A 288,358-nucleotide genomic window follows, 5' to 3' on the forward strand; every position below is an offset into this window, starting at 1 on the left:
TAGGGGAGCCTCTTTTTTTTCTTGCCCTTTCTCTAGGCCTTTGCTTTCTGCCCTGAATTGCCATAAAACCTGGCTTTCAGGTTTCACTTACCAATGCTTGTAATTCTTGGTGTTCCTGTCCACTTTCTCCCTAATTCCTAAGGGCAAGGAAGTATTGCATCAGTTCTGCAGCATTTCCTGCCAGCATGGGCCCTTCCCCAAGACCAAAGCATAATAACTAGACTGAGGATGTATGAATAAACCAGGGAATACGTGCCAGACCTCTAACATCAGCAACAGCACTGCACGCTGTCACCACCTGAGCCCATGCCGCTGTGCTGGAGGAGAATGAAAAGCACGTCTCAGAAGGCTGGAGCTGCCCAGCCCCCCTTCCCACAATGCAGTCTGCCTTTCATACCACAAGCCCCCAGAAGTAGCCTTCCCCCAAGACCAGCCCCTTTCACAGAGGAAGGAGAGTTCTGGCTCAAGACGGAAGAGAAACAGGCGTGGTAAATGGGTTCCAGGAGCCCCAGACTCCAAAGCTGCCATCTTTGTCTCAGCAAAGCTCGTAATTGGATTTGGGCCTTTAGGCCAGTCACTTAGTTACTCTGTCCTCATTTATCAAATGTAAGGAATTCCTGCTCTGGGCTCTGCTTACTGTCAAGGCCTCTGAAAAAGGAAGGGAAAGATGCATGCATGAGCCTTGACTACAGTCACGTAGCTAACACAGTGAGAGCAGATGTGACCACGTGATAAGAAGAGCAAGGGCTACGTAGGAAAGTTCACATTCTCATGGGAAGTGAAAGTGAACCGCGTCACTTTCTATCATGTGACAGCCGTGGGGCCCTGAGAAAATGACTGAGGCTCTGTTTCCTCTGTGCGCGATAGAGGCAATAATCCTCCTGCTTACTGATCACTTCCAGCATGTCTGACCCATTCCAAGCCCTACACCATTATTCTTAGCTTACAGGTAGACACTTTGTCAGTGTCAGAATTGGGACTGGCTACAGAATTTGCAAACCCAGTGCTCTCCTTCCAAAAAACACTAGAATTCCACCAAGGGTCATCGGTTCGATTCCCAGTCACAGCACATGCCTGGGTTGCAGGCCAGGTCCCCAGTGCAGGGAGCATGAGAAGCAACCACATATTGATGCTTCTGACCCTCTCTTTTTCCTTCCCTTCCCCTCTCTCTAAAAATAAATAAATAAAAATCTTTAAAAAAAAATACAAAAAGACTAGAACTCCGAGGTGGTAGCAGCAGAGCATTAAACACACACTGGGCCCCCCTGAACTTGGCCCCTGTGTGACTACACAGGTTGCATACCCCTGAGGCCAGTCCTGGGCAGTCTGACGCCAGAGCCTTCTATCTTAAGATCTGTGCTAGGATGTCTGTCTCCTAAGATTGCTGTAAGGTTGGAAGTGAGACTGCTGCATTCTTAGCAGAGGGAACAGCTGGAATGGTCTGGAAGTGGAGGCATGGGACAGGAATGTGCATAAAGAATGATTGACCCTTGTGGCTGCAGCCTTGGTTACTTGGAGGAAGACGTGCACTGCTAGATAGTACTGGTTCCAAACTGTGGCATTGGGCAGGCCAACCAGAGGCCCTTGTACTTTCTGCTGCTGCCTGTAGGGAGAGCGGGAGGGTTTAGAAGCACGAGGTGATGAGGAAACAGGCCAGGGAACTGCCTCTCGGGGGCAGTGTGGAGCAGGGCAGAGGAGGGCAAGCCCACCAGCTAGAAGAAGGGGCTCTACAGGGGCTCTACGATGAGGAGCTCCTGGAGCAGAGGCAGGGGAAAGGGAGAGAAGTGGACAACGGCGAAGTCGGTCCAAATGAGGTGGAGTGACAACCTGGATGTAGGGGAGGCGGGGTAAAGGAAAGGCTTCTGGTGCCCTGTGGCCTGGCCTTTTGTTTGAGGGACATCTGGCCCGTCTTGTGGTGTTATCACAAAGTATGCATTTGGGCACGCAACAAACAGGATACATTTCTTCAGGAAGTAGAAACTCTTTGAGAAAAAAAAATGATTTCATCTCCGGAAAAAAAAAAAAAAACAGCTGTTACTGGCTATAAACTCAGTCACTTCTCAATTTGGGTCTTCCCCCGCCCCAAATGTTCACTTCCAATTTTTAGGGGTATTATTAGTTCTTTGATTATATTCCTTGCCTTGCTATCATAGAATACTTGGAAAATTTCAGAGAAAACCAACCATGTACTTAAAGTGAAACAAAAGAAGAAAAAGAAAAAAATCTCCTATCTCCCCCAGATTCTTCTCACCAACTCGTTCAGGGCCCCGGGGAGTGGGGCACCTCAACCCTGGTTGCCTGGACTGGAATCTGCTGACACCACGGTGGTGAGGTTGGGTTGAGCCTCACTGCCGTTTCCGGAGGCCTAGGAAGAAGGACTTGTGGGCTCTTCCTTCCACAGATCTGCTGATACACAGAGTCTGTCTGATGGGAAAGCTGAGTTGAGCAAAGCCTGAGGACAGACGGCAGCGGGCAGAGCCACACCTGCACCTGTTTGGGAAGAAGAGCTCTCCGAAATAAGAGCGTCCCCACTTTTCCTAACTCAGGGCTGGCACCCTTCTGCCCCAGTATAGCCCTCGGGCGAGCACGCAACCAGCATCGCTGCTGTAGGGCTCCTGTGGTCTGCACTGGAGATACAGAGAGAAGTCAGGCCCAGGCCCACACTGAGGAAACCCAGTCCGGGAGAGCAGACAGGGAACAAACATATGGGAACCACGGGGACAAATGTCCTGGACAGAAAGGCTTTCTGTGGCATGGGGCTGTCAGGCCCGGATTCTGCCTCAGGAGGTCAACAAAAGCGTCACACAATAGGCTGCTATTTAAGTAAAATCTGTAAAATAGCTGAGAGACAAGGAACTTTCTGGAGTGATGGGAATATCCTGTATCTCAGTTGGGATGGTGGTCAAACTGGCGTACATGGTTGTCAACAGTCATGGAATGTAAGTTAAAATGGATGCATTTTGTTTTATGTAAGTTAAACATCAGTCAAGGTGATTCTAAAAATGTGTCCCAGGGTAGGCGCCATGTTTTCAGGTTAGCAGACTGCCTGGGCACTAACTGGACTTTCAGTAATTCTCTGCTGAACAAAACCGAAACCGTGAGCGTGCAGAGGGGTGAGAACGATGATGCTTCATGTGTCCCCAGGAGCCTCGCTTTGCCCCTGGCTCTTCATCCTGCCTTTGTGTGACCATAAGAAGCCTCAAGGGCCCAAGCGAGCCTGAAGGAGTTTAGAGAGTTCAGGGGAGTCTTTTTGCTCACTGTCTTGACATGTGCTCTCCTGGTCTGAACTTGGGCTTGATCGGCAGGGCAGTTCCCAGCTTTGCGGGCCTGCTTATCCCGTAGGTGGCTTCCACCTACGTTGGCCTCGCAGTCTTCGATCTCTGCTAGGCCGAGCTGTCAGCCACCTCCCCTGACACTGAACAGCTCCCCCTACTCCGCTCCCCTACCCTTTCCCCCTCCCTCTCTCTCCTGGGCCCATCTGGGCAGGCTGGCAGGAGCCCCTAGGGGGATAAATGAGAGTGAGAGACCTGAGACTTGTGAAGCCCAGTGTGTGTGTGTGTTTGGGTAGATCTGGATGGACAGACAGCTGCAGTAGTGATCAATGTGTGAAAGGTCTAAGTTTCCTCCTTCAAGGTCGATAAAATACAAGATGCCCAGTTAAATAGAAATTTCAGATAAATAGTGAATAATTATAAAATATAAGCATGTCTCAAGTGTTGCACGGGGTAACTTATACTGCAAGCTATTTGTTCTTTACCTGAAATCCCAGTGTAACTGGGCACTGTGCGTTTTGACTGGGGTGTGATGGGGTACCCTGGGAGAGGGGAGAGGACACAGCATTCCTGTGAGCTGGTGCGTGGTACTTTCAGGGACAAGCATGGCCAGGCCTACTCCAGGCTTCACCAGAGGCACCAGAATCGATGCCAGGAATGGCAGAAACGATGGCCATTGTAGGGCAGGTATGTGAGGTTCCTCTGCTCTGCTTCCAGGGAGGTGTGCTTAGCTAGTACTTGGCTAATCACAGAGGAAACCAGCAGTCACCAGACAGAAAAAGGTAACAGGGGCTGTGAACATATGCAGCAGGCCCTCTCCCACTCCCACATCCTCTGGGTGACACCTTCTCACCTCCTATGCTACGAGGCCACACAAGGTAGCCAGCTGAGAGCAACCAGAGATCAAGGGTGTGGCCAAGAGGCTGAGAGGGGGGCAAGATGCCACTCCTGCCCTGCCCCCCTCAGCCTCACCTGTTCATCCAGGCTTTCCCCATCTGTGACCCTCATTACCTACTGGGATCCCTCCCTTGTCAGAACCCCCACTGCAGGGCTCCAGTGGTACTTAATTCTCGAGGCAGGCGGAGGAGAAGGCAGTGGAAAGTTACTTTCAAATAAACGGATGGCAGGCTGATGAAACCCCAGGAAACCGCAGCTCCTCCCCTGCTGAGGCCCCAGACCAGAAGCCAATCTGCTAGGCTTGGGACTCATTTCTGGCCTCCCTTCCTACCCAGAGACCAGGGGCAGGTCCTTTATACCATGTGTCTCATTTCTTTACTTACAGATGGGACAGCTGCCCTATCACATGCGGACAGGGCAGTCAGGAGGCAAGAATGAGTGAGCGGATGCAAAACAATGGCAACATTTTCAAATCTGTACAAATGCATGCTTTTATCATGCTTCCACCTGCTACAGGTGCTTCTACGTAAAGAAATCCAATATATGAATATTCGGGCTGATACACACATTGTGCTATGATTCCAAAAGCCGTTTCCCTATGTCACTGAAAATACGATTCCATTCACCAGGATGTAATGCGCTCACATTTTACGGAAAATCTCCCGAGGAAGAGCTGCTCTGATTAAGGATGGCCCTTAACCGGACCTGCAGTGGGCTGGTTGACTAAATTCTGTGTGCTTCAGTTGCATTTTAGAAAGGAGGCCTGCTGTGGCCCTGTCTATAATCAGTTTGATTCACAATTATTAGAGCATAGTCTTGACGGTAACTGTCCTCCTCTGCCCCTTTAAGAGGGCAAGTTCCTTCAATTGCAGGCAAGCAGGAAGTGCCACTGTTTGCCTATATGTTTCACTTCCTTTCAAAGGTGTATTCTTACTAAAGAAACCCCCAAGTCCTATTTCTATTTCTTTTAAAGGCGTACTCAACTGTGATTGTGTTGGTGTAATGAAATTACTTGGGCAGGAAAATATACAAATGATACATACACATTTTCGTTTTTAATAGGCTTTACGTTTTAAAGCAGTTTGAGGCTCACAACAAGATCGAGGGGAAGGTACAGAGATCTCCCACATACCCCCTTCCTCTACACATGCACAGCCTCCCCCATAGGCGGCAACACATAATATTTGCTAAATATACAAAAGATGAAAGCAAAACAAAATGATATTTAAAATATAAAGGTATGCATGCTTCTGGTGAAATGTAAGTGGTAGAAGGTCCTCCATGAACAGTGCTTAAAATTCCCTTCTGCCAGTTGTCTCTACACACCTCACCCTTTTACTACACCGAGGGCATCGTAGGATATTCATGAGGTTCTCTTTTTTTCCACTTGAGAGTACACACTTGGGACATTCTTCCACGGCATCACTAATAAATCTGCCTTGATCTTTTTCTAACAGCTGTATGATTTTCCATTGTTTGGGTATCCTATCATGTTCTTCACTAATCTCCTCATTTAATATCCAGTTGGGTTGATTCGCACTTTTCCTCTTACCTACAGTGCTAGGGGGACACAGCTATATATGGACGTGAATGTAGATGCAGACACATATCTTTGTGTAAGTGCTGAAGGACTCAGAACAGACCTCCCCAAGATCTGCCACTTTGGCACGTGAATTATTTTGAGCTGAACACAACAGAGCCCTTGAGGGCTCATGAGAAACGTTTACTTCTCCCTTAAAGAGGATAAATTAGGGGCCTTGCCCATAACAGGAGTTGTCACAGAAAAATAACTTTTTATGACCTAACTACAGGACAGGACAAACTTCGAGTTACTGCACATCTGCTCTTCTTATCATTCCACAATGACCTTTGAAGTCCCAGGTGCCTTAGTCAAACGCCACATATACCTGATTTGCCCTGTCTCTGAACTTCTCATGTGCGGAGGGTCTCGGACTCTCATGTACGTAGGGTTCCCACATACGAGTATGTAATTAAATTTGGTTATTTTCTCTCATTAATCTGTTTCATGTAGATTTAATTATGGGGCCAGTGGAAAAGAACCTAGGAGGGTAGAGGAAAGTTTCTTCCTTCCCCACAGTGTCCAATATTGCCATAGAGAACAATTCTAGCAGGACAACCACTGGATCAAACTGGAAATGCTGTTTTAATTGTGAGAGCCACTGGTACGGCTGAAAAGCCTATACCAATGCACACTTCCCATAAGGGCATGTGAGAGCTGCTTTCATTCTTCTCTCCGTGCATTCTGGCCGACCTCAGACACTATTCAACCTTCCCATTCTGTCAGTCCCAAAGGGGCACAGAGGACCTGCTTGTGCGGTCTGCACTTGAAAGCCTACCATCCAGGGATGTCTTCCTGCAGGAGTCCAGAATCAGGGAGGAGGAGCTTAGAGGCCAGACTTTGCAACCAGATAGAGCTGCGTGCAACCGCCGCTCAGCCACTTGCCAATTGTGATCTCTGGAGCCTCTGTTTTCCCCTCTGTAAAATGAGCATCCTGAGGCAGAGTTCACGGGGTTATTGAGAAGACCCAATGAAGCAGTACAAAGTGGCTAGTGCTACACATGTTCATATGTTTCCCAACAAAGAAAAAAATATACATATATACTAATTTTGACTGACCTAGGCAAAGGTGGCTTAACAGTATGTGAGATTTCACCTTTTCCTTACTTGCTGCCCCTACTCAAGAGACCAAAGTGCACACAGAATGATGGAAACTGAAACTTAAACTGTCACATTAAATGGTTCGTCTTACTAGCTGAGCAAACCCCGGTTTCCTCCTCTGTGGGGTGGGGTATTTAGTATGCCTACCCAAGCAGGTCATCAGGGGAATTAAAACGCACACAGAGCAGTGCTTGGCTCTCGCACACTCCATGGAGATCCTTGCTGTTGTTTTTAGCCATGGATCCCCCCAACTGCTCAGCCCACAACAACCTCAGCAGGACAGGTGGAGAGTGGAGTCCTCTCAACTAACAGATGATTCTCAGATACCTACTACGTGCCAGGCTACTTGAAACTGCTTTGAGACCATGGACCCTGCAATGTCGACAGGGTACCAACAGAAGGATGTCCTCCCACTTTCTGATCTGCCCATTGGGACGGAATCACATCCTGCATGGCTCAGCAAGCAGACGGAGCGGACAGCCCCCGTTACCCCTATTCTCTAGCATTTACTACAGAAAGACCCTCACGGGTCTATTTTGTGAAAATACATTTGTCATGTTCTCTTTATTCCTCTGGAAGCAGGGTGCATTCTGAATATTACAGTGTTGCTTGTAAGTGGGAATGATGCTGTCATTGCTTTTCCGTGTCCTTCAGTGCCACACAGAATATCACTTCGGTCTGTACTTGGTAGGGACAGTAGTTCACCTCCATTGAGGGCACATTGAATCCCACTGCTGCTGGGGTATTAAGAACTCAAATTATAATTTTGGATTTGTTTATTTCTCCTTTTCAATCTGTCGGATTTTATTTCATGCATTTGAAGGCCAGTTGTTGGCAGCATAAAAAATTAAGGGTTTTTATAATTTTTGTGAATTGATTCTTTTATTATTATATAATATCCTTCTTTATCCCTGGTATCCCTGGTATTATTTCTGCCTCTGAAGTACACTTATTTTTTTATTTTCAGAGAAAGGGGAAGGGAGGGAGAAAGAGAGGGAGAGAAGCATCAATGTGTGGTTGCCCCTTGCGCAACCCTCCTACTGGGGACCTGGCCCGCACCACAACCCAGGCATGTGTCCTGACTGGGAATTGAACCAGCGATGCTTTGATTTGCAGGCTGGCACTCAATCCACTGAGCCCCACCAGCTGGGGCTGAAGTGGACATTTTCTGATATATGTAGAGCTGGTCCAGCTTTGTTTTGGTATTTACATGATATAATTGTCTCCCTCCCACATTTTATTATGAACCATTATGTGTTTGTATTTAATGTAAATTTCTTATAGGCAGTGCATGTCAGTTTTAATTTTTTTATTGTTATTATATTTTATTATTATTATATTTTATTGTTTATGCTATTACAGTTGTCCCACTTTTTCCCCTTTGCCCCCTTCCACCCAGCCCCCCACCCCTGCATATCAGTTTTTTAAATCCAAGATGACAATTTCAGCTTTTAATTAAACTAATTATATCACTTGCATTTATTAAGATTTTATTGAAATGATTGAAGTGAAAGTTGCCACTATGCAAATTGTATTTTGTTGATTTTATCTATTCTTTATATTTTTCTCTCTGTTGGAATGTGAGTGAGACCTGGGGCTTCCTTCTAAGAAATCTCCAGCACAAAACTTCACAAACCACTTTTGACAAGTTCAACAGTCACAGCACCTTCTCCATACACTGCACAAATCTGTTTTTGTGGTTCAGTTGCATTTTTACCTTTCTTGAAATACAGCATAATAGGCCGAAAATGCTGCTTATTTTCTTCAATCTTCACTATTAAAATGGAGATACAAAGACTTGCCAATTGTGATAAAGCCATTTAAATACACGCTGATATGACAGCTGTCACAATACAATCTAACAAAATTGTTTCAAATGAAGTTAAAGACAACTAAGCATTACTAGAGCAAATGTACTTTTTGGTCAACCCAATAGAACTTGGAAAATGTAAGGGGATGTGACGTTCTTGATTATATTTTATGTTGTAAAACTCTGTCTTATTAGAAATTCTTATTGGTTTTGCTTTCTCTTCTTCTTCCTCTCTCTCTCCCTCCCTTTCTCTCTCTGTCTCTCCGCCTGTCTCTTTCTCTCCATTGCTAGCTTTGAAGAAGCAAGATACCACAAGTCATACAGCTACAAGGAAATTCTTCCAACAACCTCAGTGACTGTATTATGGAAGTGGGTCCTTCCCCAGTCAGACCATCAGAAGAGAATCAGGTGACCCAGCTGTGCTGTGCCCAAACTCCTATATTATGGCAACTGAGAGATAATAATTGTGTATGGTTTTAAGCTGTACAGTTATAGTAATTTGTTGTGCTGCTTAAAAAGCTAATACATCTGTTTAGGGACTTTCAAAAAATTCCACCACTATTAGGTGCTATGAATGTTTGTATCCCCCCCCAATTCATATGTTGAAGTCCTACCCCCGATGTGATGGTATTAGGAGGTGGGGCCTTTGAGAAGTGGATAGTTCCTGAGGACAGAGCCTTCATGAGTGAGATTAGTGCCCCTATATAAGAGACCCCATAGAGCTCCCCTGCCCTTCCACCCGGAAGACGGCCCTCTCCAGACCCTGCTGGCACCCTGCTCTCAGACATCCAGCCTCCAGAACTGTGAGAAATAAATTTCAGTTATTTGTAAGCCCCCCAGTCTGTGGCATCACTGAGCTAAGAGCTCTTTGTGAAGACAGCTGAACTATCCATAGCATGTAAGGAATACCGATACAATGAAGAGCACATCTCAAAAATAACAGCTTCAGCCCTTGCTGGTGTGGCTCAGTGGATTGAGTGCTGGCCTGCGACTCAAAGGGTTACGGGTTCGATTCCTAGTAAGAGCACATGCCTGGGTTGTGGGTGGGGTCCCCAGTTGGGGGTGCACAAGAGGCAACCACACATTGATGTTTCTCGCCCTCTTTTTCTCCCTCCCTTCCCCTCTCTCTAAAAATAAAAATTAAAAAAAAATAACAGTTTCACAGTGGAGAAACCTGGCAGATAATACTTTAATAAAGTGATCAAACAATCTCCCCACTGATGGGACAAACCAACATCACGGACCTCCCGATGGGAGGCAGCCAGAAGTTCGTAGCATCCCTCGTGCGGTGTTCCTGCCAAAAGGACAAAGCCCAAATCTAATCATGAGGAAACAGTCAAACCTGAATCAAGGGAAATTCCACAGAACAGCGGGCCTGCTGCGTTAAAAAAAATACATCGGCGTCACTAAAGACCAAGACAGGCTGAGGAAGTTCTAAATTAAAAGACACTGATGGGACCTGACAAATAAATGTGATGCATGAACCTGGATTAGAACCTAGGTCAGTAAAACAGTGTCATAAGGACATTATTGGGCTAATAGGCAGCATTTCAATAAGGTCTGTAGATAAGATAACAGTTGTATTGCAATATGACATTTCCTGGTACTGATAATTATACCGTAGCTGTGCTGGAGAATGTCTTTGTTCTTTGTAAATGCTCACCAAGCATTTGGGGGTAAAAAGATGTCATATCCACAACTAGCTCTCAAAGGGTTTAGAAGATACATAAATTAAAGAAGATGTGATACATATATACAATGGAATAGTACTCAGCTATAAGAAAAGATGAAATACTGCCATTTGTAACAATGTGGATGGATTTTTGAGAATGTCATGCTAAGTGAAATAAGTCAGACCGAGAAAGTGAAGAACCATATGATTTCACTCATAGGTGGCATATAAAACTGAAAGCAACAAATGAACACACAAGAAAAACAAAAACTCATAGGCAGAAACAACAGTATGGTGGTTACCAGAGGGAAGTGGGGTAGGAAAGGGTAAAGAGGGTCAAATTTATGGTGACGCAAGAAGTGACTTTGGGTGGCGGGCACAAGACGCATCATGTATCGCAGAAATGTGCACTTGAAACCTATATAATCTTGCTAACCAGTGTCACCCAATACATTTAAATTTTAAAAGATTAAGGGTATTTGGAGTTCACATTTTTTAAAGATTTTATTTATTTATCTTTAGAGGGGAAAGGAAAGAGAGAGGGAGAGAAACATCCATGTATGGTTGTCTCTTGTACATCCCCTGCTGGGAACTGGCCTATAACCCAGGCGTGTGCCCTGACTGGGAATTGAACCACGATCCTTTAGTTCACAGGCCAGCACTCAATCCACTGAGCTACATCATCAGCCAGGGCTAAATAAAAATTTTAAAAAAGGAAAACAGGCCCTGCTTGCTGTGGCTCATTGGATTGATCACAGGCCTGTGAACAAAAGGGTCGCCAGTTTGATTCCCAGTCAGGCCACACACCTGGCTTGTGGGCCAGGTCCCCAGTAGGGGGCGTGTGAGAAGCAACCACACATTGATGTTTCTCTCTCTCTCCCTCCCTTCCCCTCTCTCTAGAAATAAATAAATAAAATAATTTTTAAAACAGAAGATAGATAATGGTAAAGCACATGTGGCAAAATAGTCACAATCAATGAATCTTGGTCAAGGGCGTATAGGAATTCTTCATGTATTTTTGTAGCTTTTCTGTAAGCCACCTTATTATGCACCTTATTATTGATCTCACCCCCCTCCCTTCTCCTCATAACCAGACCCCGAGGTGTCAGGAAATGGGACCACGACTTGCTTTACTTTCTTTCTTTTTTTTTTTTTGCAATTTTTAATGAGGCAACATTTGCATAATATCAAATTAACCATCGGAAAGTCAACAATTCTGTTTAATGCTGTACAGCCACCACCTCTACCTGGATCCCAAACATTTTCACCCCCCTATTAAGTAGTTCCTCCCCTTTCCTCTCTCCCATCAGCCCCTGCAAACCTCTTATCTACCTCTGTATGGATTTGCCCACTCTGCACTTTTCCTAGAAATGGAATCATACAATCGATGGCCCTTTGGGTCTGGCTTCTTTTCCTGAGCATGTTTTGAAGGCTCTCTCACGTCCCAGCATGCAGCAGGACTTCCTTCCTTTTTGTGGCTCAGTGCTTTCCCATCACATGGATGGGCCGCACTTCGTTTGTCCATTCGTCCATTAATAGACATTTGGGTTGTTTCTGCATTTTGGCGACTGGAATAGTGCTATTACAGAGAAGAGTGCAAGTGTCTGCTTGGATACCTGCTTTGGATTCTTCGGGGTATATATTAGCAGCAATGAAGTTCCTGGGGCATATGGTAATTTAATGTTTAACTTTTTGAAGAATATGATCAACTTTTAAATCCTCAGTTGACTCTTCACTGAAGTGACATTTGGCCATTGTACTGTCTACAGATCGCAGTGGTGAATCATCTGTACCAGACAACAGGGTCCCGGCTGTCAATTGCACAGTACAAAACTGGAACCCTAGTGTCCTCTTCCTGGTGCTTTCATTTACCCTGTGTTTGGCCTCAGTGTTAGAAGATGATGTCCCCCTCTTCTTGCTTTGGGGGAAATGCTGTCTATGGAATTCTTCCCCTGGGAAGGCTTCTGCAAGCATGGGCATCAGAGAGAACCAGGGGCATCGGCAGAGGCGCTGGCAAGGGCTTGTTCCTTCACTGGCCTGGGGTACCTGCCAGTCACTTCTGATGCACAAGTAAGCTGAGAGCTGCAGGCCCCCTTCTGATGGGAAAAAGTAATTTGGCAGAAAAGTAGGAAAGAGAACTAGTGGGTGCATCTGGCACAGGCCCTAGGAAAAGGTGGTGACTGCCCCAGGTCACCAGCTCCGAGGCCAACTAGGCTCAGATTGAAGTTTAGCAGAAAGTGAAGAAGCGGAAGCATCCTGTGCACACTCTCACGCCTTGCCACACGTGGGCAGCATGGGTGGGGACGAGCAGAGAGCTAGGCAGATGAAGGGGCACCTGAGTAGATGGGCTCATTCCTGGGTCCTCGGAAAAGCCAGGGGCAGAACACAGGACATGCAAACAAGACAGGAGGACTGGCTTCATAACTTGGGGACACAGTGTACAATAAAAACACAGGGCCCTTTGTTCAAAATCAAGAATCCCAAGATGGCGATGGCATAGCATTAAGCTAAGGTCAGGGCCTGTGTGAGGGCGGGGACTTGTGCAGCCGTGGAGGTCGCATGCCCAGGAAACCACACTTGGAGAGGAGGGAACGTCAGGGTCAGCCACGAAGGTGGGCTTTGGCCTATGTGATGTATGCCCTCAAATTTGAGATGTCTGTCGATTGCTTACCTGCACCTCATTTTCCTCACCATCAGTTATGAACCACCTTCTGCTGATGCTCTGGGAGAACTATGTTCTGTGTTTTAAAAAAAGCCTTGACATCCACAGAAGCAGCACATTAAAATATATGAACACATATTACTTGCTTGTGATCATTCTACTTCATGATGGAATAAAAATGTATCCTTTTGCACACAGAAGGCTACTGGGAATAGTGATACCTCCCCTTTCAGTATCTTTTTGACCTAGTAATATTTTAGAAACCATTGTAATATGAATGACTGCTGGGAAAAATATTAAAGTGGTGAATAACTGTGTGAAACTAGGAATGTTCCAGATAAAGAATTCCCTTTATGGTGAGTGCGTTGGGCTATGTGGGAGGAGGCAAAAAGAGTAGATTGCATTCCTGTAGTGAAATCGTTTGAAAATTGGAGCAGGCATATTTTTAATTTGATGATCTGTGACTACCATAGCTACATTTCAAAGTTTTAACGTTGGAAAAATTGGGTGATTTCTAGAACAAAGTCTAAAGGTCTTAGCCGAGGATTCTAGGAAAGTGTAGCGCTAAAATGAGGCAGCCTCTGAGCCAGCCAGCCCAAGTTCAAACCCTGCCTCTGGCTTTCACGGTGTGGTTTTGCCTCATTTGTTTCATGGTCTCGGGATCCCCACATCTGCCACGGAGAAAAGAAACAGTGCCTCTCTCATAGGCTTATGTCAGGATTTAAGGCACCTCCCTGGTATACAGTAAGCATTCAAAAAATGTTTACCAGTATCAATGCCATTATTATAATCAAAATTGGTGGGTAGTGTTATTCTTATTTTTCCTACAATGCCGCCCCTGCCAACCTCTCAACATTAGTTTGTCCTTTTCATTCTATGCAAGCCCCAGGCAAACTAAGCTACTGCATGTACGTGAAGTTTCTCTGCTTTCTCTCTGTTGCCTTTGCTGTGAATAGGCTGAGTAACCACTTGGAGGGGATGTTGGAACAGCGAATGCAAGCCACAGAAGGGAACTGGGTTGAATGAGAGTCCCTTGCAAGTTCCTTTTGGCTTTGTGAGTCCCTCAGATCTGCAAAGCGGACAGGACATTTCGGAGCGCAGCACTGGACCTTCTCTAGGGTGTTTGGGGGTTTGCTTTCCCGTCATCCCCCGCTCATTTTCAGCACACTGGCTGAGGGAATCTTCTCTTCACCCCCCTCAGCCCAGTGTGGAACCGTCACAGGTGGGGAAGACATTTCAGCTGAATGTAAGGCAGAGATGGGCTGCAATACAAGGGCATTCACACAATTGGTAGATACACGTGGGGCCTTGACCTCTGACAAGATGCTTAAATTCCCTGAGCTGTTTCTTCAGCAGTCAAGTGAAGATTTAGTCCCCACGGAATGGGGGGAGAAGTGAATTAGATGTTGTATACAGATTGTCCAAACGAACAGCCTTTTCCTCCCTACCCTTTCCTCTCCCTGTTGTTAAGGGGGGGGGGTGAGAAAGGGTGGGGGCTCAGCCCGTGTCTTTAAGGGGATTTAGATAAACACGTGGAGATTGTGGGGCCGCAGGGGAACGTGGGTTGCAGGCAGGTGGGGGCAGATGGTAAGAGGCCTTGAGCTGCAGACAAAGGGACCTGGGCTTGAGAAAGCAAAGAGGTAGGAGCCTCGCTATTGTCTGTCCCTCTGTTCCTCCTCATCTTCCTTTTCTTCTGGGCAGCGCTCTGCACAAAATGTCATAGCTTAAAAATAATAGGGCTAATATTTCTGAACTCAGACTTCGGGGATTGTTGCCCCAGGATTGGAAATGGCTACGAATCAGCCCCAGGAGCACATTAGAAGTAAAATAAACTACTCTGTGCCCTGACACTGCTTCCTGGTTCCACCGGGCACAGGTTTACAGGCGGGCCACCCTCCGATGCAGCTCACTAGGCACATTTTTCACAGGGTGCTGGCGCCCACAAGAGGAAGGCAGGGCAGCTGTTGGGTGGGCTCTTTACTCACGTCTCATCAGAGAGCCCTGGCATCCCGCATCTCTTTTGAGTCTCTAAGCCTATCTTTTCCACTGGGATCTGAAAACCCCACCTCATGGTGCTTGCGTCCAGCACGAGCTAAACACTTATAAACGGTAGCTTCCATGGAACAGAAATTGTCCCTGTCATCGTATACATGAGTACTGAAAGGATTTAATGATCTGGAGAGGAAAACAAGGTGGCGAGGGCTACAGGTTCGGAGTTGGGCGAAGCTGATCTCAAGCAACTTCCTGGTTTAAACAAATCAGTTAAATATAATACTTTAACTGTTTAGTGAGCAACTTCTGTACTATCTACCAGGCCTCGTGGGGAACAAAAAGCCTCCTGCCTCACGCTTTCTGGTGATCCTCAGACACAGCCCCTCTCAGGGGCATGCAGGCGAGGACTTTTATGTAGCCCCTTAGCGTAAATGACAGAGAGTAGCTACACGTCACGTTATCACAACAGCGGTTCTCTAAGCATCAGTTTCCCCATCTGTAAACCTCTCCTCTGAAGTGGCAAACACAAAAAGGGCCAAAACAAATGCAAAGCACATCAATCAATGGGAAGTTTTGTTTTGTTCTGTAGTTTTAGAGACGGGGGAGGGGAGGGAGAAAGAGAGGGAAAGAAACGGATCTGTTGTTGCCTTTCACCCATGCTCGGATTCGGGACTAAACCTGCATCCCGGGCCTGTGCCCTGCCCAGGACCAGGAATCAGATTGGTGACCCTTCCCTTTGCCAGGAGATGCCCAGCCAACGCGGAGCCACACTAGCCAGGGCAGGAGTCATTTTTTTATTTGCTAAAAAGCTAGCAAAATAGCTCATGTTCAATAGTAGTTTATGAGAAATAGCTAATGCAAAAACATCCATTTTTCCTCAGTGCCCAACACTAAACTATTTTGGTTTTTCTCAACCTTTTAGCCTGATAATAATACCAATGGTTTACTGTCGCGCACAAGTTCTAAGCATTTAGGTCTCCAAAAAAAAAAAAAATCCTGTGAGGCACTAACATTACCCCACTTTACCAATGAGAAGTATCAGGGGCAGAAACGTTGATGAACAGGGCCAGGGTCACTCAACTCTTAAGAATCTCCTTTCCGTTTGTATTTCCTTTCATCGGCCTCATTGTCTCCTTTTCCTTCTCACTAGGTTCCTGATAAGTTGGTGAGACGATTTCAAGCTGGCACACCTCCCTCCCTCGGCCTTCCTCTGTCTGCCCACCTGCCGGGTCCCTATCCGTATCCCAACACAGTGGAAGGCTGCCTGTTAGCAAGCTAGAAAAAGTCTCCAGGCGTTTACACATTTCCACGCCTCCAGCTCCTTTGCAGACAGTGCTTTGGCAAGGCCTAAGCCTTTCAAAGGCAAAAGCTTTGAGGAAAAGAAGAAACAAGCTGGTAGAGGTTCCTTTGGCATGGGAGGCATGGAGAGGAAAGAAGCGGTTCTTGACAGCCGCGGAGTGGAGGGGAATGGGATCGCGGAAGCTACAGAAATGGTGTCGGTATGCCGCAGCCGGCAGCTGACCTGGGCCAGAAATGCACCCTGCGTGATCTTTTCTGAGTTTTCACAGCGAGGTGGACTCTCTTCAGGCCAGCCAATTAGGGGGAGAGTCAGGGGTTTTATATCCAGAGAAGTGACATCCTGTGTCCGCACGGGAAGGTCCAGAGCAGAATGGCAGTCACCCACCAGAGCGTGAACTGGGGAACCAGACAATCGAGTCTGCTCCTCCCTTGTGCCCCAAGCAGAAGTCAAGTGCAGAAAGAAATGGGGAAGTCCGCGCTGCCCAGGCACAGGATCGTAAGGGTCTATAAACAGTCGACTCTAATCCCCTTCAGACAAAGCATCCGCTAGAAACGTGCTTAGCAGGGGGTTTGTGGAAACATTCCTTCGGGGTGCGGAAAAAGGGAAAGAAGTATTGTTCGTACTGTTTTGCATCTCAAAACGATCTCAAGGAGGCCCTTTTCAACCTGCAGGCCTTTTTCCTTCCCTTTGCTATTTGCAGGGGCAGGGCGTGGCATTTGTAACTAGTTTCAGCTGCAAGGGGGTCACTGATACAGAGTCAGGTGCCATTTTGAAAATTGCTTCTCGCTACCTAAATTTCCATATTTCTGGATGTGACTCACAAGCGTACCTCGCAAACGTCTTGTGCTGAAAAAGTCTCCCTTCAAAATAGAGTTCGATTTTTAAATTTCATCTTCACATTTTAGAAATAAAGGGATTGCTTGCACTTGACATTCAACGCAGGCCTCCTTACCAATCTCTTTTATAATTTAGGAAAATAAGGAACAGGAAAGTAAAAGAACTTCCTCACTGTCAAGCTGTAAGTCAATAGTAGAGCTTGAACTTGACTTATTTTCCTAAGAGAGAGGCGTTGAACTTTATAGACTCCAGGTAAATTAACCCCAAGCAAGCAAATATTCCAGTTATTTAATCTGGGTGTTCACGAAATTACAGCGATGAAAAAAAATGCATGTCACAATGCATTTTTTAAAAAAGCACTGTAGGGTGATTTATCTCCCACACAGTCAGGAAGAAGACCAAGGACCAGACAAAGAGGGCCGGGTGGAGCGAAGGCCCTCCACTGGCCTGAAAGCTGAGTCACACGAATCGCACCCCTGCAGTGGCCGGGGCCGAGGCCGGGGCCCTCCTACGAGGTAACACCGCACCCTAGCTTGGAGATGGCTACATCAGACAAAGCCAGATTTGCAGTAAAGGAATGCCGGTCCCTCTACGTACCACTTAGGCCCTTAGTTAATCTGCTCCGTTCCCCACAAGCAGATTTGCGAGGCTGTTGCAAAAATCCATTATGATAAAACAGACATAATAGGGGAAAGGACATTATGAAGGACGTGCTGGAGACTGGGATTTGCTTGTCCTATTCTTTTTTTTTTTTTTTTGCAGTTGGGGTGCATTGGTGGACACGAGCGGGTAACTCAAACGCCAGGTAGCCACCCCTCCCCCCCCCCGCACCCTGGACGCCGTCTGCGACCCGGCGCGAAGGAGTTAAGCGGTCGGGCGGTGACATCACCTCATTTACATAGCAGCGGGCTTATAGCGGTGCTCGCCGCCCCCGTCCGGCATTCGGCGGTGATCTCCGAGCAGATTGGACTCTTCTCCCGTTCGAGCGCCTCCCTCGGGTGAGCCCTGGGACCCTTGGACTAGGCAGCTTCCTTCCCACCCAGCGGCCGCATCCCTATTGCGGCAGCGCTACAGCAGACCGCACGTGGCCCTCCCGGCAAGGGCTGCTTTGGGGAGCTGGGGAATGGCGAATCCTTGCAGATACCGGTTAAAAGGGGTCGGGACCGGGGTAGTTAAATTTAAAGAAAAAAGCCACAGAAACAAAAGAAAAAAGCAAAACCAACCTGGTGTTTGGCTGAACAGCGTTCAGGGAACGGTTTTTCCATCCCGCACCCTGGAGGGCATTCTCCATTACCTCCTGGGCGGCAATAAATCAGGGACAGAAAGATTCTTTGTTCCAACTCACAACCATCTTAGCCCGGAGGCACAAGAATTACGTTTCTTCTCCAGCCTCGGGTGGCGTCCTGGCCAGTGATGTGGAAGGGGTAAAAGGCGCTCGTGGGAGCCTGGGCGCAGGGGTTCCCGTATTGACCGTGGGTGCGGATGCGGATGAGTTAGGGGGCAGCGTTGTGCGGCTGGCTGCATTGTTGCGCGCCGGGGAGGAAGCGGGTAGGGCGGTGGTCCGAGGCGCCGCCTTTGTCACAAAGGAAAGTGGCACAGGCCGCACCTTTGCAGGGAGAGATCACCAGTAGGAAATGGAAACACTCTTCTGTGCAACCTTACCTTTATTTTAACAAGTGTTACTCGATTTTCTCCCCCATAAACTCACTGCTCTCCCCTCCTAGGCAGATTTTCGGTTAAAGCGTTGCAGTTAACCGCAGCGCTCAATCTGCCTCCTAATACGAGAGCCATCTTCTCAGAGTGGTCCCCACATTTCGAAATAATACTGCAACGGGATGGGGGGACTTTTTTGTAGAAAGACGGGGTTTTTAGTCGTGAATGACTGCGGAAAGAGGCGGAGGTGGGGTTTCAGGCTGGGGATGCGAGGGCCAAAGCGCACTAAGCCAGGAGAAACGAGACTGGGTGGCTCAGCCCTCACACTCCCTCCTCGGCTTTGTATCTGCAGCTTCCTCAGCAACCATGTCTGATAAACCCGATATGGCCGAGATTGAGAAATTCGATAAGTCGAAATTGAAGAAGACAGAAACGCAAGAGAAAAATCCACTGCCTTCCAAAGAAAGTAAGCTCAACCCCCCCCCCTTCACCCCCAGGCTGGGCGGGAGTGGGGGGGGGGGCGGGGAGGACGGAGGATGGGAGGGGCCGGGAGAAGAGTTGGGGGGAGGGCGGGGGAAGAGCCCACGGTTCCTGAAGAATGGCCAGGAAAGTTTAATTAAAAATGCTTCTGCAGCCGACAAACACGGCTTTAATAATTGGTGCAATGATTAATATACTGTGTAAATATGCATACGCTTTTGTCTGGTATTCCTAGTTAATATTATAAAACTTCATGATGAAATGCCTATTGATACTCATAGGATTTTTACAGTTAGGAAAGATGTTTTAAATGAAAGTACTACGGTCTTACACTAGGCTACACGGAATCCGCATAACCGATCCCCTCCATCTTTTTTTTTCTGACCACAGCGATTGAACAGGAGAAGCAAGCAGGCGAATCGTAATGAGGCCCGCACCGCCAATATGCACTGTACATTCCACAAGCATTGCCTTCTTATTTTACTTCTTTTAGCTGTTTAACTTTGTAAGCTGCAAAGAGGTTGGATCAGTTTAAATGACTGTGCTGCCCCTTTTCACATCAGAACTACTGACAATGAAGGCCGCACCTGCCTCTCCCATCTGCCTCTCTAGCTGGCAGGGAAGGAAAAGAACTTGCATGTTGGTGAAGGAAGAAGCTGGGTGGGACGACAGTGAAATTAGAGTAAAATCAAGCTGGTCCAAGGTGTCCTGCAGGCTGTAAAATGCAGTTTAATCAGAGTGCCATTTTTTTTTTGTTAAAATGATTTTAATTATTGGAATGCACAATTTTTTTAATATGCAAATAAAAAGTTTTAAAACCTGGCTGGTGTGACTGTTTGGTGTATGGAAAGAGCGGCTTATTCTCAGATGAAACCTTGGGAAAGGGGCCCCGAACTGTGGTCTCACTGGGGAGTGGTAAAGGATAAACACCTGGTAAAAATGGGTTTCATCCAGGTATGTGAAATAACCTTGTCTGTGCTAGATAATTGGGAGTTCATTTCCTTAGGCTGATGGGATTCTAGCCTGAGTTGTATGAAGACATTGATAAAACATACGTTTGCAGTTTGACTCGCCCAATGCTGAATTGTGTGTGATCAAGAAAAGTGTTTTTGGTGTCAATTGAACTTGGCTATTTAGCCAGCTGCCAACATTGTAGTATGGGAAGGTACATTTTTAACAGCATCTTTATGAAAGGATTCAGCACATTTTCCTCTTAATGGCTGGTTCTAATTAGAATTCACTGGAAATTGGTTTTCATAAAACAAGTGCATCTGCAATTACTAAAATTTAAAAATTAAACCCTGTGAATAATAAAGCCTTCGGACACTAGCCGGACTGGGTTTCACTGGCTCTTCGGGGCTTGCCTTCAGTCATTCTCAATCGCTTGGAAGTACCTATTTTAACTGGTGACTTGTAAAAGCCAAGCTATTCCAGCGGCATTTATTTAACGGGCAGGAAGACGACTCTAGGGGATCAGTTAAAGGGGGGGGGGGGCATTGAAAAGCTTACCTAATATCTTTTAAGGTTCACAGGACAACTGTCCAAGTTAAATTCCCCCCGCCCCCCAAAAAAACCAGACCTATGAAAACATCCTCTGAAGGGAGAGATGGGGAGCACAAATTGTTGATCATTATTAAAATGGCCGATTTCATTTCCTTTGCTCAACACTTATTTTGAGAAATGCACAGGAAACCATTTACCTGTGGTTTAGCTAGTCAACGGCACCAGCAGCTAGAAGCCTTCATCTGCGTTGCAAGGGAAGGGAGTGTACCTGAGCTGCAAAACCTGCAGCGCCCTGGCCTGCCCCGCTCTCGGGAGCAGGAGAAGGATGTGAGCACAAGGACTGGGAGTAGGCCCTCCAGCTCTGCATTTTTTTTTCCTGCTGCAAGAAAAAGGGTGTGGGCGGGATGAAAATGCCCAAGGCATACACAGACCAGGCTCTATAGGCTTTTCCTGTGTGCATTTTTCAAATAATGCAAAGATAGAATAGGATTTCAAATGGACACAATGCCAGCATTCCTCAGTTGAAACAATAAAAATGAGCTTTAAGGGGAAAGGGATGATTCATGAAATCAATTTATGGAAGAGAAGACCTTTCTCTCCTGGGAGGTTAAAAAACTAAAACATAGCAAAAAAAGTGAAATGAAAATCTGGTAATAATTGAATTCTGGCGGCTTGGTGCGTGTGGGATGGGCGAATTCAGAGGCTTCCGCACATACCACACTAAGCTGCACATGGGAATGGGGGTGGGAAAGGCTACTTTTTTTTTTTTAATCAGGAAGAGAGTTCTTTTTTCTTCCCAGAGGAGAATCTTCCCAGAAGCACTGGGAATATTTATGAGTCAGTCTGGGAATTTACGCTGCTATTCAGGAGACAGAGCTTGGAGAGGACGATCTTTTTCGCAGACACGAAGGGGACCTGAGGTTCACCATTAGAATGAGGGATTGGGCCACTGCACCCCGGCTTCTTTGACTTTCTCCCGCCCCCCAGGAGGAAACAGACCAGGGGAGCTTAAGAGCCAAAGGCCATACGATCCTGTCTGGGACTTGTGCAAATTTTGAATTGATCAGACCGAATAAAGCGAAATAGAGGAAGTAAAAAGAGGCACACCAGAGGCTCTTGGGGCAGACGCATTCATTTCTAAATCTCACAGGTTCCTCACCCACCACAGCCACGTTTTCAGCCTTCTGAAGGGTGGAGTTTTAAATCTATTCTTCCCGAAGAACAACACAGCTCTTGGGCTATGTGTGCAAGGATTGAGTGTGTGTGTGGGGGGGGGGGGCATGTTGAGTGTGTAGGGGAGAGAGGGCATGCAAAGTCCCAGTAGACTCGGAGCCTCTCCCCTGACCAGGGCCTCTTCAATCCCTGGTCATCAGGCATACCCCCCACACTCTGGGACTTAGATATTGTCTCCTTTAAATGCACCAGGAAGATTTTTACCTAAACACGTATCTAACTCCACAAGACACAAAAATAAAATAATTTTCTATTTTTTTCAATGATGGGGCCAATTTTCTGCTTACTAGAAGTAACAGTGAATTTTGGAACCAATACTATGGCCACAAAAAAAAAATAACAAAAACCCCTGTTCAGCATTTCTTAGTTTAAGAACCAAAAAAAAAAAAAAAAAAACAAAAAAAACCCCAAAAAACCTCTCCAGCCTTTCTTAATTTAAGAATGTAAATTGAAAACAGCATTCCACAATGTCAAAAGCACTTAAAGCTTGATTTATCCTAGTAACACCTTCACCCACCTAGCAAGAAAATATAAAACTTACACCGTCCCTCACTCCCCGTTTCTCACTTTTAAGAGTGACTTGCACTGCAATCTAAGAGAACTAAATACACCAATTTGAAGTTCAACTAGATTGTATTTGCATGTAACGAGAAGAGGCTAAATTACAAATTTAAGACACAGACATGCCATGAAGTAAGCAAAGGATAGAATATACTTCTAAGACCTGTATTTATAACCTGGCTTATTTTTTGCCTTTTATCTCTCTAGTCACATTGTGCTGCTACAGCCATCCCTGCTCTTGGCTTCTGAGACTTCTGTGGGCAGGGTCCGTGCACTCTACGTTCATGTTCACGTATTCTCTTAAGCTCAATAGTGTCTCATGTCCAATAGTAATGGACACGCACGCATTAGGGCGTCAATACGCACTTTCCTCCTCTTACTTGGTGGAGACTTCACTTGACACGCTTGTCTTGGGGCACCATTGAATTCATGAATGACATGTGAGATAGCACAATTCTAAATATACATATTTTTACAAACATTTAAAGAGTTTTGAACGCTCATTTGCCACTGTCTGTGGCTGTGCTTATTTTGAATCAGTGCTTATAGCCAACTGCATATTAATGAGTTAGGGCACCGAGTCACTAGTTTACTCCAAGTATTTATGGACTGCCCAACACCTGCCTGGTATTTTATTTGCCACCGAGATACAGCCATAAATAAGATGTAGTCCCTGTCCTCATGTGTCTTCCCTCGGTTAAAGATACCTTTTTCATCTGAATCTGAGTGGAAAATGCTAAAAAATTATTCTTTTCCATATCTAGGGTGAATGCTGAAGTTAAGGGCTTTGAAGTTTTAAGTGAGTGTTAAGATGTATTCTTTGCATCAGTGTGGACTTTCCCCCAAAGGTATCTGTAATGATCACATTAAAATTCCTCCAAAAGTTCAATGGAGAGTGAAATTTGATGGAAACCAAATGATTCTTTGCACCACAATGAAATATTTTAAAAGCACAGAAAGATTGGGCCTAATAACTCTTGTCTGTTAGCTTTCGATAACCCGTTATGAGGCATGTTCAAGATTTAGGAATGGACTGAATGGACCTTGTTTTAAAAATCGATCTTTTTCTAGAGTTTGATGATGTAGAAGCTGACTTTCCAGAGAAACATTTCTTATTGCTGATTTTTAACCTTTCCCCTGTCGGCCTTCTTTCTCCAATTCAACTGTAAGATTGTTGGGGACAGAAGTGGTCACTCGAATTTTGAAATTCTCTCAAAGAACGGAGCAACATGACAATCGCGTGATTGGTAGGATTCCACAGCCTTGAGCTTCAGCGGAGAGGGACAAGTTACATTCACAATCTATTCAAAGCTGTCGGAGCTATTCCTGTCACATTTATTGTCAAACCACAGGAAATTATGTTTTTCCTCATTACCACACTGAGCTCTGTAAGTGGCTGATACCCTTTGGCTGCACAGATACTTCGTGAGAGTGTTTTCCCAACCTAGAAACAAAACTATTTCATAAGATGAAATGTATATATTATACTCTCAATATATCGAGTGCCATCCAGTTATTTCAACCGGAAGTAGTAGCTTTGCGAGGAGGGTGTAAAGAATGATTTCTTATTTACTCAACAAACCTTTATTGAGCACCTCCTGTGTGCCCAGCTCTTTCCTATTTGCTGGGAGTAAGGAAGATGAATCAGCCTGGGCCCGATGGGAGAGGCAGACCTGTGTGAGTGACTAGTCGTAGACAGCATGAGTCAATGAGCCATCGAGCGGTTCCTTTACCCAGCAACTATTCACTGAGCTCTACCTTGGGTTGGAGGAGAAAGTGAACACAAATTATGAAGGGCCCCTATGCCTGGCTGAGGAATTTGAGAATTACCTTTAGGCCATTAGGAGATATCAGAAGTAAAATCGTTTAGCCCGCATGAGACAGCTTGTAGACTCTTGCTGCTCAGAATGTAGCTATACTGGGGGAAGGGCAAAGAAGAAGCTGTTCATACTTGTCATTGAAAAAGCAGATTATCAGTGTTATATGAATCTAGTAGAGATGGTAATAAATCATACTTTTATTTGTATTGCCTAGTGTGCATTTCAGTACAACAGGCTGCAGCACCTCTGTATTGTAAACACTTTGCATGTCCGTTTGCTACCAGTTTTTATGATGGTGTAGACAGGGGGGTAAAATATTTGAAATAGTTAAAATTACAAGTTTTGGTGGCATCTCTGAGGTTTAGCGTGCCTTATACTAGGGTTTGCCATTAAACGCTAATTGTCTATCGTGTATAGTTTCCTGAGGCTGCTGTAAAGACAAAAAATCATTCTCTCACATTTCCGCAGGCCAGGAGTCCAACATCAAGGTGTCGGTGGTTACCAGATGAAAAGGGGGTAGAAGAAGGTAGAGGAGGGTAAAGGGGGACAGATGGAGATGGAAAGAGACTTGACTCAGGGTGGTGAACACACAATGTAATATACAGATGACGTGTTGCAGAACTGGGCGCCTGAAGCCTATATAATCTTATTAACCAGTGTCACCCCGATAAATTCAACGAAACATTTTTTAAAATCAATACAAATAAAAAGGCACTCCCTTCCCCCACACCCCCCAGAGAAAGGTATTGGCAGGCCACGTTCCCTCCGAAGACGCTGGAGAGGACCCTTCCTGCCTCCCCCACTGCTGGTGGCTTCAGGAGTTGCTTGGCTTGTGGCTGCGTAATTCCAGTGTCCACCTTTGTCTTCATGTGCCCTTCCCTGTCTCTGCGTCCTCTACTCTTCTTTCTCTTCGAAGGACACCAGTTGTTGGCTTTAGGGCCCACCCGGGTACTCCAGGATGATCTCATCTCATGGTCTTTAACTACATCATGAAAACTTTTTCGGATAAGTTAACACTCACACATTCCAGGGATTTGGCATGGACAGAGGTTTGGGGGCGGCCATCATTCGACCTACTAGGAATGGTGACCGATAGGTCTAGTAGAGGCACTGCACCGTGATGGTTGAAGTGGTGACCTGGAAATTGGTACTGTAAGCGGGGATATTTTACTGGGTTTGGGGAGAAGAGGGGATTACAGGTTTTTTTTAAACTAATCAGAAAGTTACTCCATGATATAAAGATTAATATGGAACCGTGAGTAAGTGGAGACAAAGGGGCATGGAATGAAAGGAACATTAAAGGTTTGGGATCGGTCATGTGTTTACTGTGATTACAGAGAAGAAGAGCATGGGCAGTCATAGAAGAAAAGAATTGCGCTGGTATAGCAATTTGAAATGTCCTCAAGGCAAGTGAAAACTACCATCTGGGAATATAAGTATATATACTATTATAAGTAGTTGGAGAGAGGCCTGTCCTGAAAATTAAAAAGTGAATAAAGTAGAAAAGAAGATGAAATGGATTATTTGAAGAAAGGATTACAGTATACAACCTTGAACTTGGCATTTCAAACATTATTGTTAACTTGAGCTGGGAAGATGAGAGCACCATGAGTTCATGTAGCCAAACATATGTTCGTGAAGCTACATGTAAAAGCCTGCGGTGTGCCTCAGTTCCAACGACTTTCTCTGTAAAAGCCCCACGTTATAACAGAGATGCATGAATACGCTTGTGTACCAAGAACAAACATAGTGGCAACTAAGGTCTTGAGCGTTCATCCAATCAGGGCTGCTTTTCTGAAATAGGTCATGAAGTTTCCCAGCAGGAGAGATAAATACCCCAAACTAAAGCTATTTAGGTGTTCCCCCCGAGTTTCACAGAATTAATGGTTCAGATAAGAAAGAGGTGAGGTTAATTGAATCTAACTCAGACATTAAGAATCGGACAGCAAACTCACAGTTATGAACAACCACACCTACAGCAAAAGCAAACCAAGAGGACAGCTAGATCAGGAACGGAACCATAGAAATGAAGAACACATGGAGGGTTAGCAACAGGGGAGTGGGAGGAGGAGAAGGGGGGAGAAGGCACAGAGAATAAGTAACATAGACGGTAGGTAGAAAATAGACAGGGGGGAGGGCAGGAATAGTAGGGGAAATATAGAATCTAAAGAACTTGAGACACATGGTCATAAACTAAAGGGGAGAATGGTGGGGGAGGGGGTGGGCAGGGTGGAGGGGAATGAAGGGGGAATAGAACAACTGTAATGGTATAATCAATAATATATATATATATATATATATATATATATATATATATATATATATATAATTTAAAAAAAAAATAAAAAAAATCATCAGCCCTGAGGAAGGCTGCTCCACACTTTTGACCATATTTCTTTGAAACAGCTACAATTTCTTTTCTCTCTCCTCCTCTCCTGAAAGCCGACACCTATGTACGTTGACGTCAGTGTATGTTCAGAACTTCAGCGGCATTTGGCTTGGCAGAGGTCAGTTGTGATGGGCCCCTGACGCCGCTCTTTGTACACAAGTGATTCTGATTAGGACCTTATTAGGGTGCAGGGCAGTTAGGGCGTTTGGTCTTGGGACCAGGTGAACAGAATTGTGAGGGGCCCAGGCTTAGCCAGGGAAGGCAGGCTAAGCAAGGGAGGAGGCTCCAAACCAGTCAGCTGACTGCCATTCTGACCTTTCCTTCTCTACCTCGGAAGCCCTGTGCTGGTGCCAGAGCCTGGAGGGTGGTTTTCAAATGGCCTGTGTCCCCCTACAGTTACAGGAAATCAATTTAGTGGATTCTTGCCAGAATTGAAAACAAAAATTAACACGCAAAAAAACGAACAAGCCAAAACAAATCCCTGAAGGGAAACAGAACAGGAATGACCAGACTCACCTGCATGGTAAGGGTTAGTATTGTTTAATCAAACCTCTGTTTCAGTTATTTGTGTGGGAGCATGTATGGGTTGACTGGCCTGTGGTGTACTGTTTTTCTCAGCGTGACTCAGAGTCACATTATCAAGACATCCATTCCCCACCTCTGGCCTGCCCGTGACCTCATTTCTTTTCTTTTCTCAGTCTGGTTTCCACGCTGAAGCCCTACACATTGACCCTAACTCTCCTCCCCCTCATGCCCCGCTGACGTCATCTTGCACACCCCAGGCCTGAGTCCACTCTGAGAGCCTGTTTGCCATTTCTTCATCCAGGCTTCCAGGTGCTAACAGACGGAATGACATACTTCCATGCTGTCCCCACCAAACTCGTCACCAGTTCCTGGTCAGCAACCTAATAGCTGTGCAACCTTGCATACACTTCATAACTCCTCGGAGTTTGACTTTTCGCATCTGCAAAGTGAGGGGAGGGAGTGGTCCTAACACATGATCTTGCAAGGGCTGAAGGGGTATGTACACCTGGAACATTCTACGCGCTCAGTAGATGGTTGCTTTTATAATGACATTCTCTTACATAACCATAGTACAATGATCACAGTCAGGAAACTTCACATGGATACAATACTAGTATTATCTACTATAAATTCCGCATTTAAATGTAACCAGTTCCATTAGTGTCTGTGACAGCAGCTTTCTTCCTCCTCCCAGGGATCCACTCTGGGATCACACACTGCATTTACTTGCCCTGTCTCTTTAATTTGAAACAGTCCCTCCACTGTTCTTTGACTTGCAAGACATTCATACTTTTGAAGGGTACTTTGTAGAATTTCTCTGAGTTTGGGTGTGCCGGATGGTGTTTCGTGATTAGAATCAGATAATTACTTGTAGGGACACCCCATAAGGGATGTGCATCCTTCTCGGGGTCTCCCATAGAAGAGGCCCCGCATATCAGTTTGTGCTGTTCGTTGATGATGACTTTGATCTCTTGTTTCTATGGTTGCCATCAGGTGTGTGTGCGATAAAACGATTGCTTTCCGCTTTGTGATGAATGAATAACCTGTGGGGAGATAGTTTGAGATTCAAGTCTGGTGTTTCTCACCATAATTTCACCAAATAGTTTTGGCATTTATGGGTGATTCTTGCCCACATTGATTATTTCTGTCGTGTCAGCAAAAAGGTGAATTTCTGCCCTGGCTCCTGATGGCTCACTGGGTTGGGCATCATCCCATAAACCAGAAGGTCACCAGTTCGATTCCCAGTCAGGGCATATGCCTGGGTTGTGGACCAGGTCCCTGGCTGAGGGCGTGTGAGAGACAACCGATCAATTGATGTTTCTCTCCCGCCTTTTCCTCCCTGTCTAAAAATAAATAAATAACATCTTTAAATTTCAAAAGCAAACTTCTAACGCTATCATTTCTTCTAATGTAACTTGTTTTTGTGTTCCACCTTCTACGTATAAACCAGTGAGTACAGTTTCAGAATTTACATGCTGACAATATTAGAAATAAAGGCACCTTATATGTGTAGGTCCACGGGCTTGTTCTGCTAGACTAGAGTCACCCTTACGGAGAGGCCAAGCTATAAAATCTTCTCGGAGGCCGTTTCGAGATGTGGCCGATAAGAGCCGTGTGCTGTCATTTCCTCTTTGAGAAGCAGCTTGGAGCTTGTTTGCAGCACCGAACATTGGCACCCGTCATGGCTGTGATTTTCAAGAGTAATACTGACGTACATGTGTAGATCACATTCAGTTCAAGCTAGAACTTTAACACCGATTGCGATCCAGTATTATTCAGGATCTGGCAGGGAAATGGCTCGTTCTTATTTCTGCATGGCTACCACAGGGGGTGGAAGGGCTGAGGGAGAGCAGGGGCAGAGCCTTGCCAGGACCCTGATGGACAAAGGATGTTTGCATTGTAAAGGGCACCTAGACAGAACTGGAATAACAGGGCAAGCCCTTTAGCACCAGTGCCTCTGGAACTGTAAAACGGGAAGACAGCTCCTGCCCTTTTCGCTGACAACCACAAAGTGGCTTTAGAATTGCGAGTTTGACTGCAGTCAGGTGCCTGCGTTTCAGCAAGACTTGAACAAACATCACCTGCTGTACTGGGCAAACACAGCTTCCCAGCACCGGCACGAGAGGAATAAAAGGTAGAGCTTTCAAGGATGTCTGGCTCTCTCGCATTTTCTATGTGGAAAAAATGTCTTTATCCAAATACTGCTGTTTGCTTATAATCACTGTACCCTATTCTATCTGAGACTTGAGGCAAGGGCTAAGGCAGCCGAATACCTGAGCCATGACTCACCCCCAGAGTCATTTTCAACATACCCTGGCTTCCTATTTGTGTGGAAACCAGGGAAAAGTCTGATTTCAATGGGGGGGGGGGGGCGGTGGTGGTGGTATAGCCTCAAAGGAGGCAGAATCTCTAGTATGTAGCAGTTGACCTTTTAAAAGTTTTAATTTAATTTTATTTATCGATTTTTTTTTTTACAGAGAGAGATAGATTTGTTGTTTCACTTATTTATGCATTATTCATTGATTCTTGTATGTGCCCTGACCGAATTGAACCTGGCTGGGTAGTTCAGTTGGTTAGAGAGTTGGCCCGACATGCCAAGATTAGAGGTAAAAGTATTTTTAATTATTCAATTTGTTGAACACACAATACATTGAAATGGATCAAATATTAAAAGAAATATGAGAAGTATATTCTCATTCAGCTGGTTCTCCTTGCTCCCTTTGGATGCCACTTTTTATTAATTCATGTTTGTCTCCACTATATATGCACAAGCACATATATTTATCTTTCCTCTTGTTACACGACTGGTATATAAGTCATCTTTCTAATATAGTGTTTCTCAACTTTGTTTTGAGTTATCTTTTTTAAAGATTTTATTCATTTATCTTTAGAAGGGAAGGGAAGGAGAGAGGGAGAGAAATATCAATGTGTGGTTGCCTCTCATGTGTTCCTCCCTGGGAACCAGCCTGCAACCCAGGCATGTGCCCTGACTGGGGATCGAACTGTGATCCTTTGGTTTGCAGGCCCGCGCTCAATCCACTGAGCTACACCAGCCAGGGTTGAGTTATCTTTTTCAATTGCATTTATTGGGGTGACATTGGTTCATAAAACTATACAGGTTTCAAGGGTACAACTGAATAAAACAGCATCTGCCACTGTGTTGTGCGCTCACCACCCAAAGTCAGGTCTCTTTCTGTCCCCATTTACCCCCGCCCCCCCGCCCCGCCTTTGCCCTGTTCCACTTCCCCCCACCCCACTTTCTCTCCTGTGTTTACCATACGGGTGTCTGTTTGTTTTTCCCTTAATCTCTTCACCTTTTTCTCCCAGGCCCCTAACCACTCTCTCCTCTGACAGCTGTCAGCGTGTTTGGTGCGTCCATACCTCTCTTTCTATTTTGTCAGTTTATTCGGTTCATTAGGTTCTACATATAAGTGAGATCATATGGTATTTGTCTTTTTCTGACTGACTTATTTCATTGTGGGGGCAGCTGATTGATGGTTCTCTCTCACATTGATGTTTTTCTCTCTCCCTCTCAGCTAAAAAAAAATCAATAAACATCCCCAGGTAAGAATAAAAAAAAATAAAATGAAATAGAACTTTGCCACCTACGCCAGGAACCCTACTGGGCCCCATTTTAATCTCAACACCCCAAAATTAGCCCTGGCTGGTGAGGCTCAGTGGGTTGGGTGTTGTTCTACAACCTCAGGGGTCACCCACTGGATTCCCAGTCAGGGCATGTGCCTGGGTTGCAGGCCAGGTCCCCAGTTCAGGGCATGTGAAAGGCAACCAACTGATGTTTTTTTATGCATCAGTGTTTCTCTCCCTCTCCTGCTCCCTCCCTTCTCCTCTGTCTAAGAATAAATAAATAAAATGTCTTTTTAAAAAATTGAGAACTCAAATGCATAAAGCATAATGACCATCGATTAGTAGACTGGTAACTAGTTAAAAGCCCGTCTCTAGGTAGTTGACCTGTCGAGCTACTATGGGGTGGAGGGGGAGTAACTCCCTCCTGCCGAGTGGACAATAATGTCTCTTGGCAGGTGATAACCAATTATACCAGCAGGTAGGCACTTTATATGGCCTCTTTTTTCTTTTCCTTTTCATCCTCCTCACTTCTTTTTGCCTTGACTCTTTTTCATTTTTTTCCTATGACAAGTTCATTGTTAATCAGACAGCAAAATGTCTGCCTTGACTTAGATGGCTAGGTGAAATTTTCCTAAAAGCACGTAGTGTCTGGCAATAATCGACTTTCGTTAAAATGTTCCTAATGGATTACTGAATTTCAAGAGAAGTTTGCTCTGAATGAAAAATTGCCCGGTCACCATGCTTTGGGCATTGCAAGATAACACCTTGAGGGGAAGAGGCATAGCTTCCTTGCAGATAATTGCAAATGATGCTTTCTTCCATGTCAGGGAGATTAATGCTCCCCCCAACCCCATACAGATACTTGAAGGTGGGTGAGATTTGGTCAGTCACTTCCAAAGACTAGAGTATAGACGGGGAATGGGGAAACAGTAACGTTAAAGAGGAGTTAGCTGACGGATGGTGCCTTAACTAAGAGATGAAGGGTAACGTCACCAGGGATGTTATGCAGCTATTGGGTAACCTCCAATATGTTGTGATGAGGGTACTTTTCCTGTTATTAACAAAATAAATAAGTATAAATAACCTAGGTGTAATGAGAAAAATGACAGGCAAACCCAAATGGAGGGGCATTCTATAAAATTCCTGGCCGGCACTACTGAAAGTTGTCAAGGTCGCAAAAAATTATGGGAAGAAGAAGCCGGCAGAGCCCAGAGCAGAGTAGGCACACGTGATCACCACCTGCAGTGTGGTCTCCTAGATTGAATTTTGGGACAGAAAGGGGGCATTTCATGGGAAAAATGGGTGGAATTAGATTAGTCTTGAGTATAGTTAATTGTGAAATATCATTGTTACTTTCTTTTTCTTTTTTTCAAAGATTTTCTTTTTAGAGAGAGGGGAAGGGAAGGAGAAAGAGAGAGAGAGAAACATCAATGTGTGGTTGCCTCTCATGAGCCCTGTACTGGGGACCTGGCCTGCAACCCAGACATGTGTCCTGACTGGGAATCGAACCTTCAAGCTTTTGGATTGCAGACCCATGATGAATCCAGTGAGCTACACCAGCCAGGGTAACTTTCTTAGTTGTGACAATTGCACCATGTTGATGTAAGATATTAACAATAGAGGAAAAATGGGTGAGGGATAGATGGGAATTTTGTCCTATTTTTTGCAAATTTCTACGAATATAAAATATTCCAATACAAATCTTATTTAAAGAAAGTAAACCAAAAGAGCACAAGATAACATCTTTTCATTGGATAGCAAGTATTCAACATAGATTTGTTGTAATAATTCAATATTCCTCATTTCCGATGATTGAACATAGCGTTAACATAATGAAGACTTGTCTTCTATTTATACTAGTACATGGCAGACTGTTCAGTGTATAAAGCAGTGAAAATCAAGACTATCAATTCAACATGGAGTTGTTAATTCTGTTGATTCCATAGCCATGGTCTCAGGCTTAGCTTTGTCTAGAGAGATCTTGTGCAAATGTAGGCTGGTTGAGCCCTGGCTGGCGTAGCTCAGTGGATTAAGCATGGGCCTGCGAACCAAACAACCATGGTTTGATTCCCAGTCAGGGCACATGCCTGGGTTGCAGACCAGTTCCCAGGGGGGAACACAGGAGAGGCAACCATACATTGATGTTTCTCTCCCTCTCTCCTTCCCTTCCCCTCTAAAGATAAATAAATAAAATCTTTAAAAAATGTTTTTAAAATGTAGGCTGGTTGACTCAAGGAGGATTAATACTCACTGTGGTTCCCCCTGCCCTGCCCCCGACAAAATAACTGAAAGTACCTTTTCTCAAAGGTGAGCCAGCCAGCAGTGCTCTCTTTCCATATGAAGAACTGCTTGCTGATAATTAAAACTTTCATTTGACTATTCAAATTAAAGAACAGTTATAAATTAAGGTAACAATATTAAAACCTCTGGGGGTAAGTCTAAAGATCCTCTCTGTAATTAGAGAGCTCCAAACCTTAAGGAACACAAATTCTTTTCAGCATCAAGGTCTCATTTTGTATGGAAGCTAGTATGTCATAAATCACAGCTCTTCCAGGGCTGAGGACACATTTTGGTTCTTGCCTAGAGTGACTGTCTGAAATATCTTGCTCTTCGTGAACTACACTACAAGTTAAAAGACTGATTTCTTATCCTGATTGGACATGTGAGAATGTGGGTGGTCTTGGTCGTGACCTTTCTAGATGAGAGTTGCCACAGCGCTATAGTTAGATTTGGGGTTATTAACCTTACTTGATTGTTCTAGTTCAAAAAGCTTGCTGGTTTTATTGTAATAAACCTCCTAACGCAAGCTCTCCTTAAACACCGAAGGCATGAATTAACTAGGTGGTGGGTTCGTTTTTTAATTGTTTGGATAATCTTCTTTGCACTCATCTATGTTTTCTGAGTGTGTGCATGTGTGTAGTCATGTAAATAGACAAGCTGTATTTGATAACACAGTAAGGACATACACTTAGAGCTTTTCATTAAGAATTACTGAATTCAACTAAAGCATTGTGCTCAGGTGGACCTTAATTCTTCACTTCAGTGAGAATTTTGCCAGGACAATCTAAAAGTTGAACTTGGCTTCCAGTCAACTCCCTGACTGCCATTTTTCCATTTGCCCGTCTTAATATTTGTACTTTCTCTTTACAGATCTTACTCCTCAGTTTTTATCTCTTTTTTTTCCCATTGGATTAAAACAAACAATGAGCTTTAAAAAGAACATTCCTCATGGTAGATATCTCCAGAGAGCTTATATTTACTTCAAACTGAGTTCTTGCCAGACCACCCAAGTGGATACCCCTGATCTTTCATTACCCATCAACTTGTTGCACTGTACTGGATATACTGGCATAGAGATGGTGTCACCAAGCCAATCCCTGACAGCCCAAATGGACAACACAAAACCATGAGAACAGTTTTCTATGTAGTTCTAGAAAAATAATTTATACTTTGCCTTCCTCCCTTCTTCCCTTCCTCCCTTCCTCCCTTTCTCCTTTTGTCATGTGGAAAAAGCAACATTACAGGTATAGGAATTTGGGGCTTAAGAATTTGGACTCTGGAAAATGAGATTGCCCCTTGTCATGTTTCCCATTGGCTAAAAAGATGCATTTCCTAAGAATCTGCAAACGTTATAATCCAGTCTTTTATGTCTTTTAAAGTTATATTTGTTTTATAACTTAAGGCCAGCATAACGCTATAGTCAGCTGTATCTTAATCTAACGCTGCATAATTTGTGTCTGAAGTGATGAACGAGGATATGGAAAAACTAGACACTGGAGTTTACTCATGATTATCTTTTTTTTTAAGTTTTTTTTTGGTTTTTTTTTAAAGACTTTATTTATTTACGTATCTTTAGAGGGGAAGGAGAGAGGGAGAGAAATATCAATGTGTGGTTGCCTTTTGTGCATCCCCTGCTGGGAGTTGGCCTGCAGGGAACCCGCCTGCAACCCAGGCATGTGCCCTAACTGGGAATCGAACCTTGATCCTCTGGTTCGCAGGCCTGTGCTCAATCCACTGAGCTACACCAGCCAGGGCTTACTCATGATTATCTTAAGTTGACAAAGATCTGGATATGGCTGGGTCACTTCTGGTTTGATTATCTTGGCGGATTGCCACCAATCAGGTCTATGGATTCTGCCAGCACATGGCCCACGTTTCAAACATACTGATGTGTGTATGTCAAATAGTGTAAAGGATTGTATGGTCATGTTAACCTATGAGCTGAGGTCTTCAGTTGTAAAAACTGTAAGGCGGCTCCCAGCTCACTGAGTTTATCGTGTTAAATGAAATGCACATACAAAATCATCCCCTTCTTTGAAGATCCGGCATGACCTCTATAAAGACATCTTTGCTAATTTAATATATATCGATGTACTTATGACTCTTCTTATCCATACATTTTTCATTTCAAAAAAGAGAAAAATCTTTGACAGTGATAATTTGTTAACTCTGATAATGTCTCTCTACCAACGGGAGTCAGTGAACTCTGGCCGGAGGGGCCAAATATAACCAGCTACCTGTTTTTCTCAGCCTGAGAACTAAGAATGCTATTTGTATTTGTAAATGAAAAACAAATCAAAGGAAGAATACTATTTCTTGGCATGTAAGCAGTATATGAAATTCAAATTTCAGTGTTCATAAATCCAGTTTGGCACACTCATTCATTGTGGCTTGTCTATGGCTCCTTTCACGTTCAATGGCAGGGTTAGGGTAGCAATGACAGAGACTATAAAAAAAAAAAACAGAAAATACTTACCATGCAGCCCATTTCAGAAAAAGGTTGCTTTTTTAGACAAAGTTTGCTTTGTATAGACAAAGCTATTTTCAGAAAGAGAACTGAGGCACAGCATGAAATGTGTAGACAGACACATAAAAATGACCACAATAAACTGGCATGGAATGTAAACCAAGCTTCTCATGGGATATAATTTCTAGTGCAGCATCTTGTACAAGCAGGGAAAAGAAAAACAGCAGGTTAAAGTAAAAATTAAAAATCTGAACCCTGAAGTGTGTGTAGTAGGAGAGTTAAAGGATAGATCAAAAGATTGAAGGCATTTTTAATCTGTTGCCCAAATGTGCCCTTTTTGGACCCTTCCTATGGGCAGACTTCCCCTCCTATAGGCAGAACTGTGCAGTCCTAGGCAATCACTACCCCTTGCTGATTGACTCATGAATGGGGGACACCCAGCTTTGATTCTGGCCTGAGTAGGTGGGGGTGACAATGACCCTTGAATGTCCAGGGTCTCCAAGGAAGCATACTTTGGGGGTTCCATGAAAAGGCTGAGTATGTACCCTTCCATTACTGCCTCCTAGACATGCTATGGTCAGATTCTCTGAAAACCCGCTTCTCTCTTCTATTTTGAACATATTTTAGTGCATTTGGGAGCAGATAACTAAGACTAGCGTTTCAACACTGGTTATAATTTCTACAGCAGGGAGGACAACTGTCAGTGGTGGAGGAGGGACATGCATCAGAATAATGGTTATCCTTTGTAACTTCTGGTGTGTGTGTGTGCGTGTGTGTGTATGTGTATCTCGTGTATTCAGGGATAATCTCTGGGCACAGTAGCTCAGGTATATAATTTATAAGTATATAATACATTTGAAATATATTTCTGTGCTCAAGTATTGTCTCGATAGTTTTATTTGTATTATCAAACAGCTTGCACATTTGGTGGCTTAATGTTCTATTGAAGCATAACAAATTATCACAAATTGGGTGGCTTAAAGCAACACATTTATTAGCTTACAGTTGTCATACTTCAGGAATCTGGGATCCTTGGCTCAGGGCCTCCCAAGGCTGCAATCACGGTGTTCAGACTGGGGCTGCATCCTCATCTGAAAGCCCGGTCCCCATCCAAGCTCCAGTGGTTGTTCGCAGAAATCTTTTCCTTGAGGCTGTGCTGCACGTGGACACTTGCTTCTGCGGGAGTCTCTATGACTCAGGGAAGGCCTAAGCCCCCTTTCAGAGGATGCCCAGCTGATTAAGGCAGGCTCACCCAGGATAATCACCCTTTCAATTACTTAAAGTCAACTGATTTGGGACCTTAATTACTTTTGCAAAATCCCCCCTACCTTGCATGATGAAGTAACGTAATCTGGGGAGTGACATCATCACTTTTGTCATGGAATGTAACCTAATCGAGGCATAACACCAGGGGGCTGCAATCATAGGTATCATCTTAGACTTTTGGCAGCATGCCGTGGCTCCTAGGGGCAGAGGGAACCAACATAGAATCTTAGCTCTCCCACTGGCCAGCTGTGCCAGTGCACGAATAACTTCACTTCTCCCTGCCTCAGTGCTTTCACTGTAAACTGGAGAGCATTCTAGCATCATTTTACATTTCCAGCACCTACTACTTTGGGGTGGAGCCAGAATTAAATAAGATTATACTTATGAAGGGTCTAGCAGAGTGACTGGTTAACAGCAAGTTGTGAAGTGTCAGATAGTTTCCTTAGATATCCTTTTTCAGCCATATAGACATTTTACTTACCTAATAAAATAATATTGGACATTGACAGAATGTGCCTCATTGGATCTCTAAGAAAATAAGACAAGAGGATGGGATATAGGAATGTCAATCATTCCTGGTTTGCAATAGAAAGGGCTTTGTCTGGTGGCATTAAGAACAACCCTGGCTGGTGTAGCTCAGTGGATTGAGCGCAGGGCTGTGAACCAAATAACCATGGTTCGATTCCCAGTCAGGGCACATACCTGAGTTGCAGGCTGGTTCCCAGGAGGGGACACATGAGAGGCAACCATATGTTGATATTTCTCTCCCTCTCTCCCTCCCTTGCCCTCTAAAGATAAATAAATAAAGTCTTTAAAAAAAAGAACAATCTAGTTCAGTAAATGGTGCTGTAACACAAAGTACAGATACTGTATGTGAAAGGCCTACGCCTAATAAATACTAGTTGAATTTAAATCTGGACAGAAGTACATGCTTAATAATTGTTAGTGGATTAATGGATGTGATTATCTTCTTCTGAAAGTCAAATCACTTGCTTAACCAACTGCTTTCTTTTCCTTTCCTGTCACCCACAGAACTATTTGAACATGACAAACATTTAATTTGCCAGATGGCTCCTCCTTCTTCCCAGATCTAAGGTAAGGTCTGTTAATACTAAACCAATAGAGAAAGTCGAAGTGTAAGAACATTTGTCAAAGATCTTGATAAAGTATGTGTGGAAATTAAGAAATACAAATATCAAGCCCGGGGCCTATAGTTTCTGTGTTGAGAAATCATTCTTATCTACCTCCTAGTCTCAAGTTCAAAGCCTGTACTATAAGGGCTTCCTCTGTGAAGGGGAGGAGAACAAGAACAGAAACAAAATCCCCCAAACAAAAAAGCTCCCCCAAATACAGCACTCTAAATTTGCTCATGGCCTTGGAAATAAAAAGAAACCGTTTCCCTCAATAACAGACTTCCCGATGTGCAGAAAGTACACAACCCCAGTGACCTCATGCTCACAACAATGGGCAGACAGAAATTAACACAGTGCAGGCTTTTGTCTTCTCATTATATTGTCATCTTGTTCCCCAGAATGGCTTCGGGCCTGAGGACAGGGAGAAGGCTGCTTGCTGGGGAGCCCTCTCCAGAGTGACTGGCACAGCTGTGGGTGGCTCTGGGGAGACTTGGAGAGGAAAATTCCTGGGAGCAGGGGCTGGTAGCAGGAGTATCTTGGCCAGCCTGGAATTCCTGATGAGGCTGGGGCTTTGGGCTCTCATAGTTCCTTTGCGAGTGAATCAGAGCACTAATGATTCTGAAGTTTAATGCAAAAGGAGAGGGGGAAGGAGAGAGGGAGAGAATGAATAGATATAAGCTAGAGCGACAACATCAAACTCTCCTAAGTGGCAGATTCAGATACAGCTAAATTTCTCATAAACAAGAATTTTTTTTAGAGGGCAGTAGGAAAAAAAAACAAGTACAGCAGTAGTAAATAATTTTTGACATTACTTCAGAATCTCTGTGTATTATTGCTCTGTTTTTTTCATCATTCAATAATTGGAGGAAAATAGAGTAGTGGAGACAGCCGTCCAAAAGTTTCCAGACATCGGGTGCCAGATGTGGTGGAAATGTATAGACACCAATGGTCTAGGCTTTACCTGGGCTCATTACCTGTCCTTTGAATTGGTTTGTTTATTTATATGTATTAATGTGGAGGAGGTGGGACGGGTGAGCCATGAGCAGACTGTTCATTCAGCACACACTTGGGAAGCACTTTACTGCCAGTGAGAGACTGTGAAAGACACAAATGAATCACTAAGGAACCGTGGCCTTAAGAGGGTTGCGGTCCTCTCCCAGGGACTGCGACTTATAATAAACATTGTTTGGAGCTGTACTGACACCCATACACCTCAGTCATCCTCCGGAAAAGCTAGTCAAAAACATTCAGTGGGTTGCCAAGTTCTAAACAAGGGCAAGAGTGAGACTGAATCGACGGGTCATTCAACAAGTGAAGTTAAGGCCTGGCTGGTGTAGCTCAGTGGATTGAGCGTGAGCCTGCGAACCACACGATCGTGGTTCAATTCCCAGTCAGGCCACATGCCTGGGTTGCAGGCCAGTTCCCAGCAGGGGACTCACAAGAAGCAACCATACATTGATATTTCTCTCCTTCTCTCCTTTCCTTCCTCTCTAAAGACAAATAAATGAAATGTTAAAAAAAAAAACAAGTGAAGTTAAGTCCATGTGCAGTATAGAAACAGCAAAGCCAAAGGCTGCTAGGAGAAAGTCAGCCCTCTGACCTATATCACTCTTTTTTCTTGTCTTCTGGAGGAAAAACCAACCAGTCCAACTGCTGTCAGGAAGTTGCAACCAGCACTAGCTGACTATAGTGCAGTGTTCGCCCAGAGCCGTGCGTTTGGTTCCACATACACACTTCCTCCAGGGCTCTCTGCTTGATCCTGGCTCCACAGCTGTACCCCCCCCCACTGCCCACCAGGCCCATTGAACTCATCTCGCTTTCTTTTTCTTTTGCCACTTTTCAGCAGGATAAAATACCTTTATTATTATGTGACGCTCAGCATTAAGATTTCTCTTTTCAAAAACTAGGTAGTCTATGCATTTATCAAAAGGGGAGAGGTGGTGGATGTGCCTAGGGTTCATATTGCCCATGGGTATTGCAAGGCATACTAACAAAATCTGAGAGCAAATGTGTTGTTACTAGCTTCTCAAACTCAACGACTACTATGTTATGAGCATCTTTTATTTCCCTTCTCAATATCTGTGGCATTTTTCTTAAAGTAACAACCAACCTAATATCTACATTAGGTTGGTTGTTACTTATATATAATTATATATATATATATATATATATACACATACAAATACATATATACAGTAGTTATATAAAATAGGGGACATTATTTAAAAAATGATTCACTGTTTCTGTGAAANCTGGTGTGGTTCACTAGGTTATAGCATCATCGCTTAAACAGAAAGGTCCTGGGTTTGGTTCCTGGTCAGAGCACACAGTGTATTTAGGTTGAGGGTTTGGTTCTAGTCATCACACATACATGTTTCATATATATATATATATAATTCGTATCACTTGCAGCATTATTGCTAAGAAGAATAATCCATGTGGGTGCTGACACCATTTTAGTCTTATTTCTGAACTGTCGGAGCCATTTAAGCAGCTGGCCCATGGGTGGACCGACTCCTTAGAGCGCCTTTGAATGCCTTACAGGGAGGTACATCTCAACAAAAGCTGTACCAGCTTTTTGGCTACCAGTGTGCCTAGGATGAAAAATCAAAGCTGCACATTAATTACGTGCTCATTCCCATGAAAGGTATAAGAAACCGTGGCTGTGTCTACATTGTTTGAAGACGTGTCCTGTGGCAGGGTCTCTATTGACAAAGGCTGCCAGGAAGTGACTCTCAGGCTCCAGCAGCAGCGGCAGCAGCATTTTCAAATTGTTCTTTTCTGCTCAGTAAAGGTTAAAAAGGAAGTGAGCCTGTCATACCCTTCCGCCCCGTTTTCCCAGACAGAGCAGAAACGCCTGCCCATGCCTTCTTCTAAGGGGTTGCTAAGAAAGGGTTGAAAATAGCAGACCAGTGTTGCTGTTTTGCTGCCTGCTCTTTGGCTAGGAAATGAAAACAAAAAGACAATGTAGAATTCGGTGTTTGCAACTGCGGTGCCATTGTTTCTGGGCGGACAGCACTTCTGTGCTGACTCGCTTGACAAGCCCCCAGTATTCTAGGGCAGGCGCCCATCCCTTGAGCCAGCTCAGCCATTTCTCAAAAATGAAAGAACTAGGGCTGGGCGGTAGTTTCCTCTTCCCGACCTTTATAGCAGCAAGCTGGGTAGGAACACATGCAAATAAAAAGCAAGAACCCCAGAGAGCAACCAAATCATTTCAAGACATACTGATAATGAACTTCAAGTCTTCAGCTCAAGTGTCACTGACTTAAACCCATTTGTTCCAGTTTTTTACTAGAATATGAGGTTAAATACACAAACTTCCATTATTAGAATTCTCTCTGTACTAACACTGGCATGTGATTTTTTAAAAAAACACAACATAGAATGATTGTTAAAAATCTAGCATTTATATCTCAGTAAGGCTGGGGGTGGGGGGATCTAGCATTGAATGAGAAAATATAAATGCTTTTGGATTTCCTTTCCCTGATTTTGAAGGTGTATTTTTCCCCCTTTTCTTTATTGAGCAATGTTAAAGATTTTAACACTTATGTCAGGTGTGAGCTCTGAGGGAGAAGGAAGCAGCCCTTCCCTTCCCTTTGTGTCCCAGACAAGCAGAAATGGTAGTGTCAGCATTTGTGGAATCCGAGAACCTCCAGCCTTCTTGCCCTTTTCTAATTCTTCCGTTTAGGATAATACACTGAAATCACAAGCTCCTCCGTCAGTAGTGTTGCCTCTGCTGGGGTCACATTAGAAAGAAGTTTCGTCCATCATATATCTCTCCAATCTTCCTTTCCCCCCATTTTCCATGCATCAGGAGATTCATTGAGAAAATCTGCCTTCAGCTATTGTGGGGGCTTGGCAGGCTTACCTCTCTCTTAGTTCTTGTTCATCATTTGCATTTCTATGGCCTATTATAGCTAAACGTTTCAAAGGACCTCACAACATGTGAGGATTAATTTAATGAAACTATATTTCTCTGTCCCTGGGATGAATGTGACTATATTTTGCTCATTTCAGAACTGGAAGATTAAAGCTCAGAAGTTGCAAAGGTATTTCTCTTTCTGAATTTCATATATATATATATGTGGTATGTGAATAAATCATTCAGTACAGTAAAAAGAAAAAAATCAGATTTTTTTCCCCTTGGTTGGAAACAAAACCCCTTTTCAGAGATTTTGAGGGTTCTTTTCCCAACCCTTAGCTTTATTCACAAGTTCTGCTAACTAAACTGCTGTTATAAAAGCAATGGAACCATCTACCTTTGTGAGCAGGGGAGACCATAAAGAAATTAGCTAAAGAATTAAAATCCTTCTTTTCAAGGACTTTCATGATCTTTCTTCTCTATGAAAATCACTTGATCTCCCTTTGTCCGAATTTTCCATTTACATAGCTCTATCAGTGATTCTGAACCTTTAGAAAGAGCGACCCATTTTCACACCCTAAATTCTTTGTGGCCTTTTACAAGCTACCATAGTTATTTTTTTTAATTTTGAAATTTATTAGAAAGAGAAGTATCTTCTAGCTAAGGAATTGCACTCATTTGATTGGGGAAATACTGGTTTGATACGAAATCTATCATCCCTGCTATAACTCTGTGAGCCTGTTACTGGACTATAGGAGTCCTTGGCCTGCATGCAGGAGAGCCCAGTGAGACACGCACAGGAGCTCACAGCAAAGAAACTAAGGGCTTATTTTCAGGAAGTGGCTCACACTCAGAGTCACAGGTGAGCTAATGCCCCAAGACCTGGCTCCTCAGAGGGCTTGCAGGGGATGGGTTGGGTTATATAGGAGAAACATCCTTGATTATGGTGTAGGGAGTCAGGGTCTCTACTGATTGGTCAGTGCTAGGGGTAGTTGATCAGTGTACAGACTCTGATGTCAACCCAGGCGTCGTTTTGTCTGGTTTCGCTGCTTTTTCTGGGCCTGGAGCTGAAACACAACTGAGGCCTAGATGTTATCTTCAGTGTGACCAAAACCCTGTCTCAGTGGTCAACAGGCCCAGGGCTTTGTTCCCAAGATTATTTGATGCTGATCAGAACCTCACTGTCCTGAGGCCTTAACGATGGACAGAGTGGATATGCAAGGGAGAAGGAGGCAGGTAGGTCCAGTTTGAATCAAAAGGCAAGGAAGGAGAAAAGGTCATACCAAAGAAATGAAGTTTCTACATGATTCCAAGCCCGAAGGAGTCTGAGATCCACAGTGAAAAATCTCTGGTTATTTTCACAGAGCCATTTTGGTGCTTCCCTGCCTTGTCTTCTAGATGCTTCTTCACATTCAGTTTTCGAGGATGGGAATTAGGCTGTCTTTTTATCTGTCACAGGCTGGCCACATAGGACTGTTTCAGAGACCAGTTGTTAATGCATGGCCTGGTCCCTTGATCTGCCTTTTGCCTATGAAGAGGCACTATATGACCTTTCAAAGAAATCTTTGGTTGCTGCAACTCGTTTTATATTTTACTATAAAGTGAAGGGTCTCTGACCTCCAACTGCTAAGAATCTGACCAAATATCCATGCATTAACCATTTCCATCTTTGCAAACTTTGTCCTTTGAAACTAATGTTGCTTTCTCTTCTCACGTATTGCAGGGCCTTTCAAAACTTTTCTGATGAGAATAAAGGTCCCAAATACCTAGTCCCTCTGGAAAGGAACCTCAGGGCCACATGGATGGATGGATAAAGGTTCCAGGCCTGATCTGTTGGCTGCTGGAATAGTCCAGTGAGAAAAAAACGGCCCCATTAACCACGCTTTCTACCTATGTGTTAGTTTTGGTTTGTTTCTAATGTCTTTTCATCATAGTCTTTACAACAATCTTATTAACAAGTTATCCTAAAAATTGTTGAAAAAACTCCACTAATAGTTGCACAGAGCTATTACCTTTGAATTCCTTTGTAATTATTGCTTTGCTCTTAACATATGACTCATATGAACTTGTTTTGAAACCCCTGACACTGGGACACGTCTTCACCCAGTAAAGTCACTGTCGCCTTCCTTATGGGCTGATTTTAAGGGCCATCTCTATCTAATTGGCAATGACCTTAGAACCTTAACTCCACCACGAAATTTCCAAGTTTACTCACTCCCAAACCTTATTGCATTTTCAATTCTCTAGGTTGCCGGATGTTGAACATAAATCATCTTAACGGTGGTTGCATACAATTGGTTTGGAATCACATTAGTCTCTCTGCCTAAGAACTACTAATAAGTCGTCACTGGGTCTAGAAACTGGTATATGTTGACTTCTGTGAAAATAAGTGGAATGCTTTTTGATTTTAAAGAATGTGTAGGGACATGTCATTGGCTCTAGGTTTTTTAAATTGTTTGGTTCTCTGATGTTGTTGGGGATTCAAGTAGAGGTACACAATGGTAACTGCAGCCAAAATGTGTGGGTCTGCTTTTGGCTTCTAATTAGCTCTGTGACTTCCGGCAGGTCACTCTCTCTGGCTTTGATTTTTTCATTGGTAAAATGATATAATTGGATTAGGTTCTTTCCAGGCCTCTTTCTGGTCCTTTCCATCTCTAAAGGTCTATGGTGGATAGGTGAGCCATGTCATCATGAATTCTAGCATAGCACCCTAATGCCTGGAGTGTTCCTGGCACACACACACACACACACACACACACACACACACACACACACATGTTCATATAGGGCTCCCTGGTTTTTCCAAAGGGGCAATTGGAAAAGGAGACCTGAAACCCATGTAGTTTCAGTTCTGACTTAGTGAGTTTTGAATTTAAATGCTTTCGCATATGAATCAGTGAGTGGGCAGAAGAATCCTACAAAGAGAGTCCTGAGGTTGGATGAGCAATACACAACCCCTTTCTATTGATAACTTGCTTTTGGAACAAGAGATATCACTTCTTGAAGCCAAAAAAGGAAAAAAGTAAGAATGAACAAAAGGAAAAAGGGAACCCACCACATCACGTGAGAGGTGCTGTTGAAGAGAGAGAGAGATAGAACATGGCGGCATGTGGCTAACCTGCCTCCTTCTAATGCTGCCGCACCTGTGTGTATCAGGATAGTTTCTGGGATGGAGGTTTTTACTGAGTCTTTGAAGGCAGAAGACTTTACCCCCAGTCTCAAGACTTTTATACTGAATCAAAACAAAAGGCAGTGCTAAGAGAGAAAACTGTTCAGACTTATGCTACGTGCTGTAGCATCTTCCACATAGCTCCATGGAATGAATGGCACTCGAGTTGTGATGTGCGATAATGCTGGGACCAAGAATGGCGGATGATGGTGCTGTTATGGGAGAAACTCCCAGAAACTCGGTCCTTTTCGCCAATGCAATAAAGAATTAGAGATCAGCAAGTCTACTAGGGTGCAAGCAGGGTTTATTGGTGATTGGTTCTCATGGAAAAGAAGGGCCTAGTTAAGGTGGGGGAGAAAGGCAAGAGCAAAGGTGGCAAGGGCAGGGGGATGGCAAGAGCAAGAGTGCCAAACCCCAGAATTCTTTGTCCTGAGGACTTATATAGTTGGCAGGAGGAGGGGGAAGAAGTTACATATTGATTGACAGGTAAAGGTGGTGCTAGCTTTCCAGGAGGCGGGGCATGAACATCCAAAAGTTTTAATGGGCTTTTTCCTTTAGGCACTGTGTTCCCTTTTCAGCCTTTGGGATGAAAGCACATTTTCAAAGGCTTTCTTCTGCATGTAATGGAAAAGATTCACAGAATTTCAAGGACTACTAAGTCAGTGGGTGGGACATGTATCCATCCTCCTCGCCGCCTAGGTTTGCTATCTATCCTACCTTGCACTGCATCACTATTGCTTCAGGCAGAGATCCTGGTTATTAAGGGGTCTGAACATACTGCCTGCAAATAATATGTTACTGCTTTTAAATTCACTTGAGTCCTGACTGACAATGCGTTCCAGACAGATGTTTATCTGTATGATTTTTCATAGAATTTTGTTACACTAGCCGTTAAATGAAACACAAAACCCAATCAGAGTGACGGAGGTCTGAAATGTTACTTGGCAGTGTCAAGAGGAAAAGGAGAGAGAGATGCTAAGCACTGAAGTAGGAAGAATTAGTGAGGAAAAACATATGACCCTACTACATTGGAATTTTTCCTTATTTGGCCATTGCTGCATTTCCATAGTGATAACCATTCATCTCAAGCTATTCCTCTGGTATTCACGTCTTATAAAAATGAAGAGTTTATAACAGAAAACATCTTATGGACCTCGAGCACTTGTAACTGGCTTTCTTTGTAAGTTGTTATTACTTATTTGCCCCTGAGTGCCTTTCTAAGGTTTCCTTGGAGGGGAGGAGGGAAAATTAGGTTTTTTGTTTAAATACTGAACCTCCTAGAGAACATCTGTTTCTCAGAGTGATAAATAAGGAAAGGAGGTGTGCATACAGCACATTTACAAAATATCATCGGTTCTGCGAAGGTACCTAAAGAAAACACGACATAGGATTTGTGGGGAAGGTTTCAAGGGGAGTCAGACCTTATGGAGAAAATAACATAATGCGGCCGTGCATGGAGATGATTGAAGAGATGTACCTAGAGAATCATGAAACACATCAGAATTGAAAGTAATGCTGATTTTCCCCTTGGGCTTAGAAACATTGGCGAACCATTTGAAAATAAATACTTAACGGCTCTCCCAAGGAGTGTTAATAGATGGGAAAGACAGATTCCTCCTTGATAGCCCTCTGTATTCCTGGGTCTGTTCCAAGCGTTGGAGATACACAGTGTCTAAAATGTACTGAGTTGCTGCCCCTAAGGAGCTTGTATTCTAGTGAGGGGTCACTGACAAAGAAACATGTAGTAGCAAGGCATATTAATGAACGCTCTGGACAGAAGTAAACTAGGGTAAGGGAGATGGAGAGAGCATGGGAAGGTGGGGATCTATGCTATTTTACATAGATTATGATTATAAAGTTCATGAAGTCTAGTCACCATTCTTCCTCTGCACAGATGAAGAAACTGAAGTACTGAAAGATGACCCAAAGTCCCCATCTGGGTCATAGCCCATTGGGAATAAAGCCCAAGACCGTAGTCTTTCTTCTTACCTCCATCCTAGGCTTGTCCATAGTTAGAAATGAACAGCTGCCATCACATGTTTTTATTGAAGATTTTATTTATTAATATTTAGAGAGAAGATAAGGGAGAGAGAAAAAGAGGGAGAGAAACATTGATGTGAGAGAAACATCAGTCAGTTGCCTCTCATTGGCGCCCCACCCCCTGGTTCCAGACCAAGGTGGAACCCACTACTCAGGTAAGTGCCCTGACTGGGAATCAAACCAATGAGTTTTAGCTTTGCAGGACAATGCCCAACCCACTGAGCCACACTAGTCAGGGCAGCTGCTATCAGATGTTGGAGTCTATCATTTCTCCCTTTGTAATCTATTTATATTGATTCTCTTATGAGTACAGAATGAATTGTTTAACGCTACACCCATACCAACTTATGCCAGTGGTAGCAGGACCTAAGATCAACTGTGTGGTCAATAAGCACTCATGGCACCACTCAGCACTCTTCCCCATGACGACACGTTCAAGAGTGGAGCACTGCTTCTCAAAGTTTAACGTGGGCAGGAGCTAGCTGGGAATTGAGCAAACATGCAGAATCTGATGCACTAGATCTGGGGCAGGCTCTGAGACTCTGCATTTTCAGCCAGCTGCCAGGGGATGCTGATGCTACTGGTCTGCAGACCATACTTTGATTGTCCAGGGTCTGGTTTGCTCAGCACAACTGAGAAAGAAACCTCAGAGTTAAAGCTTGTATTTTTCTTCCCTCATCTCCCCATTGCCCTACTCCCCACCCTTGAAGAATCCAGCTTAAAAAAGAAAATGTTACGAAACACCAGTGCCAAGCCTGAAATATAATGTTAGGCATGTAATTATCTGGGCCAAAAACAGATGTCTCAGCCTCTGGGGCTTAGCTCAGCCTGTCGCTGGGGCCACATGATCAAGTTGCTAGATTGAAGAGGCCACACAGCATATGCAAGAGAAAAAGGGGGCCCATGTGGCTGAAACTTGGGGATGTGAGACATGAACAAGGGTCTCTGTTGCATAACTAATGCTGGAAGCTTCCCCTTCCCACCTGATTGCAAGCTGAGATCCCTGCATGTAATCTTGGCTGCACGGGTGACTCAATCTGTGTCTGAATGAAAGCTTTCCTCCTTGGCTGTGAAATAAAAATAGCAAAGAGTGGCACCATCATGGGACTTTTCCTCTATGCTGGCCCTTTGCTTTGAGGAAGAGACGTAAGCGAGGACCTAGTTTGGGTCAGGTTGCAGAACCAGTCTATTGAGGCAGGCTTCGGGCATGACGTGCATTTTATTGCTCTTTACATTGGAATGTATTTGCTCGTTTGCTGCAATGTCTCTGTCAGCAGCCTTGACTGTCCCTGCATGGGCGAGCGCATGTCCCGAGGACTCGGCAGCCAGCTCAGGAGGGAAATGCCAGGCCCCCTTCCTTGTGATTTGGTTGAGCTTGGGAGACCTGAGCTTCTTAAGTCTTTCTGTAAACTCAGTTCTTTCTCAGGGGAAAATGGTGACAATGATAGTAAGAAACAATTTAATTGATATCTCTAAGTGGATAGAGGCTGAACCAGTTCAGGTAGGCCCAGGCTATCACAGCTATGTGGGGCTTCATTTCATTTTAAGACTTTGGACCATTTGGTCTGTATTCAGTTAAGACCTAGTGGGGGATGTGAGGATAGGGTGGTGAGTAGGTGGTTGATATCTGGCTTGAATATCTAGGCCCTTGCCAAAATCTTTTAGACTGACTCCTTCTATAATCAAGATTGTTACCACTAAGGAAAATGGTCATTTCCCTTGGAACAGCTGACTCTCCCTTAATGTTCTCAGTAAGACAAATAGAACTCTCTGGAGCACCAACCAATGGCCTAGAAGGTTGAACTTCACTCTGGGAGTTTTTGCTGGTCTCTTTGTTCAAAGTTGAACTGGAGAGGTGTCAAGGAGAAGTGGACCTCTCTTATTGGTTACTAGACTGCTTTCCCATGACCCAGGTAAGCTGTGCAGAGAAACAAAGACTAGTTCCCCAGCCAGTAACAGTCTCCCAAGCCTTGGGGAAGGGGATAGCTCAGGCAAACACCTTCTCCTTCACCAAATCCCAACCCATCACAGTGTCCCAAAGAGAAGGCTCTGGGACAACCCAGCTATGGCAGGCCTGGGTTTTCTGCATGAAACTATGATCTTGCCTTGGCGACGGCCAACTGTTTCTAAAGGGAGATTTTGGGAGAACAGAAAAAAAAAGACCTTTTAAATCAAATGGCTCTTCTCACTGTCACTTTGAAGGGCTAAGTCATTTGTACTTTTAATTGGCCACACTTTTAGACGTGATGTATTTAAGGGGACACCCACTGATTGGACCACTCCATAGCTCTACAGAGTGAGCCATGCCCCGGGAAGGAGGTGCAGCAGAGAAAAGTTCAATTCATTTTTCTTAATGTACTGATCATCTTTAAACATTGAAATTTCTTTAAAGCGAAAGAGCGTGCTTTGTTTTTAAAATAAATGTTTTACTTTGGAATATTCTTAAACTCTCAGAAAAGTTGCAAGGACAATGCAGAGAACTCCCACGTACTGCTCATCCAGCTCCCCTAATGTTGACATCATACATTTCCTCCGTTCATGCATCCAATCTAAGAAGCCAACACAGTATTAACCAAACTCCAGACTTTATTCGGGTTTCCTCAGTTTTTCCATGAACGTGCTTTCTCTCTTCCAGAAGCCAATGCAGGGCACCATGTTGTATGTAGTCCTGTGTTCTTTTCTGACAAACCTCCACTTGGACCCATCTATCTGAGTAGGGCCTTGGCTAGACTGACTCTGGGAGACAGAAATGAATGCTCCTCAAGCAGTTTGCTGTCTGGTTGTTGAAGCCGATGCAGAGGTACCACCTGAAGAGGCTCACAGCTAGAGGGTTTGCAAACAGAGGCTTGGAATTATGGAGCCTGGGAATGAATACGCCCATGTCCTACTGAGGACACATTTGCTAGGAGCCTGGGAGAATTCAAAGTTGTTCCCAGGTAGAGAGTGGGCTGGGAGTTTAAGTCTGGAGAGGTGATAAACAGGGCTGTACCTAGTCTGACCACTGGGCTCTTCCCGGTAGGAAAGGGTTCATACTGTGGGCCTCTGAGCCCATCATTCAAGGTATAGACACTATGAACTGACAAACACCTGGTCTCCAAAAGCAGTGAAGGGCAGTACCCTAATATTGGGAAAACCGTGCATGCACATGTGTGTATGTGTATGATTTTCAACTGGGGCTCATTATGAAGAAATTCCACCAATCTTTTTTTGTTCCTATATTGTAGCTGGTTGAACTATTTGATTTTGCAGCAGAGAACTCACAAAAGAGTGCCTTTGTTCCCAGGCTAAAAACACAAGAAAACCCTCCAAATCCTGTAGCAGGCCAGTGGCCAGATAGAACATCATCCGTTTGATCTGTTGGGTTTTTATTTTGGTGTTGGTGATCATCTCTGCTCTCTCTTCTCCCCAGTGGTGCTGACTCTCACCATAGCAAAGGCTTGGGAAGTAGAGTGAATATCCATTTCCCCCACTGAAACCAAATGGCTTCAGGGAAATGGGGTTGCCTGACTGACACACAGCTTCAGCCAGGTCCCCAGAGGATAGCCTGGGATGTCCTGAGGAGGGAGACCGAACATATGATTGATATCAGTGCTCTACAGAAGCACACATCAATTTGTGTCAGAAGGAATGGGCAATGTGGACCTGTAGGATTTCAGATGGGGTTCAACAAAAGTGTTTCCAACTTTTGCTTTCAATAGCAAAGCTTAACTTCTGTTCTTCCACGAAAATTTGCTTTCTTGGTGTAGAGAAAGCAGAGATGTAGCATCAATGCACTTCTACTTTGGTCTTCCATGGAATTCCAATATGCAGATGCTCACCAGCAAATCCAGAATTTGGTAGTGCGTGCAGAAGTGGGGGTGGGAGTCGGGGTGGGGCTGGGGCTGTTGTGATTCCAGCTGTGTGGCTCAAGGACTCACCAGTTAGGTGGGTTTAATTTAACAGCAAGAGAAGAGGGTGAGACTGGCATGGAGACAGCCCTCCATGGGTGAAGGCCCAGAGGTAGAGAAGGCAGAAACAAGTATGTCTTTCACAGCTGAATGGAAGCCAGGATGACTTCAATAGCTGGAGGGACCTTATTCTTTCTAAACATCAGGTTTTGGGCATCATCTGCCCTATTTTGCAGGTCTCGAGTAAGAATTTAAAAAAACAGATGATATATCACCTGGTGTAACAGTACTCAAAAAAAGATAGCTATTGTTCACATTATTTTATGTATCATAAAAGAGCACTTTTCTGAATTTGAATTCCTAGTAAACAGGAGGATCTCCTAGCAATAAAAAGAGAACATGCTTTATATTAGTAAGAAAAAAATATATAGGTATTTGGCTGTTGTGGTAGATAGAATAATAGCTTCTGGAAAGGGCCATTACTCTGTCCTAAACTTTGGGACCTGTGAACATGTTTTGTTTCAAGGCAAAGGGGAACTGGGACTGCAGATGGAATTAAGGTTGCTAAGCAGATGACCTTAAGGAAGGAAGACTATCCTGGAACATTTGGGTGGGCCCAATGCAATCACAGCATCTTTAAAAGGGAAGAAGGAAGATGTAACTGTGGAAGAAAATAACAGAGAGATGGCAGTATGAGAAGGACATAGCCTGGCATTGTCGGCTTGGAGGGGCCACAAGCCAAGGAATGTGGGCAGCTTCTAGAAGTTGGAAGATGCAAGGAAGTGGATTCTCACTAAGAGCTGCCAGAAAGGGACACAGCCTTTCCAATGCCTTGATCTTAGCTCCGTGAGATCCATGTCAGACTTCTGATCTATAAAGCTGTAAGAATAAAGAATTGTGTTGTTTTAAGCCACTGAGTTTGTGGTGATTTGTTACAGCAGCAGAAGAAAACTAATACACCCAGCAATGGAATTTCTAGAGTAACGGCACATTCTTGGCTACAGGAATGAAATGCTTATTAGCTGTACAGTTTTTCAGGAACATCCTTCATTCTTCTCCTCATGCACGATTACAGGTGAATTAGTATTTGTTCCCCATTTGTCTGGAATGAATCGCAGTTGCTGAGCTCTGGCAGCTATTTACAGAGCTCTTTTTATGTTTTCTATTATGTTTGCAAAGATTTATATACAAAACAGCCCTGCCTGATTCGGGCTCCCTGGTTTGACTTTGAACAGGGTGTGTCAGTGGTAAAGGAAATTCCTACTCAAGGGCAAAGTGGTGTTGATAAATTCCAATTGAAAATATTTACAGAAGAAAGACGGGTAGGGTCAAGCAGGCCTTTTTGCCTGTGATTTCAAGGTTTCCCTGGGAACAATGTAGATGGCACAGCTTTCCCTTTGCTTGCTTTCAACATAAAATGTGAGAGACAAGACAGAAACCCAGGTCGCCCAGACCCCTTAGACGATCTCAGAGAGGGAGAGGAAAATCCAAACTTCTAAATAAACATCTGTAAAAGGATTTGGAACTAAGGACAAGGAAGTTCCAAGGCCTGCTAAAAGGGAAGGAAGGGCTTTATTTACTGGCCATGGATTGTACTTCCTGTTGTGAAGCCCAAGGCTGTTTCATAACAGCTGGGGGCTGCAGTGTCTGGTGCTATAATGAGGAAGCAGCGCTCTTGGTTCCTCCATATTACACAAGTTAATGACCTCTATCGCCTAGTGAAATCAATGTAGGAAGAACGGGATGCTGGTACTTGCTCTTGCAGGCACCATACAGCTCCTCATCCCCAACTGCAGGAATATCTTTTCATGTGTAGAATAGCTGAAAGAAATAAGCACCCACCAGGGCGACCCATGGCATGTGTTAGTTGTCACCGCACGGTCAGGATTTGCAAAAGCCAGCAGGGTCCATGAGAAAAAAAATTAGATTTATGTCCTTCTTATCACACAACTTTGCTCCATATGCCATTCAAACTGTTTTGCAGCAGATCTGAGTGGAGGTTCAGCCAAGGAATTGGGAAACAAGATTTGAAGCTAACGGGCAACATTATAACCTGCCTGTACCGGGGCTGGCTAACACATAAAAATATATAGTGAAAAACTACAGAGACTTCTTGGATATTTCATTGGACAAATGCTCAAAAGGGTAGATTTTTCAGCAGAAGGATCTTGCAGGTTAGAGGACAGAAGTGCAGCGCTGGCGTCACATTGCGTGAGTTTGAATTCCCGCTGGACCCTTTACTAAGTAACTGTGTCCCCTTCACTAAGTTAATTAACATCTCTGTGCCTCAGTATTAACGGGGAGAGTAATAAACCTTGTGCCATATGGTTGCTGTGAGAACTAAGGAAGGCAGTATATGAATGAAGCCCACAGAACAGGGCCAGATGCTACAAACTGCTGCATCGGTGTCGCTACGCTGAGCAGACAGGTTGGGTGTACTGCCGTGATAGAGGTCTCATCGTGCAGAAACAGGCGAGTCAGCACACAGAGGGAAAGCTCACCAGCCCAGGGCATGCCACCCACTGACTCGTGGTATCGTTTGTACCCAGCGTGCAGGCCTCTCTACCACATCTGCCCAGCTTCTTTCCCAGCCTGCTTCCCCTCGATAATCCTTCAGGAAACTTCTTCAGCAGCCACACGGGTCTCTAGGCCATGCCCATCTCCTTCCCTGGATTCGTGCATTTCCCCCCTCACATCCTTACCTCCGCCCATTCATTCTACTAACACTTTCTTCTTGAAATCTTCCTCCTTTGTGCCCAAACTACTAAAAATCACAAGGATTTTTAAAATGAAATTATTCGAAGAAACTCTAGCTATTTTGCTTGTGTTATACATTTTCAAAGCTGGACCAGAAAAGTTGTATAGTTTGACAATCTTAATTCAACTCCGCATTTGGGAAATGTGGACTGTGGACTAAATCCCAGGGTTTGAAGTTTCTAACCACTGGGCAATGCCAAATATTGGGGTATTACTCTTCTAGCACTGCCATATTCTTTCCCCCTCCAACCTGCAGGGTTTGGTTTCTTATCCCTCCATTCGATTCTTCGTGCTCCGGGACAGGGATCTGATGTAAAATGTGCACTCCTAAGGTTGTGTCTCAAATCCAAATCTCAAATCGTTGACATGCTGAGAATCGTTACTACAAGTATTTGACATTTGCACCAACTCAGTGATTATGTGGCTTATTCCCTTCCAATGCAAACATCTATATAAGGCAGGTGTGTTCCCTCTTGGCAGGCTCCATGGATAGGTACAGCCATTGCAAGAGTGGCCCCTGACTGTGATGAATTCTGGCTGTTGTCATCACAGCAGGTGACATTTGGACTTTTTCTATACACTTTGGTTCCATCACGAAGCCTCGTCCTTAGCATTTTGTCATTGACCACACTGGAAGTGAAACCATAGGCTCATTTTTCATGCTGGGACAGTGTATAAGGAAGTAAAAAAGGCAAAAAGAGAACAGACCTGCTTTGTTCCCTTTAATCTCAGGTTTGGTGGGTTTCAGAGTTTGGAGCAGGGCTCGGAGGCCACCAATTATACCACATTGCCTCCTTCGTAGTTTCCAGGGAACCTGGCAACCAAGTTCTTCTGCTGAGGAATGTAGGACGGTTTCAAATTTTCAACCTGGAGCACCTTGCCTGGGAAATGTGAGGAAGACAGGATTCTCACCTGCTATGACGAGCGTGGGGCCCCGGCAAGGGCAATGCAGGGACTTGTGCTGGCAATTGGCATTGTATTTTCTTGCATCTTCATTTCTTCTGGGCGAAGTTCTGGCTGAAGGCTTAGGTCATCCATTTGTTGAAGGTCCCACTATTGCCCCAATTGCACATTATCCTGGCCTTTCACAGCCTAGGATTATTTTTTTAATACTCACCCAAGTATATACATTTATTGATTTTAGAGAGAGAAGAGGGGGGGGAGAGAGAGAGAGAGAGAGACTTCAATCAGTTGCCTCCTGTATATAACCAATCGGGGATAAAACCCACAACCTAGGTATGTGCCCTGATTGGGAAACAAACCTGCAACCTTTCGGTGCACGGGATGATACTCCAACCCATTGAGTCACAGAGCCAGGACTCACAGCCTAGAATGTAATTGGGGGCCTTCTCTTTGACACAAGCTCATGATCAGATCTTTCATATTGAATAGTCTTCAACATAGTCCAGATCCCTCGGAACTGTTGCTCTGCAGTTGTCAGTGTTTCTAAGAGGAAAGCCATGTCTAGGCCTTCTTCAAATGCTTCTCCCCCACCATTCATGGCCTTTCACGGATGAAATGAGGTCCCACTTTCTGTCTTAACCCGGAAGTATTATTTCCTCCCATAATCTTAGAGAAAGAGAAGGTTGTGCCGGATGACAAACAACTATCAGATTCAATTAACATGTGCAGCATTGCTTTTCTTTTGGTGTGGTGCCATAGAGGGAGAAGAAAGTAGGATTTGTTGTCAGCTTCGGGTTCCAACTGCAACAATCCTGCTACCTGGCTGTGTGGAGTTAAGCGACTTCACTTGGCCAAGTCTCAGTTTCCTCATCTCTAAAATTGGAATGATAATGGCAGTCTCAAAGGGTCATTGAATGTCCTTACAATGTTATGTTAAAACGTGAGGAAATAGCCCTGGCTAGTGTGGCTCAGTGGATTGAGTGTGGGCCTGTGAACCAAAGGGTCGCTGGTTCGATTCCCAATTGGGGCACATGCCTGGGTTGCAGTCCAGGACCCTGGTTGAGGGTGCACAAAAGAAAACCACACATTAATGTTTCTCTCCCTCCTTCCCCTTCCCTTCCCCCCTCTCTAAAATAAATAAATACATAAATAAAATCTTGTAAAAAATGAAAAAGGATAATATTTTACAGATTTTTATTTATTTATTTTTGGAGAGGGGAAGGGAGGGAGAAAGAGAGAGAGAGAGAGAGAGAGAGAGAGAGAAACACCAATGTGTGGTTGCCTCTTCTATGGCCCCCACTGGGGACCTGCCCCACAACCCAGGCATGTGCCCTGACTGGGAATTGAACCCGTGACCCTTTGGTTTGCAGCCCGCACTCAATCCACTGAGCTATGCCAGCCAGGGTAAATGGATAATATTTAAAAAAAAACACTAGGAAATAGTGAATGCCATTCTCTGCCATCAGTCCTCTAGTCATTCTTGTTCCTTTTTGGGGCCCAAATCATATCTTATTGTGATTGTGTAATTATTCTTTAGTTCTGGTTTCTACCATATTCCACTTTGTCAGATTCGAATCTGACAAAGTGCTATATGCATGGTAGTGTATTATAAAACATAACGAATTGATCATTTTTTTACCTAACCAACCGGTCTACTATGCCAGATGGTCATGATGACAATTTCCACCATCCTGATCAATTATCAGAGTGATCCGATGAAGCAGCGATGACCTGGGATAGTTCCTGGACACACACTGAGCAGCACCCCAAGTTGCCACTGCCAAGGCTGAGGAGAGCGTTCAGTTCCACATGCACAGAAGCCAAGCCATTTAGGGGCTCCTGGGAGCTGCACCTGCAAGAGACACGGGGTTGAGCAGAAGTCAGAGAGCCCTTTAAAAAAAGAAAGAAGACAATCTCTGTAACTGAGCAGCTACCGTGGAGCTGACACTGGCCACATACGCTTTCTCATAACCCCTCCAGCCCTCCTTAAGGCAGAAATTGATGTCTCTCATTGTAATGAGGAAACTGAGAGCCAGACAGATTAAGTAACTTTCTGAGAGGCCAGCCAGGCCCTTGGACTTGCTAGCCATGCTCTTTTTGGCCATGCTATCTGGACTTATCAGCAACGTGAAAGAGGTTGCTTATCGTGCCCTTGTTCAGAAATGATGCTCAGTTTACTGGATAACGTAATTCTCTGAGACATCTTGGGCCCTTTGATGACACTTTTCACACATATTTTTATCTCCCTCTAACCTCCCTAGGTGTACCAGGAAGTCATTCATTGCGTACTTTCCAAAGTGAGAGGGCTTGAGTTGGACTTTTCAGTCCTGAGGCTCACTGGAACCCAATTAAAATAATCCACATGATAGGCTTACATAGTGCTTTGAGTCCACCGGCAATAAATATCTTCCTGATTGAATCGAATTTGAAGAAATGTGCTTTTGCTTAACTCTCATCCAATAAACCCTCCCCCTCCCGCCGATTGCTACTTGGAAGAACATCGGTCTAAGAAATCAGAGCAGCTCCTTGCAGCAAAAACACTAGGAATTTCCCTACAAACACAGGCTCCCATGGCAACCAAACAAAAAGAGAAAAGAAAGGAGCAACTTATTCTCTTCCAGCCACCCGCTATAATTCCTTTCTGCCCAGAACTGCAGTACAATATAGATTCTGCATAAAATTTTGTTATTTTTATGCTTGACGTGCAGAGTTTAAAAGTCTTTTCTACTGCTCCACTTGACCTCTAAACTGGTATGGAGATACTGGTATAAAATATCTATCCAATGAATGAGATGCTAAATAGACTTGGCAAATTTGACTTAGCTAGTCTGTGTTGTCAGTGCATTCTCTATGGCACAACGAGGGACCGGTTGATACAGCATAGGCCAAAATGATCGATCTATTTCTGGTTCCCCCACCAAAAGTAACTCACCCTTGAACATCACTGGTCACAACCAATGAGTCTTCTGTAAAGTGAATTTTACATGTATTTTGTTGCATGCGGTTCAGTTCCCAGCAACGCACCATTACTAAAGGCTACTCATGGATTTCATTCTGAGGCACACAAAGAGTGTTCAGAACTCTATGGGGAAAAAGAGCAGTTCAATTTTGCGACTCGTCCTTCCATGTGCCTTGTGAAAATCTTTAAGTCGGGCTATTGTGTGACGAACTGCTCAAGCAGCCTCCCTCCCCCTCTCCCCCCAATTACGTTTTCTTTCTCCATACCCTGGACAAAGAACATAGGAGGTTTTCTGCCCAGTAAATTATCCATATGTGCTTATCCCTGGAGGAGTTTAAAAATCAGAGCTAGGGGGCCCATATTTTCTCTCCATAAATCACCTTGGAATCAGCCCCTGACAGATCAGCGGCTGGAATGACTCCCAGCCAATCCGAGGATGGTTCCTTTCTTTCACTGCTCCGGGCTACCCTCTGTTATCTGCAGCGGCGTGCAGTGGGTTTTAATGAACTCACTAGATTTTGCCATCCCTTCACTCTCTGTATGATGCTGTGTTTCTTCTGTTACAAGACACACAACTACTTACTAGTTTTCTCTCAGAACAGCAGAGATTCCACATGAAGATCCCCCCCACACACACCAGAATTTTCATAGTATCCAACTGTTATAAAAGAACATTTGGAATAACCTGAATGTCCAAGTAAGGGACACGAATCAATACATGGTAGTAGAACAAAGTGGGATATTAAGCATTTGTTTAAAACGGGGTATCTGGTGGGTATTTTAATGCTGTGGAAAGTTTGTAATGCTATGGTGAACATCCTTGTACTAGATCACATGAGTTTATGCAAGAAATTCTGTACGATAATATTTCTGGGAGTGGAGTTGCTCGTTGGAAGTGTTTAATTATGTGCCAAGGCCCTGGGAGGGGGAGGCAGGGGTGAGACCGCTCGCTGTGTTTCAGGGAAGGAGAGAAAATCCACTGTGCCAACAGCTGGGGGGTCCCAGGGTGCGAGGGATGGGGAAGAAGCCCACAGGCCTTGTGTTGTTGTGATCTACTTCTGTAGTGGGCAGCGGCCGGAAGGCTTGAAGCAGGAAAGCGAAGTGATCTGAGCATCTGCAGTAAAAACAGAGTTATAAAATAGTCATCAGGGAAAATAGTTAGAGTACAACTATTATGATCATTTTTGAGAGATCATCTTTCTAATGAGTTTAGGAAAGAGGCCTTGGGCATGGAGGTATAGATTGGGAGACTCGATCCAGGAGCAGGTGGGGATGTTGGACTAGCCAGGGAGGGTGACGATTGAGGAACCGGAGAGGCTGACTGTACGCCTGGGCGGCAGGGTGGGACAAGTGTGGGTTTCAGCTCTTGTGTTTGCTTTGCTTTCAGGTCACCACTGTTTTGCCCTTTGGCCACATAAAAAATGAGAGCAACTCGAAAGGAAACACTCCCCTTTCCCCCCCAGAGAACAACAGCTTGTTTACCTGAAATGGAAAATTCCTTGAAACAGGATTTGCCAGCTCCCAAGGATTTCAAAGTTGTGAGGTCAATCTGCATTTTCACTTGGATAAGATCAGGATTAACTAAACTGAAACTTGGGCACTAGCCTGGAGTCGCGACTCCTATTCTCAGTCCATTCTTTCCAGTTTTGCTTTAGATCTTCTATAAACCCTTGTAACTCTCACTCATCTCATGATCCTGTAAGAGTTTTTGCATCGAATTTCCATGACACAAATTCTGCCATGAAGCTGTTTCTACAACAGAGGCACAGTGGATTGATTCGGTCAAATAATTACTCACTAGAACGGCAGGGAAACCAGTTAAAGGAGGGGTTTGGTGTCAAGTAAACACAGTAACATGCTTTTGATTGAGTGAGCGTTTTCCCTTTCTGACCAGTTGTTTTGCTGTATACCCAGGGAGTCAACCCACCAAGGTAGCGTTTTCTTCTTTCCAACAACCCCTCTCTATTTTCCTTTCAGTGGCTCTGTGGACGCATTACTGCTGTTCCCCTGCTTGCAAGCCGCAATCTATCTGAAATATTGGAATAGTGGAAAATCGGAGCATAGGGGAGGCGGGAGTGCTTCTGTCAAGCAGCTTCCTCACCTCATCACCCATGGGCCTGTGGTCCCCTCTAAAAGGAAGGTGTGAGTGCTGTTGCATGATAGGAAGTGATTCACAATACCCGATGGGTCTTGCTGATTTACTGAACAGTGCTGGGTAACCAGACAAAAGCCAGTCTCGAATCTACCCAGTTCAGGGGCATTGCCCAGCGGCTTACCAAGCCAGTGGTTTCCCTGCTTCGCACTGACATCCTCAATATGAGGCATTACCTTCCGGGGATGCATGGGGTCCCGGTGCACTGTAAGGGTCTTTCCTTTCCATTCCTTGACAGTTCATCTCAATTGTGCTCCACCTGCCTCCACCCCTTGGGAGACTAGGAGGAGGCTCCCTGCCTGTTTTCAGTCTTACACTGAACGTGGCCACTTGGTGCTGACACGTGAAAAGGAACCCAGCTCCCAGACCTGCACATGGCGGGGAAGTGCCGGTTTTCCTTTGAATTCAATAGGCAGCTAATGAGTTTTCCATCCCTTCAGCTCTGGGACCTGCTGCTGTGTCCACTTGTGAGTGTTTGCAGATAGAAAGTGGTCAGTATACTTTCTTTCCCTGTGAAAGGAGACTTTCTGAACTCACAAGTGGATGGTCATTTATGAAGGTTTCGTTAGATTTTGAAAATAGTTTAGATCTCTCTCTCTCTCTCTCTCTCTCTCAAAAGAGAACTTTATTGACAGGAAAACGTGGTGCTGGGTGTGGCTCTGGTAACCAGAAAAAAGGACAGTCTCTTCTGTCCCTTGATTTGCCCCGTTTAAGAGAGAGCTTGGGTTGGCAGGTAAGGACGCTGGTTCCACCTTCTCACTGTGGCCTCTTCAAAACTCTTCTTCTTTTTAAAATTACAATAAAAGGCTGCAGAGATCATTGTATAGCAGGCCATAAAGGTCACCCTCACCATCTTCCACAGATGATGCATATAGGCCATTTCATAAAAACGAGGCAGTAAGAGATTGGTTCCAGTATGAGAATAAATACAGAAAAGCATTTTATCTACAAAGCTATTCCATCTGGGCCATAGCCAGAAAGTGGTAGTTAGGCTACCAGTAAGTGATTAGAGAGAAGTAAGTGCTGACTTAAACGAGAGAACCTCAATCACTTTGACACATGTTTGATCCCTCTAAGAAAGGTGCAAAATATCCATGACCTAAATCTCTGAATTTGGGTATTTCCAAGGAAACCACCCAAGTTCCCTACTGTCTTAGATTTGACACAACTAATGAAATACCCAACAGGCCTCAGAGGTCATTTGTGTAGTGAGGGCAACAGTGGCACCAGCGACTAAAATTTAGATTGCTCTCCAACAAAGGTCCCTTAGCTTAGTAGCATATCCAGATTGAAAGAAAAGGGGAACCCCCCCAGAAAACAAACAAAAAACAAACCACCTAAACTGCTGATGCAATTAAGAACCTAGGACGTTTCCGGAAGGCAGACAGCTGAACTCACATTACCAGTGAGACTGAAAGAAATGTGTTACTCCGAGTTTACTCAATGTCAGGCGCAATTTATTCTTGATGTTTTACTAAAACGTGTGTTGGTAGCAATCAGATCCTTGTATTTCAGTAAAAGTTGGTGAAGTATCATCAGCCTTGTTTGACTGATGGAGCAACTGAGGCCCTGCAAGGCATCAGCAACCCTGAAGTTTCAAAAATTGCAAGGCCAGCACTCACCTGCGAGCTGGGACTCTATAGTTGAGAGTATGTGTTTTCTGCTTATCAGTCACAGTTTAAGTAGCCTCACTAGAAAAAGATGCTTTCACGTGCCATTTTTAAAAAGTGAGGAGCAGGGAGGGTAGAAGTGTGGCCCAAGAGGATCTAAAAAGGAAGACGACTCATTGGCACGCCAGGTCATGAAATGAGACCAGGAGGTGAACGCGAACAAACCACAGTGCACATAGGAATGGCCCAGAAACAATTGATGGCACCATCTGGAAAAATGGTAGAGGCTACCAAGAAGGAATGCTGAGCAGAAAAGTGGTATGGCTTTATGTCAAGCAAAAATCAATATCTCATGTTTGTTTTCACTTTAAGTGGTTTTCCTACTTATGACATATCCCTTTGCTCTGAGTTGGCTTGAGTTGGATTGGTTGAGTGCAAAACAGGAGGAAAGCCGGTTGGGAATGGACATTCTTTTTAGATTGAGCCTCTACCCACGAGACCCTAACCTGCAACCAATCTCCAGGGATTCAATAAGATACCGGGAATTAGAGAATGAGGTGCTGTTTCCATTGGTTCTGCCCTCAGGTATTAAGCTTTTGTGTTCTTGCCATAGTGTCCACTCCAACACCCCCGCATTAGGAATCAAGTCAGAGATTACTTTCTTAGTAAACAACTGTAAAATTCTTCCTCACCTTCTTTCACAGTCCTCGGGTTCTTCCACATTTTATCAATGATCTGCAGGTTGGAAGAGAAACCCTGCTCCTTAGATTTTAAGATAAGCTTAAGAGAGGAGGATGGGAAGAGGAAGGTAAGTACCTGCAGCTTGGAAGATAGGATAAGAATTCAAAAGACATCAGATGAAATTGAAAAAGGATTTATAAGCAACATAGTACAACAACTACTTGAGTGAGAAAAACGCAAGGCCGTTCTAAGGAAGATGAAGAAGGAGGCAGATTATAAAGCAAAAGGTTTATGGATCATAACTATGGTACCTTTGCTTCTGAAATAGAAACCTAAGATATCATGACAAGCCTAAATGTATTTCCTGATGCCAGTTCATTGAGCACCTATTTGCTTCATTCTATTGAGATGCTGATGAGCCAGAGAAAAGGAAAAGGGGAAGTGGAATGATCAGGTCAACTACCTTATGGGCACTTAGAGGGTAGTTCTTGAATGGTGCACTAAACTGTACCCTTTGCATTTTGCAGCTTTATTGGGGAGTAATTGACATAAAATAAATTGCATGTGTTTAACATGCTCGATGCAATACGTTTTGATTTACACACACCTATGAAACCATCTCCACAATCAAGATAATGAACACACCCACTATCTGTACACGTTTCCTCCTGCCCATTTATAATCCCCTCTCTGTCCAATCTCAGTACCCAGGCATACCTCAGTATTGTTTTCTGTTATTGTTCATTATATTTTATAAACTAATTTTATACAAATGAAATCATGCAGTAGATGCTCTTTTTTTTAGGCTAACTGGTTTCATTCAGCATAATGACTTTGAAAACCATCATATTTCAAGTGTTACTATTTCATTTCTTTTTATTCCTAAGTAGTATTCCATACAGTTTCATTTTTGAAGCTTAGGTATTATTTCCCTACATAGGCTAGTCAGTTGACACATCGTCACTCTCTTTTTTTCTTGTATTTTAGGCTACTGTTGTTGTTTGACTCGCATCATAGACTCAGTAAGTAGTTTATTTAAGGGTTTGCTGAAAAAATTCTCTTCCGGAGGATTCTATGAGTGGTCATTCATTCATTCACTCATCCAACCATTCAGCAAAGATTGATTGAGCCTTTGCTAGTGTTAAATGATAAACTCAGGCATATGAAAAGTATGAAGAGTTTATTTGAGCGAAAATTGATTCAGACTGGGCAACTCTGAGTTAGAGCGATTGAAGCACTCCGCTGACCAAAGCTGGGGTGAGACTTTTATCGAGAAAAGGGGGGAGCAAAGACAGTAATGATTGATTGGCTGTAGCCTGAAGCTGGCTGTTTGTGATTCGTTGTTCTTAGGTATCTTTTTCACAACCTAGAGGCATTTAAAGGCTTAGATTATAGTTTGCGTATGTAGGCTGCCACGGCATTAGAGCTGTGTGGGCTGAAAAAGAATACATTTCCTGCCACCTTCTAAATTCTTCTAGCTGGGCTACTAATCAAATTAACAGAGACAGATTAACAGGAGAAAATCAAAGTTTCATGTGGGCATAGAGGGAATTTACACACGCAAAAAAATTCCAGAGACAGCCAGGCAAAACTGGGTACATATGTCATTTAGACAAAGGAGAAAAGGGGAGAATGAGATTTTAGATTTCACAAGTGAGAATGGATGATTTACAGGTAATTGAGGAAGAGCAGAACTCACTTGGCAGGCGAATTCCTGCCAGGCAACCCTGGCACAATGGGACACAATGGGACACAGCCAGTTCCCTGCCTGGAGCCCTCCCATCCACCAAGTGCAATTCAGATTAGGTGAGCATGCTAAGGTCTCCTTCCTGAAGCAGGCCTCTCCACCTGCATCTCTGAGGCAAGAAAAGGGGAGGGTCCAAGGTTCTTTCTGAGTCTTTTGTTTCTGAATAACCAGCTTCAAATCAATATCTCAAAAAGCACAGTGTTGGGGTTGGCAAAACCGCAGTTCCCTTCAGAGCCGCCTCAATCTGACGGCCTTCTTGTTTCATTCATTTAACACTAGATCCCAGGCAGTGTTCTAGGTGCTGAGGGTATAGTAACAAAGAAAAGACATCAGTCCCAGCTCGCATGCCCTTACATTTTAATGAGAAAAACTGGACAATAACTACAAGAAAAGCAAACATTTTATAGCTTATTAGAAGTTAACATGTGCTATTTGGAAATAATAGTACAGGGTAGAGTGCCTTTAGATGTCATCCTAATGACACAGCCTAGATTTGGACAAATGCCCATACATTGGACTGAGTGTAAAATCTGGGGTGGTTTTCTCAGTCCAACAAGATTCCACAGAAGCCAGCTTCCAAGAGGACTTAAGAAAACCAGGCGCCACAAATACCAGGGCTTAGAGAATGAGGTGCTGTCTCCATCAGTCCCGCCCTCAGGCATGCAGCTTTTGTGTTCACATAGTCTCCCTCCCTAGTCTCCTCCCCCACTGTTAGGAATCAAGTTAGACGGTTTTAAAAATGGGGAGGGCAGCCCTGGCTGGTGTAGCTCAGTGGACTGAGTGCGGGCCTGTGAACCAAAGGGTTGCAGTTTGATTCCCAGTCAGGGCACATGCCTGGGTTGCAGGCCAGTTCCCAGCAGGGGATGCATGAGAGGCAACCATACGTTGATATTCCCCTCCTCTCCCTCTCTCCTTCCCTTCCCCTCTAAAAATAAACTAATAAAATCTTTTAAAAAATAAAATAAAAATGGGGAGAACACTCTCTCAAAACTCAAATCTCATCACATTATGGTGCTAAGGGTCCCATTTCAACTCCAGATTGAAACCGGTGTCGAGGAGTGTGTGTTGCTAATTCCAAGCAGTCATTTATTTGGTGTTGGGGGTGGCGGGGAGGAGGGGCGGGGGACGGAGATGAGCACACAGAGCAAGTTGGGCCAAGCTCAAATGTCTTGCTCAAAAACAGATGAAATGGGGTCCTGAGTCCATAGCCCAAGAATGTTGGATGCTTTCCCCAGCCTCAGAAATGTTTTTGCATTTAAGCTTAGGTGGGTTTAGAGAGGAACGTGAGGAGAGTTACTGTAACTAGAGGAAGCGGACCCTCTTGGGCTGCCTTCAGCACTTTTCCTCCAGGGCCACCTGGCACCCGTCCAAGGCGGTCTGAACTTCTGAGGAACTTGATTTCCTGTCCCGCTGCCTGAGAACTGGGGCAAACTTCACCCATGAGGTTCTTAAAAATCTTATGCAAAGACAATGTGTTTTGTCTAGTTTCAGAGCCATTTAAATCATAAAACTATCAACTCCTCCAATTCCGGAGGGGGCTTTACCATAACCTTGACTCTTATATTTTACAGAAGAGGTGAGGAAGAGTTCAGAGGTATTAAGTGACTGGGGGAAGGAGGGGAATGGGAACAGGGTCCAGGTTTCCTGATTCTGTGTAGCATAATTTCTTCCCCAGGTTATATAGACAAGTACAATTCCACACACTAGGCCTTGGTGTGTTTTACTATATGTAAGTTATACCTCACAACCTGATTAAAACAACAAGTAATAACAAAAAAACCCAGGGTCTGTGACCCAAGCCTCCCCTTCAACCCAAGCGTCTCTTGACTCCAGACTCTGCACATTCCTGTTTTTTGCCTCTCAGTAGCATTATTGTCCCTGCCGTGAAGGTGTGGCCCTTTTGTGGTTTGTGTTTGAGGAGGAAGCTGAGGCTGTACAGCACAGGCCACTCACCGAGGCGATTGGAAACAAAAGCTTGGGGAGTTGGGAGCCCCAGGGTCAAGACCTTCTGATAGTGCCGTGTAAATTTCACTTCCCAATGAAATGAATCACTCTTCACATAGAGGGGCCTCTATGCAGACACCAGTTCCTGCTTGGGCTTCAGGATCAAAAACAAAACAGGGCTTGGCAAGGTGATGGGAAAGGGGCATTTGGTATTCTTGGCTAATTACAAAGTGTTAATGACATTCAGAGGAAACCCACCCACCCCCCATGTTTAGGGGCAACAGAAGGTGAGCCAAAGAAAAGACAGATCCTCCAGGAAAATGCAGGGTGAAACCAGCGCCAATAATTTACAAAGGAAATAGACATCCTGGCAAGTTGGAAAGTCGGCCCAGCATGGAATCAGGTGGGACCCCGAGCTCCTAAGTGAATCATAGCTGGGTTTCAGGACCCAAGGACTGGTTATTGTAAAGCAATAAGCTGATACAATAAATGGTGCTGTCCTTCTTAAAGGCTAGAGTAAACATATAAACATGAAATACAAATGATGTGTGTGAGAGGAGTTAGGGTACAGGAAGACAACAGATTGACACAATGCAGCTGTTTAACTTTGATGGTGACAGAAAATGTTCTTTGGTAGTATTCCTTAAGAACATCCACATAATATTGTGTTCTGTCCCTCATGAATATATTCTTGATGAAGTTTGGTCTTGTGGTTAAAAGTGGTATGAAAGTTAAGATTTCAAATTGTTCCTTGGTGAGCATACACTTGCCAGTCAGAACCCATTTATTTACACCCTACGGTTCTAGTTTACAACAAATATGATTCTTGGCACCCTGGGCACTGGGTCTTTTCATTTGCCTGCTCTTAGAACTGTGCCTGACTCAGCCTGCAGAGAGACTGTGGAATGAATGAATTCAGCAACTTTTGAACTTCCCTTCTTGAGATTACTGTGTATTTTATGATGTTTATTCAATAGTTCCCCAGTTTAGCTCAAGCTTCGTTCATTTGTTTTCTCCCCTTCCGGCTTCTTCACCCTTTCTCATTTCCAGTTTTCTCTGTGGGGTGTTTTTGCATGTTAGGTGGCTTTCTTTACACATGATTAAGCTTTGTGATAGGTAACCATTTCTAGACATTCAGGTCCATCAAAATTGGAGGCAAAATATTATGAAGACCAAGGGCATTCACAGTGACAGTAAGATGAGTGAAAATAATCACCCACTCAGGGACTGGTTGCTTTAAGATATCTTTAAGAGTACATCAGTTCTCCATTTTAAAAACTGTCTAATTTTTGGAATGATTGACCAGATTTTGTTGGGCTTGAGCACCAGGGAGGAGGCTCTAGTAAAACTACAAAGTTAAAAGGCTTGTCTAACACATTGCTTGAAGGGTCTTAGGGCAGGTGTTAGGGCAGATAGAATATTCCGGAAGATCTGCCCTATGTCTTCCTGCCACTTGGGCTTGCCTCACCCTGACTGAGTTCACCATCATGTGAACCACACTGCTTGTAGGAGAAACAAAGAAGAAACCACGACCAAGGGCGTCCGATGCGCACCCTCTTTGTGGCCTGTCTCCTTTTGCCTAGCTCTTTCTCTGGCCCTTCCGCTGTGCAGGCTCCTCCCCCCAGGGGTGCTGGCCCCTTGCCCATCCCTTTACTGGAGCCCAGGGAGCACGGCCAATTGGCGCTGGCAGCTGACCGTGCCCCAAGTCTTGCATCATGCAGGAAGCAGACAACCTGAGGTCCCTTAGCTACAGCCACAGGCCCATTTCCTTTGCAACCAACTCCATATCTTTTCCATCTTCTAGACCATTAATGCTAAGGATGGATTTCAATGTGGGCAAAGTGCTTGTTCTGCCCAAAATGGTAGGCTCACACATGGGAGGGCCCAGAGATCCCTCAGAGATCAGGAAAGATCATGTCTGCAGCCCTCCCTCCAGCAACCTGTGGGTACCCAGGGCGGCCCCTGGGCCTGCTTCCTTGTGGTCTGCTCCAGGCACCTACCACTCTTGACTCCCTTGCTCCTCTTGGACAAGCCCCTCCCCTCTGCTGTGGGCTCCAGCCTTCGGCACAGGCACAGGTGCGCCCTGGAAAGCACCGCTCCAGCCTCCAGCTCAGTTGCCACAGCTGTATGTGTAAGATCTGTGTTAAAAGGACCACTTACCTTTGCCGGGTTGGAAGCCATCTTCTTTCAACAAGTCAGCCCATCTTTATTTTTATGTTATTCTTGAACATATTTTATTTCTTTATGTTTAGAAAGCAGAGAAGGGGGGTGTGGAGCAAGAGTGGGACAGAAACATTGATGTGAGAGAGAAACGTTGATCTGTTGCTTCTCTGGGGACTGAACCCACAACCCAGGCACGTGCCCTGAGTGGAAATCAAACTGGTGTCCTTCTGCTTTCCGCGATGATGCCCAACCCACTGAGCCAAACTGGTCAGGAGTCAGCCCATCTTTATGTTCAGGAGCCCTCAGTAACCAGAAGGGAACCACTAATTCCTGACACTACACACCACCAGCTGTCACCATCTCCTCACCGTCTCCCCACCATCCACTTGGTACCCAAATTAGCAAATGAGACATCTTGGACAATTCTAAGCCATCATTGCCTCAGGTTTCCCTCTATTTCAAGCTCAAACTGTAACAGTTAGGAAAGAAGACAAATCTTGAGTGCTTTGTGCAACCAGTCTTACTACTTCATATCCCATCTGGATAAATGCAATTTACAAATGCCTCATCAAGGAGTTCAGCCGAAAGTGCTATTCCAGGCCTGCTCTGTAATTAGAAAAACACACACACCGAGTAGCAGTATTCAGCTAGAAATTCAATGCTGTCTTTTTCCTTTAAAAGAATGTCAAATCAAGGAATAATTCTCCGTCACAAAGCAGGATGAGATGTCAGGCGGAGACAAATGAGAATTGCAGAACTACCTCGGCAAAGCCACCTCGAAACAAGCCGAAGAAGATTCCGCAGAGTTAAAGAGGTACGAGGCGTTCTTTTATGAACACAAAGGGTCCAAGTTACAAAACTCTGAAGAAATGCTTCTTCTAAACTCTCAGATGGGGCAATGTATCTCTTTTCCCAGCTGGAGTATTTGTGAGCTGTCTCAGAAAGAAACAACTCAATATGCAAATCTTTAAGCCTTTGTAACGGGAGGAAGTCTATTTGAGGCCACTCTGTGATGAGGAAGCAGAAAGACTTGAAAATGCATTTTTCACATAGGTTTTGTGAACTAACCAAAGCACTCAGGGTGAATATGGTCACTTCAGGGTTTTGTTTTTTTTTTTTTTCAACAAGATGTTATCTTCAAAGACCACAGGAAATATTTATGCAAATTTAAAGGCTATTTCTCAAGAGTTCATAAAATAGATATAAAAATGTAGATATTTGGTTTCTAACGACTCAAGGCCTGACCCCTCCCACCCCCAATACTGTACTCCACCCTCCCATTATGTGAATTGGCCAACAAATAATAATAATGCTTACTAACAAATATTGGACTGTCTTTTTTTTTCAAAGATTTTATTTATTTATCTTTTAGAGGGGAAGGGAAGGAGAGAAGGAGAGAAGTATCAATGTATGGTTGCCTCTCATGAGTCCCCTGCTGGGAACTGGCCTAGCAACCCAGGCATGTGCCCTGACAGGGAATCGAACTGCAATCGTGTGGTTCGCAGGCCCGCGCTCAATCCACTGAGCTACACCAGCCAGGGCTGGACTGTCTTTTTATACGTTCACTTTCATTGCTCTCACTGAGAACTGCCTCAAAGAAATGTACCACATGGATTAGTAACCAAACAGAGCGAGAAACGGATGGATAGGCGAGTGCAGCAAAATGTCAATGGTGAAATCTAAGTGGTGGGAACGTGAGTGATTCTATAACACTCCTTTCACTATGCATTATGTGTCCACATTTTAATAGTAAAATGCTAGGAAAAATCTACTACTCATTTTGAAAATGTCTGGAAATCTAAGATTGACTGGGAATATCCATCCACGCTCTCTCGCCTGAATCAGTGGTTTCAGTTCCAATGGCCAATCAAACTTTGCTCATTTATCAGAGAGGGCTGGTAGTGCAGGAAATGGACGCTCCTCTGCCAGTACTCCTCTAGATGACTGTGTGGTTCATGTTCATGTACATTTCAGAATTTTCTCCGATTCTTAGACCGTTGGCAAAAGTTTTCACTCGAATGCAGTGGTAAATTTCAGGCTCTGGCTGTTTAAGAACAAATGCAAGCATTCATTGCCTTCAGAAAGCTCTCTCATCCACTCCCCCTCCCCCACTAATGCCCTTGTTTGGTGCTCTCTGTGCAAATGCTATCAGGGCCTTCTCCGTGGGGTTTCCAGGAGTCTCTTTAACTAGATTATAATTCCCTGCAGGGCATAACAGAGTGGGCCAGTTTTGCTTCTCCAGCACTTGCTGCCACAGCTGCCTCAACAAATGCTGCCTTCGTCTGCGTGTGAATGACCGCTGTGTATACACACGGAGACCTAGGCTATGGCCTTCTCGTCAAACTGCAAAGTCAACCTGCCTGGGCCTGGGAATCATGCATATGCTTAGAGCACAGGTCCCCAGGGCTGGCATCCTTCCCCTGGAGTCACTGGGGCATCCCAAAGCATTCTACTGCCTCCGCCCTACCCACAGATGAACTGCGCTGGGAGGTGGGTGGCCTGGGCCTCAGGACATGCACATCTCCCCCGTGCTAGAAAGGCACAGGCAGCACTGAGAACACCTGCACTGGGGCATTAGAGGTGAGCAGGTAGTGTCCAGGGCAGAAGCTTATTATCTAAGTCAGTGGTTCTCAACTGGGGCTGATCTTGCCTTTCAGGGGGAAGGTTGGCAGTGTCTAGAGGCTGGTTTGATTGTCCCATCTGGGAATGGGAGCATCTACTACGTGGAGACCACAGAGGATGGTAATCACCCTACAGTGCACAGGACAGCCCCCACCTCAAAGATTCTCTGGCTTCATGTTGGTAGGGCTGGTCTGTGGTAACTGTGTGATTAGCCTCCCGGAATGACTGATGATCTAGAATAACCCTCATCGCTCACTGAATTTCTACTCCCGTCAGGGTGGACTCCGCTTCCCATTCAAGCTACAAACCTAAACTAGCTGACTGCCCCTCCATCCTCAGTATGGGCCTCGTTTCAGGAAGGTTTGTTGGATACATTTATGAGCAGAAGTAACTCCACTTCATAGCTATACCTGAAAACGTGGAGGTTTCAGTGAAAAGGAAACAGTTTTGTTTCTGCCTTCATTCTGTAGAGGGAATCAAAGTTAATAGCCTATGGTCAGGTTAGCAGTTCACAAGAAAGGGTGAGGCTGCCAGAAAATAAAAATCACACGGTTTCCTGTTTTTGAAGATGGATTTCAACAATGTCACTGAGACCTTCAAAGACAAAACTGGTTGTTTGCCAGAGCCACACCAGCTCCAAGTAAGTGCCATTGTGCGCTTTATTGTTTGACGCTGAGGGGGTCAAAACATGCTCTCCATTGTGTTCCCCTCTCCGCTCCCCTCTCCTGTTCTTTTTTGTTGCTGTTGTTATGCTATTAAGATTCCTGCTGAAAATTCAGTTAAAATTCACAATTTCCTCTTTGTTGAGCCAAGTGACTAATTATAGAGAAATTAGAAATGGTTTGCAACACTAGGGTATCTTTTGAGTTTGCAATTGGCCACACAAATTGGGGAACAATACTTTTGAGAAAGAAAAAATATTTGTACTGATTTGATTTCTTGGCATCAAAATTCCTCCCATTCACTCCATTTGGACATGAAAATGTGCTTCTCAGTGGTTCTATAATCTAGTTCCCCTACCCTCTCCTTCCTGCTCATCCTCTCATACATCTCCCCCACTCTATTTATTTATTTAAAAGAGTTTATTTATTTACTTTTAGAGAGAAGAAAAGGGAGGGAGAAAGAGAGGGAAAGAAACAGCAATGTGCAGTTGCCTCTTGCGCACCCCCTACTGGGGACCTGGCCCACAACCCAGGCATGAACCCTGACTGGGAATCGAACAAGCGACTCTGTAGTTCACAGGTCGGTGTTCAGCCCACTGAGCGACACCAGCCAGGGCTAAATAAGTAATATTTTTTTAAATGAAAGAAAGCACAAGATAAATGCTTAAGCTTGCAATGTAGAAAACTAGTGCGAATTTACTTATTTGGCATGTAGATGCAGGCTACTAAGCCTTGTCACTAGGATTACAAATACTTATGCAAACCTTTTCCTTAAATTAATTATTATTCCTCAGAACTCACGCCATTCTAAGTGTCCATTGAATGGTCTTTCTGTAATGATATAGGCCATTAGAATGGTTATTTGTCAAATATAGAATCCAGCTTTGGATAACTGAAGCAAAAAAAAGGAATTAATGAGAAGGACACGGTCGTTCATACAATCATCGGAAAAATGAGAGATCAGGCTTGGAAAATAAACAAGAACCCACAGCGGGCCTGATGGCCAAAGAAAAGGCTGAGGTCATGCTGTGCTCTGGTTAGGGGCTCACTGCTGCCGCCACTTCTCCTGGGCTTCCCCAAACCTGCAGGCTCCTGAGTCCACCACTGCCTCCAAGCGTATCTCATGCCAGCTTCTCTCAAGACTCAAAGTCCAGGTGCAACTTTCTGATGGGCTGAGCCTAGATCATGTGCTCAAGTCCCAGTCCCAGAGAAGGTGGGAGAGGTAATTATCTGATATGTTTGGCTTTCCCCTTGGGAAATCTCCTACCAAGACCCAAACAATAGGGAATTGTTTCTAAACAGAGAGTTCAATGCTTCATAACCCAGAGGGGGGGGCTCTGGGAGAGAGGGAGAGAGAGAGAGAGAGGGAGAAATGAGAACTGATCACCACCATGAGGTCTCCACTTCTGTTTTTGGAATGACATTATGATTTATGTATGATTATCTTTATTGTGCGTCCTTAAAAACAACATGTTAGCTCCTTGTAATCTCATCTATCCCCCATCCCTTGGCTGTTGCTACTATTTTGTTGTTGTTTTTAATGTTGTATTTATTTATTTTTAGAGAGAGGGGAAGGGAAGGAGAAAGAGAGGGAGAGAAATATCAATGTATGGTTGCCTCTCATGCATCCCCTGCTGGGAACTGGCCCGCAACCCAGGCATGTGCTCTGACTGGGAATCGAACCGGCAACCTTCTGCTTCACAGGCCCGTGCTCAATCCACTGAGCTACACCAGCCAGGGCTGTTGCTACTGTTTTTAATGATTCTCTGCAACAGCAATAATGCTTCATAGTCACCTAGTGCTGTGGCTTTCAGAATGCTTTCACATATAGGGTAACATTTCATTAAAGAATCTCTTTGTAGTAGGAATTACTTCTCCTATCGCATTTACCTTTTTTGACATATCTTTTTGTTAATCCCCTCCCTGTCCAAACAGTAACGTCACCATTCCCACTTGCTTCCTTAGCAACATCCAAGAGTTCCATATTAAACACTGGAATGAAGACTGAGCTTTTTTCTCCTTGAGGTTCCTGCCCATCATGCTGCTGCCAGCACCACAGATCATTCCTCCAGGCAGCAGGGTCCCTCCTGCCCAACCCTGGGTCTTCAGGCATCCATTATTCATTGTCCTCAGTGGAAATACATCTTTGAATTTTGAGTGAAAAAATTCCTATATTTGTATTAATTTTCTTAGTATTCCAGAAATGTGCTAGTAGCAGATTACTTTCTGTAGTTTCATAGTTTGCACTTTTTTTTAAGAGACAGGGGAAGGAAGGGAGAAAGGCAGGGAGAGAAACATTGGAAGCATCAATGGGCAAGAGATATATCAATGGGTTGCACCTTGCATGCTCCCTGCTGGGGACCTGGCCCACAACCCAGGCATGTGCGCTGAGTGGGAATTGAACTGGCCACCTTCTGTTTTGCAGACTGATACTCAATCCACTGAGCCACACCAGCCAGGGCTGCACATCTCTTTTGTGAAAAAAACTGAAATGGAATAAAAATACTTCAGTGAATTCTATCAAAACTTACATTAATCTAGCTCTGTGTTTTTTTGAAAAGTAGAGAAGATCTCTGGGCCTTATCTGAAAAGCTAATTGTTGGACCAGATGATCCGTGATTTCTTCTTTGATAGTCATCTCCTACGTATTTAAAAAATTCCACAAGCAGAGGAGGGAACTGACAGAGAAGGGGACTCATGGGAACATCACAAAATGAAACTCCCTCTCTTACTGGTTTTATCTGAAAATGACAATCATAATTGATCTTGTTGGAGTAGCTTGGGGATAGATGAGTTCACCAACACCTGGTGTGTTAATGTTATGAGCTACTTTAAGAACTTTATACAAATCTCCTGGAGATCTTTTGACAATAGCAACCCTAAGCATGAAGGGCCCAAGTCTCATTCTCGGCACCTCAATTTTTATTAAAGTATAATAGTAATTATTATTTTCAGGTATGATAATGGCATTGTGTTTATTTGTGTCTTTAAAAAGTCTTTATCTTTTCAAACAGGACTTACGTAGCTCAGCATTTTGGGAGAATTCTTTGTTAGGGTGGGGGATGCTATCCCTCCGTTGTAGGAGATTCAGCAGCATCCCTGGTTTCTACCTACTAGATGCCAATAGCACCCCTTTGCCAGTTGTGACAACCAGACGGGTCTCCAGACATTGCCAGATGTCCCCGTGGCAGGGGTGAAGGGGTGGGCAACTTCACCCCCCTGTTGAGAAGCACTGTTTTAGAAATATGTACTGAAATGTTTTTGGATGCTCTGACATGACTTCCGGCTGGGGGTGGGGGTTGTGGTGGAGGACCTGGAAATGGAAAGGTGGGCCAGGGGCTGATGGTTGTTGGGGCTGGTGATGGTTTCTGGCGCTTCGTTACGGCATCCTACTTTTCTCTATGTCAAAATTCTCTAAAATAAAAGCACACACACAAACCCCATGCATCAGTGGCATCGATTTAAAATCCATTCCCAATCTCAAGCCCACAGAGGGTCTTGCTTTGGAGAGAGCACAAACAGCTGAAAATAGAGGAAGCAGAGTACTATTTACGCTCTGGACTAGGTGCTATTGACCATTTTTGGAGACATACTAGGTTATGAATGGTTCAAGTCAGCTGCTAACCAGCATCGCCACTGTGATTGGGCCGCTGTGGTTGTCTGTTCACTGGTCATCTGGACCAGCTTTAGCCCAATTCAAGATGGGGACTCTATGACTTGTGGAAGCCTCTCATGTTGCTGGTGGCCAGCATGCTCCTTATTTGGGCCATCTGCATCAGTGCAGCCCTATCTCAGTCCCACCACCTGGTGACAGCATCAGGTCCCTTATTATAGTCTCATGGGCCTGGACATGCCCAGTGAGAAGGAGGCGGGGGAAAGCTGAGCCTGGCTGGAAATAGAGGAACGCCAGCAGGGTCCAATTAATAATGCATCATTATCTGTTTGGCCTTAGCTTTTCATAGCCTGAGAAACGTAACCAAAATTGAGCTTGAGGCTGGGCAGAGCAACTCGTAGAATCTTTATTCTGAGGCTGAGATCTGGGGTCATCCAGAACAGAGCAGGAGTAATTTAAAGATTGCATTCGGAGATGACGATGCGTGGGTGGTGGAGCGGACCCTGGGCAGATTGGCAGTAGCACATCGCAGTGATTCTTTTCCATGTCCAGGGAAAACACTCAGGGCTGTCTAGGGAAACTGGTGATTCATAATTCCCATCGGCAGAGAAAAGTGTGGCTGTCTCTGATTTGGAAGAGTCCAGAGTTACTTCCAGTCTCGCGTGTGTGGCTGAGATACAACTGGCGCTGGAATTGACTTCTGACTGCACCACGTAGGATCCATGCTCGCCTTAGTAAAGCAAGTGACACCTCAGTTTCCTCATCTGTAAATCCAGGGCAATAATTGTGCCCCTCCTAGGATCGTGGTGAAAATGACCCGAGTCTGTGTCCTAGAGGGTTTTGCAGTAGTGCCCGGCACAGAGTAAATAGTACATATTGGTGACTATCAGTGAGAACTAGCCTTATCTTGCCAGACAGAGCGAACAACCTCTAGGCCAGACGATTTGAGCATCCGGGAGAAGAGGCCCCTTCATAAAATGTAAAGTAATCACCAAGTACTATTCCTTTGGGTTAACAAACTGCTTGCTTGGCCCATTTTGCCAAGGGTTAGCGCATAGCGTGGGGGGTTATTCATCAAATGCTCTTTCCCCGCCCTTTGATGAAGCTGTTCTGAGGGGATGGGAATTTGAATGTGGTGAGAGTGGGAGGAGTAAGGGGAAGTCTGGATTCTGGACACTCTGCCCGTGATGGAAGCTGGGCGGGTACTTCCGGGAAGGTCTGAGCTCCAGAAGACTGAGGGTAGGGGTGGTGGGTGATGGGTGAATGTCTCCAAAGGGTGATATGCTGTGTCAGCATTATTTCTGAGCTAAGAACCTCCTGAATTAAAGTGACCGTGTTACATTGAATGTGCCCAGATCAAAGGGATTGAACTATTCATTCACATTCATCCTTTGTGCTATTAATGTGTTAAAGGCTCACAGAAAGTCTGCCCCTTTGAGATATTTGTAATTATTTCTTTCAACTCCCTCTCCCAGATGGCGTGCAGACCCTTTCTGGTGTCATTTCAAATCTGGAAGTGAATCTGGTAGCTCTATTTGTTGCCAGAATTTTTTTGGTAAATGAGGTTATCAGAAATTCAAATACTCCACATTTACATGTTATTTATTCTGTCTTTGATGTGTTTTTTTTCCCCCAGCAAGCAAATTCTTCTGGCTTTTGTACAAATACTGCTCCAAATCACAACAGGGGCTTCTCCCTCCCTTCCAAGGGCGGCCCAACCATCAGCCCCTTGGTCTGCACGTTCTGGGCACTCAGTGAACAGTTTCACCACTCAGAACCCGACTCCCAGGGTGCTCCGCAGACCTCTGGTATCAGAAGCCCCCAAAGTGGGAATTAAACTTGCAGCTTCCTGGCTGAACTCCAGATTTTCTAAATCTGAATTTCAAAGAGTGGAGCCCAGGAAACTGTATTTTTACCAGTCAACCCAAGGGGTTTTGATGCCTACTGAAGCTGGGGAACTGGGGCCTCCCACCTTAAGGCCAGGGGCTGCCCCTCCCCCATAGCGGATTCTCCAGTGTCCTTATCCTCTGCTTCAAGCACCCAGCAAGCTCCCTCTCCAGATTGGCTTCCCACAGGGTGTCATCCAGGGTGCTCTTCTAGGAAGACCGATTGTTTGTATGACTTGTGTGGGAAGGTCAAGGGTTCTATCCTGAGCCCCACGCGAAAAATTTGGCATGAGTCATCCACGGAAAAGGTGAAAAGGTCTCCTGGCCTGAGCAACTTTGTGAGTCTGGCTATGCGGACCCATGCTCTTGGTTCAAGGAGTATTTGCAGAATAAGACAGATGAGTTATTGCTGTGAACATAGTGAGGTTGGTCACTTTGATTATCTACCCGTGTGCAGTGACTAGCCCTGAGGGAAGCACAGCCCGTGTGTCCTCCACACTGCCAGCCACTCAGGCCTGACCCAGGCTTCGGTCGTCACTCTTGTTTTCTGAATAATTCCAAAAAGATTGGTTATCTGATTGCTTGGGCCAGTGAAAATGAGAAGCAGCTGACTAGAAGCAATTTGTAAGAGCAACAGGAATATGCAGACACAGGCACTGGGACAGAGACCAAAATAAAAAAGATGGAATTGAGAATTCTGGAAAATTTCATTATGTAGAACTCATCATTCCAGGATGATGATATATAATTTAGGTGGGAATGTAATAACCCCTGTAAAAAATGAGCACTCCCAAGTTAAAGATTTTAAGAATCTTTTAGTAATTAAAAAAATGTAGGCCACCCTGGCTGGTGTAGCTCAGTGGACTGAGTGCTGGCCTGGGAACCAAAGGGGTGCCAATTCGATTCCCAGTCAGGGCACATGCTGGCCAGGTCCCCAGGGGGGGCACGTGAGAGGCAACCACACATTGATGTTTCTCTCCCTCTCTTTCTCCCTTCCTCCCTTCCTCTCTCTCTAAAAATAAATAAATCAAATCTTTTAAAAATGTAGGCCATTGGTGATCAAGTATAATGTTGAGTACTTAGGGCTGGAGAAGTAGGGCTAATGAAGGGTAAAAAGGCCTTACACAGGCCGTGGAATAGAGTCAGTAATGCTCTGGGGGCTGGGACTAGATCCCAAAGACATCTCCCTGATTTTATAGGGTTTATTTCATAAAAGGAAAATGACAGCCTCAAAAACCTACAGTGAGCCTCTCTCCTTCACTTCAGTTGACCTAAATTTCTTATAGTTTTGGACAATTACCAAAGCATTGCATTAGCAAAACGCTTCCCGCTACTCTATGGACATTGAAGCTGGAAATACAATACTCAAGTAATTAGAATCAGGGTTGTTTTTTAAAAATACTTTATTTATTTATATTTTTTAGAGAGAGGGGAAGGGAAGGAGAAAGAGTGGGAGAGAAACATCAATGTGCGGTTGCCTCTCACGTATCCCCTACTGGGGACCTGGCCTGCAACCCAGGCATATGTCCTGACTGGGAGTCAAAACGACGACCCTTTGCTTCACAGGCCTGTGCTCAATCCACTGAGCTACACCAGCCAGAGCTAGAATCACTGTTTTTTTTTTTATACAAGTAGAAGTGATAGCTCAGGTGTTTCTCTGCATATAGGGAAGAAAGAAAATCAAGTCGTGCCATAGTTCTGTACGTGTTAGCTGATTTCAAAGAATTGCAACAATGCCACCACAAGATTTGCAAATTCTCAAATGAACTTGAATGCTATTGTACTTAGTTGTGTAACCCTTATATCTGAGGTTGTGCTAAAAGAATCAACTTAGTGTTTGTGGATATCTGAAGAAACGCGCTAAATACTTCAGGTAATAATGTTGTGTTAGATAGTGTAGTACATCTATGTGATTTCTGTCTCAAGAGGGAAAATATGCAAAGGTGAAAAACGTGGTATAAGGGCTGGGGAAATTGTTAGCAATGACCAGCCAGGTGAGTTTACGTTTTCAATCCTCAGTAGGAAGTTGTAAATTTATCTCACACTGATGAACTCTGAAGAGGCCCCCAAACATCTGTTCCTTTGAGTTGGTCTATTTCTTGAGCCAGTACTCCCCGCGGGCAAGATAGGAACCTTCCCAATGTGGCGGATTGTCCATTTGCTAAACTGAGAATATATATTGCTCACCATAGTGCAGCATCTTGCCAAGGTTAATGATGATGACACATGACCCTACACGTCCAAATACAATTTCTGAGAGGACTGACAACTTCTGAACAGAATATTAGGCTCTTAGATCAGGAAGAAACTTCTTCAGTTGCGCAGCACCATCTGCATTTTGAGGGGATAGGTCCGAGGGGTTAGGTGGCTTCGCCTCATCGTTCCATGTGTTTTCCATGGTGCATAATAATGGTCACGTTGTGTTCTTCTCAGTTCTGGGACTTCCATTCAAGGCAGGGGCTGTATCTTAATCATCTTGGTGAAGCTGTGTCCTCGCAGAGTGCCGGGAACATAGCGGATGTTTGCTGTTTATTAGAAAGGTTGCTGAAGCAAAGCTACAACATCAGAAAGGGTGTGACCCTGGTCACCGGACTCCCGGCCAGCCTTGCTTTAAGTCTCCGCTCTGTAAATGTTCTTCACAAATATGTCAGTTCGGAACATTCTGCACTCACCAAGGGATTTGTCTCAGCTGCTTCAGACTGGAGCGAAATGTTTAAATTCCTTTTCTGAAAGCCCTGACCCCGTAGTCCCAAAGAACTTGGCCAAGCCTGCACACAAATGACTTGTATCTTTGGGGCTCTTGCTCCCTGCTGTGGCTCCCTTAGGGACTGTGACCTTGAACTGGTCATCTCTGTGCCACAGGAGGGTAGTACAGTGCCTAGTGCACATGAGTGCTTCTGTGGATGTAAGTTAGCATTACGTGATGCTCGCTGACCACTCATTAATCCTCACCGTGGCCCTTATTACTGTTATCCTGGTTTTACAGATGGGGAAACAGGTAGAGAGAAGTTGGAAACCTAATCTGAGGCCACACAGCCAGTAATTAGAGGATTTAGGATTTGAACCAAGGGAAACCGGCTCCAGGGCTGCCCATTTTAGAAAGTCCCCAAGTTTTGGTCTCAGGTCTCCTTTGCACTCTTAGAATTTATCAAGGACTTCAAAAGGTTTTTCTTTTTGTGGGCCAAATCTCTCAAAATTTACCAGAGTAGCAATGAAGCCTGAGAAATTTGAAAATATGTCCTTATTAACTTATTTAAATATGACAATAAGACCATTGCATGTTAACGTGATATATTTTTATTAAAAAGGACTGTATTTTCCTAAACCCAAAACATGTAACCAGAAGAGTGACAATGCTTTTATATCACTGCAAATCTCTCTAATGACGGATGTAATAGAACCCAGCTGGGTTCATTCATGTTCTCTGTGTCATCTGCTGACATCTGTCCTATGGCCTCTGGGAAACTCCACTGGAGCTTGCAAGAGAATGAGACAGAACAAGGCACATGACGCCTTGGGTTTCAGCAACCCTCAGGGCTCAGTCTGGCTGTAATTTGGACCAAGTATCACTCCCTCTCAGCATCAGCCCTGGGGTGGACTGGGGGTCAAAAAGGCGAGCCTCTGCCTCCCAGAGGCCCTGGTGCTGCACAGATGACCGATGTGTGATGCATCCTCCTCTAACCTGGCACCTCCTGTGGTGGGACTGTGGCCCCATAAGACAAATTCATGTGCTGTCCCCTTGTGTTCCACATGCTTTTCTGCATCTGTGCCCCTGCTTTTGCTGACCCCTCTTCCTGCTATGCTGTCCTGGACTTAAGCCCCCATTCTTGGCCGTCACACTTCCCCAAACAGAGCTCCATGGAGGCCGTCCCCACACTGTATCACATGTCTACCCCGGGCTGAGCACTCTCCAGGAGCAGGGATTTAGAATTTCATCCTCTTCTCATTGTCAGTGAGCGCCGAGGGCAGAATTGTGGAGCAAAGTCCTGGGGAATAGGGGTGGGAGAGATCAATTTGCCCCGAAGATCAAAGGAAACCTTGGGATCAAGTCCCCTGGGAGAAAGGGGGTCAGACCAGTTCCAGTGGGAGGCAGGCGGGATGGAAGGGCCATCCTCTTGTTTGCAACAGCTTGAGCCAAGGCAGAGGGGCACCTTCTGCAGGAACAGAGAGATGATCGATGTGGTCCGAGGGTCCGTGGTGAAGTGGCTCGTGGAAGACGGAGCTGGGAATGTGAGAGAAGGCACAATGTCACCTGCATACAGCAGTCGCTTGGAGGACAGGAACTCATCTGATCTTGCCCTTGTGAGTTTCAGAACAGCAGGACCGTTGGTGACACTGAGGCCTGGCTCAGTGCAGGGAGTGAGTTCTCAGGCCTTTTAGGGGAGATGGAAGTGCTTCTCCTGAGCAGCAGCCACAGACATAGCATTCAGGAGCCTTCTGGTCCCTGACTGGCTGCTAGGCTGATCACGTGGAAGCGAGGTTTTATGTAGAAGAAAGCTCACAGCCAGTGGACTGGTAAGTCTATTCTCAAGGATGGGTGCCACAGTGCTCATATAAATAACAAAGAAGCAGAGTGCTTAAGGAGGCAGAAGGTTATTTTTAGTCACCAGCAAGAAATATATTTTCCCCCTTGTACTTCAGCTGCCATTGTAGCAAGTTTTATTTCTCTGGAGAGAGGCAAAGCCAAGAATTTCTTGTTGACATGATTTCCCAGCATGTGCCATATTTTAAAATGCATAAAACATCTTTCTTTGATTTATTTATTCCAGACCTTCAACTTGGCACCACTTAATAAATTACCGTCACAAACTTAGCACCATTTGAAAATGATTCCTATTGTTAAAATGGTGTTCATTGAAGAATTTGGCAGTTCGGAAAAACAGAAAGGGGCAGGAAAAAACTCCCCCTTCTCTTAATTCCAAATGCCAAGGTGCTTAGTCTGAAGTGATGGCCTTCTAAGATGTCTGTTGTAAGTTCCTTCTCTGCCTGTACGCATATGTGCCTTCCACCTCTCTAGACGTGGAACCCAGAGGACTAGGATCTGGGCTGATGTCCTGAATTGCTTGGACCACTAGAAGTCTGCAGACGTGATATGATGCCAATTCCTGGCCTGGACTTCAAAAGGCTGGGCAACTAACTTCCCCTTTCCCTGTGGAAACCAGCTGCCATGTAAAAAAGCTATCTACATAGCAACTCTATGTTGTGAGGAAGCCCAGGCTGGCAATGAGGAGAGGCCACGCAGAGGACAACCAAGGTGTCTGCCATCTTAGAAAGCGTTCCTGGAGCTCCCAGCCTAGTCTAGCCACCAGTTCAGTGCAGTTGAACGAGTGACCTCAGCCCCTGTCACACAGAGCAGAAAACTGCTAAGTTAAGACCAGCCGAAGCACTGAATCACGAGAAATAAGAAATGATTATTGTTTTATAAGACTAAGTGTCACAGAGTTTGTTATTAGGCAGTAAGCAATAACTGAAACACCCTATTATACTTAGAATACTTTCTTAGTGTCTTTTTTTCAAAGCATTTCATACAATAAATGCAATGGATTTCTAGCACTTTTCGTTTCTCCCTGTTATGCCATGAATTTTCTCCCTTCCTCAAAAGTGCTATGAATATGTTTAATCAGCACACACTATGCAGTCGTCGGGAGGTGTTAGCACGCAAGCCAATCAGATACCCCCCTCCCAGAAAGGTACATTTGGGACAAAGTGGCCTAGTCAGTCTTCGTGAGTTGGGTGGCCACCTTTGTGTACTGGGCAAAAAGAAAGAGAAAATCAGTTATAGAGAGAAAGAAGAAAGAAGTGGGCACAGAGTGGGGAGAACGTGGAGACACTGCAGTGCACAAGGAATCTCCCGGGGGTCTGTTGGGATCCCAGTTCTAGTCCTTGTGTGCAGCCCACTGTGGTCCATGAAATACTTGAATGGTTGATTCCAATTAATTCTTCATTTCCTCTTAAACCATTTTGAGAGACTTTGGTTCCTTTCCACCAAAGGACTCTTGAATAAGGTCAATGGTTTTAAAAGAAGAGCCAGAAGGAATATTACCTGGGAGACGTAGGAAGACATTTTTTTTTTTTTTTTTGGAGAATGAAGTTGCCTTTGTAGACTTCAGTTTCCTGATGATGAGTCAGCTCTATAACTTGGAATTGAGCAATTAACAGTTTGTACAGAATAATTCTAGTGATGTATGTTTAGTTTATCTATAGAGAGTCATCATTAAGATCCAGTTCTGGCCCTGGCCAGGTGGCTCAGTGGGTTGGATCATAGTCCTGTGCACTAAAATGTTGCAGATTCGATTCCTGGTCAGGGCATATACATAGTTTGCAGGTTCAATCCTTGGTCGGGTGCATATGGGAGTCAACCAATCAATGTTTCTCACATTGATGTTTCTCCACCCCCCTCTCTCTCTCTGGAATCAATAAACATATCCTCAGGTGAAGATGAAAAAAACCACTTCTGGTGGTGAATTCTGATTCCAAAAAGATTAGAGGCTGTATTAGTCTGTTTGGGCTGCTATAACAAATACCACAGACTGAATGACTTAAACTGCAGAAATTTATTTTCTCATAGATTTAGAGGCTGGGGAGTCCAAGACCAAGATGCCAATTGATTTGGTTCCTGGGGAGAGTGCTCTTCTTGGCTTGCAAAAGACCCCTTTCTTGCTTTATCCTCACACGAGGGGAGGGGCGGGGAAGGGGAGGGGTCAGAGAGAGCAAGACCTCCTCCTTTCCTCATAAGGCCACCAATGCTATCAGATGAGGGTCCCATCCTTATGACTTCATTTAACCTTGATTTCCAAAGTCTTATCTCCAAATATGGTCACATTGTGGTTGGGTCTTCAACATATGAATTTTGGAAAATCCAAAATCCAGTCCATTGCAAAGGCCAAAACCATATGTGCCCCTGAGAAAACAGTGCCAAATTCTCCACTTATAAAATGAGAGCATTAATAACTGCCATCTTGCTATACAGAGGCTAGGATGAAGAATATTGCTTCAGTTTTCTAAAGTTAATTATTGCTTGTGAAATTAAGGATATCTGAATATTGTGTTTGTGTGCATATACATAGATCTATAATTAATATGGTATTTCTAGGCTAAGAGCCCAGAAATCATTTCATGTAAGCATGTACAAATGTACCTTTATGTTTTGATGCCATATTTAATTTCCTTTTAGGCAATTTTCTTCTTGTATAAATTACTTGATGACTGTGTTTTTCCATAAAAGATTATGAGGCATGTTCCAGATTTACTCTCCAGTGTTTTAGAGGTGCGGCAGTCTTGCCAACGTGTGGTCTTGAATGTTCTGCACCCAGCTGGGGATCTGTTAGAACACTGTTCTCTATAGCTACCCTTTTCTGTACAGTATGTACATGTGACTACTGTGCAACTGAAATGTTAAATCCAAGTTCAGAATTCTGTAAGTGTAATATACATACTCAATTTTGAAGGCCTAGTACGAAAGAATATAACATGCCCTGTAATTTCTGGGTTGATTACCTGTTGGAATTATAATATTTTAGATATATTGAGTTAAACAGAATATATAAATTCCCCTATTTCATTATACTTTGTAAAATGTAGTTATGGGCAATTTAAAAATTACATATGTGGTTCATTTCCGTGGCTCGCGTTGTATTGTCCATGGAGAGCACTTCTCTATGGAGTTGAATCCAGCCTTTCATGAATTTGTCAAGGCCCCCAATCAATCGACCGGTGACCTTGAAGCCGTAGAGTATTTTTTCTTAGGACTCTAAGGACCGGAGCGAGCACAGATGGATCAGGGTGCATTTGCCTTTGGTGCCTCCTTTCTCTGTGCCTTTCTCAAATCCTAGGCACCACTTGCTGCTACCTAGGTGTCTATGCAGGGCAATGTATCCAATATGCCCTTCCCAAGACATCTCCCTGAGCCTTACAGTGGCTCATTCTTGTTCTTTTTTTTTTAATGTCCCCCAAGCTAACAACCCTTCAGCCTAGGGACATCACATAGTTATATGGAATGTGAGCTTTAAAAACTTTCCTACAGGAGTGTAAAAGGCAAACTCTCTACGAGCCTGTTAGAGGTGAGGTGATAAAGCTCTCCTATGGGATAATTTCTGGCCAAGTGGCCCAGTAAATGGATGCATTTCCAACAGTTGGGAATTTTTCAAGTCGACTCAGGTAGAGAGCTGGGCTTTTAAAAAAAGTTTCTATAAATTAACCCATAGTGGATAAAAGTTATCTGAGGCTAAAAGAGGTTTGTGAAGCAATTTCCATAACTATAGCATTGTATTTCAGGGAGTTTATGGGAATAGGTAGATCTTTATTAGGAATCACCATTAACATGGTGATTGGCTTTCATGTCATTAACTATCTCATTTCAAGGGTGCAATGAAGTCACACTCTATATTCATCAGAAAATAGCCCTGGCTGGTGTAGCTCAGTGGATTGAGCTCGGGCCTGTGAACCACATGATCGCAGTTCGATTCCCAGTCAGGGCACATGCCTGGGTTGTAGGCCAGTTCCCAGCAGGGAACTCATGAGAGGCAACCATACATTGATATTTCTCTCCTTCTCTCCTTCCCTTCCTCTCTAAAGATAAATAAATAAAATCTTTTAAAAAAGAAAATAATTGCCAAAAAATGTATCATACATACCAGTTTTTCACAGGCAACAGTAATACAAAAGGTGAACATTGAAAGTAACATTTCTTTTGTGTGTATTATCTGAATATTGTACCATGGCAGTTTGGCAGGACTAATTCACAGATTAGCTTATTTGTATCTGACATTGTATGAGCATCAAATTACCCAACTTCCCTATGATTCTTTTAATCTATTCTTCATAATTGGATGTATGCTTCTTGCTACCAAGTTTAGTAGCAAGTGATGGTTGCTTACTGCCTATTGGAAGACTCAACCCATTGAAATAGCATTATCTGTAGATGGGTGTGGTGGATACACCCTAAGGTGACCCCCAGTGAGTCACATCCTTATACAATCCTCTCCCCTTAAATGCCAGGGCAACCCCTATCGTGACTTCAGCCAACAGAATATGGCAAATGTGATGGGATATTACTTCCTTGACTACATCATATGACACTTTTCTTAGTGGACCGAAATGAGAGACTCTCCCTTGCTGCCCTCGCAGAAGTGTGCTGCTATGTACAGAGAGGGCCCGTGAGAGGGACATGTGGTAAGGAACTGTGGGCAGCCTCTTGGAGCTGAGAGTGGCCCTTGCCTGACAGCTAGTATGGAAACAGGGATTCCAGTCCTATAGCCTCAAGAAACTTCTTCACAGAAGAGGTCTCTTTGCTCTAAGAGGCCACAGAGATCAAAGCCCTGCTGACACCTTGATTGCAGCGTTGTGAGACCTTGGCGGAGAACCCAGCCAAGCCATGTCCAGTCTCCTGACCCATGGAAATTGAAAAAATGAATATGTATTCTTTTGAGCCATTTAACCTAAGGGTAGTTTGTTATACAGCCCATAAAACAAAGACAATAGATTTACCATTACTTTCTATGATACAGTATTCATAAATTTATCTTCAACCTGGTTATCCTCAAACTCTTTCTGTGGAGAACATGTCTTAATATTCAATTTATCATGAAAAATACTTTCATAAAATAAAGCAAAAATTATTAGACAAATTAAATAGAAAGGTGCAAAATACAAGCCTGTAGACCAATCTTTTTATAAAGGGAAATAACAATGAGTTAGAAAAAGTAAATAAAAGATACATAAAATGCAAGCCCAAGAGGTTTACTATTAGATTTGGTGGACTTATACTTTCTGTGTCAAATTAGTAGACAAGTCTTCTAATGTTTATTCTCAATGTATATATCTCATTGAGATGGGTAATAAACAGTTTTATAATCAACTAACACAAATAGCTAGTATATATGCCCTGGACATTGTATACAGTCTTTTTCATGAATGACCTTCTGTTCATGCTCCTCAAAACTCTATCAACTTTATGAATCACCTCCCCTCCCCCATTTTGCATGTAAACAAACTAGGATTTGGGGGTTGAAGTAGCTTGCCCAACTTGGTCACAGAGCGGGTTAAGTACAGAAAACATGAATATGAGCTCTAATTAATGCCCCCCTGGTCCACAAACCTACCAAGACCTCCATAGGGAATTTTCTGTGCTCACAGTCCCTAAAACTGAGACCAGTCATTTGTACCAGACTTGAGCTATAGAGTGATGAGACCTGTGGTGATTTCTAGAAGGAAATGAGCCATGCTCTTTCTGATCTCTCTTCTCAAAACGTGGTGGTTCTTAGTAGTAGAGTCAGAGATGCGGAAGAGAAGAAAGCAGGTGTACTGAGGTGATTTACGCTCTGTTTATACCCTGGTATGGCTTTCACTTCCTTCGCTGAAGTTTGTCAGAAGCTTAACAGTAACAGTTCCCATCAGAGTCACTGGGGGGATTTTTACAGCTCCTGATGTGTGGCCCCGTCCTGGGGGATTCTTAGTCTACTTGTCTGCAAGAGCCCGCAATCGGGAGTGTTTCCAAAGCGTTCCTGGTGATTTCATTGTGTAGCCACAGTAGAGGACTGTTTTGTTTTTTAGTTTTGTTTTTAAAGATAAGCGTGAGATTAAATGCAGCTAAGTCACTTCTGCTTCACTTTTTTTTTAATGAAAACATATCTTGGCCTTCAAATACTTTATTTATTTAGATTGTATTTATTTATTTTTAGAGAGAGGGGAAGGGATGGAGAAACAGAGGGAGAGAAACATCCATGTGAGGTTGCCTCTTGCACACCCCCTACTGAAGACCTGGCCCGCGACCCAGGCATGTGCCCTGACTGGGAATTGAACTGGTGACCCTTTGGTTTGTAGCCTGGCACTCAGTCCACTGAGCCACACCAGCCGGGGCTCTGCTTCACTTCTGATGTCCTGTTTCCCATGGCTGTGTGGAAACCACAACAGAAACAGCTTTCTGTCTACGGCGCCCATCTATGGGGAATACCAACCAGGATTAGGGTGGCTCACATACCCATCTTACTTGAAGCTCAGGAAAACTTCTACCAGCAACTTGAACAGTCTCCAGCCCCTGTCAGTTCAGGCCTTCATTAGCTTAGGTCTCATCTATTGTGCAAAAATCACATGTACTTGATTTTAGTGTTTGACATTATCATTTATGGCAAAATTAGTGTTTTTCTTTTAATTTTATTTTTCAATGACAATCTACATTCATCCTCATTGGTGGTTTTTACCTACATTGTAGGAAATGCTACTATCATTTTAGAACTCTCCTAAGCATTTTAGTATTTTTGCATTTTATTTTCTCCAGCCTTGAGTGACTAGAATTATAAATCATTGCAATTTTGCTTTTAAGAATGTTATGTGGTTCCCCCCCCCCATATGATCAATAGATTGGATGCAATAGCAGAGCTAGGGTTGAGACTGTGCTCTGGTGGAATCCAGTCCCGTGAGAAGTTCCTTGAAAGGAATTTCCCAGCCCCTTGCTGCTGAGAGTGTGGTGATCCAGGAGCTGCCATGCTGTTAGTAGCGCTGAGGGTGGGGCTCCGCCCCAGATCTAAATGCAGGGGCAGAATCTGCATTTAACTAGACCCCAGGTGATTCCTATGTAAGTGTAGGAAGAGATGGAGAAGCACCGAATGTTGAGAAGCAACTGCAAATTGTTTCCCTCTTTGGGAGATGAATGATACACAATAGCATATATATGAAGGATTCTGGTATGTCCAATGGCAAAGGAAAGCCTTTACTCCAGATTCTCCCAAATGTACTTGACCATAGAACAACATTTGTTTTCAAGTACCATTTAAAAAAAAACAACTTTTTGTTGAAGTATGACATACGTCAGAATAATGTACAAATTATTGTTGTGTGATCATTCTCCACAAGTCTCTCACTTTTTTGCAAGTCTTGGAACCAGAAGCACCAACTTCATTCATTCTGAACTCTCTTCTCAAGGATGTTTGTAGAGCAAACAGCCTTGGAAGACAGAGAAAGGGTCTTCCCCTGGAGCAAGACCAATCCAGTATAATACAGCCAGTACAATATAATGGAAACAATGTCTCTCTCCGGGGCAAATTGGGTCATGGCACGCTTACTGCCTATTTTAAAAGATTTGGGTTCCTTATGGTCAGGGTTCTTTAATTATAACGCAAACCTGCTGAATGCACAGCGTGCAACTGAGCTCCTCCACACCGTAACATACACATAGTAATATCTCCAGGAACTAGAACTTGACTTTATCATTTGTGATTTGAGCAAGTCATTTATGGGTGGGAAGCTGCTTTTACTCCAATAAAAAGATAATAAAATGATTTATTGTGAGGGCAACCATGAACCCTAATCAGATGTCTATCATCTACCATCTCTGTTTTGTGAGGGGATATGTACTTTGCCAACTGTTAAGATATTTGCGGCTTACAACTTAATTTATCCATCCATTCCTCCCTTCCTTCATTTATTTAAAAAAAAAAAAAAACACTTGCTGAATACCAGTTTTCTTCTTGCCAGGCACTATGTTAGTGGTAGAGATATAATGTTAGAATACAGCGTGAGAAAGATTCTGAGAAAGGCAGGTACAGGTACTCAGAATGGCCGACTCCGATGCCCTAAACTCCACATTAGCCAGTAGTCTCATCCCTCACCCCATCCTCCTCCCTCCAGCTAGCCAGGAGGGTACAACTCTGTTTAGCGGTGTACTTTCCTCTCAGGCAGGCCTGGCAGCTTTGAACCCAGCTGTGCGTGGGGACAGATGTTGGGGAGGCTTTCTCTCTGCCTCCACTACCCCTCCTTCCCCCGGCCCAGCCAGTTCCAGGAATCACAAAGACACACGCTGCTTCTCAGGAGGCTGCTTCTCGGGAGCTCGTGGGAGAGAGGGCTGGTGCAGACAATGACAGATTCTGTGCTTCTTTCCAGCGCTTCCTGGGGAGGAAATCTGAGAGGCGCCCTGCAGAGAAGGGAAGTGCTTCCAGTTTGGGCCTTTGGTCTGGAGATCCGCAGGGCCCCTGCTGCCGCCTTCCCACCCGGACCAGGCGCATAACCCTGGGGAGATGGTGTCACCGGAACACCTCTCCTTTTCCTTAGCAGAATGACTTCTGTGACTCAGAACAGGTTGGCGGATGGAGCAGCAGGGGGCCGGAAGCTCCTTTCAAACCCGGGAAATCATTTCTGATGAAAAATAAAGGTGGATTAACGCAGCGTGGTGTCCTGGACTGGGCCCTGAAATTGAAAAGGGACAGCATCTGTGTCGCTGAGCTTCTTCAGGCAGGGCGGTGCCTGACTCAGAGAAAGTTTTCATCACTCAGGTTCATGTCCCCTCCTCCACCAAATAATTCAAGTGCCTATGACCTGCCAGACATTGCTAGGTGGCAGAGACCAAATAACAATGACATTTTCCTCTCTGGCACAAAGCAGCTAGGAAAACAAAATGGCGGAGCCCAGAGGCAAGTACTTAGTGCCCAGGGAAGCCAAACCCTTTAGAGAGGCCCACCCAGCCCCACAGAATCCGGCCCTGTTATCTCCAGGCCTTGTCCCCTCCTACTTTCCCTGTTGCCTTACTGGGCACACTGGTCTCCCTGTGTGCTGTGTCTCTTACATGCAAGACATGCTGCTACCACTCACTCCCATTGGCACTGGCTGGTCCCTCTGCCTGGGAGACACTTCTCCCCAGTACCCGTGTGGCTCCCTCCCTCCCTCACCTCCTTTATGTCTTTGCTCTGATGTCACCTCTCAAAGATGCTGGTCCTGACCGCCCTATTTTTCATTATACCAGCCCCAAGTGTCAAAGCCATTTATTTTGCTGTACTTATTACTGTCTAACAAAGTATGTTCTTTTACTGATGTATTCTGTTTATTGCTTGTTCTCTTTCTCCCCACCATCAGAACGTAGCTCTGCTAAGAAAGGGATTTTAGCCCTGGCTGGTGTAGCTCAGTGGATTGAGCTCGGGCCTGCGAACCACATGATCGTGGTTCGATTCCCAGTCAGGGCACATGCCTGGGTTGCAGGCCAGTTCCCAGCAGGGAACTCATGAGAGGCAACCATACATTAATATTTCTCTCCTCTCCTTCCCTTCCTCTCTAAAGATAAATAAATAAAATCTTTATATATATACATATATATATATATGTGTGTGTATATATATATATATATATATATATATATATATATGAAAAGGATTTTAGCATGTTTCTGCATGCTGGGCTCAATCTGTGTTGATTTTTTTCAACGTGTCCACAGAATCAAATAATAAGGAATTACACATTTAAGCAAATTCGATTAAGTGGATTCGGAAGGAAATGGCCACAGAAAATGAAGTATCAAATCTAATATTAAACTGCCGTGACAGCTCTTCACTCTCTGCCAATATTTATACTTCGTGGAGGCAGAAGAGCATTTAGGCCGAAGTCAAAACTTTCAGTTCAGAAACTCCTCCCTTGTTCTACTCTCCTCTCTCCTCTATCACGAGTCACTTGAGTTTTGAAATTGAAGGAGATGCTTTTGGGTTGAAAGTGATTAATTATAGAAGGGGCTGCCTGTAAAACATTTTCTACTAGGTGAAGGTGACTTTTAAATTTTTTTTAACGAATACTGTTACCCTCTTATCAGGGTTGATTTGGGTTGTCACAGCTTTTATGGGGGACCCCGGGGAGATATAAAAACCTCTTCTGCAGTTGCAATTATTTATCACATCTGTACTTGATGGTGATGGCGGGAGGGCTAAGGAACAGACAGATTAGTATTTAAAATAAGACAACTGGATTTAATCACAAGGGGAGTGAAAGTCTGAGAAAGAAAAGAGGAAGAAAAGGAACAGAAAAAAGGACAAGGATGTGGAAATAGAGTTCAGGCTGTAATATTTTTGTACACGAGCAGGAAGTTGCTCTCAGAAAGCCCAGCTGCAGACTCTTGCACACAAAAACCTTGCACGAGGAGATGTATGATTAGAAAATAGCATCATGAGCTTGAAGCCATGACATTTTGCAGATGGGCGTCTCCATGAATTTGGATCTAATTGTGATCTGATGCAAAAGTGAAGGAGAAACGCTACCCACCTTCCCTCAGTGTTGGCATTAAAGCTGAAACATGTTTTCAAGAGGCATCTGTTAAAGTCAGCGTGAGGAAGTTGAGTCTCATAGTAGCAGAAGTTATCAGGTGTCTAAGACTGAATGCAGAATTCTGAAGAGAGAGCTTTGAGCATGATGTTAGCTTTGGACACGAAGGGATTTCTCCTCGTCAGCTACCATTCTCCCATGACTTAGGGAAACGATTAAAGAGTCCACATTCCATTGTCGTGACATCTACTTGGACACCCCATTCATATGGATTCAATTTAGGAAAGAAAAACTCAAGAAGCAGAGGGAAGGTGGGATTTTTTGTGAGCGTTGCAATTTCAGAGAATGCAAAAACAGCGTGGCCCCGTATCGGGGAATCTCATGCTGCAGCGTGCTCTCTCTGTTCACAGAGCCACGTAGGAAATGCTGCATTTCTGAGGGCAACTGGCCTGTTCAGGAGCCAGCCAAGACTAACCACATCTTGTAAACAAGAACAGCATTTTGTCTGAGGGTGAAAAGGAATCACTTTTCTTAATTGGTGGAAGGCAAGGTGATACGGATGCCTTCCTTGATTCACTCAACCCTCCTCAAATAATAACACGTGTTAATGTTTCTGCAGGGTGAGTTAGATGGAGAGTTTGTGATGGCATGAAGCAAGAGTCATCATTTAGGATTTTTCCTATGTCCTTGGAGCATAAACCAAGCAAAAAAAAAAAAATCCAAAGAAGTGCCCTCTCCTTAGAGCACTTAGAATGTCTACTGAAACCTGCCTAGGAGACTCCAAACATTGCCCAGCCCAGTATCTAAACCGGGACCAACTTTGCAGGGGCATATTTGGCAATATCTGGAAACATTTTTGGTTTTCACGATTCGGGGCAATAGGTATTGCTACTGTCACCAAACCAATAGAGGACAGGATGCTCCTGAGTAGGAAAGCCCCCATGACAAATAATTATCGGACCCAAAATGTCACTAGTTCCAAGACTGAGAAATTCTCATCCTAACATGAGTCCTAAATATGAACCCATTTGAAATATCCCTCAATTGGTGGAGTTAACCAGGACAACAGTCTGGTTGACATAAAAGCCCAGCAAAACCCAGTTGGTAATACTGTAACTTCACCTTTCTCATACACACCCCACAGAAAATCCATGAATGTAAGCAACCTTTAAAAGAACACCCCGCTAGCAATCTTCTTAAATATGTTTCGCTGCAGTTTCTGCCATTCTCCTGAGGCTATTATATTCCCAGTAAAATCATTGAAATCACTGTAATAATAAAACTTCTTAACTGGATTAGCATCTCTTGTCTAAACTCGTTGAAATGACAAGCGAGAGGGAAATATAAAAGACTTTAAAAAAAATCTAGCTTGTTTGATTGTTGCTCCAGTGTGAAAAGAAAGACTGGAATTTATGCTAAAACTGTCTTTAGATGCAGGACAATATGTGACACATAGAAATATATAAGCCCAATAAAGCATTGCCTGCTTCCGTTGGCCAGCTCTTTAATTTGTTTGTCAGAACAGAAAACGGAGCTTCACTCCTGCTTCCTAGTTAGGAAACTTGACTGATTGTTATTGAAATAGGAAGCCCAAGATCCTTTGAGAAAGTTAACACAGAAAAGTCCTTCCCACGGCTGGGCTGGGCTGGGAGAATTTTATGCAAAGAGCTTTAACGGGGTCATTGGGAGACTGGGGCTTTTAAGACCATTGGTAATACCACCTACCTGTGTGAACTTCCTCTTCAGTTTTCTCATCTGTAAGACAAAGGCTCTGGGTTATAACCACCAAGGTCATTTTCAACTCAAGAAACAACAGCACAAGAATAGTACCAGCTGACCTTGAAATTTCCACTATACTGACAACTACCTCCCTTTAGTCATTTTTTACCAATTTGGAAGTAGCAGCCTGTGAGCCTGCTATCGCTCATGAAGCCATGGATTTGCTCCTTCGTACAATAGAGAAAAGCATAAATATGTGCTGTAGAAGGATTGTAAATAATTAAGACCCTCCTTCCTTCATCAGATAAATGAAACCAGGACATCTATGGTGGAGACTTGATTATGTCTCCAGCATCCAAATCTATTTGTTACTCTGACGCGTTGGGATTGGGCGATTCTATAATTGTAGACTCTTTCTGTGTCGAATTTGCCTTGCAGACCCCGTTCAGACAATAGCACTTCTATCTTAGTATCAGCCTGAATGTTCATGTTAATTAATTTAGAATTTTCCAAGCAAATCTGCATGCAAAACAGATCGCCCGACAGTGTGGTATTTAGCGTCTAGTGTCTTTTCTGACGGGCTCTTGAAAGCCCCAAAACAGTAGAATACATAGGGCCAGAAAATCACTACATGTTTTTTCCTCCAGAGGAAGTCTCTCGCCGGAAGCCATGCCACAGAGCAAACAGGCAGCCTGCAGAGAAGGATGCTACCCACACAGGCCCCAGAGGACTCTAGGGAAGGCAGGGCTTGCTTGTTTCTCAGCCAGTTCCATTGCCCTGCCCACACCCTGCCACCCAGAGCCCTGGGCTCTACGGGTTATTCCTTCAGCAGTTGCTTTCTGTTATTTTGGGAACGGTCCTAGTCTTTGCTTCACCCACAGCCTCGTCTTGCCTTTTTCTCTCTTTCTGAGCTTGAATTTAGATGAGACATAAGAGCAAAGGGCACTGAATCCCAAACCATTTTATTCATTCATTTGCGTATTCATTTTCATCTCAGCAACAGTTTCGCGATGCAGGTCAATAGAAAGACAAACAGGTGGGCTTAGAAAGCCATTCGCGAGTTTGAAGTAGGCAGGCCACGCTGGCGGCTGGACCTCGACATGGCTGTAGCAGAAAACTTAAAATCGAGTACTGTCTCTTTAGAAATGTCTTGGGTTGTTTATCAAGATGTGGGACTTTGAGAGTGAGGAATGGAGACAAACGGAAAGAGAGTGAGAGAAACAGTCTTCCATTTGAGATCTTGAGAACCTGCTCCCTTTCCTTTGCTAACTCTGTCTAAAGTTAAAAAAAAAAAGTAAAACCCTCCATGGGGAAATATATAAATATTTACAAAGGCTTCCCCTCTATCTACAGTACCCTTGTGCAAGATGCATCATCTTGCAGCCTTGTAGTGTGGTTATATTTGAAATAAATGGTGTAAGAGGTATTCTCTGTTTCTTCCCAACGCATGTGTAATCGGCTTGCAAAGCTTGTGAGCCTGCATTCCAAATCGTGAATTGCATATGCCTGGGATGGGGAAAAAAACTGGACCCAGTGCCCCTGGGATATGGAAGTGTGGTTCCTGAGCATCTTAGAAGGGATTTTAGGGCTCTCTCAGGCCCTCCCTTAAGGTTTGTTCCGTAGTGGTAAATAACATTGATTGGCATTGAGATCAGAGCAATAACAGAAGGCAGCTAAAAGTTATTCTCTTTTAGCGCCTTTTCCCCAAAGGGCTCACTCAGCTGCATTAGTAGAGTGGGGTCTCCTTTCTCTAAGTGATCTCTTCAGAAGTTTGACGGATTGTTGCTCAAGGGAAAATGGCTCAATCTGGGTCCTTATTTAAGAGCAGCTGAGAAAGGGCCGTTCACCCAGGCCTTCCCTCAGCTGGACCCAGTTTGTTTCTTTGCTTGGTACTTTCAGACGTTGCAATAAGAAAAATTAATGCAGTGTGAGAAACCGAATGACTTTTGTCAAAGTGTGAAAGGCAGCGCATCTCACTGTCCCTAGGGTTGTACAGAAGGCACAAAGGGTGTCTTCTGCGAACGTTTCTGCCTGCAAAATCTACCTAACTGTCACACTGAAACCACAACTGTATCACATGCTTGCAAGAACCCCCCAGAAGCTTCCTGTTTCATGAGGCTCATGAGCAGGATTGCACAATACAGTACAGCTTTCTTCGTCCTTGTGCCACTTCCAAGCTAGGGAGAGAAGAATCTAAACTTTGTGTTTTCAGGTACTTAGGAATACTTTGTGTCTATCAATCTCTTCACTAGGATGCAGACCCTGCAAGACAACAGAGAGGTGGTTGTGTAGACCTGGCTTGGCCATTTTACCTGGGCCTCAGTGGGGAGTTGGGACATCTCTAGGCTAAGGGTAGTGTAGCTTGGCAAGGGGACTTGCAGGGGGACTTCCATGGAGGCATCAAGCTGAGACAGAGGAAGATGACTGATAGATGGCAGGATGGTTCTTGAAGATGGAGCAGACGACTTGCATGGGCGGGTTGGTTTGTGAGGCTAGAAGGTTTGCAGCGTCTCCTACTGAGTCCAGTACCCCCCAAAGGCTCATAGGAGGGCTCAGAGGAGAACATGGTCTTGGGTTAGGTCCAATCAGACCTAACAAGACGTCACAAGTTAGCTCAGCACATCCCCTAAGGAACAGCTGAGGCTTCTCTTCTTTTCCTGCATACTGCACAGGACACATACTCAGTGTGGTTAAGAACAAACATCTGGTCACCCAGTGACCAGTGGTGTCTAAGTTCTGAACAGAAGGTGAGAGATTTCCTGAAGATAAAAGAGATCCCTGACCAGGGCCATGGGTCCCGAAACTGGGGACCACCCTGGAACACCCTGGAACCTCTAGGTGACCCCCCCAGCCTGGAACTCTGCACAGAGTGTTTGTCCATGTGCTCTGAGATGGCCAAGGTCCACAGAGGTGGTCTCATCCCCTTTGTTCACTCAGGAAGGCTGGAGAGAGTCCCAGCTGGACACCAGCCACAGGCCTGTCTGTTCCCCTCCACAGTGCTCAGCTCTAGAATATTCACCTTCTCTCCCTCAGTGGGGACAGAGGTCACAGCACATCGTCCCTAAATGAGCATGCGAGATCAGCCACCTCCTTCTCCACATGCCTGAGAGAACAAACTTGCATTCACCCACTCTGAGTGCACGTTGGATGTCATCACAATGACCCTTTTCTAAACAGTGGGGTTGGATTCAGGAGTGGAAATTCAGAGCCTCCATCATATTGACTGGACAATTGCTTTTCTCCCATTTTCATCTTATTAATTAATTATTAAGGATATTATTTTTCTTATTTTTAATTGTGAAACCCATACTTGATAACTCTAGGGAATTTGAATGATATAGAAAAGCACAATGATTTTTTTAAAAGCCCTTATGAAGGGCATCCTGAGCTAGCCAAAGTTGCTGTTAATATTTTGATATATTTCCTTCTAGCTTTATTTTTGTCTACTTGTACATATTTTCATAAACACTTCTCCCTCCTTTTACAAACCCAGGTCATTCTGGAGGGTCAGTTCTGTTTTCTATCTTTTTTTACATCATGTGGTATTTTGTCCATATTATCCTCATTTTCCTACAACATGGTTATTAATAGCTGTGTTCCTTATAACAACATGCCATATACGAGGTCTGTCCAGAAAGTATCCAGCCATGTACTATGAAAAATAGAGGCATTTACTGAAGAAGACACAAGATACAAGAAACATTGTACATAGGACAATGATGCCTCGGTCCCCTTCAAAGTAGGCACCTTGGGACCTCACACAGTTCTCCCAATCAACTGCCCCATCACATTTTCCTGAATCTCATCTATAGCCTGAAATCTCTTCGTTTTCAGAGGTGATTTTACTTTTGGGAAAAGCCAGAAGTTGCAGGGCACCAAATCTGGGCTATAGCAGGTCTGAGTCACCTGGGTGATTGGACGTTTTGCCAAAAACTCTGCATGAGACGTGATGCATGAGCAGGTGCATTGTTGTGATGAAGCTGCCAGTCACCAGTTGCCCATAGCTGCAGCCTTTTGAATCGTCTAAATGGTTTCTGCAGAGGAATGTCCAAACTTAATGCAAAATTTGATGCAGATTCATTGCTCTACTTGCTCAGTCATTTTGAGTGTGACGGCCACACAGCACACGTGCTCACTCAACAGCGTCCACTCCCCTCACTGTGGTAGACACCCGCACAGTGAAATCACCATTGTTCACACATGTGGATCCCAGTCCACTCTCCTTGGCTGCCAGGTTACATCGATTCCACACAAAACCGTTCTCGTTACGTTAACAATGGCTGGAATTTTTCCAGATAGACCTTATATATTTAAAATTTACTATTGAAGGACATTTGAGAGGTCTACAAATTTTCTTTGTGATAAATAACACTGCAATAAACATCTCCACCCGTAAATTTGACTGCATCTCTGAATATTGACCAAGTGTAGGATCCTTGAAGTAAAAATTTCATGACTGAGAGGTCTAAATACATGTAATGTTGTTAATGCACATTGTCAAACTGCCCTTCAAAAATGGCCATCCCAATTTGTTGTCACATAAGGCTTTCTTTATTATCAAGGATCCTGGGTACTGAGAATCGATACCGGCTGTGCACTGTCTTAAGTGAGAGTGAAAGGCATAGACCTGCTCCATATCTGCGATTTAAAGATCCCAGAGGAAAACGGATCAAATGAGGAGCTGAGGGTGCTTTCCAGGGTGATTCTAGAAGGAAATGATCCCTAAAGGACCATTTTGGTAAAGATACTGACCTTCACCAAACAGACTAGCTCAAGATGTCCTCAACTGGAACATGAAAAAAGGATATACTTCATCTAAGATTTCCTTTATGTCCCCCAAACCCACACTCTTCTATTCAAGTCAAGGTTTATGACAGGTAGCCAATTAGGGTTCGAGCTTTCAGTAAGTGAGGGTGTATGCGTGTGTGATCAGCTCTTGCAAAAAAGAAAGCGAATGTGTAAGTTGACCTTTGAGGTCATTTGGTGCACACTAGGCAATGGGCAACTTGAGGTGAACCAATTCTGGTCCCCTTCTGCTTTTGACCAGAACTGACTGCGTCACTGTTTGCTCTTCCACTGGGTTAATGACATACATCGGCTTTCCCAAGGGATATATGGGGTAGAATTGTGGTTTATTGAAGGTTTGGAAGACAAGACCTGACAGTGTGTGACAATGACAGAGAGGGAAGTCTAGTCGAGGCCTGGACTGCTGGATGGCCAGCTACAGAGGCTTTGGGTTAACAGTCTTCATCATTGCAGAGTTCCTGGGGTGGCTATGCAAGAGATTCATGATTTGGTCACAAGAGCAAAAAGCACCTGTGTTGTGGATAACTCAGAATTACACAAGCCTGGCAACAAACACCAGTGTTTGAAAACACTTGATGGAAATTGAAGCTTCAAAGCATTTTATCATCTCAGGCCATTGCTGAGAGGGCCCAGCTGAAGCCATCCCATACACATCCTTTGACAAGCACTGGGCTTTCAATGGGGCTCTGAAAACCAGCTGAACTGTAGCTGGCTTTTCAGTGTTTCAGCTGGTCGGTTTACAGCAGTACAAATTGGCAGCGTGGCGAGCAAGAAGGCTGAAATTCAACACCCAGATTGAGAGCTCTTGAGACTCAAATGTCACAAACACTGGGGTGTGGCTTCTCCACTAATTATGTTCTGTCAAACAAGGGTTGAAAATGTCAGCCCAGACTTAAGGCTTGGCTACACCCGCAGCCAATAGTCGTGGACCTGGGCTCTGGTTTAAATGATGAAGGAGTTTGAAAAACCACTTAGTTGATTTCGAGACTTCCTGGGGACAACATTGAAACCACAATGTTCTCTTTTTGAGGCAGCGTTAAGAGCCAATCACAATTGAGTTTTCTCAGCATGTTCTGCCCATATTTGGCTGTACTCTTGCTTCATTCAACTAAATTTATAATATGTGCACTTGAAAAGCAAGGCTTTGGGAAGTGTCTCTCTCTCCCCATTATAAAAGAAGTCTTATCTTTATGCATATGGGCCTCCCTATGAGCTTATAGAACAGCTTCAAAGCAAAGAAAGAAGCCAGTATAGAAAATTTATTTTTAAAAAATTAGCTCGAACTGTACCTTCTGGCTTGACACTGTTTGCATGAAAATACATAGAAAACAATCAATTAGTTTTGTCCTGTGCAAAAAGAACCAGAAGTGGCTGACGAGATTATGGGGGTATCAAAGAAAGAATGACACATGCATTGTTGTATTGTATTTTCTGCGTGCTGCGGAGGGGGTCCAATGCGCAGATTCCAGGAAATAAATGCACCCTTTGAAGTTTCTTAAGGGTTGCTTGAGAAGGATGATCAAGTCTCGTGGAAAGATAGGACATATATATGATAAACCTCATTCTTCCTTTTTTGAGTGAATATTTATTGACCTCTTTATATGTACCATTTCTCTCATTCTCACCATGATTCCACAAAGGAGATCCTATTGTCACCCACATTTTGCAGATGAAGAAACTGAGGCAGAGAGGTTACATAACGTGCTTAAATCGGTTATGATAAGTAGTAGAGCTGGGAATCTACCTCCATGAGATGCCAAAGCCCGTCACTCCAGTCCACTCAGATGTTCTCCTATGTTCACAGGCAGGAACAGAGGCCTGAAATAGTAGAGAATGACTCAGGGACCCCAATCTCTAACACATCAGCTTCCTCTGACTCTCATGACCCTAGAAGAAGAAAGTTGAGAGGCTGTTCAGCTTGTCTCAGGCCTGAGGTCAGGCAAGTTCTCAGTGACCCCCTAGGAAACTGTGTCTAGAGCTGTCTGGTCTGAGAAGAGCCCACGACCCACCAGCAGAGCCCCTCACTCGGGGCCTTGGTTATCCTGTCTCAGGAAATGGAGCTTTTCAGGGCCCTCCTCCATGGGACTGAGAACACATTGTCCTCTGTGTTCTCAGAACCAAGGAGGCCTAAAAAAAAAACACTGGGGAGGCATAGAAGAAGAGGAGGGAAGTGGCAAGGTGGCCCAGCCTCCTGTGGGACTACAGAGAGGCCTCACCTCCTCCCTGCAGAGCAGTGGTGCTCAGCTGGGGGCAACTTGGCCCCTAGGGGATGTTTGGGGATGTTTGGAGACATTTTTGGTTGTCACAGCTGGGGGGAAGTGTGCTACTGGCATCTGGTGGGTAGAGACCAGGGATGTTACACAACATCCTACAGTGCCCAGGACAGGCACTCCCCCTGCCACCCCCGACGAAGAATGATGTGGCCCCAAATGCCACTAGTTCTGCAGTGAGAAACTGCTCTACAGTCTTGCTTGGGTGCGTTCTACCGCAACTCTGAGGAAGCTCTGTCTGGGGCTTCTTCAAAGAGTCATTCTGTAACCAGGAAGCCAACAGCCCATACAACGAGGCAGAGTCGGGCAGAGAGAGGAGGTGGGACTGTGCACTCAGATTACAATTTCTGCATCTTTCTTCCTGACAGAGAGAGGTCAGTGTTTGCCTCTGTTTACAGGCATCAGGGCCAAGGTAGAGGCTGGTCCTCTGTAGTAAACTGAATAGTGGTCCCCTAAAATACCAGGTCCTAATTCCTTGCATTATCTTGCATTGTCTGGGTGGAACCTAAATGCAGTCACACGCACTGTTGTAAGAAGGAGGCAGATAGAGATATGACACACAGAAAGTAAAGAAGGTAATGAGATGAAGGAGGTAGAGATTGGAGCATTGAGGCCACAAGCCAAGGGATGCGGCCGGCTACCAGCAGCTGGAACAGGCAGGAAACGGACTGACCCAGAGAACCTCCAAAGGAAGCATGGCCCTGCCATCACCTTGAGTTTAGCCCAATCACATGGATTTCAAAGAACTATGAGAATAACTTTTTGTTTTAAGCCATCAAATTCATGGTCATTTGTTACAGCAGCCCTAGGAAACTAAAATACTCCTGTCCCCAAATCGATCTGTTGAGGCAGAGGGGCAAACCCTTCCAGCACAGACAAAACCAGAACCCTTCTGGGGTAGGATTTGAAGGGAGAATGGAAGCTTCCTTTGCAGGTTCCTCTATATACTTACCTTTCCCACCTTCCCCGTGAAGGACCACCCCCCCCCATAAAAATATAGCACTTACCTTCTCGCTGCCTCTGTCTCAGCCAACAATTTCCAATGAATGCTGAGCAAATCATCTGACAATCCCAGTGCTTGGTTTTGACCTGTCTGGGGCCACCTATCTCTACCTTGGTTTCTTGCCAATATTAATGCAGTATGGTCTGGTACGAGACTGTGAGCTCCTGGGGAGCAGAGGGCCTGTTCGATTGATTGGTAAATAAAAAGCCTCCCAAGACCCCCAGCAGACCAGGTGTACAATCAGTGGTTCAGGTATGCTTCCTCAGTCTATGAGAAATGTCCTTTAGTTCTCCTTATTGTCTGTTGGTCAAGAAGCTCCAAGCCAAGGCTAATGCGTACACACAGAAATCCCCATGCATTCCGTTGGACTTGTGGCAAGTGAACTTGGACACCATCAGCATTCTTGATTTTTAATTGAGATGTAATTTACATACAGCAAAATGCACATATCTTAAGCTTGATAAATTTTTTTTACCTATATGGACAACTTTTTGTGTTGTTGTTGACCGTAAACCTAGATATACATATTGATAACCACTGTTCAGATCAAGATACAGAATCTTGTGTGGTTTCCATTTTGGACCCATTGTGAATAAAGCTGCTCTGAGCAGTGTTGTATTTCATGGCCCTGTGTTTCCATTTGGCGTGGTTGCATAGTTAGGAATAACATGCCTGGGCCATGGGGAAGGTGTGTGCTTAACTTTCTAGAAATCACTATCATTATTCTTGATTTAGATACAAGAAAACAGATTTTAGAGAAAAATGAAGGAGCAACTACCTTTTTGCACTTATTTTCCCAATTTGATCCATTATAGTAATTTCTTAAGGAAATGGAGTGCCTCACGAATGGCCAATTGAGTCATCAGTGGAGAAAGTGGAAGGGTCGTGAGTTATGGGGCTCGGAGGCAGACGTGTTCTCATATCATTTTCTACACATCCACACCAACCTGGATCTGTGAAGCTGGTTTTTCTGGCATTGGGGTTGAACACAGTGCTCCCACAGACAGGATCGCAGGGAAAGAAAATATTTTGAGGGGAAAATTTGCTCTGTAATGAGGCCCAGATTGAATGACAACTGCAGGCAGCAAGAAGTATGTGGAGTATGTAGAACGGGGCAATTGGATCCTTCGGGGGAGTCCACTCTGGGTATTTGAGGAAGTCTGACTCCCCTGCCAAATCCATGTCCCTCCCAAGGGCTGGGCGTGCAGAGCCCTGCCCACTGTCCCTGCTGCCAGCTGCCTGCAGAAATGAATTCCTGAGGACCAGTTGCTCCCTACTTGAGTGCCACTGAATTCTAGAAACCCTCAAGAGCTTTGCAAAAGTGACTACACACGGGGAAACTATTTTAAGACCCTGTAGTATTGTCATGACACTTTAGATTTAATACGTGGATGCCAAAGGGGAGAGCAAAGATGTCCAGGCGTGTCTTTCTCACAGGCGATTTTAAAACAGCCGTTAATTATAAGTCAAATTCCTTCCACCCAAATAGGTATTTCACATGAGTTTTCTAATGGTGCACAAGGTTCATTTTTCAGATTAACTAACACCCCACCCCTTTTGCTGCTTGAAGCGCATCTTTACCCCTGAGGCGCCCTTATGGTTCACCAAAGGGCAGCTTAGTGCAATTGTCCATTCCTTGGTTCTTTCTTACAAAATCTGAGCTGCCACTACTGGGATCAGTTGATTGTTTCATAATTTACTTGTTTACCCTGAAATCCTCACATGGGCCTTTGTCCCTTTCTTCTCATCCTTGAAAGAAACTGCCCATGCTGTGGGGCACCAAACGGTCAGACTGAGTCAGCAAGTAAGAGATGTCAATCAACCAGGTTGTGTATTTGCCACCATGAAATGAAAATGATGGGGTGATTCAAGATCTCTTTCTTTTTTCTTTTCTTATTTCTCTTCTTCTTCTTTTTCTCTTTTTTAAAAAAGATTTTATTTATTCATCTTTAGAGGGGAAGGGAAGGAGAGAAGGAGAGAAGTATCAATGTATGGTTGCCTCTCGTGAGTCCCCTGCTGGGAACTGGCCTGCAACCCAGGCATGTGCCCTGACTGGGAATCGAACTGCGATCCTGTGGTTCACAGGCCTGCACTCAATCCACTGAGCTACACTAGGCAGGGCCCTTCTTTTTTTTTTTTAACATTTATTTTTCCATTGCTCTCCTGCTGTGTACATAGTCATTTTTGGGACAAAATGACTCACCTGTTACTTGATCTACTTTACCTTTTTTTTGTAGTTTTCAAATATTTATTTTAGAATTTCAACATAATGTTTCTTTTTCAGTCTTGATAGTTTGTTTCATTTCCCTGATTTCTGGCCACCCTACCTCATAGATAACTGTTATTTCTATTTTGTCTTCTGAAGAAATGAAATCTGGCCAATAAATTTTTTCCCGTCAATAGTGTCAACTTTCAGAACAGTTGCGGCACTGACATCACCATGAACTAACTGCTGACATTGGGCAAATTATTTAATTTCTCTGCACAGTAGTTGAGCACCTGTAAAATGGAATGATAAGCCCTATCATTCCATAAGCCCTCATAGGGTTATCGTGGGCACCAAATAAGATGAGGTACATAAAGACACACTATAAACACCAAATAAATAAAAGATATCTTTTCTCTTACATCAGCAATACTTTTTATTATCATTACTACAATATAATAGACCATATTCAATACCCATTGACACAGTGGATCTATAGTAGCATACTTTAGATTACATATCAAATGCGGACTCTCTTATCTCTCTCTCTTTTTTAAAATACATCATCTGTCTATTGTATTGTGTGTTCCCCCCACCTCCTTTCCCTCTGGTACTCACCATAGTGCTGTCTGTGTCAGTGATTTTTTTTTTGCTTAATCCCTAAATCTTTTTCACCCAGCCCCACACCCCCTCCCCTCTGACAGTTGTGAGCCTCTTCTCTATCTGTCAGTCTGTTTCTATTTTGTTTGTTAGTTTATTGTGTGCATTAGAGTCCACATATGAGGAAAATCATAGGGTACTTGTTTTTCTCTGCCTGGCTTATTTCGCTTAGTCTAATACTCTCCAGGTCCATCCGTAATGTTTGCAAAGGATGAGATTTCTTTCTTTTTTATGGCTGAGTAGTATCCCACTGTGTAAATGTACCACAGCTTTTTTATCCACTCATTTACTGATGGGTACTTGGCCTGCTTCTAAATCTTGGCTATTGTAAATAATGCTTTGGTGAACACATGGGTGCATATATTCTTTCCAATTTGTGTTTCGGATTTCTTCAGATATATGTATTCCCAGAACTGGAATCACTGGGTCATAAAGCAGTTCTATTTTTAGCTTTTTGAGGAAATTCCATACTGCTTTCCACAGTGGCTCCACCAGTCTGCATTCCCACCAACAGTGTCTGAGGGTTCCCTCTTCTCCACATACTTAGCAGTACTTGTTGTTTGTTGATTTATTGATGGTAACCATTCTGACAAGTGATGTGATATCTCCTCGTGGTTTTAATTTGCATTTCTTTGATAATTCATGACACTTGAGCATCTTCATATATCTATTGGTCATCTGTCTGTCCTTTGCCATTTTTGAGCGACACTGTTGAATGAACCTGACTTGGAACTCTTTTCAGAAGAGAAGTTAGCTCCCTTCCTATTGGATCTGCCATGACTTGGAGCTCATTCTCTCTTGTTCTATTGTATTCTACTCTAAATTTTAAAAGGGCACATTCAGTCTGTGGCATGAGTAAGTCCTAGGAATAGGAACACTGAGTTCATGCTAAGTGAATGTGTAACTCGTAAGAAACTGTTGAACTGTTTTCTGACCTGGCAGTACCATTTTATATCCCCACTCGTAATGTATAAGATTTTGAATTACTTTGCATCCTTCGCAGTATTGTCAGTTAAAAAAACCTGTAGACATTCTTGTGGGTTTGTAGTGGCATCTTACTGTGGGTTTGTTCATATTTCCCCGATGACTAATGGTGTGGGACACGTATTTGTGCATTTATTTGCTATCTATATCTCTTCTTTAGTGAAGTGTGTGGTTGAATCTTTTGGTCACTTTTCAATTGAATTGTTTATTTTGTTTTTCTTATTGGAATGTGAGAGTTCTTTAGATATTTTGGATACGAGTTCTTTATCAGATATATGGTTTGTGAATATTTTCTACCAGTTTTGTCTTGTCTTTTCATTTCTAGTGTCCAATTATACATTCTCATTTTCAGAGACTTGGCGTGGTTTCTTACCACACTCCTGACCCCTCCACCATCTTGGACAACGGAGTAGAGAGCTAGTAGGTATCACTGGCTTTGGTCCAATCATAATACTCTGGGTATAGGGTAAGGTCAGTCTTCTGAAAGAAGAATATTTGCATAAAAAACGGACACTCCGCTCTCTAACTGTACTGTGTATAGAATAATCTGGAAAGTTTGATTAACATGCAGATTTTCAGACTCCACTCCTAGAAATTTATTTAGCCGATATAAGCTGAGGTACAGGTTGTTTCAATATTCAACAAACACACAGATTATCCTGATATATGTGGCTTCAGGATGACATTTTGTGCAACCTTGAAACTCTAAGGACACTGACAATGTATTGAATCTGCTGTGGTCAGAATGCAAAATCTATGTGCAGGCCTGAAGAGAATGGTGTGGGGTATGTCAGAAGAGGGAGATGGTACCGCACAACTAGACGAAAAGAAGGAACAGCAAGAATGCAGGAATTTTAGGACATTTTTACTGAACATTTGCCTATTTCTTCTGCCATCTCTCTGCTAGTATAGGCATGTCTTACTTTGGGCAGGTAACTTTTAAAAGTGCCTGTCAAGTACAATACTTTATTTGACTAGATGCTGGAGGGGAAGGTGGCTGATAAATAAATTAATAGCCATTAATAAATTCCTGACTTTGCTCCTGAATAATAAACCTGGCGGCCCACCGTGGAGCTATGATAGATTCCAGTCCATTTGATTTTCAGATCCACTCCACTTGTAGGAAGTCATCCCGAACTTTTTCACCAGGAGTGCGTGGAATGTCTTTAGTCTTACAGTAAAAGTTTTTCAGCAGAGGCAGAAGTTAAACTGCATATTTTCAAGCAAATATGTGAGCGGTGTTGGAGTATATGAGAGGTATAAATTATCCCCTCTTCTTTTTTACAGAAAAGGAAACACAAACAGTAGCAACGAAACACACAACTCCATACAATCCAAGGATCTGGATGTTTGGACAGTGTAATACTGAACAACCATTAGGTCTGAGGTTTTCCCTGAATTATACAAACTATTCTGACATTGCATCATTACAAGCAGCATGATTTCAGTTTTATCTATAGACAGAAACCAATTGGGGCTGACCCAATTTCCTGTGTTAATTATCAAATGTTATTACTCAAACTTGTTGGTACCTCTCAGTGAAATAATTTAAAAGGACTATTGTTGTAATCCTATGCTGGACCATTTCTCTAAATCACAACTAGTTAATGCATCTTGTAGCCTAACTAGGGTGCCTGAGGCCCTAGCAAACATAAGTGATCACTGGTTGTTAAGCAAACATGGTAGAGTAGGAGGAAGCCAGGGCCGGGGAGGGGGGGGATGCTGGAGAGGTGGACCCTACTGCTTGCTTGAGCTGAACTGTGCCTTCTAAAGCTTTCATGAGAGTAGATACTTAAGGAAACATAAGTTTGTAGAAAGGCTAAAACCAAAGGGGTTAACCGCTCTCTCTAAATATAAGCCACACCCCCAAAGCAAGCAAGCAAGCCAAACAGTGCCAACAACGTGAACGTTCATGCATGTCCAACACAAAAGGGACCTGAGACCAGGAGGCCACGGGATTCCATGAGGCAGCAGACATTTCTTTATTCTAAAACATTATTCAAGTCATGTACAATTAATGTGGAAAAAATAGAAAATAAGAAAAAGACCAATAAGTAAAATCAATTAAAATCTGATCACTCAGTAAAAACTACTGTTAGCCTATCAGCATACATTGTTCTATGGAGCCATACATATTCATGATATATGTATATTTCAGATGGCCGCTGTCCTGACACCTGCTTCTTTGACTTAGTGCTGTATTGTGAAGATCCTTGTATCCCAAGAAATATGCATCTTTATGACCCATTTCAATAGCCACACTGTATTCTATTCCACTGCAGACTTGTAAGTATTAACAACTAAGGCATATAGTACTTGCTATGTGCCCAGTACTGTTTCAAACACTGGACCACCATCCCCATGAAGTGGGTAGTATGATTACTCTTGTTTTACAGACGAGGAGCTGAGTTAAGGAGAGGTTAATTAGCTTGTTGTCTGGGATTCAACTCCAGACAGTCTGGCCTCAGAGTCCATGTTCTTAACACCTGGCTGTATTGCTTGTCACCTCATCCCTTTTGGTTACTTATAATAATTCACTCTTCTAAACAGTGAAGATCAACTCAAACCTCTACTTCCTCACAAGACTGATGGTGGAGGGTGAAGAGTCCTAAAGGAGCATTCTATTGGGTAAAATGCGATTACAAGTAGCTTTTCTCATGGTAACAACTAGGGAAGTCCATAAAGTCAGCATAGTTACCTAGGGGAGGGGGTGTTTTCAGACCTGTGCAAAAGGCACATTGGCTGAGCCACAGGAGAGAGGGACTCCACCCACTGCATGATTTATGGTGTAGAATTGTTAAAAAAACCGTAGCCCTGGCGATCAAAATACAGAACTCATATTCTGCAGGCTGAACTTCGACCTACTGCAAAGGGAGAGAGAAGTTCTTCGTAATTAAAGTATTAGCTTTAAGACAAGGAAGTGAATGTTCATTTGGGAGTGGTGGGAAGCAGGGTGAAGGATTACTCACAAGCAGAGCAGTAGAGGACAGGCTCAGGGCCTGGGGAAGAGGGCGGAGACCTGCGCCAGACTAGGCTTGCCCCTCTCTGCCGGGGTCTGGCGTTGCTGGCTTACCCTGGCCATGGGGTTTTCTTATGTCCACATATGAAATGACACAACTGACATGGGGGGTATGAAAGGGAGGGTGGTTCCTCTGAATAGGTAGATAATAAATGCACTGTAAAGAGTGATGAGAGTCTGAACAAACTTGTCTCCAAAGAAGCTATTCAAATAGCTAATATGCAAATGAAAAGATGCTCAAAATAATTAGGTATTAGGGACATGCAAATCAAAGCCACAATGAGGTACTACTTTACACCCATGAGGATGGTTATAATAAAAAAGACAGACAATAGCCCTGGCTGATGTAGCTCAGTGGATTAAGCGCGGACCTGCAAACCAGAGTATCTTGGTTCGAATCCCAGTCAGGGCACATGCCTGGGTTGTAGGCCAGTTCCCAGCAGGGAATGCACGGGAGGCAACCATACATTGATATTTCTCTCCCTTTCTCCTTCCCTTCCCCTCTAAAGATAAATAAATAAAATCTTAAAAAAAAAGACAGACAATAACAAGTGTTGGTGAGAACATGGAGAAAATGGTAGCCTCATACACACTAGTGGGAATGAGAGATGGCATGGCCACACTGGAAATCAGTTGGGTGGGTCCTCAACATGTTAAACATGGAGTTAACATCAGAGCAGCAACTCCTCTCCCAGGAGAAATGGAAAGATACGTCTACACTAAAACTTATAAACAAATATCAATAGAAGTGTCATTGATAACAGCCAAGAAATGGAAGCAGCCCAAATATCTATCAATGAATAAATAGATATAGAAAATGTGGTCTCTCCACACAATAGACTAAGCAGCCATAAAAAGGAATGAAGTTCTGAGGTGTGCTACATGCCTGAACATGAATGTGCCTTGAACACATAATGTGGAGTGAAAAAAGCCAGTCACAAAGGGCCACATACTGCGTGATTCCCTTTACATAAAATGTTCAGAATAGGCATGTTCATGGGGCAGAGAGTAGATTAGTGGTTAGCAGAGGCTGGGGTATGGGGTAATGAGGGGTGACTACTGATTAGTGTAAGTTTTCCTTTTGGAGTAAGGAAAGTGTTCTAAAATTGATTGTCACAATAGTTTTACAATGCTCTGAGTATATTAACAACCACTGAACTGTAAACTTTAACAGGATGAATTAATTGTATGGTCTGTAAATTAGATCTTAATCGATGGCATTATGCTGAGTAAAATAAATCAGAGAAAGACAAATCCTGAATGCTTTGACTTATACGTAGAATCTTAAAAAAGCCAAATTCATAGAAATGGAGGACAGAATAGTGGGGGCTGAGGGGTGGGGAGAAGTGGGGGGACATTGGTCAAAATGTACCAACTTCCAGTTATGAGATGAATGAGTCCTGGGAATGTCATGTACAGCATGGTGACTCTAGTTAATAACACTGTGTTATGTCCTGGAAATTTGTGAACAGAGTAGATCTTAGGTGTTCTCACACCACCAAAAAAAGGAGAGGTAACTGTGAAGTCACGGATATGATAGCTATCGTGGGAATCATTTTGCAGTATGTATGGGTATCACATCGCATTGTACATCTCAGACTTACACAATGGTATATGACAGTGATATCTCAATGAAACTGGAAAGGGATGAAGTGTGTTGAGGGAACAGAGACAGACCCAGAGGCACGAAGGCCATGTACGCTAGGGACATGGAAGGGGTCTCCGAGAGTTTCACGTGAGAGGTCTCGCAGATGAAATGGGTGATTGTAGGCACTTTGGGATTACGTTCCAAGGACAATGGAAAATCTTTGAAGGCTACAAAACCCAACAGTGACATCATTCATCCTGTATTTTAAAAAGCTCTCTGTTCTTGACTCATCAGGGCAGACGTAGATCACTGTTATAGCTAATACAACCAGATGGAAATCGTCAACTGAAAACTTTAGGGTTAAAATTTGCACATGATTATTTTCTTTTGATTTATTATGTATGCTAGGGAAATGAGGACAACGAAATACTAATAGAAAAAAGTACCTATTGTGTCGGTAATAATGTAAGCTTTTGACTTTTAAACTGTACATATTCTGTTGCTGCTAGGAATTAACAACTGTAGGACACAAGGGGAGAATTAAGCTCTTTTATCAATGTCCAATAACATATTTATATCACACACAGATTCAGGTTTAATCATTAAAGAGACGGAGCAAGTGGAAGCATGTCTAACAGAGGTCGTGACGGGGTGGGCCAAAGCTTGCCTGTGGGTCATGTCAGATTATTGCCCCTCAGCAGTTTACTAGGAATTGTTTTGGCCTCTTGGTTGAAACTGTGAAGAAGTTTTTAAGACTGATGCTCTTGAATGAGAAGAGATGGGTTTCCCCGGCCTGAGGGAGGGCAAGAGAATTTCTTAGGCAAACAAGGATCACAGCTGTGTGGGAAGACCAGACGGCTGAAGGATGCCTGCACATCATAGAACACTGACTCGGCTCGGGCCGTTTGAATGATGAAAAAGTGCTGGAATGGATAATGGTGGTGGCTATACAACATTGTGAATGTACTTAACTCCAAGAGTCCTCCCTCCCTCCCTCCCTCCCTCCCTCCCTCCCTCCCTCCCTCCCTTCCTCCCTCCCTCCCTCCCTTCCTCCCTCCCTCCTCTTCTTCCTTCCTTCTTTTCTTCCTTCTTTCCTTCCTGCTCATTGTCTCTTGTTCTCTCTCTTTCTCTTTCTTCTTTCTTCATGTGCTAAGTTTATTTGCTTATCTTTGCTTTGAGAGTCACTTTGATTTTTTACACAGAGCTGGATGTTGATTTTTAAATTTAATCTGAGAGGGTTTTTTGAAAAAAAAGAAAATATTTATTTCATTTACCTATATTATTATACATTTACCTATGCTTGGTGTTAATTCTGTAATTTTATTTTAAGGTATCTTTTCTGATTTTTAAATATATGAACATGTGAGTTTCCAAGTTGAATAATTTTGAAAATTTATATTCATATTTTAGTACCTCAAGGAGTTACCTCAGAAATTGAAATAGTTTACTTACTAAACACATTTTTAATGATTTTTTTTAGAGAGAGGGAAAGGGAGGGAGAAATAAGGGCAGAGAAACATGAATGTGCCGTTGCCTCTCATGCGCCCCCCTACTGGGGACCTGGTCTGCAACACAAACATGTGCCCTGACTGGGAATTGAACCAGCGATCCTTTGGTTCGCACGCAGGCTGGCGCTCTATCCACTGAGCCACACCAGCCAGGGGCTATTTAATAAATATTTTAATTACTGTATAATAATCTACCAAATAATATTCTAATTTACTTTTCCTTTGTTCTAAATTTATCTTGCTTCCAGTGTTGTGCTAAGATGGAATAACACTATCAAAGAATTTGGACATTGTAAATTCTGATCTCTACTGTAAAATGATTTTCCATTCTGTGCCAATTTGCACTCCGAATCCAAACATTCACACAATTGACGCTTATTTGGTAGAAGGAAGTTGCCCGCATCTTAATTAGACTTAAGGCTGACGTAGCCTGGGGATAAAACTGTCCCCATGATTTGCCCTCTGACACAAGCTACCTGAGGTAGTTCTATAACCACGGCAGACAAGACCATTCATTACCTTTGCTTCCATCACACTTTGGACTCCTTTTCTTTTCTTTTCTTTTTAATTTTTATAACAACATTTTTTATTTTATTTTTTAAAAGATTTTATTTATTTATCTTTAGAGGAGAAGGGAAAGAGAGAGGGAGAAAAATATCAATGCATGGTTGCCTCTCATGCATCCCCTGCTGGAATCTGCCATGCCTAGGAATCGAACCATGATTCTTTGGTTCACAGGCCAGCGCTCGATCCACTGAGGTACGCCAGCCAGAGCTGGACTCCTTTTCTTGATGGAGGATTTCAGAGACAGTATCTCTTCAGATTTCTGTGGATGTCCTCCATCACAAATAGCCCCCAAAACAAGCTACCGTAGCCGGTTTTGTTTTTTTTTTAATGGCAGGGGCAAATGAAGAGTGTTCTGAAGATCTTTTAAACAAACACAAAGAGATTGCGTTTACTGCAACATTCATGAGCTCATGAAGTTATCATCAGGTTGTAATGAGGTGCAAATCAAGAAAGTAATTGAGGAAATATAGCATGGCGGCAGTGTGGGCTTCCAGGTCATGTCAATAGGACTTAGAAGTCCTTGCAGTGAGTGGTTTGGCAGCTACAGTATCGTTGGGCGCCTTGTGGTTAAGCTCCTTCAGCACATCATTATAATAGATGATGAAATACCAAGTCTCCTTTAGATTAGTTCGAGTTATATCCCGTCTTCAGGAGAAAAAAAATTCAGGGGATTTATACTGTTGTTCACTTCTATAACTTGCTTGTTTACATGGTCTTTATGCTATTGCACACTTTTATTATCTTGTCTGCTTACACAAAGTCTTTCGAGTCTCTGGGTGTGGACTTTCCAAAGCATTCCGTACTGCTGTTGGGTGATAAGTTCTCTGTTGCTGTATCAGTAATCAGCCCACATGAAAGGGTCATCTACAGTGTTCCCCCATCAAAGCCCAAAACCTGAAAGAGGAGCTTAATAGAACATGTCCATGCTCCTCTCGCCGTCATCTTCCACTCCAGATTTGAGTAGGAAATACACTATACTTCTTTTCCTTATCATTTCTCCCCAGGATGACTGCCTTCCTTCCTGGTAGAACAGGGGTCAGCAAACTCCTACCTGTGGCCCAACTCCAGCCCACTGCCTGTGTTTCCATGGCCTGTGAGCTGAGGATGGTTTTTACATTTTAAAAAATGATTTTATTTGTTTACTTTTAGAGAGAGGGGAAGGGAAGGAGAAAGAGAGGGAGAGAAACATCAATGTGTGGTTGCTTCTCATGTCGCCCCCAAGGGGGACCTGGCTGGCAACCCAGGCATGTGCCCTGACTGGGAATTGAACTGGTGACCCTTTGGTGGGTGTAGTGAGCTAATGTCTCCAGATATATCCAGGGGTGTCCAATCTGTGGCCCTGCTGAGAAGGATCATTCCTTTGGCTTACTATGTTAGAATGAGAAATGAAGTTAAATTTCACATAATGTAAAATTTTTAAATGAACAACTCAGTGGCATTTAGTACATTCTCAATGTTGTGCAAACATCGCCTCAATCTAGTTGCAAACATTTTATTACCCCAAAGGGAAACCCTGTGTGTATTAGCATTTATTCCTCATTGCTTCGCACTCCCAGACTCCGGCAGCCACCAATCTGCCTTTTGTGTCTCTGCATTTCCCAGTGCTGTAGATTTCATATAAATAGAACCACGCCATTTGTGACCTTCTGTGCTTGGCTTTTTTGCTTGGTGTAATGGTTTTGAGGTTTATCCACGTTGTACTCTGTATCAGAGCGTCATTTCTTTTTATGTCTGAGTAGTATTCCATTGTACGCACATGCCACAATTAGTTTATTCATTCTTCTACTGACGGGCACTTGGGTTCTTTTCACCCTTTGGCTATTGCGAACAGTGCTGCTGTGAATGTGGTTGTGTGAGTATCTGTTTGGGCCCATTTTCCAATCTTTTGGGCATGCGCCTAGGTGTGAAATTGCTGGGTCGGGTGGTAATTCTTTGTTTAAGTTTTTGAGAATTCGAATTTCATTTTAGTGGTTTTATTCTTCCTCCATTGTGTCGCACTATTCCACAATATGGAGAAAGGAAATAACCAGGTAATGGAGAAGTATGTCACTATTTAGTATCTCTACCTGTCCTGTACCAAATGCCTGTAGCCAAATCGGTCAATGTGATTTTGTATTACTTATTTTCCCGGTCCACAGCTTAATGCAGCAGTTTCTGAAGGGCCAGAGATTTGTGCTAAGCCAGTAAGCAGAAAAGTGGATGATAGAAAATACAGAATCCAGATAACCTCCAAATTATCTATGGATAATCCAGAATTGGGGTTGGCCTCTTGGGTGTGTGACCTGTTTAGTCACATAGGGCCACACACTCAGAAGGACCACATGCTTAGTTTGAAGGTATTCTGTCTTTGTCTTGAAAATCTTAATAATTTTTAAAAGATTTTATTTATTCTTAGAGAGAAGGAAAGGGAGGGAGAAAGAAAGGGAGAGAAACATCAATGTGTGGATGCCTCTCAGGCACCCCCTACTGGAGACCTGGCCCGCAACCCTGGCAAGTGCCCTGACTGGGAATTGAACTGGTAACCCTTTGCTTCATGGTCGGGCACTCAATCTACTGAGCCACAGCAGCCAGAGCGAACATCTTAATAATTTTAAAAGAAGAGGTCCCACATTTTGTTTTGCACTGGGGTCTGTCAACTATACAGATGTCTCTATGAGGCATTGATAGTTTTTATCTTGTACCTATCCTGTTACCCGAAACATCACATTCTAAAGTGAGAATATGCCCTGGCTGGTGTAGCTCAGTGGATTGAGCACGGGCCTGTGAAGCAAAGGGTCACCAGTTTGATTCCCAGCCAGGGCACAGGCCTGGGTTGCAGGCCAGGTCCCTGGTGGGGGACACATAAGAAGCAACCACACACTGATGTTTCTTTCCCACTCTTTCTCCTTCCCTTCCCCTCATTCTAAAACTAAATAAATAAAATATTTTTAAGAAATAAAGTGAGAATGTAAAAAGATGTGTCTGTCACTCAAGGTGGAAGAATTCCGAAATGTTGGCTGGCTACTAAATAGACTGGTAATGGAATAACTCACTTGTGTTCAAAAACACAGACAAGAGCCCCAAACCAGACAGAGTTTCCACAAATGAATTTGTTGTGTCTACTATCACTGGCCTGAGAAATGAACTCCGAAAAGCCACTGCAGGAAATAGAGCCCAAATAATGACAAATAGCGAACACATTCCCTCTGCTGTCCAAGAAAAAGGGGGGAAGCTTTAGTTCTTATGGTTTTGAGTAGATCTGAGCAATTCTCCCCGTGGTTGGAAGGGCCTGGTAAAATCAAGAGCAGAATGCAGTGTCGAGAGATGAACGTGAAATGACACAGACAGAACACTTTTGCTTCAGCCGCTAAGCCTTTTCGTTATATTTTGCTTGCAGGAGAGATCAGGCTTCCTGGGCTCAAGAAAAAATAAAACATGTGTTGCTGATAAGCCTCAGCCCTGCCCTGCCCTTTTTAGTATAAGCAGGGAGCGAGGATCTGGATTTTTCCTAAGATAAGGGTAAAAAGGCTTTCCATTCAGATGGAATCAGAACTGGCCAAATAGCTGATGGGGCCTCCTTATCTGCTCCATCTGCTGGCTCTGGACCACATTCAGCAGTGACGTCTTTAAAGAAATACTGCCCAGCACGCCCTTTTGCCCAAACTTTCCTTAGTGAAAACAATCTACAGAAGACAGGGAAGAGGAGCGGGCCTCCCCCCCCCCCTTGTATTTACTGCAAGTAGGTATTGAGGAGTATCCTAGGAGACAAACCCTCCAGGAGAGCGATCAGCCAGTCATGCCCAGAGGCCTTCCAATCCACCAGATTCACTGTGATGAGCTCATATAATTACAGGGCATATTTCAAAGGGACATCATAAATGGCAATTGACAATTTGGCATCAGGCAGCAATTTCAGGTGGAACCTACATCAGGAGGAGCCAACTTAGATACCCAAACCAGAAGGATTCCTGTAGGGCAAGAGGAGTGGAGGGAGGTGTTCAGTGATGGTGAGAAAAATATTTGTGGTTTTCTGTTCACATCCCTGATTTCTGTTGTGTTTTTTTTTGGGGGGGGGAGTTGTGTGTATATTGTTGCTGCTGCTGTGTGTGTGTGTGTGTCTGTGTGTGTGTGTGTGTGTGTGTGTGTTTTAGGCTTAAGGTACAAATAACAGGGCAGGCTCACCTATAGTTTATGATTTAGTTGAGTTCTGCAGGGCGGAAATACTCTAACACCTTGGTCCTCCACTCTCTTAACCTCCAGGGCCCAGATCCCGGGTGGTTTTCACACAGGCCTTCCTATAGAAAAAAGGCCTAGAGCACTTACTTGGCTTGTCTTCTGGGCTCATTAATTCATGATGGGCACATAGTCAGGTATACCCCATGGGGGACCATCTATATCTTTGCATATATAATGCCTCAAGTTTTAAAAATAGAATGGATTCTGATATGTCTGGAATTGTTTGAACTTGATTCTGTTGGAAGATGAAGTGATATTATAATTGCTTTTTGAAAAATTCCCTCCCTCGCTGGTGTGGCTCAGTGGATTGAGCACCAGCCCACAAACCAAAGAGTGGCCTGTTCATTTCCCAGTCAGCACTGGGTTGCAGGACAGGTCCCAAGTTGGAAGCGTGCAAGAGGCAACCGCACATTGATGTTTCTCTCCTTCTCTTTCTCCCTCCCTCCCCTCTCTCTAAAAATAAATAAAATCTTAAAACAACAACAAAATGGAAAACTTCTCTGTCTCCTCCACTAGAATGTACTACCTGAGGGCAGGTATCTCATTTTACTAACCATTGTGACCCCAGAATCCAGGGACAAATCTTGGCACACAATGCATGTTTAATAAATGTTACCTGAGTATTTGCTGGATGAATAGGGCAGACAGAGACCCTTTCAAGATCTTTTGTAGCCCAGCAAGGAGAGCAGAGGGGTTAGGAGCAGATAGTATAGAACCGGGGTACTTGGTCTTGGTTCCAGCTCTGTCTCTTTCTACTTGTGAAGATGGTTAAGTTACTTAACCTTTCTGTGCCTCAGTTTTACCATCTTGAAATTGGGTATATGAATATGATCTATCTTATAACATTGCACAGCTTAAATGAGTTAACACTTTGAACACTGCCTAGAAAATGATAGGCATTCAAGTGCTTTAACTCTCTTCTTTACTTACAAAAATGTACTAATGATGACTCAGTTCCATGTTCTTGCAGCTCTGTTTCATGCTCACTGCTTCCCAATGGTCACACTTTGATAAAATACTTTCTCATAATTATTATGCAGGGGTGGGCAGAAGTGTGTTAAATTATCAGTCATCATTACCTCAAAGGTAAATCATAAGTAAGGATATGAAATAATAGCAATGATAATAATAATAATAATAAGACAACATAAATAGTGCAATGATAAACAAATAATAATACAAGAATAAACTGTTTTGTGTACTCACAACTATAAGCCTACTTTTGCCCACCCCATATAATGACTATATGATTGTATTATATAGGGCAAAAAAAAAACCCCAGGGAAAATGTCTCCAAATCTACACTCGATAAGGTGATGATTAATAAATAACCAACTGGCAAAAAAAGGAGGGGAGGATGGACTTTTGGAGGCCTTTGAAGCTCTTAGTGACTTAAGCATTTATAATATTTAATATAAATATATATATTTTAAAGATTTTATTCATTTATCTTTAGAAGGGAAGGGAAGGAGAGAGGAAGAGAAATATCAAGGTACAGTTGACTCTCGTGTGTCCCCCGCTAGGAACTAGCCTACAACCCAGGCATGTGCCCTGACTGGGAATCGAACCATGATCCCTTAGTTTGCAGGCCCGTGCTCAATCCACTGAGCTACACCAGCCAGGGCACATTTAATATATTTGTTTTGTTTTGTTTTAAATATAACCATACAGATGCAATTGAGAACATATTTTTTAAAAAATTTTTTAGAGATTTTATTTATTTTTCTTTTAGAGGGGAAGGGAAGGAGAGAGGGAGAGAAATGTATGGTTGCCTCTCGTGAGTCCCCTATCGGGAACTGGCCTGCAACCTAGGCCTGTGCCCTGACTGGGAATCGAACCGCGATCGTCTGGTTCGCAGGCCCGCGCTCAATCCACTGAGCTACACCAGCCAGGGCCACATTTAATATATTTTGATTAATCATATTCTGTTATTAAACATTAAAAGGATTTGCTTGTGCATGGTTTTGAGTAGATGTGATTATTGCCCCATATTTTCCATTAATTCTAAATGATAAGATGGGGAACAAAGGATAGTGAGTAATAGTGCTTTAAAAATAAACTTTTTGATATTTCTACCACTTCAGAAAATGTCTCTATGTGTCCTTATAGAAAGTCTGGGAGGTTATAAATATGTCAAGTGTGCCTTGGTCCATTCTTCCAGGCATACCTCTTATGATTCTGAGAAGGTCTGCCTGTGAATTACACTTGACATTCAGGGGAGAAGGACCTGGCAGTGACCTGACTTCTACAGAAGGAATCCAAATCAGGAGGCCAGTGGAGGAAAGCCTGGGGCGTGGCTGGTGGGTGTTTGTGGCTGAAACTTCTCTGACACAGATCCGTTTAATTGCGTACCCTGAGGCTGGGCTCTCCTGGGGGAGCCCTGAGATGCCAGGCAGTGGTCAGCCCTGAGCCCCCTTTACCGACATCTGCTCTTTTCCCTTTCTTCATACATCCTCAGGCTCCTCAGACTGCGACAAGGGGCATTACCACCTGAAGAAAGAAAAGAATAAGGAGTATGTTACCAAATGGTCTGGGTCAGTTAAAAAGAAAAAAAAATCACACACAGAAGTCAAAGGGGAAGAAAAGACACTAAAAGTTAGTGTCTTTTAGTGTCAGGTTACAATGGGGTTTAATTTATAGCTGATTTTTATTTTCTCCTATGTGTGTATCTATATTTTCTTAAAATGCCCATGACAACTGAAGCTGCTATAACCCTATGAAAAGGAATGAAGGTAAATTTAGAAAACTTTCCCTGTGATGGGGACCGGCTTGTCTTGCTTGAAGCCAGTCTGCAGCCACTGGTCCGAGGCAATATCTGATGGGCAGAAAACACGGCCTCCTCCCAGCTGGGCCTGCTCACGAGGACTTGCCGGAAGTCCTTACCTCAGACTTCAATCCTAAGAGTTCTGCTCCCTTTTTGCTGGTAGTTTCCTTAGAATGCACCCCTAGCCCTCTCCTTTCACCTTCCTCAAGAGATGCAGCTGCAGCTTGGAGTTCAACTGCAACAGAAAGGAAGCTGTTCCATTAATTATTCCCAGAGGCCTGCAGGTTCAGAGGGTGCTACCGACCCCCGGTTGTCTAGCAGCAGAGGTTACTGCCTCCCTTCTCAGAACTGTTGTGCTTTGCTGCTTAAACTTAGCTCAGCAAGTCAATGAGGAGGGGTATCCATTTCCTCACCTGAGGAACCAGAACAATCTCCTTACCTCAAGAAAAGGGCGGTTATGATCTTATAGAAGCTACATATGTCTCTGTGGGGAGGGAGGTTAGACTTGTTAAAGACATTTTCAGTTTCTTATGAACTTGTCTGTTTGCCTTTTGCTTTGGGGAAATGTATTTACTTGGTGGCCTAATACAGTACAGCTTATTTTTGAAGCTTTAATGTGCAAAGCAATAGTTACAATATCGATAGCCACTGAATATACACTGAACCTTTCAAAGGATACAGCGTTCATTCAAATGCTAATGACTTAGAAACCGTGGCTCTAAAGGGATTATTAGTGTTATCTTTATAACGAGGAAGAAATCTTTGTGTGGTAAGAGGGATTCTGATTAGTCCATAGATTTCTGATCTAACCTAAGAGCCTCCATCCCCATCTGTTCTGCCCAGATTTGCCAGGGTTTTTCCAGGCTTCTCTCATGCAGCCTCCAAGGTTTCTTTGACTAAAGAAATTTGTGCGTGTGTCTTATCTTCTCTGCTCAACTAGAGCTCAAATGGGACGAGTGTTGTCAGGTCTGTTTCATTTTTGTGAAGTCCACATCTCGGTTCCTGGCACACACTAGTAGCTCAATTGATTACCTTCAAACAAATGAATTATAAATCTACTCTTTGGTCATTTATTCATCCAGTCTGTCACTTAACATATTTTTGAACACAACAATACACCAGTCATGTTTCAAGGTGCTGGGGACACAACCTTAAACAGATCAGACTGAAATTCCCATTCTTTGGAAACTTACATTCTATTGGGTTTGACTGATTACTGAGAGAACCTTCCATTTCTTCAAGTGTCTAATTGCTGATCCCTGGGGGTTCATCTGAAAAGAGACGGGAGGATTTTTTGTGGTGGTCTTTCCTTTCTTTAAGGCTGTGATCAAGATCAGAGAACGAATAAAGTGCTTAAAGAAAACCTGTCCTTTCAGAATTTTGACCCAGACTTCATGTGGCTAGAGGTGTGGCCCCAGATAGAGGAAACGGTGCCCCGTGTACGGTCTGAGGTAGAAGGGTGAGGCAAGGAAGCAGCTTGCCTGGGTCTTAACAGCTTTAAGTCATTTCCTGTTCTTTCCCTCCTGGTTCCAAAGTCAAGCATTTGGGAACTCTAGGACTCAGAGAAAATGAGGAGCTAGGACAAAGGTCTCTGAGTGAAGGCAATGGTGGCTGGCCATGTCATATGTTTCAAGAAGCCTAAAAATGACCTAAAATGGGGAAGATCCCGCAGGACCTGAACCTGAGGCTAGAGTTGGGAGCCAGGAGAGGAGGCAAGTCACTCACTGGGAGTTCTCAGAAATTTTAGAATGCAAGCAAGACTTCCTGCAGGGCATGTGACTGAGCCAGCTGAGCTATTTTATTTAGATGTTAAAGAAAAACCCGGGTCTGAAAGGCTGGGGTGCTTGGGGAGTCCAGATTATTCTGTGCGCATGGCCATCTCTCCCAGCCTGGGACAGCGGATCGTTGGCAGCACTTTAGAGGAGTCCTGACGTGTTGATTTGGTTGGTCTTCATGTTGCCTCACTTCCAGCAAATCTAAGAGCTTGCAAAGATTTCTGGTAGTAAAAGGTCTTATTTTAAAGCCATTCCCTCATACTTGGAAGCAAACTTCCCCTTAATTAAAAGTAGACAGGCTCTAAATATGAGTTTACATAACGTAATGTTCGGAACTGGTTTCTGTGGCCTTGTGACACTGTTTTCAGGACAGGTTATTTGCAGCAGCCCCATGGGTCTCAGGAGCCCACCACTGTTTCCCTAAGAGATGCAGAACTAATGCCAGGAGAAGGCAGAAGGGCTTGCAAGCACGTGGTTGATGCATTCCTTGCCCAGAAAGAAGAAACTGTCTTCCACGCAGACATGCTGCTTAAATGCGAAACTTCCATGCAGACATGCTGCTTAAATGTGAAACCGGTTCATCAGCAATCCATCTGCACAAGCCGCTGTGTTTGTGCGAACTGAAAATAAGCCACGTTGAACCAAATTCCCAGCAGTGGGGGCAATGTGAAGAATGGGTGGTAATGCCTTCTCTCTCCCAGCCTCTTCACCAACCCCCTTCATCACAACCCTCAAAAGAGCACTAAACCCAGGGGGAGCACGGGGTTTCATGAAAATGACGAATTCAATTTGACTCAAACAGGCTCCCCCTTTCCCTGGAGATACACACTTCTTCACTGTTCCAGCTTTGAAATTAAACTTTGGGAAGGAAGGTTTCAAAGATCATGTTGGTTTGAGGGAGACCCATGTGGCAAATGACCTCTTCTCTGCTTTTGCAAACAGTGAGAAACCTTGGAACCCCAAGACTTCTGCTTGAAAATGTAAACTTTTGCTGAAGAGAATGCCGTATTTGCAACCGTGAATAAAGCGGGTCACAATGGCAACACTCAGGTGGGTTAGCCACAGGCTTGTTCATGTTCCATTTGCAGCTTAGCCTTTACACTCCTTTGGCTTAACCTCTTCCCTTTGGAGGGTGAAAACCAAATTGAATAATGGAGAATGGTTAGCATCAGAGGATTCAATAATCTTTTCATCCATTTGCTCTTAAAACTAACTGGAAGAATGGAGATGCTTCTCCCGTTACTACCATTTAGCTCTGTACCTCGGTGCTCTATTTTGCTCCCTCAAAGCTTTTAATGGTCCCAGATAAATCAGAGCTTTGACATCAACTGCCACTTTATGGAGTCAGAATACTCTACCCTAATCTAGAATCCGACAGTCTGACAGTTCATTTGCTTTTGATCACATCCTGCTGAGGCTTTTACCTTGCATAGAGCTTTTCTGCAGTTGACAAGTTCACAGTTCCACTTCAGCTTGCAATTGGGTTTTCCAGAAGTTTCCATTGGTCTCTTTAAGGGCGAGGAGAATGCCTGAGAGGTTGAGGCAGAAGGCAGGTCATAAGGCATGCCAGAGCTGAAAAAGGTACCTAGAAGCCAACAGCAAAGTAGAACAAAACCCAAGCCCCACATTGTTTTATCTCTGTCCCACAGGTTCTTATCTGCCAATGAACTTGCCAGTCTCTGTGACTCAGCCCTGGTGTCACCGTGAAGGTATTGGCACTTGTCCCTCCTGTGTACCTTTAAGCACCCTGTACAATTTTCATTCAGGCATGTTCGTCATAGTTTTGTAACTATTTGTCCTCTTGTCCATCACCTCTGACATCCAGCACCCTCTCCTCTAGTCTGTGATTCATTGTGTATTTTCTTAACTAGTACTCAATAAATGCTATCGACTCTTATTCCCATAGAACAGGGTTTCTCAACCTCAGCTCTTCTGACATTTGGAACCAGATGATTTGGGGGGGGGGGTGGAGCTGCCCTGGGCATTGTGCATGTCTCTAGAGAATAGGACTAAAAATGTGGGGGCAATGCTTTAGTCCACATACTCTTTAAGCACATGAACTCTCCACGGCTATGAAAATGCTGCTTATTTTTTTAGATGAAAGACCAATGTTTTACCAATGCAGCTTCCAGATTCTATGCTAAAAATGCTTTAAAATCACATGAAAGTCAAAGTTGGACAAAGAAAAGAGATCCCCGAGAGGCAGGTTTCCTTGTAGACTCTTTAAGGGACCCACTGTCCAATTTGAGATCCAGTTCTACCCAACGCTGTCTGTGTGATCTTAAGAGAATCAGCCTCTCTGGGCCTCCTCAGTGAAATAAGAATATAATTAATCTAAATCGTAATCTAGAATAATAACACCCGACAAGAATGGTTAGGGAGGGGCTTAATATTTGAGTTCATATTTGAAAAGCTCTTAGAATAGTTTCCCACACAAAGTAAGCAAGCTATACACATTAGCTCAAAGCCAAGAAGGTGGGGGATATTCAAGAGGTCTCTGAATTAGAGCACATTGGTTTAGAACTATCTGAAAGCTTTACGTTTCTGCTGCCAAAGGGATCAGAATGTACAAAACATCTGTATGCCTCCAACATTTTAGAAATAAATTGTCAGATGAGGGTCAGCTGTGTAAACTTGTCCTCTTCAGACTTGACCTTCCTTGGGACTCCACCTACTTATTTTCTCAAGTAAAAGATGCAATGAGTCTCGATAGATAGGAACCTGGGAAATCTCACAGCAGTCCTGCATGTGCCAGTCATTAGGTTCCCAGTGACCCACTAGAAGCAGCACAACAGGCTAAGCTTGTTGTGAGAATACATTTAAGTTAGTTTGTGTGCTCTGGGACTTCAAGCCATTAATCTCCTGGGGACTTCTCTTTTTAAATTGTTCTTCCCTTTTCATATGTTAAAAAACAGTTTGAGAGATGTTATGCTTTTGTTCTCACGGTGCAGTGGTTTTTAGAGTGTAGCCTGTGATCATTTCATCCGTTCCCACTTTCCATATTGTATTTTAGAGGCAGCATCGTTCAGGGGGAAGAATGTAGTCCAGAGGCTCAAGTCCCACTTCTGGGACTAACACCACAGTGTGAGGCCCTTGATTTCTCTATGGCTCCGTTTCTGCGTCTATCAGGGGAGATCGATATCTCCACTCTCATCAGTTTTTGTGAGACTGAACCCAAAGCTTCACCTTCAGAAGCCAGCACAGAGCAGGACACATGGTTAAGGTTCAATAGATGTCAGCTGTTACCATTTATAATGCCTTAGAATAAATACTCTTTCAAGCAGGTTTATGTTCACGTCTCATGTGACAGTGAGAGTTTTGTTGAAAAAGTGTGGCAAGTAACGTTAGCCCCACTTTAGAGAGAAGATGACTGAGGCGAAAGGATGGTGAGAAATTTGCCCCAGGTCTCCAGTGAATTAGCACCAGGTGAACCTGAAACTGGATCTCTAAGACCCTCAGTCTTGTGCAATGTCCGCGGTAATGCTTCTGCGTAATTAAATCCTATTCTGATGAGCTGGGAATGCTGCTAACATGAAGATTCTGACTCAGCAGATCTGGGAGGGGTTGAGCTGAGAGTGTGCATTTCTAACAAGCTCCCAGAAGATTCTGATGCTGCTGGCCCATAGAGCCCCCACTTGGAATAGCAAAGCTTTATGACTGGTCGTATGAACTTCTGGCTGTTCTGATGCCTTGGTGCTAATTTTCATGAGAATTCAAGAAGAAATAGTGTGCAGAAGAATCACAGGACATATCATGGGGATAACCCTCAAAGTTATCATTCTCTCACCACTGCGCAGTTACATGGCAGTCAATTACCCACATGCCCATCGATCTTCACAGTAGCAGTACAAACACGCAGCCCTTAATCTTGCCAAAGCCCACAATCAATCAAAGTCCCTAGTCTTTTGTACAATTGGAGGTCCTACTGGGAAGCACAAAAGTCCCTCCATTTTCTTCCCTCCTCTTAACACCAGGGAGCTCATCCCCAAAGGGGAGCTCTATGGAAAAGAACATTCCTCTTTCTTCTGAAAACTGATTGCTCCCTTTCCATGTACATTTGTTTTTCATTCACACAGACATTTCAACAATGTAGGCCTTGCATAACCTAGGTAACCCAAACCAGCTAAAATAAGAACCACTTTCAACTTTTCAATAGAATTTCAAACCACACCTGAGCTTTCCACAGATTACAGGGCAGAAAGAATGGCAAGGTTTTTCTGGGGAGGGTAGCCCTCTTTAATCTGCATTTTGAAGAAAGTGGGGATGGACACACAGGATAGGTTCAAGTCCAGCATAAAAGAATCAGCTCATGAACACAGTACTTTTTCCCTCCTTAGTGGGTTTTTTTTGTGTGTGTGTGTGTGTATTTTTATTTTCAGAGTAAGCTGAATCTTTGCATAGTAGATGAAGCGTTGGCTGACAAACGTTTCCTGTCAAGAGCTAGATAGTAAATATTGTCAGCTCTGCAGGCCCTAGGGTCTCTGTGGAAAGGATTCAGCTCAGCCCTTGTAGCTCGAAGGCAGACACAGACAGTGTGTGAAGCTGGGTGGGGCTGAGTTCCAAACAGGCTTTGTTTCCAGATGCTGAAATTAGAATTTCAATGAATGTTCACAGGTCACAAAATATTTTCCTTGTGATTTTTCTTTTCACCATTAAAAGAAAGTAAAACCCATTCTCAGATCTCCGTATGAAACCAGGCGACAGACAGAACTTGTGTCCGCGGCCAGAGTTAGCTGACCTCTATGTTAAAGTCATGTGGGCACCAGCCAAAGCCAACATTCTCATATATTGTGATGTTAAACCTTAGATGTAGAATAGACTTCCAGATTTCCTGCGTTTATGATGGCAGCTTTAAAGGAAACCAAAGCTGCACGCTGGGAACTGTTCTGAGTGTTCTCCAAATGTTTTCTTATGTTAGCTTTCGGTCTATAATTCATTCTCATTTCCTAAGGTTGTTTAGTTTGTGAATGTGAAACCATCAGCTTCCTGTGTCAATTTCAAGTAGCTAAGTTTCCTATTTATTTGAAATCCTTTAGTGGACCCTCATCTTGCATTTATTTATTTTAGCTCCAAAGCCTGACCATATTCATGGCAAGAGTTTGGAAGCATAAGTAGTAGTTTTCTCAAAGGAATAGATTCTGACCGGTTCATTTCACTGAATGCTCCTAAAGTATGTGCTTTGATTCTAGTAATAATGATGGTAATATGGGCTCGTGGCAAGGATCTTTAGCCCTTTGGTTTGTATATATTATAGCTACAAGTTAGATTTTTTTCCCCCATGGAGGAATTCCATGCATAGCCCACAAGCTGTTTTAAATGTAGACTGTATTTTTGTAACATGTAAAATGCACGTACATTTTCTGGTCCTGCATAATTCTTCTTTTCATTAGGTATTCTAAGCTTACTTTTTTTTGCATATTTCTCTTCACATCAGGCCCATCAGCATCGGCCCCCTGCCACCATCTCCATATACGTACCTGCCCATTAACCCGATGGCCGCAGTTGTAGCAATTTCTCTAAAGTTACACAATGAATGTTCTCCAAACACCTGATTTGTTTATTCTTCCCCCTAGTAGCACTAACTTAAAACAAGATGCATAGGATTTTGTCTTGGGTTTCTTCTTGTGTGGCTTCAGTAAACCATGACCTAATTGTCCATCTGACTGACTGGAGACACAGGATATGTTTATTAACCAGAATAACTTCTTGTGACCCCATAAAATTAATTTAATTTATTTCTGCCAAAAGATTTTATCTGGGGAACGGGTCAGTAAGAAACATCTCAGTCATAATCTCTCTTGAAACAGCCCTTGAACTCCACAAAAGTACCACTGACTCAGAACCATTGTGGGTGCTGACCAGAGGTGGGAAAACGGACTGGGGTGGCACCCGCCACGGAATTCGGAAGGATGTCCACACCCCTGGCAAGAGGCTCAGCAAACTCCGCCTGCACACCTGATGGAAGGAAGGAGTGTGGTTAGCTCTGTGGTGCCTTTGAAAGGGCCTTGGGACACAAAGGCTTTGGCCGAAGGAGGGAGGGGGCAGGGAGGGTGAAGGAAGCAGCTGTGGCCCAGATGAAGAGGTCCCATCGGCGTTCAGATCTGCGACATCTGCACCTCCTTGGCCTTGACCTTTTCCCAGCCTTTCTCTGAAAGCGGGGTAGCACTCCCAAGAATTCAAGGTCCTGTCACAACATTCAGCAAGATCAAGGATGTAGGTGGGTGGCCTAACAATAAAAGCACAGTGTCCTGGAGGAAAGAATAAAAAAGGCGGGCAAGAAGAGCTGTAAGTGAGCAAATCTGCAATGTTATAAGGGACAAACTGTTCCATATCTGTTAAATTGCCAATTCATAAAACTGAAAAGAAACAAAGAAGGTGCATACAGTTGGCAAATCTTTACTTGTTTTCAGTGACTTAAGGCTTTGAAGAAAGTTGACTGGAAGAGAAACACAGCATCTTCAAATACAGATGAGAAGGTTTGGCCTATAAGGAACTGGAGTTCAGAACTGTAGGCACATCACTTTGACCTTCAATATCCCCCTGGGCAGAGATAACATGAAGAGCCCCTGATTACTCACTTCGCTGCACTTCTAGGGGGAGGCAGGGACATACACCATGAGACCGCCACGTCTGTTTAGCTCAGGATAAGTTACATGATGTCTGTTGTACCAGATCGGCTCTTCTGATCTTCTGATCATGTTTGGCTTAAACTAATTTTAAATGTGCTGGTATTCCCTGAGTACACCTTCTGATGAAATTTACCCCAAATGCAAAGATCTCAGATCTGATATATTGCAACCTGAGTGAGTTTCCATGACCGGGGCACAGGAGAGTGCGTGGAATTCTTCCTCTAAAAACTGTGCCCAGGGAATCAGACATTTTCTCTTTCTCATTTGCATTTCTTGTGGTAGCAACCCTCATTCCCATAATGTGTCAAGCAGAACAGGAAGCAGTGGACAAGGGTGATCAGCTGTTGAAAGTGCACAAGCGCTTTACAGCAGCCTCAGCATTATTGACCTTTTTGGGGACCGTTCTTTGTTGGCAGGTCACTGTCTTGTTCAACATAGAATGCTTAGCAATGTCCCAAGTCTCTACCCACAAGGTGCCAGGAACACCTCTCTCCTAGTTACGACAGCCTAAATTGTCTTCAGATATGGGCGAAATTGCTGCTGATTGAGCACCACGGCTCTAGTATGAAAGAATTGTGGGCTATACAAGATAGCTAATATGCCCTTTAGCTCAGCTCAGTTTGAAGCACTGGTCATTCTTTTCCCAGATTTGGAAGTTGAGGACAAGTTCCATGAGGGATGCGCCACGACTATATTTCTAGGTCCTAACCTGGGCCAAAGTCGATGTTCAATAAAAGTGTGGTGAGTTAAATTATATTTCCCTTTTTTTCTTGCTAATCCTCTTTCCTATCTACTCTGCACTTAAAGTCTAGGGCTGTGGACTCACTTTTCTTGGTAACTGGAAAAAAGACACTTTGGCTTGGGACCCCTCCATTTCAGCTCTCCTTTTTTTTTTTTTTTTAAGATTTTATTCATTTATCTTTAGAGGGGAAAGGAAGGAGAGAGGGAGAGAAATATCAATGTACGGTTGCCTCTCGTGTGTTCTCTGCTGGGAACTGGCCTGCAACCCAGGCATATGCCCTGACTGGGAATTGAACCATGGTCCTTTGGTTAGCAGGCCCACGCTCAATCCACTTAGCTACACCAGCCCCGGCTCAGCTCTACTTTTTCTCTTCTTAAACACCACTCTTAACTCTAGCCCCCTCCCCCCAGAATCTTGCTCTCAGTATGTGCTTGCAGGAACATCTCTGTGCTGAATAAGCTTTATCTCCCCACTTTTTCTTCCTGAATAGAGTTTCTTCAACTTTCTAACCCCAGCTCTTCATGGTCTGCCCATGGTCCTCATCGGGAGTCACCCATCAGCAACCTCCCAGTCTGTGCTTTGGGTGCCCTCATTCCCAACCCTCAGGCAGCCCCCTTTCCGGGCCCTCAGTCCTGGCATGTCTCTTTACAGATAATCATTCATGGACCGCTAAGAACGGAGGCTCTTAATGTAGATCTCATGGATGGGATTTGGGGAATCAGTCGATCTCTGAATTTTCAGCTGACCCTTTTTACGTGAGCATTTAAACCCTTCCCGAGCACAATGCACACGGCCTTCAGTGCATATCCACGAGGATGCAGGGCACAAAACAATTCTCCAGACTGTATCTACGGACCCTGGCCCAGCTAAGTTTAACTGCACTTTGAGATGCTTGAAACAAATGAGCGGCTCATACTCTATACATCACCTTCAGGAAAAGGGATTGATGTCATTATCTGAACAAATGCACACCAAGCACTGGTATATACCAGGGACTGCATGGTGTATTAGAGATACAGCAGTAGCAAGATAGAGGCAGTCCCTGCCCTCTTGGAGGTTACAATACGAGAGGAGCTAACTCGTAGAGAAGTGGGTCCAGTATACAACTCTGAATGTAGCCGGTGTCTTTGATCATTTTCGAAAACAGAAAACAAAACATATGAGGTCTGTCTGGAAAAAGTCCAGCCATTGTTAATATAATAAGAATGCTTTGCCTGATATTGATGTAACCTGGCAGTCAAGGACAGTGGACTGGAATGCACATGTGTGAACAATGATGACTTCACTGTACTAGTCAGTGGGGGAGGTAGATGCCATTGAGTGAGCATGTGTACTGTGTGGCCATCACATTCAAAATGGCTGAACCAGTAGAGCAATGAATCTGCGTTGAATTTTGTGTTAAGCTTGAGCATTCCTCCGCGGAAGCTATTTGGATGATTCAGAAGGCCATAGCTATGGGCAGCTGGTGATTGGCAGCTTCATCACAAGAACACGCCTGCTTGTTCACCACTCTGGTGCAGAGTGTTTTTGGTGAACACACTCAGGTGACTCATTCCCCTACAGCCCAGATTTGGCACCCCGTGACTTCTGACATTTCCCAAAAGTAAAGTCACCTTTGAAAGGGAAGAGATTTCAAACCATCCATGAGATTCAGGAACATATGACGGACAGCTGATGGCCATTGGGAGAACTGTGGGAGGTCCCAAGGTGCCTACTTGGAAGGGGACTGAGGTGTCATTGTCCCATATACAATGTTTCTTGTATCTTGTATCTTCTTTAGTAAATGTCTCTATGGTTCATAGTACATGGCTGGATATTTCTGGACAGACCTCATACACTGTGTGGAAGTTTCACAGTAAAAGAATCTTCCCATGGATCTGTATGGATCCAAAGCATTAGAGAGTGAAAGCAAACAACCTAAGAAGGAGTCTAAGAAACCAAATGGACAGAAAGGCAGGTGAACCTTTCCTGCGGGAGAAGACTGACAAGGGACTCCTGTTTCAGGTGTCTGAAATGAACTCCACAGCTCTAACGCTCCTTGAGAATGAGTGAAACTTGAATTTATGGCAGTACAAATTTAATTAGAGCAGAGAGGGCTTCCATAATAATGTGAAGTGTTTTGTTTGTGCCTTTTCATCGTACAGCACAAGGAAAGAAAGGCTGCTGGGAGATTCCAGCAAGTGGGACAGTCTCCGAAAAGCCTGCTTCCTGGCTCGTTTTGATGGAGTAGCTCTTGGGGGCTTTCTTCTGCATGGGAGGTGGCTATGGGGAAAGGATGCGGACCGTTATGTTTCTTGATTGAGTCACATAATGAATGACGTTGCAAATGGAGTCACAGTTTGTGCCCGAGATTATTATGTAATTAATTCTCCCACGTAAAGAAAAACACGGCCAAAAGCTGTTTTTGAAGCTAGACTTTTATTTTTCAGAATACTATACCTCAGGGGATAGGTAACAAACCATAACACTATCTTATCTTAACCCATTAATTGTTAAAGAGAATATCGTCCCCAAAAAAGAGAATATTGGGAACCCAATGATTATATTCTCCATCAGTAAAGCAAACAAAAGCACTAAGGTAGTCATTTCAATAAAGAAGCCTAAGAAACTGGAAAATTTTATGTCTCTAGAGAATGGGGGAAGTGTCCCACAGACACAGGGGAACATTACCTTAACAGGTAGACACAAGAGTTTATGTTTTTGTGAGAATCATCTGACACCCTTGCAAGTGGCTTAATGTTTCAAATATTTCCCAAATATATGAATGATGATATTTGTAAATATTTTTTAGTCTTTTTATTGAGACAAGAGATATTTAAGGCACTGAGAAAACTTAACCTGAGCCCTCTAATCCACCTTTAAGGGAGAGAATGGAGTGAGCACCAAAGACTAAGGGTCAGAATTTGAATTGTGAATACTATTGATTAAGGAATAAGAGTCTAGCTAAGTACCGAAGGCTTGATTTCCGAGCTCCTAATAGAAAAGCTAGCCATCATCAGCACTGAGTGATGGCTCTCTGCAAGGTGTGATGTCATATCAGTCTACTATCTATTTAAAATAAAATTATTACATTGTTGAGACAGTGATATGAGAATATCAGGGAAAAGACAACTCATCCTTTGCCTTCAAGCAAACATAATTTACTTTCTTTAAAATTTTACTTATTTATTTTTACAGAGAGAGGGCAGCAGAGGGAGAAAGAGAAGGAGAGAAACATTGACATGCAAGAGATTTATCACTTGGCTGCCTCTCGTGCGCCCCCTACTGGGGACCTGGCCTACAACCCAGGCATGTGCCCTGACTGGGAATCGAACCAGAGACCTTTTGGTTTGCACTCTGGCACTAAGTCCACTAAGGTGCACCAGCCGGGGCTCAGACTTTCTGATACATATGTGACTTCCTATCACTTGGCATCTGAGAATATAACATAATCCCTAAAGTATTATTTAGCCTCAGTATTGAGCAATACTAATGCTAAAAATGTCTTGTTCTATATATATAGGTCATAGTGTTTTTCTTTGAGTGAAAGGAGAATTGTTTGGAGATCTAGAATGTGACAGAGACAATCAATAAATTGCGGACATAAATGACAACACTGTCATGTGCATTTACTATTTATAGGCATTTGTAAATGGCATATAGCACACATAACGGAACTCTGCCATGGGTTGTCCTGGGGCTCTTTCCTGTGGTGCATTTGGTGGAAATCACCCTGGAATTTTCAGGGCGAGGTGTTTTTCTGGGCGAACTATCACTGCTGGAGTCATTCCAGTTGTTCTGCCACTTCCAACCTGCCCACACGCAACTGCGCTGGTAGTGGGAACTCATGTGATGATGTGGTTTAGGCGCGACTGTTTTTAGAATGAATTTACCAATGCAGCACATGGCATCTTCAATAATCTCTGTTGAAACAAAGTGTCAGGAGAAGTGCCCGAACTAAAGGGTCACCTCAAACAAGTGCCCTCTCTTATATGCACATAGATGATAATTAGCAGGATGTAATTTGTCTATTTCTCAAATACTCTTCTCTGTCCACAGACTCTGTTGGTTCCACTACCAAGATGGTGAAAAATGAATAAATACAGTTTCAATTCTTTATCCTTAGATCCCAAGCGATGGTTGCTAGAACCCAGAATCCAGTCCCTATCAAATGTGACAAGTGAAGATTGTTTGAAGTGGATGTCCATTCGAGAGGGCACTGGCTTCTGGGTCTTCATAGTGTATGTCCTCTGCCTGGAGAAGGAAAAGAGGCCTGTGGAGATTCAGAAAAAATAGACGTGATGGGGCTTGTTTTTCTTTGCATGAGAAATCCAATCAGATGCACAAGCCCTTGAAAATAGGCCTTGGGCTTGAAAAGCCAGTAACTGCAGAAAGACAGAATTTAGAAGCAAAAGGATGGTCTCCGGGCAACACCACCACCAGATTTCATTTCATTTCTAAAACTGCAATTTCTCTGTTCATGCATTTGTTGGCCCAAGGCTTTCTCATTTTACATGCTTTTGTTTATTTTGATTTTGTTTTGGAATCCAATATGAACACCCTGCGAGGAGCAGCTTCCAGACAGTGTTTATGAAGCGCCGAAGGCAAGGATCAGGTTCAATAGCACATATACTCCCAGAGCGGTTTTCCTCTTTGCTCTTTATACTCTTCACGTTGCTGCCATGGCCCTGAGAAGGCAAGCTTCAAAAAGTTAGAAATACAACCTTTATACAAATACACGGTGATCACGTATCAAAGATATTTAATTCATTAATGAGGAAACAAACATATAGGAGAGAGTGACATATATAAAGTTAAAAAGAATGTTCAGTGTGTTAAAGAAAGGTCAAGGTCAATATAAAACCGCTCAATGTCCTACAAGGCAATAAAAGTGTAACCTTTGAGGTTATCCTTTTTTTCTTTTAAACGAAACATGTCATCTGCAGCTCCACTGGTGGACAAGAAAATCCTTTGTAACGTACTGAGCTATGTGTGAGCATCTGACTGGGTAGAATCCAGGCCCTGATCGATGGTGAGTAGGAAATCAAAGACACAGTTCTGTTGAGAATTTAATGCGCTTGGCTTAGTAGACAGTGCTCAGTGTGACTTTGAAAGGACATGCAGTCACCATTTTTTTTTAAATGTCCAAGCATTGTTTAACTTTTCTTCACAGGGCCACGCACAAGGCATTCTTGTCTACTGTTCAGTGAAAGGGGGTTTTATGGGTTTCGATCCCTGCAATTCCCTTATAACTCCCCAAAAGCTCTGTCCTGAAAAGTTACAGCAACCAAAGAAAAACCCTGATGTTTCATAAAAGAGATCTTGAGGAACTTTCCTTCTAAAAGCGAGCTTTGGCCGGGCACCCCTCTCTGCCCAGCAGCTCATATTTTAGGCCAGCAGTCTGCAGTGCGACTTGTTGTCCATGTTCTATTGTCATCTGAGGTTTTGAGAGGTGTGACTGCCCACAGCTGGCCACACCTCCTCCTCTGGAACTTGTCCCCAGAAAGTCATTTAGAGCGTTGCAACAAAGAAAACCAAAAGCAACCCTGGCTGAGTAGCTCCATCGTTTAGAGCATCATCCCGATGCGCCAGGATTGGGGACTGGATCCCTGATCAGGGCACGTAGAAGAGTCAACCATGAATGCATCAATAAGCGGGCAACAAATGGATCTCTCTCTCCCTCTCAAATCAATAAATAAAATTTTTTAAAAACCACAGTGCCAAAAAGCAGAAGCCCACGGGCCATCTCAGGCAGAGGAAACCACACACAGACTTGCTGTCTTCCACAGGCTCCCAACTCAAGTTGACCCTGTTCGTTTCTCCATTGTTAAGTCCTGTGACCCTCAGAAAGGTTCAATGTCCAGTGCTGACTGAGCAGGGAGAAAGAGAATTACAATGCTTGCCACAGGCTTTGAGGCACAAGAGTAAGTTTCAAATTCTGTGTCCACCACATCCTTGCCACTGCGCCTGCTCCTCTGAGTCCTGGTTTTCTCATATGTGCCGTGGGGGCTGAGAAGACTTGCATGCCAAGATCCATTTGTCCCTTCACCATGCTGACACAACCTCAGTTTTTTGGCAATAGCAGTATACACAGCTCTGTTTCCAGACCTTTCTGTAGCTGATCACGTCACCTGATTCTGCGCAGTGAGACCTGAGCGGAGTTCTTCTTGGGACTCAGATGAACTCTGGGAAGTTTTTGCTCCCTTGTTAACAGGAGACTGAAGCAGCTGGTGTGTTTGGCCTTTCCCTTTTCCCATCTGCCTCCCGCGTTAAATGCAGAAGTGATGCTGGTAATGTGGAAAGTGAAGGAAAGACCAAGCAAACCCCAGCAGCCCGGGCACAGTCATGACAGGGTGGAGCTTTTTGCTCTGAACATTGAAAATGCCTTGCTCCAAACTTCCTGTTCTGTGAGAAAATAAGGGTTTTCGATCTGTTGCAGCTGAATACTACTCAGGGATGCAATGTGCATGAAAGGACACGAGAGCTGAGTTTCTTAAGGTAAACTCTGGACTTTGGGTGATTGTGATGTATCAGTGTAGGCTCATACTTGGTCATAACGTGTGACTCTGAGGACTGGGGGAGGACTTCCGTTGATGATGGGGGAGGCTATACTTGTGTGAGGGGCAGGTTGTAAGTGGAAATCTCTGTACCTTCCTCTCAGTTTTGTCATGGAAACTAAAACTGCTTTAAAGCATTAAAGTTGTCAAAAAGAAGGAAACAAAAGCTGTGCTTGTAGGAGTTTGATCATTCAAGTAATGCCACCTTCTCTGTGAAAACCCAGAGGCTGTGAGTTCTGAGGCCTGGCTTTCCTTACAGAAGTACAATGGCCTCTGTAATACACTCCACCCTGCCCCCGTCTTTAAAAATTATCTTCAATAGCCAAGTCTTCACAAACTAAGCATGTGATAAGTACCCCAGACTAAGGTTGATGATTCTTGATGGGGAGCAACTGTTTTCAATAATTTGCCCTGTTAGTCCCATAAATGATAGAAATACGAAATTAAAAATATTTTGCCATGCAAACTTAGTTGATTCATTAAATAAAAATGTTAATGAGTACCTACTAAGTTCCAGGCTTTGGGAAGATAAGTAAGAAAAAAACCCAGCATTCACAGACTAGGGGCAAAGATAGACTTGGAAACAAACAATTTCAGAAAGATTGGAAGGAAAACCACCAGAATATCTTCGTGGTTTTCCTGAATGAGCAGCCACAAGCATTTTTAAAAAATGTATTTCTAAACTTTCCAAATTTTCTATTTCAAGCATATGTGCTAGTAAGAAACCCAGATAAGTCCTCAAACATAAAGAAGTCCTTTGTTAGATAATAAGCCCTGCATTTTTCTTTGAGAAATATGGTTACTGGCTTTGGCATATCCCCTGGGGCGGAACAAGATAAGCAGGAGTCACATTTTTGGAGCCAAGCTTATATATTGCCTTTGGTCAGGCACCCTCCCTTCCCCCTACCAGCTCACAGACTGGTGGAGCCTCAGCAATGACCTAAGACAACTCCCTCCGGTGAGGAGCTTGAATGGCAGATGAGAGCTTGATTCCACGGCACTGGACTAAAAGTAGTGGTCCTGGAACTGTCAGTTAGAATCTTCACACATGGGCCCAGCATTTAAAAAAAAAAAGTCTCACTGAGAGGAGACCAAACACTTGGAGAAAAAATGGTCTGGTTGTCAGCAGGTACTGATAAGCACATTCTTACTGCAAAGATTCTAGCAGATTTAAAAAAATATATTTTATTTATTTCTTTTTAGAGAGAGGGGATGGGAAGGAGAGAGTGGGAGAGAAACATGTGGTTGCCTCTCACGTGTCCCCCACTGGGGACGTGGCCCACAACCCAGGCATGTGCCCTGACCAGGAATTGAATCAGCGACTCCTTGCTTCACAGGCCCGTGCTCAATCCACTGAGCTACACTAGCCAGGGCAGATTTTTCTTTTAAATAGACTTTATTTGGGAAGCAGCTTTAGGTTCACCACAACACCGAGGGGAAGGTAGAGGTATTTCCCATGTACCCCCTCGCCCTTCTCCCCAGACTCCCCCGCTGTCCACATCATCCACCAGAGTTTGTTACGAACGATGAACCTATATTGATACAACACTAAAATCCAGAGTCCATAGTTTACATTTGGATTCACTCTTGGCATTGAACATTCTGTGGATTTGGACAAACGTATGGCATTTATCCACCATTATGGTATCATATAATATAGTTTCACTGTCCTAAACATCCTCTGTGCTCCCCTTGTTAATCATTTCCTATCCAATTCCTCAAAAACCCTGTCAACTACTGATCTTTTTACTGTCTTTATACCTTTGCCTTTTTCAGAATATCATATAATTGAAATCTCACACTTTGCCTTTTCAGATCAGCTTATTTATTTTAGCAATAGGTATTTAATGTTCTTATATGTCTTTTTACGACTTGATAGTTTATTTCTTTTTAGTGTTGAATAATATTCCATGGCCTGGATGTCCCACAATTTATCCATTTGTCTATTGAAGGACACCTGGTTGCTTCTAAGTTTTGGAAATTATGAATAAAGCTGCTTTAAACACCAGTGTACAGGGTTTTTGTTTGGACATAAGTTTTCAACTCTTTTAGGCAAGTGCCAAGGAATGAGTGCAAATTGCTGGATCCTCTGGTAAAAGTATATTTACTTTTGTGAGGAATCTGTAGACTGTCTTCCAAACTGGCTGTGCCATTTTGCATTCCCACCGCAAATTGATGAGAGTTTACGTTGCTCCACACCCTTGCCAACACTTGGTGTTGTCAGTGTTTCAGATTTTAGCCGTTCTGATAGGTGTGTAGTGGTATCTTATCATTTTTTAATCTGCATTTCCTAATGACATGATGTAGAGCACCTTTTTATATGCTCATTTGCCATCTGTATATCTTCTTTGGTTGAACTAGAATATTTAACATTCAATTCTCTGACTATTTCAATATCTGAATATACTTGAGTGACATTTTACACTTGAAAATTGGCTGTTTTGACCTCACAGCTTAGCAATTGCTTAATTTGAAAGCACAGAGCTTTCATGGATACAGGGTATCACATGCCTTCCCATCAGGGACATTCTTTCAGTGGAAATGACCAAATGGCCACTTACTAAGTGACGAGGTGGGTGTCTGGAGGTCTGGCCCAAAGCAGGCTATATTGTTTAAATATAGTTCAACATACTCTTTGTTTACACTAAATTATAAATACCATCGATCACCTGGCAAACGAATCATTAACCGCTTCTGGCTTATCTCATCCTGGATAAACAAAATGTAGTTTGTCCATATAATGGAATATTATCAGCCATAAAAAACAATGAAGTACTGATACATGTTATAATGTGGGTGAACTTTGAAAACTGTATGCTCAGTGAAAGAAGCCAGACACTAAAGAATGCATATTGTATGATTCCACTCAGGGGTGTCCAACCTGCAGCCTGTGGGCTGCACCTGGCCCAGGATGGCTACGAACCATACCCAACACAAAATTGTACATTTACTTAAAACCTTATTTTATTTTATTTTATTTATTGATCTTTAGAGGGGAAGGGAAGGAGTGAAGGAGGGAAATAGCAATGTATGGTTGCCTCTCATGTGCCCCCTGCTGGGAACTGGCCTGCAACCCAGGCATGTGCCCTGACTGGGAATCGAACCTCGATCCTCTGGTTCACAGGCCCGTGCTCAATCCACTGAGCTACACCAGCCAGGGCTAAAACCTATTTTTTGTTCATCAGTTTTCATTAGTGTTTGTGTGTTTAATGTGTGGCCAAAGACAACTCTTCTTCTTCCAGTGTGGTGCAGAGCCACAGAAGGGTTGCACACCCCGAAAGGCAAACCCATAGAGACAGAAGACAGATTGATTAGTCATCGCTATGGGCTTAGGGGAGTGGAATGGGAAGTAAGTGTTAATGGGTTCAGGGTTTCTTTTTTGGGCGATAAAAGTGTTCTGGAATTAGAAAGTGGTATAGTTGCACAACTTTGTAAACATACTACAAACCATTGAATTTTATACTTCATTTTTTATTGTTATTCTATTACAGTTGTCCCAATTTTTTCCCCTTTGCCATCCTCTACCCATCCCACCCCCTGCTCCCACAGGCAATCCCCACACCATTGTTGATGTCCATGGCTCATTCATACATGTTGTTCGACTAGTCCCATCCCCCCTTTTCCCCCTTATCCTCCTCCCCTTCCCCTCAGGTCACTTTTAGTCTGTTCCATGTTTCCATGCCCCTGTTTCTATTTTGCTTGTTAGTTTATTTTGTTCATTAGATTCCTCTTACAGGTGAGATCATATGGTATTTGTCTTTCACTGCCTGGCTTGTTTCACTTAGCATAATAATTTCTAGGTCCATCCATGCTTTCAGAAAAGGTAAGAGCTCCTTCTTTTTTTTCTGCTGTGTAGTATTCTATTGTGTAAATATACCACAGCTTTTTGATTCACTCATCTACTGATGGGTAGTAGGCTGTTTCCAGCACTTGGCTATTGTAAATAGCACTGCTATGAACATTGGGGTGCATAAGTTCTTTTGAATTGGTGTTTCAAGATTCTTAGAGTATATTCCCAGCAGTGGAACTGCCGGGTCAAAAAGCAGTTCCATGTTTAGTGTTTGAGGAAATTCCATACTGTTTTCCACAGTGGCTGTGCCGGTCTGCATTCCCACCAACAGTGCACTAGGGTTCCCTTTTCTCCACAGCCTCACCAGTGCTTGTTTGTTGATTTATTAATAATGGCCATTCTGATGGGTGTGAAGTGATATCTCATTGTGGTTTTAGTGTGCATTTCTCTGATGGCTAGTGATGCTGAGAATTGTTTCATCTCTCTCTGGGCCCTCTGTATGTCCTCCTCGGAGAAATGTCTATTCAGGTCCTTCTCCCACCTTTTAATTGGATTATCTGTCTTCCTGGTATTGAGTTGTATAAGTTCTTTATATATTTTGAAGATGAAACCCTTGTCTGATGTATCACTGCCAAATGAAGGGTGAATTTTGTGGCATGTGAATTATATGTCAATATTTTTTTAAAGAAAGGATTCTTGGGTTAATTCTCTTTTTAACTATTTGGTGGAAGACCTATAAAGTCAACTCTACCTTTTATAAAATTGCATGGTGTGGGTTCCTTTCTACCACACTTTTCACTTAGGTATTTATAATAGTCCCTTAAATGGAAATGCCATAAGATTTATAAAACGACCCCAGTTTTTACTTACCCCTGTCTCATGAGTTGTGTTTCCTTCCTTTCATGATGATATCTCCTTCTAAAATATAATAATTATCTCTTGTTTTTGTTTTTGGTTTTGGTTTTGGTTCTGGAATTTTATAGGGTGTGTTCTATGGGGAGAAAGGTTTGATCTAGCTTCCTCCCCTTCTTCCTTCTTTCTTTCTTCTATAGTGAGAGGCCCAAAGATTGAGGTAAGGGCAGTAAGACACATCCACTCCTGGGTACAGGGCAGGTTGAGTAAACAAGTTGCACTATCAAGAGATAAGGTCGGAGGCTCAGCTAAGAGGAAGGCCAAGAAAGCAGCACCCAGGACGGCCAGGATCTGCCTGCCATAAACCATATCCGGGGGGGCCTCTCCCACTGTGCATGGGGCAGGCCCGTTTCTTCGCAAGCATGGCTGCAGTGACTGTTAGCAGAATATCTCTGGGGTGAAACCTGTTGCTGGAGGCCTGTGCACCCCCTGTGCTGTGCAGGTTTCAGACACCATGTCTCCAGGGTCAGAAACACCCCTTTGTATTGGGTCAGAGTGAGGTGTTTGTCTCACATGACTTCAGAGATGGAATAAGAAGTGTTTATTTCTGGATCCTGGGAGTGGGGGAGGGGGAACTTTTCTCTCTTGTGGGTCTGTGCTCAGCGAGTTCAATAAGGACCCAGATTCACTTTGCATGAGGGGGCGTTGGGGACTCGCTGTCAGTCCATTTCAATTCTCCCCAGCCTTTGGTAAAGCAGGCTGAGGCAGGGCCACGTCTCACACGCCCAGTACACGGCACACTGAGTCACCCACTTCTCGTGGCAGGCTCCCTCTGAAAAGATCTGTTCAAGTCAAGGTATATTTGACGGTCTGGGTCATCAGAGGACTCCAGAAGGCTATTCCTCTGAAAAGGAAAATATCAAAGCCTCATAAAGCAGCAATTTGGAACACTGAGATGAATTTAAGATATGCTTTTATTGAAGGCTATCTGTACAGACGAAAAGAGGAGGGTGTTGAATGTTTTTCCCTTCAATGCACTTAAAGTGTGAAGTCAGGACACTTACTCTTCTTCACCATTTCACCTTCCGCACCCAGCACAGTGCCCAGGACACAGTAGGCATTCCACAGATCCTTGTTAAGTGAATGTGTACACATGTGTTATTTTTCCTTCATAGTCAAACTATCTCCTTGAGGTTAAGCATCTTTATCTGTTCACAGGCGAGGAAGTTGCAGTCAAGCTAATTTGCTCAAGATTACACAGCAGATGACAGCTGGGGATGGGCTGAAACCTAGGCCTGTCTGTTCTGAGTCAATGCAAAAAAAAAATGAGGGGTTGGGGCAAGATCCTAACCCCTTCAATGCGACCACTCAAAGATAAGTCAAAGTTAACCACCATTCAGTTTTTTAAATATTGGTGGTGATTTACAAAAGTAGGTTTAGAATACTTTTGGTCACGTAAATTGCCTTTTCAGACTAATATGTCATTCCACATTCTTGGACAGCAGTGGTTCCCAAAGTGCGGCCTGTGCACAGCAGTGTCACCTTGAAACCTGGTGGAAATGTAAATTCCCAGACCCCATCCTAGATTTCCTCAACCGGAAACCCTCAGGGTGGTGCACAACAAACCATGTTTTATTTAACAAGCCTTCTGGGGGATTCTGATATACATTCAAGTTTGAGATATGTCTCATTTTATCATATAGGTATGTTTTCTTTTATTTTCTAAAAGCTATTTATTTATTTTCAGAGAGAGAGGAAGGGAGGGAAAAAGAGGGAAAGAAACATCAATGTGTGGTTGCCTCTCACGTGACCCCACTGGGGACTTGGCCTGCAACCCAGGCATGTGCCCTGACTGGGGATTGAACCAGCGACCCTTTGGTTCGCAGGCCCGCGCTCAGTCCACTGAGCCACATCAGCCAGGGGTCATATAGGTATATTTTAAATTACCACTCTTTTATTGGAGGCTGAGTATTCCCTGCACAATTTTTTCTCTTGTAAAAATTGCAGTGATAAACAGCCTTAGGATGAAACCTTTGGGCATATCTATAATTATTTCTCTAGAACAGATAGAAGAAGTGCAATTGTTCGGTTGCAGAGGCTATGGACAATGGTAAATACATGAGCTCTTTTTTGCTACAAGATCACAAGGTCAGCGCAAGGTGTTCTGTGGTCTGGAACAAACGTCCTTATGCAGGTGACTTCATCAAGGATAGGAACATTCCATGGCAGAGTTTGGAGCAGGCTCGAAATATCCAGACGCCAGTGCCGGAAACGATTAGATCATGAAAAAGGTTCTGAGGCTTAAGGAAATGGAGGAGGAAGGTAAGATGAAAAGCCGAGATAGCTCCCCATAAATAAGCAGACAGCGAGGAAGTTATCAGAAATTCAGCTCACATGACAATGGACTGTGATTAAATTCAAATGCAAGGAAAGTATAAAGCAAAATTTAAATTCCACAATGGTGAGGAATTTCATATTGGTTATTACATTAAAATGCCTTACTGCATACAGATCAGGAAATTATTAAAACAAAACATTCCAAGCATTGTAAATGTTTCCAGAGACATCTGAGTCATTTTATAAAAATAGACTATTTTTCTATTACTGAGAGTTGGTATCAAAAATTAGGAATAGAAAACAGAAACCCACACCAGAACCAGCAATACATGACAGGGAACATAAATACTCTTTTGAACAACAAGTCCTTCCTCAAATGGGGGTCCTTGTTTGAGGGTCACAACTGACGAGCACATGAGACACACAGGACAAAAACAAAGAGATGGCAATGAGCTTGTGGTCAGTAAACATAAAGCATAAAGGACTAAATGGTGACTCACTAGTAGATACCTCTTTTGACCTATAAAGTGGCGGTTCCCCATGGAACAAGGTTCTAGTCTCAAATGTCACTTCCATGTATACAACCTTGGGCCGACTTACTCTCTTAACCTTCTCATCGAGGGCACACAGATATCTATCTGCCCTTGTAAATCTCCCAGGATTATGGTGGTCATGAAAGGAGATAATTGCCCTGAAAATGCTTTATACAGAATGTCATAGTGGTAGGTATTGCCATCATAAAAAGTGGCCTTCGTGAGCTAGCCAGTGGCGAGGCTGAGAGATGAGTTTTAGCTTTGACTGTGTCATTAACTAGTACGTGGCTTTGGGTGAGCAACTAGAGTAGATTACCGGTGGTGCCCCACTCATGTTTCTTTTACTGGGCTGATACACCCTCCTTCAGCTGCTAAATGCTCACAGCTGTCCCCCTCTCCAGAGAATTGCCCCTGGTCAAAGGGAGTCAGTCACCTAGTCTAGGAGGTCATGCACCTCCCTAGCGCCCCCTGCAGGCCACAGCTAGGAGGATTCCAAAGGCCGGCTCTGTTCTCTGTGCTCCTCTTCTGCGCTTTTTGTGCCCTAGAGCTCCCAGTGGGATCAGGCTGGAGCTGGCTGAGGTAGAATCCTTGCTTGGCTCCTTCGTCTTCTCTACTATGCCTCCTTTGCCCGTTTCCTCCTGGAAGCAGGGCCTCACTAATTCCCATGCACCTGAATGCCAATCTGTTTTTAGATAGTCCACTGAAGACATTATGCCTTTTTATCTTTCTTCCGCGTATTGCTTTAGATTTGTCCAAGAGTGACATCTCAGCCCAAAGAGTTAGATGAAACTTCTGGTCTCCAAGGTGCTCTGTGATTCCCTTACCCAAACCATTTGTCATCCGTGTCCTGGTTAAACACTCATTTTTATACAAAATGGTGCTCTTTACAATGACCTTGGTACTTCTTGTGTTATCCAAACCTTGACTACAGTCTGATTTTCATACAAAATGGTCCCCGAGAAGGACTTGAAAATAAACTCTCTATAGAGGAAACACAATTATTCCTGAGTAAATTGGAGTTTCAAGTTAGTCAGTTTTGCTGATCCAATTAAGTCATGGCCTTATTGGTTCTTTCTCCAAAAGCATAAATGAACAAATGTCCTGTTCTCTTTGTTTTGTTTTATTAAATGCTCTTTTCCCACTACCAGGCTGTCTTTCTACAGCTTGGATGGAATCCCAGAGGACCTTGTCCCGGAGCATAATAGCGTTGCTATTGGAGCATCCCAGCTACAGGCATGACCATTTTTTCAATAGGGAGTGTTTCCCATAGTAACCATTACATGGGACCTGTTGACAGGGGCAGGCAGAAAATGGTCTAGTCTGTGGCATTTAATAGAAGTCTTCCCATTATTACCTTCCAGGGGCTTAGGATAAACACAACAATTGTAACTGATACCTTAGCATGTCGCATCATTCCTCTGAGGGTTTGTGAGTACGTAGCAAACATAATTCACCAGCAAGTATTTCTTTCTATATTCAAAGATGGCCAGTGTAGGCTGTAGAGCTAGAGGCTGCCCTTGCTGGTTATCAGGCAAATGGATTTCCAAATATCTCTCTGAGCTTCTCTTGAGTTTCATTAGCTTGCACAAACTTTACACTCCCTGCTGACATTCAGAAACATTGCTGCAATCCCTTATCCTTAGGCCAAGAATATACATATGAATAGAAGAAAATGGGGAAAAATCATTAAGAGTTTTCCATTTTTCCTGAACCCTGGAGTCATTTCTTCCTTTATTCCTCCCAATACTAGTTCTGCAAGTGTTTCCTTAGCTTGTTGGGGTGCTCAGCAGGCAACATGGAGTGTAGATCAAAGGGAGAGAAAACCCTGTGTTTGCTTTTATGTTGCTAGCAGTCACGTTGGAGAGAGAAGACGTGGCTATGCTGGGTATTGCTATGCACACTTTCCAGTGAAGAAATGGAGGCTGGCAGAGTTTAACTGATGATGTCTGGGGCCACACTGCTACCCAACATTGAGTCGAGACTCAAACCAGAACTGATTCCTGGTCAGCCCTCCTAGTACCCCCAGTTGCCTGCATTCCTGAGTGAGGAGGCCTAGAATGGCTGCATTCTGTGGCTGTACAGTGAAATGGATTGAAAAGAGAGAGAACTGGAGTCACAAGAACTACCCAGGGATGCCGCAGTGGAGAGCCTGGGAACCAGTATAGATGTGTATTCAAGGCCGCATTTTCTGGTTAGTGAGTGAAGCGGTTCTACCTTCCCGGGATTCTGCAGTGCGCTTCTTTGAGTAAACAAGAAACAAAGAAAATTATGAATGCATTGTGCTAAGTGCTTTGGGGGCTAAAGTATGTAACTCTGTGACCTGAAGGAATTTACATTCTTCTTGAAAAGATGATTTATAAGACGAGGGTAGTTTTCAGGGAGAATTACCCAAATAGGCCACTGCCTGCAACTATTCTCGAAAAGAAGTTTTATAAAACAATGGCAGCTTTCGAGGAGAATTGCCCAAATAGCCAGGCCACCGGCTGCGTGATCACACCAGTCACACCGGTAAAGGAGACAGTTCAGGAGGTTTTCTCTTACTGCAAGGTTTGGGCAAGGAGAGTCAAGAATTTATAAATTACACATCATAGAAGCTTACCACATTACACCCATATTTTATGTGCCTGCCTGGGAAGGCATCCTGTTTTCTTCAGAAGCAAGAGAACCTTTTTACCTGGTGTTTTGTTCAAGCAGATACTTTAAGACCAAACAGGCAACTCAAGGTCAAATGTATAGCTGGCAAGAGTTGCTCTAAGTGAGATTAGCTGTGGAGGTCCGCTTATGTCCTGTATGGTGCGTGGGCTGGGAAAGGCAACCTGAGGGCAGAGGACTGCTTCTTCTCTCCATTCCACCAATTAAATGTCCAATGAGCGATCACCTCCCAGGTACCCCATGAAATGGCATCTCAGAACAGCTTATGCTGAGGTATCGGTATCTTGGATTTCATTCCTTAGGAATGTATGCTATCCTCTTTTATTTGAAAACCCCTCCTTATTATTTAGACTTAATTCTGAGAAAAAGAAAAAGAATGCCAAGTGTCTCTGTGCAAAAGCCACTCTCCTTTTTCCGTTGTATCTCCCTCCCTCCCTTCTTCAGGTGCTAAATAAATGGTCTGAGCAGTCAATACATTGTGTCTAAGATGAGCTAGCATGTGGTTCCCATCCTAGGCTGCAGATGCCCCACCTGGAGCTCGTTACTGCTGACTGTGGCTGAGGCGAATCCTTGTCCTTCTCCCTCCCATTCCAAGTCCCACTCCCTGAAAGAGCCCCGCCCATGTTACCTCTCTGAAGCATCACCAGATCTAGAGCTGCAGAGAAGGGTTTACATTCCAGATCCTACATATGAGTGAGGCCCTGGTATTTTTTTTTATGAAAAGATTGTCTGGGTGCCCTGGCTGGTGTGGCTCAGTGGATGGAGTGTTACCCTGCAAACCAAAGGGTTGCTGGTTCAATTCCCCGTCAGGGTACATGCCTGGGTTGCGGGCCAGGTCCTCAGTTGGGGGGCGCATGAGAGGCAACCACACGTTGATGCTTTTCTCCCTCTCTTTCACCCTCCCTTTCTCTCTCTCTAAAAATAAGTAAATAAAATCTAAAAAAAAAAAAAAGATTTTCTGGCTGATTCTGCTGACCAGCCAGGGTTGGTAACGACTAGTTCTGTTTATTTTGCTGGTTCTCAAAATGTTCCAAGGTATCAGCAGCACTTGTTAGAGATGCAGACATCTCTGATCTGCACCCCAGACCTACCTGATCTGAGACCCTGGGAATTGGGAGCAGCAATCTGAATATTAACAAGCCCCAGGAGATTCAGGTCTGCGAACCACTGTTTGATCTCTAAGGGGCTCTTTCTCCAGCCCTAAAGGAGCCTTCATGTTTTAAATGTTCCATAGACACCTGTGATGTCAGTTTAGTCTGGGAAGCACTTAGCAAAGAAAACCAAGACCCAGCAAGTTACATGGCTTGACCAAGTTCATTGTCATTCAATGACCCGACTGGGGACCTCAAGCCCTGACTTCCGGTTCTTAGGACCTGTGCTTACTCCATGGCCTCTTTCACCCTGAGAGGAGTCCAGCCTAGGAGACCTTTGCCTTCTGTAATCTCTGTAAACATTTACTACACTCTTTATCACTTTTGAGGTCCTAACTAAATTTGGTCTCACCTTACTAATAAACTTTTCCACGAGGTTCAGGCTGAGGCAGGGTGTGGCCTCCCAGCGCAAGGCACGCTGTCAATATTTGTCTTCTACCAGGATGGTGGCCCCTTGGGCAAAGCAGCTTTCCCAACTAGCCCCGCTTCCGCCACTCCCGTTCCTGTCTTCATCATAGCACGGGGGAGTTTCTTCACATCTGCCCACCAGTCTGCCTTTTGAGTAATATCTTTTCCTTTAGTGTTTTATTGTTGCGTGCATTATTTGTATTGAAAAGCTTTTAAGGTGGCACCCTGGCATTCTATGTTGACTTGGGAAATTTTAAATTGGCAGTAAAGTTCATCTCACATAAAATTGACCACTTTGGAGGGTGCGTCTCAAGTGGCACGCGATACGGTCTCACTGTTGTACAATCACCACCTCCATCGAGTTCCCGAATGTTTTCCTCACCCCAAGAGGAAACTGTGCAGCCAAAAACCAGGCACTCCCGATTTCCAATTACCTCCTGCCTCTGACAACCGTAAGCATCCGTTCTGTCCCTATGGATTTGCCTGTTCTGGACCTTTCATATGAAAATGAATCCGATAGTAAGTGATCATTTGTGTCTGACTTCTTTTCTTTAGCATAATTTTTGAGGCTCCTCTATGCCATAGCATGTATTGGTACGGCATTGCTTCTTATGGCTGAATAGTATTCTGTTGAATGCACAGACCCCGTTTTGCTTACCCTTTCCTTCACTGAGGGACGCTTGGGTTGTTTCTACCTTTTAGCTATTGAGAAAAGCACTGTGTGAACATTCGTGTACAAGTATTTGAGCATCTCTTTCCAGTTGGCTTGGTAGTCTGTCCATTTTTAAGCAGTGGAGCCGACAGGTGTGTTGGCAGGTGATCGGGGACTACAGGCTCCTATTTCACTGGAGGGGCGAGCCCCGCTCAGGCCCCTTTGTACCCTGCTCACCTTCACAGGCATAGTCACAGTTTTTTGTCCTCTCTCGGGTCCCACCTCATTATGCTTTTGTAAAAGCTCAAATGGCTACCATGAAGAAGGTGTATTACCCAACTCATCTTTTGTAACCCAAGGGTGGGGACCCTGGCTGGCTTTCGGCTTACATGACTTTCAGTTAGCGAGTGTGGTGTCAAGGGGAAGGGTTTTTTTTTTTTTTTTTTGGTTTCTCTACTTAATCACGACTTCCTGTTTTTTTTTTCAGAAAAATAAAAAGATTATTTAATATAAAAGCATACCAGACATCAGATAGCAGCTAAGAAAACAAGTTCTGAGGATGATATTTTTAATGACTGAGAAAAACAGTTTGAAACTAATATTCCTATGAACTAAAGCATTCCAGTCTCAGGCCCACGCACCCAGCTGTGCGAAATCAAAATTTCCCTAGTTCGATGGTGTGTAAAGAAAACACTGTATCTCCAGTAGCTACCGAAAGGAAACAAACGCAGAAAGAAATTGAAGCTATGAAATGCTAATATCTCTTCAGAGACTGGAAGCCATTTCCAGAAGCCCATGCTTCTCTTTGTAGTCTGGTTGCTATGGCTCTGTCTTCATTATTGCAAAATATTGTCTCATAGACTCCGGTGATAGTTCAATGAGAGGGCTGATAACCACAGAGCTGATTGCAGATTCCTGTCTTTCAAGCTCCCCTCCCAGCCTGACACTTTCTGACTTAAGCCTTCACTCTCTTATGGCTTCTGTAGTTGTCAGTGATTAAAGTGGCTCCGGAAGAAATCAAAGAAAACGCCGCTCAGAACACAGCCCGTTCACTGTCGAGACTTTCAGGAGCTCTATGTGACAGGAATGCCAAGCTGAGGGTGGGCTGAATTTAGAGACATGAGGAGAAAGTTAGACTTGGCAAATGTCTGACCTGGGCAGCACAGGTTGTGGGTTAAGATGGGACAGTGGGAGTGTCCACACTTCAGATGTGACTTCACTTCGTGGCGATCTATGTGAATGAGGATATTCAAAGGAGCCTCTTGGGAGGGGACACAAAAGCAGGATGCTTTGGAGAAGCATTCCGACAAATGGTGGCTTCTCTCTGCCCTTCCTTCCTCATCTGTGAATGGACGTGAAGCCACCTCTGCCTTGGCCTCCTTCCGCTCTTTCACCGTGGACAAGGGTTTCTTTCTCTAGTCCGTGGAGCCCCAAGGATCCTCTCTGTGTGTTTCCTTATAAATCAGCTTTATTTAAGTATAACTTATGTACCATACATTGACATTCATTTAAAATGTACAAATTTTGCCCTGACTAGTGTGGCTCAGTTGGTTGTGCATCATCTCACAAAGTGAAGCATTGCTGGTTTGACTCACAGTCAGGGCACATGCCTGGGTTTCGGGTTTGGTCCCCCGTCCTGGTGTGTAGAACTCTTGGCAAGTCATTAAGCCTCCCAGGGCTTCAGTTTTGTCATGTGTGAAATGTGTGTAACGATACTAAATGCCAGTGTTGTTTGAAAACGAAATGATGGATATAGAGTGTTCATATAGAGTATTCGCTGGTCATATCCAGACAATTCTAGGTTTTGGTTTTTGTTTTTCCAAATTCATTTGAGAGAGACAGGAAGAAGGGCAAGGGGGGGAGGAAGAGAGAGAGAGAGAGAGAGGTGACACAAACATCAATCAATTGCCTCCCATATGTGTCCCAAACAGGACTGCTCATGTGACCTAGCTATGTGCCCTGACAGGGAATTGAACCCACAACCTTTTGGTGTACAGGACAGCATCCCAACCAACTGAGCTACCTGGGCGGGGCTATTGCACGTGTTTAAGGGCAGTGATGATGATGATGATGATGATGATATTTCAACAAGGTCTACTCTTTGCAGCATTTCTGTGGCGAAAGAAAGGCCCCCAAAGAGGTCCATGTCTTAAGCCCTGAGACCTGTAATTATGTTACCTTATGTGACAAAAGGGATTGCATGCCTTGGTTAAGGATCTTGAGATTAGAAAATTGTTCTGGATTACTCTGATGGTCACAATGTGGTACCAAGGGTCCCTATACAAGGGAGGTAGAGAGATATTAGAGGACGTGAAGCTTTGAAGAAGAAAAAAAGGACCCCAGGCCATCAAATGCCAGTAATCTCTACATAGTGGAAAAGGCAAGGAATACATTTTTCCCTAGACTCTCCAGAAAGAACCAACCTTGCTTAGATCTTCATTTTAGCCCTCTACAAGCCATTTCACACTTTCAATAACTAGAACTATAGAATAGCACATTTGTGCTGCTTTAAGCCATTAATTTTGCAGCAATTTGTCATAGCAGCCACAGGAAACTAATACAGTCTCTAAGGCAAAGCAAGTGTGGTTAGCTAGGATTCCAATTTCTGAGTCCTTGGTTGCTACCATTACAAGGAAATACACAGAGAATGTTCCAGGTGAGTGCATGAAGCTTTTATGAACTGCGACCAAGGCCCCAAACCTCCAGGTGGGAACTCTAGTTTTGGAAATGTTGCCCAGGCCCTGGGTGGCCCTCAAGGGGCTGAGCAATCTTGAAAGTGAGACTGCCAGGCAACCCGTGGAAAGTTGGCCTTTCAAGAGCCCTGCTTTGCCTACCGTTTTCACTTTGCATTTTCAATTGCTGAGAATTAAGTCATTCAAATTGACACACTTGAGAGGCAAATGGTTTCTGACCTTCCCTGAAAAGACACTTCTCTGACATCAAAACTTATAATAATTTAATATATCCCGAATAGTATTCTAGGGTAGGAAGTTCTTTTGGAACCCTAGAATACTCTTAAGGTCCCTTAACCCATGTATTGGGAGTGTGTACTTGGATATAATTTATGGAGTGGATCGTGGTTGCTCTCCTGAGAATGCTAAATACGAGTGGGGTTCTATTTGTTTCCCTATTCTTAATTACTCGCTGACCTATGATATACACCTTAACATTTTATTAATTGGTATCTGTCAAGAAACCAAGCTCCAAGTATAAACTTTTAGAAAAAAAATTGTTCGCAAATGCAATTTAGCGTGCCATGTGCTTAGTATGTAGAAAGCTGACAGCTACACCAGCATGGTCACTTATTACTTATTGAGTTTGCTTAACTAGTCTTTGAGTCCAATGGTATACATGTAATAGGTTCGTAATGGTCATGAATGAATAAATTCAGAGAGTGTATACTTTGGCTCTATGAATGGGGAAGGTGCATCATAAGCATAACCAAACACCCTCATTTCGGGCACTCTGCCGTAGCTCAGAGAGACAGCCCATGCCCGGTCTGTCAATGTCCAAGGGGTGCACAATGGTAAAAGCAAGATGTATCAATTCACAAGTGAAACCAAAGATTGTGTATCCCCGCTACTTCATCATTTTACGTCAATAACAGTAGATGGTGCATTATATTTGACGCACGCATACCCTATAACCTATCAAGGTTTGACACAACCTTGATAGGTTATAGGTTATTATAGGTTATAGGTTATTATATTTGACACAACCCATACCCTATAATAAATCAAGCTCTAGCTTGATTTACACTACTTTATTTTAACTACCTGGAATCATCTTCTGAATTAAATCAACAAATACAGGCCCTGATTGGTGTGGCTCAGTGGGTTGGGCTCCATCCTGCAAAGTAAAAGGTTGAAGGTTTGATTGCTGGTCGGGGCACACAAAAGAGGCAACTGATCGATGTTTTTCTCTCACATTCAATGTTTCTCTCCCTCTCTTTCTTCCTCCTTTCCCCTCTCTCTAAAAGTAAATAAATACATGTTTTAAAAAATAAGTAAGTCAACAAGGCATTTATATGTGAAACTATGAGAATTTAAAATGTAATTGAGAAATTAAAATATAGGCAGAAAGAAATTATAAGGTAGTGTACAATATCAACTGAGTGGAACAGATGATATAGTTACAAACTCATCTTTTCTTTAACAATCAAATTGTAATAATCTGATTTGGCCAGGAGCCTTAAAAGAAAACCAGCTTTACTGAGCTATAATTCATATGCCATACATTTACCCATTTAAAAGTATATAGTTTATTGCTTTTTAGTGTATTCGCAGGATTGTGCAACAATCACCACAATCAAATTTGGAACATTTTCGTCATCCTAAAAGAAACTTTATGCCCATTAGCAGTCACCCTCATTACCCCTCATTCCTTCAATCTCACCCCAACTTCCGGCAACCACTCATCTACTTCCTGTCTCTATAGATTTGCCTATTCTGGACATTTTATGGAAGTGGGAATCATACAGTATGTGACCTTTTGTGTTTATCCATTCATGGACATTTGGGTTTCCATGACTTAGCTTTTATGAACAATGCTGCTATGAATACTTATATACAGGCTTTTGTGTGGACATACGTTTTCATTTCTCTTGGGTATAAACCTAAGAGTGGAATTGCTGGGTCACATGGTAACTCTATGTTTAACTTTTGAGGAACTCTCAGAATGCTTTCCAAAGTGTCTGCCCATTTCACATTCCCACTAGCACCCTAGGAAGATTCTAATGTCTCCACGTTCTCGCCAATACTACTTATTATCAGTGTTTCTATGATAGTCACCCTAGTATGTGTGAGGTGGTATCTTATTGTGGTTGGCCATGGGCCTTTTGATGGGTCCATGGGTTTGGGGAAAGGAGTTCGAGTTTGGGGAGGGGAGGGAGATCAGGAACAAAGGCAAAGAGGCAGGAGTCCCCCTCCCCCAGCATGTTGAGTTCACCTGCTGAAGGCCCACACCGAAGATCTGTGTAGGGAAATAGAGAGGGATGAAACTAGAGAAGTCCCTCAGAGGGGAGACTACATCTAGACTAGTGGGAGGTCCTGCAGGCTGAGTCAGTGTGTGCAGGAGGCAGTAGAGACATGAGTTCTACGCTGAAAGTCTTGCTCTATGAGAATTATTACTTTGGATATAAAGAACTTCTTGCATGGGAGAGAGGGACGGCTGCTGGATGCATTGCATATGGGTCAGCAATTAAATGAGGCTGCCCATTTTGCATAAGGGGTGAAAAATGGGAACTGAGATGACCCCCAGAATTCCAGCCTGGATCCTCAGGAAATTTCTGGTATCTGAAGAAGAAGAAGGAAGCTATTTCTTATTTTGTGGGGTGGATAAAGAGCAAGGTGATTTCCATATTATAAATGTCAAGTCTGAGGGTGTTTTGAGCAATAAAAGGACTGGAGCACCGAGAGAGATATTGGCTAGAATAGGGGTTGACAAACTTGGGCCCACAGGCCAAATCTGGATCACAGTCTGCCTTGGTAAGGCCCAAGAAGAATAGTTTTTACATTTTTAAATGGTGGGAGGAGGGGCGGGGAAATGTAAAGAAAAACATTTTGTGACAAGTGTTACAAAACAAAATTTCAGTGTTCATCAGTAAAGTTTCATTGGCACACAGCCACACCCATTCATTTACATATTGTCTATCGCTATTTTTATGCCAGGAAGACAAATTCGAGTTGTTGAAGCAGAGACTGTATGTTCCGTGAAATCTAAAATATTTACTCACTGGCCCTTTGCAGAAAGCAAAGTTGTTACAGAGAAATTTGGGAGGTGCGGCGTCCTAATTGTGGTACTTCAAACTGAAAAAGCGAGAGTGACCTAAATTGAGAGACTGTAGGGAAAGAAAGCGAGCTGGGGCAACTCTGTGGGTAGCTTCTGTTTAGGGAGCAGAGGGAGGAAGAAGAATCAGTGAGGACAGTAGGTTTATAAGTTGACATAAACCTCAACTTAATTAAACTGGTTACCTCCCAGACTCGTTTATTGCTTGGTATTTTAACACACTCCCAAGAGAAAGATTAATTAATAAAATGGCAACCCGTGGCAGCAATTCGGCCAGAAGCAGGACCAAAGGACCAAGCTGCTCCTAGAAGCTTGTCTTGGACAAGTCCCCACCTCCACTCTTTGCCTTCCTTCTCCCAAACACGGTGAGGGGTCTCACTTCTACTTTATTCCAGGGAGGCTCAGCTTCTAGCTAACTCTCTCAGAAAGAGGAATGAGGAAGAATATTCTACCAAGATAAATGTTTGACGGAAGTTCAAAATGTTTTCTCTGCCCCAAGATTTGGATCTTAATAGGGGGACTTTTAAGACACTGTAAGAAATGACTCTCAACTTTGGAAATGTCAGGCGCTTGCAAAGGGCAGACAGGGAGTTGTTTAAGAGTAGTGAAGAGGGATTACAGCACTGTGCATCCCACCAGGCCAGCCATGTGTGTGCTAGGGGTGTAGGGACTGAATCCACTGGCTTGCCAAGTGGCCTTGGATAAATCACTTCACCCGTCTGTTTCAGTCACTCATGTGGAAATAGAGAGTAAATTCTAAGTTGCTTTTAGAAGCACAAAAGCATTTAATTCTCCAGTATTTGCTTAACTAATCACTGCAGCCAGCCTCTGTCAGTAACAATGAAACTTACAGGAAAACACCCCCTTTAGAGTCATAGGTGAAACTGTTTTTTCCTTTTCTTCAACTCAGTACAGGAGTGGGGATCAGGAAGTCAGCCCCAGGATGGCCTGGCTCTCCCACTCCTTAGGATGTGGCAGGGCTGAGGCTGGGGCTATGGCAGAGTGCCCAGGCCCGAAGCCACAAGTACTAACCTGGGCCCTGGAAAGCAGGAAACACATTGTCTTCACGGACTCTGCTCTTTGGGAACAAACACCGCAGCTCTTGCGGAAGGCCCTCGTGGGCCCGGATTCAGCAGAGCGTCTGCTGTATCCAATCTCACTCCATCTTAGCCCTGGCTGGTGTAGCTCAGTGGATTCAGCGCTGGCCTGCAAACCAATCTCCCTCCATCTTGTATTTGTTCCTGGAGCTACTCAGGAAGTACTGGCTGGTGCCAGTTGCTCCATGAAGTCCGTATGTAATAAATTACCCTTCGTATCTGTTTACACACACACACCCCGACTCACTAGGCTTGTCTCACCCAAGGGACTAGGGGAGGTACAGAGGAACACTAGTAGACTTTATAACTTTGCTAAGGGAAATCACACCCTGGATTCTCCCTCCCCACCCATGTTAGCAGATATCCCGCTTCCTTCTGAGTGTGTGCCTGTGGCAAGGTCATGGTTGACTAGGAGTTAGGAAGATGATGCCTCAATGTCCATCCAATATACGGCCATCAAAACCTTCATAATACGTGTACCTGGTGATCGGGGAATGATCTTAGCAAGCACCCAGTCCTCTAAGCCCAGAGAAGCGGTGTGTTTGTAAAAGGTGATTATTGAGCCAAAACTTGGAGTAATATTCAAGGCACCTTGACTCACAATCCCAACCGTGTGTCCACCAGTCCCAGCTGAGTTTATAAATGTGAAAAACTTTGTAGAAAAACATTGTAACACCTACCAAGATGTTAACCACCATTATTTATTGTCACCGATTACATATGACCTGTCCTTCAAGATGCCACTATGGGGACCTTGGCAGAGACATTTCTAACCCTGCCCTAAGAAACCATCTCTCAGAGGCCCAAGGAGCCAGCAGCGGGCCACATCTGCAGGGGCATGGGGCGGTGAGTGCAGGGCAGGCTGTGGGGTATCATTTTGCAGGCTGAAATTTTTTACAATCTTTAGTGCAAACCCCTCTGGTTCTGAGTTTGGTGTTTTTTTTGTTTTGGGAAAACTCAGAAAAATACCAAATTCCTGACTGCAAGGAATTTTTTAACAGAATAAAATGGACCCCCTCATCCGTGGGAGATACATTCCAAGAACCCCAGTGGATGCCTTAAACCATAGGTAGTGCTGGACCCTAATGTATACTGTTTCTTTCTATACATACCTACAGTAAAGTTTAATTTAGAAATTAGGCACAGTGAGAGATTAACAGCAGTAGCTAATAATAAAGCGTAACAACTATTACAATATCCTGCAGTAAAAGTCATACAAATGCGGCATTATGAAGTGAAATAAGGGTGACTTGAATACAAGTACTACTACACCTGGCCAGTCATTCTCATAACCACAGTGGCTACTGAGTGACTAATAGGGGTGGAGTGTGTGCAGCTCGGAGAAGGTGGACCAAGGGCAGGGCAGCGTGAGATTTTATCAGGCTACTCGGAACAACACACAGTTGAACGCTTATGAACTGTTTATTTCTGGAATTTCTGATTTAATATGTTCAGACTGTGGTTGACTGTGGCTAACTAAACCTGTGGAAAATGAAACCACAGATGGGGGTTGGGGACTACCTGCAAAGGCCATGAATTCCCATGAGCCACCCTGCCTAGCAAAGTCAGAAGATCCCCTGGACACGGTGTGTAATTTAGAGGATGAGAATCCGATAATCATCTGATAATCCGTGACGGTGCAAACTTTACCGAATAAGCAACAGAGCTGTCTAACTGTGTAAGGATGGGGGAACAGCTAGATAAGAAGAGCTATGTGGATGAGAACTAGATGGAAGAAGAGATGGACAGATGGGTGGATGAGAAAGAAGGTAGGAAGCCGAAAATAGGCCACAAGATTTGTTGTGATTGATCTCTGGGTGGCAGGCAATTTTAATTTTCTACCTTTTGCTTCTCTGTATGTTACAACTTATTTTATTTCTTTATAATCAGTGAACAACAACAGCAGTGACTCTAATTATAAAGGCAATTTGTTAAAAAGGTTGATTGACAATGACCAACACCAGCCCCTAGAAATTTCCAGCTGTGCTTCCCAGCAATTCTGCCTTCACTGGGGCTATTCCCCATTCCTCAGCCTTAGGGAGGTTTCAAGAAATCCACCCCCGTACTGCAGTCCAGACCATGTCTAACATCCAGCTCCCTAGACTTAAGCCTTCCCCTCATCCTTTATTGACTTTGACTCACTGGAGCTAAAGTGAAGACCAACCACGGTCCCGTTTTCCTTTGGGTTCCACAAGCCAAGGCCCTGTTCTGTCTTTGCTTTTCATCAATACTGTTTCAGTTCACCCCCCAAGAAAACGTCTTGAAAATTACCACCTTCTCACAGTGCCTCCAGGTTAACGTCAGGGCCCTGACTGAAGACAGAAAACCACTTGAGAAACTGAATTTGAATCACAAAGAGCTGCTGGCCCAAACCCAGATCTTATCTCTTAGCCCTGAGAAAATAGCCCTTTCCATATGCTAATCACAAGGTCTCTCCCTTTGCTGTTTTGCCTCATATTTACCAACTACTTAACAAAATTCCTCTACAGTACTTTATTATTAGTTTTAACTGTATAATACTTTTCAGGCTAAAAATATAGGGTATATAGTCAGCTACTAAAAACTTCGGGAAATCAGAAGCTTTGTCTCCAAAGTATGTGAAAACAGGAAAACGAAGGTGTTGGTGACATTTTTAAACCCCGATCAAAGAAGGCTACTTCTACCAGGAAAAATATATGTTATCCAGCATGTTCTGGAAAATTCATGTTAGGGCTTTGGAAACATTTAGGTGGGCTGTAGGAATCTCTGAGAAGCATGCACCGCAATTGAATTTTTTAACTTCTGCAAATTTTATGACATTGTGTTTAATTTTGTTTGTGTCAGAGATTGAGACAATAGATATTTAAATTTTTCAACATGTTTTTATCTCTAATACACACTAGGAACTTCGTTGTTATTGTAAGGGGATTAAAGTTGAGTAAGACACAGTGTCTGGCACATTATAGAGACATAATCAGTAATTATTCAATGAACAAATGACTGAAATATGGTCTTATTTCCATAAAGATTGTGTGGACCAAAATAAGGAATTCTGTAGAAAGTGACCTCAGGGAGATCTGATCATAAATCCCTAACTGGGCAGCTCAGGGTGGGCAGTTATATGCCCGAGGCCTATATTTCTTAGTGAAAGGTTTTAAGCCAGCCCTGTCTATTGTTCTTTGCATGTACCGTATTTTGCTGTGTATAACTCATGCTTTTTTAGCCCAAATTTTTGAGGGAAAAGTAAGGATGCACATTATACATGCGTAGTACCTAGAATACTTGTATCTGTTCTTGTGTTTTGTAATTATTTGTTATGTAAAACTTCTTGTACCACAATATGTTAAAAAATAAACGCTGAAATTCCTTTATCACACAACCCCCCCCCCAGTATCTAAATATAAATAAATTAAAATTAAGTTAAAAATTAAAACGAAAGATTTTTTCCCTGGAAGTTTGGGCCCAAAAATGTGGGTATGCATTATAGACACGGCAAAATATGGTATTTGCAAATGAGGTGAAATATTCTATGCGTGTGCACTATATGATATAGGGGGATAGAGAAAGACACGTGATTGTTCCCATGACTCTGCAGGGAAGTCAGTGGAAGCATTTGGGCTACAGAGTGGATGAGTAGGATTTGCCAGAAGGGAAATGAGTGAGAGAGTTCCCCGCAGAGGGAATAGCTTGTGCAAGGATACAGAACTGTGAAGAACAGAGTGTTTTAGAGGGAAGCCTAGGATTTGAAATGGCCTCAGCATAATGTATGTAGGAAGTTGGCTGTTGAGGACCATGTTGAATTTTATCTATTAAATGACTAATGATGGCTGTTTTTTTCTATGTGTGTTGATCGGACATAGCTATATATTTTTATTTAAATGGAATAGCTCAGAATTAGGAAAATAAAAAAATCAAGTGAACATATTTTAAAATCAAATACTATAAAACTTAGGAGAGTAATTAACATTATTCTCATAACTTCTGCATCCTGAGCCCCATTCCCCAAAATTACCCAAATCAACTCATGACAATTTCTTCTCTTGGGTCCGCCTTTCATCAAATGCTTAATCCTTATCTATCATAATAGAAAATCAGGATAATATGTCTAAAAATTACATTGTATCCCTCATTATATCTGTCCCAATTCTCTCAAGAGTTGTATTACAATTTTTCATTAAAACGGTATTTTATTATTTATATATTATGTATGTTATTCACTACTGAATTAAGTAGTAGATAATAATTATGCATTTGGCCCCTAAAATCAAAATCACAGCATTTTAAATTTGCTTAGTTTTTATGTAGCTATTGCTAATTCTTTTTTATACATTTTAACATACATATGGTCAAAATATAATACAACATACCCGGTTTATATATTTGTTTGTTTATCATTTATTTTTGCCCCTTGGTGACATCCTTCCTAGAATCTTTTGTCTTCCTGCTTCAATCTGAACTGCTTGCTTTCTAGACTTGCCTTCTAGAATGTCTTCCTCCTGCGCTTCCATGTTGGATCGCCTGATTCCCTGATCCCATATGTAGTGGTTTTAAAACATGGCTGCATGTTGTGGGACACTCTTCCCAACAGTGGTAGTGTCTGTGTCCCCTCCCCTTGAATCTCGGTGAGTTCATGACAGCTTTGTATGATAGAGGACGGAGGAAGTGATGCCTTATGAATTCTAAGGCTAGATCATAAAGAGCCTTTGACCTCTGCGCCGTTCACTAGGAACACTTGCTCCAAGGTCTAATAACCACCTTGAGACCAATGCCGGAGGGATCCATGGAGACGTTGCAGCAGACATTCCCACCTGAGCCTCTCCAGTTATTCCAGTCCTGGTGCCAGGCATGTGAATGAAGAGACCAGCTTGGAAGTGGAGCCTCTATAGCTCCCACGATTCCAGCCTTTAGCCATTTGAGTTACTCTCAGTCATCCCAGCTGAGACCTCAGGTGTCATGGAGGAGAAGAGAGTCTTCCTTGCCATGCCCTTTTTCAATGGCAGACCATGTAATAATTGTTTTATGGCACTACATATTTGGGTGATTTATTTCACAGAAAAATGCAACCAGCATACCATCTTTGCTTTCCTTCCTTCCTTCCTTCCTTCCTTCCTTCCTTCCTTCCTTCCTTCCTTCCTTCCTTCCTTTCTTTCTCTTCCTTCCATCCATTCATTCATCACTTGTTTGCTTATTTCTTCTCTTGTTTTGATGCAACATATCCATTATTGTTTTTCTGAGAAAGAATATATGGGAGGTAAATTTTCATGCTATTTTAACCATTCATTTGATTGATACATTGGATGGGTGTAGGATTTTTATTTAACATTTTAACACAGTGCTCCCTAACTTCTAGCCTTCTAATGTCCCTATTTTTTTTAAAAAAAAAATATTTATTTATTTTTAGAGAGAGGGGAAAAGGAGAGAAACATTGATGCATTGCCTCTTGCATGCCCCTAAATGGGGACCTGGCCCACAACCCAGGCATGTACCGTGACCAGGAATCTAACTGGTGACCTTTCAGTTCACAGGCTGATGCTCAATCCACTAAGCCACATCAGCCAGGACTCCATGTCCCTATTAAGAAGACCAAGGTCAAAGCAATTTCTGATCCTCTGTATGTTATTTGCCCACATTCAGACCTCCCACCAAGAAGCTTTTATGCTTAAACAAATTTGGTGATATGAAATTTCACAAAGCCTAGATGTTGCTCATGTTTTTTATTCATTTGTGCTGTAGTGATTGATTGATTTTGTTGTAAGTTAGTTTTAATGTGGAGACTGTTCTGTTTTAGGATATATTTATACATTATTTTATGATTTTCCTCCTTTGCTTTCTCTGTTCTCTATTTCTGGAACTTCTATTTATCAGATAGTAGACCTGCTGGACAGATTTTTCTTATCCTTTCTCTTACATTTTTCATTTGTTTCTATTTTATTTTCCTTTGGTCCACTTAGTCATATAACTTCATGGAGCACTAGATAATATCAGTGGTTTTCCATGAGGTTGTTCAACAAAACAGTATGACTGGGAGATGACCTTGACTTTATTGTCTAAACCTTGTACCAAATTTTTTTCATTTGGGCTATAAAAACATGTTTCTGTTCCTGTCAACATGTCATCCTAATTTGTTTTGTGTATAATTTTGTTTCATGTTTACTATCCCTTAGGTTCTGAAAAAAATAACTTTAACGAAATTTTTTTTCTTCTTCCCAATATATCTTTGTCTCCTATAAGTTCTTTAATTTCTGTGTGTTTTGGTTCCTGTCTTTCATGTTTTGTTTCAGGCCTTCCTTGGCTGTATATTCAGATTTAGGGCTAAACAATGAAATATAAAATAAGGAGTTTTGACCCTGGCTGGTGTGGCCCAGTGGATTGAGCACTGGCCTGCACACTAAAGGGTGCTGCTTCGATTCCCAGTCAGGGCACATGCCTGGGTTGCAGACCAGGTCCCCAGTATAGGGTGTGCAAGAGGCAGCTACCCATTGATATTTCTCTCCCTCTTTTTTTCCTTTCCCTCTCTATAAAAATAAATAAATAAGATCTTTTAAAAAATGAGGAGTTCTGTGAGAAGAGGTGAGGCTTCATGACAGCTGTGGGGTATGGAGCAATTTTCTGTTGAGTTAAATGTCATGTCGGTGGATCGCTGGATATTGACATCTATAGATTTAGTATTTATAGGTAAGTATCTCTAGATATTTGCATCTAAGGATCTATAAGACATTTACTTTCCCCTGTTACCACTTCACAATTTGTCATCCAACTTACAAAAAATGCTGGTATTCACATTAGCGAGCTATTGCTATGGCCACACACATTCTCTGCATTTCAAATACCCACAACATCACTTGCTTTGGTCTAAGTTACACGAGGGCTGTTCTGCTAGGCTCTGCTGAGCTTGGGCCCATGTGTTTTTGAACTCTGGGACTCAAGCTTAAAAGCAGACATCCTCTGGAGAATTTCGTTCTCCTGGGTGAAGAACTGAAGCACAGTGAAGAGACCTGAACCATGGACATTCACGAAAGTGTTTGCTCAGACATGTCTTGCATATTATTTGCTCACTTGCACTGACAAAAGCAAGTCAAGCAAATGGCTGCGTCTGAAGTATATGGGGCAGAGAAGTAGTTCTCCCTAAAGGAGAAATAAGGATCAACATTCATATGTTTGCTTAAAATTCTGAAGGTGGGTGGACCACATACAAAACGAAGAACAGCATTTACCTGGGGGTGGCCATGCCAGGTAGGACCTGGGTGTGAGATGGCCAATAGGAATGCCAGGAAACTTTCTGTCACATAAGAACTATACATTCGTTTTGCTTCTTTTCAAAAAAATTTATTTATTTAATTGTTGTTCAAGTACAGTTTTCTGTCTTTTACTCCCATCCCAGCCCACCCCCCCCAAGTGCTCCCCACCTCCCTCCCATTTCCACCCCCCTTCGTTTTTGTCCATGTGTCCTTTATACTAGTTCCTGTAAACCCTTCCCCCTTTCCCCTGAAATTCCCTCCTCTCTCCCCTCTGGTCCCTGTCCCCCTGTTCTGTATTTCAGTGTCTTTAGTTATATTTTACTTGCTTGTTTGTTTTGTTGTTTAGGTTCCTGTTAAAGGTGAGATCATATGGTATTTGTCTTTCACTGCCTGGCTTATTTCACTCAGCACAATGCTCTCCAGTTCCATCCATGCAAAGGGTAGGAGCTCCTTCTTTCTTTCTGCTGCATAGAATTCCATTGTGTAAATATACCATAGTTTTTGGATTCATTCATTTACAGAACTATACATTCTTATGGGGGAGGACTGGACTGGAGTGTAAGGATAAATAAAAAAAGAATATTACAGGAAAAATAATAAAAAATAAAGAAAAAACCCCATACATTCTTGTCCTTGTACCAAGCAAACATATTTCTTTCTCAAAAAGTTAAATAAATTTACCAGAAGATTCCAGCAATGCTAAACCTTAGAAGAATTAACATAACTTTTCAATATTGTTATGGCTAAACTAGCAAATTAAATTGGCTCTCTTCCCAAAATTGTAATAGCTTTCCTTTTGTCATCCAAGTCCACTTGCCTGGTAGGTGACATGAAAGTGTTTCATTTATTGTCAAAAGTCTTTCTTTTTTGCTATTGATATAATTTGAATTCCTTGTGGGTAAGTGCAGATTTTCAAGTCAGAGTGAAGAAATAAACCTTTCCCTAAACTCTCATTACTCTGTCTGGAACTATGCTTTAAAAATTCACATATTTCCATTTTTTTCTAAGTGAAAAAATAGAAGAGAAAAACGAAACCCAGAAAAAAGAAAATCAAACAAATCTGTTTTTTTTTTTTTTTTAATTTCCAGTGCATTCACAAGGCAGCACTAGAAGGCAAGGGGATTTTGGTAAAAAGATTCACTTCAAATGTCATTTTCTGAAGACTTTCTGAGCCTATCCCCACCCACTCCTGCCCCAGAAAAACTAATATTTTGTGTCTCTGTCTCAGCAAGCTTTGTTCGGGTCTGCACAATGGCACTCATACATCTTTAATGCAGTTGTTGATCTATATGGCTCTCATCTGTGGGACTGGGTTTCCATGGCTTTGTGCTACGACAACATAGCTTGGTGCCCGGCACTTCATCAAATGTCAATGAATCATTAATGAATTAATAGACACTATATTTTTTCAGAATCTAGTTTAATAAAATGAATAAAATACTAACAAAAGAAACCACCATCTTTTGTTTCATGCCACTTTAAATTCCAATGCTGACATTTATAAAAATTCTGCTTCATTGTTCTGCCTCTATTCTTTTCCTTTTCAAGTGTTTTTGTTTTGCTGAATAGCCAGAGGGAATAAATGTCACTGCTGTACTGATTTTTTTTCAAAAAAATTTTACTTTTTGGTTTTATCAAAGTTACATATACACAAAGCTACATGTGACTATTTAATTAAAAACAGCACGCCTCTGTCCTCACCCATCCTACACAGTTGGTCTTCCCAGAGATGGCCATTTTCAAATCTTTCAGCTGATTCTTCTTGTATTGAATACTTCACTGCAAACAAAGCAAGAATAACAAAACAGAAGCAAAACCCTGATTATTTTTCTCTTTCTTAATTATTCAGTTTTAGTTATCTGTTTATTTCTGTTTTAAACTTTATTTTCTTTTTTTTAAAGATTTTATTTATTTGTCTTTTAGAGGGGAAGGGAAGGAGAGAAGGAGAGAAATATCAATGTGTGGTTGCTTCTCATGAGTCCCCCTGCTGGGAACTGGCCTGCAACCCAGGCATGTGCCCTGACTGGGAATCGAACCGCGATCGTGTGGTTCTCAGGCCCGAGCTCAATCCACTGAGCTACACCAGCCAGGGCTAAACTTTATTTTCAATTACAGTTTGTATTCAATATCATTTTGTATTGGCTTCAGGTGTACAGCATAATGGTTAGACAATCATATATTTTATGCAGTATCCCCCTGATGTCGCCAGTGCCTACCTGGTACTGCACATAGTTATTACAGTATTATTGACTATATTCCCTATGCTGTACTTTACATCGCATGACTATTTTCTAACTACCAATTCATACTTCTTTTTAAAAACATTTTTTTAATTTATTTATTTTTAGAGGGGAAAGGAGGGAGAAAGAGAGAAAGAGAAACATCAGCGTGTGCTTGCCTCTTGCGTGCCCGCCACTGGGGATCTGACCCTCATCCCAGGCATGTGCCCTAACAGAGATTCGAACTGGCGACCCTTTAGTTTGCAGGCTGGCACTCAATCCACTGAGCCACACCAGCCAGGGCCCAATTTGTTCTTAATCCCTTTGCCTTTTTCACCAAAGCCACCGATCCCCTTCCCCTCTGGCAGCTATCAGTCTGTTTTTGGTACCTATGAGTATGTTTCAATTTGGTTTGTTCACTTATTTTGTCCTTTTATAAAATTTTAGTTTATTTTTATTTTGAAACTGATTTTATTGGTGTGACATTGGTTCACAAAAGCATATGGGTTTCAAATGTACAACTCAACAAAACATCATCTACACACTATCGTGTGCCCATCACCCTAAAGCAAAGTCTCTTTCTGTCCCCATTCTCCCCCCTCGCCCATCTTCACCTACCCCTCACCCCCTTTCTCTCTGGCTGTCCCCACACTGTTGTCTGTGTCTATGTGTTACATATATGTGTGGGGATTTTTTTTGCCTAATTCATTCATCTGATTCCACATATATCTGTATATCTCTTAATAAGGAAATTCTTTACTCTTCCCCATCCTCCTAATATAACTACATGATAATTTTCTATTCATCAGTATTCAGCATTTATATTTTTATGAGTAAATATTATTCATAGATATAATTGCATGTCCTTTCTATAATCGTTATTTCTAGAGTTACTAATTACCTTTTTTTATTTGTTTGGTATTTATTTTTGCCAGAGAGATTGAGAGATTTGAGATTTTGAAGGCAATTGGGGAAAATTTGATGGTAGACTAAGTACATATTGGGTATTCATTTTCTTCAGCATGAATAACACTGCGGTTATATATAAGAGAATGTGTTTTTTAGAGATGCATGTGGAAATATTTAGAGGGAATATAACATTTGGGATTTGTTTAAAATACTTTCTCAAAGACAAAAAGGGACATATAAAGCAAGTGTAGCAAAATTTGATAATTGTTGAATCTGGGTGAAGGGTCCATGAAGGTTCAATCCTCTCTACTTCTGTGTGTCTTTGAAATTTCTCCTAATTCAAGCTGTGTCTCTTGCTAGGGTTTCAATAGAACCTCATTTAACAAAAGCTCACCAGTCAAATTTAGATTTGCAAGGAGTGACTAAGATGTGGAACTATAATGTTAATTAGATATGCTTATTGCCTAAAACCACATGCACACACATACACACACACACACACACACACACACACACACGCAGGCTAGAAATATTGAAATGTGAGCTCTTAATTTCAGCCTTGCCACCACTACAATATGTCCCAGGGCGTCATGAATAAAACTGGACCTGGTATCCTCAGCGTAAAATGAGGAGGATGAATGAAAAGGTCTTTGGGGCCTTTTCTGCTTGAAGCTTCATAACTGTGGAGAGCTCCATCTGATATATTTGCCTCAGTATAAAAATTCTCCTTTAGGGGCCCTGGCTGATGTAGCTCAGTGGATTGAGCGTGGGCCTGTGAACTAAAGGATAGCGGTTCGATTCCCAGTAAGGGCACATGCCTGGGTTGCAGACCAGTTCCCAGCGGGGGACACATGAGAGGCAAACACACATTGATGTTTCTCTCCTTCTCTCCTTCCCCTCTAAAAATAAATGAATAAAGTTTAAAAAAAATTCTCCTTTAGGGATATAAACAGATGCCAGATGGCAGACAGAAGATGTCACAGAATTGGAGACACTTAGTCATGTACTTCGTATTCCTCCCCAGTGCAGGACTCTTCCCTGCAGTCAGTGTCTATGCAGACTTGGATTTTTCCAGCAATGGTTATCTCACTGTTTGGTAAAGCTGCCTGTTCCTTTAGTGATTGCTTTGATCTTTATATTAAAGTTATAAACTACATTTTTCTTTAATTACCTAAACATGGGCATTTTCTCGTTTTGGATAATGAACACCACATTTCATTATTCTAAAGAATTTTCGAGGTTTTCTGAAGGAATGAGTTTAAAATAACGATAGATATGCCCTGGCTGGTGTGCTTCAGTAAATTGAGTGCTGGCCTGTGAACCTAAAGGTTGCTGGTTCGATTCCCAGTCAGAGCAGATGCCTGGGTTGCAGGCCAGGTTCTCCATTGGGGGCGTGAGAGAGGCAAGCACACATTGATGTTTCTCTCCCTACCCCTCTCTCTAAAAATAAATAAATAAAACCTTTTAAAAATAAAAAAAAATAATGACAGATAAAAAAAAACCTTTTCAATGCTAAGAAACTAATTCTGTCTGAACAAACAAAGTTGGTCATGGTCTGTTCCCTTCTTGTGGTGTCCTCTCCCTTCTGCCACTTTCTTTATCCACCTGGTCACCCCTATCCTTGTCAGTTTTTGAGTTATCTATAAGCTAGTTGTGGATTTAGAATCACTTTCACATACATTCCATTGAGAGGGCAATATCCAGTCTATGTTCTCAGTATATTGCCATGCGCTTGGGCCAAGACCATAGTCCATTCTCATTTTAGAATGTGAAATTGTCTTTTCTCCCCAAGTTAATGGATGAACCCTCATTCTTTTTCATTCTTTGCCTATTTCCTCCTTTGGATTGGAAGCCTGGGCTTCTCTCTTCAATGTTCTCCATGAGGAACAGGCAGGCTTTAGAAGATTCTATGTACACTTGACAGGTGTTAAAACCCTAACACTTTTAGAGAAATGTGTGAAGACAAATATTGGGTTGTTTGTAGCTTCTTTTGGTCACTTCTCAGCCTTTGCCTCTATGAATGGAAATAGGTTGAGGGCTAAGTTATACTGACTGCTCATGCAAAACCTATGTATATTTTTTAAGTTTGAAGGTCAAGCCCAGTATAAACTGTCCCCGAACAGAGTGAATAACACTGACTTTGTGAGGTTCCTCTGAGTGCTAAGTGGTCCATAACTGAGGGTTTGGCCATCTATTGATCTGTTGGATAGAATAGTTCAGAGCCATTTGCTAAGAGAGATATTGATCCTTTCCACAGTCATGTTCTTCATTTGTCTTCCCCACATGATGGCTGAGTGGACATTCATCCAAACATCTGTCTTGAGTTGGCATTTTAAATGCCCTAAAATGACGTAAACTCTGTCCTCTTTTGTTACGGTTGAAACATATACATAGTTCCCTAATTAGCATCAGAAAATGATTGGCACAGTGTTCACATCAGCGAAATTAACCTTGAACAATCTGCTCTGCAAACCTCACCAAAAGCACATTGACAAGAAATAGTGTTTTTGGAGGATTGCTCAAAAGAAATGAAGTCTGTCCTCAGGTACTCTAAAGTTTCCCTTGGGCCAAGCCAATCTGTTAGCAGGCCTTCCTTGTACATGACCTTCCTTGCTTAGACCCTGAGTCGATCACTCAGTGAATTTCCTTCTGCCTTACGTATTTATTCTACCACAAAAGACCCACCTAAGAAACAGCCTTATGAAATTCATTTTTATGTGTTACAGAAAAATTGTCAAAGATGCTTTGCATACTTACTTTTCAAAGTGTAGTCCCATGAACAGCAGTTTTGACATTGCCTGGGAATTTGTTAAAAATAGAGAATCAGGCCCTGGATGGAGTGGCTCAATGGATTGAGCATCATCCCGCAAAGTCAAAGGTCACTGGTTCGATTCCCAGTCAGGGCACATGCCTGGGTTGCAGTTGGGGCACATGTGAAAAGCAACTGGTCCGTGTTTGTCTCTCACACACATGTTTCTTTCCCTCTCCTCCTCCCTCCCTTTCCCTCTCTCCAAAATATACCAAAAAAAAGGAGGATCAGAAGTATTGAATCAGAATCTGCATTTTAATAAAATTCCCAGGTGATTTGTGTATACTTGAATGTTCGAGAAGCACTGCCTTAAACTACATTCCTTTTAGCTAGAAAGCTTAGGGAAAAAATAATAACAAAACATAATAGCATTCATATTTCAGAATCTAATACAGCTTGGTTCCCTCCAAACTCTCCTTCCTCTTCAGCTTATTATTTTTCTAATCTCATTTTCATTTTACCTCTTTGTTACAAGTGTGCTATGAGTTTATAGTAGTGTTTCGGTTATGCAGTGCTATGCACCAAACCATCCCCAAACTTAGTGGCTTGAAACCACATCCACACTTATTCTGCTCCTGGAGAGCACTTTGGACAGGGCTGGACAGGCCAGCTGCTCGCCGTTCCACTTGGCGTCAGCTGGAGCTGCACAAAGGCTGGCAGCTGGAAACATCTGAAGGTTTGCTCACTGTCATGCGTGGAAGTTATTGCCGGCTGTAGGATGGGAAGACAAAAACAGCTGGGACTACGGCCAGAACACCTCCGAAATGCCTCTCCATATGGCCAACATGGTGGCTGGGTACCAAGATGGGATGCATCCCAAGATAAGGATGCATCTTAAAAGCTGTTACTGCTTTTTACGACCTTGCCTTGGAAGTCAGGCAGCAACACTTCTGCCCCATGTTTCCAAAAGGGTGGTCACATCGTCCATCTTGAAGAAGAAAAATAGATTCCACCTGTGAATGAGGGAATGGCAAGATTCTAGAAGGGATGAGAAATATTGCTGTGGCTGTGTTTGGAAAATAAAATTTGCCACCACTGCTCATATTTTTAAGCTATTTTAAATTGTTTTGGAGGAGAGTGGGAGTACACATTAATGATTAATAAATTAAAGAATACTTACTAGAATAAGATAGCTTTGAGCAGTCTTTTTTTCCTAAGCCTTTTGTACATCTTACTCTCTACCAAAGTAAATAGTTTGGAAATAGTTAAGATTCATGGACATTGATTCTCACTCCTGATATTGGAGGCTGATCTCCCCAATGTATTATTTTGAATGCAAATTAGGAACCAGAGTGTCTGCTTTAGAGTCTCAGATTTAATGCACATACAGATCATTGGGGGCAAGGGGTCTTGTTAAATGCAGATTCAGATTCAGTCGTTCCAGGGCAGAGCCTGAGACTCTGCATTGCTGACAAGCTCCCTGGTGTTGCCGATGCTACTGGGCTGTGGACCGCACTTTGAATATCAAGGCAATAGACTGAAGTATCTCTAAGATGTGTGGCTATGGGAATCTTATTTGCCAGGACCTCTGCCCTTTCCATGGAAGATAACCATGAGGGAGGAACTATTTAGAAGACTGAGGTCAATCCCTTCCTAACTTCTGAGGGCAAACTAAACAACGGCCCATCGGAGATGGCAGATTCCACCCGAGTCTACCCAGATGATCTAGTTCTAGCTTCCTCTGCTGACCCTAAGCTTCCTATTTAGACCTGAAGAATCCAGGCCTAGCTGATGGAGAGGGACAAGAAAACCATATCTCTGGTTGCTTGAAGCTTCCCTTGGCTGGCTACAGGTCCTTCTTGGATCTTCCCTGTGGGTGTAAATCTTGTTAACTCTACTTTTTCTCACCCTAGACTGTGAGCTGGACCAGCAGCTCTCTGCAAACATGGGTCGTTTCAGTAAAGCCTTCTTGTCCCTTTTACTTTCTCCTCAAACCACGCTGACCCCGCCTTTCAGGATTTCATCTCTGCACGGGGCTGTGCTGCTGTATAGGACAGGGAGGAGTCTATCTGGTTCCAGGTCATTCTGGTCCTCAAAACCCAGGAGATGTGGGTAGGATTTCTAGGTAAACTTCCCCTAACCTGTAAGTTTTCACTTTTTTGCACAATTGTCTGATGTAATGGGGCAAAAGCACTGACCTGTGCTCAGAAGATCTGGATATCCATCTTGGTGCAGTGAGCTTGGCCTCTTATTACTGTATATGAAATGCCGTGAACCTCCGTTTGTCACATGACTATAAAAATTCCTGCTTTTGCACACGGTTGGAGGAAAATTATAGCAAATCGTATGTGCAAAAGTGCTTCTTTGCAGGAAGCCAGCGGTTATCTAATCTTAAAGATTAAAAATAGTAAACACATGAAAAGGTCCAGGTTGGTAGCCTAGCCACCGCTGTGGCACTAGCAGGTATGATGGCGAGGAAGACATCATTTTTTCTTTGTACGTCCAGTCTTCCTAAAGCACAGGTCAAGGACCAGTGCATCACAGTCCCCTGGAATGTTTTTCTTTAATGTGAGTCACTGAGCCCTGCTTTAGCCTTAACTGAATGGGGATTACTGAAAGAAAGGGACAGTAATTTGCATTTTTATCTCTGCAAATAATTCTTACACATATTGAAGTTTTGAGAACCAGGCTGCTACCTCCACCTCAGGGGTGTGGACAAAGTCATAGACAATTTGAATTCTCCTGCTCGTTTTCAGACCTTAAATCCTGATTTGTCTAAGCTTCAGTCCTTGCTTGGGTTCCCACAACCTGCTGTTTTTGAGTAAGTTCCAAGCTCTGTTCTAGTCTTGCCCTGTGTGGCACTCATTCTAGACTTTCTTCTGGGTGCCCTTCCCAGAAGTCTCAGCGGTTTGCCTCCCCCCAGCTTTCACTCCTAGAGTGTTCCAGGCTAAATTCTCAGTCACGGTCGTGCCACCCCTGGCGAGTCATCATCACAGCCTTCTCTTGTTGAACTGAGCTAGCTCTTCGGGTGTCTTGGCTACAATATATCCCAAGACTCAACCCTGTTGGGGGAGAGGAAGGCCCACCAACACATCAGACCATGCGGCCATCATCTCTTCCCTTTGAAGGAAGGTGCAGTGACAACCTGCCCCCACCCCAGTGCTTGCAGACAGTCAGCGGTTATCTAGTGATGAGCATAGAAGTGGCCCAGAGCATTTTTCCCCTGACCCACTTCCAAGTAAAAGCCAAACATCCAGGGAGTTCCAGAATTGATTGAGTGCACAGCAGTTCCCATTTGCCTTCGCCACCCTAGAACCAGGGCTGGGGACCACTTTGTGTGAGCAAGGTCATGCCAGGGAGCTTCAGACACATGAGTCCTCAGCGATGTTCTCCTTTCTTAGCTCTCACAGAAAGAAATATGTTAGTAAAGTGAGGCTTCGTATCATAGATACATCCCAACACAGCTGCCACTGGCTTTACTAGCAGAGGCCTAAGTCGAGTTCTAGTTCTAGCTATGAATTTGAGCGTTAAGACAATCCTACTTGGCTTATTGTCCTGGCATCATTTCCTAGCACATATGGAAATGTTCCTGTGGATGTGAGAACATTCGAGGATGTGATTTTATTCCAAGCAACATTTGTTCCTCTTCTCTTTTTGTGCTGTCTCTATAGGGGAATACTCTGTTCCTCTTCAGTCCTCACCAAGTGAAATGATGGTAGATTCATGTAGGAGACCTCTCTGATTGGTTGGCATTAAAATGTGGACCTGCTTCTTTTGTTTAGATTAGGGGCTGGCAAATCCGCCCGTGTGCCTGTTTTCATAAATAAGGTCTCATTGGAACACAGTCACACTCACTGATTTATATATTGTCTGCGGCCACTTTCCCACTAGAGTAACAAGGGTTGAGTAGTTGGGACAGGATGGTATGATATAAATTGAAGGTCTAAAATGAAGACTCTAAAATGAAGGTCGTTTTAGACTATTGCCAACCCCTAGTTTAGAATATTAGCATCCAGAGCTCATAAAGCAGGTCCCATCAGGGTATTCTGCAAAGAGCTGAGCACAACTCTACATGCCTAATAGGTATGTCCTGGTGCATTTTAAGATTTGTGCAGTTGCAGTGTATGGGACTTTAAAAGTTCTAAGTGGAGGACAAAAGAATTGAAGAGACAAAAAATGTTAATCATGCTTATTTTTGATTAGTAGGGTGAAGAATCAGTTCAATTTTCTTCCTTTTCCCTTCTGGATTTCTCGAGTTTTCTTCAGCGAATGCTTATTACACTCACACATGCATCTCACCGAATCACCTGGAGGCTGGAAACATCGGAAGGTCTGCTCATTCCTATGTGTGGAAGTTAGTGCCGGCTGTTGGATGGGAAGACAAAAACAGCTGGGCCTGTGGTCAGAGCACCTCCTCCTGGCCTCTCACATGGTGGCTGAGTACCAAGGAGGCTTATCCCAAGATAAGGATGAATCTTGAAAGCTATTGTTGCCTTTTACTACTTTGCCTGGGAAGGTAGGCAGCATCACTTGTGCAACATTCTTTCTGAAAGGTGGTCACCTCTCTGAATGGGGGAACGGCAAGATTCTAGTATAATTAACTTAACACCCATGATTCTACACTGTGCTTACCTCCTTATGTTATTGGCCTGGCCCCTGAGGGCATTTCAGTTTGCAACCCTCTGATCTCATCCCACCTCTTTATTGTATTGATGAGGAAGGAGGAAGGAGATTGGCCAAACAGTTCTCCCAAGGTTCAGTGGGAGAACCGGGTCTGGAGTCCAGGTCTGTAACAGTGATCAGAATGCAGATATGAATTAACGTATACATGCCGATACCCTCTAGTGCATTCAGTTAAAGCTGTATTATTCATTCATTTATTTATTATTTCAGCATTCGTTCCCTACACAGTGTTCTTATCTGCACACACATGATTAAATGCTAAAATATATAAATCAAAGGTTCTCATATATCACCTAATAACAGCCTTGGACCTGTGACATATTCGGCCCAGACAGTTATTTCGTATCCCCTCCAAATATTTATGGATAGAGATGTTCCAGAAGCAAGTTCTATTTTTGAAATACCGAGTTGAAGCTTACAATTTGTACGACTAGCTGGCTCTTCCATCTATCGATGCAGAGTGAAAACAGCCTCATAAAACATGTGGGCTATGGCCGAACTGTTTCTCTCCCCTTCAAAGAAGTTTTCCACTATCTAGATTTTGGTTTTCTTTTGGGATTTTTTTTGGTCATCCTAATGTTAGGATTAAAAGAATTGTGCAAAACAAAAATAGAAGCAAGAAACAACAACAGAACCACAAAACAGAAAATTCAAAATGCTAAAGAGCAAAGAAAGATACTAAATTGCATGAATTCTGCCTCTCGATCAGGGGTTGGCAAACTGTGGCCTGTGTGCAAAATCCAGCCCACTATCCATTGTTATAAATAAAGTTTTATTAGAACACGGCCATATCCATTCATATACATGTTTTCTGTGGCTGTTTTCATGCTCTCAACAGTGGCAGATTTGAGATACGGAGACCTTACAGCTGGCAAATCATAAAATATTTATTGTCTGGTCCTTTGCAGGAAAAGTTTGCCAAACCTGCTCTTCATTATGTATTAGGTTATACCGTACGAAATTGCCAACATTGGGCAGTTTTGACCTACACATTCATATGGTTCATTCCAAAAAGCAAGAGATAATAATTCCACTGAAAGTAGCATTTTTTTTCTTGTAGGCTAAAACTTGTAGTGACTTTCAGGGCTCAAAACAGAATTTCATAGTGGCCATGTTTATTAAGAAAACCACCTTTTTTCCTACAAAAAAAAAAAGAGTACAAATCATCCTTCTTTTTCCCAGGAAATGAACAAAAGACTAGACTGCCTCCTTGGCTTTGAAACAGAATTTTCTAGTAAAAGATTTTGCAGCTCTCTGTACACGTAGATCCACCTTGCCCCGCCGATAAGATCTCTCTCAAGTGCAGTTAGTCATTTGTGAGGATGTTTTATTAGCTCCCTCTTCCCATGCCATCTTCTGCAAACACTTAAATGTCTATGCTTCACTTAAGAAATGGCACTAATAGGTTTGCATAATGTGGGTCATTACAGGTCATTGCTAATATAATGGAGTGAATGCTGCCCAAATGGCCTCAAGTTACACCACACCCATAGCTGTCAATTTCTATCTTCCTGTAAAAACATCCAGCATGGTGAGAGGAAATGAGCTGTGGGGTGCGTGACATGGGCCAACCTGCTTCAGAATTCTGGCGCTACCTCTTACCAGTTGTATGAAGTTGGACTAGTTTTGTAGGTTGGATGAACCTCAATTTCTTTAGCTATCAAATGGGAAGGATGCCTATCTTGCAGAGGTTGTTATAAGGATTAATAAGTTATGTGAGCAAAGTGCCTGACAGTGAGCAAATTAGTAAATGATACTAAGTTGAACCACATGAAATTGCTGGGGGAAAAAATGGCAGTGGCATGTCATTTAACCTAAAGTTGTCATTGCTGGACTGGTTACCATTACTGCTTATATGTGGGCCAGGCCTAGGGTCAATGGCCACAGTACTGTGTGTCACCTGGAGCTTCCACCAGAGGCAGGACTCTGGTGAAGCTGGTAAGGCACCGTTTAAGGAGGCACTCACTCTCAGGTGCAGATCCTGTACTAGCATGAGTCCGAGAGCAAGTGCTTCCTTAAGTTTTCCTTCCGAGGCGCCTCTCTTGACTCTCCCTAGCTCCTACTCTGTTGCTGGTTCCCCTTATCTAGCAGAGAAATTCCTCATCTCCTTATCGGGACAGGTGCCTGGTGCCTCTTGCTAACCTGAAAACCACCTCTTGGATGACCCTTTCATAACTTTAATACCTCAGGGACCGATGACTCATGGCAAATCATAACTTTATACCCTCTCAAAAATGCTCGCTTCAATGGAATAGAAATCTTAATTTAAAAAGGCAGGATCTTAGGCATGACTTTGTCAGTTGGCAGGTAGTGCCTGATGTCTCCCTGCAGGTCCAAGTACATAAACATGTAGCCAGGGAGCGACTGGTACACTGGAGACTTCAACTGCGCTTTAAAGAACGGTGAAGTAGTCAGATGAGAAGGGAAGACACATTAGCACCATCAAAGGCACATCCCAAAGTGTGGGGGCGACTTCTCTTGTGAGTCCCCCCCGGGTGCCACGGACGAAAGTGAATGAATATGGCTGAGACGTGCTGAGATCTGCTTGGGGAGGAGAAGTGAGTTGTGGCCAGTTTCTCAGGGGAGACAAAGGCCAGCAGCGGCCAGTTTCTCTGAGGAGAAAAAGGCCCGAGTGCCTTCCTCCATAGCCTTTTATTGGGTTGTAATACACAGGAATACAGGGCGGCAAGGATCAAACAGTAGATAACATTTCAAAGAAATCTGAGGGCTTCAGAGTCTGAGTCAGTGTCTGTCAGGAAGAGAGTTGCAGAAACTTTGGGAGACATACTCATTTCCTCTCGGACCCTTGACATATGTGAATGAAAGCACTCTTAGCAGAGCAGATTGCACAGGTTTATCAGGAAATCTTTGGGATGCCAGATTTTTCCCCAAGACACACTCTAGCAAGGCAAGGAGCTGCACCCCTCCCCATCAGGTATTCAGGCTTAAGGGGATTAGAGCCAGGAAGCGCTTCTCCCAGAGAACATGGGGACTTGGGCTATGTCAAAGCCGGGGGGAGTGGGGGGGAGTTCATTGCTCTTTGTTGCAGCCCCCCCACCCAGTCCTTCCATGAAGGCTTCCCAAGTGATTGAGCCTGGCTTAGGTTGCCCTCCTGCTGTGAGGGGTCTTACCCATCATTGACTTATGACCAAGCTTTGGGGGCAGGGAGAGGAAACTGAGGCAGCATTCGCTAGCAGAGAAAGGCTTTATCTCCTTTGGCTCACATTCCAAAGGTCGCCCCTCGCCCTTAGCCACAAGGGGTCCAGATACAATTCCTAAAACCAGGCAGAGTGGTCTACACCACCAAAGGATCTATTCCTCATTCCTTTTTTTCAATTCTCCAAAAATGACTTGATATGACAAAGGACTCAGGTGGTAGCCAGCTTCCAAGATTGCCCCCAAAGATTCTCCTCTTCTGGTGTTGATGCTCATGTGTAGTGAGTGTCCGTTGCTCACCTTGGATGAAAGCTGGCCTGAGGGACCATGGAACGTGATGGAGGGGAAAGAATGTGACTTTCCAGGCTAGCGTGCCAAGGGCATTGTGCCCACCACTGTGCTCTCTCAGAACGTTCATTCTTAGGACAGCCAACTGCCAAGTCATGAGGATGCTCAAGCAGCCCTGTGAAGAGGACCACATGGGAAAGAAATTGAGGCCTCCTTCCAACCGGCAGCACCAACGTACAAACCATGTGAGTGCACCATGTTGGAAGTGGATTCTGAACCCCAGTCGAGCCTTTAGATCACCAGCGTGCTGCAGGAATGTTTAAAGCGTGCAATAGTGGGCTCTTTATTCAGGGGCACTGACCTCTTTTTCTTTATATCTTCAAATAAAAAAAAATGACAACAGCCAACACAACAATAGCCGTTTAGGGAGAATGAATCAAAATTATACCTACTTCTTGTCTGGTTGGCAGAAAATAGAATATATTTTTGGTATGCCACAGAATTTTAGGAATTCGTTTATGTGTGCCACGAGATGAGGAAGTTTGAAAATCGCTGCTTTGGCTGAGCGCAGCTACAGCTGACACCAAACTGCAGCCCCCTGAGAGTCCTTGAACCAGAACCAGTCTAGTCAACTATTCCCAGTCCTGGCCCATAGAAAATGTGAGATAATAAATGTGTATTATTCTTTTAAGCTAGTAAGTTTTAAGTAACATGATACACAACAATACAACTAGAATTCATGGGGCGGGGCTCCTTAAATCAATAAGAAAAGGGCAAACGACACATAGAAAAATGGACAAAAAACTTGAAGAGACATTTCACGCACAAAAAATTTCAAAGTGGCCAATAATCATATTGCTATAGATTGAAGGTCTGTGTGTCCCCCCAATTCACATGTTGAACCCGAATCCCCAATATGACAGCATTTGGAGGTGGGGCCCTTAGGAAGTGAAGTCATGAGGATGGAGCCCTCCTGAATGAATGCATCTCATGAATGAGATTAGTGCTCTCATAAAAGAGACCCCACAAAGCACTGGGGCCCCTTCTGCTGTATGAGGACGTGGGGAGAAGACAGCCATCTATGAACCAGTAAGGGGGCCCTCTTCACCAGGCACCAAATCTACCGGTGCCTGATCTTAGACTTGCCAGCCTCTAAGACTGTGAAAAATTCATGTCTGTTGTGTAGAAGCCACCCAATGTATGGTATGCAATTATAGCAGCATGAACTAAGACAGAAATTAGTGCCAAGAAGTCGGGGTACTGCTGTAATATACACTTAAAAGTGTGAAAGCGGCTTTCAAACTGCTTAATGGGTAGAGGCTGGAGCAGTTTTCAAAGGATGGGATGCCTGGCAGAGCCTGGGGCTCAGGCCTCCCACCCAGGAGAGCTGCAGGGGCCCAGGCAGGGAATCATTGTGGGGTGGTCTCTCTGAGCTGCGGGGTGCCGTTGTCACACAATGGGGCCCTATACAACAATAGAATTGAATGAGTTGCAACTACACCAGCAACAAAGATATGTCTCAGACAATGCTGAGCTTCTAGGGGGTTGAGGGTGGTCTGCTTTTATTTTTTAATCTCGGTGCTTGTGACATGGACGTGTTCAGTTTGTGAAAATCTGCCTGACCGTAGAAAAGGTTTTGAACGCAACCACGTTCTGTGATGTATTGAGAAAGCAAGACACTCCGAGTTCAGATCATGACATCTGCAGTTCTAATGTCCCAGCTCAAGATAATGTCCTGTTTAGGGTGCCCATCCTTCTAATTCTGGGGTAGCCAATGATAGCCTGCAGCCAGCAGCTCTTTGTAAATAAAGTGGGACTGGGGCACAGCCACGCCCATTTGCTTATATATTATCTATGGCTGCGTTTGCCACACACGAGCAGAGTTGGGGAGTTAGGGCAGACGTCACAACCCACAAAGCCATCCCCTCCGATCCATGGAGAAGGTACTGTTGCAGATCTCACTTCTCTATCCTCTTCCCCCTTTGTCCTCCCTTTTTCTTGCTCATGCTTGTATATCAAGGCTTTTTTCCAAACGCAGACAAGCCTTGTGATTCTCTACATAAAGGACAAGTGGGACTAGCCTCGTGCTTGTCATTGTCCGGCCTCTGTCATAAATCTAAGCTGTGTATGGGGACGTACCCCAAGTGTTCCAGTGATGTGAGCCAGGACACGGAATGTTCCGATTGTTCCTTTGGCTCATTACTGTGGTGCTCCTGAAGATAAGATTGAATTTGACAACAATGGCCATTTGGCTGACACAGAACACCTGCACGCACTCAGGCTATTTAAGCAGAAGGAGCCCTCTAAGTGAATAGTGTTTGGGAAAGGATATCTAGACAGGATCATTTTGATAACTAAGTACCAATCTTTAGCACATGAATGTAAATGGGCTCTGGATGTCCGTGGCTTTGTATTTAGCTAGGAGTATATGACACGGGTCAGGTGTTTGGGCCTTATGTCTTGCTGAATGTGGTCACTCACATAGAAATACAAAAATCACTCATGGTTTAAATCAAGAAACTGGTCACGCCCAGGCATGGTTTTTTTTTTTTGAAGTATGTTCTCTCCACCATTTAAAATCATCTGTCTTTTGGGCATCAGTTTTCCCTAAGAAATGAGACATTGCAATGGAAGAAAACAACGCGGGGAGGGATTGTCCAATAGTTAAAACTCTAAGTTTCAAGTGAAAAAATTGGCTCTCTTTTCTGCATTCTTCTAAGGATTGGCTCAGTGACCTTGTGTTTGCTTAGGCTATCTGGTCTTCCATCTGTGAAAAAAAGAATTTTCAAGTTCATGCTCACTCAACTTCCTCAATTGATCTAGGGAGCGATCGTTGTACATGCAGTTCTTTTAGTTTCAATAGATAGTGTAATTTAAAAATTAGCCCCTGTGACAGCGGCCAGTATGTTTCCACTGCCAGTACTTTGTGATAAAGAGTGATGATTTATATCTGTGCTTGGTCCTGATTCGCACAGTATCATTCTGTGACGCTATCATTGTGTGACTTCGTGCACCTTTATGTAAGGGAGGAGAGGAGTCTGGCTGAAGAGAAGAAACTGTACAGAAGCACAAGAGAAACAATCTTCTAAAATTATTACTTCCTTTTTCTTTTTTTGCCTGCATGGGTTGAATTTTCAATGAACTCAGCAGAAACACATCTCCGTAATATTCAAGAAGGCCCCAGTCTGGGCACAAAGACATTTTAGAAACCCTTCTACGAGATACAGAGGCTTTACAAGGAAGAAACCACAAGTTCAAATCCTGTCTACACATTTTGCTGGAAACGTGACCTTGGGGAACCTACTTATTCTACATGAGACTTCATTTTCTCATCCAAAGTGGAGGTCCTCATGCCGCAGCCAACCCTGAGCACTGCGGCGAGGAGGAAAAGGGGGAAAGGGCCTGAAAATCTCGGCAGAGCACCTAGAAAGGAGCTGGCCGTTAACATCAGCCATGTGATTGTTGTCATTATTTGAAAAATTATTTTACAGCTGAATCCACTTCTGTTATGGAAACATTTCCAAAATGTGGAGCACAGAGAGATTCCAGTGTGCCCTTTCAAGAGAACTAGAACATTCTCTACAGGCCCATTTAAAGGGCTGAGGCTGAGTCCCCTGCTCTGAATAAAGAAACTCCGTCTGTTCTCTTTGCGTGGTCTCCCATTACTGCCACCCAATAATGACACCATGAGTTGGCCTGCTTGCTGTTATCACCACACCCCAGCCTTTGTGATTAATTTCAGTGATATAACACTCTTGCTGGCAAGGGCGGGCTGCTCCCATCACCACCCCCTCCCCCACAGGCTATAGAAAGTTACTTACGTTTGACTGGCTATTTACTATTTATTAAATAAGATTCCAGGCTCTGAGTTTTGTCTGGGTGGTACAGAGATCATTTCTTGACAGGTGGAAAAGATAAGCCCCAAAGTTACAGTTTCATTGTTCTGTACGATACTAAGCAGTTTCATATCTAAGGGCTGGAAATCTCATTCAAATATTCTTCTTTAATGCCTACAAATACTCAGTTCCTCCAGTGCTCCTTGGAATACCTTTAAGGTCTCATTGATCCCATCATTAATGGACTGGGTACAATCTTCGACACAAGCCACGTTTTCACTTTTTGGAAACCGTGCTTTGAAGAGAGTGGGAAGAGCTGGTGTAGGAGCCCACCATGGCAGATGTGGTGAGCCAAGAGTTTCAGGTCCGTCAGTGCAGCCAGCGGTCTTTCCTTTCCTCCCCCCCCTCCTCCCCTGGAGGAGTTGTTGTCAACGTATGTTATTAACTTCCCTCCCAGAACCCTAGCCCCAGAAAAGCTTTTCCACAACGTTAATTAAAAGAGGAATCTGAAAATATAAATAATATTTGTGGACTCCAACCCACCTGCAAAAGCACTGGTGCAAGGAAGGCATTGGGGATCAAGACAGTAAGCGGCACCCAGTGAAAGCAGCCCCGGCACTCGGTGGGTGTCCCTGTCACTGGCCACCATTCGCCAGAGCTCACAGTAGGTAAGGTAAACCGGCTTTTCCAAAATACTAAGAGAGTAATAAAGCAAGTCAACTGGAGTTTACATGCCCGGACATCCAGCAAGTTCTAACAGCAAACCCAGGAGAACCGTGGCCTCCACGGAGGGGAGAATACTTGCTTACGAAATATATTGGCAATAAAGTACTTGAACAGGTGGAGCCTTGGGTACAGTTCTGTCATGGGCTGTTTTATACAAAGGAATCTCTTTGTTTTTCCTCATCCAAAAAGGGCAAAGATCTTCTCCTGTTTTTCCTTAAAAAGTCGTCATTAGTCTTACTGGGTCAGTTGGTCTGCTTGGTTCTGGCTTCTTCACAGACAGAAGTCCTTGTCATTCGCTATGTATGTCCAGTCACCTAGCATGTATAGAAGTCACTTTTTTTTTTCATTTCAAAGGCATTTTGTTCTTTGAAGCTATTATAAGGCACGATGTTCCCTTCATTGCAGTCCTGACATTCGGGCTACTGTTTGTACAGCGGGCCACTATTTCATTTGCTGGTTTGTGCTTAGTTGGCTGTGAAGCGTTGCCTCCCAAGAAAATGGCCACTGGGTAGGTAAAGACATCATGACACTCAAATCATACAGACTTCACGTATGGAGGATTTTTTCATTTTGTTTTGGTTTTAAATACTAAGGACAACATAAATTAAATGAAAATTTTCTTTTCTTTTAAAAAATCTTTGCTAAAAATACCCAGTTGTCCTATATTTTGATAAGTTGTTAACAAAGCTGTTTTGCAGTTCTCAGCAGAATTGCAAAAGGATTAGCAGGGATCTAGAGCAGTGCCGTTATAATTGTTGGATGAATTTTCTTAAATAATCAAAACAACTTAAATGGCCACTTTGTATATGTTTCATGTTGCCTCCATCTAAGAATTGAACTGGTGACAGGCAAAACAGTCTGCTTCCTCCCAGCTTTCTCTGGCCTCCCCTCCTCCCACACAGCTTGCTCTTTGTCAGGGAACAAACAGAGAGAAACACAAGGAACCCAAATATACAGAGGTTTCCTTAAATGGTTTTAATGCTTGTTGTTTTGCAATGAAATGGATCGAGAAAAATCTCCCTGAAAAATTGCTGCTTCCTTTTGGAGGTATTAGGTCAGGCTTTTCTTTTGCATTTTCCAGAAAATTCTATCTTCAAGGAGCTGAACACTCTTCTCTACATAAAAGCTCCAGGGTCTGCCTTTTCTCCTCTGGCTTTCTTGCTGCTTCTGACATTCAAATTACTTGATCTACCGCAGGAAGACCTCCATTTACGGCTTCTAATTGGATTTGTAAAGGGTGTACTTATTGAAGGGGGGAAGCTTGTCTGTTTTCCCCTTCAGCCCTGCCATGGGGCTAAGATTAATGTCCTCTCATAAATTGCTGGTCTGTTCATTTATCTGCAATACCTGGAAGTTCTGACCCCATAACACAGGTAATGAAAGTGAGTGGTATGAAATAACATCTAATTACATTAGGATAGCTCTCTTTGCTGCGTCTGTCTTGAAACTGTGAGATTGCTGAGGCACCCCTGCCCTGGTCCACAGCTGCCTCCCACTCCCCAGGTTCCTTATGACTGGCAGGCAGGGGAGACCGGCTCCCTCTCCTCCTGCCCTGAGGCCTGGGAGAAGGGGTGAACCTTCTCCTTCCACTGCATTGCTTCAGCTTCTAGACTGTGCGTCCCATCTGGCAGCCAGGAGCCACACTGAGATTGTTGAGCACTTGGAATGTGGCCAGTCTGAAGTGAGATGTGCAGTATTTGTATAAGTCATACCAAATTGGAAAGACCTGATGCAAAATAAATAAGCAAAGGGATATCAAATACCTTCATAATCTTACATTGCTTATATGTTGGAAGGGCAATATTTTGCATATGTTGTGGGCAATAAAAGGTGTTACTGAAATGAACCTCGCCAGTTTCTTTTGGCTTTTTACGTTTTTTTAAACATGGCCACTGGACATTTAAAACTGCGTTTGTGGCTCACATCCTGTTCCCATTGGGCAGTGTCTGCCAACTTTGCTCAACAGCACTCTGTGTTTGTGAGCCACACCATCCTGTGCAATGGCCTCTTTCCAACTGCAGTGAGCCCCCAGACGTGCCTCAGCCATCCTCTAGGTTGGGGCACCACTTTTCTCCATCCAGTGTCAAACTACCAAGCAAGACAATTTTGACATGTGTCTAGGTGAAGCCACTAAATGTTAATTAAGCGTTTACTGATGTCAGGTACTTTGAGACACAGAATGTGTGTGTGTGTATAAACGATTTTATTTATTTATTTTTAGAGAGAGGGGAAGGGAGGGAGAAAGGGGGAGAGAAACATCAATGTGTGGTTGCCTCTCGTACCCCCTCATCCTCGACTGGGGACCTGGCTTGAAACCGAGGCATGTGCTCTGGGAATTGAACCGACAAGAATCTATACATTTTTAAAGACTGAGAAATTGAGTGCAAAGAATATATAGTCTGTTGAGGGAGAAGGGGTTATAAACAATGAAGATAAAATGAGAAAAGTTCTAGTATCTATATGCATGTACATGTAAAGCCCTACGGGAACCAATAGGAATGCAGTTGATTCTGCTTGTGATTCTCAGCGGCAACACTGAAAGTGGGATGTGGCGAGGGAGTCCGCGGGAGGTAGACGTGGAAAGTTCCTTTTAGGACCAGCTCATAGAGCTACCTGAAGCCATGGGAGGTCAGACTGCAGAGGTGTGGTGGGACCACATGACGGGTCTGGCTGAGGCTCTGGGTAATCCAGCTGTAAGGGACCAGATGATGTTGGTAGATGAGGATGCACAGATGATGGAGCTGCATGGGGCTGTGGAAGATAAGGCTGCAGTCTTCAACTAGAGAGGCAGGAAGGGAGGGTTTGGGTGGCGATGCTTGAGCAGAGCAGCCCGCAGAGGCTGTTACAGAAGTGGGGTGGAATGCTTGGCCGTCTCAGTGCCCATGCTGCATGGGTGCTAACCCTGGTCCCACGTTTCTCCTTGCGTGCACCCATTGGGAGCTGTTAGGCAGAAAGAGCAGATACCTTGCTAATGGGTCACTGCTTCTGCAAAGGTTTGCAAGTCCACCCTTTGACAGGAGAGCTGCTTTTGTAAGTGAAGTTTAGCAGAATAAATGACCTAGTTCACTGACCCCCATGCTGGCTGGTGTGCCAAGGCAAAATGCAAGACGTTCATTAAAAGTGAAAACTCATTCTCTAGTCAACAACGCCTTACTTGTCAGAACCTTCTCACCACCTTCCATGACAGGGAGTTCAAGATCATCACCAGTTACAGAGCACGTGTGTTTTCTTTGCTCTTCAAATCCAAAGACAAAATGTTGGATGACTCTCTCCACTTTAGGGGTGTTTCAGACCTTTGCCCAGTATACCCAGGCAACTCCATGTCTCTGTGCCCAGAATGGACACACAGGCCTGGCTGGCCTTCATTGTCACATGTGGAGAGAGCACACATGCCTGGCTTTGGGAAGAGGGTGCCCAGAGAGGAGAAATGTCTTACTCTGAAAGTATCATTGGGATTCAGCTTATTTCATGAAACAAATGAGGGCAGAGTCTCTTTACCAGGCCAAGGCCAGGGTGTTGATTCTCTCCTAGATTTTTGGCTCATGGCATTACATGGAAAACTTTAAAAAACCATACAAACAAAAATGACAAAGTACAATACTTCTGGAGATGCTAATTTAATTGGTCTGAATTCTTCTGCTGCTTTTTTGTTTTTATTTTAAAATTGTTTTAGCTTCTCAAGTGATCCCAATCTGCAGCCAAAGCTGAAAACCACTGGGCTGGATTCTAAAAGCCCATCCTTTTTTTTTTTTTTTAAGTTTACTTGGCACTGATTTTTCTGCTTAAAGTGAAAGGAGGGAGACTTGAGGTTATTGATGCAAGATTTGGAAAACCAAATGAGCAAGGACAAAGCAGCTGAGAAAGTGTGAGGTGTGTCCAAGGATATGAGATCAGGGCTGCAGCCCAAAACCTCTCTTTGGGCAGCCTCCTCACTTGCTCCGTGTCATTACTGCTCAGCTGAAGCCACAGCAATTGTCTCCAAAGGGCCAGAAAGAAGCAGTTGTATTTCTCTTGTTTCTCTCACTCCCACCCCCAGAACTTCAGGTTCAGTAGTTGCAGTGGGACCAGAAAATGCACGTTTCTAACAAGCTCCCAGGTGCTGCTGCTGCTGCTGTTCTTCAGCGGGCGAGGGAGGAGGGAATTACTTAAAATGAAAATACAGCAGAAGTAGCAGGTGTTTTTCACTGAGCACCTACTATGTGCCTGGCACCATGTCAGACCAGGGGATCCCAGGGAGAAGCCACAGCTCTGGGCCTGCATTACTTGGCAGCCTAGAGACAGAGACCCATAGACAAACCATGATGTTTCGTTAGATCCCAGGGAGGGGCCTCCAGCTTCTTGAAGATGCACAGGGCTAGAGAGAGTGTTGCTCCCATCCTGACAGCATCAAAAAGCCAGTCAAACTGCAAGTTCAGATTTTCCTTGACTCCATCAGACAGCAGAGGTCACAGGGCAAACAACTAACCTCAAATGGAAGGACAGACAGCCATCCTGCAGGAAGAGAAGGGACACAAGCCCTTGCTTACCCAGGGCAGACGCAGCAGGATGTAGGTAAGAATTCACTTGTTGTTTTTCTTTTTAGTTCGTTTTTTTAAAAATTATTTTTACTGAGGTGCTAAGTCAAGCCATAGGGTAGGAGCAAAGGGGGAATATGAAAAGAACCTGAACCTCCCATTGTATCAGGGTCCTTCCAGCCAGAAATGAAACTGGATGGGTCTGAACTGTTGGAGGAAGCCCTTGGTTTGGGAGCCAAAAAGACCAGCTGGAGGAAACCCAGTCACCAGCTCTCATGCTAATTATTGCAAATGGTGTTTGTGCCAACAAGATGTCTGAAGCCCTAGGACTGGCCTATCCATCTGGATCAGCAAAGACTCTTTTGCTAGCAATTCTACCACCAATGGTCTGGTCTCTTTGCAGGTCTGGGCACATCCTTAGAGATTTTGTCTCCTGACAGCATTTTTCTTGTAGTGCAATCCTATGCACAGCCTCACAGTAAATCTAACCCAAGCTTTCTTAGAATAATAATAGAAGCTGGGTGAATGCAGTCTCTTCAAAATTCCCACACATTAGACAGCTCTTGTCATCTTTTCTATACATACCAGTTCTAGCCCTGCCGGTCTGAGATAAAAGTGGACTGTTGTTATCAGAAGCTCTGAGATCTGAAAATATTTTCCCCAGACTTTCTGAAAATCCTTAATTATAAAGCCCATGAATGTATATCATTTTTCTTTCCTGGGAGCTTTTAGATAACATAAAAGAATTTAATGAAATAAGTGTTCATCTTCCAGAAAACGCTACTAAGCTTTGCTGCATCCCAATGAGAGGCCGATAGGAGTCGGGCTGACTTGAAAAGAAAAAAGCAATTCTTCATCTACTTTATGTTCCTTATTCATTATATCTCATTCTTCATGGCTTTCAAGATTCCTGGGTCTCCCTGTGGCCCTGACTGACTGAAAGATTCCCAACTCAGTTCTTCCACTCAGAATGTGTGGGGACGAGTTTTAACTCCTGGGAACCCTTTACTGCCCAAACCAATCATTTTTTACTGCACAGCTTTGCCCACATACCAGAAACCCAGGAAGAGCTATAGGCCCTGAATTAAGAAATGTTTTTTCTTGGTTGTCAACACAAAATAAATTTTCTAGTATTTCCTGTAATTCATCAGTAATTTGTGGATCTCATTTCCCAAAGTCCCCTTTGCTGGCGAATTGTTGCTACTTATTTGAATCATTCCCTTTCACTTATTTTCCCTTCAAGCTAAACTTACCATCCAGAGAGAAATCGAACCCATTTTCCAAATACCTGGAGTTGTGAGTCTTTTGAATTTTATCCTCAAACTGAAATATTAGCTAACCATCCCATGGATTGTCCCTGGTCCGCCAGCCTTGGGTTGGATCTGCTGGAGTCTCCCATCTAGGATTCCCAGTTTCATATTCTGGTGTGCACATAAACTGCCTGACATACAGATCCATATTTAATCCTAGAACTCTCTTAGAATGGCCCACGTATCCTCACCAGTCAGTAACCCAGGCCCAAATTGGACGGCCTCAGCTGCCAATGAACTTCAGTTGACTTTTGGATCTATTGTCGTCTTAACCCCAGTACGGAGGCTTAGCCAGGACAGCCGCTGTGCAGGATGGGAGTGCAGTGAAACTGGCCTGCATTGAAAGCGTTCGGAAAAACACTCCTCCCACATTGTCCTGGCAGCGGTCTGACCACTTTGGTTGAAGGGGGTGATCTTCGTGAGTGGAAATCATGCTGCGCACATGCGCTTTCACCAGAAATAAGCATGTGATTTTCCTTCCCTTGAACATTCACATGGATTTTCTAAAAGTTCTTCCATATCACCAGAACTAAAGCCTTGTGTCCCAGGAGAATACATATACCGACACATACACAGAAACTCACAGACAGACATACTCACACAGACATAAACATAGACAGACACACGCCCAAAATAAGTCACAAAAGAGTATCACTGCATGGGAAAGGGATGACATTAGTGAAATACTAAGCCAAGTATTGGTGTCCATTCGCTCATTCTTGCTAGGATTAAACTGAGAGCTGTTTATCTGCTCCTAGTCACACAGGGATATATCTTGCCTTTACTTTTGAAATACATCCTTGGCGCAGTTTCATTGTTAGGAATGCAGGATCCAAGACCAAAAAAATTCTCCTTAGGGAGTGTACAAGAGTTATGGTCCTCAGAACTTTATCTATCTTGATGCTTTGAAAACTTGCCTTAGGAGAAATGACATATGCCTGGAGTAGATGGACAGGAAGGAAGGGAAAGCTGAGAGCAGAGCCAGGAAGCTGGGATTAGAGACTGCTCTAGTTTTCTGAGCAGGGGGGATAGCAGTAGACAAGTTACAAATGCAGAAGTGTACAACAAAGGCGGATCTGAGCGGGAGGGGCCATGGTGGGTGCATGGTGCTGTGTGTAAAGGACAATTAAAATTAGTTCATGAAAAGTTCATAAAAATAAATAGGGTTAATACACTATGCATGGCTTTGGTCTCTAATGCAAGCTTTGCCTGCTACGATGTGTGGAGAGGATGCTGAATGAACCAGTTCTCCATTGACTTCCACTAAACGGACAGACCACAAACCAATGTGTTTTTATTTCTGTTTTTCAACACTGAACCAAGGCATGCTTACTGATGACGTCTCCTAGTTGAGGAGCGCAGGCCTGAGGGGCGCACCCACGTGAATTTATCCTCATGCGGATCTTTAGTTATGCCTTCCTTCTTGGCTCTTTATCCACGCCCAGCCACTGCAAACTACGAAACATGGCTCTCTCTTTATACTTAAGTTTTTAAAATCTGAGTAGAAGAAACAGTCCACTCAGACATTTATTTTTGTAATATAGGCGTCATAAATGTGTACATTCTTTTGTATTTGCTTGCTTTCCCCCCAGGACTGTTGCTGTCTGAATTACCATATTTTGCCATGTATAATGTGCACCCACATTTTGGGCCCAAACTTTCAGGGGAAAAAATTGTCATATTAATTTTTTAATTCAATTTTTTTATTCATTTATATTTAGATATTTGTTTTTTATTACACAGGAATTTTAGCATTTATTTTTGAGCACATTCAGTACAAGAAATTTTATGGAACAAATAATTACAAAACACAAGGACAGATACAAGGTCTTTCAGGCATTACCCATGTATAATGTGCATCCTTATTTTTCCCTCAAAAATTTGAGCAAAAAAGTGCACATTATCCATGGCAAAATACGGTATGTGTGAAGAGTCTGCCTTACAGGGAAAAGTACTACTAAAGAAAGTTCTTCGGTAAATTCTTTTTTATGACTCTGTGGATAAAATGCTCAGACTACACTTAACAATTTAAGAAAATTATGAGTCCGTAGTATATCCTAGACACCATTCTAGGCATGGGCACAAATAAAATAGACAAATAAAACACCTGCCCTCATGAAACTTACACCCTACAGGTGATAGAAAAAAAAGAAAAAAAGGGAAATAGGCGGAGAATGCCCCGGGCCATGGTGGTAGTACAATTTTATTGAGGTGGGTCCACAGAGGTTGTGTATGCAGAGATATTTTGAGCAAAGAACTGAAGGAGAAGAAGGGGGCCAAGTGGATGTTGGGAGGAGAGCGTTCCTGGAAATGAGTGACAGCCTGTCTGGTACAATGGTAGAGCCACACAGAGGCCGGGATGGCTGTGGGGACTCAAGGAGGAGACAAAGTGTATTTTGAATAATTCAAATGTCAAAAAACAGCACTCTTCCCCAACCCAATTCATACCCAAATTACATTTCTGGTTTCTCATTCTGCATCTAGACAAATATGTGATTTGAGGTGCCAAATGTTATCACTAGAAATATTGGAAACAATAAGGCCATGCTATCTGATCCACTTTCGATGATCACAATGATTGTTATCATAATCATGATAATCACCGCCATGACCACTAATCACGAAGAGGCTCCATAGCTTATATCATCTCATTTGACCCTGTTGTATTGCCTGGGTAAGTGTCATTTTCTCATTTTGCAGATGGACTTTTTCAGATGCATTATGTGATTTGCCTAAAATTGCTCAGCTAGCAAATGCTGATGGGGAATGGTCTAGCATGTCAGTATTATTTTTTGCTAAGTCACACTACTTCAATGCCAGCAGCATCCAGTATACCTACCCAGGATACCGCTTCTCTATAATTTATCCTTTTAAGAGAAAAGATTTACAGCTAGTAAAGATGGATTTACTTAATAAGGAGCACGTAAATTGAACAATGACATTTATTACAATGTTATATATCACCGTGAAAAATGAGAAACAACCTGAAAGTCCAATAATAAAAAATGGGTAAGTATGGTAGGCAGAATAACGGCCTCCCAAAGATGCCTCCGTGCATGCTAATTCCAGGAAGCTGAGAACATGGCATCTTACATATTAAAGGGAGAGATTGAGGATGCTGAGAGAATTAAGACTGCTAGTGAGATTATTGGGTGGGCCCACTGTCATAACGAGGGTCCTTATAAGTAGAAAAGAAAGGCACCCAGAGATACAAGGTTGCTGACTTTGAAAATGGAGGAAGGGGCCACGAGTCAAGGAATGCAGGCAGCTTCTAGCAGCTGCAGAGGGCAAGGGGCATCCTCCTCTGGTGGTGCCAGAAAGAACACAGCTCTGCCGACACCTGGGTTTCAGACCAGCGAGACCCATGTTAGACTTCAGACCTCCAGAGGCGTCGGATAAGTCTGTGTTGCTTTAAGCTGCTAAGTGTGTAGGAATTTGTTATATAGCTGCAAAAGGAAGCTAATGTCGTAAGTCCACATGGACTGTGTCGGTCGTGTGGACATTTAAGTGACATGTGTGAAGTCTATGTGATAACTTGGAAAGCACTTAGGACCTACATTTTAAAAGCAGTGTATAAACATGTATATATGGGGTGGTTAAAATTATGTTTGCAAAACAAAGAAACAAAAACCTTACTTCAGTGCATATACAATCTGGGAGAAAATTCACAGAAATGTGAATAATGAGTAATGTGAGTGGTGGAAGGATGCTGATTCGGTTTCCTTTTCTTTCAACTTTTATGACTTTTCCAAATTTCCTTAAATGGGACCTGTGTGGAGAAAATACTAAAATTAAGTTTTAAGTGGATTTATGAAAATAAAGGTCCCATTCAGAGAACTGTAATGATATATGTTGTCCATGCAGGATACCATCAATTATTATGTCTGTGGTAAAATAGCAGTATTCTTTCCTATTTTATCTATGTAGTCATGTGGAGAAATAGTTATCGTTTTAGCAGCTGTACCAGAATTCCTCTGTAGAGAGACCCACCTCAGCTGAGACATTGAAAAAAGCTTTATGAGGTTCCATAGAGAAAAGGAAGTGCTCAGGCCTGAGTGTTGAGCCAGTGCTCAGATTTCCTATTAGAGGCCAAGAGGGAGGAGCAAGCAGTCTGAGGCTGCTTGGGGAGGGAGTGAGGAGAGGGTGGGGTTGGAAGAAGACATTTGAAGGAAAACACATATCTATAGTATGTTTTCAAAGGGATTCAGTGTGCCGTAGATTAAATGGTTCCTTAAATGGTTCCCCAACCTTCAGCAAAACTGTAACTTATCGCCCTGGCAGGCGTAGCTCAGTGGATTGAGTGCGGGCCTGCGAACCACATGATCGCAGTTCGATTCCCAGTCAGGGCACATGCCTGGGTTGCAGGCCAGTTCCCAGCAGGGGACTCACGAGAGGCAACCATACATTGATACTTCTCTCCTTCTCTCCTTCCCTTCCCGTCTAAAGATAAATAAATAAAATCTTTAAAAAAATTTAGAACCCCCCCCCCACCCCGTAACTTATCTATGTTTCACTGGATTCGATAGGGAGAAGATCTATGTCAAGGTTGACTTGGAGTTGAAACTGGGCTAGCCTGTGTAGCTGGGAAGAGAGAGCTGTGATCTGAATCACACGTCCCTTCAAAATACGGTCAGTATGCCCTGGCCAGTTAGCTCAGCCGATTAGAACATCGTCCCAATATGCGAAGGTTGTGGGTTCGATTCCCGGTCAGGGTACATACAAGAAGCAACCAATGAATGCATTGATAAGTGGAAAAACAAATCTCTCTCCCTCTCTAGATCTCTAAAAATCAATATAAAATATATGGTTAGTATGCATTACATCAATGGTGTGCTTACCATGTACCTTCAACTTTACTCACTCATCAGCACCACTGAGCTGCGTATTTACGACCCTGCTCACCATCTACCCTTCCCATGGTGCCTCCTGGGCCTCATGTACTGCATGGCGCATTGCAGAATAGCAAGTATTTACAGAGCTATTTCACTACCTCGAGTTGTACTTCATATACAAGACGAACTTAGAAGCCAGGCCTTGGATTACCTGAGATTTGTGCCAGCTTGTTGCAAGGCAACCACTAACCTGATCCCCTGAGAACCCATAGAAGGCTCCTCCCCACTGACCTTCCTCAGGAGGGACCGAGCAGCTACTTGTTCTCCAGTGTGAGATGGTTTCAGAGCCAGGGGCCTGCAGGTATTCAAAGGAGTCAGGGCACTTGAGCTGTCTTCAAAAGCCCAGAAGATGCTGGGAGGGGAAGTTTGTTAGAGGATCCACTGGGGATTTTGAATCCTCCAGGGTGCCCTTTAGAGCTGAACAAACTTAACCCCAGACACTACAGCAACAGCTCAGAACTCCTGAGACGCCCAGGATTGCAAACAAGGAGCCTTCCCTAGAGATTCTTTGGGCCAAATCCAACTTTGTTCACAGGCGTTTCTCTTGGGTAGCAATCGCTTCTCATGTTTTCTCCAGTCCTGTTTTGAAGGCTCAAAGAACCAGAACTCCCTTGGGGTCAGGTGACATCCAAGAAGTCTAATATCTGCAGTGGGTGACAAAACTTGTCACCAAAAATGTGGGGGAGGCCCTGGCTGGTGTAGCTCAGTGGGTTGAATGCAGGCCTGTGAACCAAAGGATCGTGGTTCGATTCCCAGTCAGGGCATATGCCTGGGTTGCAGGCCAGGTCCCCAGTAGGGGGCACATGAGTGCAACTACATATTGATGTTTCTCTCCTTCTCTTTCTCCTTCTCTTTCCTTCTCCCTAACAATAAATAAAATCTTTTTTAAAAAACTATTTCTTGTCAAATTGGCAAGAAATGTAATTTTCTTCAAACATGTTTATATAATCCACTCCTTTTCATTAACTGAACTAGCAAACAATCCAAGAGCTTATTCATTACTTGTATTCAAATTTATTTATCTTCATGTAGTATTGATTTGTTATGATCTAAAAGAATCTTTCTATTATAATTCATTTCTCCATATCAGTGTAACTTCTATTGATTTCAAATATATAAGTATGATAAATATTTTTATTGATTTCATATATATTATATATTGCATATATGTTTCACCCTTACACCAAAATGATATGCATGAAGTATATGTAATGAAATATATATCATATGAAAATATATTTCATACTTTTGAAATATGTCATGAAATATATTTCACCTATATATCATTTTCCTGTATAGTGAGTTTATAATCATATATACTGAGATATCATAGTCTATTACTGATGAAAGAGAACTTCCATTTTGAGTTGGGATTATTGAAAATGAAATCCTCTGCTTATGATTGTATTTATCTCTTGATTGGAAGATTTTCCACAGATGAGATTCTGGCTTTCTGTAATTCTTTCTCCCCGATGACCTCACATTTTTGGTGCTTCTTGGTATGACAGCACACATTAATATTTTTCATCTCTGGCTTTAAATGTCATGATTGCACATGAGCCATCCCAGTAGATGGCAGAAGTATTCCTGGAAGCCATCTCTACATCAAGATGTCTAGTAATAAATAAGTATAAAACATAAATATATCCTGTTAAACCGAATTTTTCCCCAATTCAACTTTATTTTAGTCAGATTTTTTTAAATGCCATGGCTATCTCCAGTGCTACCCAATACAAGGAAGGGAAGTCATAGTGGGAAAATACAGAAGTCTTAACTACTTGTGAGTGAGATAAATTACTTTCATAAATTTATAAAAATACAGGGTCCGGCAGAAGTAACGTTTGCTTGAGTATGGTTGGTTGGGCAATAATATGGGTGTAGTAATTGATAGTTTTACTTTGAACATTTCACCTAAAATGTCATAGGGTGTGCTTGAGTGTGATATTGTTATGTTACAGAATCACATGCTAATAATTTAAGAGAATAAGACAAGTTTCCACACTGATGTGCCAATATACTGAATGCTGTCAGCCATTTTGTGGAAAGGTAGAATAATAGTCCTTACACTGGACCGTGTGTGTGATGTTTTAATCCAAAGCAATCATTCTCTTATCATTTGGAAAAATAACTATCTATCATCATATGGTCTCATTCAAAATTACATGGCTTCCCCTTTTGCTAATTATATGGTGTACTTCAGCTCCCCAATCTCATCCATTGATTTCTTAAGCCATTCAGACCCGAGATACCTGACACATCCGCTCTTTGGTTATCTTCTACTTGATTATTCTGGGAATTACCAAGAGAAAAGTGTGGAGCCTATAGTTTAGATAGCTGATCAGCAATTTTAAGAGCCCAACTCTAGATAATAGATGTACAAGGTGAAATAATGAGGTGGCAATGAGCAAGACAGTTATTTGTGATCAGAGAGGCTTGCTCTTCCCGCCAGCTTCCTGATAGGCAAAGTCACAGCCCCTGCATTGCCCTGTTGCTATGGCAACCATCACTTTCTATCACACTGAAATCTGGTATTGAAATGTACTAGAAGCAAAAAGCATACATTTTTTATATTTTTTTCCGAGTTCATGCAGCAATTCAACATGAAACAGTTACTTGAGCTTAAAAAAACGTCAATACATATTCTCTTACTTTGCGATTTCGAGGTAGCTTCTGTGACTGAAATAGCAATTTGCCATCAAATGGATTTCATGCATTTCAAACAATTAGACTTTCTTTCAAAGAAAAAAGGAGGAGGGCTTGCCCTTGGTGGTCTTCTATGGAGCTAATCTATATACTATTCCCTGCTCTAAACAGGATTAGCCTTCAGATGTCAAACTGCAGTGAGACAATGTGGGCAGGTTTCAAATGAGGTGTGACATTTTGCTTCCATTCCACAAGGAATAGATACATGTAGAAATGTATGCAGTGCTCTGTTTAATTCATCCGGTGGAGTGGGGGAGGGGGCCTTTCTGACTTGAAGACCGGATGCTCCTCCTTAGTCTTCGTAAGGCAGCTACTAGGGTTTGACACTTGAATGAGACAAACTGTTCTCATTATCAGAATTGCTGGCATTCAGAAAATAGAGATAAGGCTGAGGTTACAGTTAAATACAGAGCACTAAAACTGATTAAAAAAACCTTTCAAGAACCTAATTCGGGAGCTACCAAGGATGGCTCCTGGAAAAAAAATTTACATTAAGTGTTCACATCAAGAGGAAGATCTCCATCCATTTATTTATCAGACACATTTAATTCACAACATTATTCCCTTTTCTCTAGGGACAGATTATATAACTAAAAATATCCTCACAAATGGAAGTAGGACATAGGAAAACCCCTGTTGGTAAGTGAATTGCTGACCTGGTGTGAATTTCTGCAATCATTTCTTACATGAAAACTTAACTGTTTTTTTCATATTAATATTGTTGGATTGGCCAAAAAGTTTGTTTTGTTTTTTCCATATGACAGGTCGAGTAGCACTTCATTGTCTTTACCTTCATCCCAAACAATTTTGTTAGATTGTACCGCGACAGCTGTCATATCAGCGTGCATTTTTAAAAACACTTATGAAAACTGGTGAATTTTTGTGTAGCCATTCTTGTACTGAAGAGGGACTTGCACGATGACAATCTGCATTTTAACAGGATCCCAGGGGACTCACGTGCCCGGTAAAGTCTGAGAAGCAATGATCTAATTCAGTGACTTTCAGCATAGAACCTGCAGCCCGATCACCCAACAGGATGACCTATTAGACTAGATGGCAGGGTGCACCCCCAGAATTTCTGACTGAGTAGGTCTGAGATGGGGCCCAAGAATATGCTTTTCTAACATTTTCCCAGGTGATGCTGATGCTGCTAGATTGGGAACCACACTCCGAGAAGCACTGCTTTAATTCAGTGCCTTCACTGGGCAGGGAACCGGAGGCTCCTGTGTTCAGATTTCAACCCTGACCCTCATCAGCTGTGTGACATAGGACATGCTCTTGACGTCTCTGAGCCCAAGTTTCTTTCCATAGTGCCGGGAGTAATACCAACTTCATCGAACTTTGTGAGCATTTAAAGAGATTTTCTAGAAAGATTTTATTTATTTATTTATTTTTAAAGAGAGGGGAAGGGAGGGAAAAGGGGAGGGGGAGAAAGATCCATGCGTTGCTTCCTGAACATATCCCAGCTGGGGAATGAACCCACAACCCATGCAACCTTTTGCTTTGCAGGACGCTGCCCAACCAACTGAGCCACACGGGTCAGGGAAAAACTCAAAAAGATTTTTGAAAGTCAAGCACCTCATCCCTTCCTGGCCTCAGAATGTGCTCTTCAAATTGTGGTCTTCAGATCAGTCCCATCAGGAGCCCCTGGGAAGTATGAGAAATGCCTTCTGTAGGCAACCCCACCCCCACCCTAAGACCTGGGGGATCAGAACCTGCATTTTCCCAAGGCCCTCAGGTAGGGTAGGAATTATGCATGTTCAAGCCTAGGAGAAGTTCTGTAAGTACGTGGGTCCTGGTTTCCCAGGTCCAGCCAAGGATACTGAGGCTCTGGAGATGGGGCATTTCTAGCCCCAGATCAGGCACTGGAAACTTGAACTCCTAAATCACTCATCGGTGTTCTCACGCTCTCAAATTCTAGCCACACACGCAGGGTGCGATGCCTCATTTCAGGCCTGGACCCTGATCACAACCCTCTCTCGGGTTTGCAGAAAGTACTTGGAGGCACCAAATGCACAAAACCTGCGTTCTCTTGCCTCCTAACCCAGATTCACCACGAAACAGATGCAGCCTGAGAGGAGAGAGAGGTTTCTAAATGTTAGGATTTGCTTATTTAACTTTTTTATTGCTTTTTTGGATAGTCACATTGAGGTTCTACTTGAATCCTCATGAGCAGCAGAGGGGTAGGAAAGAGAAAGGATGGAAGAAAGGCCATGTAGGGATAGAGATTCCAACAGGGACAGAAGACGACGCTGGGCTGCCCAGGAGAGAAGGGCTTGCTCCCTGGGAAAACTGGTTTCTGTCAGAACAAACAGCACAGCTGAGTTCCCACGACAAAAGTCAGCCCCCTCAATGTTCTGGTGTGTGATTCTCTGGGAACAAAGTACTGTTTGGGAGTCATTACCATTCGCAGCTATGTTATTGTACGAACCAAATGCAAATGAAGCCTTCCTGAACAAATTCTAATGAACAAAACAATACAGAAGTGACTTCAGCAGAGTTAGGAAGGCAGCATTGCTTTTTTGCATATTCATGAATAATGCCATCTGAAAAATAATCTAAGAGGAAATAGAAAATAACCAGATTTATTCAATAATGAACAAAATTGTGGAAACTCTGTTCTCTCCCATGAAGTGGCCCATAAGTTTAAGGCTAATTGGGTCATTGAACTTGCTCTTTGAAGCCTCTTACACTGTGAAGGATTCTGCTTTCATTTCATTAGACATCATGGATCAGAACCACTTTTTATTTCCTTGAGGCTGAAGAAGACTGGACACATATAAATAAACTATCTTCCCCAAAACAGTGGCTGTGAGATTTACGCTACCCATTATAGTAGCAATCAATACAGGGATATGCACTTTATAGCTGGAAGAATTTGAGGGACGGGAAGTCATTTATTCAAGGTCATAGACAGTCCAGGTTGGTGGTAGGCTCAAAATTTAGATCCCCAGTCTGCAGCCTTTTGATATAAAACAGAGACATAAAAATGGTAGGTTCCAATGAAGAGCTAGATTTTAAACTTTGAGTCTTGATTTCCTTACTTAACTATATTTTGTTCCTCCCTGGCCCTTAAACACTGACATCTCCTGGTTGTAGCACCAAGGTATGTCCATGAAAACAGGGGCAACCTCAGGGGGGGAATGGATTTTGGGCAAGCCTTCATCATAAGCCCACTTGAGAGATTTTTGGCTCGCAGTTCAAGGCTGCGCAGAGCCCCTTTGGATAAATCCACAACTCAACTGATTTAATGAATAAGGACTCTCAGAAATTTGCCTCTTTCCTCCCCAAGTCCAAGATACACTTCAAAATTCAACAAGATGGGAAAATCAAATGGTGATTGCTCATAAGGAGGAGAGGGTATTTTGTGGGGGAAGGAAGTGGCAGGGAGGAACTTTCTGGAGTACAAGTAATGATTCCTTTGCATAGGGGTTTGGGGTAGCCGGTGTGACAAGCATTTCTCAGAACTCATGGAATGATGGTGCATGGAAACTTGTGTTTCATTATATGTTAATCGGACCAAAAATAAAACCCTGTGTAATAAAACAAACTCCCTAAAAAAAGATTTGGAACAATAATAGGGATAAGGGCTAGAAGTGTTAAAGTTGCATTTTATCAGCTCCGTCAACATCTCCGACCAACCACAAAACACTAATGTCTTTCACTACTTCTGTAGAGGGGAGCCGGCAGAAGCTCTCAGAAGCTAAACCATGTATCTAAAATAGAGGGAGTAGTTGCTGGGGTAATTGTCTTTTTGCCAGGAAACCAGACCTTTGCCCCAGAACAGAGCAGGCTTCCTTTAGTAGCCAATCCTCAAGTAAAAATAGTCAGTAGGGCTGTGAGTGTGTGTAGAGCGTGGCACAGCAGGACACTTGCAGGAGCTCTGTGGGGAGTTCCCCGGAGACCCCAGGCGGGGAAGTAGGGGTTGCATGTCTCCGATTCTCTGATGTCTTCCCGTAAGTAAATGTAGAAATGGGCCCCGAAACACAGGAAGGAGAAGAGGCCCTGCTCCAAGATAAAATCCATTACATTATGGGTTTGGGGAGAAGAATAAAAATGTGTGGGTCAAGAAAGATGAAATTTTATTAAAATCGTATTATTTGGCAGTCTTTACCCTTCTGTTTTCACTTTGAATGTCACTCTCGTTCCCCAATTTACCAACGTGGTTTGCTCCTTTCCTTTTATTATCATCAGATATCTCAAACATAGAAAATATAGAGAATAATATAACAAAGAGCAGTGCATTCATGATTCAGTCTGGTCAGAGTACCTCTTTTCCAAGATTGGAAATGTTTTTATTTGTGATTAGTAGTTAAATTATTAGCACTAAGTAGTTCAAATGAATCAGAGTCATCTTTCGATTAGCACTTACCTGTTCGACTTTTCCCTCACCTTAATGTTATGTGTATTTGGAAATAGGCATTTGGACATGACATTGATAATTGGATTCTACTATTTTCCTAAACAGGTGCACACATTTGGATGAGTGACTGCTCTCCACTTTTGTGATTTATAATTTATACAGTAATTTTTTACTAAATAGAGTTATTATTTAAATAATTGAGGTATATCTGCCTTCCCATCTCTACAGACTCTATAGTCTGGCTTCTTTATAATTGCATTTTTTTCAACTTTATCGAGCTATAATTGACATGAAACATTGCGTAAATTTAAGATATACAAATAAAGGTTTGATACATGAATATATTGCAAGATGATTAGCCTGGTAAGGTTAGTTAACACCTTCATCAAGTTACATACTTACCTTCCGTTGTTGTGATGAGAACATTTAAGGACATTTACTCTCTTAGCAACTTTCGAGTATACGACACAGTATTGTTATCTATAGTCGCCGTGCTGTACACTGCATTCCCAGAACCTACTCATCTTACAAATGGAAGTTTGTACACATTGACTGGCAGCTCTCCATTCCCCCCACCCTTTTGCCTCCACTATGCTATTTCTGTTTCTGACTTTGGCTTTTTTAGATTCCACATATAAGTGACATCCTGCAGTATTCACTTCTCTCTCTCTCTCTGACTTATCTCACTTAGCAGAATGCCCTCAAGGTCCATCTATGTTGTTGCGGAGAGCAGGATTTTCTTCTTTCTCGTGGTTGAATAATAGTCCCTTGGGTGTGTACGCATCTTGTTTATTCATTCGTACAGCCAGGGACGCAGGTTGTTTCTATGTCTTGGTTATTGTGAGTCAAGCTGCAGTGAACATGAGGGTATAGATACCTCTTTGAGATCCTGATTTTATTTTCTTTGGATATGTACCCAGAAGTGGGGTTGCCGCATCATATAGTAGATTAATTTTGAATTTTCTGTGGAACCTCCATACTGTTTTCTGTAGTGGCTGTGCCGATGGACATTCCCAGCAACAGTGAACGAATGTTCCCTTTTCTTCACATCATTTCCAATGCTGGTTATTTCTTGTCTTTTAAAAAATATTTTCTTTATTTACTTTTAGCGAGAGGGGAAGGGAAGGAGAAATAGAGGAAGAGAAACATCCATGTGTGGTTGCTCCTCATGTCCCTCCCACTGCGGACTTGGCCTGCAACCCAGGCATGTGCCCTGACTCGGGAATTGAACTGGTGACTCTTTGGTTCTCAGGCCCGCACTCAATCCACTGAGCTACACCAGCCAGGGCTATTTCTTGTCTTTTTGATAAAACTCATTCTAACTGGTGTGAGGCAATATCTCATTGTGGTTTTGATTTATATTTTTCTGTTGATTAGCTGTTGAGCATCTTTTCATGTACCTCATTGGTCTTTTGTATGTCTCATTTAGAAAAATATGTATTTAGGTCCTCTGTCCATTGTATAATCTATTTTTTTTGCTCTTGAGTTGTATGAATTGCTTATATATTTTCGATATTAACCTCAGATTATTTATAACACTATCAGCAATTTCAAATTTTAAAACAGAAATCTTTATTTACAATGCAAGTAAGTAGTTCTCAAACATTTTGGTCTTGGAAGACATTTAGAAACTTGAGCATCATTGAGGTCTTCGAAGAGCTTGTGTTTATGTGGATTTTATCAATCCATGTCTACTGTATTAGAAATAAAAGCTGTGAAAACAATTTAAATATTTAATGTATTCATTAAAAATAGCGACAATGAACACTTTACATGTTAATATAATACATTGTTATGAAAATAAATATTTTCTAACATAAAAAATCAATTTATTGAGAAGAATTGCATTGGCATACATTTTTACAATCTCTCATGTCTGCCTTGACAGAAACAGCTGGACTTTCATATTTGCTTCTGTATTCAGTGTATTGTGAAATGCTGTTTTGGTTGAAAAATATTGAGAAAACCCAGACTAAGACAGATATGTAGTTGGAAATGGAAGGAGTCACTAACAGCTTTTTCAGATAGTTGTGGTTATTCTTGTTTGGTACTGTGTCAAATTGAGACAAGTTTCTTAGTGAAAAGATATATTATAAAATTTGAAAGCATAATAATGAACTTTTCATACTCTCTACATTAATATTTATTGGTTTATTTTACGTTTTGAATGACTATTTTACTCACGCATTTTTTTGTAACCTCATGTGTTGGTCATTTGGGGACTATTTGTTCATTGAGAATTGCGGATCTTTCTTATGTAATATAAAAACCACACTCATTAATAATACCACTGATCTCATCAGAGATGCCTTTAAGTGTGGTGAAGCCGTGATCGTGAGGCCCATGGGGGCAGATTCAAGTTTTCTAAACATTTCATTGTCGCTTCAAATTTCATTATTGGCAACAAATACTGACCATTGTTTTCCTTAAAGTGACAGGCTCACTTTGTTCATTGCGAGAAAATGTCTGCCTAATCTCCAAGTCTGAAAGAAACCAGTGGTCATCAGTTTCCCTTTCAAGTGAAAATGGTATTACATGAAAACAGCAGCTACTTTAGCTGGTGACTCAAATACTGGTACCTCGAAGGTCACTGAGTGCGTTTCCTTGTGACACTATACGAACACTGGTGTGCAGCAGAAATGATTCAGACTTATTTCTCATTTCGTCACACAGAATTACGGAGAGATGTGGTCCAGGGTTGAAATGCACTTAAAGTAACGGTTTCTCTGGCATTTGTTTTTCCTGCACATGCGCAGTGGTGAGGTACATAATCGCAGTGAGTACACTTCGGTGCCACTGCCGTGATTCACACTCAGTGTTTGGCTGTTCCTGTGCAGAGATCCCATGGGCTTGCCCTACTCCCTGTGTTTGCAGCATCTTGTTTGTGTTAGACAGCCAGTAACATCTGGGCTTTTTAAAGCCTTTAAACCTGAAGCACTTCTTTGTAGTTGATCGTTTTAGCCTCTTCCCTGGCTGCTCTGGGCCAACTATTTCTGCCTTGTTGACTACAGCAGTGGTTCTCAAAGGTGGGGGAGGAGAAGGGAGGGATGTTCTTGTGACTCCCAGAGGACATTGAGCAATGTCTGGGGACAGTTTGGTTATCATGACTTGGGGGAATATTGACGGCATCAAGCAGGCAGAAGGCGGGGATGCTGTTAAACATCCTGCAACACACAGGACAGCTCCTATAACAAAGACTCAGCTGGCTCCAAATGTCAATAGTGCTAAGGCTGGGAAACCCAAGATTACACCGTACCATGGATACCACATCTTTAAAAATGCCAATAACTAGTTCTGGCAGGCATTCTCGTGGAGATAGTTGCCCTTCTCTTGATCTCTGTAGCTTGTGATGTGAATGCTGCAACAGCCCCAAGGAAAGGGTTCTGGGACTCCATAGGGAAATCAAGGAGCTCAGCTTGTAACTTATTGATTCCACCAAGACTATATTGCATAAGGCCCTGGGGCATGTACACATCACGAAGCTGTACAAAGAAAGTTAACCCTCCCATGTCCAGCGCCGTGGCACACGCATGCTGTTTCGCCTGGCAGAGACAAGCAGGTAAAGAGCTACAATGCTATCAAGAACATAAAAACAACATGCTATAAAAAGGAAGGAAATAGCACCTTATTCTTATCATTTTCATTTATCATTTCAAGTTATTCTAATAGTTGTATCGTCAGTGACTTCATTCTGAGCCCAGGTTTATTTATCGATTACTATTGATCTCTTTATAGAAGGTTGGTGCTTTTACCTCGCAAGAGAGACCCGGGCCGTGTGGATTGGCTTCATTTTCTTGAATAATATTTTAGTATTGGTTAAACAAATGCTTTTAAAACAGGCGTGCTCTTGAATAAAAATGAGGTCTTCCATTTTAAAAAGCTGTCACAGTCTTCCTTGAAGACGGTGTATGCATGCTGTGTAAAACAGTAGCAGATCCTTAAATAGGCTCCTTATCATCCTGCAGAGAGATGACATGTTCAGAACACCCTTAACGGCGCATGCTCACATTACCCGAGGAAACACCTTGGGTGAAACCGTCCGGAATTATTCACTGCCTGGAAGGTCTGCTCCCTGAGAAATGATGCTTGGCCTCTCCCCAGGTGAAAATACTATGGAGTGAGACTCACATCTTTTCTTCCTGTAGGGTTCTGGCTGACCCTTTCTGATAACAGTGAACCCTTTTGTCAGGCCACTGAGGCTGGGACTTCATATGTTTGTCATTTGAACGCTGTTGTTACCACAGAAGGTTGTATATATGGAACAAATGAACAAATACACACGAGGCTGGGTGTGAGTTTCTCAGCATGGAAAAAGATTGTGTCCCAAGCCATGGAAACATCTGTTTCAAACCATTCTGAGCTAAGAAGAACATGAGGCCCAACCATACGGTTCTCTTGCAAAACGCTTGCCTCCCAGTCTTGACCTGAGAGATGACATCTGGACCAGGGAGGAAACGGAAGTGGCCTTGGAATCCCATCTCCTTAAAAACAAAAGTAAACAAAAACCACGTCGTTATCATTTTTAAAGGGTTTCTTCACAGTATAAAAATTCCCCAAATTTCCCCTTTGTTTACTTTTTTAATCCCTTACATTGCTTGCCCATTGTTAACATCTTTCTTTTTTTTCTTTTGAAATTCTTTTTAAAAAGATTTTATTTATTTATTTTTACAGAGAGAGGAAGGTAGGGAGAAAGAGAGGGAGGGGAACATCAGTGTGTGGTTGCCTCTTGCGTGCCCTCTACTGGGGACCTGGCCCACAACCTAGGCACGTGCCCTGACTGGGAATCGAACTGGAGAGACCCTTTGGTTCACAGGCCAGTGCTCAATCCACTGCGCCACATCAGCCAGGGCTAGTTAACATCTCTCATTACTGTAGCATATTTGTCAAAATGAAGACACTGGTATTGGTGCATTATAATTAACCAAACCACAGCCTTTATTTGAATTTCATTAGTTTTTTTCACTTATGTCCCTTTTCTATTTGAGGATCCCATCCAGGACGCCACATTGAATCTAGTAATCATTTCTCCCAGTCTTTCTTCTAGGCCTTTAGTGAACCTCTCTTCTTATTGACTGAGACAATAGGCTTCAAAATGAGATCTTAATAAACCTTCCTAAACATACTAGAGCCAACTTTTCAATAGTGTCTATTGTAGTGGAGGGAAAAAAAAACCTTTTCTTCTGCCTTCCTAGTTTTCGAAGTTGGGGCCCTGGAAATTGAACTGTCAAAAGATAGATAACAAGAGAAAAACAGAGTTCATTAACACAAGCAGAGCACATATATGCAGGAGGAACTCAACAAACTCAAAGGGGTGGTGAGAAGTTGGAGTTTATAGAGCATCTTAGCAAAGAACAATAAATCTGTAGCGAAGTGACAAGGCACAGAAAAACGGGTTAAGGCTTTAAGGGGTGTCAAGCTGTGGGAAAGTAAATATATGGGAGGGAACTAATGGAAGATGATGGTTATTTAGGGAAGTTTGTTATCTAGTTCCCTCTCAGTGCTGTCTCTGGGCTGAGAAGGGTTCAGGGTTGTCCCCAGTGATTAAGAGTTTAGGAATTCTCCTCCTCTTCCTGGTATGAACGAGGGAGACATTGTTACAAATGAAATTTTATGGTCTGCTTTTAGGAAAATGGGTGGAGGGGAGTAGAAAGTTAGTTTTAGCATCTGCTGTTTCTCAATTTTCTTCAGCTCAAAATCATCCATATGCCCAAATGGCATATTTTGAGGTAGCATATTCTCTTCCCTGACACTATAGCTTGAAAAACAAATAAACAAAAAACTAAACAAAAACAGTCTTTGGAAAATCGAAAACTTCAGCCAAAAGGCTCTCGTGCTTGCCATTTTTACCTACGTAAAAGCTGTCATTATCCTTTTCCTGCACTTATTTTCTTTGTGCAGCCCCTGCTCGGCCATGGCTTCTGATATAACTTAGTATGTAGCTGCATCTATCTCATGGGTCAGAACAGGAGGTCATTGAGCAAAAGGAGTGATCAGAGTAGGAGAAGCAAGTTCTTACAAACTACACTTCTGGACGGGGAAGGAACAGAAGTTTGAACGGGACCACATTTAACTGTACGAAGGGAGGTCAGAGAGCTAGACTGTGGGTAGAGCTAGGCTGTAGAACTTCTGAAGACACCAGACACGTGGCATCAGAAAGTGGAGCAAATGGCATGGAGGTGGGTCAGGAATGGTGGGCCAGAAGATGGACTGGCAGGGAGCACCAGGAAGGGTTGGGTGATATGCAGGATCCAGCAGGTGAGGAGGAAGAGGTTTTCTAGAAAAAGACATAAGCCTGGGCTCGCACTGCTTGTGAATCAGAGGTGGGATCCTTGTCTGAGCTCTCAGAGCTTAGCTTCTGAGTTGGTAGCTCTGGTGGGATTGGGCAAGCAAGAACCGCCTCCGAGCGAGATAGCTACCTGGGTTGCAAGTGCGCAATACTTGGGATACCAAGGTGGAGACCTGAGTACAGCACCTCCAGTGATTAGAACTGGGGCAAGGCAAGAGCAAGGTAAGAACCCAGGTTTACCTGAGATTGAATTTACTTCCCTGCCAAACAAAAGATGCTCAATTACCCTTGAATAGGATAAGTAATTACTGACCCTAACTCAGAGTTTCTCAACCTTGGCACCAATAAGATTTGGGATTGAATGGTTCTTTGATGTGGGGGAGCTGTTGTGACAGTGCAGACTATTTAGCAGCATCTCTAGCTTTGACCCACTAGATGCCAATAGCACCTTCCACCTTACCACCCCCCCCAAGTTGTGAAAATCAAAAATGTCTCCAAATATTGCCAAACATCCCATGAGACAAGATCACCACAGTTGAGAATCGTTGCTCTAACATGAGACAGACCCCATAGAAGGCAATTAAGTGGCTTCAATTTAAGTGGAAAAAATGTCTAGGGGAAAGGAAACCAAGCCAGGTACTACATCCCAGAAAGGAAATGAAGGGAAATGGTGTTCCTAGTGAGGCAACGTGGACTCAGTACTTCCTTTGTAAGGAGCCAGTGAATGGGCAGGTGTGAGAGCATTTTTGTCTTCGATGGAGGGATCTGGGGCCATACGTTGCCTCGCTCCATATAAACACTATAGATGGCAGAAGTGGGTGTGTGTTCACTGATTTAGTAGGTCAAATGAAAGTGAGTTATGCTTAAGACAATGTTTGGTGCCTAATGCCCAAACAAGAATTTTCTTTGTGTTCTCCCACCATGAAAGCCTTCCTAGCATTAAAGTGCCTGTGTCCAATATAGGACATGATGATACTTTACTGTGGAATCCCCTTTTTGCTGTTTTTCTTTTCAGTGGAGTCTTACAAGGTATTGAGTAAAGTTTTCTTATTCCAGAAAACAGTGGTCATTTTAAGCATTTTCGTGAATTTGTTACTTATTACCTATGGTTCTACCCTAGATTTCTTTGATTTTCTGTGTGGTATTGATGTTTGGGAATAATGTGGCAGAGGACAGTCATCTCTAAACAGTTTGCTGCTAAAGCCACGTGACTTTTAAAATTTCATGTCATGTTGCACCATTGCACTGTGGTTGGCAGCTTCCAAAATGTGATCCCTGCTTTGTGATCCCTGCTTTGTGATCGTTACACCCTGTATGGTCCCTTCTGCTCAGGTGAGGGCTGGACCTAGTGACTTGCTGTTGGCAAATAGAATATGACAGAAGTGATGGGATATCATTCTCCATGGTGCCATAATATTGTGTCATCAAATATGGCAACTCACAGCTATAAAGATAAGACAGTTGAACTTGAACTCCAGCTCCTAATGGGTAGTGAGGGCCCTGAGGTAGGGAGATAGTGACTGACCATGACACGCTGAGAAATGAAAGAGAATCTACTTGTGACATAGACCCAGGAAGTTCATCATTTCTGGCCACAAAACCAAAAGTCCCCAAATGCTAATAATGTACGCAATGGGGGTGGGCAGAAGCTAGCAGAAAACCAGAGTGGAGATATGAGCATTAGGTGAAGTCGCCATTGCACGGTGGGGAAAAGGTACTGGGAAGAAAGAGATCCAGGTTCAGGCAGCACCAAGGATTCATGGAATACAATGGCAACTGTGGTCTCAGGGGAAATAGGAAGCATGTTTAACAATGTATTTCCAAAACGTGAAGTGGGAGGGAGAGTTGAACATCCCTAACAACAACCACAACCACAATAACTCCAAAAGCAGCAGCTTGGGCCTTCCAGCCGTCTTAGGTGACTAGACTCTCACTGCGTTTTTGGAACAACTTCATAGATCTGATGGGCATGAAAGAGCCTTAGCTGATGGAAGAAGGAGAGAGTCAGGGATGTGGCCGTCTATTATTCATAACTGGGCAAAAAACTTAAAAACAAGAGGACCGTTTGTTGGTCGTGGTGCAAAACACTTTACAGTTTCTTTAAACTTCACGTTTTGTGGGTGAGGACACTAAGACCTCGTGACAAAGTTTGTAAACAGTAGACCCAGATGGAACCCAGGTCATTTGACTCCTAAGCATCAACTTTACCCAGGGATGATGATCAGGAGATTGAACAACTGTGCTGCACAAGGTGACAGCGATCAACATGACGACCCTTGAGCTGAGCCGGCCTGCAGCCCCTGCTCGGCCATGCCAGCCGAGTCATGGGAGGCTGGCGCAATGACACAGGGAAGGGGGGTGCTGGGATTGCTCAGGTCAGTGTTTATGGCCTACCTGGCACTGAAGTTCTGTACCTGCGTATTTAACCATCCACTCAGATGCACCTGGGCATGTGAGCTGAGTATCGACTTTGTTCCCAAGGGTCTTCTCCCAGGCTGCCTTTCTGCAGGGTCTTGTCTCCACTTGTCAGATAAAATATGGAAATTTATTTCCAGCACAAACTAACTAAAAGTGAAGGAGAAACCAGATTGTCTGCTGCCTCAAGCATTTGGAGATAGACGACTTTTAAATAGAAGCACACACATGGGATTCTGACAGCCGCAGGAGAACAGCGAGTTCTGGTCAGAGATCCCTCTAGAAAGAGACACTGAAGTTCCACTCTTGCCTCTTGAAAAAGGGGTGGGATTTGCCAGTACAGGGAAAAGCTGGTCTCTTTGTTTCATGTGAAATTGCAAGGTTATGATATAAACTTAAAATAGTTAGAGTGTTGCCCTCCTCCAGCCTGGCTGTTTCATTTATATGGAGTGCAGGTTTGGGGGAGAAAGCCGTGTCCGTGGCCTTAGGTTGGGGGCCCAGACTGGCAACAGAATGTACAGCAGTGCTTCTCAATTCTGGAGTTGCCCTCCATAGCTTCTGCTCTCTGGGCTGGGGCGTGGCCTGGCAATGGGTTAAAAGCTTCCCTGTGATGCATTGTGCAGCCCAGGTGGGCATCACTGATCAAGAGAGATGGTAGGACCTTTGCAGGCACCACAGCTATGGTGGGGTTCCAGTTTTTGCCACTTACTGGTCGGGTTGAGAAAATGCCCACCAGATTAATCCAGTTCATTTGCCCAATAAGCTGCCTGAGAATCACACCAACTATCCCCCTCTGATGCACAGAGCGAACTCCAGGCTCCTCTCTATCATTTCCTATGTGCATTTAAAGGGGAAATGAATGGTTAAGCCTGTCTAAGCTTTAGTTTTATCATCCTAAAAATAAAAAGAACAGTCCCTATTTTATGTGGCGGGCACTAAGTGGTCAGTAGCTACTGTCTTTGTGGTGGTCCTACAGGGCACGTTAGCTAACGACCTCCCAGGGGCGCTGCTGAAGAAGTATTCAGTGGAGCAAACTTATGGAGACTGCAGAGTAGCAAGTGTGCGAACCTTTGTCATCTGTCGCATTCAGGCTTGGCTGTGCCAGACCCTGGAGAGGGATACACACCCTTGGGCTAAGCAGCAGCCTGAACCCGTTCATGTATGAAGGGCCGCAATATATGTGTGACATGATGGCGTAGAACTTTCCTGCTTCCAGTGCAGCTGGTCTATGTGGAAACACTTCCACCACTAAAGCGTTTTACAAAGGAAGAGGTGATTACTGTAATGGTCTCCTGTGTTTTCATGCATACAACATTCTTATTCATCTTTAACACTGCTAGATGTCCGGGTTTTCTGGGACCATTTTCTGGGTAGGATAGTATAGTGTGGTTTCTCAAACTTCAATGTGCATGCTGACCACCTAAGTCCCCTAGGACTTAAAATGCATTAAATCTGCATTAAAATGCAGATTCTGACCTGGTGGATTTGGTGGGGCCTGAGATTCTGTATTTTCAGTATCCCAGATGATTCTGCAGCTTCTTCTGTAAAGAAGGTACCAAGCATTGTACTGTGTGCTCTGTCTCAAGGCAAACGTCATGGCCATCAAACACTGGCATCTTTCTCTGGTGTGGTGGCCTCCATTTAGGGTTGCCAGATGAAATACATATGTTTGGATATACTTTGGTGAAAATGATCCCTTGTTTACCTGAAATTCAAATATAACTGAGCTTCTGGCTAAATCTGGATGCTCTAAGGCCCTGCTAGCCTTTTCCCACTTCTCATTTGCTGCCTCTAATCTGTTGGGTGAAAGGAGATTGAAAACAGAACTTGACACTACAGAGCTGCCAAGAGTAAGAAGTCTGCGATTCTTCTCCATCAATGTCTGCTTCCGCATGTCTATTCTGACCAAATCTATTTCCCTACCTTCTCTCCTCCAGGTTCTAAGAGTCGGAGGCCCAGTTGCTTTCTCACCATCTGGACCATCTATCTGGATCTCAAATCTACTCTATGCAAAAAAGCAGGTCTCCTGACCTACTCGCTTCCTTTGACCTTCCCTGCATTCCATCAGTTTTTCCTCCAGCATCCTACATCCCAGTACTTGGCCCTGAGGGCCAACAGCCTAAGAGCCATTTTGGGTACTGATTTTCCCCTACACCCCCTTCCCAGTCCATCCACTGGTCCTGTGGCTTTCTCTAAACATTTCTCTAATCTATCTGATACAGGGTGCAGGTAAGAGGGGGGGCCCCAAAAAAGATTTGGAATGGTGTCCGGAACTCAAGGTGTATAGAAATATTGGAGAGATATATAAGATGTCCTCACCCCTTCCCTCACAGGTGTGTGTTGGGGGAAGGGACACATGGAGCAGGATCATGCAGGGCTGTTTTGTACAGCCACAGCCTTGTGGCTAGTCCATGGCCCAATCATTTAACACATCTATAGCCTTTGGTGGGTCACTTGGATATGTAAAGTGGCTGTGGCCAGGCTTGGAGCTAGGGGAATGGAGTCACTCCCCCCGCTCCCCTGCAAGATGTAACTGGAAGGCAGGTTCCCTGAGTTACAGTGCCTGAGTGGGAGCTTGGAGAAGATTGGCTCTAGGACATGAGGACATACCTGCCCAGACTCACGATGGTGGCCCAGTAAACTTGTAATAATACAGAAATACTGGCTGGTGCAACTGATTGTGGGAGGAGTCGGAAATAGGGGTACAGAGGAAGATTGGCGAGGGGATTTAAACCCAGACACAGCAGCCATTGGAGAGAGAGCCATGCGGTTTTGGGCAGAGTTAGGACCCCCTCTTGCCCAGATGGGAGAGAGAACCACGTGGTTTTAGCAGAGTGGACCCCTGCAGCCAGGTGAAGAAGAATGACACGTGCTTTTGGTGGAATGCAGACCCCTGAAGCTTTGGTAGAAGAGGCCCACATGGCTTTGGGTGCTCTGCTTGGCTGCGTGGCCTGGGAAGCAGGAGAGACTTTGCCTGGAAAAATAGGTATGGAGAATTCTTGCCAGTGGACCGTGAGAAGGTGCCACATGACTTTGGATTAACTGGAGATCCTGCTTGGATGGCGACACAGCTGACGGTACCAGCAGCCAGGAAAAACGGATGTGTGCTCTTTTCTTGATTTACGGTACCCGGAGTTAGCACAGGGGGAGAAGGGAGCACTGTGTGTGTGTGTGTGTGTGTGTGTGTGTGTGTAGGTAGGTGTATACTCTAAAGGACTTTGATATTTTAATGAAGGTGTTAGGTCTGAATAGCATTAAAGAAACATTTCATTTCCTTTTCACAAATCTCTGGCATTGAGAGATGTCTTCCCAATTGGCGACAGCAGATCGGGCCCAGTAGGGGGGTCCAGACGGTATTAGTATACCATCCTCTGGAGTCCGGGGCTCGGTGTATCTGTTGTGCAACAGTTTTTTTGGCATCCCTGGGTGGGCCAAATATTGCCCCCCTTGGACCTCTGCTCAGTAACACATCCTCCCCTCTTCCTCCCAGCTGCTGGAATCCCTGTCTTGACCATCACCCCCTCTTGCCTAGGCTCCTGTGGTAGACTTAGCTGGTCTAGAATCTTCTCTTGTCTCTTTCTCCCCACTCTCCACACAGCAACAGAAGGACATCTTCACAGCATTAGTCAGATCGTGCCACTCGTCTCCTCCCTTGTATGGTCACATACTCAAAGCCCTCCCGCACTTCCCTGTTGGAACTATCGGCTAGAAGCTTGTAAGTCTGCCACAGAGGCTCTGAGCTGGGGGTCATTTTGCTGCCCACAGGACATTGGTGAGGTTTGGAGAATTTGGGGTTGTCACCACTCGCGAGGCAATCCTGGCATCTAGTGGGTCGAGACTAGGGACGTTGCTCAATATCTTGCGATGCACGGGACAGCCCACAAAAAACCAAGGAACATCTAACCCCAAATGCCAACCATGCATAGGCTGAGAGACCCGGAGCTAAAGTAAGCAGCTGTACGGTGTTGAAGATGAGTCAGGGACAGGGCCCCAGCTCAAGCTGGAAAGTTCCTGTGCTGAACAGCTACCCCTTCACTTTCATGAACGCCCTCACTCAGCGGCCCTGAGGGAGGACCAGCTGCTGCCTTGCACAGACTCATGCAGCAAAAAGAAGCTGTGCTGAGAGCCTGGCGTGCTGCTCCCAAGCAAGGAAGCATCACTAGGGTGCTTGGAGTTTACATAACCCCAAGCAGATCTCATCCCCAGTAAAGAATAAAACAACTAAAAACCAAAGCTGCATGCACTGAAGGCTTGTCTTTCCAAAGATCCCAGGGGAGCCCTGATGAAAGCTGCGAACCACTGGACTACACGCGTCTGCCCAGAGAATTTGCAGAGAACAAAGGCCTCTGAGTTTTTTTTTTTCTCCCAAGCTGTTAGCTTTCAGTGAAACCAGGGTAAGAAAGTCCCCTTTGCTGTCTCCTGGCAATTAAAGGATGATGTAGGCAATGTGTTTTGATCTCTTACAAAAACTATGAAAGTTTCTATCTGCTGTTGGAACATCTCTGCCAATGACATTTTAACAAATTAACAAGGGCAGCTTCAGAATATGTGTTTTTTCCTCCTTAAAAAAATGCAAAAACAACTGTTCTTTTCCGCTTCATTGAACTAAACAGACTTGATATAAAGCTGGCCTTTCCTGCTACTGAGTAATGCTATGTGATATGAATACAGCTGCCAAAGAACTAATAGTTGCTAATTATCTCCCTCAACTAGCTTTCCTGTTAACCATTTTTAACTCCGGTTTTCCCTGATGGGTAGGAAACACTGCAGGGTGGTTCACCAGAGAAGCCCTCTGTAATCCCCGGGGAACTCGATGGGCAAAGCCCAAACCTATCTTTGGCCAACAGGGTTCAGGAGCCTCCCCACCCATCCCGCAGTGGGAAACCAAGTAAGTGAAAAGGCGGGGCACGGGGAGAAGATGGGGATGCAGTTTCGGTGGCAGACTTCATGAGAGATGCCAAATGCACGCTCACGGGAGTCAGAGATTTGCAGAGCGTAGGATGTGGAAGACAGCGTCCTCTCGTTCTGCGAATAGTTCGTTCTCAAGGCTGGCAGCACATTAGATGCACTTCGAGAGCCTTTAGGGAGCACCAATGCCCAGACTGGGCCCCACCTTCAGAGTTTCTGATTTAGTTGGTCTGGGGAAGGCCCAGGACAGCGAGGCTTTTTAAAAGTTTCCCAAGCGATTCTAACTGGCATTAAACTTTGAGAACCACCACCCTAGGGCAGGATTTCTCCAGACTAAATTGGCCTTATATTATTTATAGTCTATGTCTGAATACACAAATCCATGGCCAAGATCTATCTCTGAAAGAGAAAGCAGATGAATTATTCTCTCTCTAATGGAGTCTTTTTTTTTCCTGGTAGGCAGCCTCCTCCCCTCCTTTCATGTTATCACCAGGATAACTTTCTAGTCTTGGGTATTCTGATATGAGTGGCCTCTTTGAGTGTCTGGGACCACAGTAAATCTTTGTTAAATAAATAAAACGTGGGCAGCAGGCAGTCCAAGTTTCACTGGAGAACACCAGCATTTCTTTGTAATGGTTAATAGTATCAGTAGAAACTTTTAAGTCCTGTGGTGAAAAGTGGGACAATTTATGAGTATGAATTTAATTGGATGCAAAAAAAAGACATTGGTGTTTTGGCCTGAATAAAGATTCAATAATCATTAGATAAATCTGGAAGGTAGAGACAATTCTAGAAAAAGAGTCTTTGCAAGATTCCTATTAAACCTATTGATTTAATTCAATGAATACATATCGAAGACTTAATATAAGCAAATAACTGTGCTAAAAGAGAAAACAGAAGTAATTCTGCCAGTTAACATTTCACGATTCTATGACCCTATGGTTCTGAGCACCTACATGAGGTATTTTTAAACCTTGGAGGTCACACTGAGATTTACATGAAGAACCAGGCAGCAGAGCATCAGAACAGACACAGATTTCTTTCATCAAAGTTTCACTGCGAACCAGTGCCCTGGGGTCATTTTCAGATGCAGGTCATGTTTATGGCTTCTCCCCAGAGTGCACCGGGTGATCATGGGCGACTCGGCAGATTTCAAGGCGCAGGTCCATCCTGCATTACGCTCTGTCCATTTGTCCAGCAGCCAGCTGGTTAATTGCCCTTTCTAAAGCGCGTGCACACTCACCCAAAAGGTGCAAGGAAGGACCCTGGAAAGAGGAGCTGCTCACCACAGGCCCAGTGGCCCTGCTGAAGTGGGGATTGTTGAAAGCCTTTTCAGCCACACAAAACCCTGAGGTTCTTCATTAGCATATCAGAGGGGGTGCGCTGGTGGGAAATGCCGCAGCCAACAAAGGCCACAGCTCAGTTCCATTGTCAGGTTGGTGCTTACAGAAGCAGAAAAAAACCGATAATCTGGCCAGGGCTGCAATGATGGACAGATATTGACATATTTTCTTGGGTAACCAATGTCTTTCTCCCCGCTTCCCCTCCCCCAGCCCCCGACCACTTGATCTGCACTCGAGACTGCCCACCCCACTCCAAAGACACAGTTCCTGGAGGAGCCCTGTCCCAATGGAAAACATCTGCCTAGCCAGAATGAAGACCAGTTCAGCTTTCAGTGTAATTGCAACCGGAAGGGATTTGCCTTTTTTTTTTTTTTTAATACTTGGAACCCTTACTTGGGACCATAATTTGATCACAAATAGGAGGGTCAGTTGCCAGTTACTGTTTATGTCAACAACACCTTTTCTGAGGCCTCGGCTGCCTTATTGTTTTATGCAGAAAGAGGGGAAAGAGTTTAGTGAAGGAACTGCAGGTTCTCGTCCTAAATGATTTCCCTTCTCTGAGACCTGGGGCCAGTGTTCTATACTTTAGAGCAGTGATTCTCAACTGTGGGTGACTCTGCCCGCTCCCCCCCCCCACTCCCTGGGGACATTGGACATGTCTAGAGGCATTTTTGGTTGTCACAACTAAGTGGTATGTGTGCTGCTGGCATCAGCGGGTTGAGGCCGTGGAGGCTGCTGGACATCCTACAAGGCCCGCGACTGTGCTCACCACAAAGACTCATTTGGCTCAAAGTATCCATAGTGCCAAAGCCAAGAAACTGCTCCATAGCCTTAACTGTGATTATAATTTACAGTACTTATCAGGATAAATAATAAGTTCTTATCAGGACAAATTGCTATGGAAAAGTGGACACGTTGGGGGCCTTCCACCCGCATGCTCACTATATTCATTTAGAGTAGTGATCAGTGTCTGACAAAGAAACAAGACCTACCCTGGCTGATGTAGCTCAGTAGATTGAGTGCGGGCCTGCGAACCTGAGGATCACGGTTCAATTCCCAGTCAGGGCACATGCTTGGGTTGCAGGCCAGTTCCCAGCAGAGGACACACAAGAGGCAACCATACATTGATATTTCTCTCCCTCTCTCCTTCCCTTCCCCTCTAAAGATAAATACATAAAATGTTAAAAAAAAGAAACAAGACCCAAAGTATATTTTCATCTTTGGCTGCATCATTGAAAGATTTGAGCGAAGCAGTGGGTGTAAAATTTCAGAAAATTTTCTCCTGAGCATAGAGTAGCGAACGTTTCCCTACATGCAGTAATTTGACGTTCTTATGGCCAACAACATGTCTTTTACTTCACGCTCAGCTGGGTCTTAAATACACTCCACATGGCATAAAATTTGATTGAAGAATTCTTCCTCCTTACTGGGAAATATATATAACCTCTTAGAAAATGACACATGGGGTTACAACATACATTATTCAAACATACATATATATGTTTTATATATAATCAAATTTGCATTTGAAATTACATGTTACAGTAGGTTTGTGTTATTTAATAGGTTTTGGGGGTCCCATTTTTTCAATTTAATACTTATAAATCAGAATATTTATAATTCTATAAATACACATATACATTTGCATATATATAAAAATAGATATAGATATACAGAAAAACGTATACTGTTGTCCTTAGATGCCAGTTCTATCCCAGTAGATCAATGTTGACCAAATTGCTCCAAATCCCAAATACTGAAGACTATTAATCATTGTTTATTATGGCCATTGGTATACAATACCTGCCATCTTCACAGGGCAAGGTAGATTTTAGATGTCAGAAAGAAAATTGCAAAGGATTAAAATGAAGTTAATAAAGAGTAGCATAAAGTGGAGACCAAACTGAATTAATTGCCTTAATCCATCTTCAACTGTTTTATGGTATAGTCTGCATAATATACAGTGTTTTTTTCCTTTAAAGTTCCTAATTAAGATTTTTCTATTGTTTAGAAATCAACCAGGCCCCAGATGCTGCCGTTGTTTACTTTTTGTAAAACAGTGTCCTGTATTCTAACAAAGTCATGATCAATTGAGCCTTAAACACAAACTCGTTCCTTAGGATCCAGTCTGAAGGTCTGAGGATGATATTAAGGTAAAATAAACACACGGGCACACAAACACATAGTGGGTGATTCTAACGGGCCTCTGTGGTTGGGGGGCTAGCCGATGTGGGGACTGAAAAAAACCCTTTTCCTCTCACCTTCTAAATTCTTCCAGCTGAGACAGAGTAGCAGAAGAAACATCAAAACTTCAATACATGTGCATGGGGGATTCATACAAGCGTAATTCCAAAGACAGAGGGGCAACTTTGGGTCTACATGACATTTTGGACAAAGGAGAAAGGGGGTGTTAGATTTCACAAGCCAGAAGGGCAGTGTACAGGTGGTAGGGGAAGAGGGGACTGCACAGGGCAGGCAAATCCTCGCTGGGTGACTCAGAAACAACGGGACACAGCGGGTGTCTGGGCAACAGGCCCTGCCCGAAGCCCTCTTGTTTACCTGCTTTGTGACATCCTGAGGACTCCTTCCTGAAGCAGGTTTCTCAGTCTGAATCTTGGACAGGAAAGTGGGGAGGGTCAAAGGTTCTTTCTTAATAAGCAGCTTATAAAGCTTTGCGTGGCAAAATAATATCGAAATTAGAAAGGAACTTTTGGCAGTTTGTAATCAAGACTTACATTTCATCCTATCAGACCAATGGGCTTGGTGTTTTGGCTGTAAGATATTTCTATAGCTTAATATATCTCAGACTGGAGATCAGCACATTTTTCTGAAAAGAACCAGTCAGTAAATCTTTTAGGCTTTCAGGAATGGGCTACAGGAAATCCCTGTTGCATATCTTTTTCAAGCAATCATTTAAAAATGCGGAAAACTGGTAATGGTCAGGATTTGCTGACCTCTGTCTTAAACAACTAAAATGTATATTTGCACAAAAATAAAATTGCTCACTTTTATCTAACAGCAGCAGGTCTGCTAAAAGCTGTTGTTTGTTACACATTGTTACACTGACAGATTGAATCTGGGCAACCAGGAAGCCTGCTGAAGAGTTTTGTACCAGGCAACCATGCGGCTGTAGGGTGACCGACTTGTCCCGCTGTGCCTGGAACTTGTTTGCTTTTAGCACTGAAGTCCTGGGTCCCAGGAACCCGGGATGGCTGCTCACCATCCATCTAAGACTCTTGGCCAGGTTTCTCACATGGGAAACCTAGGGTCACAATGAAAAATTAAAAAGCTTGAAATGGAAATGCTTTCAGGAACTTGAACATCTAAACAATAGGGCAAGGCCCCAGCTGGAAAACTTGTAAGAAAATATTTTGCAGTCTTTTTCTTGGGGGATTAAGTTCGAATGAGCTTAATCCTGCCTTCGGGTTAACAGCCCCGATCCAACAGGTTGCGGAGGAAAACACTTATTCACAGGTGTGACAACTGTTTTGCAGTGCACGTTTATACATCCGCTGGACATGACAAATGCTGGATGTTACGGTGAAACAGAGCCCAGCCTTATTACTCAGAAGTGACAGAGTTTATAATTACTTCCTGGGCTTGTCTGAGGAGGACACGTGCCGTGAAACTAACTGTGAGCCTAACTAATGGATAAAAAAGGTTACTAGTAGGGCTTGCTTTGGAAACAGCTGGGAATAAAAGTGCGAACAATTTTCTCAACATGCTCTTATTATGTGCATTTCTATAATTGCTTTGGAACTTTCCACCTGCAGGCTCAAAGCTCAAAGGCTGTTTTCTCTTAGGAACTTGCCTTGACATTAGGTACACCACCACCAGGAGAGCTTTGTAGGACCACATGGTTTTCCATTAGTACTTTCTAAAAACAGGAACACTTTGTAAAACATAAATGTGAATAAACAGATCAGATAGCTTGGAAGAAGACACCGCTGAGTAAAACAAAGTCAAGGATGTAACTTAGAACCTTTTGTAATACTATTTCATTGTTATGAATTGATTCCAGTTCTGATCCGGTGTTTGGAACTGTGGATGTGTCTTTATGACACATCCTATGTGGCTCATAACAGCTTCTTCTTTTATCAGCTTCGGGTCAGCTTGACATCAAAAGCTCTTGCTTCCTCTTAAGCTGTGGCTCTGGGTAGTTCTCTCTTTCTCTCAAAGACTTTATTTACTTATTTTTAGAGAGAAGGAAGGGAGGGAAAAAGAGGGAGAGAAACAATGTGAGAGACAGACATTGATCGTTTTCCTCTTGTATGTGCACAACATGGGGAAAACCCACAACCTAGGCATGTGCCCTGACCAGGAATCGAACCAGCAAACTTTTGTTTATGGGAACGATGCTCAACCAACTGAGCCACACTAGTCAGGGATCTGGGGAGTTGTCCTTTGAAACATTTCAGCAGAATCAATGATACTGAAAAATAATCATGCATTTCTCTGAATGCATCTTCCTTCCCCTTCCATGGTTTAAAATCAAGGGGAAAGAGGGAAGACCCATTCAGGGAGTGGCTTGATGTCTTGGTTGTACTAGAAACCCAGCGATGAATGGCCTTCCCTGAGTGGAAACAAATTTGCCATTTCTGTAAGGGGAGTGGGTAGAGTGTTAGGACCCCATACTAGGAGGGTTCAGAATGCTGCAAGCCACCAGAGAGGAGGAAAAGGCCTCGGGGGCACTTGGGTATACTGGGTGTGGCCATGGAGGGTCCAAGCAGCGGAATTTTAAGGAAGTATTCAAGTATTGCTTCGCCAACTCCTTTCCAATGTATGTCAATGTATATTACAATACAAATACAAGTGCAATATTTGTGTCAAAAGTTCTGTTCGTTCCTGCTCGCCCGCCCCCACTTGCTCAAGCCCAGATGGCCAGTGACCATCAACTTCCTGTTTCACCTAGGGCCGTGTCAGGGAATTATTCATCATTTTTCATTGCATTTGATCCCCGAAAATTCCAACACCACTGGCTGTCTGCAAGTTACACGTTTCTGCACTATTTTCTGAGCTAAACATAAATGCAGGAACTTCTTTTTCTTAATGGCCCGTGTAAATAGATTGGGACTACCTTGCTCCCTTATAAAATTTTCCGCTGAACCATGGCTAAAACTGAGCCCTATCCAAACCCAGCCTTGAGGCCTGAGGCAATTGGCCCTACTGTCCATGCCCCCCTGTGCCTTCTACTGCCCTCATGTTTCTGAGCCCTGGCTTAAATATTTTTTACGTGAGGGTCTAGTCCATGGTTTCCTGCTGCCCTTGGCTCCTGGGTTCACTCAGGACCACAGCCCCGTCTTGTTTTTATTGCCTCGTTAGACACTTGACTAGTGATTAAACCGGTATCTGTGTTCACGCCCTGGTTTCTGCATTCCGCCCTCTGATGCTGGGCTGGAACTCCACAAACCTCATTGGCCCTTTGTCATCTGTCTCCTTGCTTGGCTCTACCAGTAAAGGGGTATTAGGTGCAGGTCAGGGCGTGAAGGATGGAGGACAGGTCTTTTTCCCCTTTGCTTCTAGTTGCTTTCCAGTACCAGCTGGTTCTAATTTCCAGTATTGTTCTACAGCCCCTAAAAGTACCAGCTCCAGACAACTTGTAGCTGCCTCCCCAGAGGTTCTGACAGCCCTAGCTTCTTCCATTTGTTCCTCAGGCCTAGGACTGGCCATTACTTCTAGTAGCAATGACTTCTCCTAGTTACTGCAGTCTCCCTCTTCATCTTTCACTCATCTGATACCTATTTATCTGAGGATGGGACAGGTCTGTGAAAATAACTGATGTGTTTCCTTCCTTTTCAACTGTATCTTGACAGAGACCCTTCTGTGTAAGCTTCTAGGCTTCTGATTCCTCAAAGGTGCCCCATATTGTTAGAAAGGACCCGGGAAATGCCCCTTCTACCTTATCTAGAGTTTACTGTCCCCTCAGTGGGATCTTTGTGCTTATTTAAAAGGGGGCTCCTCCTTTTGGTATCCTGTCTTTGCCACCCCTTCCCCCCGCCATTCCCATGGCACCTTTGTGACCCCTGCATGAATTGGCTGCACACCAAGCGTTGTACCCAAGGGTTCCCTTTGATCTTTGCTCAGAAAAATCAGCCTGCCTGATTCTGTCCTGTCGAGATGACCTATTTCTCACTTGGGGTCAGTCTGCTTTCCATTCTCATGATTTAGGAGAGAGTTGGCTCCTTCCCAGAGAGCCACACACTAGCTGATCAGAGGACTTCTAGACAAGATTCCTCATTTCAGCCCCATGAATCACTTCTTAGAGACACTTATATCCTGAAAGATAAAGCACATCTTAAATTTTTTCTATCATCCATTCCAAGCTTTCCTTTTTAGGGAGGATCTGTACATTCTATATTTTTTAAGTGACAATTATGGGCCACTAAAAATGGGGTAAGCAAAGGATTCACAGAATACTAGTGTTCAAAGAAAATCCTACAAAACATATTTATTTTGATCTTTAACATGGGCCTATACATCTTTAAGCCATGGGGTTGCAATCTCAACAGATGCCAGGTTGGAGAACATGTGAATGTTATGGAAGAGCACTAAAGCAATTTTCTATAATTATTCAGCAGCTGTCATTCCTGAAAACTGTAATTGCAGTAAAATACAATGTTCCCAAATCATGATGACGGGAGGCAACGTTCTGTGATCTGGGGCATGCAGTGCCAGTGAGGAGTGCAGTGTATAATCTGAATATCTCAAACATAAAATAAAAATACTGCCAGGGCATGTGAGGCCAACCTTGCCCAGTTATTCAAAAATGCTTACAATGTTTTGGTTCCTCAAGCCTCGATGGTCACATTCAGATGTGATCTCACTGAATCCTCTGCGTGTTCTAATTTTGATACTTGATTATTGATATTTGATGATTATTTATGGTGGTGAAATTCTCACCACTATAAAACAACCATGCCCATGAGCATTTAAAAAGCACTTTCAACAATGAACTTGTTCATTTCCCCATAAATGTAAAAGAGCGGCCAGAGTCGAAAAACGGGGGTGGTTCTCTGGAGCTGTGCTTCGATGTCCTTGTTCCATTCACAATGTTAGTACTACGGTTGTCTGTTAGTTTTCTATTGCTATAGAACAAACTACCCCAAATCATAGTAGTTTAAACCAGCAGACATGTATTATCTCACCATTCCAGTGGGTCAGGAATTTGAGAGCAACTTAGCTGGGGGGTGGCTCATGGACTCTCACGAGGCTGCATTAAACTGTTCACCAGAACCGCAATCATTTGTAGATTTGACTGCAGTCAGAGGTTCAGCTTTCGGGCTCACCTATATGGTTATTGATTTGTTTCACTGCCTAGTGGGCTGTTGGCCAGAGGCTTCAGGTCCTCTGTAGTCAAATCAGTCAGTTTGCTTCCCTTACAACCAGCAATTGTTGAGACCCTTCTTTCAATTTCTTTGTCTCTATACCGCTGAGCAGGGTTACTGGAACATATAATTCTATATTTAATGTTTTGAGAAACTGTCATATTAGTTCTCATAGTGGTGGTGCCATTTTACATTCCCATCAACAGTGCACATGGGTTACAATTACTCTATATCCTCACCAATACTTATTTCTGTTGTTTTTACATTAGCTGTCATGATGTGTATGAGATGGTATCCTATTGTGGTTTTGCATTTCCCCAATGATTAGTGATGTTGAGCATCTTTTCATATGCTCGTCGACCATTTGTATGTCTCCGTTGGAGAAATGTCTGTTCAAGTCTTTTGGCTGTTTTTTTAGTCGTTTCATTTGTTTTCGTTATTGAGTTGTTGGAGCTCTTTAAATACTGTAATTACTTACCCCTTATCAGATATATGATTTGCAAATATTTCTCCCATTTCATAAGTTATCTTTTTACTCTGTTGATTGTGTCCTTTGAAGCACAAACATTTTTAAGTTTTATGCAGGCCCATTTGTCTATCATTACTTTTGTTTCCTGTACTTTTGGTATCATGTCCAAGAAATCCAAAATCATGAACCTCTTCCCTTATGTTTTCTTCTGGGAGTTTTATAGTTGGGAGTTTCCTCTGGGAGTTTTGGGTCTTAAGTTTAGGTTTTTAATCTATTTTCCGTTAGTTTTTGTATATGATGTAAGGTAATGGTTCGACTTCATTCTTTTGCATGTGACAATCCAGTTTTCCCAACCATTCATTGAAAAGACTGTTCTTTACCCATCAATTGGTTTTAGCAACTATGTCAAAGATCATTTGACTATGTATGTGAGGGTTTATTTCTGGGCTCTCTATTCTATTCCATTGGTCTGAGGCAGTGATTTTCAACTAGTGCACCACAAAAAAATTTAAAACATGCAATACCTAACTATTTAGTCAGAAGCACTGACCTCTTTTCATTTAGATTGTCAAATAAAAAAATGACAACAGCCAACACAACAGTAGCTGTTCAGTATGAATGAATCAAACTTATACCTATTTTTAGTCAGATTGGCAAAAATATACATATTTTTGGTGTGCCATATAATTTTAGTAATTACTTTATGGGTTCCATGAGATGAAAAAGGTTGAAAATCCCTGACCTATAGGTTTGTCTTTATTCCAGTACCACACTGTTTTGATTACTATAGCTTTAAAATATGTTTTGAAATTATAAAGTGTGAGACCTCCAACTTTATTCTTCTTTTCAAGATTGTTTTGACTATTCATGGTCCCTTGAGATTCCACATAAATCTTAAGAGGGATTTTTCTATTTCTTAAAAAAGTACAATTGAGATTTTGGTGGGGCTTGTATTGAATTAATAGATCACTTTGGACAGTGTTGATATATTAATTATATTAATTGTTCTAATCCATGCACACAGAACGTCTTTCCATTTATTTGTGTCTTTAATTTCTTTCAGCAATTTTTTAAAGTTTTCTTGTATAAGTCTTTCTCCTCCATTGTTAAATTTATTCCTACATATTTTATTAGTTTTGATGCTATTGTAAATAGAATTCTTCCCTTAATTTCCTTTTCTGCTTGAGCATTGTCAATATATAGAAACACAATTGATTTTAGTGTGTTGATTGTATATCCTGCAACTTTGTTGGGTTATTTAAATAGTTCTACATTTTTGTGTGTGGAATCTTTAGAGTTTTTTCATATAAGATCATGTCATCTGCAAAAGGGATAATTTAACTTGTCCCTTTATAATTTGGATGCCTTTTATTCTTTTTCTTACCTAATTGCTCTGGCTAGGACCTTTAACACTATATTTAATAAAAGTGGTAAGAGCAGGTACCCTTATTCATGATCTTGCAGAAAAAGCTTTAAGTCTTTCACCATTGAGTATGATGTTATCTGTGGGATTTTTTATATGGCTTTTATTATATGGAGATAGTTTGCTTCTCTTCCTCATGTATTGATTGTTTTTATCATGGAAATATGTTAAATCTTGTCAAATGCTTTCCTGAATCAGTTGAGATGATCATGTGATTTCTGTCTTGCATTCTGTTAAGTGTTATATTACGTTGGTTAAATTTCATGTTGAACCATTCTCACATTCCAGAAATAAATCCCCATTGGTCATGGTATATAATCCTTTTAATGTTCTGTTGAATTAGGTCTGCTAGTATTTGTTAAAGATTTTTGAGCATGACCTCATCTTAAACTAATTACGTCTGCAATGATCCCCTTTCTAAATAATGTCCCATTCTGAAGTACTGTGAGTTAGGACTTCAATATCTCAATCCCCTGTGATTTCCACCAAAAGTGCCCACATACTTTATTTATTTTGAGTTCTACAGTTCCAGAGAATTGCTTTTTATTGTTTACAGAGGTCCCTTGAATGCAAACCATTTGTATCGTTTCCTTGAGCCCCAGTCTTGTACAGTGAGTTTATTTTTAATTCAAGAAAATAAAGAAAATAAATGATTGGTATGTAGGTCAGTTCCCAGTTCTGTCTTGGTTGGAAAACAAAGGATTGGGGCCCAGCTAGAACTTGCATCGTTCAATTATCCTTAATACGACCTCCATAGAGATGCTCATGTGCATTTCATCTCACTCCTTCCTTGTGACCCAGAGATCATGAATCTCCAAAGATCTGGCTTGAGGCTAGGTAAAAAGTTCACATTTGTTATGCCTTGGTTAAATCGTATTTGAGGCTTTGGAGAATCTTATTCTGACTTCACTAAACCTGCTTGCTTTCTCTATACAGACATGGATTGTGTAAAAATGAACTTCATATGGTTATTTAAAAGAATGTATTTTTCTCCCAGCTATATAATTACTGCAAGACTTTAAGCGTATTGTTGAAACTTTAGTACATAATTTCTCAAAACATTTAAGGAAGGCACAGGGTATTGTGTTGCTTTGTGGCACCTTTCTCTTTAGGAAGTCTCCCTGGTGCCCTGACCTCTCTGTCCTGACACCCTGGAGCTCCGGACAGTTTGCTATAGCTTCGGGACCATTCTCATGCACCTCCCTGATTGAACAGGTTGAGAATACATTTTTCACTGTGGGGCCATTTTTTATATTTAAAATTAAAATTGCAGCACAGCTCCGTGGTTAGAAAAGTAGCATTTTAAACTAAGGTGACACTAAGTCACACATAATACAGATGAAGCACGTTATGGTGTTTGCTATACTTAACAGACAGAGCAAGATGCTTCTGAGAAATTAGGCATTGGCTCCTAGCATCTGTCCACATAAATCTATGTTTTGAAAAATGTTCACATCAACCTTCTTTTTGGTGATTAGGGAATCACAGGATAAATTTCACCCAATCAAATATCAGATTTTCTTATGACTCAGGAAGATTATAATGTTTATTTGAAAAGGACTTCTTAGGCCTGACTGGTGTAGCTCAGTGGCTTGAGCTCCAGCCTGTGAAATGAAAGGTTGCTGGTTCAATTCCCAGTCAGGGCACATGCCTGGGTTGCGGGCTGGGTCCCCAGATGGGGGTGTGTGAGACGCAACCACACACTGATGTTTCTCTTGTAAATGATTCTTCTCTCCCTCTCTTTCTCCCTTCTCCTGTCTCCAAAATTAAAAAGATAAAATTATCAATGGTCTTGAGAACCTTAAGCAAGTGATGGGAAAAAAGCAAGAATAATTATTTTAAAAAAGGAACTTCTTATTTACAGCATTTTGTCTAGTGGGGTACTGGAACCAGCTTATACTGTCCCATAAGAGCTGATGGTTAAAAATTCAGAAATTTTGTGAGCTGACTGACATCATGTTGGTCTCTTGGAATTGGCCATGGTGCAAGTATTTACAGCACAGGAATCAGCAAATGCTACAAATCAGGGCTTTTACCAAGCCACCATTGATTTTGTCCCTCCTTTAAAAAAACTCACAAGCAAGCAACTTTATGCCTGAAGTGCCTACCATGTCCTTTTCAAGAGGTGGACCCCTCCCCCAAGGATATGGTTTCCCCCGTGGAATTTATACGCTACATCAGAAGAGGAGACGGATGGCACACGAAACAAAGGAGTGTAACGTTAACCATGAGGAAAGTAGGAATCCAATAAGGGAGAGAAAGGAATGGGCACACATTTGACAGAGACTTCAGGAAAATGTTGGACTTCGGGTTAGGCCTTGAAGGACAGGCAGGAAAGGAAAATGGGCAGTTGAGCAGACAGAAAGTCACAGAACACAAGCAATAGTTGGCCCTGGCTGGTGTGGCTCAGTGGATTGAGTGCCGGACTACGTACCAAAGGGTCACCGGTTCAATTCCCAGTCAGGGCACATGCCTGGGTCATAGGCCTTGTAACCACACATCGATGTTTCTCTCCCTTTCTTTCTCCCTTTCTTGCCCTCTGTAAAAATAAGTAAGTAAATAAATAAATAAAGTCTTGTAAAAAAAGAAGCAGCAGTCAGACCGAATAAGCATGAATGAGAGAGTGCCCTGATGTGGGGAGAACTTGCAATCGTGTGATGCCTTTCTCATCCATCACCCCACCCCGATCTACAACCCCAGCCATGAGGACAACTGAGGCCCAGAGAGTTTGTACAACACACCTGCATGAGCCTGTGTTCGGAACAAATTAAAAAAAAAAAACCTCTTTTATCCCTTCTTCCACCTTCTTCCCACTGTGCCATGATGACTCTGCTTGGCTACATTTTAAAGCATGTAACACAAAAAAGTAGCAATGAAACATTGTAAACAAGTACTATATTTAACACAACTGTATTTACTTTAAATGTGCAGATAGGATGTCCTGGGTGGCTTTAAATAATGCTGAAGTCTCACTTCTAAGCATAATTGCTTTCAAGAGTTCAGATACAATTTCTCTGCAAGGCATTCAGCACACCCAAGCCCACAGCTTGATTGAATTCAACCCTAACTCTTGACAGGAAACAGAATTATAACCAGAGCCCAATTTCTAAGAAAAAGAAAACACAGAACAAGTAAAAAAATGTTGCTATCTAAACTCTGAGGGCTGGATTCTTAGGTCCCCTGAGAGCTAACTTTTCTAAAAGAAATATTTTTGTTCTCTCTATACCATATGCCAACTCTCAAAAAAGGATAAACAAGAATTGAACTTTGGAGTCTACAACTTTCCAGTAACCTGAGTCTTACGCACATAGTGTTGAGTGAAAGAAGCCAGACACAAGTGCAATACTTGATGCTTTCATTTCTGCACGGTGTGAAAACCCCGGCAAAGCGAATCTGTGCCGTTAGAAGTCAGCCTCGTGGCTCCCCTTGGTGGGGCAGGGGACATAGTGATGGGAAGGGGTCCCCATGGTGTAGGGAGCTTCTGAGATGTAGATAACACTCACTTTCCCCATCTGGGTGCTGTTTACGTGGGTATGTTCACTTTGTAAAAATTCATTGAGCTTCTACACATACCTTGCACATTTTTCTTGATCTCTGTTACATGTTATGCTTTAATAAAAAGGTACTTAAATATTTCCCGCATCCTTAAAAAGGATAAAGCCAGGATTACAGTACTTTAAGAGACAAAGAATGTTTGATGTTGGAAAAATGTTTGATGATAAGAGAGGGAATTTTGGAAGTCTGGCTCCAGCAGATGCTGGGGCGGAGCAGTCTTGACCAGTGTGGGGGGAAAGGGTCATGTAAACAGGCACATGGGGACATTCCAGCCTTCTGAATGGGTGCCAGAATGTTCTGAAGGATACTCAAGAGGATTAGAGAAGCACTAGAAGGCCCGAGATGGCATAGAATACATAATTTTATAATATAATTCATAATAGCAGAATATGTCCTAGTCTAGGGCCATTTTCTCATAATATAGCTTAGTGGTTGCCCCTTGAGATCTTAATTCAGAAGGAAATGATTTCAGATAAAGGTGGTAAAGACCATGTGACTATAGGCAAAGTAAAATATTTGATTTTTAGTCACTCAGTGAATAGGATGCTATTTATTTAAATTCTCACGCGAGGATATGTTTATTGATTTGAGAGAGAGAGGAAGGGAGGAGAGAAGTGGGGGAGAAAAACATCATTGTCAGAGGCATTTCCATTCAGTGCTCGGGGCAGAAGCCAGTTTGAGTGGGTCTATGGAGAAAGAGATGAAAAAGTGGAGAAAGTGGGAGTTAGCTCTGGGCCCTAAAACACACGTTTTACCTGCTGGAGTATTAGGTTTTCATAGTTGGAGTTTCCACGGGCAGGTCACGTACGTAAATTCAGCAAATAATGTGCCCAGATCTATTTATTCCATGCTATAATGTCACAAGACATACATGCTTCAGGGCTGCCCGTGCTTTAACCAGGAAATGCCAATGAATTTCCAGCCTGACATTAGAATCCTGGGAGAGCTGTAGCAACAGGTGAGCGAAGGGAAATACCAGCATCCCGGAGATGCTGAGGTTTGCTATGGGCGAGCAGGATGCTGCATTCTCACCCTCCCCTGCCCTCCCTGGTAAGTACTTGGTTCCTGCAAGTCAGAGCGGGATTCTTGTGTGCAGGATGAGAAGGTTGCTTTATTGGCTCTAGCCCTTAAGGGTTACATGATTGTACTTTTTATTCATGAAACAGAATGGGAGCGACTGTGTAAACACATTACATGTCATCACCAAAAGTCATTACAACACAGCTTCTTGCTGACTGCCCAGGTAAGTATCTAGAATACCTATTCTTCCAAGGAAGGGAGAAAACTGGACCCCAGAAAAAACAAGGAAGAGATTGGCTATCAAGATAACAGTGGTCAGCCCTGGCTGGTGTGGCTCAGTGGATTGAGCACCGGCCTGTGGACTGTGAAGTTGCTGGTTCGATCCCCAGTCAGGACACGTGCCTGGGTTGAGGGTCAGGTCCACAGTTGGGGGGGTGTGAGTAGCAAGCACACATGGATGTTTCTCTCCCTCTCTAAAAATAAATAAATAATTAAAAAACAGTGTTTATAGGAACTTTTATTTGTAATTAAAATGCTTTTAAAATGTGGGAAGGACATTTCAAATGCATGCACAATTCCAGTATCTCAACAACATAATGATTTTCATTTGGTCGGAGTTCTTTCAAACTTTTCTCCATATAGACATATTATGTCTAAGTTCATTAAAGTATGCATTTTACATTTTTATCGTAAACTTTTACTAACTGTTACGTCCCATTGTATTTATACATTATATGTTTATTTATTCATTTCCTTACTATTGGATGCAAATGCTGTTTTATTTAAAAAATGATTAATGGCTATAAATGTCTTCATATGTATGGATTTTTGTCCTTTTGAATTTTTGTATTGCCTCCATTTCAAGATACAGATTTTTCTTCTTTTAATGTTGTCAAATGAACTCACAGAGTCTTTGCTAGAAATAGATGATAGAAATTTATGCAAGGGTTTTAGAGTTTGCAAACTGGGACCACGGCTAGGCCAAAACCCAGAGGTGGTCCAAAGAAGAAAGGGAAGTTAAAAGATCCCATAGCACACAGTACATTTTTGGGAAAGGTCGGCCCTGCACTCTTCGCCCTGGGATTGGTCCAGGAGGGTCATCCGTCAGGTGTTGGGCGCCAGGAGGTCTGGTCAGTCCTGCGGGCTGGATAGTGCAGGTCCGGGGCATGAGCACGTGAGCCCTTGAGATGGTCGGGGTAGTGAGTGCTTCAGTGGTGATCAGAGGGCCACCCGGAGGTGCAGATGTACGTCCGGGCGTTGACGCGGAGCTGCAAGGTTCAAAGTGTGAGCTCCCAGGCCAGTTAGAGCAAGAATGGAGTCTTCCCTCATGCCTCACCCTTCGTCATGTTAATCATGTTAGCAGCTTGGTTAAACTGACTCCATTGTACACATTCCCTGTCCTCGCTCTTTTCTCACCAGATTAGGGCAGTGCTGAAATTCTCTAGCTGAGTGGTTTTACTGAGTCATTTCACTTTCTTTCTCTGTACAGCTTGGGTTGTCAGATATACCTTAGAAGGCTGCTGAGGATTAAATGAATAAAAAAAGGGAAGGTTCTGGCTAACCTATCTTCACTCTTTCCTCAATATATCTCAGGCTACATTTTAGTATTGAGATGAATAACAGTATTTGTTTTTTTCCTTTTTAAAAAGATTTCCTTTACTTTGAGAAGGGAAGGGGAAAAGAAAGGAAGAGAAACATCAATGTGTAGTTGCCTCTCAAGCGCTCCCTACTGGCAACCTGGCCTGCAACCCAGGCATGTGCCCTGACTGAGGATCGAATCCCGCCACCCTTTGGTTCACAGCCAGTGTTCAATCCACTGAGCCACACCAGCCATGGCTGTTTTTTCCCCTTTAAAAATTTATTATTAAATTGATGTTGCATCTTTAAATTCATACTCTATTAGAATTGGAGAATTACAATAATTCTATGATATAAATTCAGAATAGGAGGTTTACCTCTGAGCCAAAGCAGGTTTATGATACTTGATATGTACATCAAAATGTCTTCTAAAATTTTTTTCCCTGCAATATCAGGAATACGAAGGAAGGGACCCCCAAAATACCCAGAACTATCTTCTGTAGGGAATGCCCTTTGTACTACGGGCTTCCCCCACTAGGTAAATGTTCTAGGAACCTATCTGTATCAGTGTACCAACTGGCATTGTTGTGAGAGGTTATATTCAACCTCAGTGAATATTTTTGAAGACTCTTTAAACATGTTTGCCTGTCTCATGATGGATGATTTATGAGTGCACCTGCCCACAATGAGCTGAGTGTTCAGCAGTTTTTGTTTATATGTTTATTGGTTTTAGAGAGAGAGGAATGGTGGTGGGGTGGGGGAGAGAGAGAGAGACATCATTGTGAGAACCATTTCCATTCAGTGGTTGGGGCAGAACCCCACCCTCCCTATTCACCTATTCTCTCCCTGAGCGACGTTTTTTTGTTTCCCTGGATAAAAAAGTTCTCAAAGGGAAACATTTTGCTGATGTGGAAAAGGTGAAACAAAAAACAGCAAGAGCATCAAAGGCATTAAAATCAATGAGTTCAAACACTGTTTTGAGCAGTGGAAAAAACATCTCAGTAGGTGTAATGCATCAAATGGAGGATACTTTGAAGGTGACTGAAGTTTAAACATGGAAGAATAAATACACAATTTTTTATAAATAAATTCTGGGTTTTCTGGGTTCCCCCCTTGTATATGTATATATACATATATGTACACATGTGTATAAATATTTGCGAGGTCTAGTAATATTTAATTATTGGGATTTAAAAAAGCAAACTCACAAACTTTGGACACATTAAAATTATGTAAATCTCTGGTCAGTATTCATATTATATTAAGTAATTTATAATAAAAGTGTTTCTTTTTTTCATTAAGTGTAAAAATTTGAAAACGTATTATATTTTAAGGCATATGTAGAACAAACTGACACATTCCTTCATCCTCAAAAGGCATATCAAATTCATTAAAAAAGCCAGATTGAGTGTCATTATTCAGTAGTGCCTCTCCCTGTTTATTACTTTATTCATCAGCACATTCTGGTAAATGCCTAAAGGAAAAGCCCTCATGTGTAATATTTGCCAATTTCTATAGTGCAAATACTCCTACCATGCCCAATGTCAAGGTCACTAAACATTGACTTGGGAAGAGATGCCAATGATCACCTGTCATTTGGATGGTAAGGGCTGGATTGAGCATTCTAAAGCATTCTTCTGCCAGTGAGTAGGAGACAACAGAATGTCCAGGGAAGTTCAACTGCTTACAATGTTCACATTATAAAGGAGCCAGCAGGGACTGAGGCCGTTGATGCAGGCAGGAGTCAGAGCATGAAGAGCCTTGAATGTCTAGTAACAAACTATAGAAATGATCCCTGGAAGTATAGTCTTGCCTTGAATGTCTATTCAAGAGATTGAGTGACCATAGATTTTGACAGATGTTCAGGTAAGAGATGCTAGTGGCTCGCATCATTGTGGTGACCTTGGAATTTTGAAGGAATCCAAAAAAGAGACGACAGTGTCCTTAAGAGACTGTGATAGTGCCCATGGCATTTGGTAGATATGCAGTGAAAAGCTGGCAGAAACCCTAACCACAATTATTTCCATAGGATTTTGTACCCAGGGAAGAAATGAGGATGTTTACACTTAGCTGGTAAACATAGAATATGGAAGTTATATAGGTAAGAAATGATGATTGGTCTAACTATGGATTGACCATGGTATTTTTGTTGATATACAGTTAAGAGGTGATGGTGAACTGAAATTGGGATTTCTCAGGTCAGCAGGTTAGAAGCTGATGGTGTCCCTCACCACACTAGTGAACACAGCATTTTGTGGTATTCCAGGAATGATGGTGAACCGAACCACAAAAACAACTATGGGATTTTTCAGGGGTCCAATAGAGAGACAGTGTTGTTCTTAACCATGAAAGTGATGTTGAGATCTTGTAGGTAACACAGTCAAGAGATGACGGTGATCCTAACCACAGTGGTCAAGAGAGATTTTGAAGGTAACCAGGTAAGACATGATGTATAACTAACAATGGTAATACCAAGATATTTTGTAGTTACCCAGGTTACAGATGATGTGTCCCTAACAATGGCATTGATCTGGATAATTTTTACTAAACCTAGTAGAGACCACAGGCTTCTGGAGATACCCAGGTAAAAATGATGTCATGAACCACTGTGGTGACCAAGGTACTTTGCAAATATCTAGTCAAACACTGATGGTGAACCCAAAGTGCATATGAAACTGGGGGGGGGGGGGCGGTATCGTGGCCTCTTGGCTGAGACCCTTGTGGGGAAAAACAAGCAATTGTAAAAACATTAAATGTTAAACTCTGTGAAATTTTAATTATGTTAATTAACATAACCGTCTATACATAAGGGAACCCCACAAAAATATGAGACTCAAAAAGGCAGCCTGGCAATTGAGATTTATGTACCATCCCAGGCTGAAGAAAGGGAGAGAGGTCTGGGACTTCAAAGGGGAGGAAGGCAATTCTCAGGAAGGTGACAAGAGGAAATGCATGGCAAATGGAGTTTGCCTTCATAGCCAGAAAAGTCTCTCAGGTGAAAAAGTGGTCTCTGGCAATTGTTCTTTTCCTGGTACAATCCCCCATTCTAATGTAAATTGCCCTTATAAAAAGGCAGTTTCTACTCTGCTTTCAGAGCTTCTCCTGTTTCTCAAAGTAACCAGCTCCAAATAATCCAAAAGCCAAAGACGCATATTTTAGGGTAGTACATGCAGCTACCCTTTAGTATCCATAAGTAATAACGGTGACTTAAACCATGGTAATGAGCTTTTCGGGTGTCCTGGTAAAGGACGACGTGTCTCTGATTCTGGCTGTCCAGTGAATAGATGATGGTGTCTGAAACTACAGTGTTTGTCTTAGAGTTCTCCAAGTATTCAGGTGGAGTTAGTGGTTGCCCTAGTGGAATGGACAGATGGAATTAGCAGGGGTCTACATGGAAGAACATTTATCTTTCATGGAAGAACATGTTGCCACCATGTGTTTTTTCAGGTCCCAGACAGTGTCTTTAACTACAATGTTCACCTTAGAACTAAAGGATCCAGGTAGAGTTCATGGTTCCTCTAACAATATTAGTGATTGTGGGACTTTTTGAGGTCCAAAAAAAATGATGTATTCCTAATCATAGTTGCCAGCCTGTGTTTTTGCAGGCTCCAATTTAGAGGTACTAGTGAAGATTATGGAATTCAGGTAACCGATGATGTGAACCTTAAACATGGTATGGACCATCTGATCTTCAGATATCGAGGTAAGTGTTAATGGTGTTTCTAACATTAGTATTACTATGTGTTTTGTAGTATTCAGTTAAGAATTATGTTGTCCCAATCAATGCTAGAAAGCATCAGCTCTTATTATGTTGGAATTTAAATATGAGGTCTAGTTGACCTTAGCAATGACTGAAGGATATACATACATCTAGGTAAGATAGTCTGCCTTTTCTCACCACAACATTAACCATGACAGTTTTAGAGGTGATCAGTTGAGTGATAATGTTACAGAACAGAGGTCCAAGGGGGGCAACATTTGGCCCACCGAGGGATGCCAAAAACTGTTATAGAACAACAGGGGCCCCTCTCAAGGACGGTATGCTAATACCTACTGGGCTCATCTGTCCACCGCCAGAGGAAAGACATCTCTCAATGCCAGAGATTTGTGAAAAGGAAAGGAAAGGTTTATTCAAAGCTATACAGACTTAAAGTAGTGACCCAATGTTCCCTTAAAAATATCAAAGTTCTTTAGAATAACCACAGATGCCCATGGCACTTCCTTCTCCCCCTGCCCTAATTCCAGGTACTGTGAATCAGGAAAAGAAGCACATGTCTGTGTTTCAGGCCGCTGGCACTGTCAGCTATGTCGCCATCCAGGCAGGATCTCCAATTAATCCAAAGTCATGCGGTACCTTCTCATGACTTACTGGCAAAGAGTTCTTTCACCCTTCTTCCAGGCAAAGTCTCTCCTGCTTCCCAGGCCACGTGGCCAAAGGGAGCACCCCAAAGTTGCGTGGGCCTCTTCTACCAGAGCTGCAGGGGTCTGCACTCTTCTACCAGAGCTGCAGGGGTCTGCCAAAACTATGTGGCTCTCCTTCCAATGACTGCGGGGGTCCTCACGCTGCCCCAAATCACGTGACTCTCTCCTAAATGGTTGCCTCTCTGCACTTAAATCCCCACGCCAGTCCTCCTTTGCAGCCCCATTTCCGACTCCTCCTACAATCAGTTACACCTGCCAGGACTCCCATACCCTCCCAGCTTTACTGGGCTGCCATAGTGAGTATGGGCAGGTGTGGCCCCATGGCGTGGAGCCAATCAATTCCAAGCTCTCACACAGGTGCTATAACTCAGGGGAACAGCCCCCAGTTACATCTTGTGTAGAAGCCACTCCCTTCTCCCTGGCTCAAAGCATGGCCACAGCTATTTAACATATCTACGAAACCAGTTACAGGTTATAGATATGTTAAATGACCACTCCAGAGGTTAGCTGTGAAACTGTTGCTATGCAAAACAGCTCTCAATGGCCTTGCTCTATTTGTCCCTTCCCCATTTGTCCCTTCCCCCGGGGGTGGAGGGTGAGGACATCTTAATATTTCCTGGAAACCTTGAGTTCTGGACCCTATTCCAAATCCTTTTTAGGGCCCCCCTCCTGACTGCACCCTGTTAAAATAAGGGTGTCTTTAAGAATGCAGTTCACCGTACAATTCTGCCAGGAACCAAGTAGTGCTGATGGTTCCCTAAGGATGGAGCTGACCAAGATTATTTGCCAGTATTCTGATAGAACAAGTTGTATCATTAAACACGCTTGCCACGTGTGTTGTTTGAGATTCCTGTCTGAAGATCATGGCGTATGGAGGAGTGTTCATTAGTGGAGCTTTCCAATGTGGGGGCTAAAAAATATTAATGCTTTTCTTCTCACCTTCTAAATTCTTCTAGGCTGCGCTAATAACCAAATTAACAGAGACAGATTAACAGGAGAAAATCAAAGGTTAGTACATGTGCGTGGGGAATTCACATAGGCATGATATTCCATGGAAATTCCAAAGAAAGTGAAGCAACGTTGGGTCTAAAAGACATTTTGGACAAAGAGACAAAGGGGGCAAGGGTGTATTAGATTTCATAAGTGAGTGTGGGCACTTTATAGATAGTTGGGAAAGAGCAGAATACCCATGGCAGGCAAATCCTTGTGAGCAACTGAGAAACCATGGGACAGAGCAGGTATTTAGGTCCCAGGCACCTGCCTGAAGCACTCTTGTTTACCATACTTAATTCAAATTAGGCTAAGATCACATCCTAAGGTTCCCTTCCTGAAACAGGTTTCTCTGTCTAAAATCTCCTGGGCAGGAAAGCAGGATGGTTAAATGTTCTTTCTTTCTGAGTCTTGTTTCTTAATAAACAGCTTAAAATCAATATCCCCCAAAGCAACTTCAGGGTAGCAGAATATTGGTCCCTTGACCAGGTACCCAAGTAAGGGATAGTATAGGTTGTACAACACTACAGACCAACTAATATTCAGATATCAGGAAATTAGGATTAAGACTTCAACACCTGTGTTACCATGTGTCCAGGTGAGTGTTGATGTACACCTTAACGACATTGCACACCGTCGGATCCCCATATGTAGGTGGGCGATGCTGGTTTGCGTATGCTCGCTTTGCCATGTGGTTTTTCTTACACGTGTTCAGGTAAGAAATGATAGTGGTTTATCAATTCTACTAAACACGTTATCTGTTTTACATTTTAGAAAAAAATGTAATTTTAACACTGAGAACATTGAGCAGTTTTCAGGTATGTAGGTTATTTTCACAGAGTTCTGTGGCAGAGTAGTAACCGAGGGATTTTTGTGGTTGTGCTGTCGAGAGAGGACGGTGCCTCTAACGATGCTGCAGACCTTGGGGCACAGCAAGTATCCACGTGGAGTTGATGGGTCCTTCAGTGATGGCAGTGAAGAAGGTTATATGCAGGTGCCAGGTGGAAAAGGTGTGGTCATAGACATATTTGTCACATTGTGTTTTCCAGGTTGCAGTCACGAGAACACAATGACTTCATAATGATCCTTAGCCGGGGTGTTGCTTGTATCGAGGTAAGTGATGATGTGTGCCTTAAGCAGATCACAGATCATGCCATCTTCAAATACCTAGGTAAGTGATGATGGTGACCTTCACACTTGTATTACCATGCGTTGTTGTTTTCAGGTATTCAGATAAGAAATGATGTTCCAGACATTTCTCCAAGGAGGACATACAGAGGATCCAGAGACACATGAAAAGATGCTCAGTATCGCTAGCTATCAGAGAGATGCAAATTAAAACCACAATGAGATACCACTTAACACCAGTCAGAATGGCTACCATGAACAAAGAAACAAACAACAAGTGCTGGAGAGGTTGTGGGGAAAAGGGGACCCTAGTTCACTGTTGGTGGGATTGCAGACTGGTACAACCACTATGGAAAACAGTATGGAATTTTCTAAGAAAACTAAAAATGGACATGCCTTTTGACCCAGCAATTCCACTCTTAGGAGTATATCCTAAGAATCCTGAAACACCAATCCAAAAGAACCTATGCACCCCAATGTTCATAGCAGCACAATTCACGATAGCCAAGAGTTGGAAGCAACCTAGATGCCCATCGGTCAATGACTGGATCACAAAACTATGGTACATTTACACAATGGAATTCTATGCTGCAGAAAGGAAGAAGGAGCTCCTACCCTTTGCAACATTATGGATGGAACTGGAAAGCATTATGCTGAGCGAAATAAGCCAGGCAGTGAAAGACAAATATCATATGATCTCACCGTTAACAGGATTCTAAACAAACCAAACAAGCAAGCAAAATATAACCAATGACACTCAAATGTGGAACAGGCTGACAGGGTCCAGAGGGGAGAGGGGAGAGAATCATAGGGGAAAAGGGAATGGACTCACATGAACAAGTATAAAGGCCACATGGACAATAACTAAGGGTGGGGGGTGGAAAGGGGAGGGAGGCGGGGAGCATGGGGTGGGGGGCGGGCAGGGTTGGGAATATAAGACAGAAACCTGTACTTGAACAAGAATTAAATAAAAATTATATTAAAAAATAAAAAAAATAATAAAAATAAAAAAAAGAAACCAAAAAAAAAAAAAAAGAAATGATGTTCCCACCAAATGTTAGTAAGCATTAGCCCTTGTTAGTTTAGAGTTGAGATATAATGTGTGTTTCACCTAAACAGTAACTGAGGGATACACAAAGTGAGTCGTCCTTTTATTCCACACCACAGTATTGACCATGACCTTTTCACAGGTGCTTGGTCAAGAGATAATGACATCACTAACAATACAATACCGTTAACCTTGAAGTTCTGCCAGGATCCAGGTAGTGTTGATTGTTACTTCAGTGATAGAACTGATCGGTGTTCTGACAGACCAAGTTGCATTCTTAAACACATCTGTTGCATGAGGTTTTTCAGGCTCTAGTCAAGAAATCACAGTAAACCTAACAATGATTATTAAAAGGACCTTGCTAATAACCAAGTAAGTGATAAAGCGGACTTCCTACGATATAGGCTATCTGATGTCTGTTGTCTGGGTCCCACTGGTTTTCAACCTTTTTCCTCTCATGGGTGCACACAAATGAATTGTGAACATTCTGCAGTAAACCAAAAATATATTTGTTGATGATCTGACAAAAACATAGGTATAACTGGGATTCATTCCCACTGGACAGCGATTGTGCTGGCTCTTCTCATTTTTTTCTTTGACAGTCTAAGAGAAAAGAGGTCAGTGCCCCTGACTAAAATAGTCAGGTATTACATGTTTTAAAAATTCTTCTGATACTGTGGTTGACAATTGCTGGTCCAGGTAGTTGAAGATGGTGTCCTTAAGACAGTGTTATCATGTTTTTTTTAAAAAAAATAAGTATTCCATTTAGGTCTTTGCTAATACACACGTATGAGATGACATGATATTTATGCTATTGACTCATTAGAGACCCCCTTGTTTTCAGATATCTAGATAATTAATATTGTCATTAAGAATCTTTTATTAATTTTGTTTTTGACATGTATGCAACCGAGGAATTAGTTTGTTTCTAACAATACTAGTAATAAGCATGAGATTTGAGGGTAGTCTTATGTAGGGATATTGTGTACCTAATACTCAAAGTAATATATGGATATGCAGATACCCAGATGATTGATCATACTGACCATGACATTTTGCAGATATTCCTTCATGAGAGAAAACTGTTTCATATCAAGATGTATTTTCAGTCTTTGAGGATTCAGGTAGAGTTGTGGGGAGCATGAAATGACCAAAGTGACCAAGGGAATTTGCAAATAAGATGGGCACCGAACAGAAATTTCAGATGTGTTTTTCAGATTCCTGTTGAGATCGCAGTGAGTTTATCAGTGCTAGTTATTGTGGGATCCATGTCACTTCTATTGCCAAGTTCTTAGCGCACAATACTGGGGCTACAAGGGTAAGGTCTACCGTGCATTGAGACACAGCCCAGAACCAGTGGCCTTCAGAGGGAGAGGTAAGCAAGGAGGGAATACTGAACACTTTCAGTTGCTACAATGTTGTTGCACGAGTTTAGGAAATAACCAGGAGGTTTTACTTTGAACATTTTACTGAGAGTCATGTTTCATACTTAGGGTTATTTGAGCATTATATATCGTGGTGTTCTCTGGGACTTCCCCCCAGTAGTATGCATCGCATTTATTCAGGTGCATGGATAAGATGTGACTGTGCCCCTGAGAAATGATGACTGAATCAATGCAAGTATCAAGGTAGAATGTAGGATTTTATTGAAAAGCATCGTGAGCCGGTTATCTGGGAAAACAAGTTGTGACCTTATGGCATTTGTCCCATGTGCTTTTTCAGGGTCTTGTCCAGATCACAGTGACTGAACAATGGTGGTTATGGGAACAAGAACCTAATCAGGTAGGTGGTAATGGGGGTCTGGCCAGAGTGGGCACATCCTGGTAATCAAGGTCAGGAGATGGTGATGCTCCTATCACTTCTCTGACCACAGAGAACCACTTCTCTGGTGTTTGTACCAGAGGACACTGCTGGTACTAAGGTAAGGGCTGCTGTGGGCCTAAGCACAGCACTGACCCCTTGACCTTCACGTACACAGGTGAGCATTGCTGGGGCACCTAACACTTTTTGTGGACACAATTTGTTGCAGTGGTTCGGGTAATAACCATGAGTTTTCGCTTTTGTATTTCAGATGGGCCTCGCATGGAATGCTTACCATTGTGTGCAGACCATATAGCCCACTTATTAATTGTCAGGCATTTCCCACATTAGTTGCAACTCATGGTTTTTCACGAGTACAGATGAGGGTGGCTGGTGTCTGTCAACAAAGAGATTGAGTTGAATTGATTCAAGTATGAAGGTTGCGTATGTGTCTTTGTTGAGAATCTGTTGAATAGCATATGTACTGGTAGAACCTGTTGGGACCTTAATGATATTTGTCATACCAGTGAGTCCCCTTACTGTCTGAATTGCTTAGCAGATGCAGCCTTACGAGCTCACAAATTGTGTCTCCTGGTTCTCACTGTGGATTTGAGACTGTGTTGACTTCTTTTTTCAGCAACATCCGGGGCATAAAACAAATAGAAGCATTTCTATTGTTCACCCACAGAAATAATTAGTTGCTTGAGGCTGCAGGACTATACACAGCGAGCCAGCCACCTAATCTATCATTATCTCAAGTGCTGCCTTCTCTGGCGCCAGGAATCCTGTTAGGACCTTCATCATCTCCTCTGTCACCCTTTGGTACTTCTAGTCATTTCTTCCCCTCAGGACTAGTTAAGACAGAGGCTAATGTGTCAGTGAGAATTTGAAAATAACACTTTTCATAGCAGTGGTTTGAGCTAATGGTGTTTTTCATCTCAAAAATGTTTTACAAACATTAATTAAGTTGCTAGCTCCCTGGTGGGCTGAGACCAAGAGAATGCTTGTGCAAAAAGTTGCTGTTTTTTACCCCAAGCCACAGAAAGTCAAGGAAACAGAAAGCCTGCGGGCTTCCTCCCTAAAAGTTCTTTTCTGGAAGGAGGTTTCAATGTACCTTTAGAACCTTTGGGATACTCAGAAAATGAAGTCTTTTGTGAAGCTTTGTAAAATGGAACCCCTTAGCATACTTTATTAAATGAAGTCTGCCTCATAAAGACCACCTGCCAAAAAAATATTTTCTGTCCGTTGTTATGAGAGGATATATCTATTGAGTTAGTGCAATAGGAAAATAGAATAAACCGCACACCTAAACCAATTCATTAAGACAATACTTAGTTCTCAATAGGAAGGGGGGCGGAAACCCTAGCAGGTGTGAGTAAGGAGGAAGGATATGAGAGAACAGGAGATCCCCAAAAGCATTCTTTCCATTTCCTCATTCTGATGCAGAAATCCAAACAAAAGCTTTAGAAGAAACACCTGGAAAAACAATATCTCCATGTCAAAACTCAGAAATGCAGGCATAGCGCGATGGCAACCTTCATTCATGGCCATTTTCATCTAAATTGGTGATGCTCAGTCAAGTGAAATTTTTACCACCACCACCCGCCCTCCCCCCCCCACCTCCCCGGCCCCGCTCCTGCCCCAGGGAACATTTGACAGTATCTGGGGATGAGATGTTTTTGGTTGTCACAACTGGGGATGGGGCAGGTGGAGTGATCCTGGCATCTAGTTTATGGAGGTCAGGGGTGCTGCTATTAAATACCCCCAAATGCACATGACAGCTGCCATCAAAAAGAGTGGTCCGCCTACAGAACACCCAGAGTGCCAAGGCAGAGGGACCTTGCTCTAGAGCATTGCCTTGTGAGAGAGCTGTTTCCAAATCCAGTTGGACTTAGTGATATGCCATTGATAGGGTTGACCCCAAAGCCACTCCATCCCCAACCCCAAGCAGGTTCAACATAGTAGTCTTTCCTACTACTTGCTCTAGGATACCTTCAGTAGGCCTGAGAACCCAATCTGTGCACAGTCCAACTCTATGTTCCTAACTGCTACACTGTTGGTTTTCTCAGAAGGAGCAGCCATACCTTTATTTTGGAATGGTCCAGGCTCCTTTTAATTAGGGAGACACACACATTTCTACCCAAATATATTGCCCAGTTTGTTTTATCTGAGCAGGATCAAAGTCAAGTGCCAGATCAAGGAAAGAGCCCCTCAGCCGAAACCCCTGCAGCACCTCACGTGACCTTGTCCGTACTGAGACTGTTGAGAAAGGGAAGGCTTTGTATTCTGCTTCTGCTCCCTTATTACAGAATCATCTGTTGACCTACCTTGGGCATTCTGCTTAAAAGAGTCATGTGTTGGAGTCTAAAGACAATGCAGAAAGAGGGCACAGGGGGCAAAGGTGAAAGAGATAAACTGCACTCGCACAGAACATCTCTTTTCTCATTTACAAATTTTGCTATGGGGCAAAAATAGATGGTGATTCCGACCAAAATTGCGTTCAAATTGTAAAAGACTTGGGAACCACCCCTGTTTGGATTTCTCATGTCATTACAGAAAAATGTGTATGCTATCTAAAATACAAAGGCTCCTAGAACAAAATTCTCGCCTTTGAGTTCAGTTAGGCAGGGAGATAAGTAATAAAATAGCTGTGTGAGACAGGAGGTAGAAGAAAAGTCAGGAGGGGAAGGGGAAGGGGAAACAGGAAGATACTGCTTCATGGTTACAGTGTCGCTGGGGTGATGAAGATATTTTGGAAACTATGGATAATGGTGATGGCGGCAGAGCCATTTTAGGAATGTTTTGGCCTGATCTATGGGAAGTCTTAGGTCCTGTCTCCTATAAGAGGAGTCTCCCATCCACCAGTAACAGGCCTGAAGGAGTTTCTTTGTTGTGTTTCATTTTGGCCACCTGCAGCCTAAAGGAAGTATGGCCTCAGCGGCAAACCTGTTGGGGAATGGATCCTGAGGGCCACAGCCCGTGCTGGGAACCACTTATGTTCCAGGCAGCAGGTTTTCCAGAAGGAGCTCTGGCTGGTGCAGTTCTTCCAAGATTTTTATTATCTCCAGTTGACTAAAGGGAAAACTGGGCTTAAATAAACCGCCCCAAAGCACATGACTCTTCAATGGTCAAGCCAGCTTCCAAAGTCAGATTCAAAAGACCCCAGTACCAGTGTCTTGTCTCCACTAATGTGGTAAATTAACTTATTGTTCAGTAAGTAGTTCCCCACTGCACCAGTCTCCATGGCAGTGATCATTCTCTGCCTGTTGACATGAACTTGGTGTGTGTCTTGTCTTGGCCATGGAATGTGGGTATAAAGGACTATGGGCCAGTTCTGAGTCCCAGCTTTGAGAGGCATTATATGATTGTACTCATCTCTTCCAGGTGGAGGCTGTGTCAGGAGAAGACTATAAACCAAGAATGAGAGCAGCTCAGTCAACCCTTGCTTGAAGCAGAGCACCATACGCTGCACCCAGCCAACCTGCAGGCCAGAGAGTATGAAATAAAGACTTATCTTTATAAGCAATTGAGGTTTGCAGTGATTCATTATGCAACACTGCCTGGGCAAGAATCATCGATATATTCCATATTGTCTTCTGTAAAGTAATTGATCCTGCCTGGAGGAGATGGCAAAGGCTTCATGCACAAAGTAATATTTAAACAAAGTATTCTTTAAAATAGTAAAATAATTCCTAATTATATTTCAGAAATAAACATTTTATCTTTTTTCGTTGTCAAAAATTTGGAAAATAATGAAAGCCTTAAAAAGAAAGTCAAAGAGATTACATCTATTAATTTTTTAATTTATTTTTTACTTAAATATAAATGGTATACAATTTTATATTGGTTATATTAGTTTCAGGTGTACAACGTTCAACATTATTATGTGTTACAATGTGATCGCCCCACTAATTCTAGTCATCATCTGTCAGCATGTAAACTTATCACAATATTATTGACTATATTTCCCTCTACTTTTCACCCATTCCCCTACCCTCCTCCTTCTGGTGGCCATCCCTTTGGTTTCCATTTGTATGAGGCTGTTTTTGTTTCGTTTGTTTTGTTTTTAGATTCTACATATAGGTAAAACCATACGATATTTGTCTTTCTCTGCCTGACTTACTTAACTTAGCAGAATGCTTTCTAGGTCCATCCATGTTGTTTCAAATGGCAAGATTTTATTCGTTTTTCATTGCTGCACAATGACCCATTGGATATATGTACCACATCTTCTTTATTCATCTGCTGATGGACACCTAGGTCACTTCCATATCTTGGCTATTGTAAATAATGCTACAATGAACATGGGGTATTTATATATGTTTTTGAATCAGCGTTCTCATTTTTTTTGCATAAATACCCAGAAGTGGAATTGCTGGGTTGCATAATACATCTATTTTTATATTTTTGAGGAATCTCCATAGTGTTTTCCATAGGGGGTATGACCAATTTGCAGTCTCATCAATAGTGCACAAGGGTTCCGTTCTTTCCATCTCCTTACCGATCCATGTTATTTGTTGAGCTTTGGGTAATAGCCATTCTGACTGGTGTGAGTTAGTACGTCGTTGTGATTTTGATTTGCATTTCCCTGATGATAGTGATGATCTGTATGTCTTCTCTGGAGAAAAGTCTTTTTGAAAAATATATTTTATTGATTATACCATTACAGTTGTTCTATTCCCCCCTTCATTCCCCTACACCCGCACACTCCCTCCCCCACCATTCTCCCCCCTTAGTTTATAACCACGTGTCTCAAGTTCTTTAGATCCTGTATTTCCCCCACTATTCTTGCCCTCCCCCCATCTATTTTCTACCTACTGTCTATGCTATTTTCTGTGTCTTCTCCCCCCTTCTCCTCCTCCCACTCCCCTGTTGCTAATCCTCCATGTGTTCTTCATTTCTATGGTTCCACTCCTGATCTAATTGTCCTCTTGGTTTGCTTTTGTTTTAGGTGTGGTTGTTAATAACTGTGAGTTGGCTGTCCGTTCACTGTTTGTATTTCTTATCTACTTTTTCTTATATAAGTCCCTTTAGCATTTCATATAATAAGGGCTTGGTGCTGATGAACTCCTTGAACTTGACCTTATCTGAGAAGCACTTTATCTGTCCTTCCATTCTAAATGAAAGTTTTGCTGGATAAAGCAATCTTGGCTGTAGGTCTTTGGATTTCATGACTTGGAATACTTCTTTCCAGCCCCTTCTTGCCTGTAAAGTCTCTTTTGAGAAATCCGCTGACAGTCTGATGGGTAGTCCTTTGTAGGTGACTGTCCCCTTATCTCTTGCTGCTTCTAGGATTCTCTCCTTCATTTTAGTCTTGGCTAATGTAATTATGATGTGCCTTGGTGTGTTCCTTCTTGGGTCCAACTTCTTTGGGACTCTCTGAGCTTCCTGGATTTCCTGGAAGTCTATTTCCTTTGCCAGACTGGGGAAGTTCTCCTTTATTATTTGTTCAAATACGTTTTCCACTCGTGGCTGTTTCTTTCCCCCTTCTGGTACCCCTATAATCCGGATGTTGGAACGTTTAAAGATGTCCTGGAGGTTCCTAAGCCTCTCCTCATTTGTTTGAATTCTCATTTCTTCATTCCTTTCTGGTTGGATGTTTTGTTCTTCCTTCTGGTCCATTCCATTGATTTGAGTCCCAGTTTCCTTTCCATCGCTGTTGGTTTCCTGGACATCTCCCTTCATTTCAATTAGTTTAGTCTTCATATGTTCCTCTAATTTGTGACTATAATCTACCAGTTCTGTGAGCATCCTGATAAACAGTGTCTTGAATTGTGCTTCTGAGAGGCTGGCAATTTCTCGGTCGCTTAGTTATCGGCTCTGGGACTTTGAGTTCTTCTTGAGTCATCTTTTGGGCTGTTCGTGCCTGTTCCATAGCAGGATCGGAGCCCTAGGCGTTCACCAGAGCAGGGCAACTCAGTCGCTGGGTTGTGACCCTGTATGTGGGGGCGGGGTCAACGAGGAACAATGGTGTCCCGTCTGCCGCCTCCCGCCGTGTCCCCCACAGGTGCGGCAGCTGCCACCGTCCTCGGGGCCTGCGCGTTTCGTCCCACTGCACGCGAGTGTGCCACCACTGTCAGCCCTCGGCCCCTGGGGCCTGCGTGGTCCGTCTCACTGTGCGCGAATGTGCGACCGCAGTCAGTCTGTCCCACACCCTGACTGGGTCCGGGCTGCCTGCGTGTCTAGGTCGGGGGGATCTGTCCTATTGACCCTGCTCTCTGCTGGCTCCGCCCCTCTTACCATCCCCGTTGAATGGTTAGTGGTTGTCGGACTTCCGTATAATTCAATTTTCTGTTCTTTGGCTGTGTCTTTGTTCTCCAAACCTTTGTTGGATTCAAACTTGATTGTGGGAGAAGGCACAGTGTTTCCACCTATGCCTCCATCTTGGTGGAAGTCCGAGAAAAGTCTTTATATTAGAATCCTTCTCCTTGTATATTATGCCTGTATAATTATAGGGCATTGCCTTTTTATCTAACATTATCATCATCAGTGTGTGTTCTTATAATTTTTTAGAAGATTTTATTTTATTTTTAGACAGAGAGGAAGGGAGGAAAAAAGAAGGGGAGAAACATCTATGTGTAGTTGCCTCTCCCACACCCTCTACTGGGGACCTGACTGGGAATCAAACCGGCAACCCCTTGGTTTGCGGGCTGGCACTCAATTCATTGAGCCACACCAGCCAGGGCTGTTCTTACAATTTTTAAAATAATTTAAAAACCTTATTTTTTTTAGAGAGAGAGGGAGAAAAACATGAGTGTGAGAGAGAAACACCAATCCATTGCCTCTTATATGTGCCCTGACCAGGGACCAAACCTATAACCTAGGCATGTGCCCTGACTGGGAATCAAACCTGTGACCTTTTGGTTTATAAGACAACACTCTAACCAAGTGAGCCAAACTGGCCACAGCATCAATACGTGTTCTTACATATGATCAATTATTCTTTGAAAACATAATATGTAATGGTTGCATGATATTCATTGCAGCACATCAGAAGAACATTGTCTCATTCATTTGTTTAAAATTATTTATTGAGTACTTACTGTGTGCTAGGCACTGTTCAAGGCACTAGGAAAGCAGCTTCTCAAGTAGACCAAGTCCTAATGTCTATCAATAGGTAATTTACAAACAAATAGTATATCCACAAAATGGAATACTACTTAGCAATAAAAAGGAACTAACTACTCATATATAGTATGACATGAACCTCAAAAACATTGTGCTCAGTGAAAGAAGGTAGATACCAAAGGCTATACAGGGTGGGGCAAAAGCAGGTTTACAGCTGTGGGTGCACAAAACAGAGTTTATTCTTGTGTTATTATTTACTTATTAACCTACTTTTGCCCACCCCTGCATATTATAATTGTATTTTTGTAAAAATCTAGATAACGTGAGCAAATTTATAGTGAAGGAAGCAAACTAGCATTCGTGGGGTGAGGGGAGGCATAAAGGGGAGAAAGGAATTCCAAGGGCATGAAAAACACTTTGGGGGTGAAGAAAATGTTCATTATTTTGTTGTGTTCATGAATGTATACATTTGTCAAAGTTTTACATATTTGCAATTTATTGCATGGCAATGATACCTCAATAAAGCTGTTTTAAAAGGCATAGGAGAGCGGGGCTGACAAAATGGAGGATAGGCATCTGAGCCAAAGAAAAGCACAAAGATGCAGAGGCATTTATTTAATAAGCACACAGAACGTATCCTCTAGCACTAGGCAATGTTCCAAAAGTTTTACACGTATTACTTCATTCTATCTTCATAGCATCCCTCTGAGGTAAGTACTATTAATGCCATCCCCACCTTGCAGATAAAGAGATAAAAGCACAAAGATGTTAAGTAACTTGCCCAAAGTGATGAGTAATTGTCATAGCTGAGCTTTGAATCCACAGTATAACATGCTGCCTCCACTAAGAACATATTTGGTAATCTTTACAGCTATATTTGAAGAGCCACATGACTATAGCCAAAATTGAAGGGAGAAGAGAGGAAGGAGAGCAACGTGGAAATGTTGGTTGGGGTCAGTTCCCTTAAGTATAAAAAGTCCAGTCCTTTAACATGAAGATACATTAGAAGTCTTCTGAATGGTATCTTTCTTTTGCGGGACTCATTTCCATTCATTATCAAATACTAATGATTTCCTCAGTGGAACTCGTCTGAAAGCAATTTTTCACCAGTCTTATAAAGGACTTAGTCCCCGATGCACAAACTGATCAGATAGGCTATTCTGTTCCCCACGTAGCTTCAGAATCAGGTGACATTACTCACAAAAGGAGTCAGGTTCCCTTTCGGAGCAGCCATGAGCATTTGCTTGTCCTTATACCCACTTGGGGGATGCAAATAGAAAGGCAGAGGCACAAAGCAACGCCAGAGGTGCTACTTTTGTCTGGCTTTGACACACATCACTTAAAAAATCGCCTTTGCTTGCCTAAAGCCCTGAGGACAATGTGGCTGGAAATTGAGCTGTTAAAGGTTACTAACCGAAACAGCAGGCTGCCAAGGTTCTTAAAGCTTATACCAACTTCAAAATACACCTTTAGCAGCAGATATGTTAGGGAAAAGAGCCTCAATGTCACATGTCTTCTTTTTTAAAAAATATTGATTATGCCATTCAAGTTGTCCCAATTTTCCCCCTTTGTCTCCTCCACCTGGTACCCCCATGCCCTTCCGCATTTCCTCCCTCAGTTCCTGTCCATGGGTCATGCATATAAGTTCTTTGGCTTCTCCATTTCCTATACTATTCGTAACCTCCCCCTGTCCATTTTGTACCTGCCATTTATGCTTCTTAATCCCTGCAACTTCCCCCCTCTCTTCCCCTGCCCTCTCCCCGCTGCTAACCCTCCATGTGATCTCCATTTCTGTGATTTTCTGATCCTATTCTGCTTGTTTGCTTAGTTCGTTTTTTTAATTCAGCTGTTGACAGTTGCGAGTTTGTTGCCATTTTATTGTTCATAGTTTTTATCTTCTTATTCTTAAATAAGCCCCTTCAACATTTCATTTACTGAGGGCTTGGTGATGAATTCCTTTAGCTTTACCTTGTCTAGGAAGCACTTTATCTGCCTTTCTAATCTAAAGGGTAACTTTGCTAGAGTAATCTAGGTTGTAGGTCCTTGTTTTTCTTCACTTTGAATACTTCCCAGTCCCTTCTAGCCAGCAAATTTCTTTTGAGAAACCAGCTGTTAATCTTATGGGAGCTCCTTTGTAGGCAACTCTGATTTTTTCTTGCTGCTTTTAAGATTCTCTCTTTATCTTTAACCTTTGGCATTTTAATTAGGATGTGTCTTGGTGTGGTCCTCTTTGGGTCCAACTTGCTTGAGACTCTCTGTGCTCCCTAGACTAACATGTCTATTTCCTCCACCAAATTATGGAAGTTTTCTTTCTTTATTTTTTCAAATAGACTTCCAGTTTCTTGCAGAAATGCTCTTGACCCATGTCTATGGTTCCTTTTCGTTGTATTTTATGAATTTTATATGAGACTTCTAAATTAGTGAGTATTCAAGTTTCTTCATTTCTTGTCAGGGTGCTTTGGGCTCTAAGTAAAACCGACCCTGGCTCCACAGGCTTAAACAATAAGGGTATCTTTCATCTGATAAAACACCACGTCTGGAGGTCAGGTAGTTAATAGGTAAAGACTCAGCCTCTCTATGACTCTCCTCTTCACTATCCTCAGCACCAGTTTCATCCTAAAGCTGAGGTTTCCTTTTGGTCACTAAATGGCTGCTGGAAAAAATCATGTCTAGCACCTTCTTGGGTCACATCAAGCAAGAGAGAGGAGATATAAACACTTCACTTGCACAAGCACTGTGAGTCCTTCAATTTACTGAGAACATGTGCCAAAAACTAATGGTGAATGAGTCAGCTCGGAGCTCAGGTGGGAATAACAGAATAAAATCAAGGTTTGTCAGGAAGAAGGAGAGGAGAAACAGACAAGAAACTAATGCCTTGCAAGGCAGCTCAACAGGAGGAATGCTAGCACCTCATGCATTTCTATAGACCTGTGAACTGTTTAATGTTCAGATTTGTAAACCTGATACTTGGGCAGAAGTAGAATCTCCTAACACTTAGCTCTACCATCTGTTGCTGACATAACAATTTTACATAATATGAAAAATGCCAGATGGAATCTACACATTAACCATGTCCAAGATGTTTTATGCATCAACATACACGGAATAAAAGAAATAGCTTTGTTCCATATACTGTTGAGCTCCCAGTTATCCAGTTACCATTCTAGCCATCGATGGAGAAGGACGACCCCTGCATTTCCCAGTCACTTATGTTCGTTCTCTTGGTGGTTGGAAAGCTACATGCACTGGTGGCCCCAGATTTCTATCCAGGACAGACCTAGAAGCTATAGTTGGTTTAGAGCTGGGGACTGGGAAGAGGAAGGCATACATATTGCAACTGTGTTTGCAAGGCCAATTCACAGGTTCTAGCGTAGAATTTATATTATGGTAAATAAGAATAGTATAGTTTTCTAAAGATGTTTTTATTTTTACTGTATATAAGATTGAGAAAATCTCATTCGCTTGTATCATTGAATGGGAAGTAAAGGAGTAGCTGTTGCTTTGAAGCAAAGGTAATGGAAAATGTTCTAGGAGGAATATTTCCACCAGCTAAAGGAACTTTAGAAAGTACAGGGAACAACTGTCCCACTTTTATGATAAAATGGTTCAAACATGTATTGACATGGAGCGTGACATAACAGACATCTACATGCTCGAAACTCAGGCGTTAACATTTTGATGTTTTCCATCTTCTCTTTCTGATGTAACCCTTTTCTCTTGCTGTACAGATTTCTGCTACCTGGTATCAGTCTTCTGCATACTTCATACGGCCACCATATGTGCGTGTATCCATAATAAGACTGTAGTTTTGAAAATGATGTCATAGGAAGTGTCATTCAGCAATTTACCTTTTTGTTAATGTTGATGAGCTTTTACCCTTGTTTGTCTAGTTCTCTCTGTTGAACTGTTCTATAATATCCCATTACTGAGTGTAATACAATCCACTTAGCTATTCTTCTGCTGATAAATATTTAAGCTATTTCCATTTCCCCCCATTACAACACTGCAAAAAATAATCTGGTGTGTTACTCCTTGGGCACATGTCAGAGAATTTCTCTAGGTTGTAGATCCACAAAGGTAGAGTGAGAAATTCCATTCCATCATTATCTACCAAGTAACATCTACACCAACAATGTATAGAGGTTACTTTTTCTTCATTTTGCTAATCTGATGGCTATGAGGTGGCGTTTTTCTGATAACTAGGGAAATAGAGCAACTTTTCATTTATTTGGTATTCAGGTTTCCTCTTCTGTGAATTTGTCTCTTGATATATTTTGCCCATTTTACATTATTTGTCTTCTTTTGCTGAATTATAAAAGTTTAACATATTTTTAGATACTAACATTTGTTGATTATATGCATTACAAATATCTTCTTTCTGTCTATGACTTGTCTTTCAAATTTTAAGGAGTTTCATTGTTTCATTTAGGTTTATAATTTTAGTGTAGTAACATTTGTCTACTCTTTCCTTAATGAAGGGTTTTGTTTTCTTGTGCTTGTGTATGGAATCCTGCAAAGATTCAAGATTATAAAAGATTTTCCTCCACAAGTTTTCATAGTTTCCTTTTTAAAAATGTGTTGATTTGAGAAAGAGAAACATCAATTCGTTGTTCCACTTATTGATGCACTCATTGGTTGATTCTTGTATGTGCCCTGACTGGGGGATTGAACTTGAAACCGTGGGGTATTAAATAACACTGCAACCAGCTGAGGTACTCAGCCAGGGCTCATGGTTTCTATTGACATTGAGATATTTAGTCTGTTTGGAATTTTTTTTTGAAGTGTAAGATAGTGACTTAATTTTCTTTCCAAAAGGATAATTAATTTTCCCGGACTCATTTGTTGGCTAGTGTATAATTTCTGCACTGATTTTTAGGGCCTTATCTGTCCAGCATCAAGTACTTATATATGCTTGGGTCTGTTTTGTTCAACTCAAATACTGTGCCATCAGCCTTTGTTGGGTATCACCTAATCCACGGAGGAACTAACTAGAACAAAAAGCAGAGGAAGTGAGGATTTGTTTGGGCTTCTGCCCTTGGACTTGGGTTTCCGCCATCAACTCCCCTGGTTCTGAGGACTGGAATTACAGCGCTATAGGTCTCCAGGGTCTCCAGCTTTCCTGGGTCTCCAGCTTGCAGGCAGCAGATCATGGGACACTCAGCTTCTATAATCATGTGAGCCAATTCCCAATTCCTCATAATAAATTATCTTTTGTATCCCATTGGTTCTATTTCTCTAGAGAATCCTGACTATTATGGTCTCTTTTCTGTCCTATACAAAGATTAAAGTCAGCTTATCAAATGCCATGGAATCCCTGTTGGAATTTTCACTTCAATTCCATTGCAATTATAGATAATTTGGAGACAAGTGTCATGGTCCCAATCTTGTCTATTTTTTCCATGAACCCCGTGCACCTCTGCATACAATCAGATCGGGGTTTTTTTTACCTCCTTCAGTGCTATTTTGTAATTTTCCCCATGAAAGGATTTTGACATCTTGTGTAAGTTTACTCATAGGTATTTTATAGTTTTTGTGGCTATGATAAATAAGAGCTTTATTCGAAAAGATTTTCTAATTAGTTATACTCTGAGTAGGAATGCAAAAAATGCTCGTGTGTTGGTTTTGTATCTAGCACATTGCCAAACTTTCTTATCCCTCTAAAATTTGTTTTAGATTCTCTCAAGTTTCCTATGGAGATAATAATTTTGTTTACAAGTAAGAACTGTTTTATCTCCTTTTAAAAAATTCTTAGACCTCTTATTTCTTTAACTTATCTAGAACCTCCAATGCAAAATTGACTGATGAGCTTATTTCTCTTAATTCTGTTGTTCCCATTCTGTAATTTTTAAAATGTGTTTGTGTATACATACACACAAAAAGTAGAACATTGAAATAATGCATCTCTTTCTAGGGGAAGTATTAAACCAGGATCCACTGACATAAGTGGTTAAAATTTATATTATGATTTAATACGTAGCAGAGCAGACCAATTAGTTACTCTTGTAGTTGTAATCAATATGCTAATTTGGAAAAAATAGTTCTGGAATATTCAGTCTTCTCATTGCATTTTATTTATTCATATTTTCTTTGAACCCTTTCAGTAAATTTTGTAACTTTCCTTACATAGGTTCATTTTTCAAATTCAGGTTATATCTCCATATTTTGAGGTGGAATGTTGTTCCCGCAACTCCTTATATATTTTTTGTTCATTACTTCAGGGAGGTCACGATAGTAGGTTACTTTTGTACACTTATCTTTAATCAGTCATTCTATTAAACTTCCATAAAGATAACCACTTTTCAGTTATTTTGGAGTTTCTCAATAAACAAGTACATTATCTCCAACTAATACTTTTTGTTTTCTCATGCTGAATAACAATGTTCCTACATCTGGTCTAGAACTGCATTACTAACAGAGTGGTGGAGAGAGCCTGGTTTTCTTTCCGATTTTAAAGAGATCCTGCCTCCTATCGGGTTCTTTGTTCAGTAAAGCATGGAGCTGATTAAAGGACTTCATTTGTGCTTTGTCTGGATTCTCCAGGCAGCTGGTAAGCTCCCTGTGAAGACACCCCATCCTGTGCAAACACATCTGACTCTCCGGGTCTGGTCTCCATAGCCCTTGGCACGGAGCAGGGAAAACCTGGTCAGGGCCAGAAAGAATCTGTCTTACGCTGGATTCTGGGGAGGCCCTCACGAATGGGGATTGCTTCTCTCTGGATGTGGCCACCTGTCTAGACACTTCTCCTCTCCCAGCAGCCTGGCATTTCTGCTCCAGCCCTGAGCAGACACTGAGGTTTTCCTCACATGTTGCTGCCTGTCATTGATCAGGAACAAATGGACGTTACAGCAATTGCATCAGCTGGGCTCCATGTGGCAGACTGAGAAAGATTCTAAACAGAAACATTTACTTGTTATAAAATAAAATATGCAAGATCCCAATTTCCCACCAATCCTGTCACCTGAGGCAAACACCATTAATCACTAAGGGGGGGCTGTACATGTACATACTACTTACACATACATGTTTTTCTATACTCCCTATGCTTTTCAGACATATTCCTGTTTGAATGTGAACCCAATATAAATATCATTTATTTTTTCAATAGCTATATAATTCTCCACTATAAGGTCATTCTATAATCATCCTTTCCCCTATTAATATATATTTTCAGGTAATTTCCTTATATCTTGAATAAACATATATTTAGAAAAGATTTCTAGAAATCTAAGTATCTACTTTTAAAATTCTGTTTAATTTGAAGAGATACTTTCAGCTAGTCCTTTGTTCATGAATTTAGAATCTTGTCTATGAAGTGTTATGATGAGATAAATTCAGAGCTCGGAATTAAGTGTTTATAAATGTTTATCAGAATTTAACATTTCCATGGTATCCAAACATGATTTTATATTTTATAAAAGTACTGGACTAGGAAACTTTATTTAATAATAATAATAATAATAATAATAATGTTAAAACAAAAAGAATATGGAAAAGGCCCATTTGAAGAATGGATCACAAGCTTTTCATTGTGAAAATAAATATATTTTAGGAAAAGTTTCTTAAGAGATATATGAGGAGTAAGCATAAAAAATTGTTCCAGTTTTTCAAACATTATACTGGGAAAAAGTGCATGTTGTAGTTAGAGATGGAGGGGAGATGTGAACAATATTATAATACATTCCTATCAGGATGAAGAATAAAAGAACCTGATTCTTTACCACAAATGGTTTGGGAGGCTCTGTTCCCATGAGCAGTCAATGAGTTTCCCTTTTCGTTTCTGAATCCTTGCCACTACTTCATATAGTCTATTAAAAGATTCAAATGTCTATTCACAAGTGTCTATTGATCCAAGTGTCTAATAACCAACAAGTTGGTTATTAACACACTGGTTGTTTCCATGTGAATTTCCCTGATTACTAAAGATGTGTATGTCTGTATTGGTCATATTGGGTTTCTTCTCGCTACTTATGTTGTTTGTGTGGCTTTTATTGGTTTGGAGATTCTTTCTGGTCTTTGTGAATTTCATGTTTCCATTTTTGAGTTCCTCTATTATTTTAGAAGCATTTTTGCTACAATTTACTCAAGAATCTATGTACTTAGAGTGTGAAGAATTAGCCTCTCCTGTAGGCTTCATTTGCATTTCTTATTGGGCATTGCAGATTTAATGAACAGGTACAGTTTCTTTTCTCGGGACTCTCATATTGGTGACACCAGTTTTTATGGGAAGGCAATTTTCTTTCTCTTTCTCTGTACCTCTTCTCTTGGCTGGATACGTCCCTGTGGGCAATTTGTTGCCCTTGGTAGCACAAATCGTGGTCCTTAGTCTGTCGATCCATCCCCATAGTCTGTGTGATGGTCCCCCAAAATTGAACATGTAAAATTCCTGTTTATTAAGTAGAGATTATTTGGAAAAGGAAATGTTTGGGATCCCCGGGGGGTCAGTCTCTGATACCAGGATTGTCGATTCTCAGAAACGATACGTCAGAGGCTCCCAGATCTGACCGGTTGCTATTCTCTGTCCATGAGTTCTTTCCACTCACCATGTCATATCCTTTCCTGAAAGCCAAACAACAGGTCAACCGAAATCCTGAAATCGAGCCATGCAGGGGTGTTGAAGCACGGATGATCACAGACAGCCCCGGGAAGCTGAGCGTGCATGTTAGCGCCGTGGCTGCTCACAGATTTGTAAACAACTGCGGGGCAGTGAGCTGACAGGGGGCAAACACACGCGTGGGAGCCAAGGAAGAGCTTCAAGTGATCACATGTCAGCGCGGACAGCTGGGGGATGAGGCTTGCTGACACCGCCTGCTGGAGCACAGCTGTCGGGCAAGAGGGGAGCCAAGTGTCACGGCCACAGGCAGTGCCAGCCCAACAGGTGAAAGCCAGGGCAGAGAAGAGCCTGGAAGCTCTGAAGCACAATGGATTCGTGTCCTGGAATATGCAGTCATGCTCCAGGCCCCAAATGAAATGCTAGCAACTATTTCTCTATACTAAAAAAACCTCTCTTCACATGTCGTAAGCAATTAAGATTTAGGGTCTTGAGGCAGCCTCTTGAGCCACCCGGGCCTGAGTTCTGGGATTACCAGGGGTCAAAATGTCACATATGTCTTGACTGCATGTTAGGCTCTAATCAAGACAAACTGTCAGATAAAACGCAAGGAGTTATGCCAGAGACATAGAGGACAAGCATCGACCCAGGGTCAAACCAGCATGGCAAAGGCTGAGGAAGATGCCGCCCAGGACCCAGGACTGGTGAACAGTGACAGGCAGTCACCTGGCAAGTCTGGAGGTCATATTGGAAAGGTGCAACAGGAAAAAAAGTGACTCGGGTGCTAGAGTGTCATGTACTCTGTCCACAGGCTTGTTTTCAGAGGCACAAAGTCCCATCCTGATAGACAAATCTTTGTGCCTTAAGTGTGTGTGCTCATTTACAAGCACAGTATCTGGTGAATAAGGTGTGGTCTTTTGGTTTATGGGGCCTGCAATTAAGTTGGACGTAAAATGACAAGCCATTTCGATACGTTCCTGCTTGTTTATTTAATAAAAATGCTCAGCATTGGCAAAGGAGCAGAGAAAAAGATGCCCTCATGTACACTCTGCAGGAAGGTAAACTGAGGCCTTTTCACTGAGTAATGGGGTGACCAGGATCAAATCTTTCAAATGCATGTCACCTTTGACCCAGTGACTGCATGCTGATGAATTTGTCTCAAGGAAATTATCCAGGGTGTATACATCAAAGTGTAACTGCAAATATGTTCGATGCCGTACAACAACCAGACAGGAAAGCACTGAAGCAGGCTTGTGTGTGCCCCATGCCGTGCTCCTCAGCCCCTTGCTCTTAGTGCACTTATGGTAGCCAGTTCCAGGCATGGTCCCAGCCTCCTTCTGTGTCCTTGCCTTGGTGGCTCAACACTTTTCTGCCTCAAGACCTTCTTAAACACCACTGAAGGCCATTCTGCCCATAGCAGACAGAGCAGAGAACTAAGGGATAGTTAGTCCATGGACCACCCTCCATCAATGGAGAAAGAGATGGGGGAATGAATGCCTCCAATTTGCCTTCCTCCAGTGAGACCACTTCTGGGACTATTCTACATGATTCCTGAGGACTCCATGGGATTGCGCTCCAGTCGTCCACCGTGATCAACAGCTCTCTAACCCACCTTTTGGGCTTTGCTCCTTTCCCTGACTAACTCTCCTTACTACTTTTGTTCTGCCCCCAGGATTACCTCTCATATAAATGGCTTGTACCCGGATGCTTGGCTCAGATCCTGCTTCCATGAAACTCACATCAGAACTTGGCCACCTACCCCAGGAACCCTATGTGGGCCCCCTTCTAATCTCAACACCCCCAAATTTGCCCTGACTGCTATGGCTGAATGGGTTGGGCCTTGTCCTCCAAACTGAAAGGTTACCGGTTCAACTCCCAGGCAAGGCACATGCCTGGGTTGCAGGTTAAGTCCCTAGATGAGGGCACTTGAGAGGCAACTGATCAAAGTTTCTCTCCCTCTCTTTCTTCTTCCCTTCCACTTTCTCTAAAAATAAGGAAATCAAATCTTTAAAGAAAAGAGTCAATCTAAACATCAAAAATCAGGGGTAGATTAACCATGGTACAGTCACACATTGGAGTATTATGCAACCATTAAAATTACCTCGGATCCAAGGAGGAAGAAAGCATATTATCATACAAACACTTGTACATGAATGCTCATAGCAGATTTGTTTGTAATGACCCCAAACTGGAAACAATCCAAATGTCCGTCAGTGTGGGAGTGGATGACAAATTGTGCCATATTTGTACAAAGGAATACTATTCAGCAGTGACAAGGACTGAACTACTGATACATGTAACAACAACACGAACCTCAAAATAAGTATGCTGAGTGAAAGAACCCAGGCAAAAAGAGTACATAGTGCATGAGTTTATAGAAAATTCTAGAAAATACAAACTAATCTATAGTGACAGAAAAGAGACCAGTGGTCACCCAGGGGCAGAAGAAGGATAAAATGGACCCTTTAAATACATGTGTTTGATTGTATGTTAATTATACCTCATTAAGCTATCAAACGTGGAAAATAATTTTGGATGAAAATAGTGACAGGACAAGTCTTCATATTAAATTGTTCAATTTTAAAAAGCTAGTTCCAAGTTAATATGCAAACTATGAGGCTAGATACCCATAACAGTTTATAGATTAGAGTAATGATGAAAATAACAAGGTCTAAAATGTTACTAGTGTTCATCTCAGAGTCTGGGGATTGTAATGATTTTCTTTCTTTTCTATATCTATCTTCCACTTTTGTAAGAAATACACACATACATTACTTCTGTAATGTTGAAAATCAATAGATAAAATACAAGGTGCATAGACAACAGTGTGTGATTACCGGAGGGAAGGGGGTGGGGAGTAATAGAAGGTAAAGGGGGCTGAACACATGATGATGGAAGAAGACTTGACACTGTGTGGTGGGCACAGAGTAATATAAAGATAATGTGTCACTGAGCTGTACACTTGAAACCTATATAATCTTATTAACCAGTGTCACTCCAATACATTTAATTTAAAAATATATCTAACTTTTTCAGCCCTGGCTGGCATAGCTCAGTGGATTGAGCACACGCCTCTGAAGCAAAGGGTCGCCGATTCAATTCCCAGTCAGGGCACATGCCCGGGATGCAGGCCAGGTCCCCAGTAGGGGCCACATGAGAAGCAACCACACATTGATGTTTCTCTTCCTCTCTTTCTCCTTCCCTTCCCCTCTCTCTAAAAATAAATAAATAAAATATTAAATATATATATATATATATATATAATTTTTCTAAATACAAAAACAAACACAAGGTTTCTTATGTTACCTGCCAGAAAAATGGTAGAAGCTAATGATTTTCAAATTTAGTCTTCCTCCCTTCCTTCCTTCCTTCTTTCCTTCCTTCCTTCTTTCCTTCTTTCCTTCTTTCTTTCTTTCTCTCTTTCTCCCTTTCTTCCTTTCTTCCTTTCTGTCCTTCTTTCCTTTAGCCTTGGGAGTGCCATGAAAGTGTCTTGGGGTTTAGCCCAGGAGGAAAATGAGGATACACAAGCCAGAGTCTTTACTTCCCTTTGTAGAGAAGCTGTTTTCATTTCAGGAATAAATGTGAATGTCTGAATAGGGCCAGTTACTGAGGCCTGGGGCAGTTATGGAATGCCTTATGGTGAAGACAAAAGTTTGTAGGAAGGATGAGCCTTGACTAAGCACAGGCCAGCCAGTGGGTCTTCCAGAAGAGTCTGAGTAAAGTTACTAATGCAACCTGATACCCTCTGACGCATACCTTTTCCTATTCCATTACTGTTCAGTTCTTCCCCCACGTCAGAGCTAGCCACTGCAGAATGGTCAGCCTACACAAGGTCAACACAAGATCCCTCAGGCCGTGGATCCTAAAGACTCAATAGCAGCACAAGGGTGGTGGGGAGGGGACGGGAAGAAGAAGCAGGACTTTATTTCCCTTCACAATTTCCATCAGATTGCCTCACCCATTTTTATGTGTACCAATCATATTTCCTCAAGATAATATGAATTTATTTGCCAACATAGCTCTGAGGCCCTGCCGACCCTCCAAACAGGTCACTGGTCTTAGGTCCCTTCGATAGCTGCCACAGAAAGAAGTGGACATTTGGAGAGGGCCACCTTGAGTCACTGCCCTCAGGAGAAATTCTCCAAAGAGCATTTTGAGTTGTCAAAAAGACCTCCTTGCCCTCTTTTCTCCCAGAATCCTTAGCCGTGCCCTTGAGCATGCATCAATAAACTCATATAACCATTTTGGAATCCACCCAGTTGGGCACAGGGAGGCGGATGACGTGAACCACTTGTGAGACATACATGAGGCAATAAGCTGGCTTTGCAGGGACTCAACCCAAAGTCCATGAGCCAACATGTGTTCCATGAATCAAGAGGAGGGAGAAAGGGACGTGCACAGGGGTTTACTGTCTCCTTGATCCTCATAATCCGAGCTCAACACTGCACAAAGCATTTTTGTAGCTTGAAATCTGAGTGAACTGCCTTCTTTTACATCCATGTCTCAAAGACACTTGAAAGTACGTGACAGTCCAAGGCTTGCCAAGAAAGGAAAAAGCAGCTCATTTGTCTCCTGGCTGCAAGGCTTTCTGAAATGACAGCAGGGGAGCAGTAAATCAGGTCCAGTGGGGTCCTACCCATGGAGAGTTTGTCTCTAGAAAGTGTACTTCATGTCAAATGGTCACGGACCATAGGAGTTTAGAGGGGCTTGAAACAGCGCATTCATCTGCTTGAACCTGGGCTCTATTAAAATAGGGAAGCATCAGTCTAATCCACTCCCCCACTGGCAAACTCAGACGTGCTTTGGAAGATTTCAAAAGAAGCATAGCTATGTGCTCAGGAACACATTTCTGATTTACTTGCAGAAAATACAAAGTTCCTTTTATTCTCACTACAGAGAGAGACCGATCCTGTTAAAATCACAGTTTTAAACGTATCATGTAGGACCAAGAAAAAGTGTCATTTGAATGCATTGATAGTTCTCAGTTTAGAAAAGAGTGAATAGTTACATTTAGCTTTATCAAGAAAAAAAAAAGCTCCACTTATCCCTGTTCTAGGAAGTTCAGTGACTTTCTCATAGGGTTGGTGTTTATGGCTTCCCACCCTTTCACATCAGAACCCATGTGAGAAATGACCGTCTGCTCAGGGCACCCTGGGGTAAAGTGATGGGCTGCATCCAGGAGACCCCTCTGGCCACCCCTAGGTATGTCTTGGGGGTGGCGGGGAATATATATGCACACCTGGACCAGATGAGGCGTGATGCTGCAGGTCGGGATATGTGACTAGTCAGGTACTAGCCATCTTTTACAGCTGCAGTTTGAACCTAGGCTGCACATTGAACTCACCTGAGGGATTGGAAAGTACTGGTCTGGGGCACCTACCCCAGAGATCCTAATTGAATTGGTCTGGGGGGGGAGTGGCCTGGGCACCAGGAGTTTTAAAAGCTCCCCAGGTGGTACCGAGGCACAGCCCCAGTTGAGAAGCAGTGTTAGAGCGGTCCTCCCCAGTCTGTTTTTGCAAATAAAGTTTTATTGGAACATAGCCACCCTTCCTTTACATATTGCCTGTGGCTGCTTTCCTACGGTGACAGAGATGAGTAGGCCAGACAGAGAGACCTTATAACCTGCGATGCCCAACCTAGTCACTATCTGATCCTTTACAGACAACGCTTGCTGAGCCTGCTTTGGAGAGAAACTTCTGGAGAACATTCAGTATGGCATGAAAAATCACTTTAGAAGGATCTTCACTCAATGTAGGGGCAGAGTTCCCTTATGGGACTTGCACAAAATGTTCCTAGTACGTAAATATCGCCGTACTATGAGTGTAAATCAGCCTTCATAGCTGGTTCTGTTTTCTGCCTTTGGGAGCAGTGAGACAGGAAAGGCTAGGTGGCTTCCGGTTGGTGAAAGCAGGAAGCTGCTCCTCGGAAGAAGCAATCCTGACGGGAAAAGGATGAAGCAGAGAAGAGCCAGGGAACTTCAGGTAATGGTTTGGAGGGTTTGGGGGCAAGGGAAGGGGGATTAGAGTGCTGTCACCCCTTGACGACTGTCACTGTAGAGGTGGGTGATTCGGTAATTTTTAGAAATTTGGCTGTGTGCTCTAAATCATATCCTCCTTAGTCTAATAGGCTTCTGTAAAGTTCTCCATGGTTTCCATACTTTCTTAGACATCAGTTTAGTCTTTTTGCAATGGGACTCTGTACTGTGATTGGCCCCAGTGGAAACTGGAAGTATTTGGGCTACAGGATGAATGGGCCTTAAAACCACCCGCCTTCAGCAGCATCGTAGAACTTGCTGGAGAGCACCTAGAAAGTTAGCAGCGGGAAGTAAAATGGGAATAATGTGGGCGTCTAAAAGCTTACAGAAGAGCAATGTGATGTCACTGGGTCTGTTTTCTTGACTCTGAGCTTGAAGTAGCTCCCACACATCATGTAAAGCAACATCTGCTCTGCTCCTGGTCCCTGGAGTTCAAGGCTGCGATATTCTTACATCTCCACTGTGAGGACTAGGACACCAGTCCTGATGACAGGACAGCACCAGCCAGCATCGTCGCCAGAGTAACAGCCTCAGATAATCCCCTTTCAGATCTCAAGTTTTCAGCACCTAGAATCAAGGCTTCTCAGGGCCGGAGGAAAGGAACTGGAATGAATACAAAAGCTGTTTGGGAGAAAGCTTTCTAGAATTATCAGCAAACATGTGTCAAATGACAAAAACATTTTAGTAATGAGTTTGATGGCTTATGCAAGGGAATACAGTCCATGGGTTGAGGGAGTCCAGTGCCTCACAATCAGAGGAGCTCTCTTCCCGAGGGATTCTGGGCAAGAGCGAGTTTTGTAGAATATTAGAAGAGGCAACTTGGAAATGCGGCAGGATGGGCTAGGAGGTCGGAGATTTCTTTATAAGGCAAGCAGGTCCTATTTTCTAGGGTAAGGTAAGCTAGTTAAAGCTGACTCGGACAATTGTGATTGGTGAGTGTTGGGTTTCGTTGACAGGCATGTCCCGTAAGTTCAGGATGACTTAGGTTTAGATTGGTGACATGGGCTGGGCCACTGGGGTGGCCTCCATTTTGTGGGTCCCAATATACAAATTAGCTTTCTCACACTCCACTCTTTCCCTGGTTTTTCCATGCTTCCAATAAGAGTGGTTGCCTTAGGAGCCTGCCTTTCTCAAGAGCCTGAATGATCTGCTGAACACAGAGGTGGCTAAGGTGAAGCGTGGGGCTGTCAGCTTAGAGCAAGGGGTCAAATGAGAAGCGAGAGGCACAAAGCATCTTGGAGAGCCACCAAGAAACTAACCAGCATCATTGTCATTTATGCATCATCATCATTATCCTATTGCTACAGGTTGAACCTTGACAGCATCTAACTCAAAAGAGTATTTCCGGAAATTATCAACAGCAAACGTACACACACAGGGTATTTTTTACAAGTAGAGTCCTTCAGTTTCAACTATTTTCACATTTCTGTCTGTGCTTAATTATCTCTCCCTATACGTTTATCCTATCGCTTCATAAATACTAGAAGTCATCATGATCCAAGGATAATTCTTATTTGAAAAATGCCATTTAAAACAGACCCACCTGAAATAGGAAGCAAGTGTTCTTAGTAAGTATCAGAAAAATAGATTGGACCAGGATTTCAGTCTCAAAGTAAAAGTAGGAAAATAATTTTATACACTCTCATATATTAAAAATTTAGGGTATAATTGCCATATATTCTTTTTATAAAAGATTTTATTCATTTATATTTAGGGAGAGGGGAAGGGAGAGCGAAAGGGAGAGAAACATCCATGTGTGGCCGCCTCACCCCCTACTGGGGACCTGGCCCCCAACCCTGGCATTTGCCTTGACTGGGAATTGAACCTTCGACCCTTTGGTTCTCAGGCCAGCGCTCAACCCACTCAGCTACACCAACCAGGTATTAATTCTTAAAATAAACAACAATAACACATGTCGATTCTTCTTTTGGCATAACTGTTCTGGGAAAATACATGATAGTTTTGTATGACTGTGTATTCACAGCTGACTTTTAGGCAGTCATAGAGAAGGTCACCTTTACAAAAACATTTGAGGGTTGCATCAATTTCTTCCAAAGACCTCTTAAATCCCTTAATATTAAAATCTTTTTTTCAAACCCTGTATTCTGATATTGTAGGAGAGAAAAAATTGGGTTCCCTCTACCTTTCTATGCTCTTGGCTGAGATGTCCCCTCCTCCCAATAATAAAAGACAGATTAACAAGAAAAAAACCAACAGAAATTGAATAATGGGGATATCTCCTGTGTACTTGGGAGAGACCCAGCAAAACTGAGTAACTCCTGAAATGGCCCAAGCCAGCACCTACTTACCATCCCCAGCTACAGACAAAACAAAGATGCTGAGGGGTGGGGGGGCCAGTTGTGGGAGGTTGCCAGGAAAAGCACAGTAAACAAGAGTAAGGTTGCCTTCTCCATTGGTAAGAGTTTCTCTTTCTGATATACCAGGTGCAATGCCCTTACAAATAGAGATTGTCCTTATACATAGAAATTTCCCTTAGAAAAGAGTACATTCTGCTGCTTTTAGAACTTCTATTATATCTGCTTTTTCTCAAAAACAATCAGCATGAAATAATCCTTATGCCAAAGAGGCATATTTGGGGGTGGCAAATTCTGTTCCCCTCCCTTTGGAGACAAGGATGGGATTGCTGTTGTTAGCTGAGAAGCAGACACAAGACATGGGCTCTGAATGACTTTCACCCTGGATAGTGTATTTGCATACACGCAGGGTAATCCATCTAACCCTTACTAATGTTCTCTTCTTCCAACATTAACACTATCAGATTCTCATCTTGGCTTTGCCGATGGTTTGAGCCGTTCTCCTGCGTCATCAGCTTTGTCAACTTCATGTTAGCAAGCTTTGTGGTTTCAGTTTAACAACAGTTTGCATTGCATCAGTAGATTTTACAACATCCATGTTCAATGGCACAGTTATTTACCAGGCTCCTTCCCTAGATTTAGAACTTTTTAACAGGGACAATGTGACTTATTTATTTTCTAGGGCCACTGACTGCCATAAAGTAGGCACCAATTAACATTACCTGAATTTAAAGGCTTTTCATTTAAGATATTCTTCGAATACTGACTAGCAAAAACACCAACACAATAGGCAGGGATGTACCTTAGTATCAAATAAAGAGGGATGCTTAGTTGGGGACAAGCTTTATTAAGCGCTCAATTTAATATATATTTTCAATGTTCTTTTGATGTTCGCTTCTCTATCCAATCTCTGAGTATTCGAATAATAACTATTTCGACCACTGAGATTAATTACCAGCCTCCTTAATGGTGGGGCTGTTACTTATTTATCTTCTACCTTTTCACTTAGTAACTTCATCTTCCAATATTTCCAGACCTTCCTGAAGAGACTTTATATTATTACCCTACAACCTTGTGTGAAAGTCTTAAGTGACCAAAGACATCATTTCTAATGATCTCTCTCTCTCTCTGCATTACAATATGTCAGTGTTGATGATAATAGAGATTCAAAGTGTCCCCAAAGAGAGAGTATTTGCTAGCCTGGGCACTCCCTGTACTTGCTTTCAGTAGGGAGCTATTTTAATGTGCTGATTCATCTCTCCATCTCCTGGAGATGTGCTGGCCATTTGGCTTATTTGCTGATTCTTGCCCTTCCACGAAGCAACCATAAACGTAAAGCTCTCAAACAGGGAAGTCAGTTGGTCTCCCTTAGAAGGCCCCTTTTACAGGTTAGGGAGATGGGAGATAGTAATCCTCCCCCAGTCCCAGTGAATTTAAATACACAAATTAAAAAGCACATTAACTCTTTGTTCAAAAGAAAAGCAACATGTCACACAAGGCAGGAAAAAATTCAAATGCACTTTAGGCTAATGAGGGAACTGTAGCCTTTCACTATTTTGTTCTGGGAGCTTTTCAATCAGTTAGCATTTGCAAAGCTTCTGAACAAAGACAGTAATTACCAAATAAAAATTGCCTCCTGTGCATTGCTTGTGTTCACGGTTTGGCATAACCGGATTTCTGATCCTTTTATTCCAATAGGAATCACCACTCCTCCATTCACTCTAATAACCTATTCATCGCAGCATGAAAACAGCTAAAATATACCAGTAAGAACGTCCTGCCTCTGCAACCCAAGGCACAGAGAGCTGGAGTTGGCTTCTTCCAGCAGGCACAAGCATAATTGGCTCTGGAAAACTACAAATCAAACAATAAAAACTCTTGAATAATTGTTTTAATTTGTTTGGCTCAGGTGATTGATTGCTATCTCACAAAGTGAAGGGTCTCGGGTTCGATTCCTGGTCAGGGCACTTGGCTGGGTTGCAGGTTTGCTCCCTGATCGGGATGTTTCTCCCTCTCTCTTTCTCCCTCCTTTTTTCCTCTCTAAAAAAAAAAAAAATTTTCTTCCTGGCTGGTGTGGCTCAGTGGATTGAGTGCCAGCCTGCAAACCAAAGGCTCGCCAGTTCAATTCCCAGTCAGGGCACATGCTCGGGTTGCGGGCCAGGTCCCTGGTGGAGGGCACGTGAGAGGTGACCACACAATGATGTTTCTCTCCCTGTCTTTCTGCTTCCCTTCCCCTCTGTCTAAAAATAAGTAAATAGAATCTTTTAACAATAAATACATAAATAAAATTTAAAAATAAATAAAACCTTAACAAAAACAAACAGTAATTATTTGGTTCCACTTTTTTAAACTACTCTGTATCTTTTGTTCAAAATGAAATTAATCCCATTTTGTATATAGTCAAAAATGTACATTGTACTAGGGAATTTATGCTTAAATAATGATCTGTGGCTGCTACTCAGATATATAAATTAATACTTTCTATTCCATATATATATATATATCCTAGATATCCATATATATCCCTAAGTGAATATATGTATTCATTTTATCAGGAACAAACTAATTGGTGGCAACCCATCTGTAATTCGTTATCTTTTTCTATCCTACATCCTGTGCTTGAGACAAATGTATGTATACATATAAACCATGCATCAGAATCCTAGAATAGCATTCAAAAAGGAAGTCTCTACAGAAAATTGAAACCATCACCCAGACCTTTATATTGCAGTATAATGCAGGGCATGTTCAAATGTTGGCCAGAGACCATCTACAAGTATAATTGTTATAAGACCAGTTCCAGCCACAACTTTCTCATTGGTCAATGTCACATTATGTCCTCCTAACAGTGGAAGTTTAGCAATTAATCCCTTTGGCTTTGGTTATCAAGGTCGTTCCACTATACACGTGTTAGCCAGCTATACACATTGTTTTCTCCCCAATAGACAGTGGACGTGGTGACTGGCCCTCATGGATGCGTAGCTATAACAGAGTGGGGTGTTGAAAATGGCACTCTCCAAAAAGTCAGGAGACTTGTTTCTGTGCCCCATCCTGTTACTGTCTGTATATGATACTAACTCCCTTTGCCTCTCTGAACATCAGGATGCTATTGCGAAAAGGTAGAGGTGGGAGCTGGTCCAAATCATTCCTGTTGTCTCAAAGCGTTTTTCATGGAGAAATGATCTGTTGAGATACATCACTCTCTGCTCACTGTACCCTTCTAGAGGAATCAAGCTTCTGGGAATTCCTGCAATAAATTAAGCTGTTTTACCTTTTTAACACAGCATTATGTGAACTTATATAACCACAGAGTTCCCTTTTTCTTCCTTTTTTAGTGGAAGACTCATAACACCCCTACTCTGTTTCTCACACCCACTCGGGGAAGCACTAGACTAGCTCCCTTCCAGAACTAATGTTCTATGATCTAATTCCAGGCTCTGTTTTCACTTTGTGGACCAATGGCAATGGACCTCCATCATGGCCAACTGCTAGAGTCTGCGAATTTTTTAAAACTCAATGCCTTTCATTCTATCCTCCAACATCTATATGGACAGAAAATATCTCCCCGTCCATATCCCTCATCCTCCAAACACATGCAGAGTGTCTGCAATCACCAGGCATAGGGCCCCTTGTCATGTAAATCCAAATTCTACAAATGTATCCTTGCTTGTGGTTCCTTGGTAGGATATAGACAAAGGGTCAGCCCTGAGTAATCTGAATGTATATGAAATGATACTGTTTTGCCTTGTCTAGCTCCTGTCTTTTGAAATCAATGCAAATTACACCTTTCAAAAATCAATGCAAATTATACTATACCATAATCTCCATTTTCGACTGCCCAGCCTCTCACAGATCTTGCCAGGACTTTGCCTGAAAGCTCTATTTTAAATTCCAACTGCTGCCATATTTGCTTACTCCCGCTTTTCTCCTTCTGATGTGCCCAGAGAACAACTGTCAGCTACCCCTCTTAAAATAGCGATTTGCATACTTAAAGTCTAAATTTTTCCTCAGCCTTCTTTCTTCATTTCATTTACTGTTTTTTTTTTTTTTTTGTAGAATTCTGCCATCCTAACTTTTAATGGCTTTGATTGCTGTCTCTGGACTCTCTCCAAGTTCTACGTCTCTCCTTTGGACTAAAAGTTCTCCGTTTGAACACAGTGCTTCCATGGAGATATGACTAATAATGCATTGGCTCTTAAATCTGGCTGAACATAAAATTAAGCATAAAATTAATTTTTTGAGCTATAGAGCACTTAGCTCCACACAGCCATGTATGGGAAGCATTAATTTTAATTATCAAAATGGTTTTCAGTGGAATGGCTTCCTTCCCAAAGTCCAAGCCCATCTCAATTGTTACCTGTTTGGGAAACCTTTTTCTGACCAATGCAACTCAACTTAAACCACATCCCTCACAGTTTATAAGTCCCCTTGGGGTCTGGACCATACTGCATCACATCGCTAGCCATGTATAGTATCACGCCCTTCAGAAGCTTTTAGATTGTGAAGTCCCTTACTCTTGTGTTTGTCTTCCAATCCCAGTATTGGAAATGAATCAATTTGTAAGAATCAACACTTGGAACAAGTGCTCACCATATTTCTCTGTATGCATTTCCCACAAAACAGCAGCCAAAATGGAGGCCCCTTCAACTGTGAGGAGAGAACAGTTGCAATCTGACTACCACCACCACCACATGAATGTGGCATATAATAGCTATTTGTTTTTACTTAAAACATTTTTTTCCGATGAAATTTGAAGCTTTCCGAAGATGGGTGTTATGTCTTAGAAATGTTTTCCTTTCCTGTTGTGACTGTACCTAGAAAATTGTCAACGCAAAAACTCTAACTTAAGGACTAACTAAGTGTTCTCAACTCTCATCTTACAGATGAGGAAACTGAGGCCCAGAGAATTAAAGTGATTTTCCCAAGTAAAAATTGGGCTCAAACTAGACCTCAGGCTGCCCTATTCCGTGGGATCCTTTTGCTTACTTCATGTGTCCTTTGTTCATTGAGTGGGGCTGGTTGGTGGTTTCCTGGCTCCGTCTCCAGGAACTCTAACTAAACCTCCACCACTGAACCCTTGAAAGGCATATCTTCCGAAGGGTGGAATTCCCCATTAAGAAAACAGGGAAATGCTGTTGGTAATAAGCTGAAGACTAATTTCTTCTTCGAGGCATGATTTTGATGACTAACCACTTGTATACACACTATAGGCCACACCAATGTGGTAGATTTTAATAACTGAGGTAATTGAGTATGAAAATAAGCATTATCTAGGCCAGGTTCAAATATCTGGTCTCCTATTAGTCAAAGCCATCAAATCTAGAAAAAATAGTACAAAGAAGATATCACTGTTGTTGCATTCTGTTGAAAATATTCACATTCCAATTTCAATTTAGCAAGATTTCATCAAAAGCGTTCTTTTGCAAATTGAGTTGTGTCTCACTGTTATTATTTGGAATCTGTAATATCTTAGTGTTGTCGCTACCACTGCCATGTCTATTATTGTTGGCTGCTCGAACCCTCATCTCTAATCACTTTTACTCAGCTTAGTAGCCTCCATGTCATTTCTTGCTGGTGGGTCAGATCATAGATTCTTCAAAAGAAACACCCAGTGAGGAAGGTCACAATTCACTCCCTGTGGGCCCAGGAACTGAACAGAAAAGGTTACTTGCTATAAATTTCAGCAAATTTCAGGGAAAAGCAGACAGCAAGGAAGTCTTTAACTTGCAGACTATGTTCTTTAGAATTGGTTCCCAAAGCTGTGCTAAACCCTCTCACTTGCCCAGATACTGAAAATCCCAGAACATGAAGCTTCTTGTAAGTGTCCTCTGTGGGGTAGGGTCAGGGAGACTCAAAGAGAGTGTTGGCTGCTTTGGTAGTATGCGCCTGAGAAACTCAAGTCCAACTGCAGATGAGTCAGCAGAGTTTTCTGGAACAGCCAAGGAGAGGATTCTTTCTTTAGAAGGCTATTTATTTGGTTGCTACATAATAATGTAGATTAATTAGGAGTAAGAACGAGTGAAACTGTTTGGAAAAAGTGATAGCAGCTTGAAAGCTTCACCCACCCATTAACCTCATGGAGAATGAAACATTACAGTTCCACACAACTCATGTTTTTGAGGGAGAGTAAGAAAGTGACGTCAACCTAAATGTTATTCCAAAGCTTTTGATTATATTGACCCTGATATCAGCCTTCTGAGGTCAAGATTTCTTAAAAAGTGAATTGTTTCAAAATGTAAACGAACCCTAGGTATTTGGAGCTACAAAACTTGTTCAGTGTGGCTCCCAATAAGTTAAGAAAGGCATCAAGAGCAAAATCTAGCCAAAAGACAAGTTCATATGGCTTAGAAACATCTTTCCTCATTTTCTAAATGTTTTCATATCTGGCAAAATGACCAGTGTGGAGAGTGATATTTTCAATATGCTTAAGATTCAAACTGAGTTTACAGTGATTACTTGAGAAACTCTAGTCTGTGAAGTCTACCTTCTGTCACGTGATGTTCTTGGATGTTCGCTTTTAGGCTATTTCTTCTTTCTTCTTGGTCATCAGTTGCTCCAACTGTACTGGACCGTTCCTGTGACTATACATACATTTTCATGTATTCATCACCACTTCTCAACCCATAGCCAACTTTGTCTCATCCCCTGAACTATTCTGAAGCACTTTCCAGAGATTGTATTGTTTTATCCATCAATAGCTAACTATTTATCTCTAAAAATTATGATCATTTTAGCCCTGGCTGGTGTAGCTTAGTGGATTGAGCTCGGGCCTGCGAACCACATGATCGTGGTTCGATTCCCAGTCAGGGCACAGGCCTGGGTTGCAGGCCAGTTCCCAGCAGGGACTTACGAGAAGCAACCATACATTGATATTTCTCTCCTTCTCTCCTTCTCTTCCCCTCTAAGGATAAATAAGTAAAATCTCTTAAGAAATAAAAATTATGATCACTTTAAAACACATCACCATTAATGGAATCATCCCACCTAAAAATATGAGCAGTTTAAACAGTCTAATGCTCACTAAGAACAAGAAACTACACTAGAAGCTGACCAGAAAGCAAGGAAAGATCAGCTGGTTCTGTTCTTTGAACATTTACTTGTCAACCATCACCTGTCTACCTGAAGAGGGCCTGCTGCTCCGTGTTCCTCCCCTAGGGACAGCGTGGCATTTGGGCATCAAATAAGAAAACTGAAATGTCATCTCTCTTTATTCCGTACTCTGGGAACACTGATTTCAAAGAGTGGGTGTCAGGTTATTGTTCCTTTGGTTTTTAAGAGAATATATAGTGATCATTTGTAAAATAAGGACTTACAACAAAATAACCTTCCCTTAAACACTGGCTCTGCAGGTTAAACAAAATGGACCATTGTGGTGAGGTTGGCTTGGTAGAAGGTTCGTGGTGGAATAGAAAAAGAAGGCAGGCAGATCCCTGAGAGCTTTCACAGGGTCACATGTTCAGTGGGTACTGCTGTTTTGTTGTTGTTTTTGGTTTTTTAGCCAAAGAAGTCAATCTTAAAAAAAATCCTACATTGTTTTATACATATCAATTTGGCTTGCTTCTTTTTTTAAGACTTTATTTATTTATTTTTAGAGAGAGGGGAAGGGAGGGAGAGAAACATTGGTGTGTGAGAGATATATCAACTGGTTGCCTCTCACACGCCCCCTACTGGGGACCTGCCCCACAACCCAGGCATGTGCCCTGACTGGATATCAAACCAGCAACCTTTCAGTTGGCAGACCAGCACTCAATCCACTGAGCCAAACTAGCCAGGGCAATTCAACTCTGTTTGCTTCTTAAAGAGCACAGTTAAGGTGTATGGATGAATTATAGGCTGAGAAAATCCTTAGTCTTGAGAAAAATCCCTAAAGAAGAAGGGGAAGACCTCAGGCACCATGATACCCATCAACATTAGAGAGAGCTTATCTGGCAGCACCGACAATCCGTCACCTTCTGCCAGCCCCTAAATTCAGCCTGGCCCCTGAATGCAGCCAAGATAAGTGTAAACACTTGTGGTGTCTGGAGTGAGCCTCTACCCAAGTCAAAACACTCTGTAAGAAGGATGGCCCGACCCCTGGCATTCCGAATTCCACACTCTGAGGCTCCCTTTTTCAAGAAGCAGGGACTCAGCAGATCTGCTGGTCAGCACAGCAGTGGTATCGTTGATGTATGCTCTAACAGAGCTGGGCTTCTCGACCTTGGCACTATGGACATTTGAGGCCACGCAATTCTTTGCTGGGGGCAGGGGGCCTGTGTGTACACTGTAGGATGTTCAGCAGCGTCCCTGATCTCCACTTACTAGACACAGGTAGCGCTGTTCCCCCTCAAGGGTGACAACCAGAGTGTTTGCAGCCATTTCTGGATGCCTTCTGGGGGGCAATATCAACTCAGTTGAGAATCACTGAAACAGAAATAGTTTTTAATCAACTATATGAAATGTCAAGGTTGCTAAGGAGTATAAAAATAGACTATTTAGGTGTCAAGTCTTAAAAAGAACATATACCCTCATCACGGAGAAAAAATGGTGCTAATAATTAAAAAATAATAAACAAAAACTACTATTGCTTCACAATATCCTCTGAAAGAAGTGAAATGTTATAACTGCTCTTTCACCCATGGTGATGGCGATAGCAGGTGTGGTGAATGATGTGAACCCGGACTGTGCTCTGGGTTTGCTGGCGAGAACAGCCTTTGGCTGAGGGCTATAGCCGCCACGTGCAGTCTGTCTGCTGACAGTCTTCCCCAGCTGCCCCTGAAAAGCTCCACATTGTTACAGCTTGAGTGTTATAATTACAGAGACAGGTTCTGAGAGTCAAAAATGAAGCTGCTCGACCAAAGCAGCAGAATATAGAATAGCCCAGTCAATTGTCAATGTGTGGTTTCAAAGTGCTCACAAATGTCGTAGGGAAGGGTTGCAGAGATGACTGTCAACTTCTCAGAGGCCCTGTGATTTTCTCACCCACAGCCATGTAGTGAATCCAACCCGAGTTGAAGTGTATTATAGAAACCCTCTCTGTGAGCCTGGGTTGTTGTGTATGAAAGTTATAAAGAATGAAGTTATGTATGTGTGTGCGTACTGGTCTCTGCATACGTGTGAATACCTATGTATGCATATGTGGTATAAATTAACCTCAATAAGTGCCTAAGGTGAGGAAAGTGACGAGGATAGTTGCAAATGTTAGGCACCAATTGGGGTTGAGACACTGATCAGAGAAAAGTGATCTGTAAGGCTGAGAAAGAGCCATCTGTCATGGCTGGAGGCTCAAGCTGAGAAGACATAAGTGTGGAGGCCCCAGGAACAGATGGGGAGGCTAAACCCCCACCCAGAGCAGAGGGTCCAACAGCTGGGACTGATTATTCCAGATGGCTGACTGTTACGTCATGCGTCAGATTACACCCAAGTGAGCAGCTACGTTCCAGGCAAGCTCAGGCTAACATGGAGGGGCTTCACAGATGGCGTCCACCTTGGAATTCCATGAGGGATAAAAGCACTGGTTGGCTCTGCCTTGTCCTCTATGGAAAGAGCAGAAAGAAGGGGTGTAAGCTTTTCCCTGATCTTATTCTTTTTTAATTCTCCAGGTACCAGTATATGGGAGTACAGAGGAAAAGAAATTGAGCTTTCAAAGAAGCTTATTCACTCTGTCTTTGTTCTCTGTGTGTTCTCTAAATTACATTATAGAGGGAAATATAATGAACTTTCATTTATGAAATTCAACCCACCATAGTGACTCCATAGTCCAAGATGTGGGGAAAAAGTTTTCTGAGTGTGAACGTGATCCATTTATCTTCCTGAATGATACCACAAGCACTTCAAACAATATATCAGAAGCTGAACTTGAAAGCTGTCTCTCTTCAGCATTCCCTTGAAGTCAGAAACTGAGCTCTTGGTAGCCATCAAGCAGTTACGGAGTCTTGTAGATTCTATCTCCTCAGGATCTCGTGAAGCCACCTTGGCTTCTCCATTCGCATTGTGATTGCCTTAATTACAACCTTCACGAGATCCTGCCTAGACTGTTAAAATGGTTTTTTACAGCTGGCCTCTTTGCTCCAACGCATTCTTTCCATAACTTCCGGAATCTTTTAAAAACTCTTATCTGTTCATATTATTTTCCTGTTTACAACTTTTGTGTGCTTTTACCATTCTCAAAGGTTTTAAACATTCTTTTTTGTCTTGACAGACAGAGCACAGATGAAATTCATCAGAACAACAGAATCCTACAGGCATAGACAGATTTTGACCAAACCCTTTTATTTTTCCAGGGAAATAACACTCAGCACCGTGAGTCAAGATGCGTCATTACAAGGTATGGTGTACATTACATAGACTAGACAATGAGCACAGTTGCCTTTATGCAATGTATAAAACATCACCTCTGTGTCACAGACGATATGTGTTGGTACCAACATTGATTTGTCTTGATAAACATACTGTGGTTATAAAAGATGCGACCATTAGGGGAAGCTGGTTGAAAGGTATTTGGGAACCTTCTGTACTATCTTTGCAACTCTTCCATAAATCTAAAATCCTTTGAAAATATATTACCTATATTCTTGATGTTATTTAGGTCTATTGTATCTGAATAGTGGAAATACCATATAATGATGTCTTATTGTACATCTCTTCCTGTGCACCTCTCCCCAACTTCACAGTCAGTGGTATCTCGTTGGTAGTTTGATGTCAGACAGTGTGGGAGTATTTATGCAATGACAATTGGTAAATATTGTAAACATTTATCAGCATGCCAAAGCAACCAGATATTACTCTCTCTGCCTGAACAGGAGAAAGATATTGATAAATATGGGTTGTCAGGAGAGTGAGGGAGGAGAAAAAATGCTCACAGTGAAAGCTAGCTCCCCCTTTCCCTGCAAGGGCTGTACCTCCTGCCTAGAGCTGGTTCAGGGCCACTGAGCAAGCTGGTCGTAGGCATATGGCCGAGACCCCTGTGCTGCTCCAGGACCCCAGGAAGGAAGGGTGCAGAGCCCACCGTTTGAAACCCTAAAGAATTTGTGCAGTAGAGTTGAGAGTGGAGACAGCGGAAGCCAAAGGGGAAGCTTCCTGTAATTTTAGCCATTGTGAGTACAATGGGAAACATTCAAAATACTTAGAGTTTGGCATCTCAAGAGCAGGGCTCATCAGCTATACATGGCAACTAACACAGAACATGTTCCAACACATTTTCTGACCATTAAACATCTGTCAAATATCTGTGAATGAATATTATTCTGTGCCAAAGTCATTAGAAAGATTTTGTACATAGGAAAAAGGAACACTTCCAGGGACCTCACATCCAATAGTGGGATGTTGAAAAATCCCACTGTCCAGACTTTTTATGGCAGACATGATCAGCATCGAGGGTATGTTTTGGTCATAGTCTTAAAGCTTTTATTCATTTGTTTTTAGAGAGAGGGGAAGGGAGGGAAACATCGACCAGTCGCCTCTTGTACTCCCCAACAGAGCACCAGGCCTGCAACCCAAGCATGTGCCCTGACTGGGAATCAAACCGGCAACCATTCTGTTCCTAGGTCTGTACTGAATCTAGTGAGCTGCACCAGCCAGGGCTGTTTTGGTCATTTTTAAAAAAATCATAAACTCAATTTCACTTGCTATATACATGGGGTTTTGTTCTTAGGGGAGGAAAGGCAAGGATCAAAGCTGGGGTTAAGTATTACAATCAGCAGATAAGGCAAAAATGCTTCCCAGTCAATATGACTCTCTAAACTCTCTTAAATCGGTGGCTTGGTAGAAAGGGAATACACTCCTAGGGGGATTTTAGCATATTTTGTCCTGGTTCTTGTTTTCTCACCAATAGGGAGGGGGAAAGCCACCTTACACATTAATGAGCTACAGCTGGGATTCTAGGCCTCCCTCCTTACTTGGAAAACCCAGGAGGAAGAAGGACCCTCCTGAGTCCTGCAGGACTTCCGCAGGCCCCACTAGACACCCACACGTGCTAACACCTGCTCAAGATTAGCTGAGGATGGACCACACATCACTTTACAAACAAACAGAAAGTATTTTGGCATAGTTTTAATAAATATTGCATTTTCCTGGAAGTAAATGACTATGTAAATCAGAAGGTCATGTTCTGTTTGCTACGGAAATTAAGCACAAGTTGTTCACAGTTCCGGAAAAGCATGACACCATCCGTCTTCAATGGGGCGCACCTGGATCTTCTGGGTGATTGATCCTACAGATAGGCACCAGCATCTGGTGGCTTCATTTCATCTTCCAGGGCGGCTTTACACAAATCAAAAGGCATATTGTGTTATGGTAAACTCTGTTTGGTTCTCCCTGATACATGGTAATTATAACATCGTAGCGATATTTAAAAATTATTGGAGGGTTTCAGAATAGAAAAATAGCTGTTATTATTTTTTTAACCCTAGAATGAATCTTTATTACAGGCGTCTAGTTGTTTTTAACATGAAACAAAGGAGGGAGGAGGACTTATTTGCCTTTCCGGGCCTTAATTTTCCTCAGATGCAACTCCAGCTCCTTGCCTTCTAGCACAGAGCCGTCTGCTTGGCCACACTGGCCTGGTCTTGAAGCGATGCACGCAAGAAGCTTGCCCTGCTGGAACTGCTCCTCCAGAAGGCTGCTGATTTTGGCATTCTTTTTCCTTTCATCATATTTCTTCTGAATTTTCTTGGATCATTTTTTGTTGAAAATCTCTTCCTCTTCGGGAGTCGGCTTGCCTCCCTTCTTGCAGCCCAGGGGTAATACATAGTGGGACTCGTACCAGTGCCGGCACGGTGTCCTGTCAATGAGCACGAGGCAGTACTTTCCTAGGGTCTTGGTATGGACCAGTTTGTTGTTGGATATGCAGTCGACAACATCAATAATGCTCCTTTTGTGCGTACGACCCTCTGAGCCCCAGAAGTTGCCCAAACCAGCCTCAAGGCTTGGCGCTTCTTGTTGCCTCCCCACACATGGATTCCGTGTGTGCTGCAGGGGCCAATCTTAATGTTGGCAGCAGGGCCCCCAGCTCATATTTTTGCTTCTTGTGGTGGGGCTTCCTCTAGCCCGTGGTCTTGCAGCGCTTGTGCCAGTTGTCCTGAGGGATGCCATGGCTTGCTGCCAGCTGAAAAAGAAGGAGCACTGGGTCTGATAAAGTTGAGAAATCATTACCTGAAATTTCTTTAAGTCACTGAAATCTGGGCTGCTGGAAACCAAGTCAAGAATGAAATTTATGTTTTTCATCATGCATTCGGGCTCTCGTCTCCTTTCTCAGGGATCCCAGAGGTCCCAGCTTTGTTTTATTTAAGGCAAGATTTCTCAACTTTCAAACTATGGCCATTTGGGGCTGCATAATTCCTTGTATGGGGGGCGGGGGCCGTTCTTGTCCTGTGCATTATAGGATATTTCGCAGGGTCCAGCCCTGGCCTCTACCCTCCAGAGGCCAGGAGTAACTAACCTCCCCCTGAGTTGTGACAAACAGAAATGTCCCCAGACATTGCCAAATGACCTGTGGGGGCAACATTGCCCCTGGTTGAGAAACTCTGGAGTTCTTTCCGGAGTGAGGGGAATTTTCATCACATTTTTCAAAGTGAGATCTGCAAATGGAACTTAAAAAGTAGGATCCACTGGAGTGCTGGCAAAGAGTGCAAATCATATCTGGGGTGGGGGCAGAAATCTGCATTTTGACGTCTGTGTCATGGGTGAGGATGCACTACAGAGCTACAAAGACCTCAGCTTGATCCCACTGTGCCCTTTTACAAATAGTGTGACTTCATAGTTCTCCATAAACTGAGAGTGAAAGTCATGCCACATTTCAGGATTGGCCCAAGGATTAAATGAGATACTGTATGGGAGGGCTTGCTTCACAATAGCATGGGTCTTGTTTATCTTCGTAATGCCTTGTTATCCTAACCCAAGCCAGGGACACACTGCAGGTCCAAGGTCAGAGAACCTAGGAGCACAGACTGATGAGCCAGTCCTGGCTTCAAAGGGGCAAATGCTTTGAACTATTTCAGGTGATGGGCTGTGGTGCTTCTCAGCCCCCAGCCCTGACCTTGGAGGACAAGAGCTAGTCCAGGCCCTTAAGTCAAGGAGCTGAGACTCCTCCCTTCTTTTTGTTACCTTCCTTTCAAGAGATCAACCATAACTCCGGGGAGCCAACGTTAAAAGAAAAAAGTCACAGAGCTTCTGGGGCGGTAACTGTAGCTACCGGGTGCCCAGCTCTTCTTTCTGATATCATCTGCCTTTTTACCCAGTAAAGATTGTAGGTTATTAGATTATACCCAATCAGCGGAGCCACACCAGCCAGAGCCTAAATTGAAATCTATGTTCATTAAAATTAAAGAAAGCAAAAGCCAGTTTTGGAGGCACACTAGCTGCATTTCAAGTGCTCGGTAGCCACAGGTGACTAGGGACTATTTAAAATAGTTCTTTTTTTAAAAGATTTTTATTTATTTGTCTTTAGAGGGGAAGGAAAGGAGAGAAGGAGAGAAATATCAATGTATGGTTGCCTCTCGTGAGTCCCCTGCTGGGAACCGGCCTGCAACCCAGGCATGTGCCCTGACTGGGAATCGAACTGCGATCGTCTGGTTCACAGGCCCGCGCTCAATCCACTGAGCTACACCAGCCAGGGCGACTAGGGACTATTATATTGGACAGCACAGATGTTGAACATTTCCATCATCACAGAAAGTTCTATTGAACGATGTTATAAATTTTAAATAACCACAGAAGCCTAACTCAGTATTTCTGTCATTTTAACTAGGGTTATGTTACACTAAAATGAAAATGCACATTAGGAATGTCTGGGGGCAAACCGTGTTTGCTCCCCTTAAATGGCTATCTCTTTTGTCATTTTGAGGAGTTATACCAGAGAGGAAATTAAAAAATGAAATATTCCCCATGCCCCGATTGACTCCTCAATAAATTAACAGCTGAGTCATAGGAAAAGTATTCCATTTGTCAATACTCTTTGTTAGTGCTCAGTGAGTTTTCGAAGAGAAAATATTTGAAAAATGTCCTACTCAGAATTATCATGTTTTCCTCAACTATAGACTTCCTCTGTGTTTTTTATTTTAATTTTTTAAAACTATTTTATGTATTTATTTTTAGAGAAAGGAGAAGAGAGGGAGAAAGGGAGAGAAACATTGATGTATGAGAGATACAAGATCTGTTGCCTCTTGCATGCCCCCAGCTGGGGACCTGGCCCGCAGCCCAGGCATGTGCCCTGACTGGGAATTGAACCAGTGACCTTTTGGTTCACAGGCCGGAGCTCAATCCACTGAGCCACGCCAGCCACAGCCTTCCTCTGTATTTTTTAAATGACAAGATTTACCACAACATTAATCAGAAAGGAATTTTTCATAAACAGCCCACGTCATTTCCGGCTGGTTATTCCCAGGAAGAGCTTGGGAAAACATGATGGAGTGAATCCTTCATAGCTGAACAGACTGTACTCACAAAGTCAATCCCAATGAAGAAAAGCTGTAGGTATTTGAGAAAACAACGTGTGCAAGTACCCAAATAAGACAAGTTGAATGCATTCACTCCATGGAATGAGAGCCTCTGAGAACTTACTACCGGAATTAAGTCATAAAGTGTCAGAGCTAACAAAAGACCTGAGAACACATTTCATCGACCTTTGTGGATAAAGAGATGGAGATTCAGAGTGAAGGGACACAGCCAGTTAGTAGCAGAACCAAGACTAAGGCAATGAGAAGGATCTATTTGGCTTTAGATCACTGGCGTTTTCCTTTCTGAAGCCTGGCCAGACAGTGAATGGCCTTTGGCCGAGGTACTGAGAACAGACCGGCATGTCTGGGGGTCTGCTATAGCCCATATCAGGTTGAACCGTGTTGTGTAACTTCCCCAGATGGTGATTGTCAAATTTCCAACACAACCTAAAGTTACAAACAGCCCTTTCCATTCACCCGCTCCCAGTGTCTTTGAAAACATAGAGAGGGGCCACTTTTGTCCTTCAAGACCCTCTTGATGCTTCCTTCAAAGGAGGCAGCAGTTCAAAGGGAAGGAGCAGTGTGGAAGTTCATTGTTTAGGCACGAGCTGGCTGGGTTTCTAGGGCCTCAAGGGAATTGGGGATTGAGGACCATGTCAACTTGATTAGGCCTTCACACAGCCTTTCATGAAGTAATCCTTAAGAAGGTCTCCTGTGGGAGTAAGGCAGATACTTTTCTCCCGACCTCCGTGCCTCGTATCTGTTCTGTTCTTCGTGGCTTGCTTTCTCCGTCGTTTCTACAATGCAGAAGTCATTGGATATTTATGAGGAAAACCCCTAATACTTTTAATATGCCTTCAAGGTGGTGCACACCCATGAGGCATGTTTCAGTCCCCTCCGCTTTGAGGTCAGGCAACTAGTGCCTACATCACAGGACTGTTGCAAGATTATGCAATGTTTTATGAAGTGATTTGGACAGTCTGGGTTTATGAATTTCCTAAGGGACTTTCTGCCTTCAGAAGATATACTAGCCAAGAGGTGCTTCTCCCTGGGATGGGAAATGACTTTATCAAAATCCCTTTAGACAACAGGGAAGAAATAAAGCATCGTATGTTACACCCACCAATACCAAGAGTTCAGAAAAGCCTCTTCCTCTTAGGAAGCCCTGTATTGCTGTTAGATAGGTGGATGAGAGGAGGAAAATTTCCTGACCCTCAAGCACGACAACTAGACACAAATAATGACACAGTGAGGGCCTGTATTACTGATGTATTGTCTTATAACATTAAACGTTGTAGCTCAAAATAATAAGTATTTATTAGCTCACAATTTCCAAGAGTTAGGAACGCAGGTGGTTCTGGCTCAGGGTCTCCCATGAGGCTTCAGTCAAGGTGTCACTTGGGCCCTGGCTTGTGTAGCTCAGTGGATTGAGTGGAAGCCTGTGAACCAAAGGGTCATCAGTTCGATTCCCAGTCAGGGCACATGCCTGGGTTGCGGGCCAGGTCCCTGGTTGGGGGTTATTAGAGACAGCCACACACTGATGTTTCTGTCCCCCACTCTCTCCCTCCCTTCCCCTCGAAAAATAAATAAATAAAATAGTTTTTTTTAAAACATGTCCGCTGGGGCTGCAGTCATCCAGAGGTTTCACTAGGGCTGGAGGATCTGCCTCCAAGATGGCACACTCACGTGGCTGTGGGCAGGGGCCTCAGGTCCTGGCCACGTGGGCCCTCTGTAGGGCTGTTTGAGTGTTCTGATGACCTGGCAAGTAAAAAGAGCAAAAAGAGCAAGGAGAGAAAAAGAGCAAGGAGGCAACCATCATGCTGAGACCATCCAGTCTCAGAAGTTGCATGTCACTTCTGTCGTATTCTTCATTTAGAAGTGTCATAGAGTTTAGCTTGTACTCAAAGGGAGGAAAATGAGTCTTCACCTTTTGAAGGGGAAGCATTTCAAAGAATTTGTGGACACACTTTATTACTACCACAGGGCCCCTCCTGGGTGGCTCACCCCTCAGCTTTCTCTCAGCAACCTCATGCCTGCCAAACCTCAATGATTGTAAATGCATAAGTCTGATCACATATAAAAGGCTCTGAAACATTTGGTAGGGAAAGTATGAAATAGTATAAGAAGCTTTGCATTGCTTGCTTTTTCACTCTCCTTTGCTTAGGTTATCATTGGAATGTACATTTCCACATACTCTATGTATTAAAACTCCCTTTATGGGCCATTTTTAATCTAAAACCTATGGTGATTGAGACAGGGATTAGATTATAAAATAACTTTGTAAGAACAAATAAAAATGTATAAATGAGATCCAAGAAGCAGCATTTACATACTTTAATGAGGTCATTGCTTTCAGGGCACTTTATGGGCAAACTTTTCATTTAATTGAATTGCAGAGGACATTTGCAAGCTGACAAATAGAAATGTTCATTAAAAAATTAGTCTTCTTGCACCCTGGACCTGAGGGAAAGACAGCGAAGCCTTGAATGTATGCTGTACCACAACCGTAATTTGAGAAAAGTGGACCAACTGTTTTTTAGAACTATTTCTCTCTGTTCATATTATTTTTCCCTCAAAGTCTACTGTGAACAATTTAAACATGCAGAAAATTGAAAGTATAGCATACTAAATATTTGTACACCCTCTACACAGAGTGGATCATTTTGTCTTCTTAATTTCTCTTTCTACCTCTCTAGATAGATAGATAGATAGATAGATAGATAGATATAAATCATGCCAAATATTGCCCCTTTTTGTTACTGATTCATCTGAAAGTACGTTGCAAATAGCATTGCATTTCACCCCTAAAGGCATCTCCCAAGAAAAGAGGACATTCTCTGACATAATCTTAATAACACGATCACACCTAGGAAATTTAGTACTTTCACTGTATGATCTTCAGATGCAAATTTTACCCAACGGACATGTTAAAATGACAGGGAAGCCACCTTGAAGGTATTCCCACTGACAAAACCAGGAAACATTTGAGCATCAAATAAGTAATAAAAATAAAGGGTTATAAGCCATTGAACAAAATAAAAAACCATGAATTGATATAAATAAGTGCACGGAGAAGGTTTTTGCCTTTTCCAAAACAAATCAGCATACCTAGCAAGAATGTTTTACATTTTGCCCTGGCCGATGCGGTTCAGTCGGTTGGGCGTGGTCTTGCAGAGTGAAGGCTCCATTCCCAGTCAGGGCACGCACCTAGGTTGTGGGTTTGGTCCCCAGTCAGGGTGGAAGGCAACCAGTAAATGTTTCTCTCGCACATTGATGTTTTGCTCCCTTTCTTTCTACCTCCCTTCTCTTTTCTCTAAAAAAATTAATTAATCAATCAATGAATTAATTTAAAAATTTAAAAACACACGATCACCAACATATCTACATCAAGGAGCTTACTATCATGTATGTTTTCTTCTAGCACTTTTGTGGCTTCAGGTCTTACATTCAAGTCTTTGATGGATTTTGAGTTAATTTTTATGAATGGTGTGAAAGATTGGTTCAATTTCATTCTTTTGCGTGTGACTGTCCAGTTTTCCCAACACCACTGAAGAGACTGCCCTTTCCTCATTGTATATTCTTGGTTCCTTTGCTGTAGGTTAATTGACCATATATGTGTGGATTTATTTCTAAGCTCTATTCTGTTCCATTGATCTATCTGTCTGGTTCTATGCCAGTATCATACTGTGCTGATTACTATAGTTTTGTAATCTAGCTTGAAATTAGGGATTGTGATGTCTCTAGCTTTGTTCTTCTTTCTCAAGATTGTTTTGGCTGACCTTTTAAAACCTGTAACAGTCCTCTCCACTTTTTTTCCCATAACATTGACTATCTAAAGAGTCCACTTCAACTGCCTTGTTCTGCATGATGGATTTATCTACGTGTTTCCTCCTGGTGTCAAACCTATACCTGGCATTTTGAACTATCTTCCTTCTTCTTCCAATCTCATTACCCAGAGATTTGCTATGATAACGGGCTAATCTCTGTTAAATCGACAAATACTTATTAGAAAACAGGCACGGAAAACCACTATGTGACATGTTTCGCAGCACAAGGATTGCCCATGGTCGCTCCGAACGCACTGACAGTATCCTGTGTGAAAGGCTCACTGTGAAGCAGACACAGAAATGTTTAGGCAGCAGGACTGGGCAGACTCCAGGCATATTCAGGAGCCTCTGGGAAAGGGAGAGCCATGTGGCCATTGCAACTCAAGACCTTGAGAACTCACATATTGTTTAAAACGGGTGGACATAAAAGATGGAGAGGTGAAGTAACTCCGGGATGCCCCAGAGAATCAGAGGTGGGCCAAGAATGGCTTTGTGATGGAAAGACCCTCAGATTCTTCTTCTACTTCAACTTCTACTAGCACTTCTCAAGCCACCCACTCTTTAATATGCACAATTAGCATGATCTTTTTTTTTAAAGAATGACTAATTTATTTTATTTTGAAAAAACGATGTGCTTATGACATATTATACATAGAAAATCCTAAAGACTGCATCAAAAACACTGCTCGATCTAATCAACAAATTTAGTGTAGTTGCAGGGTACAAAATCAACATACAAAAACCAGTCACGTTTTCACACACTAACCACAAGTTATCTGAAAAATACACAAAGAAAACAATCCCACTCAAAACAGCATCAAAAACAATGAAACACTTAGGAATAATTTTAACCAAAAAGATAAAAGATCTGTAAGCTAAAAACTGCAAGACGATGATGAAACAAATTGAAGGAATCACAAATAAGTGGAAAGATATCACATGTTCACGGATTTCAAGGATTAACATTGCCAAAATGTCCATACTGCCCAAGTCAATCTATAGATTCAATGCAATTCTTATCAAGATTCCAATGGCATTTTTTCACAGAAATAGAAAAAAAACTATTTTAAAATTTGTATAGGACTGCAAAAGACCCCAAATAGCCAAAGCCATGTTGAGAAAGAAGAATAAGATGTAGATTCTATTATTATTTTTCATACATGGTGAGGCCAATAGTTCAGTAGATGATTACCATTGAAAAGGTAGTTTATTATAGATCCCAAGAGGAGGAGACATGTCACACCACTCAGGGCCATAGGGGGAAGTGCTGTAGTTGGTCAGGAGGCAGAGGGAGAGAGGGGTAGATAAGAGCAAGAGCCTTTATTGTGGTTCCCATGGGAAGAGAAGGGGGAGGCAGGGTACACAAGTATAGGATTGGGTAATATGAATAACTTCAATGGGCTCCGTGTGTAGTGCTGTCTCTAGTTGTCTAGATCCTGGCCCTGGGATGTTTAAGGCAAAGGATTAGTGGCTCCAAGTGTAAGAGAAGGAGCGCTGGGGGTATGGGATCTGAATTGGTTAGTTTGCGTTGAGAGGTGCATTTGCAAGCAGCCTTTTACCATCTCTAGGAATTGGCTAACTCTGGGAGTGGCAGGTGCTCTCTGGGCATTAAGGCCCCAAGATGTCAAAGCATCAGAAACACGTAATTAATACACAGAGCCAGCATAGCTAGCTACCAGTTTTGTCTTCCAAGATGGCTTACTCACAAGGCTGGTAGACTCAGGCCTCAGATCCTTTCCACACGGATTTCTCCATAGGTCTTAAAAACCCACCCTTTCCGAACGAGAAAGACTTACATGGAAACAGCTAAGATGGAAGAAGCCCTTGAGGGAAGTGCACACTGAGATATCAGCAACTGCCGCCATACCCTGCCTGCCCTCAAAGCAGGTTTTCATAGACTATAGAAATGACAAGGCCCATGTCCTTGAAGGGGAGAGAAAATTTGAACAAAACAGAAAAGGCGGATCAGTATTTCCTTTGCCGTTGGACCTCAGGTTCCACCTGTAACCCACTGAGTGTACTTGACCATTATGATGTTACAGATGCCAAGATAAGTTGCTTATTTTGAAATTAAAATTCCAAACCTGTACTATATCATTATATGGCCTTTCTTTGCATTTGTCTGGATTGTTAAGGTGCCTCTATAGGAGAATCACGCTTGAGGATGAAGCATTTGCTCATTCAATTCAACGCGTATTTGAGCAGACATCATATGCCACACACTGCATGGGTGTTTGGGATCCAATGGTGAAAAGCCAAATGCAGATACAATCCCCTCCATGAAGCTTACTTTACACTCCAGTTGGGGGAGCCAGGAAATCAAATAATGTACAAATCAATGTAAGACTGCAACAAGGGTAACTGCTGCAAGTCATGGTGACAGCAAGGACCAAGAGAGTTGGAAGAGGTGGCTTCTCCAAAGGAAGTTCAAGGAAGGGTGAATAGCCAATGGTGGTCTCTAAGACAGTACTCCCAGGATCACGTGTGTCATCTAGGATGACACCATGTTTTGGGGTGGAGAAGGCTGTGAATAAGTGACAAAAGTGTCCCGTAAAGGATAGGGAGTCACCAGGAGGTCAGGATGCACAACAGGTGGTACAGGGGTGAAATGGCAAGAGCTGGAAAGAAGTTTCATTTTGTTTTTCATGAGAATGTGGAGAACAATGGCCAGGAAGAGACCATGAAGAGCAAGGGGAAGAGTAATTTTGAAAAGGATGAATGTAAATTTTGTAATTTTCTGAAAATGCCCATGGGCCACCCCCTCCCCACCGGCGGGGGGGGGCAGGGGGGTTAAGACAACGTGAAGTTGATTTGTGAAAGGGCTCAGTGTTGCTCAACACAGCATTCAGAAGCTCTTTGTTAAGATTCTCCCCACCTCGGCCCTTCCTTCCTATGACTTCATGCTTTGTCTGTCCTCCCAATAAGCCTGTTTCTGAATTATATGTTTTCCATTGACATTCATAATTCTAGTGACTTCTTAACGCACAATTTGTTCCCCCATTTCAGTGTGCTTCTTTTTGTAATGGATTTGTTTTCAGAACAGCAACCTTAAGAAACAGCTAGCACGATATATAGTCCATCAACCAGAGAGCGTATTTCTCAACAGCCCACTTGTATTTCATAAATCATAGTGCTACTGTTGTAACTCATTTGCTTGGAAAGTTTCATTTTATTTTCAATCCAATTATGTTGATTGATAAAAGGAAGATGGTTGATGGTTTCTTTTCCTTAAACTTTTATTAAGGTGCATACTAACTAGCTAATGAAAATAATAAAATCTTGCCCTGGCTGGATAACTCAGTTGGTTAGAGTGTCGTCCTCACATGCCATGGTTTCGAGTTAGATCCCCAGTCAGGGCACACAGAAGGAGCAACCAGTGAAGTCATAAATAAGTGGAACAACGAATCGATGTTTCTCTCCTTCCCACTATCTCCCTTCCTCTCTCTAAAATCAATCAATAAAAATTCTTTTAAATAGCCCTGGCTGCTGTAGTTCAGTGGATTGAGCGTGGGCCTGCAAACCACAGGATCGCAGTTCGATTCCCAGTCAGGGCACATGCCTGGGTTGCAGGCCAGTTCCCAGCAGGGGACTCATGAGCGGCAACCATACATTGATATTTCTCTCCCTCTCTCCTTCCCTTCCCCTCTAAAGATAAATAAATAAAATCTTTTTTAAAAATTCTTTTAAATACAATAAAATGGTGAAATCTATGGCACATTACATCCGTGTGGTGAAAATCATCATTAGCCTCCACCTGGTGAGAGAAAGTTTTCAAATGTAAGCACTTGTGGCAGCAGTGGTGACTAGGCTAAATTCAACCTTGGGCTCCCTTCTCTTTTTTTTTTAGATTTTATTTATTTGTAGATAGGAGGAAGGGAGGAAGAGAGGGAGAGAAATGTCAATATGTGGTTGCCTCTCACCACCATCCCCAACTCCCGCCACCACAGGCATGTGCCCTGACTGGGAATCAAACTGGCAACCTTTTGGTTTACAGGCTGGTGCTCAATCCACTGAGCCACATCAGCCAGAACGGCTTCCTTCTTCAGTCCATCTGGTACCTCTGTCCATCTTGACCTCTGCACCTCAGAACACGGGCGCAGCAATAATTGGAACTTTCAAGGAAATGAGCAACATTAATGACCAGACATACCTGCTCATACAATCTCTCACCTTTACACCTTGGAGAAAACTCTTATTTTACCTTCTGAAAAACTGCTGAAGGATCTGTGAGAACAGCTATCGCATGAGACAAAGATTGTAATAGAGAGCTTGAGTTACAAAGAGAAAGTGGGTTGAATTTTTAAAGGGGCTATCAGAAAAGAAAAACCTTTTCTTTATTTCGCCTTTGGAGTAAATAAATAAACCAACAAAGAAATAGGCAGAAACTTGTAGAATCCTTATTAAATCCCATAAGCTAGTAATGTACCATGAGTGCAGATTGATAGGAAAGAATGGTTAGTTATGTTTGTGGATATGTGTATAGGAAACGACAGTCTTGCGAAACTGTAGACTGATACACTCGCTGAGTAGTTCCAAAATAAGTTAAAGGGTTAATGACTCAGATGGGACTGGGGACTGTAAGGACAGGATGGAGGGAGTACACAGGCTACCCCAAACCTAAAAGCAGACAGCATCTCACGTAAGGGTATTGATGGAGACGGTCACTAGCTTCCTGCGTTCTTGTTGGAGATCATCTACAAGGGTCAAGGCGAGAATTGGCTACTGTGAAAGGAAGAGGTGACTGCAGATTTGTGCGTTGTGACTCAACTGCCCAAGAACCTTTTTTTAAAAAGATTTTATTTATTTATCTTAGAGGGGGAGGGAAGGAGAGAGAGAGAGAGAAACATCAATGTATGGTTGCCTCTCGTGAGTCCCCCGCCAAGAACCGGGACCTGGCCTGCAACCCAGGCATGTGCCCTGACTGGGAATCGAACCGCGATCATGTGGTTCACAGGCCCGCGCTCAATCCGCTGAGCTACACCAGCTGGGGCCCAAGAACCTTTTTAACATCCAAGAGTATGGAAATAAATGCCCTGTGATACAAAAAAAAAAAAGTAATAAAGGATTGAACAGGGCCATCGCGAGAAGCAAACAGCCCCCACAGCAGTGTGTCAAGCCTGCAAATTTGATACCTCCACCCCCATTCCAAAGGTGGAGTTCAGAGACCACAGGTCCCACAGGCGTGGATGAGTTCTGTCTAGAAAGGATTAGCATACAGCACAGATGCGTGCAACAGCATTGGGCTCTCGCAGCTGCTGGAAATGACTCAGGGGTCAGGTTTAGGTGGCCAGGCCGGCTCCACTTTTATTGGAATGCCGTGAGTCATGTGTTAGTCGGCTGGGTGAAAGGACCACATTGGTCTCCTCCATGCTGATATTTCACACAGCCCAGAAAGGGCAGCCACCTGACCAAAATTCCAAGACTCACCAGCAGATAAGCAGGAAATTGTTTACATGCTCAACCAGACAAGAGAAAGCCTGGACCTTTTTCAACCTCCAAACCAAGAAACAAAAACTAAAACAATTTTGTGCCACATGACTCTTATAAGACCAGAAACTGCTGTGCTCCCCCAAAAGTATTTGAGAGACTATTTGATTGGTATTAATCTTGATTATTGCCCCATTTAAACACTGTCTCTGAAAGGTCTGCCTGGGTATCTGTCTAGATTGAAAGAACAAAAAGTCAGATGTCTGGAATATTTCAAAGTCCTCCTTATGGAAGTCCTAGCTGTGTGAGTCAGTTCTGGTTAGTCACTTGACTTGGCATAGCACCCGGGCATCATCTTCTCCTGTTGAAAAGTCCAGAGGTGCTTAGTCCAGACTGGTGTGGCTTAAGAAAGTCACTGGGCCATCAGAGTCCTCCCTGCTTCACTATTTTTGTACATACATGGCTTTCATCCTCACTATCACAAGATGACTGCTCCAGCTGCAGCCATCACATCCACATTCCACAGGACAGGAAGGTAGAAGGAGGAAAGCAGAAGAGGCCAATTCCATTCCTTTTTAGCAGCCTTTCTGTAAGTGCCCCCCAACAGCTTTCAGATTGGTCAGAATGCAGTTATATGGCCACAGGTGGCTGGGAAATATACTCTTTTAGTTGGTGTACCACTCTGAAAAATATCAGGACCCTTTGACTAAGAAGAAGAATCAATATTAGGTAGGCAACAAGTGGCCTCAGAGTGACATTTAAAGCAATTAACCTTTCTGAGTCCGTAATGGGTAGACAATGCCTACTTCACATGGTAGGTGAGGCAAGAAAAACACCATCCAAATATTGGTTGTTAACAGCCTCCCCAAACCCGGCAGCATCATTGGCATCGAACGTCCATTCTGTGTTGCTGCATCTTCTGGAAAACTCAGGTCTCTAGTCAGAGAGAGCGCGCAGACTGTTTTGCTTTGCTGCCTCACTGTAGTCCTGGTAGCTGGATATCTGCTCCTTTCCTGTGATTTCATTCTTTTCTTATGGAATATTTTTAGGAAATGGCTCTCTGTCTTCATTCTGTCTTCCTCGTTCTCTAGTTCCTCCATGACTGGGCCCAGCCATGATTTTCCCAATATCCTGCCACCTACCTTTAAGCCCTGGTGACCTCTTGCATCTTATGCACAACATCTCAGTGGTTTCTAAAATGTCTGAACTCTCACCGTGGCTGGTGTGTTTCAGCTGGAGCATCATCCCGTAACTAAAAAGTTGCAGGCTCAAGTCCCAATCAGAGTACATATATAGGTAGTAGGTTCGATTCCCAGTCTGGGTGCCCCAGTCCAGGCATAGGAGGCAACTGATTGACACTTCTTTCTAACATCAATGTTTCTCTCTCTTCCTCTCTCTCTCTCTCTAATGTCCTCGGGTGAGGATAAAAAAATCAGCCCTGGCTGGTGTGGTTCAGTGGATTGAGTGCTGGCCTGCAGACCAAAGGATCGTTGGTTCGATTCTTAGTCAGGGCACATGCCTGAGTTGTGGGCCAGGTGCCCAGGAGGGGGTGTGTGAGAGGCAACACATACACACATGGATGTTTCTCTCCCTTTCCTTCTCCCTCCCTTCTCCTTTTTCTAAAAATAAATAAACAAAATCTTTTCAAAAATATTAAAGCATCTCAGATGTCCATAGGATCATTACTTTCTCATCTTACTCATGTTTTATTGAATTGCCTGGGAAACCAGACATAACTTAGTAAACACTTGCAACTCAATGTGTATTTCTAAGTAGGAGCCATTCCGTCAGTTCCTACTTAGAAATGTGTTAGTGACAACTGGCATGCTTTGTTCACCACCATTCTTTCCATCTGGTAGTATAATAAAGATCGATCTGCAAAATTTTAAGGACATTCCTCAGTTAAATTTTTAATGTTCTATAAGATATGCTGTTTAGGCATTCCATGCAGTGTCACGAATAAGTTAATATTTTGCAGATGTTAAAACCTCAGTTGAAGGGAGTAAGTCGATAGTTTCTGAATTGAAGTAGCTCGTCCAAGACCTTCCAGACTACAAGTTTCCAAATCCATGTAGTTTATTATTTTTTTTACTGGAACAAAAATGACCAATTGCCCTCAAAGTCAATGTAAACCAAAACTGCTCTATTTTATGATGCATTGAGAGAAGTCAAGGTTAAAAACTTCAGGGTGTAAAATCTGCTTCCATCATGATAAACTGTTCTATTAGCGCTTGAGATTTCAGACGCTGAAATAATGGGGTGGGTGTGAGGGAAAAATCCATGCTAGTCATTAATTTATAAGGGTTTATCCTACACTGGTCTATGTGAGACATAGACAGGTCAATCAATCTCGACTATAATGAAACATTTCGCTTATCTAAGAGTAGGTTTATTGCCTAGACCACGTTTTCCTAAACATTATTTTCCTGTGGGTAGCTTTTTAAGAACAGAAAAAACATTTAAAATGTTAGTAGAGTTGGGAATTACTGGTGAAATTTCAAGCTGCCAAGGTTAAAAT

The 288,358-nt window shown here is 43.0% G+C and overlaps 1 protein-coding gene, 3 long non-coding RNA genes and 2 pseudogenes across 7 annotated transcripts; 4 read left to right on the forward strand and 2 right to left on the reverse strand.

Annotated features, from left to right (window-relative positions):
* Positions 1 to 18,012: 18,012 nt before the first annotated feature.
* Positions 18,013 to 20,003, forward strand: TMSB4X (thymosin beta 4 X-linked). The gene is made up of 3 exons (XM_037046303.1): positions 18,013 to 18,120; positions 19,128 to 19,241; positions 19,646 to 20,003. Exons 2-3 carry the CDS (start codon positions 19,142 to 19,144, stop codon positions 19,678 to 19,680), a joined length of 135 nt encoding a protein of 44 aa, XP_036902198.1. The 5' UTR covers positions 18,013 to 18,120; positions 19,128 to 19,141; the 3' UTR covers positions 19,681 to 20,003.
* Positions 20,004 to 29,015: 9,012 nt separating this feature from the next.
* On the forward strand, positions 29,016 to 206,655 carry LOC118987230 (uncharacterized). Of its 4 annotated transcripts, XR_005066524.1 has the most exons (4): positions 29,016 to 29,420; positions 37,917 to 37,979; positions 121,713 to 121,820; positions 122,420 to 122,549. It is a non-coding gene; the product is annotated as an uncharacterized LOC118987230 (long non-coding RNA). The 4 variants fall into 4 exon arrangements; XR_005066523.1 differs by lacking the exons at positions 121,713 to 121,820; positions 122,420 to 122,549 and adding an exon at positions 205,913 to 206,655 and having other exon boundaries at positions 37,917 to 37,984; XR_005066525.1 differs by lacking the exons at positions 121,713 to 121,820; positions 122,420 to 122,549 and adding an exon at positions 107,493 to 107,570.
* Positions 206,656 to 229,499: 22,844 nt separating this feature from the next.
* LOC118987291 (uncharacterized) lies at positions 229,500 to 229,634 on the reverse strand (annotated as a pseudogene).
* Positions 229,635 to 230,022: 388 nt separating this feature from the next.
* Positions 230,023 to 231,762, forward strand: LOC118987287 (uncharacterized). Its single transcript, XR_005066531.1, has 3 exons — positions 230,023 to 230,261; positions 231,271 to 231,323; positions 231,429 to 231,762. It is a non-coding gene; the product is annotated as an uncharacterized LOC118987287 (long non-coding RNA).
* Positions 231,763 to 234,079: 2,317 nt separating this feature from the next.
* LOC118987231 (uncharacterized) lies at positions 234,080 to 240,852 on the forward strand. The gene is made up of 3 exons (XR_005066527.1): positions 234,080 to 234,406; positions 237,134 to 237,448; positions 240,596 to 240,852. It is a non-coding gene; the product is annotated as an uncharacterized LOC118987231 (long non-coding RNA).
* Positions 240,853 to 273,623: 32,771 nt separating this feature from the next.
* LOC118987279 (40S ribosomal protein S8-like) lies at positions 273,624 to 274,379 on the reverse strand (annotated as a pseudogene).
* Between the last annotated feature and the right edge of the window lie 13,979 nt (positions 274,380 to 288,358).

Source organism: Sturnira hondurensis, unplaced genomic scaffold, assembly GCF_014824575.4.
Source record: "Sturnira hondurensis isolate 20B ecotype Veracruz unplaced genomic scaffold, ASM1482457v3 Scaffold0005220, whole genome shotgun sequence".
NCBI lineage: Eukaryota > Metazoa > Chordata > Mammalia > Chiroptera > Phyllostomidae > Sturnira > Sturnira hondurensis.

What these genes read in the sequence shown, in the direction of transcription:
- TMSB4X (XM_037046303.1), top strand. Translation starts at nt 19,142, where the DNA reads ATGTCTGATAAACCCGATATGGCCGAGATTGAGAAATTCGATAAGTCG. An exon ending in TCCACTGCCTTCCAAAGAAA is followed by an intron (nt 19,242 to 19,645) that starts GTAAGCTCAACC and finishes TTCTGACCACAG; the next exon opens with CGATTGAACAGGAGAAGCAA.